This window comes from Hemicordylus capensis, chromosome 3, assembly GCF_027244095.1.
Source record: "Hemicordylus capensis ecotype Gifberg chromosome 3, rHemCap1.1.pri, whole genome shotgun sequence".
NCBI lineage: Eukaryota > Metazoa > Chordata > Lepidosauria > Squamata > Cordylidae > Hemicordylus > Hemicordylus capensis.
This window is the reverse complement of record NC_069659.1, coordinates 328,562,205-328,823,316: the sequence shown is the minus strand read 5'-3', so window position 1 is coordinate 328,823,316 and position 261,112 is coordinate 328,562,205. Positions and strand designations below refer to the sequence as shown.

Below are 261,112 nucleotides of genomic sequence, written 5' to 3'. Positions count from 1 at the left end.
TGAGTCAGCATCTGTGACTGAGGAAACGAGGAGAATAAAACTATGCAAAACATCGGCTAATTAATACTCGTTAATTTTAACAATCTGCCAAAACAAGAGGCTCCTGCTGCAACCTATAACTGACAAACTACAGGAAGAATTACTGCTTAGAAGGCCCCCTGCTTATAGCAGAGGACGCCATATGTAGTTTGGAACGGAGCAAGAAAAGGCACAACAAACCCCCTTAAGCTGCTGTAAGCGGACAATTATTCCTGACTGTTGTTTAATATTTGGCAAGAAAGTTGGGTATTAACAATGAGGAAGAAACAAACTAAAAACAAAAATAAACCGAATGGGAAAAAGGAACAGCAGAGTGTAAAACAAGCTGTTACCAGACCAACTACAAACTCTGTGCAAACCAAGTTAGAATCCTATCTCCCAACGCGGCCATCAATTAGCGAACCCACAGATGGAACCTTAGACCAAAATTACAATCTACAAACTCACAACTCACAAATAGAATTTAATCCTATTGAAAGAACCGATTTAGAAAGAAGTATTTTTGAGGAACTGTTAAACTCCCCACCTCCCAGGAACTTTGCTCCTCAATCTTCACTATCATCAGTGCTGTCAGAAGGCAATAGGAATGGAGCAACTCAGCCTGGCTACATGTCTGATAAATCTATAGTTGCTGACTTAGCTACAGATCCCACTCTAAAGACCTCTATTTTAATGGCTGAGACCCTAATTCACCTTTTTCAGAAGTTCTCAACAGTAATAGCTAAGTTAGACAAGATTAGCACACAGATAAGTCATGTGACTATGCCTGATTCTAAAAAGAAGCAATTTACTACCTCAGAAGCTTATACTCAAACAGTAGATGCTGATCTAGAGACTGACTATCAAATCTTGAACATGAGTGATTCCTACAATGAATCAGGGATTACTTTCCAGCCCTGCCAAAGTGAACTTACGATCATCCTGAACAATTACAATGATTATCATTGGGAAGACTCCTTTAGTATAAGGAGATCCCTGGCACAGCTATTAGGATTCTGCATGGAGTCTGTGGACTTAAAAATATATAAGAAACAGTCTACGCGAAACCCCGATGTCTTAAAGTTACTTCTAACCTTTGAGTCCAGTTTGATACCTGCTTCCTTAGTAAGGATGAAACAATTCCTGAACAAATGGAGAATTTTCCCAAACAGAGTATTTTCTACGAACTTGATGACATCTCCGGTGAATGAATATTTGACTCAAGCCAAAAAGCATATGAAACAACGGAGGGAGAAATTTGCTCCCAAATTCACAAACAAACTCAAGTTTACTCCCTTTTTAATAGGAAGATCTCTGAAACAGCAGATTTTGACCAGCATCTGGCAGACTTAGAAGACTCACATCTAGTTACGCTGTCCCAGATAGAGAGCTCTCTGGAGACCGTCGATTCTTTAGCTTCATCATTGTTGGATATGCATGATGCTTCAACCAAGATTAATAGCACAACTTCTAAAGAGAATCACGAGAAGGTGAAGGGTTCGGGAAAAAGTGTGCGATCTGCACACTGTTCTTCATCCCATGGCGCCAAACAATAACAGATATCTACAGGAATTGGGAATAACCAATCCGTTGAGACTGTCGAGATTTATAGTGGGAATTGCAACATGGCAACCGTTGCTACTAATTTTCCGAACTATAATAAATCTGTTCCAAGATTGCCGCTGACAGCTGACCCACATTTAGACGACTTCTTCTCAATATTGACACCTATTAACTTTAAACAAATAGAGACTTCCTATAGAGACGATGATGGTTCGGGTTTGCAGAATCAACATAATAACCGTGATATACTGAAGCTACCTCATAGACCTGTGGAGGATTGATATGTTGCCCCTGATCCGTATCAACAATCTGCTTCTATAATCTCCTGGAACATCCATGGCTGGGGTTCAAAGTTGCTGGACTGTGATTTCTTAAACTTCATTTTGTCATTTGATATTATAATCATGCAAGAGACTTGGTGGATGGGCGAGATAAGATTTCTGGATTACTCTCCCTTTACGGTGCCTGCCGTGGTGAGTCAGAAAGCTGGCAGACCACTTGGAGGTCTTACAATTCTTATAACTGCCGGATTGAAAGGGCAGGTTGTAATGCTATCCTACCCGGTAGATTGGGCATTGTCAGTGTTGGTCACTTCTCATAACAGTAAATTTCTCTGTGTTGGTCTATATATCCCCACCCAGAGCCACCATCTCCAAACAAAGGTATTATGGGAAGAGATTGAGTCGTACATCTCAAGGTTAATTGATGAATACCCCAATGTTCCGGCAATTATAGCCGGTGACTGTAACGCAAGATTGGGGTATGATGATGTTTCTCTCTATGGCAAATTTTCCCAGTAGCCCCCATTGAACGACACGGAGCTTAGTTCTACAAATTGTGTCTTTCTGGATACCACAAGCAATTTTGCAGGACTGTGTCTAGCCCGTATGGCTAATAACCTGGATCTATTCCTGCTAAATGGAGTTGCTCCTGGTGACTGCCCGGGTCAATACACTTTTCATCGAGGGGAAAGTTTATCTACAATTGACTATGTGCTTGTCACGAGAGACATATTTGATGCAATAGACAACTTTAAAATTAGTGCTAGACCCAAAAGTGACCATAATCCCTTAACTTTAACCTATATTTATGACGGACAACCTAAGATCTGTAGGAATGTAGGTTTAACTCAATCTAAGGAATTGCGGGGTGGCAGAGTTAGGTGGAATCACAAACTGGATCAACTTTTTTCTTTTTGGATCAACTCAGAGACTGGTGAAGTGGCTAGGAGGAATCTACTTGGTATTTTAATAGATCAGGATAGAGACCATTGTGTCATTGAGAACTATGAGATCTTCATTTGCTCAATTAAAGCTTTAATAACCAAATCGGATCACGCCAGTTCAGAACTAAAATCTTACCGCCCTAAAAAATGGTTCGATTATGAGTGTATTAGGGCTAAAAAACATCTCGTTACTCTTTCAAAGTACGCTAGTTCTAATCCCTCTGCAGACCTGGTTATAGAAATATCGGAAAAGAAAAAGGAATATAAAGCCCTTCTTAGATTAAAAAAAAAGGGCTGATACACAAAAGAAGTGGTCACTTCTAATAAGTGCAGTGAAGTACAACGATTCGTTGAGCTTTTGGAAACTAATTTCAATATCAAATAATAAGACACATTCTTTTCAGGTCTGCCCAATAACCCCAGAATTATGGGAAACTCATTTTCGGGCACTTTACAATGATATCTCTCCCCAAGGTGCCCTTCAAATAGGTTCATTACCACATTGGTCTCTGGTCTCCACATATGAGATAGAGCAGTTAATTATGCAATTGAAATGCGGGAAAGCACCTGGAAACGATCGTATCCTGCCGGAACTCCTGAAGCTCTACAAAGATTGGTGGGCTCCTGTGCTGGCTGCTCTCTTCACATATATTGATCAAACCGCACAATTCCCACAGGATTGGGGAACAGCGATCGTGGTCCCCATCCATAAGAAAGGCAGAAGGGATGATCCCTTTAATTATAGACCAATAAGCCTCTTAAACATTATAAGTAAACTTTATGCCAAGCACTTATGTATCAAACTATGTGCTTGGATGGAGCAGGAGTGCATTATTGAGGATGAGCAGGCAGGATTTAGAGCTAACAGATCTGGATTAGACCACTGTCTAATATTACAACATCTTGTGGACAAACAGGTCAAAAGGAATAAGCGACCGCTTTTATAGACCTTAAGATGGCTTTTGACACAGTTCCTAGAGGCCGTCTTTGGTCTAAATTGGCGGCTACTTCTATGGACTGAAGGCTTCTACTCTTGCTCATCAAAATGCATGAGAATTCTTTTTTAAGAGTGCGTTTGGACCATGCTGGTAATCTTACAAATCCAGTACCCATTAGGAAAGGGGTGCGACAAGGGTGTGTGTTGGCCCCTTACTTGTTCAATCTTTATATTAACGACTTGATAAAGTGTTTGCAGACATCTGACACTCATCCACCAAAACTAGCTAACAAGAAAGTCCCAATCCTGATGTATGCCGATGATGCGGTGATTCTATCTCAAACCAGGGTTGGGCTCAAAAGAGCGTTAGATGCCTTAGCACTTTACTGCAGAGACGAGCATCTACAGATTAATTATGATAAATCTAAAATTATGTGTTTCACCAACAAAGTAAAAAAATTTGTATGGATGCTAGATGGACACTGATTAGAACAGGTAAATCAAATAAAATATTTGGGGGTAATTTTTCAACATAATGCTGGGAAATCAGCACATATAAGCATGGTCACAGAATCGGCAAAACACAGCACAGCAGCAATTTTAAGATTTTTTTTAGAACTCAGGGTGCAGGCTTCATACCAGCTGCCTTAAAGCTCTTTACTGCAAAGGTCATTCCGCAATTATCGTATGGCATACAACTAGGTCCATACTCAAGGTCTGACACTTTGGAAAGAACCCAATCCGGGTTCTTGAGGAATTTTTTTGGCACGCCAAAATGTACAGCAAATGTGACTTTAAGGACAGAGGCTGGCTTTATAAAAATTGAATCTCGGGCCTGGCTTCTGATTATTTATTTCTGGTTGAAAATACATCTGTGACCAGTTGGTTTAATTCCTGAGTTTCTCTCAGTTAGCCCCCAGTCACTATGGTGTGTCACAGTAAGTACGAAACTCACCTCTCTAGGCTTAGACCCAAGTCGACTGCTGGAACTGGGTCTAGTGAATGCGAAAAGAGTGGTGAGACAATGCTTTGTTGATATTGAGATCCAAGAAAACTAGGCTGTGCTTCCAGAGTTTTATAAAACTATAAGAACTAATATGGATCTTTTTCCCGCAAGATATCTGTCGACAATTACTTTTTCTAAGTTTCGATGGATATTCATGAGAGTAAGGGTTAATTCCCTTCCATCTGCACTTCTAGCTGGGAGGTTTCAGGGTGTGCCTTTACAAGAACGACATTGCAGTTGTGGGTCAGGAGATGCAGAAACTGTCGTGCATATTCTTCTCCACTGTAATCTCCATTTATATCCCAGGGAACGCCTTATTACTCCTTTAATATGTAAACTGGCAGATCAATCCGATGCCAACCTTGTAAAACATCTGCTTTCAGATAAAGATGCTTTAGTTTCTATTTCTGTAGCTAAGTTTAGTTATATTGCTTTTAAAAGATATAATGGGATATCATCACAATTTTAAATTGTATATATGTATACACACACATTTTAATGCTTGCTGGTTTCCGTTTTCTGTTTGGTCAATGACTGTAAATAAATTATTACTATTACCCTCCTCGAAGGGTGTGCGAAGATGTGTTATGGTGGACCAAGGTAGAACATTTTGCTTTGGTGTGCCCTTCCGTCAACCCATTCCTGTAGTCATAATTACTACCGACGCGCCGGAGCTTGGTTGGGGACATGCACACATGGACCAATACTGTTTCAGTGGGCATTGGATTGCAGAAGAGGCCAGACACCATATCAATTTCCTGGAACTGTTGGCCGTCTTTCATGCCTTAAAGGGTTTTCTCCCTATGATCTGGGGGTGCCCAGTGATGGTCCAGACAGACAACACTACAGCCAAAGATTATATAAATTGGCAAGGAGGCATGGGCTCCAGAGCTCTCCTGTGCCCTTCGGTCAACCTGTGGCTTTGGAGCATCAGGCATGCAGTAACACCGCATGTAATCCACATTCAAGAAGAGAATCTGCAAGCAGATGGTTTAAGCCGAATGAGATCTCTCTCTCACTAATGGATGTTAGACCCAGATGTACTTCAAGGGATATTTACAGTGTGGGGCACTCAGACTCTGGATACCTTTGCGTCGGAGGACAAAGCTCAGTGTGCCCTCTACTGTTCCAGGGGTGGAAAGGGACTGGGTTCCCAAGGAGACGCATTTGCCCTTTCCCAGATACACACACCTATCTGTTTCCACCAGTTCCACTCAAACCAAGAGTGCTTCAGAAGTTGAGAGCAGAAAACGTGCGGGCCAAACTAACAGCACCGTGGTGGCTCAGGAGACCTTGATTTCTGGTGTTCATGTGCCTGGCGGAGGAACACATCCGGCTTCCTTATCAGCCTCATCTCCTGTCCCAGCAGGAGGGTTGGTTGTTGCACCCTGAAATTCAGTCCCTGCATCTCACTGCATGGAAGATTTTGCAGATTTCCCCGCAGAACTTATGGAGGTCTTGATTTCGGTTTGGAAACCTTTGACTAGGAAGTCATATGGTCATAAGTGGACTTGTTTTGTGACTTTGGCTACACGACAAAATTTGACTTGTCTAACTTGACTGTTCAAAATATTTGTATTTACCTGTTGCATTTAAAAGTGTCTGGCCTAAAACTGTCCTCCCTTTGGGTGCATCTAGCAGCCATTGTGGCGTTCTGCCCTGGTCTTGGGGGTTCTTGTTTTGAACATTCCTTGGTTAAACATTTTTTGAAGGGGTTGTCCCATTCTCTGCCAGATGATCCTGTTATGGCCCCTGCATGGGATTTGGCAGTGGTGTTGGCCGGCCTTTTGCGCCCACTCTTTGAACCTATGGCTTTAATCGAGCCTTGTCTGCTCACGTGGAAGGTGGCCATTACTTCGGCCAGAAGAGAGGGCGCTCAGGTCTGATCAGCCATATATTCAATTTTACCAGGATAAGGTAGTACTTGGGCCTGATGTTCAATTTCTCTCTAAGGTTGCCTCCACCTTTCATCGTTCCCAACCCATTAACTTGTCTGTATTCTTTAAGGATCTGTCCTCCCCAGCAGAACACATGTTGCATTGTTTAGATGGCTGGAGGGCTCTAGCTTTCTATGTTCAAAGGTCAGCACAGTGACAATAGGCCTCTTTCTCAATTTGTTCTATTTGTTTCTTATGAGGGCCCTCATAAAGGTCTGCAGGTGTCTTCACAGTCGTTATCCAGATGGATTGTTTCAGCTCTGGATCGTGATCCATTGCATTAATATAGAATGGGTTCTGCGGCTGCGCTGGGACCTCGCAGACCGATTGACTAGCTCCTCGTGCCGCCGCCAACTGCCCTGGACGTGATCATGCTTCCGTTAAACAAGGCGGTTGGGGCGTGTTTCCCTCTTTTTTTTTTTCATGTTTAAATTTTTATTGATTTTAACAATATCTTAACATTCACATCACATTAAACAAATATTGACTTCCCGCTCACACCTCGTGAATCACCAACTATAGAATTAACCCTTGCTATAATAGTAATTCAAAACATATCTTAAACCTTACAAACTCGATTTTGATCTACCCAACTTGCTATTATTACTAAATTTCAAACCCTGTTGTAAAATCAATGTTAGGGAAATAGTTCTTTAAGTATAATAAAAATGGTTTCTAATCTTCTTTAAAACATTCCAAATTTTGATCTCTTATCAGTGCTGTGAGTTTTGCCATCTCCACATATTCCAAATTTATCAGCCAATCTTCTTTTGAAGGCAGTTCATTACTCTTCCATTTCTGCGCATATATTATTCTGGCCGCTGTAGTAGCATACATAAAGAATGTTAAATTGGTTGCAGAAAACACTCCTTGCGTTATTCCCAGCAGGAAGGATTCTGGCTTCTTAGGAAATGTCATTTTAAAATTTTTATTTAACTCATTATATATCATGTCCCAAAAGGCCTTAGCCTTCCTACAAGACCACCACATATGAAAAAAGGTTCCTTCAGAGTGTCCACATTTCCAGCATTTGTTTGAAACATTTTTATACATTGATGCCAATTTTTTAGGCGTCAAATACCACCTATACATCATTTTATAATAATTTTCTTTTAAAACATAACATGCAGGGGGCATGTTTCCCTCAGTTTCTTTTAGACAGCCATTGCGTCTAGACCTCGGATCAGTTTGCTTCTCGAACTATAATACTTAATTTAACTCCACGGTAAAGACTTGAAACACATTAGGAACACAAACTGGTTTAACGACTTTGGACTGTATTAAAGGACACGTTTTTGGATATTCCCTAAAAAATAGCCTTCGGGCTAATCGGGCTATGATGTCAAAGCCAGCAACAAAGACAACATTTAAAAGATGTACTAACTGCCGGGCTAAATTACCATCTACTGATACACACAAGGCCTGTTTGCTTTGCCTGGGAGAACAGCACAACCCAGCCAATTGCAAAATCAGCTGCTCTTTCTCTAAGCAGACTTTGAAGAATCGTGTGCGGAGATTGTGGGCAGTGCTTTATGAGGACGACCCCCGACACCGAGACCTTCGACATTGAGGTCGGTGTCGAGTGAGACAGTCTCTTCTGGAGCGGTACCTCAGTTGGCGGACTCTGCAAGTACGCAGTCGAAAGCCACTAAAGAACAGGAGTTCAAGCAGCCAGAGGCTGTCAAGAAGAAACGGCATAAGCACAAGAAGGATTATTACTCCTCCACGGATGAGGAGGGCGGTTCCTCACCACCTAGAAAAAAGACCAAAAAGACTTGAATTCATAGTAGAACTCCTTCACCTACTGATTTGCAAGCAGAGGATTGGGATACTACCTTGAAAATGACCCCGTCGCCTTGGGTGCTTCAGAGTTCACCGTCATTGGATGGTTTGCCCTCGGTGTCAAGGTCAGCGTCGACATCAAAAGCAGCACCGAGATTGGCCTCGACAGAGGCACAGAGACGTTGGCCTCGACAGACGTTGGCACCGATATCGACATCTACAGATGCACCAGTATCGATCACGCCACCAGAACTGGGTTCAGCTTCGATATCATGTTCAACTTTGAAGGCACCATATGTGTCGATATTGGCGGCTGCTACATTGAAAGGAGTGCAACCCTTGGTGCTGCATTGAGCAGCAATAGACTTGACTCCAGCACGGACCCCCATTTGGTCTCCAGCAGCAACACCTCTGAATGCCTATTGCCCAGAGGAGTTTATGGACTTTGGAGAGGGGCCGTTGGAACAGGAGGTGGCGTTACCAAAGGCCAGAACTTCACTAATGGCACTGCTAGAGTCTAGTGAGGGCACACCATCGGGATCAATCTTCCAAGGCTTCACTGGTCTTGAGATGGTGGAACAGTTGGCCGCTACTGGAGTTCCAAAAACTCCTCCTCTGTTGCCGGTGAGGGCACAGGCGCGGGTGCGGGAATCAAATCGCTTTGTGTCTGCTTCAACGAGCCCAATTAGGCTCCTGATGGCCCCGACGGCTGAATGACAGTCTCACAAGGCCAGTGCCTATCTTCATGTGCCCTAGTGTGGGCTGCCCAACTTATGCTGCCAAAACTGCTTCCATGGACGGTTATCACACCACATATACTTGTGGGTTTTGACATAGCTCTGAAATAGTTTATCCACCGGACTACGCGGAATTTAAAATTTGGAAAACGCAGCAAGAACTTCGGTGTCACCAACCAGCTCAGCCATTGCAGCAGCCATCCTAACAAGTCAGCCGAGAACTGTTTCACAAGCCAAGCCAAAAGCATTGTCAATGGTTCCAAGTAACCTAACCCCTAGGAGCACGGTTGCCCCTAGGAGTACTGTTTCCACTCAAGATACCTTGCCAGAGGGCAGTGACACAGATACCTCTTATCCATCTGACACTGAGGGGGACAGTGTGCCTGAACCTAGGGAACCTGACCCCCGCCCTGCAGAAGTAGCATCGAAAACTTCCATTCTCCCACAGAGGAGTTAAAAGTGTATCACACTCAGATACGGGAAATAGTAGAGGCCTTGGGCCTCGAAATTAAGCTACCTGAATTAGATCTTAAAGATCCTGTTTATGTCTCCTCCACAACCACTGATAGCCCGGGTGCTGTCGCAAATGCTCAGGGATGGAACGAGAGGGATCCTGCTGACACCATGGTGGCCCAGGCAACCATGGTTTGCTCTCTTACTAAAGCTGTCCCACGGGCAATACCACCGGTTTCCAAATTACCCAGACTTGTTAAGCCAAGCACAGGGAATGATACTGCACCCGCAGCTAGACACGCTGAAATTGACAGCTTGGCGGATAGATTACTGAACAAAATACTACTTAATAATAGAAAACTTTCGACCAGACGTAATTATACAGGTAAGTGGCAAAGGTACAAGATCTATGCAAGACAACGGGGGTTCTTCCCTAGAAGGGCTTCGGTCAAACAAGTCCTACTCTATATGACTACATTAAAAATGTCTCATCTTGTGAACGCCTCTCTCCAAGTGCACTTAGCAGCGATATCATCTGAGCATAAAGGTTGGGATGAGATGACAGTTTTTTCGCATCCCAAGTGTAAAAAGATCGACTCTCAGGGGATTGAATCCCCAAGTTCTATCAGAGCCCATTCCGTAAGGGCATACGCGGCCACGGCTGCGAATCTGGCTGGAGTGTCGATGCCAGATATCTGTAAGACGGCTTCTTGGACCACATGTCATCCATTTGTGAAGCACTATGCACTGGGCATTCGGCAAATGAAAGATGCAGAGTTTGGCCGGAGTGTTCTTAAGAGAGTCCTGCCTTGATGACCCGCCGCCAAAGGGGGAAGCTGACTAGTCACCCATTCTTTATGAATGCAATGGATCACGATCCAGATAAACAGATTGCTCACCTATAACAGATGATCTGGAGGTGAGCCGATGTATTCATAATACCTGCCCAGCCTCCCCGCTGAATCAAGGCCAGAGTACGTAAGAATATGGAAGAGATTGTCAGAGAGAAAACTATCACTGGCAGTCTGCAGAAACTGAGGGAAACACGCCCCAACTGCCTTGTTTAATGGAAGCATGATCACATGCAGGACGGTTGGAGACGGCACAAGGAGCTAGTCAATTGGTCCGCGAGGTCCCTGCACAGGCGCAGAACCCATTCTTTATTAATACAACGGATCATCTCCAGATCATCTGTTACAGGTGAGCAACCTGTTTTTATTGAACTTTGTTATAAATTGGCAAAAAAGCAATTACTGAGGGTAATCAAAACTCACTCAAAGTCTGTGGTGGCTTCAGTTGCCTTTGACTGTACAATTCCGTTAGACTGTGTCAGGCTGCTACATGGGCTTTACCCCATTCCATTATGCAGCACTGTGCTATTGATGCCAGATCTCATAATGATGTTAAATAGGGCAGAGCTGTACTGCAGTCTATCTTCTCTTAACTACTCTAATTGTTTGAATAAAAGAGCCTTGTTCACTTCTACCTGTATCCATGGTCGTGCCTATCAACTTCTTCCCTTCTCCTTGGGTGCTAGCTTATTATGTGTCCATCAGTGTAAAAGAGACTATGTCGAAGAACTACAGGGTGCTTACCTCTAACTTTGGTTCTCACAGTGGTTATTTGTCCTTTTACACGCCCTCCCATCTTCCCTGCTGGGGTTTACTGAAGGCGGACTGCGTGACAGAGGGGATGAGGAGAGGCGCAGCCGCATATAGTGGCTGGGGGCAGGGTTCCCACCAAAAAGTAGGAGATAGAGCTTGCAGCAAGGAAACCAGAAAAATGTCTAGAATTGTGATGCAGGTTTGTAGGCCACCTATTTTGTTCAATGTAGAAAATCAAGCTAGAGTGCATTCTTCTTTGTGGTCTCTGTGCACCACACACGGGATTTGTGCCCATACAGAGACCAGTCGAGTTTTAAATTTATTTAATTTAAAAGAATTTAAAAATCTGTTCTAGAGTTTAAAAAATAGATCTATTTTGGCAATAGCTCCGTGCCCTTTGTAGCAACTCTGTGGCTGTCCCACTCTGCTCTTTCAGTTTGTCGCCTACAGCTGCCGACTTCAGACCTTCCAAGAGCCTTTGTAGAGAAAGAGAAGCAGTTCGCTGGGGAGAGTACTCTCTCAATTGTATTTCTTTATTCTGCCTTTCTTACCTCTCTCTCCCTTTTTGCTTTGTATTTTGATTTTCTCCCTGCTGCCCCCCCTCCCCACCAGCAGTTCCCTTTCCACCCATGCTTGGAGCTACAAATGGCCCTTTCAAGAACTGCTCCACCTGCAACTCTAAAGTCTCTGTTGCCAATGGACATTCAGTGTGCTTGGCATGCTTAGGAGAGGGGCACAAGGTAGAAGTCGGTGCAATCTGCAGTGTGCCATAATCATGCCACGAGGGTTCACTCCCTACTCTGGGAGCGAGTGCTGCATGCCCATCTGACTGCACTATAGAGGATTGCCTTTACCACTCCCCTCCTATCTATGGGGCTAGCCCTTACAGCTTACCTCGCTATGGCATCTGACTCAGCAGCCTGCCTAGCAACAACCTCAGTTTCTGCGGAGATGATTTACAAGTCTCCCAGAGGGGCATCTGCCCCCTCAACTACAGGAACAACTTACACCCCCACCTCCATTGCCCTCTATAAGCGCTAAACCAGCCCACCAAAACCAAGTTCAAGTTGAAAATGTCTAAAAAGAAACAGCTGGTTCTGGCCCCTCTGAGCCTCTGAAAAAAGCACATTGCTCTCACGCTTGCACATAAGCTCAGAGTTGCTCCTAACGTGATTCCTATTTCAGCTCTGCCCACCACCGTTCCAAGGCTGCAGGGCGAGCAATTGTGCTCTAACTCTGAGGCACAAGCCTCTGACCTGCATGTAGACTTGCCAGGGCTTGAAGAGGTGCTCAAGCCTGATGTGCAGCACTAATCTGAGGAGGAGTATGAGATGGAGCTATCCTTCTCACCCATCCCCAGGGACTCTATCCATAAAGACTTTGACAGGGAGCCATGGCAGGAGAATAGAGGTAGAGAGGGGCCAAGGTTATAGAGACTATGTGCCTAAAATATGCTGACTACCAGCATCCCACAAACCCATGTAGATATCAGTGCTGCCATAGGGAATGCTATTCTCAGTCCCATCAGAGATACTATGACATAGGCTATGGCAGGCGTGAGGAGTCCCTGGATAGGGACTGTGACCATTATCACAGTGCCAGTGCAAAACCTTTATAGACCCAGGTCATGCAACAAGTCACCTTATGCTCTTCATAGGAGCTGTAGCCTACATCACACTACCCCCCAAAAGCAGCTAAAAACAGCGCTACCTCCCAAGCCACAGGCTCCTGCACATACTGAGGCACAAGCACTCGTTGAGTCTCTTGAGCACGCTACTCCACAGGATGCATGGCATGAACCTTTTGACCCAATGGATTCTGTTGCTCCATTAGACTCAGCCCCAGACAATGCTGCCTCTGCTTCCAAATATGAGTCTGATACAGATACACAGTTCACACCTTCAGAGGTCACACTTAACACCCCTTTACAACCAGATTCCAAATCTGACTCATCTACTGAGGAATTGTGCATTTATTCAGAACAGATAGAATGCCTGGCAAAGGCTCTGGGGGTGGAGATTCATTAGAACTCCGCTGCTGCTCCTAATTCAATCTTTAATAGCAGCCAATATGAAAACCTCGCTCTCTCTTCTGCTGATCCCCACCATTCTGAAAGTAGTAAAGCGGGCCTGGGACAAGCTGGCTACATGAGCTCCCACAGCGAGATGCCTAGACAGCATGTATTGTACCCAACCATCTGACTGTTCGTTCTTGTTTAAGCATCCTGTTCCCAACTCTGTAGTTGTGGAAATGTCTCAAACCAGATCCCAAAAAAATTCTCTATCTATTCCCATGGACAGGGATGGTAGTAAACTGGACATTGTGAAAAGAAACTACTCCACAGACATTATTGGGAAAAGAAACTACTCCACAATGGCCTTACAACTTTGCATTGTCAACTACCAGGCGTATATGGCACGATACACTCACATGTTATTTGAAAAACCTTTGCCATTTTTAGAGCAATTATCCCAACCTGAGCTAAAGGATGTGGCCTCTAACATCCTCATTGAGGGCCATAAGATTATGAAACAGCTGCTTCATCCTGCATGGCACACTCCTGACTGTGCCTCACGTATGATTGCTACCTCTAGATTTGCGCAGACATGCCTGGCTCAAGTCAACCTTCCTGAATCCTGAGGCAAAGTCAAGAATAAAAGATCTACCCTTTGATGGTGAACACCTATTTGGAGAGAGAACTGATGACAGACACCCTGGAGCGAGTTCAGAAGTTGAAGTCTACCGCCAGGTCCTTGACCACCTCCACATCTTACCAGTTGTGATTAAGTGCTGTTAAGTCAGTGTTGACTCTTAACAACCACATAAACGGATTCTCTCCAAACTATGGAACAGGCCTGCCATACTTACCAGACCTTATACACCACACTCAGATGTGTACAGGAGGAACAAATATGGCTCCTTTTGTAAGCCAACTTTACAGTCTTCAGGAAGACGGTCTGCTACTTCCAAGGCATGTCAACCCGCCTACAAGAAAATTTGACTACAGCACAAGGCTAACCCCTTACCTGCATCAGTGGCAGCAAATAACAACTGACAACTGGATTCTGTCAGTTATCCGACATGGCTATTTCATAGAGTTAACTCAAACACCTCCGAACTCAGGTCCTCATCCGACACCACAGACTCCCACACTTCAGGAGGAAGTTCAGAATCTGTTATGAAAGTGAGATGTACAGGGTCATACATTGCCCTCTCTCAGGTTTCCACTCCAGGTACTTCACTGTACCCAAGAGAGGGAGTGGGCTAAGACCAATCGTGGATCTCGGAGCACTCAACCACTTCATACAGTATCATCACTTTTGCATGGTTACCATTCAAAGGATCCTGTCCCTCTTTCCAAGGGGTGTGTGGTTTGCATTCCTCCGACCTCCAGGATGCCTACTTCCACATCTCCATCCCGTTGCACCAGAGATACCTGAAGTTCCAGATTGCAGATGAGGTCTATCAGTACACCATGCTCCCCTTCAGTCAGGTGTCTGCACTGCACATCTTCACCAAGACCATAGTTGCAGCCTTTCTGCGCCCAAGGTGGGTTCAACTTTTCCCATACATCAAGTGGTTTTTAGTAGCATCATCAGAAACTTTTTTCCGAAGTCACATTCAGACCATGCTAGGCCTGGTCCAAGCTCTGGGGCTCCAGGTCAATTGCAAAAAGTCACATCTTTTCTCAGCAAAGTGCATAGTGTTCATAGGTGTCCTCCTCAATGCCTGCCTTCCAGCGGCTTTTCTTCTTCAACCATGCATGACCAACATCATTGCAACTGCAAATTATCTCGCCTCCACTCGCCAAACCACTGTCTTCAGGGCACAACATGCACTCGGGCTCATGGCATCTATGACACCATTCTGTCTCATGTGTGGCTGCACATGAGAATAATCCAAGCTTGGCTCCTAGACAGCTCCCCCCCACCCACGGAAAGCCAGACAAAAAAGATCAAAGTTCTGGCTGCTGTGGCTCGGGCTGCCAAGTGGTGGACATACAAAACCAATCTTATGGAGGGGCGCCCCTTCGTTGCACCGATAACAGATGTCACTATAACCATGGATGCCTCACGCATCCCTCACGGATGGGGCACTCACATAACTTTTGGCATGCGGACACCAACCAATATATGCCATCACATCAACTATGCATACTAATAGCACCCAGGTGGTTTCACCACAGGTTCGCCAATCTCATGTGCTTGGCTGTGTGCAACTTCTGGAGGCTCCCTTATCATCCAGACCTCCTCCTTTCAGCAACTACCATGGACCCACATCCAAGCCTCAGAACTCTGGCTCTGACAGCCTGGTACCCAGACCTGTGTTGACAGTTGATAGTGTGCTATACAATGTATTTGAAACTCTCGATGCACCGCTCCTATGATGCAAAATGGAAATGATTTCCTATGCTGACCAACTACATCTAAGCCCTCTGTGTTCCACCGTGGATGATCTCCTCACATAACTGCTACAGTTGAAGGAATAGGGGCTATTGATCCCCTCTCTTAAAGTTCAATTTGCGGCCATTTCATTGCACCATGTTGATGGTTCCTTTTTCAAATTTCCTGTTAATCCCCCCCCCCCGGGGGGGTTAGTGTGATTGTTCCCTCCAAAACCCCATCTTGCACTTACCTGGGACTTACCTTTAGTTTTGAACATGTTGACCGGGAAACCCTTTGAACCCATGTCCACTACTAACCTCCGCCTCTTTACCTTGAAAACAGCCTTCCTAGTGGCAGTTGCCTCAGCTGAAATGTGTGCAAGCTCAGAGCACTGTGGGCTGATCCTCCATTACTTTCCATAAGGATAAGGTTTCTTTAACTCCTGATATCACCTTCCTCCCAAAGGTGGTTTCTCCATTCCATCTATCTCAGGAGATCATCCTCCCAGTATTTTTTCAACCCCAAACTGCTGAGGAGTGTAAATGGCATTCTTTGGATGCCTGTAGGGCATTGGCATTCTACATCTAGAACATGAAGCCCTTTCGAAAAGCTGCTGTCTGTCTGCTACTCGGGACCCAACGTGGGTCTGCAAACATCCACCCAATGCCTCTCCACTTGGATCTGCTCTACTGTGAAGCCCTGTTACAAACTGGCCAAGAAACCCTTGCCTGCTGTTCCATGCACTCATTCTACGCACTCCGTTGCAACTTCAGCAGCTTTCCTCTCTGGGATTCCACTGGATACCATCTGCATGGCAACCACTTGGTGCCAGACTTCAACATTCATCCAGCATTATGCCCTGGACCTGAGAGACAGATGGGATGCTTCCTTTGGCTATAATGCTGATGCTGCCCCTCCACCGATTTTCAGGTAAGAGTCGTGCTAGCTCCCGTGTGTGATGCACAGAGACCACGAAGGAGGACAAATTGTTTACCTATAACTGTGTTTCTATGAGTGGACCTCTGTACATTCACACAATCTACTCTCCTGCCTCACTGCAACCTACTTCTCTCTCTCTAGTAGTCACAGCGGTGGCCCTAGCTGAAAGAGCAGAGCAGGACAGCCGCAGAGAAGCTACAAAGGGGGCAGGGCTACCACCAAAAAATATCTATTTTTAATACTCTGGACTGGTCTCTGTGCAGGTGCAAATCCCATGTGTGTAAATGCACAGAAGACCACTCGAAGAAACACCATTACAGGTAAGCAATCTGTCCTTTCCAATTGATAGCTCTCCAATCTCTGCCTGAAGACTTCCAAGGGAGAGCCTACCACCACCTGTAGTTAAATTGTCAAACTATTCTTACTAGTACATTTCTTCCTGTGTTCAGCTGAATCCAGCCATAACTTAATCCCCTTTTATCAGCCCTCTGGGGCAGCATAAGAGTCTCTGCCCTCTATGTGACAGTCCTTTTGAGCGGTTGAAGGGTGCTATTATCTTCTGCAGGCTGAACGTTTTCAGTTCTTTCAATCTTTCCTCATATGGCTCATTTTCCAGACCCCTGACCATCTTCAGTGCTTTCCTCTGAACCCATTCTAATTTTACACCCTTAATATGCAGTGTCTAAAAGGGACACAGTACTCCAGATATGATCAAACTAGATTGTGGTCTAAAGTAGAACTAGTCTCATAGATTCTCTGAGCCATTTTTGGAAGGGCAGCATATAAATCAAATAAATATAGGAGCAGCAGCTAGGAATCAAAGTTTAGAAAAAGCATGCATGCTACTTCTAATGTATATAACTGCCACTGGCAGCCTTGCCCATCTTGGTTGGAGCTGGGTCAAGACATGCCTGGAAGGGAGTTCAGGCCTCCTTATTTGAGATGGAAGAGAGTACCTATCTTTATGAAATCAGATCAGGAAATGTCTTTTTGCATATGACAATTCCTACAGACCATGCATTATGAAACCATTTTAGATTAAACATCCCTGGGACATTTCAAGAGTAAAATGGTCATTCCTGTGACAATGTTCATAGGTTAGAGCCTACTTTACCAGAGATATTTTAGAACCATACAACTACAGTGCTCCAAGCTCCCCAGCAAGGGAGTGGCATCTTTAATTTAGATTCTAAATGGTTAAGCAAGGTTGACCAAGATGACATCATACATGTGGCAAGTATAGCCACCTGCATGCTTTTCTCCCCATTTACCAGGACAGATGCCTGTCTTCTGTACAATTCAAAAACAAGGGATAGGAGCCTGAGTGCTTTATGATCCTCTCCGCAAGATGCTGTTGCTAGGCTGCAGTCTGGACAATACTCAAGATACCTTTAAATTCCTCTGTGTAGGAGAAAAGAATGCTACAATTTCACCCATTTATTCTTTCCCCTGGCTGCTCTAGCAAAAGTCTACTGGACTGGTGGCTTTGAAAGAATACAAGCATTTTTGAAGTGACAATCTTGCCATTGCTAGGAAGTTACAGTTTACTCTGCATAGTGAGTTTATGTGAACAGTTCTGTCATCTATAGTTTTTGTGCATTACACTACAGACTTCTGTGCTGAAACGTACTACTCTACAGTATAATTATTTGAAAGAAAACACGCACCAGCTATTTAGGAGTTTACTTTAATACAAAACAAAACAATATAAAATGTGTTTAAAAATCCCCTACTACCCCTAGCCTCAAAAGAAACTGAACTTAAGAATCACAGAACTATTTATATCCAACTACATTTTAAACGGTAATTCAGAGGTGAAAGGTTTTCATATCTGTACAGAATAACCCCTCTTCAATAAGATGTTACATTAAAAAGACATTTTTAATAAACTACTGAAAGTTGCATCATGGGATATCTTCATTAGAAAAACCAGCTTGTTAAAATAGATGCAGTTTCCACATTCAGGAGCAGCCTAGAGAACCGAGTTCAGCAAGTCCTTTTGATGCAATCACTTTCGGATTTGTTGCAACACTTTTTGTTGTATTATAAGTCTTGTAAATGCCAATTAGTCTATCTGCAATTTCAAACATGTTGTTTCGCAGAGAGATTATGATGAACTGTGCGTTTTTTGTTTGTTCCTGGAATTAAAGTATTTTTGAATTAGTATTTATGATATTACATTTGATAGAATGGTGACTTGTAAATACCCAGTACAAGGATTTTCAACAGGTTTCCTGTTCTACCTTTCAATAAAAAGCCTTATCTGTGCATCTCATCCTTTCTCCAGTCCACCTTACAACACTGAACTCAGCAGTGAGACTAGGACCTCTCTTCAAGAAGGGCAGAGCTAAGACTCAGCCCCCCCGCCCCACCCATACTGCAGGGAGTGGGGAAATCTGTCCTTTGTCTAGCAAGTTGGAAGCTCCTCATGCCTGCACATAAAGGCAAAATAGGGCCTGGGAACTTTATATTTGGGGCACAGACTGCCCTCTTTTAAACAGGTTGCTTACCTGTAACTGATGATCTAGAAGAGATCTGTCGACATCCATAAGTATGGGTTCTGCGCCTGCACAGAGACCATGCGGTAGCCATGCCTCAGCTTGTCGAGGCGTCCAAGCCCCTGCCCCCACATTGGCTCCGTGCTATTTAAGGGTGGGCTGGGCACCATATTCCTCAGTTCTTTGGACAACTGCCGCGAAGGACGACCAACCAGGTATGAAGGTGAGTTCATGAATAATCCTAAGACAGGAAACAGCCTATACACCAATACGCACATAGAGTAGCCCTACTGCAGAGAAGTGGTTCGGGAGGGTCTTATGGATGTCAACGGATCTCTTCTAGATCATCAGTTACAGGTAAGCAACCTGTTTATCTGGATCGAGATCCATCGAGATCCATAAGTATGGGTGTCTAGCCAGCTCCTTTGAAGGAGGAGGGAGCAGTAGCAGCTACTGTAACACCCGTTTAAGGACACTTCTCCCGGAAATTAGCCTCTGCATCAGAGTGCACATCCAGCGCGTAGTGTTTGACAAAGGGTATCTCCGTGGACCACGTAGCTGCTTTGCAGATGTCCTTGAAAGATATTCCTGAGAGGTGTGCGGCCGAGGAAGCATAGGCACGGGTTGAATGGGCCTTGATAGCTTCTGGGGGAGTTTTGCCCTGCAACTTGTAGGTAAACTTGACAAGTTCAACAGGCCAGGAGGATAACCGCTGTCTGGAGATGTTTTCACCTTTCTTGGAGCCCTTGTAAGCCACGAAAAGGCGTGTCGACTTCCGAAAGTCTTTAGTTTGTGCAAGGTAGAACAGCAAGGCCCTGCGAACGTCTAGGGAGTGCATAGATTGCTCCAATGCGGACGAGGGATTCCTGAAGAACATGGGGAGGACTATATTCTGGTTCAGATGGAAGTCTGAAAGGACTTTTGGTAGGAAATTATGATCTAGATGCATCAGGACCTTCTCTGGAAAAAACCTAGTAAAGGGTGGAGCCATCCTCAGTGCTGTTAGTTCACTCACTCGCCACGCTGTCGTTATAGCAACCAAGAATGCAGTTTTCAAGGAGACTAGCTTCAGGGGTGCAGAGGCCATGGACTCGAAAGAAGCCTGAGTTAGTGACGAGAGAACCTGGGAAATGCTCCAAGGTTGGACTGGAGCCCGAATGGGTGGATACACATTGGACAGACCTCTCAAAAAGGCCTTACTTTGTGGATGCGAGAACATGGTCTTTCCTACCCAGCCAGGATGTTTTGACAAAAGTGCTGCTAGGTGGACTTTCAAGACGTTCGCTAGGTCTTGAGACTTTAAGGTGGTCAGATAAAGAAGAACGTCCTGTATTGAAGCACGCATGGGGAGGAAACCATGCATCCTCGCATAGGCCTTGAACCTGCACCATTTGCTGAAGTAGTTGCGTCTGGTGGAAAGTTTGCACCGATTGAGCAGAATACGGTCTAAGATCTGATTAGCTAGGCAGTGAGCCAGAGAGTCTGGACATCTGAGTGTAAGACTACTCTGTCATCCTGAGATAGGCGGTCCGGTACTTGAGGGAGAGGAAAGAAGTGACCCCGTGACAGTTTGAGTACTTGAGGAAACCATGGTTGGCGGGGCCACCAGGGTGTTATCAGAATCCCCCAAGTGGGTGAGGCTAACAGTTTGGCCACCAACTGTATGATTATTGGTTGAGGTGGAAACATATAAGGCACTTCCCGGGACCAATCCAGCTGGAAGGCATCCCCCAGGGACAGAGGGCTGTATCCCGCCCTTGAGCAGTAGCATAAGCATTTCAGGTTCAAAGCAGTTGCGAAAAGGTCTATGGTCGGCTGGATCCACCGCCTGAAGAGGGGTGCTATGCAGTCCATCCTGAGAGATCATTTGTGATGCCATTCCTACAGAAACACGTGACTGAGATCGTCCGCCAGGACATTGTCGAGGCCCTTGATATGTATCACCATTGGAGCAACTTGATGTCGGATACACCAATGCCACAGTTGAACACCTAGGGCACACAAGCTTCGAGATACAGTCCCCCCTTGGTGAATGAGATACGCCAGGGCTGTGGTATTGTCTAGTTGTACTTGCACAACTTGGTTCTGGACGAGAGGAAGAAAAGCCTGCAGTGCTTGGAAGTTGATATGAAGCTGGGACTGTGTCTGAGACCACTTCCCTTTAGTCCGGTGACCGTTGCAGTGAGCCGCCCAAGCCAAGGAAGGATGCGTCGGTCGTCAGCCATACCACAGGAGAAGCAGCCTTGAAGGGGACTCCACACAGAAGGTTTTTTGGAGTCGACCACCAGGTAAGCGACCTCAGGATTTGCGGAGGTAGTTCCAAGCGCTTCCCTTGGCTGTTCCTGTTGGGATGGAAGACGGACAGAAACCACAGCTGAAGTTTCCACATCTTCAGCCGAGTGTAAGGAACCACCGCTGTGCATGATGCCATCAGACCGAGAAGACGTTGTATGAGACATGCCGGTTGTCTGGAATGTCATTGGAAGAGATGGATATACAGTTGTACCTGTTCTCTGGTAAGTATGCTCTTTGTGTTAACTGCACCTATGTAGGTGGTCCTTTGAAGTGGTTCCAGTCGTGACTTTTTCCAATTCACTTGGATCCCGAGATCTTGGAGAAGTGATAAAACACACTGAACTTGCGAAAGCAACCCTTCTTTGCTTCTTGATGTCAGAAGCCAGTCGTCTAAATAAGAGTAGATAATAACACCCTGGGTCCTAAGATGAGTGATCACCGCCGCCATACATTTGATAAAGACCCGGAGGGTGGTGCATAGTCCAAACGGCAATACCGTGTACTGGTATACTAGATCTCCAGCACTGAAACGGAGATATTTTCTGTGGTGTTCCCTGATGCTGATATGAAAGTAGATGTCTTTCAGATCCAGAGTTGCAAGCCATTGTTTGCCCTGGAGCAGCGGAAGTATCTCTTGCAACACCATCATTCAAAATTTCTTCACTTTGATCAGCTTGTTTAAATGACGTTGATCCATGATGGGACGGATCCCTCCATCCTTCTTCGGAATTTGAAAATAGCGGAAGTAGAACCTTTCCCACCTGCGTGCCCACGGAACCCAAGTGATTGCACCCTTCAACAATTCCCTCACCACTTCCTGTAAGGTTTGAGGGTGAAGTGATCCTCATCCCCGAATAATGTGGAGCAGTCCTGAACCCTATAGCGTAAACCGACGATATTATTTTCAGGACCCACTGGTCTGATGTTATATGGTGCCACTTGCCAGGCTGATGTTGTTGCTTGGCATTGGTGGTAAGGCCCCTGCTGGCGGGGATGGGTAGTGGAGTGGAGAACGTGGGCGGTCCTGAATCTCAAAGGCGCTTCTGAGATTCAGGTTGCTTCGAATGTTGAAATTGAGAAGACTTGTTGTTGCCCTGATAGGGTCGTTTATTGTATGTCGGGTATTGTTTTCTGAAGTCTCGATGATCTTGCTGACAGAAGACCGTTGTCTCCCTGAATACGCGCAATACTTTGGGGTATAGGCCGAAGTGGAAGCCTGAGCCGTAAATGTTTTAGCTGTGAATTTTGACTTTTTGAGCTGCTCCATAGTGGAGTCTCTGGATTCACTGAAGAGCCCGGTACCATCAAATGCCAGGCCCTCGACTGTTTCTTTCATGTCCGTTTGTAGGCTGGTAGAACGCAGCCAAGCATGTCTACGGAGCGTGACTGCCGCGGTCAAGGAGCGTGACTCCGACTCCATGAGGTGTTTAGCAATGACCAGTTGTTGTCGCATCAGGTCTGCTGATCTCTCAAGAGGCTACTGGTATCTCTTCTTGAAATCCTCTGGGGATAAAGAGTCAAACTCATCCTGCAGGGTTTCCCAAATGCTTTGAGAATATTTGGCTGTACAGGGGGCATAATTCACCACCTTAATGGACAGACATGAAGTGGAATAAGTCTTCCTGCCCAGCAAATCCAGTTTACGGCCTTCCTTCTCAGGAGCTGTCGAATAGTGTTTTCCCGTTTTTAAGGAGGCCGCACAGTCCACTACAAGGGAATTAGGTGCAGGATGCTTTAACAAATAAGTGTTATCCTTTTCTTGTATACGGTACATGTTCTACAACCTCTTACTTGTCGGTGTCGAGGTGTGGAGTACGTCCCGTGCACATTTGGCTGCCCTAGTAATCACTGGAAGCATGTGTAAGGCTGCTAGTTGGGTAGCCTGCGTCTGCAACATAAAGTTATAGACTGGATCATCAATTGTAGCCAATTGTGACTGAATGTCCAGGCCAAGTGCTTCTGCCATGGCACGTATGGGTTTGTGATATGATTTCATCTCCTCATTAGGAGACACGTATGTTGTAGGTGGCACATCCACGGGTGGGTGGGTGTGTCCACAGAGGAATCTCCATCCTCTGGATTGGATTCAAAGTCAGAGGACCCATAATGTTCAGATTCCAATGCCACTGGTGAAGAGGGCACAACTGTTTGTGTTTCCGCGGTGACATTGCATGTTGAAGGTGGAGGACACATTTGTGTGCCTATGGACCATAGTTGTGGCAGGATAGTTTGAGTACATTGTCGATCCGTTTGTACCCGTGAGGTCTGAGATGCCCTTGTGACATAAGTCGGAACCCTCAAAGGACGTTGAGGTAGTGTTGAGACTGCTAACGTAGAGGTTAGAGGAGTATATGGCCTCCATGCCCTTGCTGGATCATCCGAATATGGGGCACCAGGAGAACAGGTCCCCATTCCGCTGGTTTCAGGTGCCGTGGTTGGTGTCTGATTTATGAAGCCACAAGTGTGTCAAATAGAGTCATGCATGTGGATAGCCAACAAGGTGTTGTCCAATGGGACAATCATAGCATTCGGCTCAACATTTGATGGAGAAAATCCTTTAAAGGTTGATGTTGAAGGTGTGCTCGATGTTGAATCCAGCATCGAAAGAAGGGTCTGTGCAGTCGTGGGATCTACAGCAGCCGTGGCGTTCGTTTGTGTTTCCTTGTCGTCGACATCAAAGGTCGGTAATGGGGTCTGCAACTGGGTGACACCCTCCTCGACATCGAAACCATGGGGGTATTGAGAGTTGATGTTGGTGGTACAGCACTTCGGATCCCTGGTTATGGTGGAGCTGAAGAGGCAATCAGTGTCCTGGCAGGAGACAGGGATCGTGCCCTTGATATCGAGGTGGACAGCACCGGAGGTGGATGTTCAATGTCAGCCGGCATCGAAGCGACCGGCGCCGTCTCCGATGTCGGGGAGCGGTGTGGAGCCAAGGGCGAATGTGGAGCCGACAGTGGAGACAGGGTGCGTGTCAGATCGATTGTCCTCTGGTGTTTCGATGGTGGTGAAGACGCAGGAGAGGAGGTCTCGACGTAGAGACAATATTTTTGTTTGTTGGCGTCGAGCGTGTGAGCTTCGTGGAAACAGAAGCGGATCTCGAAGCTGAAGACGGTGTCGTATATAAATGGCGGGTTGTCGATGTTGAAGCAGAGGGGTGCAGTGCCGGGCAGGCCGGCGTCGACACCAAGGTCGACTTAGTTGACTTCGAGTGATGGGGTGTCGATAACAAGGGAGGAGCCGATGCTGATTTTGCAGGCGATTTCGACCCCGAAGTCAGCAGACGAGGCTTGCCTGGTGTCGAGGGGCTCAAGACCTTGTCATAAATTGTGGCCCTCAAATGAAGCGCTCTGTTCTTGCGCATTTGTTTCCAAAATGATAAATATTCTGCAGGTTGAGATGTTGTGCTCCTCTCCCAAACATAGTAAGCACAAGTCATGCAGATCCTTCGAGGGAAGCTTGGCTTTACAGCCGTAGCACCATTTGAAGGTCTTTTTCTCCTCAGCCACAATGGGGCGTGCAAGCAAATAGTCAGGGCTGTTCTGGGTCAGAAAAAAACCAGTCAAGTTCGTCAGCCAAAATAGGGTCAATTTACCAAACACAGATCATCAGGCAGTCCAAGGTCATACACAGAAGTACTTAAAGTCCGTGTTTTTTTTAAAGAAATACAGACGAACTCACGGAGGAACTTTACCGACAGGAGGCAACAGACCGAAGTCTAAACACTATGGCGGTTGGAAAAGAACTGAGGAATATGGCGCCCAGCCCACCCTTAAATAGCACACAGCCAGTGTGCGGGCGGGGCTTGGACGCCTTGACAAGCTGAGGCATGGCTACCACGTGGTCTCTGCACAGGGGCAGAACCCATACTTATGGATCTCGATCCAGATCAGCCAGTTCCCCGCTATGAAGCTGCCAATTCAAAGTTCACAGGAGTTCTAGGTATTAAACATTTGGGGAACACTAAAGCACTGCCCAGACTTTTGATGAACCACCTTTACTTTTTTTCAGTTACTAAAATAGTAATATTTTTAATATTGAAATGTAATATTTGTATTGTTTTATTTAACATATTTGTATTGTTTTAAATATACAGGAAAACCTTGGTATTCATGGGGGTTCCGTTCCTGGCTAGTGCTGCGGATACCAAAACCGCAAATACTGAGTAAATAGGGCAATGGAATCGTTGGGGTCAGGTTCCCAAGTCTGAGGGGGAAACGGCTGATAAAAGCCAAAAATTGTGTTCCCATGTCTAAAAAAAGAAACTGGCCAAAAAACGCCCCCCAAATACAAAAGAAAGCACTGCAAAGTACCCTAACATGCTCCATGGGTCTCCAGTAGTCCCCAGTGCCCCCCAAGGGCTGAAAGTGGCAGATTCTTTTCTCAGTTTTTAAAAGAAATTGTCTGAAAAATGGGCCCCAAACAAAAGGCACAGCAAAGTTCTCTACTGTGCTCCATGGTTCCCCAGCAGTCCTTCAGTGGCCCCCACCACCTAAGGGCTGAAAATTGCATTTCCCCCCCTTTTTCAAAAACAGCCATAAAATGGCTTCCAAAACCAAATAGGCGAACAGAAAGGACCTTTGAGGTCCTTTCCGGCCCCCATCGACCGGCAGATATGCAGGTTTAACCCTGCCCCCTGCATATACTGAGGTCAGGTGTCAATTACCCAACCGCCAATATGCGAAACCGTGGGTACAGAACCTGCGATTAACAAGATTCTCCTGTACTGTAAACTGCCTTGGGATTATTTTAATGGAAGTTGGTATTTAAATCTGCCAACTAACAAATAAATAAAGCTGTAAGTTTTCTACAATGTTAGATTGTTTATTGAACGGGCGAACATGTCCTGAAATGTTTTTCAGAACTTCCACATTCAATCACTACACTAATTTTACATTTAATATTATTATTAAATGAGGACTAGGATTCTGATAATCATGTTTATGGTAAGTTGTATTTATTTCAATGGAACTTACAAGTGTATTTAGGACTGTAACATATTTCCCCTCCTCAGTCAAGCCCTCCTCCACAGCCATTGTCATCAGGCTGCAGCAGAGGTTGAGGCAAAGCAGCAAGACCCTGCCATCATTCTGAGGAAAACCAACCGCCCTCCGGACACCCATCCCCCCCAAAAATATTGTAAGTTTTTTGCAAGTCCCCTCAGGGCAAGTTTAATTTTAAACATGCTGTACACTACTCTGAGCCTATTAAAAAGAGCAGGATATAATATCAAACACACATTCAAAACAAGAATAAGTTTAAAAATCCAAAATTACCAAGAACTATACACAGTACAGTTTAAGTTTAGATAGAAGGACCTAATATGACACAACAACATATGCCTTAATATATATGTGCTAGGTTATAAGTGCAGATATGCCTGTACTTGAAGGACTGGCTAGAAGTAAAACCCTGCTGCACACAAGGATGGGACTACCACATGCTTTGGACTTCGATTGTGGCACATTGACCCAAAAGATTGGCTATGACTGTCCTAGCATTTTAAAAGCTGCACATCAAGAATCCTTCCATATGTGTTGAATGCTTTTCAAAATACTACTATTCATGGATGCGAGATGTAGATATGCTTAAAGATCTGTTCCAATTGTTTTATGCAAAGTGAGAACTAGTTTTAAGACTAATAAAATGATGTTTGGTTAACAGAAACTTCTGCAGTACTTACATATATGTAAAATGCTACGATGGATACATTTTTAAAATCAAGGGCTGCATCAATTTCATCCATGAAGTACAGGGGCGTTGGCTTATAATGATGAAGGGCAAAAACTAAAGCCAGTGAGCTAAGTGTCTTCTCCCCACCAGACAAATTAAATATCTTCTTCCAGCTTTTCTTTGGTGGTCGAACACTAAAAGGAGGAAAGAAGAATATATTCAAGTACTTATTTGTTTTTGGTTTCACTTTATCAGTATCACTAAGCTTCTGTGTTGTGCTTAGCATGTTATACATATTCTTGCAGTAATCTGTACAACAGTGTCATGTGATGGGACAGAATTCCTGCCCCCCCAGTGCAAATTGGGACTGAGGCTTAGAAATGTATGCCCATGAGCAAAATTTCAAAAGTCTGGGGTCAACGTTTACAGTGTCAGAAGTAAAATTGTGAGCCCAGGACCTCTTGCTTCATACTCCTAGCCACTAACCCTACATACAATTGAATGTCATGCCTTATGTGAGCCTGACCATTGGTCCATTCAAGCATATGACAATCAAGTCCACCTGGCAGCAGGTTTCAGACAAAGGGCCTCCCCAGCCATCCTACCTGAGATTCTTTTAAGTGGAAATATTGGGAATTTAACCTGTATGCAGGTTTAACATGTTCTAGGTCACCAAAAGATAGGCGTTGATGGTGTAAGAATACAAAAATCAACTTATCCCAAGTTTTAAGTATTTAACATCTCACTTCAGAAGAGTCTACTGTAAAATATTTCAAAGAAGCACCTACACTTACTCAATTCAATGAACCAGAGCATTTGCTATTAACATTTTATAACAAGATAGGAACCAAAAGGAAGATTTAGTGGAAGACGCCCAGAATGCCACTGTAGCAATATTAGTACAAACTATTCTGAACACTGTCAGCCAAGCATTCCCACCGAGTGAAGTGTCATTCCTAAACATCTATTTCAACACACTAGAGCATCTCTCTCTTTGATCTTCTGCCACAAATAGTAACAGACAGTATGGCTAATTCTGCTGTAAATATTTAATAAGCACAAGTATGCACACGTTCAAGTCGTAAAAGCAGCATCATGTTTTTAAAATGGCTTCATTTAACTCAAGGTATAAGTAATACCAACCTGAACATGATTCCTTCAGAGAAAGGATCCAGACTGTCTACAAGCTCTAGCTCTGCATCACCTCCTAATGTAAGCATTTGATAGTTTTCCTTTAGTTTGTTTGTTATTACATTAAATCCTCCCATAAATTCATTAAGCCTTTGTTTTCTAAGATCTTCATAAGCTTGCCTAAAGTTATCCCTCTCATTGGTAATTTCATCCAGCTCTGCAACACGTTTCAAGTACAGTTCTTCCTAGAAAGAAAATAAATCAATGCAGTGAAACTAAATATTTATTAAATTCACTTACTGGAGGATTAATTATTTGTTCTTTCCAGCAGCTATCATTATCAATTTCTTTAAACACATGTGCAGTTTGTTGGCCAACAGTTGCATACCCACTGACTGACATCCAGACTAAATTACTCATGAGTAGTTCTACTGAAATTAATATAAGTTAGTCATGATGGGACTTTCAGTGCACCATATGTTGTGAAAGAGTGAAGCAACCATCACCTTCTTGGAAACACTGCAAATGTGAATTTAGATGTGTAAGGCTCCTAAATGTATTACTGTATTTGTGCGCTCACACACACACACAATTAATAGGGCTGAGCAAAGCTTTAGGGGCCTATTTGGCTTTGGCCTGAAGCATCATCTGGTTGGGGCCAAAGCAAAACAAACCAGACTAAACTACTCAGCCTCTCCCACCCCCATCCCTGAAGGATACTTATAGGAGCAGGCAGGAGATAGGCCACTTTCCTGTATCATTGCTCCCAAAACAAACCAGACTAAACTACTCAGCCTCTCCCACCCCCATCTCTGAAGGATACTTATAGGAGCAGGCAGGAGATAGGCCACTTTCCTGTATCATTGCTCCCAGTGATGAGGGAGTAGGCAGCATCTCCCACAGCTTATCTTTTATTTACATTCTTCTCGAATCCTGGGAATGGTGTGGGTGCTCCCGGGAATTTTAGTCTTTCTGAGGCTGCAGGCCTGTCTCCTGCCTGGTCCTGTAACTACTTTTAAGAATAAAGATTGCGGAAACTTCAGTAGGTCAGACTGTTCGGCGTGAAGCAAAGCAGGACCCCTGCCCTCAACCCCACCATGACACTGAACTGGATCAGAGACTCCTCTGAAGCAGAACAGTCCCTGAATATAATATGATGCACTTTTTACAGACCACCCATCTCTCTTTGCCTTCCCTAACTCTATTAGTTCTGGGCAATCTTCACTTAGCACACCCTTAGAAGACTAGGAGGCACTATTACCAATACTACAGACAAAGGTAAAGAGAGATGAAAATGTTCAGATTTCCACTGGAATGGCATCTTTCTTTCTGCAGGAGTAATTTGATGAACAGCACCTGACACCACCAAGGATAGCTTTATCTTTTAGCTTCAGTTTCCGTGGATCACCATCACAGGGCTAGGACAAACTTTAAGACTCCTACACGAGTTAAACACAATTCTTTGTGATACTCCACCAAGAAGCCATTAGTATACAACTCACTTGATGGCTCGTGTGGAGATGCATTATATCAGAGAATCTTATACTCTGTGTGCGTGGACCACATGAGAATTGCTTGGGGTTTCAGTGGACCATTCATAAACTGCTTTTATTCTAAACATCAAAGTATATTACTCATATCAAGACTTGCATTTTGGGCAGTATACAAATGTGTTAAATATATCAAGTTAAAAAATTGAGTGCCAGGTGAATTACAGATATTCTCTACTGTTCTGCAAACCACCTAGATGGAGCTCACAGACCACAATTTGAGAACTAATGCTTTACATGATTTATCCAGTTGTTTATAATATGAGTTCCATAGGGACTGCTGCCACAGAACAGCTGCGTCTCTGAGGGGGTGTTTCCCAATGACAAACAAAATTCAGAAGTTATGGGAACAGATGCACAGTATTCTCAGACCAATCTCATCTATAGTTGGTTGCCAGTGTGCTATGACAACAGTGGTAAATAATTTAACACTTACCTTTTTATTATATTCAGCAATGGCGCCCAAGTTTGGCTTCATTTCATGACACTGAGTTTCTAAAAGAGCGATTTGTTTGGCTATGCCTGGCTCATTAATCGCCTCAAGTTCTTCCTGACTGAGCACTGGAAGCTCTTCTGCCTGTTTTTCTTCTATTGAATGCAGAGATATTTTTGAAATCTAAAAATAATTTGTAAGCAGTTCAGGATCAAGTTATGTTCACATAGCTATAATTTTGCAGACCTCATGGGCATCCAAGTAAAAAGTTCTATCTAAAGGCTGAAAACTGAGAATACATTATAATATGGAATTTGATTATTCTGAGTGAGCACTGTAATAATGCAAGATAGGAGACCCCAAAATGAAGGATAAACAAACCTAAGGAGAATGTGACATTTCCTTTCCCCAATTCTTTTTTGTTCTTTAGAATGTTTTGCCAATTCAGTTCTGCCAAGGCTAGGGTGTGCATGCTTCTAGGAAATCAGCTAAAGCTGCTGCTGTTTTGTTGTTGTTGTTTTAAATAACATCAAACATTTTAGAGATTCAAACACTATTTGACAAAGCAGCTCAGTGGAGGGAAAGTGTTTTGCTTATGCCATTATGTTTCAATGTAAGTAAAATACCTTGGACTGTAGAATGGCGAGATGAGAATTATCTATGTAGAGTATAAATAAATAAGGTTGCTGCTCAGTAATGTCAAACTTTTGATTACCAGAATGTAATTCGAGCAGCTTGTGGAGTTCAGAGCTGGAGCTATCGAAAGAGGTACCACACCATCACTTCCTTCTATGCTTATTTCCCCCTTCTGCCGCAGCAGTCTTGATTTGACCAAAGGGGACGAAGGGTTAATCAAATGACTAGCGTTCTTCAGTGTAAGATCTGGGGGCCAATGACAGCCTCCATCAACCCCAAGAGCAGCTTCCTGACTAATTTTTTATTGGGCCTGTGTGAAGCTTTGGCCTAAGATGAATACTCTGCATAGTTCCCCTGGCATCTCGCAGAGATGATCATTCCCATCATGGAGTGCTGTGTCCAGCAACTGTGGGGCTCCGTGAAGGGCAATGGAGCCCTCTTGGGCCTCTACTCGCTCTTGGAAGGCATGCAGAGTAATGGGAATTATATCTCTTCCCAGTGATTTCCCCACATAGCTCTTAAGAGAGTCTCTCTTAAAGGGCTCTCCTAGCACTGAGGAAAGCACAGTTCTGTGCATGTACACCTCATATGTACATCTCTAGGCGCTGTACAAAATTTAAAATATTTAAAAGATACAAATTAAAATACATGACAATAAAAGTAAAATAAAATAGATATTAAAACAAGTTTTTAAAATTATTAAATTTAATTCTAATTAAAAGCCTGCAAAAACAGGAGAGTCTTGAGGTTCTTTCTGAAAACAAACAGAGAAGGAGATGCTCTTATTTCAGTAGAGAGCATATCCGAAAGCCAGCCATGGGTCACCACCAAACGAGCTGTTGGCAACTGTAACTGGACCTCTCCAGAAGATTGTAACAGGCGGCAGGGTTTACGACAAAGAAGGCGCTATCTTAAATAGCCTAGACCCAAGTCGTTAAGGGTTTTATAGATAAGAACCAGAACTTTGTATTTCACCTGGAAACATATTGACACCCAGTGCAGTTCTTCTGCCGCACTCTTTACCAAATATAGTTTCCAGACTACGCATAAAAGGCAGCCCCACGTAGAGCTCATTACAGTAGTTAAGCCTGGAGATTACCAGCATATGTACCACTGTTTTCAGGTCATTTGCCTCTAGAAATGGACGTAGCTGACATATCAGCCGAAACTGATAAAAAGCATTCCTGGCCACTGCCTCAACCTAAGAAACCAGAGAGAGTTTTGCGTCCATGAGCACTCCCAAGTTACGTACCTGATCTTTCAGGGGGAATGTAACTCCATCCAGAAGAAACAGATCTAAACCATCTGTCAGGTCCTGTCCCCCCACAGTCAGTACCTCTGTCTTATTTGGATTCAACTTCAGTTTGTTATCCCTTATCCAGCCCATTACTGCCTGCAGGCAGGCATTTAAGGAAGTTTTGCCATTTCCTGATGAGGGTGGCATAGAGAAGTAGATCTGGGTGTCATCAGCATATTGATAACACCCAGCACCAAACCACCTGATGATCTCTCCCAGCAGTTTCATGTAGATGTTAAAGAGCATTGGAGACAGTATGAAGCCATGTGGAACTCCAGTTCTTGCTTAGCGGAACAACAGTCTACAAGCAACACCATCTGGAATCTGCCAGATAGGTAGGAGCAGAACCACTGTAAAACAGTGCCACCCAATCCCACCTCCCTCAGGTGGTCCAAAAGGATACCATGGTCAATGGTATCGAAAGCCGCAGAGAGAACCAAAAGGATCAGCAGAGTCACACTCCCTCTGTCGATAGCCAGTTGGAGATCATCCATCAGGCTGACCAAGGTAGTCTCAACCCCACAGCCAGTTTGAAATGGGTCTAAATCTGCATCATCCAAAACTGCCTGGAGCTGAGAGGCCACCACCCGTTCAATCACCTTGCCCAACCATGGAAGATTAGAAACAGGTCTGTAATTAGCTGAGGGATCCAATGTAGCTTTCTTCAAAAGTGGTGTAATAATAGCCTCCTTAAGACAGGGAGACGTCCTGCCCTCCCTCAGAAAAGCATTTATAACATTTACTAGACCCTCCCTAATAATGTGATTTTCAGATGAGATAAGCCAAGTTGGGCAAGGGTCAAGAGAAAAGGTTGTGGGATGTACAGTCCAAGGCATTTTGTCCACTTCCTCAGGATGCGATAGCAGTCATGTTGTCCAGTAGGACTTGGACCATTTTGCCACTCAGAATTGGTAGGAAGAACTTGAGAGCCAAGTGTTATAGGAGTTTATATGGAGGAGCGAGTGTTTGCAGTTCCAGAGGTCCTGCGCATGAAGCCCTGCACAATGTGTACCCCCACCCCTTTAGGGAGGCATCTGTGGTCACAGTCATTGTGGGGAAAGGAGGTTGAAATGGTATACCTGTTCTTAGATTCCCTGGATGAGTCCACTAGAATAGGGAGTCCCAAATAGTTTGTGGTAACAGAAGTTGCAGCTGCTGACTTTCTGCATTCGGCTTGAATTTTGAAACAAACCACAACTGACAGCATCACACATATGTAGCCTAGTGTAACAAACAGTAGAGTACAAGACACCATCAAGCCCAAGGAACAGATGGATTGTGCCTCCTGGGTGGGACTGGACCTCAAGGATTGGATCATACATACAATGGAGAGCCGTCTCTCCTCTGGGAGAAAGGCTCGCTTTGCATTTGTGTCCAAGATGGCACCCATGTAAGGGGAGGAGGAAGGATTTTTTTTTCAATTTACGTGCACCCCCAGATCCTCTAGAACAGTGACCTTGGATGTGATTGATGAACAGTGCTTCGTCTGGAGAGGTGATCAGTCAGTTGTCCAGAAATGCAAAGATCGTGATGTTTTCTGTCCTGTGGTGGGCAATAATGGCATTCAGGCATTTTGTGCAGATGTTTGGGGCTGTGGAGAGTAGGAATGGGAGGACCATATACTGGTAAACATGGTCCCCTATGGTGAACCACAGATTTGTGTTTCAGCCAAATCCCTACGTGAAAGTAGGCATCTTTTAAATCAAGAGTGACAAGCCACTCTTCCTCTGCTAGGAGAGGGAGGAGCTGTTGCAGAGTGAGCGTCTGAAATCTTTTTGTGAGAATGAAATTGTTGAGAAATCAAGATCAAGTATAGGTAGGAGACCCCTGTCTCTTTTTGGTACTTTGAAGTAATTGGAATAGAACCCTGCCAATTGATTTTCCTTCAAAACTGGTTCTATTGCCCCTTTGGAAAACAGTTATTGGACTTCTGTAAATAGTGTAGGAGTGGGGGGGGGGGGCGTGTTTTATGCCAAGGAAAAGTGTGTGTATGTGAAATTCTACAGCATAGCCAGTGGAAATAATATCTAACACCTAGGCATTAGAAGTAATAAAATGTCAGGTGGTGAGGAAAGGGATGAGATTGATGGAACTAGTTGTTCCATTAGGCAAGGAGACTGGGGAGCCAAAGACTCTGCTTGGTTTGATCCTTGGTTGAGGATGTTGCCTTTGCGGGAAGGAATGCCTTTGGGTGCTCTGGGAAGATTTCCTGAAGTCTCTGCAGTCAGTACGGCCATATTGTTATTGTAGTTTGCCGAACCTCCTAAACTTCTGAGGCTGGTATTGCTGAGTGGAAGAGGTGGTGAAAGTTTTAGCAGTAACTGATTTTTTCATTTACTCCATAGTCTCTTCCATTTGAGAACTAAAACAGTCAGTCTCCATCCAAGAGAAGGTCTTCAATTTTGTCTCTCATGTGCTATTACAAGGAGGAAGAGTGGAGACATGCATATTGCCTTAAGGATATGGCACTAGCCAATGTGCAAGACTCCTTTTCCATAAGATGTATTTCAGTGGTAAAGTTCTGGTGTGTAATGTTTGCAGACGTAGCTACCGTATCTTTGAACTTGTTTTCGATAGAGTCAGGGGTGTCTTTGAGGTAATCGATGAACATCCCACCCACCCATGGAATAGTGGAATTTGGCCATACGGGTCATATAATTGACTAACTTCATAGCCAGAGCTGAGGAAGAACAGACTTTTCAGCTGACAGAGTTCAACTTTCTGTCCTCTTTGTCGACTGGAGTAGAATGTTTCAAGCCTGATTTACTGCTCATCGCACAGTCTATAACTAGGGAGTTTGGTGGAGAATGCTTAAAGAGAAATTTGTAGTCATCTTTCTGGATATAATTCTCTATAGACACCTGGGAAGTAGACGAGGAGGAAGATGGAGCTCATGTTGTGAAGGATACCGGATCACCATTAAGATCATACTGTATGAAGTTTACAGCAATCAATTCAATTTATTGCGGCCGTAGGCCATACAGAAAACATACAAAATAAGAAAGATTAAAAACAAAATATACCAACAATAGTATGGTACATAATAATAAACAGTAGCTCCTAAAATTTGGATCTTAAGCAGGATCTTAATCTAATAGCAACATAGAAGAATTTTGCCACCACCTTAGTAATCTTGTTATCTCGATCCTCAAGACAGAAATTCAAATAAAAGGGGTCAGCTCTTCCTGGGAGATGCTCTAATAGGGGGAATATGAGCTCTTTCCTGGTATCAGAGTACAGGGAACAGTGAAGCAGCACATGCAAAACTGTTTCAGGGAGGCCTGCACCACAGGGGCATAGGCCATAATCTGACGATCCCTTCTTAAATCTTTTTTCCAGAAGGGCTGAAGGCAACACATTCATGTGAGCCCTAGTAAAAGCTATCCTAAACTTTGGAAAGTGTAGGAAAGCTAAATATTTAGCACCGCTATTCCCCAAGGGGGGCATGATACCAAAAAACAGGGGGGAACAGATCCTATTTCCCCTAGAAACTAGATTCTGGCGCTCAATGTCATGAAGGCGTTGTATGAGTGTAACCTTCGCCTTCTCATTTCCCATGAGTAGGATTTCAGAGGGAGATAGACCCATTTGCATTATTTTGTTGTTAACACATGACAGCCGAAAACTGGGAAAGGAGTCTCTCCATAGAAACAGAAAATCGGAGGGCTCCTGAATATCCAAGCAAAGTTTGATCCATCTGGTAAAAGTAAGTTCCCATGCTTTGGAGAGAATAGTAAAAAGTCCAGATTCCAAACACAATGCAGAGTAGGAAACACACCTGGGTACCCCAAAGATAGCCCTAAGAAATAGTGACTGAACCGTTTCCATCTCTGGTGTTACTCCCTGGATCCAAAGTGGGACACCATAGAGTAATTGGGCTACAATCTTTGCTCGAAAAACTTGGAGGGCCATAGGCATATACTGGCCTCCTTTAGAATAGTAAAATCGCAAAAAAGCGTTAAGGGTTTTACGGGCAATAGAGATAGAACACAATCTTTGGGATTTCCAGTTAAGATTATGTTGGAAATGTATACCAAGATATTTAAATTTGTAAACCTGCTCGATATTTTCCTTATTTATCGCCCACTTGTAAAGTTTCCTAGCTTTAGTAAAAACCAGGACCTTAGATTTCTCATAGTTAATAGATAAATTGTTGTCACTGCAGTATTGGGCAAAGGCTGTCAGCAATCTAAGAAGACCGAGTCGAGTCTGGGACAATAGCACCGCATCATTCACGTACAGCAACACTGGCACACGAATGTCAGCCAATTTTGGGGCGTATGAATCCATCTTTTCTAAGCACTGCGCTAAATCATTGATAAAAAGATTAAACAAGGTAGGGGCCAGAACACAACCCTGCCTGACCCCGCGAGTGACAGGAATTGGATCAGTTAATGCCCCATTAGAAGCATATCTGACTCGGATAGAGGAATCGACATGGAGCTGCATAATCAAAAACAACAGTCTTTTGTCCATCGAGGACTTCCCAAGCTTAGACCATAATAATTCCCTAGAAATAAGGTCAAAAGCAGCTTTTAAATCCATGAAAGCTGCAAAAAGTCTACCCTTGGGAGCACTAGAATATTTGCATGCAAGATGGTTCAAAATCATGTAGTGGTCAAGTGTAGAACGACCAGCTCTGAAGCCTGCCTGTTCGATCCCTAGGATCTGCTGGTGAGAAATCCATGTTTCAAATTTGGATAACAGGTAGAGGGCATATACTGTACTTTGCCCACTACCGAAAGCAGGCTAATGGGTCTGTAGTTAAACGGGTCAAGATGAGAACCCCATTTAAAAATCGGAACCACTATTGCTATTCTCCACTTAGCAGGGAAGATACCAGTACTGCTTATTGAAGTAAACAGATTAGCTAAGACGGGGGCCCACCATTCCACATTGGCTAGCAAAACCTCAGGAAGAACAGCGTTAGGACCTGGAGCTTTACCAGTTTTGAGACGGCTAAGCAAATCAACTATTTCATCTGACCCAACCGGGGGCCATAAGGGTAACACCTCAAATGAAGGTGACGCAGAAAGCTGCGTGGGTTGAGCATCATTATAAAGAGCATAAAAACGGGATTCCCATGTTTTAGCTGGAATCCTACACAACATATTAGAATGGTTTGTCACCGAAACAATTTTCCAAAAAGCACGACTGTCTTCTTGGTTTGTAGCCAATATTAACTTACCCCAGGTATTTTTTAATGCCTGAGTCTTGGCAGATCTAAGTCTCCTTTTGTAGGCCTTCTTTATCAAAAAATATGTAGGTGGAAGATTGTGATCTGAACCCAATCTATAATCTCTATATATGCCTTTCAACTGATCACGCAGCCTCCTGCAATGCGGGTCCTACCAGTTATTAGGTTGTTTCCCATTATGCACACAAGAAGGGGGTGGGTAGCTAGAGGGCGAAATCTTTTGAATCAACATACCTTCTAGGTCCTCATATGCAATAATTGCTTGTGGACCCGATTGATCTAGCACAATTAAGTTATACAAATTACTTCCCTCAGGGGAATAATATAAGGTATTCAACTCATTTTCAACTTTCTTTGACCACTTGATTTTACAGCCCAGCTTAGCTGATCTTCTGACAGTGTTCCAACTTCCGAAATTGTTGTAAAAAATAGATCTTTGTGTTCAACAGAAGGCTGGGGAATCGGGCTAGATGAAACATGGCCATCCGAAATGGGGTCTCCAGACCAAAGGTCCTGAGGAGGATTCTGCGCCACAGAAGAGGGGTGTCTCCCTTGAACTCCCTTCTGGGGATTCTCTTTCCGCGTATGAATCCGCTCTGGCAAACTAGGGTTCACAGCCTTGTTAGGAGAATTCATCCGGTTCACATCCATGTCCACAACCTCCTCAAAGACCCTCGTTGGAAAAATTTCCCACACAGCCAAACAATTCCTCATTCTTATCAGAGATTGCGGGATCAAGGCATGATCAAATGTAAGCAAAAGTTTAAGCGTATGCGCTTTAGAAGGTCTGAGTTCTGAAAACGACGTCAAATCAATGGCTTGTACAGGGAAGGCCAAAATTTGAGAAAGAGACCTACAAATCAGGGTTTTTGAATACCACCTCTGGCGATTGGTTGAATTCAAACAAATATCCAGAATGAGTTGTTTGGGTTGGTATATTAGCCAAGATATTCTCCCATTCTCTCCATAATTATGATATCCAGAATGAACCGATGAGGAGACCCCTCCACGAATACTGGAGCCAGCATACGGTGGTATTTGGTTTGTGAGTGGAGGCTGAAATTCTGTCTGCACACTAGCATCAACAGGCTGGTGGTTCTCCTTCAAACTTGTTGCTATAGGGGCCCTGCATTTATCATTTAAAACAAACTTAGATAGTTTCTTCAATTCCAAAGCCAGCTGATCCATTTGTTCTGAAACTCTAGAAAGGTGTTGGAAAAGATATTTCAAAGATTCCAGCACTAATAAAGCCAAATTAGAAGAAAAATCCTCACTAGGATCGGGTAAGGACGCTATCCTGGGAGTAGAGGGAGATAAATCAGCTGAGTCATTCAAGAGTATCAAAGAAGGCTCATCCACTTCACCTACATTACTAACCGAAATGGAAGATTTGTAGCCTTCACACTTTGATTCTGAACAACTCCCCACCGTGCTGCTTCTCATTCCAGCACCTAATCTATCAAAAGCATGAGTATCCTCGAAAATATCTTCAGTACCTCTGCAATTCAGCTTAATTTCATTCTGGGGTTGCTGCAGGTGTCCTGGTTGCTCACAAAGTATATCCTTCTCCACTTGGAATGTTTGGTTTGCTTGAGATGTAAAAACCTCTTCTCCCAGGGATACCCGAACTGAAGGTCTCTCTTCTAATTGCTTATTCAACTTTGTTGTTCGTTTGTTTTGCTTTCTTCTCATGTTTCAATTAAGGTTTCAACCACCTTATCAGCTACAATGCTGACAATAAATAAAAACAAACTAAAACAAATAATGATTAAGATAAGAAGCGGAGCAGAGAGAATCAGCGTCCCTCCCTCAGCGTCGTTAGCCGGAAGTCGAAGTTTACAGCAAAACCACTTAACTGAAAAGCCAGTTTTAGCACACAATAGGAAGTAAGATATAGCAAAAAATGTGTCTTTGGAACTATCAGCTGGTTTCTTCTGGCCTGACAGCAAAGTGGCTATAGATAATAGGGAATTGCCAGTGGGGGATGGGTGTGGGTGGGTGGGTATGTCAACTATGTGTTCTCTAATGAGGCCTTTCTGAAAAAGACATAAGACTCTGAAATGCCTTCCCCCCGCCCAAGGCCTTGGTAGTGAGCTTACATGAGCATCCTGGCACCTGCTATAGGACAGGAATTGGAGAACAGTAATCTAAACAAGATTTCCAAAGCATATCCTAATCTTTCTTAAAATATTATTAGAAAATAAAACATTACCAGAAAATAAAATGTTACCTCTTTTTGCCAATGCTTAATCTTTGATTGATACTCAGCAACATGACTATCTAGCTGTTCAACTTTAAGCCTAATACTAAGAGCTTCTTTTTGAAGTAAATGCTCTTCTTCTTGGATAGCTTTAATCTTTTGCTGCACAGAGCGATGTTCCTCTTGAATCTCTGGGAAGGACTCCTAAACAAAGATTAAGGGTGAAAGTCTTTAGTATTAGGAGACAAGAAAGGGCTTGCATTCCAAGGGTTCTAATTCAACATGTATTTTAGTGTACATAAGAACAACCCTGCTGAATCAGGCCCAAGGCCCATCTAGTCCAGTATCCTCTTTCACACAGTGGCCCATCAGATGCCACTGGAAGCCTACAGGCAGGAGTTGCGGGCATGTCCTCTTTCCTGCTGTTACTCTCTTGCAACTGGTACTCAGGGGAATCCTGCCTTTGAGGCTGGAGGTGGCTTATAGCCCTCACACTAGTAGCCGACGACAAACCTCTCCTCTGTGAAGTTATCCAAACCCCTCTTAAAGCCATCCAGGTTGTTAGCTGTCACCACATCTCATGGCAGAGAATTCCACAAGTTTGATTATGCATTGTGTGAAAAATTACTTCCGTTTGTTGGCCCTAAATTTCCTGGCAACCAAGTTCATGGGATGGCCCCTGGTTCTAGTGTTAAGTGAGAGGGAGAAGAATTTCTCTCCATCCACTTTTTCCATACCATACATGATTTTATAGACCTCTACCATGTCTCCCCACAGTCGTCTTTTTTTCTAAACTAAAAAGCCCCAGGTCTTGTAGCCTTGCTGCATAAGGAAGGTGCTCTAGGCTGATCATCTTGGTTGTCCTCTTCTGCACCTTTTCCAGTTCTACAATGCACTTCTTTAGATGTGGTGACCAGAATTGTACACAGTACTCCAGGTGTGGCCGCACCATCGTTTTGTATAAGGGTATTATAATATTAGCCATTTTATTTTCAATCCCCTTCCTAATGATCCCTAGCATGGAATTGGCCTTTTTCACAGTTGCCACACACTGAGTCAACACTTTCAACGATCTGTCCACCATGACCCCCAGATCCCTCTCCTGGTCAATGACTGATAGCTGAGATCCCATCAGCGTATATGTGAAATTGGGGTTTTTCATGCCAATGTGCATCACTTTACACTTGCTAACATTGAACTGCATTTGCCATTTTGTCACCCACTCAGCCAGTTTGGAGGGATCCTTTTGGAGCTCCTCACAATCTCTTTTGGATTTCACTACCCTCAATAGTTTGGTGTCATCTGCAAATGTGGCCACCTCACTGCTTACCCCTACTTCTAGATCATTTATGAATAAATTAAAAAGCACCAGTCCAAGTACAGATCCCTGGGATCTGTAGATGTAAATTAATGTAATTACAATTGTTATCCAACACTACATACACACACACACACACACACCCTCACGAAAGACCTTTTCACATGTCACTGATAAGTGTTAACAGACAACAAATCAGGAAGATAATTTTAAAACAAATTTATGTTGTAGTTAATTTGGCTTTTACACTTCCTTCACCTAAATTAAATGAAAAGTCTAGGTTGAGTGTCATATGTGAAAGTATCCAAAGATTTGGTGGTGGTGGTAGTAGTAGTTTGGCTGCCTGATCTTTGTTCTTCCTCATGTTTGCAGTTGGTGCTCAATATAAGTAACTAGAATTATTATATCTTGCCACCAGATGGCTCACTTCTCTGAGGAAAGTGACTGTAGAACTAAGATAAGAGCATCATTTTTACCCGTTGGGTAGACATGATCAAATAAAAAAGCTACTTTGTTTTGAAAGCCCTGCTAACTACATTATTTCTCCCCAGTCTCATAAAGCGTGAGAAGGCAGACAGAACTTTTCCACAGAAGTTATCTATTTTGCATACATCAGATTGCTGTGTTTGAGAAATTTACCAAACAAGAATTTGGCCTAAATCAAGGACATCAATCAGGTCTTATCTGGATGCACTGCTATCACTAATGTGTTTTGGTATTTATCTTTCCAAAGCAGCCAACAAATCAATTCATCTCATCCCTCAAATATATACATTTGGCCAACATGCTTGCTATGCCCTCACAATTCAAATACTTGCTAGAGGAAAACAAGTACAGGAGAATGTGAATGCGATCCTGTTTTTCTGTGAGTGCAGTGAAATGCTCCTGTAGTGGTGGCAGTGGTGGGTGCCGCTAATACCAGAATCTGAGCCAGGTAACACAGTTCAGCTTTACAAGCATAAGCAACTGTTGGTACACTCCACCACCCGCTTGCTCTTTTTCCCTCCACTATGACAGAGGAGAGCTGGTCTTGTGGTAGCAAGCATGACTTGTCCCCGTAGCTAAGCAGGGTCTGCCCTGGTTGCATATGAATGGGAGACTTGATGTATGAGCACTGGATGATCTTCCCCTCAGGGGATGAAGCCGCTCTGGGAAGAGCAGAAGGTTTCAAGTTCCCTCCCTGGCTTCTCCAAGATAGGGCTGAGAGAGACTCCTGCCTGTAACCTTGGAGGAGCTGTTGCCAGTCTGTGAAGACAATACTGAGCTGGATAGACAAGTGGTCTGACTCAGTGTATGGAAGTTTCCTATGTGTGTAAATGGCTTGTCAGCAGTCTGGCTTGTACTTTTCAGCAGGAAGAGAAAATCCAAGCCCCATATACATTCTTGCACTGCCTTCTGTTAAGCAGTACTGAACCAAGAGCATACAGGGCTTGGGGTATCCCCCTCTCCCCTGGCTACAAAGGAGTGGCAGTCCACTAAACCTTGGAGAATGAGGCAGAAGCCAACATTTGTCTCAATGCTGGTATATGTTGCACAGTGCTGAGATATATGCAGCATTTTCCCTCCAGAAAACTACCTGTGCTCTTCATGTTCTTGGGTGCTTACTCAGGAACAAATGCTAAGGAATTCAAATGAAGCAGGCAGTTTTATATACCTGGGATACCTGGCAAAGGTGAGTGGGAGTAGAGATCGAGAGCAGGACTAGCAAATCCACTGGGATTCCACCATCATCAGCACCTTTATTATTATTTTTATTATTATTTTACATTTTATATCCCGCTCTTCCTCCAAGGAGCCCAGAGCGGTGTACTACATACTTAAGTTTCTCCTCACAACAACCCTGTGAAGTAGGTTAGGCTGAGAAAGAAGTGACTGGCCCAGTCACCCAGCCAGTATCATGGCTGAATGCGGATTTGAACTCTGGTCTCCCTGGTCCTAGTCCAGAACTCTAACCACTACACTATAACAATGCATTCAGCATGTTTATAACCTGTGACAGGGAAAGTACTGTTCTATAGGTTTTTAAATTAGAGGCCATTGTGAAATAAAGGCTTGGTTTTATCATAAAGTTTTTTTTTAAAAAACCCACACATTTCATATCCCACTCTTCCTCCAAGGAGCCCAGAGCGGTGTACTACATACTTACGTTTCTCCTCACAACAACCCTGTGAAGTAGGTTAGGCTGAGAGAGAAATGACTGGCCCAGAGACACCCAGCAAGTATTATGGCTGAATGCATGTATGAATACAAGTATGAATACAGCTTTAACAGAATATAGCCTAAGTCTAGTGTATTGTACCCAACATATTTTTCATATACATAATTTTTACTGAAGGTTTTTCCTTGCAGAAAAACACTAGTCACTCTGTATATCACAGGCACTTTCGTATATACCACCCTGATTTTTAAAGCCATATTCCATTGAAAGAATATAAGCCAGTATCATACATACTTCAGCTTTTTTAATGTCATTCATAACTTCAGCAGCTCTTTCATCCAAGGTACTCAGTTGCTCTGTTAAGTCTTGTATGTTCTTTTTAGTCTCTTCAGTTTCCTTCTCAGTGCGAAGCACAGCATCCTCTGATTTTTTCAGGTTTCTATACAAAATGAATGTAATAAAGTAGATAAGAACCTCTTCCTCTAGAGACATTAATCTATGAAGTCCCCATAGTTTGAAGACATTAAACTATGTCTTCAAGTTTATGTCCTCATAATGTCCTCATAATGAAGACATTAAACTATGAAGTCCCAGCAGAAACAACTGAAAGTACAGATGAAACTCGAAAAATTAGAATATCGTGCAAAAGTTCATTAATTTCAGTAATGCAAATTAAAAGGTGAAACTGATATATGAGATAGACACATTACATGCAAAGCGAGATAAGTCAAGCCTTAATTTGTTATAATTGTGATGATCATGGCATACAGCTCATGAGAACCCCAAATCCACAATCCCAGAAAATTAGAATATTGTGAAAAGGTTCAACAGTCTAGGCTCCAGGTGTCCCACTCCAATCAGCTAATCAATCCATAACACCTGCAAAGGGTTCCTGAGCTTTTAAATGGTCTCTCAGTCTGGTTCATTAGGAATCACAATCATGGGAAAGACTGCTGACTTGACAGTTGTGCAGAAAACCATCATTGACACCCTCCATAAGGAGGGGAAGCCTCAAAAGGTAATTGCAAAAGAAGTTGGATGTTCCCAAAGTGCTGTATCAGAGCACATTAATAGAAAGTTATGTGGAAGGGAAAAGTGTGGAAGAAAAAGGTGCACAAGCAGCAGGGATGACCGCAGCCTGGAGAGGATTGTCAGGAAAAGGCCATTCAAAAGTGTTGGGGACTTTCACAAAGAGTGGCCTGAGGCTGGAGTTAGTGCATCAAGAGCCACCACACACAGACGGATCCTGGACATGGGCTTCAAATGTCGTATTCCTCTTGTCAAGTCGCTCCTGAACAACAAACAACATCAGAAGCGTCTTACCTGGGCTCAAGAAAAAAAGAACTGGTCTGTTGCTCAGTGGTCCAAAGTCCTCTTTTCTGATGAGAGCAACTTTTGCATCTCATTTGGAAACCAAGGACCCAGAGTCTGGAGGAAGAATGGAGAGGCACACAATGCAAGATGCTTGAAGTCCAGTGTGAAGTTTCCACAGTCTGTGTTGATTTGGGGAGCCATGTCATCTGCTGGTGTTGGTCCACTGTGCTTCATTAAGTCCAGGGTCAACACAGCTGTCTATCAGGAGATTTTGGAGCACTTCATGCTTCCTTCCGCAGACAAGCTGTATGGGGATGCTGACTTCATTTTCCAGCAGGACTTGGCACCTGCCCACACTGCCAAAAGTACCAAAACCTGGTTCAATGACCATGGGATTACTGTGCTTGATTGGCCAGCAAACTCGCCTGACCTGAACCCCATAGAGAATCTATGGTGCATTGCCAAGAGAAGGATGAGAGACATGAGACCAAACAATGCAGAAGAGCTGAAGGCCGCTATTGAAGCATCCTGGTCTTCCATAACACCTCAGCAGTGCCACAGGCTGATAGCATCCATGCAACGCCACATTGAGGCAGTAATTGCTGCAAAAGGGGCCCAAACCAAGTACTGAATACATATGCATGCTTATACTTTTCAGAGGTCCGATATTGTTCTATTTACAATCCTTGTTTTATTGGTTTCATGTAATATTCTAATTTTCTGGGATTGTGGATTTGGGGTTTTCATGAGCTGTACGCCATGATCATCACAATTATAACAAATTAAGGCTTGACTTATCTCGCTTTGCATGTAATGCGTCTGTCTCATATATCAGTTTCACCTTTTAATTTGCATTACTGAAATTAATGGACTTTTGCACAATATTCTAATTTTTCGAGTTTCACCTGTATGTGCCAAAAACACTGGTTCTTGGTCATACTGCTTGGTGGTTGGAATTTTTGCCATCAGCCATCCAGAGTCCATCTGCAGCTCCTTCTGTCTCCAGCCTCTTGAGGAAAGAGCCTGGAACCTGGACTATATCACCAACTGACAGGGAACAGAAGAAAACTGTCCTCACCCATTATATCTCTAGTCGTATTTTTAATGTGCTGTTTAGCTAGTTACGTTGCACTTATTTTGCTATTTTTTTTTTACTCTACACCATTTTAGATAATTTTTAAAAACAGAAAAACAGTCTAAACACATCTTTTGCAAATATATTGCACTTTAACATAGATTTTAATTGTTTTTGAAGGCAATTTTGACTAAAAGGTAGAACATACATATTTTTAAAAAAACCCACAAACACTCATATTTCATGTGTCTGAATTGTCACTATAGTATGTTTCACAGGCTTTGGCACCTGGAAAAAACCAGATTGCTTACCTGTAACTGATGATCTGGAAGTGATTCATTGTCGTTGATGAGTAATGGGTACTGCGCCTACATAGAAGCCCTGCAGATAGATTTACTAGCTCCTTGCAGCACCCCCTCTGCCACGCACATGCTCAGCGTATTCATTACTTTTGGCAGCCAGGGCACTGTTTTGATCAGTTCCTGGACGACCACCAGCCTTGATGATCATACATTGAACAAAGTCAGAAGTAAGTTTATTCCTTTCCCTCACCTTCTTATATGCAGAGACTACTGCAGTGGGGAGGCATGGAAGGGTCTCATGAATGATAATAGATCACTTCCAGATCATCAGTTGTAGGTAAGCAACCTGTTTATCTGGATCGTGATACATTGGCATTCATGAGTAATGGGTGATTAGCGAGGTGTCCTCATGGAGGCAGGTGCAGTAGCTAGGAAAGTATCACTGTAGCACACTTTTCAAAACACTCTTCCCCAAACTCATGCAGTTCTATGGAATAATGCTTAATGAAGGGCAGTTGAGAATACCATATAGCAGCAGTGCAAATGTTCTGTAGTTTAATACCAGACAGGTGTGCAGCCGATGAAGCATAAGCCCTAGTTGTGTGAACCTTTATGTTCGTGGAGGTTGCAAGTAAATTGTAAGTCAAGAATATTAACTCAACCAACAAGAGAGTCTCTGGCGGGTTATTTTACAGACTTTGGTCCTTTCTTTAAAAGAAACAAAATGCCTATTTGTTTTACAAACTCTTTATTCTTTGCACATATTACAAGAGGCATCTGCGCACATCTAAAGAGTGGAGTGACTTCTCTAACCTGGTCGTTGGATTTTGGAAAAAAATGGTGGGTAATATTATATCTTGATTCAAATGAAAATCAGATACAATTCTAGGCCAAAGGTCTGGGTAGATATGCATGATAACCCTTTTGGGGGGAAATTGCATATACAGGATATCAATACGGAGGGCCATTAGTTCACTGACTCTGCACGCCGTGGTGATTACCATCAAAAATGCAGTTTTCAAAGACAGCAGCTTCAAAATAGCTGATTCTAACAGCTCAAAAGGAGCCTCTGTTAAAGTTGATAGTACCAGCAAAAGACTCGTTCAATAGGCTTGTGAACAGGAGGAAACAGATTATTCAGTCCCCTTAAATACTTCATGCAGTCAAGGGGGAAAAGGAAAAAACCCTATTTTGTTTGTCAGATAAATCAATACCTGGCTTACAGACACTCTGCACAATTTGATGGAATGCAATGCAGCATATGTGCAGAAGGATCACCATTTGCAGTAGTTCCTTTTAGTACAAGATTTAAGGTTGTTCAGTAAATATCTTATTTAGTAACCTATTCTCCATGCTGTTAAATGAAAAGTTCTTAAGTTCAGATGCAGAACCTTTCCTACATCCCTTGTCAGAAGATCTGGATGTTGTGGCAGGTGATAAAATGTCTGTTTGGACAGTCTGAGTAGAGATGCAAACCATGGTTGGCAGGGCTAGTACGGAGTTACCAGTATGTTATCTTGTGTTGCCTCGAATCAACCTTGCCACCACCCTGTTGAGAAGTGGCAGGGGTGGAAACATATACATCAGATCCTGTTTCCAATGGCGTTGAAATGCATCTCCCATGGAACCTGGTCCATGGCCTGCTCTGGAACAGTAGTTTGTTGCTTTATTTCCAAATTTAGAGTCTCTGTAGTTTTAGTAGGTTGTAAGCTCTCAGCTCCTTGTTTGGGGATGTTGAGGGTTTGGTGAGGAGACACATCTGAAGGATGCTCATTAATTACAGAATCCTCTTCAGAATCTGATGTGGCATCTGATTCACACTCAGAGCCCTCTGGGGAAAAATCGCATCGTGGGCTAGTACTCATGATCACAGGAGGATTAGTAGGAACCAATGGCCGTGTTAGTTGAGCAGGCTTAGAAGCTCTGTTATGCTGTACAGTTCTGGATATATAAAGGCTGTAAAGGCTGCTTTGGACATGTCACTTCCCTTGCTGGTATTGGTGGTGGCTGTGCAATCACTGCAGAACTCTGCAATAGTGGATGTTAGTGGAAGTAACATGTTGAGGTTGTAGAAGTAGATTACATTGGATAGGTGTACCCTGACAGGCTTGCCCAGGCACATCGCTACAGAGATTGAAGGACATGGCCGAAATGCATGTTGTACTTTCCACAATTGATATTCTGCAGTCATATGGCATGGTAGGAGAGAATAGATGACAAAATCTACATCCATGAACCAACTCCCTTGGGGGTAGCAAACTGAGTTGCAGCATAATCTACAGGTGTCTTCCAAACAGTCTGTGACAGATAGGTAGTAAGATTTCCAGTTGTAGCTGCTGCAGACACACTCATTGGAATTAGATTAGAAGCAAAAGCCTTCTCAGCAGTAAAGCATATAGGAGACATAGACAGGGACTTTGGGACTGACAGAAGCACCTTCTCAATGTCGGGGTCAGCATCAGGCCTTGGCTAAGGAACCCCCGGAATGTCGAACCCAATGGAGTACTGTTTATAAAATCCAGGATCAAAAGTTAAGTCCTGGCAGTGTTTGGATCTAATGCAGCACTCACTTGCTCTTCCTCCAGCTCAAATGCGATGGCAGAATCAGCTGTTGTAATTAGCAGAGCTTCTTTATTCAGAATTTGATCTCTCAGGGTTGAGGGAGATTGGACCCGAGTTGGTGCCGGGGACAGAGTATGGCTTCGATGCAAAGTTGGGGAAACTGTGGTTAATGGAGGACATTCTCAATGAACTGTCGATGTCAACACAATCTTCAATGTTGAGTGTGTCAATGCCAAATGAGTAATCAATGGTGAATTGAAGTGGGTTTGGATGTATAACGGAGAAGGTGTTCCTGATGTCGATGCTCTCTCTATGGTTGATCTCAAGGATGTTTTTGAGAATTTACCCTTGTTTCGTAGCAGGGAGAGGGGAGTCCTCTTCAGAAGATCTCCTCTCGCTTTTCTGCTTTCAGTGATGCACCACTAAGGACTCCTTAGAAAGTTGCTTCAGGTGCTTGAAGACCACCTCCAATTTTGTAGCCGAAGTAGAGGGGGGCAAGGTTTTAGACTGCATGTGCACAGATCCCATCCCAGGAGGCAACATCAAGCTCAACCCCAAAGTCGAAATCGATCTTGGTCTTGGTGGGTGCATAGCATTATCATAAAGTGCTGCATGCAGACAGAGAGCACAATTTTTCAGAGCTTGACTAGAGAATGCTGTGCAGATCCTACATGCAGCTGGGTTATGTTGTTCCCCCAAGCATAACAGATAGGAGTCTTGACCATCAGTAGATGGTAACGATAGGTTGCTTACCTGTAACTTTGGTTCTTCTAGTGGTCTTCTGTGCTCTTACATGATTGGGCTTTGTGCCTGTGCATAGACCTCTGAGTCTTTACAAGCTGAAATTCTTCTCTCTAAAATGGGCAGTAGGCCTGCCCCCTCTGGTGTAGTATGCATGTGTCTCGGCAGTCCTCCTCAGTCAGTGAGCCCGGTGACAAAAAAAAACTAAGGGGGAGGATGGGTGGGTGTGTAAGAGCACAGATGACCACTAGAAAAACCAAAGTTACAGGTAAGCACCATTCTTTGATGTGGTCTCTGTGCTCAACATGATTGGGCACATAGCAAGCTGCACCCTGTGCAAATCTTACCTGGAGGTGGAATGTCATCCAAAGAATGGTTGTAAGACTGCACATCCTGACGGGAATGCATGTCCAAGGAGTAATGCTGCATGAAGGAGTGCGGTGACACCCATGTAGCAACTTGGCAGATGACATCCAGGGGGATGGCTCTATCTAGCGCAGCAGAGGCCACCATGGCTCTGGTGGAGTGAGCCTTTAGAGGCAAAGGTAGTTGTTTCTTAGTGAGTTGATAGCACAACATGATAGTACGGGTAACCTAATGAGAGGTAGCATGTGCGGAGGCTTGATAGCCACAGTTCAAGCCAGAGTGTGAGAGGAAAAACGCTGGAGAGGAATTCCAGTCTGTTGTCCGATGTATGTAGTATGCCAGAGCCCTTCGAACATCAAGAGTATGTAGCTAGCACTGAGCATCGTCCAATGGATTTGGAAAGAATATAAGTGGAGTAAGAGGCTGTGAGCAGTGAAAGGAGAAAATCTTGGGTAGAAAGGAGACATCCGTATGGAGGACTACCTTGTCCTTGTGGAAGATCAGGTAAGGCAAATCTACATGGAGGACTCTGAGCTTGCTGACTCTGCGAGCAGAATGGCCACCAAAAAAGCTACCTTGCAAGAAAGGAGGTAGTTGGAAGAGGAAGCCATGGGCTCAAACGGGGGGCCCATCAAGCAAGTAAGTATGAGGGAGAGATCCCAGGAGGGGGCCATGAATGGGGCATCTGGGTATAGGTGGGAGAAGCCCTTCAAGAAGCATTGAATGGTAGATTAATGGTAGAATCTCAAAACCAAGATGCAGAGATAGGAGGGGAGTAGGCAATGATAGCAGCCAGATGGACTTTGAGGGATGAAATCTTCACGCCTGACTTCTTCAGAGAGGAAGTAGGCACAGGTGTTGAGCAGAGTAAGTAACTGTGGAGGACCCTTTAGGTGGTCATGAACTGCAGAAAACATGTCCACTTATGCTTATAGGACTTTATCGTTGCAGGTTTGCGTGAAGCTGCGAGGACAAGCTGGAAATTCTGTGGAAAGGCAGCTTGATCCACCATGCTGTGAGGTGGAGGACATCGGGATGTAGCAGCTGGCTAGACTGCTGAGACAGAAGGTGAGGGAGTGGGGGAAGGTGGAAGTATCTGTAGGACGAGAGCCTGATGAGGCAAGGGGACCACGGCTTCCTGGGTCACCACAGGGTGATGAAAATTCACTCTGGCTGGTCTTATAGAATCTTCAGTAGGATCCTGGGAATCAAAGGAATGGTGGCGGGGGGCGGGGTGGGGAGTGGTATGCTGAGAGTCCTGTCCATGATATAGCAAAGGCATCCCCTGGGGACTGATGCCTGAGGCCCACTCTGGAGCAGTAAAGGTAGCACTGGAAGCGAAGAGGTCTACCTTTGGGCAGAACCAGCAGTGAAAGAGAGCTTCTACAGACTGGCAATGTAGTTGCCATTTGTGGGAAGTGACTCCTGCTCTGCTGGGGATGTCTGCTTTAATGTTTGCGATGCCACAAATATGAATCACCCTGAGTGTGACTGAGGGCTGGATGCACCAATGCCAGAGATCCATAGTCAGGTGAAGAAGAGAAGCTGAGGTCATACCACCTTGCCTGTTGAGGCAGGACTTCATGGTAGTATTGTCCGTTTGAATGGTGATGGCAGAAGCAGGAGGTGACTGTGGAGGGCCTTGAAGATTGCCACGTTCCAAGTAATTGATGTGGTGAGTGGCCTCTGACAGTGTTCAGAGGCCCTGTAAGTGGAGGCCCTCCATGTGTGCTCCCCAGGCCGTCTTTGATGCACCTGTAGTCGGAACAAAACAAGGAGATGGAATATGAAATGGGGTTTCAAAGTGTAGGTTGTGATGATCCTGCCACCAGTGAAGAGACCTGTGTTTAGATAATACCACCAAATTGGGTGTTGGATGACGGAGAAGAAAGGCTCGTGTTTGTTCCTCTTCTGTATGGACTCGATGGAAGCTCTTAAGGTGCTTAGTGGTCTGAGGTAGGGAAGATGGCTTTAGCCAACAGGCTTCGTGATGTCTAGCAGGCCTGAATTTAAAAGGAGTGAAAGTGGAGTATGGGTATCTGCTTCAATGAGACCGAATAAAGGATCTGGGTCTGCTTTACTTTTTTGAGAAAGCTGGACTCCCAAAGATGAGGCCATGCATGAGATCTAGTCTGTATACTGCCTCTAGCCTTCTGAAGGGGGACCTGGTTTCTAGTTGGAAAGGAGGTCTGGAGGAATAGAACCCAGGGATGCCAGGTCGGAAGTAGGAGTGGGCATTGGAGTCCTTGTACTACATCTCAGGGTCAGAGGATTCTGACCCATTGGTTGGGTCTTGGATGAAGTTTTAAGTAGCAATAGCAATAGCAATAGCACTTACATTTATATACCGCTCTATAGCTGGAAGCTCTCTAAGCGGTTTACAATGATTTAGCATATTGCCCCCCAACATTCTGGGTACTCATTTTACCGACCTCGGAAGGATGGAAGGCTGAGTCAACCTTGAGCCCCTGGTCAGGATCGAACTTGTAACCTTCTGGTTACAGGGCGGCAGTTTTTTTTACCACTGCGCCACCAGGGGCTAGTATGTTCAATTAACTGTAGAGGCGAAGGCTGTTTCAGCAGAGCCAGGGAGACTGTTCTTGGTGGTGGCAAAGGGCCTCAGGTTGTTGTCTGATAGTAGACTGTTTGGTAGAAGAAAGCAGCAGTCTGCCCCTGTCAGGGAGCCTTGGCAGATGACCGAGAAGAGCGAGAGCGGTCCCTATGGGCAGCTACATAGTCGCACTGGTCCAGCTGAGACTGGCGTTGGGGGCAGCACCTAGGGAGAGGTTACCAGTTAGTGTCATAGAGATCCCAATGTCTCTGACAGTATGAGGGTTCTGGTTGGTAAGAGCGACAGGCAGGCCTCTTGTCCCAATTAGAATAGTATTGTTCAATGTTAAGAAGGTTGTCTGTGGTTGGTTGAATAGAAGGTAGAGGGACTCATTAGGGTCAGAGCCTTGTTGGATCGTGGGTAGAGGTTCTTGAATTCATAACGGTGTTGCTCTTGGTCATCTTCGATGTTCAATGCGGCCTCAGGATCATAGGAGACATCTATCTCAGAGAGAACATAATGAGGATCTTCAGTTTTAATGTCCTCGGTATCGAGGTTTTCCTCGCCATCAAAGCCCTCATCGGTATTGAGGCAATCTCTGGCCTCTTCGGGTTCAAGGTCCTGTTCAGGATCGAGAGTTGGATTCGATTGCATCGATATCAGTTTCGACTGAAAAGCAACCTTCTGTTTAGGCTTGAGTGAAAGCTCCTGGACGGGAAGCCGTTATTTGAGGGGTTGAAGTTCCTGTGCGGGCTGCCAAGGTTTCTTCTTTTTCTTTAATAAGGAAGAGGAGCTGGTTGAGCCCGAGGGATCAGGAGCTAACGTAGCAGATGCGTCACAGGAGTAGAGGGCATAGGGATTGAAGCAGCCATTTTAGGAGCCATTGGTTCTGAGATTTGCTGGGGAGCGGGCACATCCCCAATGGAGGTGGCAGAGGAGGGTGGCTATAAGCCCGAGTCTGGCAGGGGAGAATTCGCCGTCATCTGCATCCCCGAGATATCAGAAGGGGTTGCTGCTGCATGAGGACTTGAGAGCTTGTTCCCAAAGCCAAGACCACAGGCAGGAGGAGCGAGTCTTGGTTTGTTTGGTAAATTCAGCACACTGGGAACAAATGTCGATTTTGTGGGTCTCACCAAGGCAAAACAAGCAGCGGCTGTGTCCATCTGTGAAGTGGAATTTAGCCCTGCACCAGACACAAAACTTAAAGGTGACCTTACTGGCCATAAGAAAGCCAAAATGCCAAGAGTTGGTACCCTAAGGGGTGGGGAAACGTGAAGGAGGAACGAAAAATGCAACAGTAAAGGCATATAAAACTGAACAAAAGTAAAAGAGAGAAGTAAAACCACAAAGGGAAATAGGAAGGGTTTATTTTAGCTCCACCCCCCACCTCGGAGAAGCTTACAGAGGTGTCGATCTGCTGGTGGATGAAGAAAGATCGAGGACTGCTGGAACGCATGTATACTACACAAGAGGGGGCAGGGCTACCGCCCACTTCAGAGAGAAGAATTTCAGCTTGGAAAGACTGTGATGAGGTCTCTGTGAAGGCACAAAGCCCAATCGTGTTGAGCACACAGGGAGCACGAAGAACTTTGCACTACACTCCTTACATCTTTTAAGAGTCATTTTCCCCCCAGCACGGTTTGAGGCAACCACAAAGCAGCAAACAAACCCGTTGTACAAATACTCGAAGAATAGTCTTTGCCATTCCGAAGTCTCCCAATCAATTTTAATGTCCGCAATTCAAACAAGTAATTTAAAAGCAGTCCAAGTTTGAAACCAAGTAAAACTATTATGGAAACTTTTATTTCCTTTCAGGTCCGAGGACAGCAGACTATGAAGTGTCGACGCTATGGCGGTCAGAAAGGAATTGATCAAAATGGCATCCTGCCAAAAATAACAGACACTCTGAGCACATGCATGGCAGAGGTGGGTGCCGCGAGGAGCTAGTAAATCTATCTTCAAGTTCCCTGCACAGTACCCATTACTCATGATCAAGATCCGTATCTTTAATTTCACTTTAGGGAGAAAAACTAACAAAAAATTTCTAATATTCTATTTTCAGAGAAAAAGGAATACAGACACTTTCTGGAAAAGGCTCAAACCAGACATCTAGTTTCTCTCATATTTAGCATTATTCCTTAAGCCTCTCTCTATCCCTCTTCTACAGCTTTTATTCCTTTGCTCGCTTTATTCTACCCTGTTCATGCTTCTCTCTGGTTTTCCTGTCATCAGGGCTGCGTGCATGAAAATGCAACCAGAATTGCACCACACAAGCACATAATCTATTAAGTACAAAATTCTGCATCTTGAGAACGGAAGCCTTCATTAAAGGGAGAAAGATGGTTAAAATCAATAATCAGGTTGCAGACCCATAGCCAAACTGTTTTGTTAATCATTTCATTTAACACTATGGTGAAGTGAAGTGTCATGTTTATGCTATGAAGTTGCTGGCATATAAAGAACAAAATATTTATTGTACCTGTCTGCTGTCTTTATGGCCACCTGAGCTTTAGTAATAGCAGAAGCACACTGATCTATTTCCTTGTTTATTTTATCAAGGTTGTCTTGCTGAGCTTTAAGTTTATTATTATTGATTTCAATTATGAGATTGTGCAGTCTCTTAACTTCCATTTCCAATTTGCTGGCTTTTGCAGCAACTTTATCATACTCTGTCAAAAACAGAAACACAGTAAAATGGTGAATACTTCTAGAATTAGACAGACAAGATGCTTACATTATTTTCTTAAGCATAGTTTGAATGCAAAATCTTTAATTTTTTACAGAATTTACTGCCATGTAACATTCTGAACACCAATGGTTGACTTAGAAGCCCTTCTTCATAAAATTCTACACCTAAAACCACAACTTTTTTTCTGCCAAAGCTTTCAAGCCTGCTAACATTAAAATTTCTTGCAATTATGACCTATTTCAAATATGCAACCCTCCTGATATTATAAGGTAATAAGCCAGTACTACTAGCTTATAAACATAAATTATGAATTCACCCCAGTTGTATTTCACTGGAACAGCTGACCTACCTTCTTTGAAATTGTTACATTTTTTCTCCATTTCTTTTTGCTTGATTTTATCTGGAGCAGCAGCAATTACATTTGCTTCAAGTTCTTTAACTTGGACTTTTAAGTGAACTTCTTGCTCTGATAAACTCTAAAGAATACAAACAGGCTTGTTAGTTGCCTACACAGAATATCAGAAGGGTTTAGACCAACTACTGTTATTATTTAACAGTATAAACAGGTTGCTTACCTGTAACTTATGATCTGGAAGAGATCTGTCGGCCTGGGCCACCATGGCGTCACCAGCACCTGAAGGAATTGCTACCGTGTGGTTCCTGCGCGTGTGCAGAATCCCATACTTATGGATATGGGATTCTGCACATGTGCAGGAACCACACGGTAGCAATGCTGCAGCTTGTTGAGGCATCCAAGCCCCGCCCCCACACCTACAGCGTGCTACTATAAGGTGGGCGGGGCACCATGTCCCTCAGTTCTTGGACAACCGCCGTGAAGGACAATCATCCAGATAGTGACTGTTCACAATCAACAATTACCTCCAGTGACTGTTGCTGGTGTCTATCTTATGTTTCTTTTTAGATTGTGAGCCCTTTGGGGACACGGATCCATCTTATTTATTTGTTATTTCTCTATGTTATCCGCCCTGAGCCATTTTTGGAAGGGCAGTATAAATAATAAATAAATAAATAAGCAAGCAAGCAGGTGAGTTCATCAGTATCAATGGGCATGCACACAAGTATGCACATAGAGCACTACCACAGAGGGGGTGGTCTGGAAGGATCTTACGGATGTCGACGGATCTCTTCCAGATTATAAATTACAGGTGAGCAACCTGTTTATCTGGATCAAAATCCATCAAGATCCATAAGTATGGGTGTTTAGCAAGCTGTCCCTGGAGGAGGGTGCAGTAGTGATTATTGCAACACCCGTTTCAGAACACTTCTCCCAAAGCTCGCCTCAGCAGCAGAGCGCACATCTATGGTGTAATGCTTTATAAAGGGCAACTCCGGGAAAACAACCCCTGAAAGGTGTGCAGCCGATGAAGTGTAGGCCCAAGTTGCATGGGCCTTGATTGCCTCTGGTGGATTCTTGTTTTGTAACCTGTAGGTGAGTAAGATGAGCTTGACCAGCCAGTTTGATAGTCTTTGCATGAATATGCAGGAGCCGCTGGCAAAGCTGTTGTAGACTACGAACAAATGATTAGAATATCTGAAGTCCTTTGTTTGAGCTAGGTAGAATAGCAGCACTCTATGTACATCCAGAGAGTGCATAGTGTGTTCTAGAGGGGTGGAGGAATCCCTGAAGAATGTTGGAAGCACAATGTCTTGATTCAGGTGGAAAGTGGACACTATCTTTGGCAGAACGTCGGGGTCCAAACTCAACAGTACCTTGTCCGGATAAATTCTTGTGTAGGGAGAGAATCTATCCATAAGGTCATTAGCTCACATACACGCCTCCGGGAGGTAGTGACGAGTAAGAAGGCTCCAGGGTTCTACTGGGGCCCAAATAGGAGGGTACGCGTTTGTCCCTTTAGGAAGACTTAACTTTTCGGGTGAGAGAAGAGAGTCTTGCCATCACACCCAGGATGCTTTGATGAGAGAGAGGCCAAGTGGACTTTCAGGGACACATTAGTCAAACCTCACATCTTTAATGTGGTTAAATAGGAGAACTTCTCTGACAGTTACATGTTTTGGTCGAAGTCTCTGTGCCTTGGTGTAAGTCTTGAATTTGAGCCATTTCCCTATGTAATTACACCTAGTAGAGGCCTTCCTCTGGTTAAACAGATATGCTTCAGAACCCGATTCGCCATGCGGTCAGACAGAATGTCAACACGTCCGGGTGGAGGACGTGCCCGTCGTCCTGGGACAGAAGATCCTTCACCTGAGGCAGACAATGAAAATGATTCTCCGACAGTCTGAGTAGCTGCGGAACCATGGTTGCCTGGGCCACCATAGGGTCACCAGGATGCAAGACGTTGGAGTGGCCAGGAGACGAGCCACCACTCAACTTATTAGTGGTCATGAGGGAAACATGTAAGGTGTTTCTTGAGACCAATCCAGCTGGAAAGCGACCCTAGTGACTGCTGGTTGTGTCCCAACCAGCAGTTGTGTTGTGTCCCAATCAGCAGGTTGTGTTCCGCTTGAGCAGAAAAGGGCACACTTCATGTTTATTGAAGTCACAAATAGGTCTGTGGTTGAAGAGGGGAACAATGTATTCTGTCTTGAGCTCCCATTCGTGGTGTTTATGTTGCACACATACACGGCTGAGATTGTCCGCTAGGACATTCTCCAGGCCCTTGATATGGATGGCCATTGGGAACACCCAATATCAGATACACCAGAGCCGTAGTTGTACACTAAAGGCACACAAGGTTCAAGATACGGTCCTCCCTTGACAACTGATGTATGCTTGGGCCATAGTATTGTCCAACAGTACTTGCACAACTTTGCCTTGAATCAGTGGCAAGAAGGCCTATATTGCCTGGAAAACAGTTAGTAACTCCAGGCAGTTGATATGCAATTGGGCTTGGTGTGGAGTCCACTTGCCTTTGATGGTTCTCGCAATGGGCGCCCCACCTTAGCAGTGATGCATCCGTCGCCATCCAGATTGCCGGAGACGCTGTCTGGAAGGGAACCCCCTCTAGGAGATTCCAGCTGTCTGACCACTATGATAGTGATTGTAGAATTGGCGGTGGTAGCTCCAGATGTTTCTGTTGATTGTCTCTGTTGGGATGGAAAACTGACAAAACACAGCTGTAGCTTTTGCATTTTCAGCCATGTGAAATGTATCACTGTATTGCAGGATGCCATAAGGATGAGCAGTCGCTGTATCAGCTGGGCTGGTTGTGTAGGATGCTGTTGGAACACTTGCATCAGATCCCTGATGCAGTTGTACCTTTCTTCTGGTAAGTATGTTCTTCAGGTTATTATTATTATTAATTCAATTTCTATACCGCCCTTCCAAAAATGGCTCAGGGTGGTTTACACAGAGAAATAATAAATAAATACGATGGATCCCTGTCCCCAAAGGGCTCACATTCTTAAAAAACACAAGATAGACACCAGCAACAATCACTGGAGGTACTGTGCTGGGGGTGGATAGGGCCAGTTACTCTCTCCCTGCTAAATAAAGAGAATCATGACGGTAAAAGGTGCCTCTTTGCCCAGTTAGCAGGGGATGTGTTCAACACTGCTCCTATATAGTTGATCACATGCACTGGCTCCAGGTGGGACTTTTTCCAATTGATTTTGATATCCAAGTCTTGGAGGAGAGTCAGAACATACTGATCTGAGAAAGTAACTCTTCTCAGTCCCTGGACGTCAAGAGACAGTCATCCAAGAATGGGTAAATTGCAACACCTCTTTTCCTTAGATGTGAAATCATTGCTGCCATATATTTGGTAAATACCCTTGGGGCAGTGGAAAGTCCAAAGTGTAAGACATTGTATTGGTATACCTGGTGGCCTACAGTGAAATGTAGATACTTCTTGTGTTGCTCCCTTATGTTGATATGAAAGTAGGCATCCTTTATATCCAGTATTGCAAGCCACTTTTCTTGGTGAAATGGTAAGATCTCCTGCAACGCCATCATACGAAATTTCCTGACATGGATCAGCTTGTTTAAGGGGCGCAGGTCCATGATGGGGCGGATGCCCCTGGCCCACTTCAGGATCTGAAAGTAACGGGAGTAAAATCCCTCCAACCTGTGTGTCCACGGCACCGGGGTGACTGCACCCTTCTCCAACAGCTCCTTCACCTCTTCCTGTAAGGACAGGGAAGGCGGAGTGAACTTCATTCCCATAAAGTGAGGGATCATTTTGAATTCTATGGCATATACTGAGGATATGATCTTCAGGACCCAGCAGTCTAATGTTATGTGATGCCAAGCAGGGGCATTGTGTGCCAACTTGATGGAACGGTGTGGAAGCGCTGGGATTGATAGATTGCTGGTGGAATTCTCTTGCCAGGATGTTAAAGCCCCTGCAGACGGGATTGGGGAGAAGTCCAGTGTCGGTGGCAATCCCGAACCACAAAGACGCTTTTGCAATTCTGGTTGCTTGTTACATTGGGACTGAGTGGTTTTGGCCTTACCTTGTTAAGGGAATTTGTGGTAAGGACTGTATTGCTTTTTGTAATCTCTGCAATCTTGCCTAAAAGGAGGCCTCTGTTTGCCATAATAGGAAAGGTATCTAGGATGTATGTTGACGTAGATGGAGCAGAGGTAAATGCTTTCGCTGTAAACTCTGATTTTTAAGTTGTTCCATGGTGGCATCAGTTGTCTCACTAAAAAGTCCGTTTCCATCAAAGGCCAAACCTTCAATCTTCTCTTTCATGTCGCTGTGAAGGTTTGTAGACCTTAGCCACGCGTGTCTTCAAAAAGCAACAGCAGCGACCAGAGAATGAGACTCTGACTCCGCAAGATGTTTTGCGATACTTAACTGCTGTCTGGTTAAGTCAGACGATTTCTCTAGGGTTCACTGGAACTTCTATTTAAAATCTTCAGGGGACAAGGTGTCCAAGTCGCCCTGTAGGGATTCTCACAGGCCATGGTTGTACTTGGCTGTGCATGCCGAGTAATTAATCACTTTAATCGATAGGCGTGAGGTGGAGTAAACTTTTCTTCTTAATAAGTCCAATTATCTCCCCTCTTTGTCAGATGGTGTGGTGTGTCACCTCCCCGCTTTAGAAGAGGTCGCACAATCGATCACAAGGGAGTTAGGAGCCAGGTGTTTCAAAAAAGGTAAGTGTTGTCCTCCTCTTGTATATGATATAGGCTTTCCAGAATTTTAGACGTAGGTATAGATGTATGGAGGCACATTTTGCCACTCTGGTGATCACAGGAAGAACGAGCAAGGCCACAGGTTGAGTGGCTTGAGATCTGACCATGAAATTATACACTGGGTTGTCTACAGTTGACAATTCTGATTGCAAATCCAAACCCAGTCCTTCTGCCATGGCTCGTACATGCTTATGATAGGCCTTCATTTCCTCATTTGGAGAGACATAGGTGGATGGTGGCACATCTGTAGGAGGATCCACTAAGCTGTCTGCATCCTCTGGATCAGACTAAAATCAGAGGATCCACGGTGTTCTGAAGTAGATCCAGTTGGAGAAGATGGAACACACATTTGGGTCTCTACAGTAGTGTTTTGTGGGGAAGGCAGAGCACCTGTTTGGGTACCTATTGTCCTGAAGAGTGGTGATGAGGTCTGTGTGGCCTGTGGTATCGTAGGCGGAGGTGAGGTTTGCAACGACTTGGAAGCATACATAATAGCCTCACTCTGGGAGGTAGTGTTAGTCAAGGTGGTCACAGCTACAGAAGAAGTAATTGGAGTATATGTTCTTGGAGCAAAAGGCTTCCAGGACTTTCCGATCTGGTAATTATACAGTGCCCCAGGGGAACAGGTACCCATGGCAGTCGCCGAGAGGGCAATAGTTGAAACAGGAGTATGCAAAAAGCCACAAGCATGCCAGGTAGGACTTTGTAAGTGCTCCGCAGACAAGGTAGTTGCCTGGGCTGGTGGTGCTGTGCCCAACTGACCTTCAGTACCTAAAGGAAGAAATCTCTTGAAGGTTGACGTGGAAGTACTCGAAGAGCAATCCAATATCAAAAGGAGCGTGTGTACAGTGATTGGGTCCAAGCAGGTATTGCCATCCGCATTCTCTCCCTCCTCATCGACACTGAACATCGGCATCAGTAGCTAGCATCATGGCAAGACTTGTTTCGATGCCAATAATACCAGAGTGTGCAGGGTTGATGTTGAAGGAGCATCTTGCCGAACCTTCAGAGCTGAAGAAGAAATCAGTGTCGGAGATAGGGAACGTGCCCTCGATGTCGATTGCATCGGCAGTCAGTAGGCGTTGAGTGGATCCTTCGGTATCGGTGCCAAAGGTATGATATTGAGAGAAGTCTTCCATCTCGAAGCCAGTGTTGACAGAAAATGCTGTAGTGCTGTTGGCGACTGAGTGCGGCCCCATGTCACCAATTGTCTTCTTGTTTGGGGTTGTTGTGGAAGTCTCAGAAGTCTGGTGTTTTGCTGACAACTTCGAGGCCCCGAGCGTCAAGTCAGATCCCCCTCCATGTGGGTATTGGCTTCAAACTGTCAATGATGTAGGCTTAGGTGTTTTTGACACTGAAGGAGATGCTCGACATACTAGATTTCTGCTGACTTGGTAATGTAGTTGACGTTCTTGGTTTCTGTTGACTCGACGCCAAAGGAGATGTCGACATCCTAGGTTTCTGTTGACTCGGCATTGATGTGGATGTTGATGCTGTCTTTGGTAGTGTCCTTGATGCCAAGGAAGATGGGCGTGGTTCTCCTGGCATTGAAGGGCTCAGAACTTCATCATAAATGGCGGCATGGTGAGGCGCCCGATTCTTGTGAGGCTATTTAGAAAAAGACAGACAGATCTTGCAAGTGGACATGTTGTGCTCCTCACCCAAACAAATGAGGCACAAATCGTGAAGGTCTTTAGAGGGGAGTTTGGCTTTACAGCCCTCACACCTCTGAAAGGATTTTTTCTCCTAAGCCATTTCACAAATCAAAAAACGTAAGTCAGGTCCGTTCCGGGGACAAGCGCCAGTTGTAATACATCAGCCAAAGCCAGTCCAATTTATCACCAAACATAGACCGCCTGCCAGAAAGAGGTAAAAAAAACCTTAATATCCGTCCTTTAAAAAAATAAAAAATAAATAGATGAACTCTATTTCTAGATGAAATAGAAAACTCTGAACTATTCTGACGAAAAGTGGAAGACCAAGGTCCAAAGGCGACGCAGAGGGGAAAAACTGGGGAACATGGCGTCCAGCCCACCTTTAAGTAGCACACTGTAAGTGTGGGGGCAGGGCTTGGACTCCTTGACAAGCTGCGGCATTGTTACTGCGTGGTTCCTGCCCAGGTGCAGAATCCCATACTTATGGATCTCGATCCAAATCCTTTAAATAATCCCACCTAAAGTTTCTTTTTAACTTTAGGTGAGATTATTTAAAGGATACTGTTTGGAATAAGATATGGTTGGAGTTGCTGCAGCTGAGAATAATACAGTATGTTATCCACAGCCATTACAAGATTACCTGAATACTTGCACTGTATTTTTCTAATGTGTTTCTCATTTCTCTGACACTTTGGTGTAATTTTGCTACTGTTTCCTCAAGTTGGACTTTCTGTTCCTGATATTGTATTGCTTTAAGAGAATTCTTTTGCAGCTGAGATTCCATTTTGTTGACCTACAAAAGCAAAGTTGCAAAATGCAAAAGTGAAAGCAGTGTAAATAACATGCACATAAATGTGTTTCAACACTTACATTTTCAAATGAAAAACTTCTTAATGAAATGGAGATCTAAAATGACAGAAGATTAAAAAGATATACAGAGCCCTGAGGAGGAAAAAAAATGTTTAGGCTCAGAAGAAAGTAGGAAAGGCTTGCTATTAGAGAGTATTATTCAACTGAAGAAGAGAGAACATCTTGGGCAGAGCATTGATTGTGCTTTTTGCCTCTGCCCCACCTTCTCCAGGTGTGTACCATCTATGGGGCTGCTTCTGCTGCTTCAAAACTCAGGCTGAGCCAGGGCGCGAGCTGAAGGGCTCTTGTCCTTGTGGCAAGCTGCCTGGGGTTCGAAGATCTTCCTGACATCTCTTCTATCAGGAAGTCAGCATAAGTGGTTTGAGTCCTGGATTTGGTTTTGTTAAGTTGTGGAGCTGTGGTTGGTTGGACTGAGGAATGTGCCTGGGAGAGCAGGAAAGTGGGGTTGGTGTGGGGGCAGCAATACCACTGGTAACGGGCAGAGGGAGATATGGTGGTGTGAGTTGGGCTGGCCGTTACAGGGGGAAATGGTCCAGGCAACTGAGGCCTGTTCCTTTTTCCAGCTTTTCTCCCAACCCTGAGACCCCTGGGAGCTCTGAGAGGATTAGGGTGCTGCTGCTGAATGCCAGGTCGGTTAATGCTAAAACATCTCTCATCCATGATCTGATTGTGGATGAGCATGCTGACCTGGTGTGTATGACGGAGATCTGGTTGGATGAGCTGGGTGGGGTTGGTCTCTCTCAGTTCTGTCCTCCAGGTTTCCTGAGCGTGCAGCAGCCCCGCCTGGAGGGCCAGGGAGGGGGGGTTGCAGTCATCTATCGAGATACCCTCCCCATTTCCAGGTGCCCAGTGAGGCAATCTCAGAATTTTGAGTGTTTGTGCTTGAGGGTGGGCCTTCGAGAAAGGCTGGGGATTCTGCTGGTGTACTGACCACCCCGCTGCACTTCAGTCTCCCTACCTGAGCTGTCTCGGTAGTGTCGGAGGTGGCCTTTGGTTCCCCCAAACTTATTGTTCTGCGGGATTTCAATGTCCACGCTGAGGCCCCCCTAGTGGGTGCGGCTCAGGATTTCATGGCCTCCATGGCAACCATGGGCCTGTCTCAGCTGGTATCAAGCCCTACCTACATGGCAGGATATACTCTGGACCTGGAGACACGACCCAGGCTGTTGACACGGTTGCTCCTAAACACCCTCTCCAGCTTGGTGGAGCCCGTTCATCTCCTTGGTTTTCCTCAGATCTTAGGGCGATGAAACAACTTGGACGGCTGGAACGATGCTGGAGAAAGAGTCGTGCCAAATCCGACCGAACACGGGCTAGAGCCCATTTTAAGGACTACTCCGTGGCAGTGGGGGTGGTGAAGAAATGTTTTTTCTCCGCTTCCATTGCATCTGCTCAGTGCAGACAAACAGAGCTGTTTCGTGTGGCAAAAACATTGCTCCACACATCCCCCCCCCCGATAATGGGGGAAGAATAATCTACAGTCCATTGTGATCAGTTTGCTTGCCACTTTGCAGATAAAGTCGCTCGCATCTATGCTGACCTGGACTCCAGAGTTTTGGCAGTTTATTTATTTGTTATTTATTTCACATATTTTTATACCACCCCAAACTTATGTCTCTGGGCAGTGTACAAGATTTTAAAAAAACATTAAAACATTAGTTAAACACAAAAACAAGAAATTTAAAACATAACAATTAAATTTTTTTAAAATATTCTAAAACAACATTAAAAACAATCAAAACAGTATCAGTTAAAAGCCTGGGTGAACAGATGCGACTTTAAAGACTTTTAAAAAATTGTCAGAGATGGGGAGGCAAAGCCTCGGGGCAGCAATGGAGAAGGCCCGTCCCTGAGTAGCCACCAGATGAGCCGGTGGCAAATACAGATGGACCTCTCCTGATTATCTCAATGGGCAGTGGGGTTCATAACAAAGAAGACGTTCTCTTAAATACCCAGGGCTCAAGCTGTTTAGTTCCAGAAAATGTGCCTCTGGTACCATCTGGTCCTGTTGTGTTGGATTTTTTTCAGTTGGTGCAGCCTGAGGATGTGGACAAGATCCTGTGCAGTGTGCAAGCGACATCATGCGCTCTTGACACTTGCCCTGCATGGCTAATAAAAGCTGCCAGGGAGGGTACAGGCAGATGGTTGGAGGTGATCATTAATGCTTCATTAAGGGAGAGCAGGATGCCATCGTGCCTCAAGGAGGCGGTGGAAAGACCATTATTAAAAAAGCCCTCCCTTGATCCTTCCAACCTGGACAACTATAGACCTGTATCTAACCTTCCCTTTATGGGCAAAGTGATAGATCATGTGTTGGCATCCCAGCTGCAGAGGGTCTTGGATGATACAGATTATCTGGACCCTTTTCAATCTGGCTTCAGCCCCGAATATGGGACTGAAACTGCCTTGGTCGCTCTAGTGGATGATCTACACCGGGAGCTAGACAGGGGGAGTGCGTCCCTGTTGGTTCTGCTGGACCTCTCAGCGGCGTTAAATACAATCGACCATGGCATCCTTTTGGACCGCCTCTTGAGTATGGGAATTGGAGGTACTGTGTTGGAGTGGCTCCATTCTTTTCTTGAAGGGAGGGTACAGAAGGTGGTGCTGGGGGATTACTGCTTGGCCCTGTGGCCACTGGCCTGTGGGGTCCCGCAGGGTTCGATTTTGTCCCCCATGCTGTTTAACATCTACATGAAGCCGCTGGGAGACGTTATCCGGAGACTTGGACTGAGTCGTCAGCAATATGCAGATGACACTCATCTCTATCTCTCCTTGTCACCTGATCCTAGGGAGGCGGTGGATGTCCTGAATCGGGGATTGGAGGCCGTGATGGGTTGAATGTGGGCTAATAGACTGAGACTGAATCTGGACAAGACGGAGGTAATGTTGGTCAGTAGGGGAGCCAATCAGGATGAGGAGATTTTACCAGTTCTGGATGGGGTTGCACTCCCCTTGAAGGAGCAAGTACGCAGCTTGGGGGTACTTCTGGACCCGGCTCTGCTTTTGGAAGCTCAGGTGGAGGCGGTGGCCAGGGGTGCCTTTGCACGGCTTTGGCTAGTGCACCAGCTGCGTCCCTTTCTCGAGAAGACAGATCTGGCCACAGTTACCCATGCCTTAGTCACGTCAAGGCTGGATTACTGTAATGCGCTCTACGTGGGGCTGCCCTTGAAGAATATCCAGAAACTGCAGTTTGTACGAAATGCAGCAGCTAGGGTTCTATCTGGAGCTGCTTGGTGTGATCACATCACACCTATTTTAAAAGAGCTGCACTGGTTACCAGTGTGTTTCCGGGTCCAATTCAAGGTGCTGGTTTTGACCTTTAAAGTCCTTAACGGTTTGGCCCGGGATACCTGAGGGAGCGCCTGTTCCCAAGGGTTGCTGCCTGCTTGACGAGATCATCTGAGGGGGCTCTGCTCTGGGTGCCGACAATGAGGGAGGCTCGGTTGTCATGCACGCAGGACATGGCCTTCTTTGTTGCTGCCCCCAGACTTTGGACTGCTCTCCCAGTGGCCATTCGCTCCTCACTCCATCACAGTTTTTAGAAAGCTGGTTAAATCTTGGCTTTTTATGCAGGCCTTTACATGATTGTTTTATTGCTGCTTCTGTGTTTTTACCCATGTATAGTTTTTGTGTTTGTATATTATATATTTTAAATCAGATTTGTTTTCATATTTTTAGCTTAATACTTTTAACTGTTATTTTTATTATATGTGTTTTAACTTTTGTAAACCCCCTTGGGATTGCTTTAATGAAAGGTGGTATATAATTCTTTTTTTAAAAGTATAAGTTTCAGGAAAGATGACCTCCTTGAAGCAAAACATCAATAGTAACAGTAGCCCAAATGAGCCACTGTTTTGGGCTAACTTACATAAGAGCAGCACTGCTGGATCAGGTCCAAAGCCTATCTAGTCCAGCATCCTGTTTCACACAGTGACCTACTAGATGCCTCTGGGAAGCCCACAGGTATGCCCTCTCTCATGCTGTTGTTCCCCTGCAACTGGTATTTAGAGGTGTCTTAGTTCTTAGGCTGGAGGTGGCCTACAGATTAGTAGTCATTGATAGATTTGCCCTCCATGAATTTATCCAAGCCTGTCTTAAAGCCATCCAGGTGAGTAACTGCCACATCTTGTGGCAGAGTACTCCACAAATGGAGTATTGATTATGTGTTTTGTTAGAAAAGTACTTCCTTTTGTCAGACCTAAATTTCCTGGCCTTCAGTTTCATGGACGACCCTTGGTTCTAGTGTTATGAGAGAGGGAGAAAATTTTTTCTCTATCTACACCATGCATAATGTTATAGACCTTTATCATATGACCCCTCAGACATATTTTCTCTAAACTAGAAAAGCTACAAGTGTCATAGCCTTACCTCGTAAGGCAGGTGGTCTGGGTCCCTGATCATTTAGGTTGCCCTCTTCTGCACCTTCTCCAGATCTAACACATCTGTTTTGATGTATGGTGACCAGAACTGTACACAGTATTCCAAATGTGGCCACACCATAGATTTGTATAAAGGCATTATGATATTAGCTGTTTTACTTTCAACCTCCTTCCTAATGATTGCAAACATGGAATTGGCCTTTTTCACAGCTACCGCTTTTTCACATTGTGTTGACACTTTCAAAAAGCTGTCTACCATGACCCCAAAGACCTCTCTCCTGGTCAGTCACCAACAGCTCAGACACCATCCGAGTATATGTGAGGTTGGGGTGTTTTGCCACAATATGCATCGTTTTACACTTGCTAACACTGAACCACATCTCCATTTTGTTGCCCACTCCCCCAATTTGGAGAGATCCTTTTGAAGCTCCTTGCAATATGTTTCGGATTTCACTATCCTAAATAGTTTGATGTCATCTGCAAATTTGGCCACCTTGCTGCTTACCCCAACATCTAGATCACATTTATGAATAAGTTAAAGAGCACTGGTCCCAGTACAGATCCCTGGGGGATCCCACTTCTTACTTCCCTCCATTGTGAATACTGTCCATTTATTCCTATTATTATTTACACACTTCCCCTACACTGAAATAGTACTGAAGGAAAACACAAGTATTTCAGCATTTGCACAAGGGTGCAGGAGTTTATTTTACACACTTACTTGCATTAGGAAGCATAGAAGGCATATGGTCATGAATAGTTCATAGATAATTGCTATTATCCCCTGATAACTTGGCAAAGAGGCACCTTTTAATGTGGTGATTCTCTTTATTTAGCAGGGGGAGAGTAACTGGCCCTATCCACCCCCAGCACATTACCTCCAGTGACTGTTGCTGGTGTCTATCTTGTTTTTCTTTTTAGATTGTGAGCCCTTTGGGGACAGGGATCCATCTTATTTATTTGTTATTTCTCTGTGTAAACCGCCCTGAGCCATTTTTGGAAGGGCGGTATAGAAATCAAATCAAATCAATAGAGAGAGCAAGCGAAACAGAACACTGGAAATGCAGTCCTCCGCAGTGCTCTGTGCACACCTTCCAAGATGGCAGTAGGGCTCAACAGGGCGATGTTTCCCTTAAAAGAGTCTCACTGACCCTGGACAAGGTGCAACACTGCACAGTGGGAACGGTAGCCTTGTACAGTTCCAGAGAGTCTGTGGAGAGTATTCAAGCTTCACACAGTCCTAACAAACAATTAGGGAGGGAGCTACACTCAAGGGTGATGGACCTACCAGCGGCTCATGGCCTTGCAAGGAACAACATGAAGTAGTATGCATGCTTAGGATTGAAACCTGAAATATCATTATTAATTACACAATCCTTGTAAAGCAATCTTTTTCTGTAAAATACTTTAAAACCAGGAAAAGATAGCATAGTAACACAGCACACATCAAAAGCCATTTTGTTCATGCAAAGGGGGAGGGGTGATTTTTGCCAGAACCCTCCTCCTTCTGTTCCCCTCTGAAAATGTGTCCAAGGACAGGGGGACAATATTTGGCTCTCCCCCTTGCATGTGCAAAACATTCTTCTCTGCACACAACACTAATCATGATGTGAGCTGTTGGGACAGCATCTAGGCAAGTTAGTCATGACTAACATACATCTTATTAACGTTAATGGGACTTAGTTATGCTCAACTTAATCTGGATGCCGTGTAGAATTCTAGCCATGTACTTATTTTAAGAGTTTATGACTCATTTTTCTATGAAGTCTCCAGTGCGTACTAACCTCATCTTCTGATATTTCAACTACAACAGAGGATCCCATTCTACCCTTCATCACTTTTCCTCCACCACCAGTCATTGTTCCTATGACAGAACCAAGAACGAGTTAGAATGGCTAATATCACATTGAAGTTCAGTCAAGTTTTTGTGTTATTTTTTCATTTCTTAAATACCTGATTGTTCTATTATTTGTCCTTGCAAAGTTACAACTCTCCATCTCTTGTCTTTCTGGAATGCAACTCTGGTGGCCTGATCCAAGTCATTGGCTACCAGGGTATTCCGTAATGCAAAATAAAAGGCTTGGCGAACTTTCTCATCTTTAACTTTTACCATATCAAACAGACGAGGAGTATTTTCAGGAGTCTGAATTTTACTCATACTTTTCTCCCATACTGCCATCTGGACAAGAAAGACGGCAACAAAAGAAGAGGTATCAAAAACATTTACCCAGCCACTTGCGTGCTAGTTTTTCAATAAACTAGAGTGCTGCCATAAATAGGAGGGAACAAATTACTGCCTGTGCATGGCCTTGAACTAGACAAGCCTTGAAGAATATTCTAACCCGCCGCTCATGACATGGGGTAGGTTTAACTAGTAATGTCTGTGATATGCAGTGGGTAGTGCAGAAAATTCTAGAATATCCAAAGCAAAAGTAAACATTGAGAATAGGATTAGTTCTATGAAGGCAGATTTCACATCTCAAAGAAAAAAATATACATGCTGAACTGAGAACAAACAATATAAATAACAGGGTGTCTGAGATGTAGAGTTATAACTTTTTAAGCAATATTTCATATAATCTGAAGTTTCTTAATCTGAAACTTCACTTTCTGCATCAAGAACCTAGACACAATTTTTGAAAGATCCTGCTGCCCTTAAAGGTCTGTTAACTATGATTTTAATATTAATTATGCTATGTTAGAACTAACTACTAATGTTAAGTCTGACATAGCATATTGTTCAATATGGCTTTCTATTCAGGATTGAATAGAAATGGCTCTCACAAGTAACTGACAAAATATTTCGTATTAGCTACAACAAATACATTCACTACAATATACAGGAGAACCCTGTTATTCACGGGGGTCCCATTCTGTCGCGGGCGGGGGGGGGGGGGGGTTAGTGAATCTGCAGATAATGGAGCATTAGAGCTATAGGAATTGGGGTTAGGTTCCCGGACTGCCTAAAATCACCCCACAAGCCAGTAGATGGGCCAAATAAAGTGCCATAGCTAGCTCCAGGGTCACCCACAAGCAACAATAGCACAAAAAAAGCACACCTCCCTTTAAAGTAAGTGAGCCATAAAATGGCTCCTGAACATCAAATAGAGGCCAGAAATTTCCTCCAAGGTCATTTCTTCATTTCTGCCCCCACCCTAACCCATGGATTTAACCACCCCATTCCCCCCACCCACATATACGAAGGTTGGGTATCCATTACCCAACCGCGGATACATGAAGCCGTGGGTGCTGGACCTGCGATTAATGAGGTTCTCCTGTAATAAATAAAATCCTAAACCGAGACCACCATTTACATGACTTGAAATGCTTAAATCGAAAAAGAAAATCAATAATCCTTAGTCTTCTAGAACTAATATGACAAACCTTGTCCAGCCCTATAAAGGTTGCAACTCCAATGTTTTGTTTCTTCAAGAAATTGACACATTCTTGAGCTGTATCAATGGTATCAACAACAATGTGATCTAATGCTCCACAAGATGATGAAATAGCAACATCATATTTTTCATCTATAGCTCCCAAGTCACCCTGTTGCAAAAAGAGGATATGTGGCATTTATTTGTTAACAGTAGCATCCATCAACTTTTCTAATACTTCAGAAGTTATTGGCATCCTTATCCTAAGTATACTTACTTACACAGAAGTCTGATTTGTCATAATGGAACTTGCTAGAACTCACTTTCCAGCAAACATTCTTAGGGGAAACTATCCCTGAAACGAGACTCTTTGTATGGTTCTAAAGTTCATCATTTAAGATGCTTGTGCATACTGGGAAGTGTGGAGATTCTAGTCTAGTAGTCCGGAATCCTATCTAGTCCAGGACAGAGTTCAGCAGACAAACCCATTGATTCAAGAAGCATAAGAACTGTTAACTCCATTGTGGGTATGAAAAAAGTCATACTCCTAAATCTGAGATGGCCATTTGATATACCATTTCAGTGTCCTTTCCACCTCAATGTATTGCCACCCTGCCCCTCCCCAGGAGAGACTGATTTAGGACAGAATGAAGGCACTGAGAAGTTCCAAAGGCTCCACCAGAAGCCTAACGCTGCAACGGTTGATTAACTGTGGACATAAACTAGTGGGACATGGGGTCTGTGTGCTTGTGTTTCTGCCAAACATTGTATGAAGACTAACTACAACAAGTTGCACAACTTTGGTCCTACTGCAGATGTGGGACTACAACTCCCATCATACCCAAGTATTGGTCACTGTGGCTGGGGATGATGGGAATTGTAGTTCAAAACCAGCTGGAGGGCCAGAATTATGCAGCCTTGCTCTAGAAGATTCCAAGTGAAGTTTCCTGCATGTGGCACAAGTCCATCAGTGTGAATTACAGAGGATCACAAAGAACAATTGGTACAAAGGACCATATGAAATGGAGCGGGGGTGAGGGTGGGGTTAGAAAACAGGGCCCCAGATTCCCTGACTCTTCTGGCTGATACACCTGTTTCCAGTACAATAGTCTTGCAGGTTACTTCAGTAAGACTGTTCACAGCCACATTCAGGTTCTGTTGCGGCAGGAAGAGAAAGAGGAACCACCCATGGGTGCAATGATTACAGGGGGGTGGAATCACACATGTGGGTGGATTCAGTTGGAGGAAACATGATTGCAGTGCTTTGGCCAACTGTTTTACCATATTTGTTCTAAGGCTCAAGGAGAGATGCCATCGCAACCACAGTAGCTAGTTTGCAACCTGAGTTTCACATGGAATTCAATGACTGGAAGAACATCAATCAGAATTACCTCCAGGTGAGAGAAGACAGACCATTTGCTGACTCTTAAGAAACATTAAATCAAGGCCTCAGAGTGCTGAATGCTGGATAACTAAAGTCCTCTGCCCTTCCCACACAAGTTGCTATGCATAGTGAAACTACAGTTGGCTGCAGGACCAAAATCCTAACATCTAGGGTCCCAAATAAAGGTAAAGTGTGCCTTCAGGTCAATGTTGACTCCTGGCAAACACAGAGGCACGTGGTTTTTCTTTGTTAGGATACAGGAGGAGTTTACCATTATCATCTCCCGTGCAGTATGTGATTATGCTTTTCAGCATCTTTCCATATCACTCCCAATATAGGTTTCCCATAGTCTGGGAAACATACCAGTGGAGATTCGAACCGGCAACCTCTGGCTTGCTATTCAAGTCAAACCCACCTCTTAATCCACCAAGAGCTCATATTGCTCTGAAGCAAATAAATAATAAGTTCCTTCTTAAAAAAACCCCTCATTTTATGGAAACATGAACAGAACCTTTACACTTCTGCACCCTCTGTTCAAAGGAAACTGGAGGAGGAAGGAGGAGCACAAGACAGAGGTTGGTATCTACTCATTGTTTGGCATTACATATAAATCCAAGCCACTGTCTATTTCAACTCTACAACCTATTGGTTAAGGCTACCCATAGAGGACAAAGAGGGAAGGAATTCTATATCACCTCTTTCAAATGTACAGTCTAAAACATACAAAGCCATGAAAGTAAAGAGTATTAAGGTTTGTTAGAGCGTACAAATATGAAAATCCAAATCCTTGAACCTACTAATCTTCCATATATTCCAGGAATTTTCCCAGATTTTTTCTGCTGAATTAAAGCTTCAAGAACTTTCCCTCGGCTTTTATTTATTGCTAGAGAGCTTCTTGCTTCTTCCACCTTCTGACGTAGGTCTCGAACACAGTTTTTGATGTCTGTTTCTTCTTTTACAACTTTATCAAGTTCATTCTCTTTCTTAAAGGAAAAAAAAAATTATACTGTTTGAATTTAATAAGCATACACTTTAGACTTGCTTACATTATGTCAGTTGCAAAACTGCTTTTGCTTATGTGAAATCTAAAATTTTTCTACCATTCATCTTTCGATAGATAAGAATCAGTTTATACTGTTTGTCATCTGCAGTGATTGTTTTCCTGAAATTTCGAATCAGAAAATGTTCCAGTACCCTAAAAGTTTAAGTTATATGTACTTTGGGTTTTAACTACCCATAAACAGATTGTGTACACGTCTCTATGTATGAATGTGAGTTATTTAAAAATTACATACAGAATTTTTATCTATTTATAATTTTTTGACATATGTATTTTACTAACATCTTTCCCGATCTGCCGCCACTCCCCACCCCTGAGCCCGACCTTTCCTCCCCAAGCCAGCCTTTGTGTGCTGCGCTGGTTGCAGGGAGATGAGGAAAGAAAGGAGAGATAGGGAGAAAGAGGGAGAAGAAGAGAGAAGAACAGCAGAAGGGGGAAGGGGAATTTAAGGGTTAGTAGGGATCTTGGAGGTCTTCTAGTCCAACCTGCTGCTCAGACATTTATTCCTAGGCATTGCTTAAGTTAATAGTAGACTTGAGAAATTTTCTTTCAATTCAGGCAATAGACACTTGACAAAATTATTGGGCTTAGTGATGGAGATTGTGCAGGGGAAAAGTAATGGCCCCCCAAGTTCCCTTTATAGCAAGTGCGTCTGCATGTGCACACAAGTTGTTTGATGTTCACTCAGTTAATGTTAGATCCTGCTCAGAATGAATGAGGAAGATCTCACACTGAATACAAGTGCATGCACACTGCCTGGATACTGCCACCCCAAACAAAACCATTTCACACATAGATGAAAAAAAATTGAGGGATCTCTGATGGCCTCCTCTTTATATCCTTTACAAGTAACCTATTTAGATCAGAAACATGGCTTCCTGGGGCAAATCATGATTTTAATAACTATTTCTGAATATCCTGGTTTAGGTGTCAGTTAAATTTCTAGGCACTATGGTTTCCCGGTGTCTGGAATTAGTCACATCCTGAGTTGTTAAACTGTTAAAATAGCCAAATCAGGCTGGTATTTTATCTATTCATTATGTTTTTAATAAAAGTTAATTAGTAACAAATTATTAATTTTATATAACGATGTCTTTTTAAAGAAATTGAAAGTTTTCTGTCCCATATCACTGATCAACTGGAGTTGGGAGAGAAGGAAATTACAGGTTGCTCACATGTATGATGATCTGGCAGTGATCAGCTGACATTCATAAGCCTGGGTTCTGCACCTGCACAGGACCTTGTGGGTGGATTCTACGAGCTCCTTGAGGTGTCTTTGCTCCACCTCTTGCACTCAGCATGGCCATTTGTTTTGGAAGGTTGGGCACCATTCCCTCAGTTCTTGGATGACTGCCATGTGAGTTGATCATTTCAGAGGTTCATATCATAGCTAAGTGCATTCTTTGGCTTTTTAGTTTTAAATAATCATTTGCTGAATGCTGTGGGGGGATGGGAACGTCTTATGAATGTCAACAGATCATTACTGGGTGATTAGCTTGTTTATCTGGATTGTGATCCATTGTCGTTCATAAGCTTGGGTGTTTAGCAAGCTTTCGCAAGCAGAGGGAACAGGAAGTCATTGTAATACTCTTTAAGACACTCCTCCAAAAAATTGCCTCTCCAGCAGAGCAAAGATCACTGGCATAATGTTTCACAAACGGCTGTTCAGATGACCGTGGCCCCTTTACCAATGTCCTCTGCCTGTATTCCTGATAAATGTGCTGCAGAAGTGGCATATGCCCAATGGGCTCTGATAGTCCTCAGAAGTTCTACCTTATGTATCTTATATGCTAATGAAAACAACTCCACTAGCCAGTGGGACAAACGCTGACGAGAGACAGACTGGCCTTTATAGGCTACAAAGGGCAGTTTGCATTTACAGAGATGCTTAGTTCTTTCTAAATAAAATAGGAGTGATTTCCTTACCTCCAGTGCATGCAGTGTTCTTTCAAGAAGTGTAGATGGATTTCTGAAGTAGGCAGGCACAATTCAGGCAAAAGTCAGAAACGACTTTTGGATGGCATGAAGGGTCTAGTCTCATTAGCACCTTGTCAGGAAAAAGTCTAGTATAAAGTTTGCCCATCTTTAATGCCTTTTTCGTTGTGGTTATGGCTACAATAAAAATAGTTTTCAAAATAACTAGTTCCAAAGTGGAAGTTGCCATAGGTTCAAAAGGATTCTCCGTTAGAGTTGATAATACCCACTGTTCTATGGGTTGTCTGGCAGGAGGTTAAAGATTATTCATTCCCCCAAGAAACTTCTTGCAATCAGGATGGGAGAAAACAGTTCTACCAACCCAGCCAAAATGTTTAGAAGAAATTGCAACCAAATGAACATTCACTACACCATTAGCTAAATCTGTGTTTTTCACACTCATCAGGTACAGTAACACCTGGCTCATAGTCCCCTCCTCTGGTCTGAAGCCTTGTGGTTTAGCATAGGATTTGAAATGACACTTATAAGAATCTCTAGGTTGGGATGCAATGTATTTCCCTGGACCTGGGACAGAAGATCTGGACAGTGTGGCAGGCACCAGAACACATGGTTCAATTGACTGGGGTGGCCACCAGGGGCTGAGAAGAATACATGTGGCATTCTCCCTTAGAATCTTGGCTACCACCCTGCCCAAAATAGAGTACAGTGGAAACATGTACAGGAGACTGTTCTCCCAACACAGCTGGAAAGCATACCCCATAGAGCAGGCTTCCTGCCCCGCTCTGGAACAGTACTTGAGGCACTTCTTGTTTTCCAATGTTGCAAACATGTTGATTGAAGGAGTCCCCCACGAATCGAAGATCTTGGACAAATATTTTGGATTGACTTCCCACTCATGCTATAGTGAACCCACTATTGATCTGCTCAAATTGTTCACTAGTGCATTCTCCGTTTTAACCTGGTAACCTTTGGATGTGATTCGTGCTCTGTGTTGATTTTGTCAATAGTCAAAAGTGGTGTCAATGTCTACTTCGACACTGACAACTGTACAATAGTGAGAGATGGAGTGCTGATAGCAGATCTCAACATCAACAACTGTACAGCAGCCGACAACTGGGCAGTCAATTCTTCCTGTCAGTGTTGACTTCGCTGCCAATGACTGTATGGCAGTCGAGGATGGTGTGCCGACTGTCAACCTCAAGGTTGAGGTAGTGCCTTTCTCCTTGTGTTTCTTCACCAACAGAGAAAAAGGTTGGTCTTCATCCAATGCCTTGCATTTATTCTTGTGCTTCCTGTGATTGAGAGTAGAGGAAGAGCTCTTTGATGTGCCCATCAGGCACTTAAAAACAGTTTTCGAAGCCTCACCTGATGTTGAGGGTTTAGATTATGCAGCTACAGTCCCGACATCGATCCTGATGTCAACAGAGACATCGATGGAGATGGAGGCATCAGCTGTCAAAGCAGTTGCTCATATGACGCCCAAATACACAGGGCTCTATTATTCATAGTCTGGCAAGATAACGATGTACAGATTTTGCCCAATTGTAGCAGTCTGTGGATGGTAACTTGCCACCATGATCAACACATATTAAAAAAAGATTTCTTAGCATCCATTCGGATAGCCAAGTGCAAAAATAAGCCAAAAACAGAAGCTGACATCCAATAAGTAAAAGTAGTAGCAATAAAAGAGTCGGAAGTCACAAAGCCAGAAAACAACCCAATCTCTTTACCCACATAACCTAAACAAAAAACTGAGGAGCAGCAACTGAATGAGGTTAAAGTTAAGGAAGTTGGAAAGGAAATAAGAGAATGGCACCCAAACTGCCAAAATAAACAGCCACGCTGAGCGCGAGAGGCAAAACACAAGCGCTACGAGGAGCTAGTAGAATCCACCTGTAAGGTCCTGTGCAGGCACAGAACCCAGGCTTATGAATGGCAATGGATCAAGATCCAGATCTTCTGAGTACAATGAACAGCTGCAATCGTCCCTACTTTCCTGTGTCTCAGCAGACAAATCATATAGATTTATTATTTATTTCTTAGGAAAAAGTACAGGAGAATCTTGTTATACGTTGATTCTATATCAGCAGTTTCATGTATTCAGTGTCTAATTGACACCCAGTTTCGTTATTCACAGATATGAAAGCATTAAAACCCATGTACCCACGATTCCCAGAGGGCCAGAAGTGGCCACAGAGATAATTTCTGGCCACCATTTTGTCTGTGGGAGTTATTTGGTAGTTCAGTTCAGTGGGGAGGGGAGTCTGCTTTTTTGGGGACCATGGGGGGTGGGCGGTGAGTCCAGGAGACCCATGGAGCATGGTAGGGCACTTTGTTTGGCCCATTTTTATGGGTGGCTTGGGGTGATATTTTTAAAGTCTGGGAACATAACCTTCGCATTTCCGTAGATAAAGTGTCTCGTTATTCGTTGTTTCATTATCCACAGTAATATACGGGAATGGAACCCCCATGGATAATGAAGTTCACCTGTATCAAAACCAGGTATTCATAGGTGACAAGCTGGATACATTTTTAATTGATCCTAATAGACCAGGCCACAACTGAATCCACAACAAAACTTTTAAATCACCGTTCAGGTTCTAGCAAAGAGAAAATGGTCGACAACACATAAAACGTGAAGGTTTCGTGCCAGAAGCCCTTAAAGAGGCGATAGTTCGCCCTCACTTGAAGAAACCCTCCCTGGACCCTGAAGTCCTTGACAACTATAGACCGATCTCCAACCTCCCTTTTTTAGCGAAGGTGTTAGAGAGGGTTGTATGTGCACAGCTCGAGAGGGTCTTGGAAGAAACTAGCTACCTTAATTCTTTTCAGTCGGGCTTCAGGCCTCGGCACAGCACAGAGACAGCACTGGTCGCTCTGGTAGATGACCATCTTCGGGACCTTGACAAGGGTAGTGTCCCTCTCTTGGTCCTTTTAGATCTCTCAGTGGCTTTTGACACTATTGATCATGCTATCTTTCTCAACCGCCTGTGTGGGCTGGGTATCGGGGGCATTGTCTTTCAGTGGTTCTGTTCTTACCTTAGTGGGCATGTCCAGTCGGTATGCATTGAGGACAGGTGCTCTGACCCATGGCCACTCCTTTATGGAGTTCCCCAGGGTTCAGTTCTTGCCCATGTCCTACTTAACATCTAAATGAAGTCGCTGGGTCAGGTAATTTCCCAGTTTGGAGTGAGATTTCATCAATACGCTGATGATACTCAGCTGTATATTGCCATCCCAGACCATTCTGGGGATGCTGTTTCTGTGCTTACTCGATGCTTGGAAGCTGTTAAGGTCTGGATGACTCAAAACAAGCTCAGACTGAATCCTACTAAGACTGAACTACTTTTATTCAGCCCTTGTACCAGCCAACAGTGGGATGTGAACCTTTTTTTTGATGGGGTGCAGCTGCCCCCAAAGGAGCTTGTTCGTGATTTGGGGGTCCTTTTGGACTCGCGCCTCCTGCTTGAACAGCAGGTGGAGGCTGCAGCCAGAAGTGCTTTTGCCCAGCTTCTTTTGATTCACCAATTATGCCCTTACCTTGATCAGCAGGCATTAATGACAGTGACCCATGCCCTTGTTATCTCCCGCTTAGATTATTGTAGCTCTCTATCTACCTTTGAAGATGATCGGAAAGCTGCGGGTCCAGAATGCAGCAGCTCGCCTACTCATGGGTACCAGAAAAATATGACAGGGTAACACTTCTTCTGCAGTTGCTGCACTGGTTGCCCATTAGTTTCTGAGTTCAATTTAAGGTCCTGGTTCTGACCTTCAAAGCCTTGCGGGGCTTGGTACCTGTCTACCTACAGACCCACCTCTCCCATCCAGTTACATCCCGTCTGGTTAGATAATCTCAGATGGCCCTTTTGACGGTCCCTGATTTCCGAGAGGTTCAAGGCTCTAGAACCCACGAAAGGGCCTTCTCGGTTGCTGCCCCACTTCTTTGGCGGATCTCTTCCCCTTCAGATTCATCTAGCCCCTTCTCCTTAATGATCTTCAAATCTCTATTGAAGACTTTTCTTTTTCGCCAGGCTTTTGCCCTGTAGTTTACTTCATTTGTTTTTTGTTAGTTACTTTAGTTTTTAATTTAGAATGTAATTTTTAACGTTGCCTTGTTTGCATGTTTTTGTGCACCGGAGTCTTTGGAGTGGGCAGTATATTAAATGTTTCTAATAAACAAATAAACAAAATCACTGAGTAGCATTTGGAATGGTGCTCATGAAAAAGCACAAATCATTTCCCTTTCTCCTCCACCTCTCCACTGCAGCACTGAATCCCCTGAAGAGCTGTTATTGATGGACCTTTGGCAATGGTATGGGGTGCAGTACATGTGGCTGCAAAGGGAGAGAGAATCCCCACAAACCGAACAAAGGCACCTTCATGGGAAACCATTCTGAATGCTACCCCCAGGAAATGAATAAATTATCAATTTCCACACACAATTCAAATTTCTTAAATAAGTTATCTCAGCCCATTCCAACCATATTTTTCTGCAAAAATGTGCCTAATCTTTTGCGTGACAAGTGAATTAATTGCAAGTCTATATGAAATACATTCATCTGTAATTACTAAAAGATAATATGTTTTTCAAAGTTACTCCAGGGTACAATTCTAGTGAGGATATCTGAAAAATCATTTAATATAGTCACATAGAGGGCAAAACAGCATATAATGAAGTTTTCTGGGGGCTCTCTGTCACACAGGCAGCATTATTCACTGGCACTTTAGCACACCTCACTTCCTGATAAACTGAAGGCAAAAGTTTGAAAGCAAAGGCCTTTGCTGCCATATCCCAAGGGAGCAGAATGTCAAGACTTACAGATAAGATCATTGGGGAGGATTCAGTTTTTCAAAATCAGTATCACTATGAAAACTTCAACTTGCACCTTTCAAATGGTCAACCTCTATCATTTTGCTTTTAATTTGTTTCTTGGGTATAAAAGAGCCATGACATTCAATTCATCAGATACTATTTTATAAAAACATTTGTTTGGTATACTTGCCATATCCATCTGTTGTAATTTCAGAAAATATGACATCAAAGCCCAAAAGATAAAATAATTCAGTGGTGGGAGTCCACAACATGTGCTAAGAAGTACTTACATCTGCACAGGTTTCCCTTGGATAATCTAAACTGTCAATAGTACTAAGTCGCTCCCAACTCCTAGTCCAGCATTCAGGGCCCATTTGTCCATTGCCCATTGGCAATGCAGTCTATTCCAGCATGTGACCAAGGTAAACAAGTGCTTCTGCCTTTAGCCTTATTACTGGTTAGCTAAAAAAGAGCATTGTTTACTTACCGTGAAAGCTTCTTCTTGCTGCTGGATTTAAGGACCTTTCATGTGAGTTATCCTTCCCACGTGCTCCAGAGGCAGGACTATGTAAATTAGGTCATAAGATTTAAGAGCCTGGGAAGAATGATCCCATCCATTCTGAATATCCAAGTCTAAGCAAAAAGAGATAGAAGTAACAACTATATACACCAACTAGAACATGAAAGTAGAGCAGAAGTAGCAAAAAAAGAGGCCATTCCCCCCAAGTAGATCCAGCCACCAAATCAAATGGGTGGGCTAAGATGTCCTCAAATCCAGCAGCAAGAAGACGCCTTCATGGTAAGTAACCAATGCTTCTTTCTCTGCTACTTGATGAGGACATCTCATGTGGGACATCACAGCCCAAAAAGACGGGAGGGAGTGTCTGTGCCTACTTTGGGGGAAGAAATTTCTGTAATACCCTCCTGCCAGAAGTTGCTTGGACAGAAGTGTAGGAGTCAATTTTATAATGCCTAGTAAATGTGGATGGAGATTTCCACATAGCAGCGCTGCAGATTTCCTCCAAGGAGCCCAGAGCGGTGTACTACATACTTGAGTTTCTTTTTCACAACAACCCTGTGAAGTAGGTTAGGCTGAGAGAGAAGTGACTGGCCCAGAGTCACCCAGCTAGTTTTATGGCTGAATGGGGATTTGAACTCGGGTCTCCCTGGTCCTAGTCCAGCACTCTAACCACTACACCACGCTGGCTCTCCCCAATTATTATTATCATCATCATCATCATCATCATCATTAATTCAATTTCTATACCGCCCTTCCAAAATGGCTCAGGGTGGTTTACACAGAGAAATAACAAACAAATAAGATGGAATCCTGTCCCCAAAGGGCTCACACTCTAAAAAGAAACACGATAGACACTAGCAACAGTCACTGGAAGTACTGTGCTGGGGGTGGATAGGGCCAGTTATTCTCCCTCTGCTAAATAAAGAGAATCATCATGGTAAAAGGTGCCTCTTTGCCCAGTTAGCAGGGTTGCGAATTTCCATGATGGGCAGGAGGTCTCAATCCCATTTGGGCACCTAGAAATACCTCAAAAAGATGCCTGTCTTTTTGGAACAGACTCTATCACGCCTTTCTCCAGTAGGAAAAGCATCTCTTCCACTAAGGAAGGAATTGAGTTGATGTATTTTATTCGCACAAATATGGGGCAAATTTGAATTCGATTGCATAGCCTAATGATATTATGGACAACACCCAGGCATTTGATGTTATATGACGCCTTGCTTCTGAGAAAGAGGGGAGACTAATGGAAGGATACTGAGAAGATATTTCTAGTCCCAGCACACCAGAGTGTTTGGACTAGTCCTGAGGTCTTGTTGATGGTTGCGCAGATTGTACTGGATTCTTGTACTTAAAAGACTTCTTTGAATCTCTATGCTCTGACTGCTTATATTGAAACTTTAGTCCCCCAACAGAATGGTAAGGTTGGGAGGAGGACGAAGGTTGACAGGTGATGGTGAAAGTTCACGAAGGGTATCGAGACTTTTTCGGTTTCTCCATCATGTCATGGGCTTGCGAACTGAAAAGGCCATCACCTTCGAAAGACAAGTTCTCTATTTTTGTCTTTCATATTGCCATGTAGGGATGTGGACTACAACCAGGTGTAGCAGTGCAAAGTAATAGCAACAGCTAGAGAACGTGTCTCCATTTCAGCAAGATGCTTAGCGGTGCTAAGATGCTGCTGGGTGATATCCGCCGACTTGTTCAGGGCATGAAACCTGTCATGGAACTCAGCAGGGGCATCCTTTAAATCAGGGGTGGGGAACCTTGGCCCTCCAGCTGTTTTTGAACTACAACTCCCACCAACCCCAACCACAATAATTGTGGCTGCGGGTGATGGGAGTTGTAGTTCAACAACAGCTGCAGGGCAAAGGTTCCCCACCCCTGCTTTAAAAAGTCTTTGAGATAATCCCAAACTGAGAAATGAAACTTGGCCATAAAAGCCAGGTACTTAAGAGATCTTCAAGGGCAAACATGATGAGGAACAGAAACGTCTCCCCATCACATCCAACCTTCGGCCCTCCTTATCAACTGGCGCAGACTGAGTTTTGCCCAACTTAACACTAAGAGCACAGCCCACCGAGTGACGAGAGGGGTGTTTAAGAAGGAAGGTACAAGAGTCTTCCTGGATACGATAAATAGATACTACTTCTATTTATCTGTGATAGATAGAGACTACTTCTCAAGTCTCTCTGAAGTAGATATAGACACAGCAGGTGCATCCTAGCAGATGTTTGCCGAATTAGATATGACAGGCTACATTGGCAAGGCAGCAGGCTGCGCAGCTGAAATGGACGCAATGAAATCATAAACCGGGTCCTTGACTTCCAGTGTTGGTCTTTTTAACGGCAGTCCCAAAGCCTGTGTCATTTCGGCAACTTGGACACGGTAGGAACAAGTCTCCTCCATTGGAGAAGGGGGGTTGGCTACAGCCCCATCAGGGGATGGGTCGGAAAGGTTCTCGGTATAGACCGAATCTCCTTCAGAGGAAGCACTTGAAGTGTACTCTCCTTCTGAAAGGTCATCATGCTCAGGGGAGTTAGCAGTAGCTAAGGTGCTCCTGCAGTAGGTGGGTCAACAACTTCCACATCAGGATCCGAAACATGAGCTGGAGAAGGGGAAGCAAGGTTACTGGCACCCATAGGCACAGTTGGCATCCTAGGGTGCTTATGGAGTGAAGTATGAGCCAAGGAAACAAGAATCTTAGTCCTTGGCTGGAGATGACTGAAGAGTAACTTCATGGTTTTAACTTCATGGTTTTCCAGAGTCTTTCCTCTGGTTTTACCCTACAACTTCCAGGAGCAGACATATAATAGGGATCTCATTACCTATGAAAGCCACAAACTAACCCAGGGTCCAAACTCACAGGAAAACTCCAAAAATCAAGCCAAAAATAACTAGAGGAACAAGCCAAAGGGGTTAGCAGATGAACAATGGTAGAAACAGTCCAAAGTCAAGCAAAACAAAAGAGAAAAATCAGAACAAAAAGCTGAAGAAAAAAGGAGAACAGAGCGAATCCTTCCCAATGCGAGCAGTGCGGTGGTCAAGAAGGAACTGAGGAGAATGGCATTCTCCCGCATGTGTGTGATTCAGCAAAGCCCAAGAGAGCCTCAAAGAGTTTAGAATTCTTCTGCAGTGGGCTACTGTGCAGGCGCAGAGCCCAGGTTGTGAGGAAACATGTATCACCTCAAAGATCCGTGCATGTTTAACAGGTTCCACTTAAGTCTCCAGGTGGCAAGCCGCAACCAAGCCGTATCTGGGTGGTAAACTGGAACTTGCTGGAGTAGGTCTGGTGTAACAGGAAGAAACCAAGGGTTTGAGATTGGCAGGTTGAAAATTTCCAAAAACTAGTCTCCCCAGCCAAAATGAGGCTACATGGATCACTTTTGCCTGGAATAGACGTCTCTTGCATAGTATGTGACTGAGAAGAGGCACCGGAGGGAACATGTTGAGAAGACCTGGGTGCCAGGGTGTCGACAGGGTATCCACTGCTTCTGCGCCCTCACAGGGAAATCATGTGAAGAATCTGGGTAGTTTGTTGTTGGGAGCCACAAAGAGACCCAAGTTCATCCCAGGTGAAGAGTAAGAGGATTGAATGACCTTGGTTTTAGGCTCCATTCTCTTGGATGCATCTCTTTGCGACTTAGCCAGTCGGCCGTGGAGTTGAGTACCCCTTGGACATGATGGGCCATAATGGAAGATAAGTGCTGTTCCAGTCACTGCATTAGAAGAGCAGACTCCAGGTGAAGTGACTTTGATCTGGTGCCACCCTGGTGGTTGATGTGGGCTTTTACTGAACTGTTTTACTGGACATGAACTGTCTTCTGAATCTTCCAAGAGATGCCCTGTTGATATGGAAGGAGGAACCACTGAAGAAGACATAGGTGTAACATAGGAACATGACATATCCTGAGTCAGATCATAGGTCCATCTAGCTCAGTATTGTCTACCCAGACTGGCAGCAGCTTCTCCAAGATTGCAGACAGGAATCTCTCTCAGCCCTATCTTGGAGATGCCAGGGAGGAAACTTGGAACCTTTTGCTCTTCCCAGAGCGACTCCATCCCCTAAGGGGAATATCTTACAGTGCTCACACATCAAGTCTCCCATTCATATGCAACCAGGGTGAACCCTGCTTAGCTAAGGGAACACATCATGCTCGCTACTACAATAGCAACTCTCCTCTCTGGAATCTGGCCCAGGGTACTGATTCTAGTGATGCCACCATTAGACCCAGATGGCACGCTAGTCAGGAGAGGAGCCTTGCCCTGTGATTGGATGGAAAGCACTGCCTCCCATTACCTATGAAGACCACGAACTAACCCAGGGTCCAAACCTGCAGGAGAACTCCAAAAATCAAGGTGGTCAAGAATGCGGTTCAGAAGTAGAAACAGATGGTCCGAAACAGTGTCTGTGGCTCTCAGAAGATGGATTTGATGGGAGGGGCAGAGGTTTGGCTCTGTTGAGTAGAAACCCATCATCTCTTAAGGCCTGAAGAGTATTCTTCAAGTCTTTGTGAGCTTGCTGAACAGTCGGAGATTTTCTTAGAAGGTTGTCCAAAAAAGTGAAGGCCCTGAAGTCATAGGTGGGCCACTAGTTGGGGTAGGATTTTTGTGAAAATTCTTGGGGCTGAGGACAGGCCGAAGGGTAGCACCTTGTATTGGTAGTGTTTTCTGGCATATTTGAAAACACAGAAGATGTCATCCATCTGGGTGTATGAGGATGTGTAGATACACTTTGATCAGGTCTATGGAGACCATGAAGTCTAGAAGATGCAGGGAGTCCACTATGGACTGAAGAGTTTCCATCCAGAAATATGTGTGTTTTATATGCAAGGTGTTGTAAGGAACTGATGGGGGTGGGGGTGGGATGAGTACCCAGTTCTATCTTGTAATCATCCCCAAGAGTTTGGAACCATTATATGATATTGCAGTTAGGTGAGGAACATATCGAAAGGCATGATGCTACATGGGCCCTCCTGAAAGCCACTTCAATCCATTTGTCATTAGGATCATTAGGACAGCCATTAGATAGGAGGGCAAGCATGGGAGAATTGGTGGAAAAAACCTTGAAAAGATCAAAATTTTCTTTTTGCAAATTATAGAATTTACCTGCTACAGATATGGATTTTCTATTATTAGCAGGAAGTTGCCATTCCTGTTTTACAGAATCTACAAAACATTCAGGAAAGTGAAGAACATCCTTAACTTTAGGCTTTGGGAAGACTAGGGTGTCTTTGGGGGTAGCAGGGAACTTCTCGGGTGTCACTGGCAGCAACTCCAGAGTGGAGATAGCTTTGCTAATGAGGAGTGAAAAATCCTCTGCAATGAACAAGTGCTGCAAAGTAGAGAAGGAATCAGTAGTGTTGTCATCAGACCATTTTCCATCCTCTTTAGAAACCTTGGTCGTGGTCAGGATCTTATGGGGGATCATTCCCTGGAGAGTGATCCATACCAGTGTCTGCTGGTGAGATGTCAATGGCATGGATGGATGGGTCACCATCCGGTCCTTTTGAATTGAGGATGTTTGGGTGAGGATCAGGAGGATAATAGTCTGAATTCTCAGAAGAATGGAGTTAATCGCCCTGTAGAGTAATGCCAGTAATATTCGGAAGGAGGAAAGGCGTGGGTCAGGGAGATTGAAAGATCTATGGAGTGATCAGGGGGACAGAGAGGAGCAGATCTCATCTGCTCTGTAGTGGATGTAGTGGTTGATGTAGCCATGGTGGAGGCAGAAGCCCTTAGAGCCAGTCGGGGTTCCCTTTGCTCCTGCCTGCAGTCCCCAGTGGTGCTCACAGCATCCACTTCCTGTCTGTGGTTGATCTATGGCGCTTTTTGTAGCATTCTTGAGAAGGGCCAGATAGTCCCTTCAAGGAGAGGAGAACAGGTCTTGTCGTAGCAAGCATGACCTGTCCCCTTAGCTAAGCAGGGCCCACCCTGATTGCATATAAATTGGAGCTAGAAGTGTGAGTGCTGTAAGATATTCCCCTCAGGAGATGGAGCCGCTCTGGGAAGAGCAGAAGGTTTCAAGTTCCCTCCCTGGCATCTCCAAGATAGGGCTGAGAGAGATTCCTGCCTGCAACCTTGGAGAAGCTGCTGCCAGTCTGTGAAGACAATATTGAGCTAGATAGACCAATGGTCTGACTCAGTATATAGCAGCTTCCTATGTCCCGCATCCTGGATGCTGACTGAAGAGCAGGTGGAGACTCAAGGTTGGTGTTGTTGAGGAAGCCAAGGACACAGAGGCTTGAGCCATGCCACAGTGGGGCTAACTGGGTGGCAGCAGGGCAGGTGGAGGTACGAGCACCGTGTCTTCCAAATCTGGAACAGTGGGTTCACGCTATGTGGTCTCACAGCCCAAGAGTGGGAGACTGGATGGACCTTATCATGGTTGGGCGACGAGGACCTAAAGGTGCTCATCAGACTCTGTGCTGCTTTGGATTGGCTATGTGCCGCTGAACCAGGAGGGAAGTCAGACAATGAACTCTTTCTCTTTGGGACCAGGATATGTTGAAGCCTGGTCAATTGCTCCATGGTGGAGAAGGGAGGGGGGATAGAATAAAAGGGGGAAACAGAAGGGATTTTTTTCCAAGGGGATAAGCTTGGAAGAGTATCAGAGGAAAGGTAGAACCAAGTCAGCAAAGAGGTGGCCTCAGATGAAATGTAGAGGAGCTGTCTCTAGAGCTGGACACAGGACTGAAAGAACTGGGTGGGGTCATCTTTTCCAGGCTCTTAAAGCTTCTGACCTAATTTACATAGTCCTGCCTCTGGAGCACATGGGCAGGATAACTCACACAAGATGTTCTTATCCAGCAGGAGAGAAGAGCACCCCATCATCCCATAGTGTCAATGGTTTTATCAAAGGGGACAAGCCATATCTCAGTAGCGCACATGCTTTGTAAAAAGGTCAAGTTTCAATCCTCAGCATCTCCGGGTAAATCAACCAGTAACAGTCAATGAGGAAGACCTCTGCCAGAGAACCTGGAGAGCTGCTGTTAAGAGTACAAGATATTGGGTAGACTGACCAATGGTCTGACTCAGAATAAGGCAGCTTCATATATGTTTATAACAAGCAAACACTAAAACATTTGTAACTAAACTGATATGAAACTATTTTAAAAGCAAAGCTACATATCAAGTTATATATTCCAAGAACACAAGCAATCTTAAATAGAGAAGTCCAACCTTCTTTAGGTCATCTTCAGCTTGAGGTAATTTAGACTCCAGCTCTTTGATGGCAGATAACCTCTCCTTAAGTGTTTGTGAAGCAGTCTGGATAGTTTCTTTTGCTGTATTTAACTGAAATACAGCATTATTGTGACGACTAAGGTAGAGATCAAGTTCTGACTGGGCTACATCCAAATTTGAACGTGCTTCATTAACAGTTTTGCTGAATTCCATAAGAGCTTTTTCTTTTTCCTATAAAAGTGACAAAAATGAGACGGCTTAAACACTGTATAAAAATGAAAGATTTTGATCACAATGAAAGTCAAATGACAATGGTTTCCAACTTCTGACAGACTTTGGTCTGTAGATCTGCAGCAAGGGAGCTTACTCAGGCCAAAGGGTTATTGCAGTTTCATCTAGGTTGAAAAATAAATGGTCAAGCACCTCTGCTTCAATCACCCAGATGCAAGTTTGTCCTATTGTTCCCTCTCCACCCTCTCTTGCTAGAGAATAGCACTTTGGCCTAACACCAGGAAAGGTGTGTGGTGGGGGGAAATCCCAAATGTATATGGACACAGCATAGTTATGGAGAAGGCACAATGCCTCATGGATTCTGCCACAATGCTGCTACTATATTCCCTTAATGAGAAAAGCCAGTACACTATGACAGTTTCACTAATGGCCCTATCACAAGCACAGCTACCATAGTCCTGTAATGAGTGTCCAGGAAATGTCAATGGCAGTAATTTACCAGGCCACTCCTTGCTGGAGGAAAAACTACCGCCACTAGGCAAGTCAGCAAAACAGCAGGTTTAACCCTTCATTTCTACTCTGTTCTTACAGGAAGACAGACCCTTCTCTATTGCATGGTTAATGAATTCAATTAGTTTCTAGGCTTCATATTTTCTATGAAGTACCACAATGTCATTACAAACCTCTTTCTCATTCTGTAACCCCTGTGTTTCTTGCTTCAGACCATCCATAACTTCTCTTAGTTTTTCTTCTGCTCTTTCCTTTTCTTTTTCTAGAACTTCTCTTTTAGCTGTTGCTTCAGTGATAATAGACTCACTATTGGCAGGAACATTTCTCAAGTCTTCAACCTATGAAAAAGCTAGGGTTAGCTGTAAAACTAAGTGAAACAAAGATGAACAATTTCCCCTATAAAGGAGAAGGAGCATTGGTTCACTTACTATGAAGGCTTCTTCTTGCTGCTGGAGCAGAGAACATCTCTGAGTGAGTTATCCTTCCCACATGCTCCCAGGCAGAGCTAATTGAAAATGTTGCAAAGCCTTAAGAGCCCGGGCAGGATAACACTGCCCAGTTCATTCAGGCCAAACATGAGACTTGCACTGATCGTGCATAACACCTTCCATAAGATAAAACATGAAAAACAGGAGAATAAGATAAACATCAACCAACTAACAGCAACATGGTGCAAGGCTATGTGAATCCCCGTATGCTTAGCATTCCGAACGCTACCTGGGAGGGCAGAGATGTCCTCAGCTCCTGCAGCAAGAAGAATCCTTTATGGTAAGTGACCCAATGCTCCTTTCCCTGCTGCCTGGAGCCGAGGCTATCTCTGAGCAGGACATAGCACAGCTCTGGCCATAACATTCTGTGGGAGGAAGCATCCTTGCCTACTCTGGGGGAAAAACCTGTTGCAACATTCTGTGACCAAATGCTGCTTGAGCAGAAGCATATGTGTCAATTTTATAATGCCTTTTGAAGGTTGAGAGCACCTTCCATGTAGAAGTTCTACAGATCTCCTGTACAGGAGCATTTGTGTAAAAAGCAGCAGCAGCTGCCCTCATGGAATGTGCCAGTATGTGCTCAGGAGCACAGATGTAGAGATTCATACACTAATGAGATAGACATGTATCCATTTTACAATGGTTGATACTGAAACTTGGTTTCCCACACGTGCCGGTAGAAAACTGACCAATAGAGCCTCGGTACGCCTAAACCCCATCTGTGCATTTTAAATACATTTTAAAGCATCTTTGAATGTCCAACTTGTGCCATGCCCTTTCTCTTTCGTGCACTGGATTAGGGCAAAATGATGGTAAGATTGTGAATGGTGAAAAGAGGATGACACCTTGAGCCTGAGAAGGGGGTCTGGTATCAGCTGTATAGAGTCAGCTGAGAATATGCAATGATTCCTGTGAGCGGACAAGGCATGCAGCTCTGAGATACTACACACAGAAGTCACTGCTAATAGAAAAGCCGTTTTGAATGAGAGAACTCTCAGAGGAATGGAACGTATGGGCTTGAACAGAGAGGCTTGCAGTGCCCTAAGAACTGTAAGCAATTCCCATGATGGGAACCTATGTACTGCCACGGGAGATAAAAGCATTGCTCCCCTCAGGAACCTTTTAAGGTGAGGATGGTTGCGTACTTTCTCCTTAGTGCTTCCTGAAATTAAGCCTACTGGGGATGTCACCTGGCGTTTCAACGTGTTAGCCTTGAGTCCTTTGTCTAAGCCCTCCTGGAGGAAAGCCAGAAGGTGTTTAATGTCCATTGCGCCACAAGAAATCAAGTATGGCCAACCAACGAAGGAAGGCTCTCCATGTGCACTGGTAAATGTGTTTAGTGGCGTCTTGTAGAAGCGATCATGGTAAAGCTCTTATATGTATATCCATGCTGTCTCAACATCCCCCACTCAGTCTCCAGGTGACTAGCTGCAACCACCCTGTATTGTGATGCGCTACTGGTTTCCAGTGTAAGAGGTCTGCAGACAATGGTAAAAATCACAGTTCTTCTGTGGCCATGTGAAACGGTTCTGCAAACCACGGTCTCCTGGGCCAGTATGGAGCCACCAGGACTACCTGGGGCTTGAGCATGAGAACCGTGCAGAGGAAACATGTGAGAAGTGGGTTCAGAGGAAATGCATACAGAGGGCCCAATGACCAGCCTGTCTGGCAGTGTCAGACACCCAATGGCAGTGTCCACTGCCTCCGCCTGGGAACAGAGTGAAAAACCTGGGGAGTTGAGTATTAAGATATGATGCAAACAGGTTGATCTGAGGCTTCCCAAAGAGTTCCATTACCCTCCAGAATACTCTGGGATTGAGCACCCACTTCCCTGGTAATAACTGTTCCTGGCTTAGCCAGTCTGTAATTGAATTGAGGTTTCCCTGGACATGGTAAGCCATGATTGAAGCCAGGTTTGTTTTCTACCCAGTGCATGATCAATGCCACCTCTATCTGTAGCGATCACACCTTGCCTGTTTATGTGGACTTTCGTGGTCATGTTGTCAGTCCTGATTAACACATGCTTGTGGCATATTAAGTCCCGGAATGACAACAATGCCAAATGAATTGCCCTCCGTTCTAACCAGTTAATGCTGTGTAGGTATGTCATATTGGACTACTGTCCCTGTGTTGACCTGCATTGGCAATGTGCCTCCCACCCCATCTTGCTGGCATCTGTTGTTAAGACCCGAGGTTATTTCCTCCTCTGCAGATGGTAATCTATTATATACCACTGTAGTGACTGTAAAATATGTGGGGCTACATATACTATAATGCTGACCCTTCATGCAATAGGTCCCTGGAACAGGAGCAGGAACCATTGAAGGTCCCTCAGGTGGTATCTGGCCCATGGTACAGAATCCAGAGATGCCACCATTAGTCCCAGAAGTCAGGCTAAGTCTAATAGCTTGGCCTACCTGGTCAACATGACTGCTGCTACCACCTGCTGTAGGGTCTGCAGCTGCTCCCTTAGAAGGAATAACCTGTGTTTCTGAGTATCTATTTGAATGCCCGCTGGCTACTTGAAAAGGGGGATTAGCCACTCAAGAAGCACTGCATGCTTGGTTGCCCCTATTAGCAGTAACAGGGACTGGTACGCTAGGAGTAGTGTTGAGGGAAATCTCCTCCAGAGTCCTCAGATGAATGAACCCCCTTCCCATTGTTGCCAGGTTCCCTGTGAGTAGGGGACCTGTGCAGTCTGTACCCCTTAGTGTGCTTTCTCTTTGCCTTTCTAGGAGAATGGGCCCCTGAATAAGTAGATGAAGAAGCAAAAGATGCTTCTCTGCCCCATTTTTCCCCCTTCTGGACTTCTGCATAAACCCCTTCAGAGACACAGCCAGAGTCTCCCTTATCCAAGACTGCTACGCTGGTGGCATCTCCTGAGGGAAATCAGTTCATAGGGCTGATGAGGGACCCGTGGAGATGGCACCCTAACTAGCTGTGCCCAGGAGAGATCTCACCGAAGTCGCTGTTGCATCCCTCTCCCCAGAAAACAAAGTGGTCCTCTGAGATCTGCTTCCAGTTCCTCGGCGGTCTGTGGTCAGGAGCAGCTCTGTCTGGTGGCGGCTCCCGATCTTCCCGCCAAAATTCCAGGGCTGTTGGCATTTGGAGCGGAATGGGTGCACGACTGCCCAGAAGTGCTCAGCAGTGGTGGGAGCGAGGCTGCAGCCTGGCCCACGCCGTCCGGTTTGTTCTCCCTCCATGCTCTGGCTGAACTCCTAGTTTCTCTAGTTGCCTGAATGGAGCCCTGAGTAGCATACTCCATTTCCTCCCAAGCGCATGGCAGTTACTGGCAGTATGGCATGGGGAAGAGAGCCCAGCGCTCAAGTTGTGAACAGGAAATCCGTTCTATTCTTTCCCCATGGAAGTAAGACATGCCTAATAGCCTGCTGTCACTCCATAGGAACACTAAAAATCAAGGGGAGTTAAGAAGATGGGGGAAAAGGTTTCCTTTTTCTTTTCTAAAAACGGATTAAAAGCAGGGGAAAGCAAGAGATGGACAAGAATAAAGGTTGAAAAAGTAATGGATATAGATATTGCAAGAGAGCTTGATATAGACATCTGCCTACGAGTGCAGCAGGACTAAAAGAACTGGGCGGGGTTATCCTGCCTGGGCTCTTAAGGGCTCTGCAACATTTTCAATTAGTCCTGCCTGGGAGCACGTGGGAAGGATGTCCCTGGCTCCAGGTAGCACTCACTCAGAGATGTCCCTGGCTCCAGGTAGCAAAAAACGAAGAGTTTCATAACTGAGAGGTTCCTGCGCAGGCATGGAACCCATTTTTCTAATGATCCAACAGATCATGATCCAGATCATAGCATTCTTACCAGAACAAGCTATTAGTCCTGTATCTGATTGACTGTAAAGGTATTTTATTTATTAATTTGATTGATTGATTTTTATACAGCCCTTCCAAAATGGCTCAGGGTGGTTTACAATTAAAAACAGAAACCGTTAAAACCAATAACAATTAAAACAGAGATATAAATATTAACACCAATTTTAAAAAAATCTTAAAAAACAATTAAACTATCGTAACAATTAAAACCCTGAAAACCAGGTTAGCATTAAAACTAATTAAAAACCCTGAAAGGCCAGGCCAAACAGATGGGTTTTTAGGGTCCTCTTGAAGGTCAGCAAGGAATTAAGATTACGAATTTCTGCTGGGAGTGCATTCCACAACCTGGGAGCAGCCATAGAGAAGGCCGGCCTCTGAGTCGCCACCAAACGAACCGGTGGTAACTGGAGACAGACCTCCTCAGATGAACTTACGTGTTGTGGATTATATCTTAAAAGTCATAAAAATTTTAATTAATGGGATCCAGTGCCTTATAGCCTGCAAATGTAAATTCCTCATTATTAAACATATAATATTTATTATAAATTTAGTATCAAATATTATATCAATTCAAGTTTATACCAAATCCCTAAGACAGAATACGGATATAACTTTACTCCTAGCTGTAAAATAAAGTGTGCCATCAAGTCGATTTCGACTCCTGGTGGCCAGAGCCCTGTGGTTTTATTTGGTAAAATACAGGAAGGATTTACCATTGCTTCCTCCCATGCAGCATGAGATGATGCCTTTCAGCATCTTCCTATATCGTTGCTGCCCGATACAGATGTTTCACATAGTCTGGTAATCCATGATTATTCCCGATATCAGAGCAAACTTGCTACACTTTTATAAATAGCTTTTTCTATGTTGCTTATCTTATCTGGATAAAATCCAAAAACTGAATCAGGTCAATTTAGCAGCTTGATAATATAATTCAACAGTGGGAATGCTCATTTCTTCTTGTTTTACATTTTAACTAGCTGACCCGAGTGCGGCGGCCGCCGCCAGCTACCGCCTCGCCTCCGCGGCCCGGCCCGCCGCCTCGCCTCCGCAGCCCTCAAGCTTCTTAATAAAGTCATTTGGGTCTATAGTAGATCTCTGATCGTTTAAGTGTTCCCAAAGGGAGTGTGTATATCTAGCCTGGTACACAATGTAATTAACTATTTTTATGGATAGGCAGGCTGTAGAATAGGTGCGGCGGCCTAGGATATCCAATTTCCTCCCCTCCTTACCCGCTGGAGTGGTGTGTTGACGTCCACCCTTTGCTGTAGATGCACAATCAACTACTAAAGAATTAGGCGAAGGGTGGTGCACAAGGTACTCATTCTGGTCTTCCTGTACACGGTATAGAGACTCCAAACGCTTAGAGGTAGGAGTCGAAGTCTGGAGTACTTCTCATTCTGATTTTGCTGCCCTAGAAATGTGTGGCAACATGGGGATGTAGACCGGGTATATCCCAGTAGCAGATTTCATCATATTATAGACTGGATTGTTGAGCTCAGTGGACTTCTGCTGTAGTAGCAAACCCAGGACCTACGCCATATCAACAACTTGCTCATAGTAACCCTTCATTTCCTCGTTGGGCGACATCGAAGAAATAGCCGCCACGTTGGAGCCCGGATCAGGTAGGATGGGTTCTTCGTGGTCCCTTGGCTCAGGCAATGTTGAATCCGACACGTAACTGTCTTCATCCCCGTTGTCGTCCTCAGAAGTGGCAACAGACAAATGCCTTGCCACAGAAGAGATCTTCATGGCCACGGTATGCTGTACGGGCGCATGAGCACTAGATGTCTGAGTGGCCGCTTGGCATAACGATCGTGCTGGTAAGGGAGGAAAGCTTACTCGAAGTGACACAGAACACTGGCGAGGTATGTACGGTGTTTGGACAGCAGCTTCAAACCGCTTCACGGGAATGACATCTGTCTGCACCGCTGCATCCACCGTGTGACGGATAGGTTGTTGCTGGCTCCGCTCCTTCAGCCACTGTTGAAAAAGAGAATACTCCCCTTGGGTTAGAGATTATTCCCCTTGGGTGATTGTACACGTGTCTCCCCAACCTCCATACAGCAAGAGACCAGTGACTGGAATCTTCCTCACAGAGATAGAAGGGGTCTTTGGTACCCCAACTTGGGTATCCGCGTCATGAAAGCCTGTGAAAGTACCTGTCGAGGGTGTACTCTCCTCAGACTCCAGTAAACATGCCAGCCAATCCTGCATCCCAATTGGGGTTACAGGATCCCGTATCCCAACTGGGGTCATTGGAAGTTCTTCCATCTCTTCCGCAATGTCTGCCGAGCCAACGCCAATGCCAGGTTCGACCTCAATATCAGCGTCGAACACGGTATCCACAATAATAGCCACTGTCTGGCTTCCCGAAGTATCCACCCGTGGTTGGGTCGTTGTCGAGGCCACCTTCGGAGCCTTCCATGTCGGCTCCGATGGCGACCAGACATTCTACAACACCAACCTTGATGTCGACACCTTGTCCTTCTGTTGGGTTCTCGACGCTGAGACGGAGTGCAACAGCGAAGGCGACTGACACGGAGTCGACGTCGGGGAAAGTGAAGCCACCCGATGTCGAGGTGTCTCAAATATCTGCCAACCCGAAGGGGAGGGTGTATGCCCAGGATTATTGTTGTGATGTTCCTTCCTCTTGCATTTTTTTCGGTGGCCACCGGAGCCTTAGCCTCCCTCTTTGAGCCCGACTGGTGGCCCAAAGGTTTTTTAAATGCCTGTGTGCCACTCGATGGCGAAATTGTCAGCTTCGCGGCTGTCAATGTCGAAGGCGCTCGGGGCGGCACTGGGACTTTAGCTTGTGTTTGTACAGCAGGTCCCAGACGTATTGATGCCGAGGAGGCTTTCTTGGGCAGCAGAGCTTCCTCCATCAAAAAAACTTTGTGTCGAGCTTGTCGGTTTTTCAGCATTTGTTTGCTGAAAGTAACAGACAGAGCAATTCACGGTATCATACCCCTCCCCTAAACAAAACAAACAGAGGCTGTGACCATCTGTTGAGGGAAGTTTACCACAGCAGTTGAAGCACCACTTAAACGTGGTCTTCTCCCTGCCCAATTCCTTCGCCGCGCACATTTGTTGTTTTCCAAAACAAATCAAAGGAGACAGCAGAAAGTGTAAAATGCTGATCAAGAAGCAGTTCGAAGGGGGGAGTCCAAGAGTGCGTCAAGTCAAAAGGCGAAATCCAGAAGAGCAGAGATTGCCATTCTAGAAGTCATTTGAAGGCGGAAGTCCGAGAGCGCGTCAAGTCAGAAGGAAAATCCGAAATAGAAGAGATTGCCGTTCCAAATATTCGTTCCGAGTACAGAACAAGTTTTCAATGAGCTACTGTTTCTAAGAACTGATCCGAAAGGTGGTCAGAAAGAAACTGACTGAAAAGACATCCAACTGTCACAAGAGGGTGCTGCAGTCACGTGCAGAAGGCGGTTGCCGGTGTCGCAAGGAGCTAGCGAATTCTAACCGAAGCTGATCTGTGCAGGCGCAGAACCCAGTATTATGGATGTCTAGAACCACTAACCAGATCAATGGATTAGGCGACAACTTTGATAACTACAACTCTACTTGACCAATATGCCAATAGTGTACACCAGTAACTCAATCCTATTCGAGCTCTTGCTACAGTTGTTTGCAAATCTTTTGCACCGTATTACCTAGTTCTGAGTTAGTCCTAGATTTAGGAGTCAACATATTTTAGAAAAGCTATAATTTTCTTAGTTTATAAACTTTGATTCTGTCAGTACAATCAAGATGAAACTGCCACTCTGTATTATCATCTTGCAGGTTGACTTACAAGCCTGGTTACAGGCACTGGTGGTGGGGAGGAGCGGCAGCCTGATCCCAGGCCACCATTGAACTCCTTACACCCTTTGGGGCAGAGCATGGTTAAATGGTGGTCAGTACTGGCTTTCTTTCAGCTGAGAAAGAGTGCAAGTGCACGTAAGACTGGGCAAGCATGGATCTATAACAGAACTATAGTGCATTGTGCTACAGGGCAAACCATACTGGATTATACTCAAAGCTGCCTTGCGCAAGTACCACTTATGCAAGACCTCACCTATTTTATTTATTGATTGCACTTTTATACCGCATTTCTGCCTTGACCAGGCACCCAAAGTGGTTTACAATATTAAGAACAAATAACCTAAGATTTATAAAATATTGTTGTATGTGGTCATTGACAGTCTTTTCAAGAGTGGAGGACAAGAGCTCCCTAGCCAGGGTGCCTCTTTTCTTGCCTTCCTCTCAGGCCACACAGGTCTTTCAGTACTTCTGGGAAGGTGGGGGATGGGCTGCACCAACTATCTTCACAGGCCAGTGCTGGTCTTTATGGGAACCGATGTTATGCTCTCCCCTGGTCTGGGCACCTCATTTCTTGCCTTCCTCTCAGTTTTAGTTTATTGATTCCTACCTTCCATTGCATCCCATACTAGTTTGGAGGTACCCCCCATCCCAACTCGCAAAAACAGATTTTTCTGAGACACAGGGGGCTACAGTGACAAGGGGGCAAGAAAACCTTGTTGCACAATCAGAACTGCACTCATGCTACTTTGTACCCAACCCATTATGGCAGTTGTACTTGCAGCTTAAGATCTGTATAAAAGTCATCTGATCTGTGTTACTGAGTAGATATAACATGCGTTTACCTTACCTATACTGTTTAATTGATCCGGTGAAAATTGGTAATTTTCTAAGTGTATATCACTTAGAATGGATGCAATCCTGTGCATACTTATTCAGGAGTAAGAAACCTTGATCAGCACAACTTAGTGATGAATAAATTCATATAGGCTTAGGTTGCAGGCATAAGCATACCTAGGTTTATGGGTGCCTGAAATCATTCCATGTTAAGAGTTTAGGATCCCCCCATTTTTAGTAACTACTAACTTGATAGTAGGTATATACCTGTACACGGAACTGGTTCCATACAGTCCCAGGAGGATGGGGTTGTTTAAAGGGTAGGGGTGGTGCTGCCTACCTGCCAGCCCATCTTGCTGCATTCTGCCCACCAGTGCTCTTGCAAAAAGTGAGTATGCAGGGCTGCAGCGTGCCTCTCTGCAGCCCTGGTCAGTGTTGTGATGCAAATGGCCGACATGCATGCACACAGCATGCATGTGCTTCGGCCATTTGCATCGCAACACTGACGGAGGCTGCAGGGAGGCATGCTACAGCCCAGTGCACCCACTTTTTGCAAGAGTGCCAGTGGGGAGAAAGAGGTGAGGCAGTAGGCAGCGTCATCCTTGCCCTTTCAAGCCCTAGTCAGTGTTGTGATGCAAATGGCCGACATGCATGCACCCCTGCCCTACGAACTGGCTCGAACACCAGTTGATGGAATTGGTTTGGTGCTCCTAGAATGGAGTGGCGAACGGTTCCATGCACATCTCTACTTGTTATTGTTGTATTATTAATTCCCAATCCTCTGTTAATGATATAGTGATACATAAAAGCACAGTCAGGGAGTCTATGGGCAAGCAATATTCAGTCATTTCTTGAATCCAACATGGTTCTATTCTTGGAAATGTCCAAAACATATGTATCAAATTAGCTCCTATACTCCCACATCTTGTACATTGATCTTGTCAGGCTAAATATATGTGGCTGAGCCTTCAAGGGGTCAAGTACTATCACTTCACGATCTTATAAAAGCTTTCTTTCAAATTAATATTTAATGTAAATGTAGGGATCTTCCAAATTCAACCCCAAGTTTCATCTGACGTGAATGTATTTAAATTCGCTCCCCATTTAATTCTTAATTTGTAATAGCACCCCACATTAAAAACTTTTCAGATACTTATTATGTAGAGTTTCTATTACTCATCTGAATAGATCCACCCGCCCCCGCAACCATTTTGAATGACTGAAATGTACAGGTGTTACACCTGAGGTCTACCTTTTCTTTATCCTTTAGAAGCTGCTTCTCTAGTTTTTTCAACTTGCTTTTTGCATGCTTTAGTTTCTCCCTTACTTGAACATCCTCCAAATCCAGCTGTGTAAATTTATTTTTATTTTCTTCTATAAATGCATTGATTTTATTGAGTTTTCTAAAAAGAAACAAAGAAACATGCCAATTAACTTTGCAATCCATTAAAATAGCATGATAAACTTAAGCTATTTTTCATCATTTTTACAAAAAAATGAAAACATAATACTCATTACAGAAAAGAAATTGATGCTCTAAAAGAAAAAAGGACTGCATATAGTACTCTTTCAAGTCTAACACCTGGAAGATAATACAATTATGAAATATTTACTTTTCCATTTCTTTTAGAGCCTTAACCCGATGTTTCATTTCGTCAGCTAGGGTAGTGCTTTTTTCATTAACTTCTTGGGTGTCTTTGTGTATTTTTTCCTTCTGTGTTTCCAGTTCAGTTATCCGTTTCTGCAAGTCATAACTAGATTTTAAGATAAAATAAAATGACTTTAAAAATTACATTCCTATTTTAAATATACTGAAATAATCACTAATAATATTATTTGTGAAAAATAAGATAGATTGATATATATAGCACATAAAGCTTGTCAAGATGAATTTGTCATCACTAATTTAATTGATTCAGAATATTTTGCATTGCTAACAGTCCAGTATGCAGCTCTCACTGGAACTGGAAGAAAGCCCCTGTTTGGTGCTGAAGTGTTATACAATGCAACACTTTTAGGCTGAGAGGATGGGGCTTGGAATAAAGTCTGGATGATCACTGGTACAGGATCCTAAGAGCCTTGTCTTGTGTGATGTCACATTTTCCTCTAATGCTGACCAAAAAGGTATACCAAACTGGTGGGAATGGAAATCTCAGATGAAAATATACTAGAGAATTCTACCCCAGCTGTTTGCATGATGCCATTGTAGATACTCTGGCACAAGCAGCACCACAACACCTCAAGTCCTACATACGTTCTCAGTGCTCAGCATAGGAAAAATACCCTCAAAGATGCTCTCTAATTAAGCAATATGAATAACCCAGTGCAATTTTCCAAAGTGGTTTTCCACTGGTCTTTTAAAAATTAATTTACTGGTGAAGAGGCCTGGCAACATACCTTCTGGATCTTTCAAATGGCATGTTGTAACTAGCTCCTCTCAATTTAATCAAGGGGAGGAACATCAGAATGCTAAATGAATCCTTCAGTGAATTTCCCCCATGCTAAATGAATTCCAATGGAATGCCAAGGCCATACTACTCATGCTGCTTTAATCCAAATGCAATTTGTTGCATTCTGATGCAACAAATAATCCAACAATAATCCAAAACATTGCTGTATTTTTAAATGATGTACACCACCTAGAGATACATATATCAGGTGGTTTATGAATATGAAATGAATAAACTCACTATAATGAGAAAGACAGATACCATGGTGAACTCTTCCTGCAGAATCAGATCTTCAAGAAGAGATCACTGGTGGAAAGACACATCACTACTCATAAGCACACTTCATCAATTCTAGAATGCTCCCCATATGTTATTACTTACATGTAGTATTGATTTATCTTATTCTTTTCCTTGAACATTTTGTTTTCCAAAGAAAGAAAATCAAGGGCTTTGTTTCGTTCTCCTTCTAAGGCATCTTTTTCTTTTTCAACCATTTTAACTCTGTTCAGCTAGACAGAATAAATACCTAGGATTTAGAGACTTTTTAATTCTAGGATAGCCTTAATTAGATACACATTAATAGCAATTTATGGAAAGTAGGGAGATAAGAGCACAATGGCAGCAGATACATACCAAGTGCTATTCATACTAAGAGTGGGTATACTTATACAGCAGTTGTCCAGGAATAACACTTAGTTCTCCTCCCAGAAAACATGCAAAATATAATCCAGAATTATTCAAAAGATGTACCAGAAAGACACTGGCTGACATCCAGACTAACAAAGTACTGGTACTACCAGAGAAGCACTGGTGCTTTTGAAGAACTAACTCAGCTCCACTGCTCAGGCAGCAGGGTGGGGGCTAGGGGGGATTTCAATGACTCCCCTTCCCCTGAAAGAAGAAAGGGGCGTTGTTGCACAGTCCTCAGGGACATATTTTTAGTGGCAGAGTGCTTCCAGAGGAAGGGGAAGACTGTCAGAATCCTCACACACATCTCTGCACAAGCACTAATATAGCATTAGTCTGGAACTCTTCAGAAGCACAGGTGCTTCTACTGTAGCGACAGTGCTTCATTAGTCTGGATGTCAGGCACTATTAGTCTGGATGTCAGGCACACTAAAATTTTATATTACATGTACACTTAGAAATTCAGTAATGAGTATTCTAAATTCTTACCTTCTCACCCCTCTGTTCATTTAATATTTCAACTCTTCGACATAATACCTGAATGGGCTCTTTTAATCGTCCCGATCCTATAATGTCTTCTAAATATTCAAGCATACCTTCATCATGCTCATTCTGCCCTTTTGGTTTCATCATTGCTATTTGTTCAACTTCACCCTAAAAAATGATTTGATAAAAATTCTGCAAGTCTTGCACAAATATAATTGCTCTGCTACAGGTGCAACTACATGAGAGAATGTTTAAGATTAACATGTTGAATCGTTATAGATCTTAACAACGGCAAATTCATGTAATCCTGGGCTCATGCCAACATTTTCAATGAATCATCATGTGATGCCTTTCTGCAGATCTAGTTCACAACTGATTTTTTCATTTTCATCCCATGGGCAGCCGAGGGAGTGGACAACCTTTGAGCAGGCAGTATATGCCCACATTAAAAGACCAATGCAAAGCCACAATAAGATGCAAGCATGCCTTTAGGGTATAGGATGCAACAAAGATCACCACAACACTATTTCATGGTGCACATATCCAAGTATGCAAATAGGCCAACTCAGGAGTCATTGTAAGTTTTAAAACTATTTTAACAAAGCATCTATCAAAGGGGGGGGTCTTAGTTCAGGGGGTCACAGGGGCAGTTTTCTTATGAACTCGTAACTAAGACACTGGAAACAGAACTTGGGAAATACACATTGTGAAAAATAAATTTTCAAAATGGAAGGCTACTACTACAAAGCAATATATCCCTAGAAGAAACAAAGGAAATAAGATTGTTATGGACTACCACATTACAGAATAAGAGTTAACAACTAGACATAAGGTTGTTCTACCTTAACTATGCAGCAATACTCCATATAGATCTTCCTAATTGTGTGGATAATTTCCATGCCAGCAACAAATCTATTTGATTGGAAAATGTACAAGGCAAGCCAAAGCATATGTTACACCCAGGAAAATTGTTTCCCAAAAGAGCATGTAATGTTAGGTCCTGTTTACACATCTCCTAGAGGTAAGATCGAGGCAAAGTACAGTTTGCTTTGTCACAAACAGAAATAAAAATCAAGTACTCTGGTGAACAACATTGCTCGTAATTTTCTTGGAAACTGGAGAACTGAGATATGGCTGAAGCCTATTCATGAAAGAAGTGCTAGAAATCCTAGCCTGCATAAAAGGAAAATTGTGTGCTTTGATGCAGATATCTCACTACACTTTTGATACCATGAACTCCCAATTACCATGTAGGAAATGCTGAACACAGCTTTAAAAAAGTACGTACAACATATAGATTATGAGCGTAACATTGAAGAAAATTTTATTCTCAAGTACATTTAACTTTAGCAAATAAGATTAACATGTATGCAATGGCTACAGAAGGACAAACTATATAGAACTGCATTTGGTCCATGGAAGGTAATACCAACAGTGGCCTTCATCCAAACTTATGATACGGTTGCAGAAGAACATTCTTCTCGCACAAAGGGGGAGGGGGCAATTTTTGACAATCCCCTTCCTTCTTCAGTCCCATCTTCTGAAAATATGTCCCTGAAAGACTCACAACCATCAGGGACATTGGGGGGGGGGAGAGGAGACTGGGGAATGCAGAGGGAGGAGGAATTACTGGCAATTGCCTCTTCTCCACTTGCGTGGGTAGGACCTACTTCCCAAGTACAGCATTAGTTTGGGTATCTGCCAGCATGTGCACTGCTTATTTAGAATAAACTGACCATCAAGGCTCAGATCAAACAATATTTTAATAAGAGAAAAGTAATCCACATTCCACAACATATATGATTTAAAATAACCCACCTCATGCCAAGCCTGAACTAGATATCTGGCTAACAAAAGATAAACTGGGCACTCTGTTCAGTGCCAAAAGCCACACAAAACCCTTATCAGGGATAGGTCAAGCAACAGATAACAGACACTTTTAACATGTCCATAACAGTTGCAAATAGATATTATTGTACTTTCAATCTAATGTAGGTCTAGAATTATTCACTATTCCACTGATTTGTTACAGGATTATTGGCTATGTAACTTGAGTTTTCAAGTTACATGTTCGGCATTGGACTCAGGATCAAAAAAGAGACACTGAAGTGCAAGCTGAACCAAGTTGCATATTTTAGTCTGTCCAAAGACTAGTAAAATTCCAGAAAAGGAGGTTCTGTTCTTTAACCTTTGAGTACTGCAAATCCGTCAACCCCATCTAGAGCTGTAGTTCAGAATCTTCAGATAGCAAACAGCAAAACTGCAGCAGTGAGCATTCTCCTGCTATCGAAGCTTGGAGAGTCCCGATTCAAATGCTAACTACAGATCAGGGTGGATAAAAAGCAATTTAAAAATATAAAATAAATGATGTATAATTTAATTCATCTTTTAAATTTCAGTTATAGTGAGATTCTCTTTTAAAATCAGCCTATGTTAAAATCACTGAACACATATGAAATTAAAACCTAGGCTTATATCTGAAAACTAATATATGACACAGTATCCAGACAGCGTCATATGTTTGCTTTCCTATATAAAATTGAACTGTGGATAAAATAACTGCTTAAATTAAGACCAAAAAAAGTATGGCACAATAATACACTATATTTATTATTATGGGCCTGATCCTAAGTGATTGACATGTTATTCCAGGGACTAGGCTACAGAAAATGTCATTCAATTTCATCGGCATCATCCACCAAGTCCATGTTTGGAACTGAGCTCTGTAATCTGCTAAATTATAAATATTTATTTATTACAATCTACAAAACAAGCTTACACTTCACTATTAGAACACACTGACCTATCTAGTAACCACCAGCCCTTGCTTCTAGAAAATTCTAGGTACTGCACCTACAAGTAGTGTTCAAAATAGGTTTAAAAATAAAATATCATTCGTGTTGTAAATATAACAAACTTCTAATTACTACCCTCATTCAGGTGGCCTCAATAAGCAAAGAGCAATGTATTTTCTAACAATAAGTATTGCCATAGGTACTACAATACAGCAATTTATATAATACATTTTTTATAACCCTCAATTTATATAAAACATTTTAAATGGTTGTGAAGCACTCAGTATACACATTTAAGAACATATCTAAAGGGTAAATGGGAAAACTTGATCTAAATCAGTCTCCTCCACCCCCACAGATAACTTAAATCAAAACACCTTGCTACAGATTCTCCATATTGGGCATTTTCATTTTCATCTCTGAATCATTTGTAGCATTTCATTAAGTGTGACATATCCTCTTTCACTATTCTTCTGACTGGTATGTGTAGATTTCAGCTGGCAAAGCTATCCACCTTTCTGCATTATGTACAAAGTAATGCATTTTTGTAACTATTATAATCTAGCAAAATATCAATAATTAGTAAGGCTTCAACTAATATGTTGAATTGCTATTTCCATTTTTAAAATATATATTATGGTTAGTTTATTTGGAAATACATATAGAATGAATATTAAGTTATGTTCACACTTTTTGTATGGATTATAACTTTTATATTTTGGCTTCATAAGAACCATAAAATATGCAAAATAAATTCTCCAGAATCACACTGGTTCACTTCCACTACTGTTTTTAAAAGAGAGAAAGAGAAAGGGCACACACACCAATACACTTGACACCACTCGAGTTCCACAGGAAAATATTTGTATGGATAACCAACACATCCCTACAAAACTCAGACTAAAATATTAATTAATGTAGTTTCATATGATTTTTGTGATTCAAGTTTTATGAAATGCAAATCAAACATATTATTTTTGGATTATATTACTGAATGAGGTAGGTATGCTGGACACCAATTTATCATAGGCCTTTAGTAATTTTGAGAAGGAAGCCATGAAAGCAACCAACATCCCACATAAACTATTGCCATATAAGTTATAGTAAGATGAGATAAGTTATACTGCTACACACTTTTCAGATTAAAAAAAGATTCTATGAGAATATTTTTTGTCAAGATTTTTTTTTAAATGAACACAAACTGCATACAAAATTTCACAGGATAAATTGCTGTTTATTTTGCAATCATTTAATGGTAGCACATTTTTACTTTACATTTTGTTTTATCTCAAATAAAGCAGAGGTGTATACACACACACACACACACACCCCACAATTAAAAAAAAATCCTTAATTTGCAGAGAAGATTAAAACCTCTCTGTTTTTAAAAATATACCACAAATATGCTATCATTCTTAATTTAAACTGATCAACACAGCCACATCCTAAAGTTAATCTTTTTACCAGTTTAAGACAGTCCATTCTGTTGTTAAAAACTACATTATGTTCAAAGTGAATTCTGCCTATCAGTCATGTAGTCAAATAATTCCTAAATTTAAAATGAGACTTAATATTAAGTTTTTAAAAACCTCTTCAAATAAGAATATAAACTGCTGGTGTAAGAAGTGTACATAAAGAGCTAAACTTAAAAATTATGTGGTGATATTTAGCAAATAACTTTGGCCAGGATCCAGTGAAAACTTCTGCATTTTTAGGTTCCATTGATTTCAAATGTGCTTACTTCTCCTAACTGGAAAAAACACTGAAGTATGAAATACCTAGTTTGGCCAGATCATGCAGTAACTTTCAGGAGTGATTAACATACACAGTTGAATTACAGACAAATTAACATATTGATTAAAGCTTTAAGGCCAAACAAATTTCGCCTTAATCTTAATTGTTCAGCAACCTCTTTTGCTGCTTTTAAGGCCCGTCTCAAGACATACCTGTTTCACCAGGTGTTTGCCCTTTAGTTTGGTTTTTTAAAAATTGTTATTGGTATTGCTGTTCACAGCTTAGAGTCTTTAGAGGAGGCGTATATAAGAATTTTTTAATAAATAAAATAACAGAAATATGTTAATGAAAATAAATGGATTTCAGATTAAAATATTCTGCTAAGCACATAAAAAATAAATTTAGCTTAATTGAACCATTATCTTAAAGTTTACCTAACCTGCTTTAAGTAAAAAAGGCAATTCAAGAAATCATACTTTTTAAAATCTCCATTACAGTAAGTTATTTTAAAAAATAAAATAAGGGGACTACAAAACAAGATTCAACACAATCACACAACAGCCTTCATTTGGAAAGGAAAATTGGCACCCCACACCCCCAGGTGGCTCCTCATCCCACACATATATAAGATTCTTTGACTCCTGAATCAAAATTTCAGCTTGATTTTTTGCAGCGGTGGGGGTGATTCTGGATTCTAACTATATGCATCCTGTTAAGGGCAGGTATTCAGAGTGCCTGGGCAAAGGAGATTTTCAGCTCCTCCTCCTTCTGTATTTTCCTACAAATACGACAAATATTTATATACCACTTTTCAATAAAAGTTCCCAAAGCGATTTTGTACGCTCTACATGAGACTGTCTCCCTCCCATCAAAATCAGGGATCCTTTAGTGCAGCATTTTATTAGGTGAGACTGCTGCTAACAGCAGATAACGTTAGCAATATACCACCATGCCTCCCAAAAGCATCAAAATAATACTCAGTAGGTGCAGACAGACCTCTTTCTATCTCTATCAAGTTCTGCAGTTCTCAAATGATTTGTCTCTCTAAGAAGCAACCAGATATGAACAGTAGTTTTTAATCTCAATGAAGCACACTGTTATGCTCACTAGTAACCTATACTTGAAGAAACTTTGGGTATTTACACTGCAATTAAATGGTCTTGCTCAGTTTCTTTATAAGTCAAAAAGATACAAGCATTGCAATAAAAATGCAATCATATATTTTGTGTGCAATTAGTTATCACACTAATTCAGCGTGGTACAAAATTAATAATATATCTAATAAGCAATGTGTCATGTACTATTTACTAAAAGAGTAAAAATATTGAATATTTAAGAAGTCATGAAGAGCACACTCTTGGCTAGTAAAAGCACTGACTGTAAATCAATGTGATGTAAAGTAGTTAGTATGCACATTTATTTAGAAAGTATCAGTAATAAACAGGAAACTTGATTTAAAATTGGTGTGGGGGTTTGGGGATGATTTAAATCAAGCCACCTGTCCTCAGAGTTCTAAGCAACATTGTACAGTAAGTGTAACAGAGAATCAATCTAGTTTAGTCTTCTATTTAGCTATGTCACATATTTAAATTTGAGGGCCTAAACTTGGCTATTTAAGAACACAGAATAGCTTAGGAAGTAAGGAATATAGCAGTGACATTATCTGAGTTACCAAATCAAATGTAAGTAGCATTTCAGTTAGCCATTTGTCCAGGGAAAACTCCTCTTTCCAGGGATTTAGCTTGCCAGGATCATCATGTTATACATTACGCAAGTATATACTTGATAGTGGGTAAAGCTTTTTATGGGCTGGTACAAGAGTCTATGTTCCAGCTTTGTACAAACTATTGCACTGTTCATAAAGCAGTGCTGCATAGTAGGGCAAATTATTTTGTAATTTAAAAAAAATCTTTCAGCGTGTAACAGTCATGAAAACTGATATTTATGTAATCATGTATAACAAAGTATGTTATGAAGTTATTCATTTTGCAAAAATCCATGTGGTGTTGCCACCTGTTCATTGTATCAAAGATTTTAAAGAGTCGGGAGCTTGTTATACTTTATTACTGAAGTTAGCTAATTAGTGAATTATTTTTTAAAGAAATCCTTGACAAAATCAGTTGTATGAATATTGTAGGGACATCCATGTACTACCCAGTGTTCCACAAGAAATTGTATTAGTTTATCCTTAACTATAAACCACTGTGATTTACAGAAACTTGATGAAGTTAAAGAAATCTGATCCCTTGCTTGCATTGATGAAGAAAATAAGCATCACTAATGATAGAAAGCCTAGCTGTATCTACAAGTCCATCCCTTTTAAGTACAGAGCCTACATCAAAGTATTTTCAGGCCACAGCTATAGGCCATCATTCAAAAGCACCTTAAGCCTGCACAAGTGTTACTGTACAAAAAGGAAGGCTTTTTGCCCAGGTTCTGCAGCTCCTTTAGGAAGGGCATTCCTATTTCTGAGTTTCAGAAGCAACTTGTCAAGTTATAAGAGGGGCTGAGTATGTAGCACCCACCACACAGCCCTTTGTATTGCAATCTTTGCCACTCCCTGAAGTGTCCTTATGACTTTATAAACTCCTAAATGAAATTCCAAGCTTAGTGTTAATATTACATAAGCAGTAACTCGATTTCATTTGTTTTAAAATTCTTTATGTATATCTCAGAAAAGTTACTTACCCTACCTCACAGCACCACTGAAGCCCATCAAATCCAACAGCATATACCCCTCAGTCAATGCTGGTATTTTTTCTGCCAATCATGGTTTAAGGCAAATACTATTTCAGAGTTTGTCAATATTTATACATTTAACTGAACATAAAAGCTCTCTAAGTTAGTTAATTATGAAAAGCTGAATTTCTCACACAATTGTTTCCCGGGTGATTAATGTGAGGATTCAGCCATTATCATGTAACTGAAAGTGGAAATTATTGAATATCAAGTTACATCACATGTTTCCAGGAAGAGGAGTTGTTTTTGCCACACGTTAAACTAAGTATTATGAATTATGCATACCTGTCTTTAAACACAGTCTTCTGAATGTATTTTAGACCTTAGCTTCTGCCATAGTGAAAACAAATTTAAACAATTCTAAAAATGTATACAATGAACTTGATGCTTTCATTGCGCATGTAATGGTCAGTGCTTCGGAAGCAAGGAAGGTATCAAAAGACTAAGACAATGTTTATTTCAATCATATAGTTAATGTTTATGAATTCAAATACAGAATCGACACCACAGGTAACAGAGGAATACGAAACAAAGTTGCGTAATTCCTGCTACGCTTAAGCAGCACAATAATATTGGGGTTAAGATTATCTTTACTACACCAATATTTACGTGCTGCTAGGGCGTAACAAGTATGACAACCGTTCTACTCACTTGCCTATCTACAACACAGCAACCAACATACCAGAAATTTCTCCAATTGATTCTCTTCCTTAAAATTCTGAAGCAGCATATAATGATTTGCATATTTACTATGACATACAAATCATGATGTGCTGCTAGGGTACCTTAAGGCTTCCAAATGCAAGTTCATCACAGCACCTAGACAAGCTTAATCAGAAGCATTATATTTAGTAACAAAACAACATTTAAATGATTACCTGTAAAATCAAGAACCGGTTATGGTCAAGGTCTATCCCATGACTTCGAAGCAGAATCCCAACATCTTTAAATGTTGTTTTCTTCCCACTGATATGGTATACTGAAGAATTATCTTTGCAGGCTGTTCTGGAAACACAGAAATTGCTGTTGGGAATGACTTCATAATCATCCCCTTCCTGTTTGGAAGGAAAACAAACCCAGAAAAACAATTGTTAATATAAAACCATAGGTCTATCCCAGATTTCAAATAAAGTAGTTTTGTTCTCACAAATCTGCTAGGCCATAGATCACAGCACCATTGAAGCCCATAACATATGCATCTTAGTCAATGTTAGTATTTTTGCTGTCAGCCTTTGTACTGGAAACATAGAACCTCACCAAGTGGTCTAAAATTAAAAGATTTTTCTGCTAACATCCTCATACACAGGCCAATCCTATACATATTTCTCAGGAGCAAGCCCATTGAGTTCTCTGGGACTTTTCCCCAAGTGTGCACAGGATTGTAGAATTAGTCTTTGCCTAACAGCACCTTGTATAACAGATGCCTGTTTCCTGTCTCCTTCCAGTCAACTTACAAAGTAGAATCTCCTGTCAGTCCAGAGGTTTAGTCCTGGTTTCTAGCACAAAAAGCTCTTAAATTACTTGAATAATATGTTTTATAATTTGGAGAGGGCTGAAAAAATTGGGGTGTTGTATTTTAACTTCCAAAACTACACAAAATTATTAACTAAGCCTGGGCAACTTTATGACAAGCTACACATAATTTTTTACCTCCCCAAAATTTAAAAAATTTCCCCATGAGGTTTCCACACACACAAAAATTTAAAAACTGGTTTGTCCTCCTGGTCTAATCCTTTATAACTTAATTCGTTCTATTAATTTAAAAATTAGAAAAATAACTTTTAAAAAATTATTAGAAAGGGTTGAAATGTATTAGATGTCAGTAGACTTGCGGAGTTTGTTTCAGTTCTAGATTTATATTCATTTATGAGCATAGTATTTCAACATTTTAAAAAACTGTGATAATGTAGCTCAAAAAAGTACACATTGTGGCAATTAAAAATTAAAAAAAAATACACACTGCTCCCACCACACTACTGTCTCTTCCATTGTGTACAAAGAAATCGCTACCATCGAAACACACCAAGCTCTATTTGATCTGTTAATCCAATAATAATTTTCATAATATTGAAATAAGTTTTAGCATGCCACAAGTTTTGGGTTGGGCTTTTTTCCTCCCCTATGCTAACATTTTACCAGTGTACAACACTTGAAAGTGTGGGCAAAGATTTCGAATTCAACTTAAACACTGACCTTTGTAAAAGTAGGGCTAATGTAAAGGCTTGCATATAATAATAATTATTTATTATTATTACATTTTATATAATGTCAATTTTAAAATATTATATAGTTTACAGTTTTGTAATTTATAATTAACCATACCAGAACTATTTAAAAACACACTCACACACGTAAGCCAATTGAATTTTGAGATGATGATTTCTTTAAGAGGTCTTCTACAGCACATTTATAGTTTACACACACACCCATCTAACTAGCCTAAAACACATCAAACCTCATAATTTCTCTAGCAGTCCTTACAATGTGCATAACTCGCTCAAGTACATTTTGACTGAAACTAAGATATATTAGAGAGTTGCAAATCACATTACCAAAAATAGACAACACGGTTCAGATTAAAACATAAAGCAGAAAATGAGCACTCTGCATAACCAATTACTTTCCATTTTCTACATTTTTAAATAAAGTACAAGAATGCTCAATATTTTCCCCATAATGTAATAGTTCTACCTGAAGATAATCAATAAAATGATTTAAAAAATATAGGGCACTAAGTGATGAAGTTTCTCCAACTTTAACAAAACGAGAGAGAAAAACATACCTTGTCAATGATCTTTTGAAAATGAACTTCTACAGTGCAACTCTGAATATCTTTATGTTCATCAGAATTATGAATCAGTACTGAAAGCTTTTTAGATCTTATTTTTTGTGCCCGATAACCAAACACAAATAACATGGAATCAATCACATTAGACTTTCCACTGCCATTTGGTCCAATAATGCATGAAAAACGCTGCATAATAGAAAAAGAAATCACTCAAGTTTAATAGCTACAAGCAATTACACTTCATTGCTTTGTAGACAGTTTAAAATACTGTTACACCTAGTGCAGGAAATTGTGAACTACTGGAAAGCTTAGTTTTTACAGCCAAAGGTAAAAAGTATAACCTATTCAAAGACACTACCAGTTAGCTCATATTTCTAAAGTTTATCCTGTGGACTCTACAAAATGAACAGTATCCAGTCAGTAGAATGTTACAAAGAAACATGTTCGTAATTAGCATAAAGAGCATCAAAATGTTTATATTATACACACTTCTTATATACACATTTCTTATATAGAGTAATTGAATCACTGATCATTATTCAAAGAATCAAATAAAGAACAGAACAAGGATTTTGTCCACTTTTAACAGCATGAACTCCAAAGAAAGTACAGACAATAGTAATTCTGACTCCTTCATTTAACTCTCCCCCACCCACCCCACCCCCATATTAGCTGGCAATATAAAGTTTCCACTTCACTGTAAGAAGCAGCATCAGAAAACAAAAGTCTTACCTCGGCTTAAAAATCACTTAAAATAGACAGATACCTTATGAAACGGTCCTAGAATTTGCTCCCCAGCATAAGATTTGAAGTTCTGGTTTACAATGTGAGTTATCATGAGACGAGGAGCTCCAGCTTCATTGGTCATTGCTGGAGGTGGGGGAGGAGAGATGCTACTCAAAATCTCTGCTAAACTTCGATTGTCAACTACTCCGTCCGAGACTGCTAGAGATATCCAAACACAAACAGAAAGACACAAACTCACTTAATGACTACACCTCTAAAACTTCTGATCTACAGAGCAACAAAACAAAACAAAACAGAAGCTAAGCATTCTCTTTTCCTGTACCACCACTACTATAAAGAAAAACACATTTCTATCCATAGACTGAATAACTAAGAAAGATCTAAAATGTGCCTCTTCCATTTACTGGAGGATATATTCTATCATTACCGAGTTGCATTCTAAAACCAGACCAACAGTTTTCAAAGTAATAGGCTGCTAAAACAGATACTACCACATTTCATCCATAGAAATACAAGAAAACAGGCTAATCTTCCTACACTTTTGCCTTCTCAGGCATGCTCAGAGCTTACGTACACTGTTAAGGAGGTGGTCTAGTGATCGCTGCACAATGCCCCCGCAAGCTGTAGTGACAGCAGCACTATTCCTCAAAGACAGGAAGTTTGTCACACACACAAGAAGCTGACCACTTAGATTTCACCAAGACGTAGAATTTTTTTTAAAAAATGTTTTTTTAACTCCTCCAGGCAACATTTTCGTTCAATAACTGTCAGGTGTCATTTTTCAGACATTAACCTACTTGTCAATACAAGACTAAAATTCTTGATGACAAATGTATTAAACTGCTGTTGCTTCCTTTTATGCAAGCATTTTGTACTGCAGACAGTACAACATGAACAGCTCAAACATACTTAAAGCAGTAATTGCCTAAATACACACAAACCACAACCAGCTATTTTTCACACCACTTCAACATTATCCATTTAGATAACTGATTGCTATTTTGGCATAATGTAAAGAGTACAGACTAAATAACAGGAAAATTAATGGCTTGGTCTCAAAGACAGACTCTGCTTTTAACATTTTACCTGAAACATTTAAAAACAACATGAAAACCATCACAATAAGTAAAACTGGACTTGCTTTAACTTTTAATAGGGTACCTCCATGGCCAGATTTTTAAACAAAATATATCAGGATGATAAGAGACTGACCTTGCTGAAGTACTTCAGTGGCTTGCGTACTTGCTTCTTTTGCAGCTTCCCCATCTTTGGAGGACTCCTCCAAGGACTCATTGCCTTTGTGATGAGCTGCTGTAGATATTTTAGTTCTTTTGCTTGGCATGATTTCTGTTGGCTGCTCCAATTCCAAAAAACCAAACTACAGAATGACTGTATCTTCTTTGATAACATGAAGAAGAGAAACCCAGTGACCTATATGTTGGACATACTATCCCTTACAAATTATAACATTATGTGCCCAATACCCAGTACTAATCAAGATCTGAATGCATTTTTAAATTTACTCCAAGATCTGTATGCAAGCCATTTATGATGACAGGAATGCACTGTCTTCTCCTCCACACATAAATATCCACCATATTGGGACAGGTATGTCAATGTATAGATAGGCAATACATGACATGGTATACATGTCAATCTATACATAGATTTGTATAGAAACGGTATTTGTTTCTATGTATTTTTAAAAAAACCTAAGCTGGTTAAAAAAAGAACCACTTCCCTGATTAGGCACAATTGTCAGGTTCAGTAAGCATTTTGTAACGTAGAAATTCAATCTTGAGCCTTTTTTTTTAATTCTCAGAAATGATTCTACTTATGTTCAATATCCTAAATCAGTCCAATGGTCCTCAAATTCTTGCCATGAACACTCATTTTTTTCAATAAAATTAAAAATCTAAAGGACCTTTTAAATAATTAATGCCTGGCCACAAAATCAATATGAAACTCCACAAGTGGGTATATAAAGAATTATTGAGAAAGGAGTGGGATTTGAAAGCAAAGAAAACATGGTTAATTTACTTAATAAATCTTACTGTTAGAAAGATTTCTTCAAATGAATGACACCAAATAAAAGATATCTGACCCTACATCAAGTATGAAGAATGTTTTGTAGCAGCACCTCCCACATTTTGGAGTAGAGGAAACTTATTAATAGCACTTTCTTTAAGCCAATGGTACACTTACAAAATAAACGGGAATAGTTCTGTTTCATTGACATTTACAGCCTCTTAGAGTCTAAAGGAATCAGCCTGAGAGAACCAAAGTTTGCTTTTAAATGTTAAAGACAGATATGTTTTTCAAAACGACTGCTTTATGTTTATTCACATTATCTTACAACTATTGTGGAAAATTAAGAGTCCTCATAAACGAAACAGGCTTTCACTATAGACCCTTCATAAATCCATCACCTCCTCCCCTCCCCACATAGCTTGCCTCCAATCAAGGGGGCCAAATTAGCGATGTTTTCCTAAAAGTACTTACAGAGCCACTGCCAAATATCACTCATCAGCTCAGGGCCGCCGCGAAATCAAAACTCTGCTGTGAGCCGAATGCAGAAGTTTTAAAAATAAATGGTTTGGCGTGTTCTTCAAGACTGTACTGGAATCAGCCACCCCCTTCCCTAACTTTGATGTGTGCGTGCCTTTTCATCATGTTCAGCTGCGAGCGAGAGCAGTTGAAGTGTGTGTTGTTTTTTAAACGAAAAAGAAAAAGCAGGATTTCACCGCTTAAACGGCTGAGAATAGAGAGGAGCAACCCCCTCCCCGCGCCAAAAAAGCCTCCCACAACTGACGAAAGCGTATGCTTATAAAAAAAAAGGGGGGGGTAACTATGACCCAGAATGATATTCTGACAGCCCACTCCAGATCAGTCTAGGAAAGTATTGTGCAAAGATCAAAAGTCAGGGAGTTGACATGGCTTTATCGATTGCAACGGAAATGCCAGAACACACCGTCTCTCCACCCCAAGCCCCCACCCCCACCCCCAAGTGGGGTGGGGAGCAGGCGAGAAGGAAAAGCGTCCGGCTAGAGAAGAAATTCAGGCTACCTCCTTTTTCCTCTCACAGGGTAAGGCGGGGGAAGGAAGCTTTCCCCCTTTTAAGCCAAATCCATTTCCCTCCCTCATCACGGACACGTAGCAAGCAAGTCCGTTCACCGTCCTGAGTCTCATCCTCCGGCTTAATCATAACGAGGGAAGTTTCCTAAACACCTCCTCAGGCAAAAGCAGGAGCGTTCTGGCCAAAGATCCGCTTACCAGGCAGCCACAGAGCACACCATTTCCTTCAACGAGTAGAGCTAGTACCTGGGAGCGCGGGGCCAGGCGAGTCTTCGAGCAGCAGCTAGAGGAGCTCCAGAAAGCTCCGTTTCCTGCCTGTAGCCTTGGCGGCTTCTACACTCGAAAATGGCGCCCAAACGGCAAACTCGAAACGAAATTCGTTAGAAACGCGCAAAGCATGCTGGGGAAAGAAAGGGGCAGGCTTCCCACAGGTTTGAAAGCAGAAGAAAAAAAAGTATTGAGGGGGGAAGCCTCCCTTGCCGCCATCTTGTTTTCCGTTAGTTAGCGGAAAGGTGGCTGAACATGTTTTCGCGTCATGTTTCTCTCCGCATTTTTTTTAAAAAAGAGGATAAATACGGGAAAAAAGGAAAACTGAGGGCGGACGTGAATGCTTGTGATTATTTAAGGGAATAAAATGAAAACGACCCCAAAGTAGCGCCGCGGGGTCGCGAGCGGGTGGGGGAGTCACTCAGCGGGCGGGCTGAGTGTCTCAGCAACAAAGTTAATAGAATAGCGGAGGACCCAAAGAACTTACTTTTTTAAAAAAAATCTATATTGAAATATTCATATACACAAATTTATATATGTCACGACAACAAATTTGACAGGCCGGGTCCCTGACGTCAGAGCCCGCGTCACGTGTACTGGGAGGGCCCGCAAGGTGGTGGAAAGAAAACCTCGCGGGCGGGGGAGAGAAGAAGGTTGCTTGGCGTTCGGGCTCGGAAATCTCGCGGGAAGTAGCTATAGAGACCGAACGGCTTCCCCTCGCAATTGATAACACACAGCGGAGGAGTCAAGCTTCGTTAGGGGTGGAGGCTCTTGGAATCTTTGACCTGCAGAATTTAAGATCCCTGTATCGAGGGACGCCTGCTTGCTCCTCATTGCCCCGAACTCCACAAGGTAAAAGGAGGTGGGCAAGTGGCTTGGCCGACTCGTCCGAGGGTAGAGAAACAGCAGTTATGGGAAGGGGGTGGTGAGGGAGGGAAGATGGATGATTGCTCCATTTCCACACCCCGGTGACTTGTTGCGTCTGCTCGTGGAATCCCTGAGGCTTCAGGCTGCGTTGGGAAGTCGTATAATAGAAGCATCGTAGACCTGCGTGTTCACATGGATTTCTTTTCTCCCGCTGTCGTCTCTGGTCAGAATCAGTTCACCAGAGGCGACAGGAGGGGAACTGGACCGCCATGGATAACGATGTCTCTCTCGCATCACCTTGGGAGGAGAGCTGGTCTTGTGGTAGCAAGCATGAACTGGAAGGCGACATGTGTGAGCACTGTAAGATATTCCCCTTGGGGATGGGGCTGCTCTGGGAAGAGCACCTGCAGGCTTGCCTGCAGAAGGCTCCAAGTTCCTTCTCTGTCGTCTCCAGATAAGGCTGGGAGAGACTCCTGCCTAGCTGCTGCCAGTCTGTGTAGACAATGATGATCTAGATGGACCAATGGTTTGACTCTGTACTACGGCAGCTTCCTATGTTCAACTTTTAATGCCCTGTGGCTGAAGTCTTTTACACATTTGCATGGCAGGCGAGCCTGGTCTTGCTTCTAAGGAAACATGTGAGGAGGCTATCGTGTTTCTAGTCTGAGATCCCCCCCTCTTTTTTAAAGAGCTGGCTTTGTTATATAAATATCTTTCTGAACCCTAAAAATAAAGGGTGGGTTATGTAGGGTTATAAAGCTGCACTGATGGATTGTGCTAGTTAAGAAGCATAAATAAAATTATAATTAATTCAATAATATATAAAAATTTATTACGAGGTATGTGGCAATAACTCCCCCCGCCCACTGCTGCACCCATACGCTGTTGCTTCCCATACAATGCTTTGGTTTGCAGAAATCACAACATGGCAAGTATTTCTGCCCATTTGTTTTCACAAGTCAGACATAGGTAAGTTGAGGATGTAAGCTGAAGAAGTTTGTGGATTTGAGGGTGTACATGTATCTGACTTGCCAGTAGACAGAGAGGTTACATGTTTTCATTCTGCTGTGAACAGAAGTCACTATTGGAGAAATGGTTGCTAGCTTCAGGAAAAAAATAGATTGTGTTGTAATTCATGCTAAAACATCGAATGCTTGAAGAGAAATACATTTATAATGAGGCTCTGAATCTCACATTTTGTATTGAATAATCACTAGGAAGCGCTTCAGACTCATACATTTTGATCATTTTTATCCCATGCAGATCATCCAGACATCTTTTGGACACAGAATAAGATATTTCATTTCAAAACACAGATCTAAGTGGAAATGTTTAACAAACAATTCAATACTATATTGCAAAATATGGAGTGCTGAGATTTATGCCAGGGCAGATTCAGCAGTCCATAATCATCCTGAAGGGCCAGGCCTGTAATCAAGAATGCCAGTGATGATCTAGTTAAACTTCATTATATACTAGCCATGTTTTTGTGATGACAGTAGCAGTAATTAGAACAGTGATAGGATGGACTTTTCCCACATTTTCATTTTCAGTAGGTGCTCTATGTGGAATGGAAATTCAAACTCACATGATTGCTTGTGATTCCAGAGGATAATAGTAATTATTGAAATTACAAGTGAGAGATGTATGTATGAGCATGTAGGCTGCCCAAACAAGTTGCTTTAGATGCAGGGATGGGCAGAAAGTAGACCATATTCCTCTGTGTGGACTGCTGACCATTTTTTGGTAGACCACCTAGTGCCTACTACTTGCTTGGATTCTTGCAAAGAATACTGCTACTACTATGAATATTTATATACCACTTTTCAATCAAAGTTCTCAAAGCAGTTTACACAGAAACACAGAATAAATCAGATGGGTCTCTGTCCCACAGGGCTCACAATCTAAAAATAAATATGACAAACATTAGCAACAGCCACTGGAGAGATGCTGTGCTGGAGTTGCATAGGGCCAGTTGCTCTCCCCTTGCTAAATATGAGAGAACACTACATAAAAGGCACCTCTTTGCTCAGTTAGCAGGCTCCTAGAATCTGTGGCCTTGCTTCTGGTCTAGTAAGGCACTTTTTTTTCTTGACCAAGTGTCCATACTCTAGAGATAATTCAATGCAGATCTGTTATACCTTTATCCATTAAGGGATCCTGATTATGCACTTGTGTGTTGTACATTTGAAACACTCAGAAGGATTCTATTTTTTAAAAAAGATTCGGCTGTGAAGGGAGCCCTCTCTTGTCCTCAAGTAGTATTGGAGCTATGAAATCATTGGCTGAATACTCAAGATCCCTTAATGGAATACCTACTCCTTAACATCTTTTAACCCCCACCTTTTGCACTCACTGTCAGAGTTCTTAAATAGTGATAACATTAAATGGCAGATTCTTCCCACCCAGCTGTTTCCATGTATACCTATGAAAGGAATGAAGGTAAAAATTAATTTGGGGTGTCTGTAGATCTGGAAGCATTTAAGAATCAGGGGTGAAACGCACACACTTTACTGGCAATTGTATGCAGGGCTGCTATTAGGGATGCGCACAAACCTGTTCAGAGGCCCTTTTATGGGCCTCTGAACAGGTTCGAAAAACCGACAGTTCGACTGGTTTGAAGGCGGGGGGGTGGGGTGGGATACCTTTCTGCCTCATTTCCCCTGCTGGTGCTGCAGTTTAAAACGGTTTGATGGGGCAGCAGTGTACCTCCATGCCGCCCCATTGCTTCCTTGGACTGGAAGTGACTGGAAGTACCCAGCATGCATGTGCACGTTGGGCTCACATGCCCAGCAAGCATGACGTGTGCGTGCGCTCTGACTACTTCCGATCTGAGGAGGCAGCAGGGAGGTACACTGCCACCCCGCCGGACCCTTTTAAACTTCAGCACTGGTGGGGGAAATACAGAGTGGGGGTAAGGGCACCCTCTCTGCCCTTAAAGGTATCCACCCTCAAGCCACACTCCACACACATCCCTAGCTGCTATCCCCTTCCCAGTGTGCTTTGCACATCAAACACCTATTTCCACTCCCCAGCTCATATAATTTATCTGGCCAACTGCTCACCATCCATCTCTTTCTTCCTGGTGGTGGCCTATCTTCACTGGAAATGTCCTCTTCCTCCTCTCCAGCCTCCCATTTTTCTTTTGAAAAGGAGCACTGGAATTCAGGCCAATAGAGTGCTGGTCTAAAGCTTCTCCTGAGACTTGTTCTAGGCCAGCACTGGTTTCAAGGATGTATATTGAGGGCAGAACTCTACTGGGTTCCTTGCAGCAGACACAGGAGGATGGATGGTGGTGTGGAGGCAGGTGTGGTGGCACCTCCCTGGTCTGGGAAGTTCTGTTCTCCCACAGAACATAACAATAGCCCTACTCCCGCCAATAGCCCTACTAAAAGTTATTTCTATATTTAAAATATCCTGGAAAATACATGATTTGCCTTTCTTTTTACACTTCCAAGGAAAAAAATTCCACATGCCCAAGTTTGAAGTACAGTACTGCAGTCTCAACACTGAATGAAGATATTTCAGTCAGTGTATTACAGAAAGAGGAATTTCTTCCTATTTCTTTGCTGCTCATAAGAGGATGAAAATAATAACCCTTTTAAGTATGTAGAAAGGTGGTTTGCCAAGAAAATGGAGCCTCTTTTTTAAATTAGCCTGCCCTTGAGCCTACCCCTGCTTCTCTTTTTTTATTAGAAGTTACTTGCATTGTGTTTTTTTCCTATCAGATTGTGTATTATTATTTAGAAATATTCTAGTACAAGCATTCTGTATAAGTTCAGTACAAAGCAGTGTTGCTTGGATTTAAATCAAATTGATTTAAATCGCTTCACAGAACGACTTGATTGTAATGATTTAAATCACAATTTAAATTAATAGTTAAGAAGATTATTTTTAAACATCATTTTCTATAAAAGTACATTCATTGTCTAATATAACCTTAATACATATTTAGAGATAGGTGTAGGTACACACTTCTCATAATGCTGTTACATTTGGGCAACCAGGCCTTGCATTTCATTGTTCCACTGTTTGCATTTTGCACACATGCCTTTCTTACCCACAGATACAGGAGCTTCATTAAAATATTCCCAAATGGGGTGTCTCTTATGGCCTGCTGCCATGATAGGTGTTTCCCTTCTACAATGGAGGATACACTTGGAAAACATTTCCTTAGGACTGCATGAATATGTTCTGTTCACGTTTGGTTTCACTTTCTATTCCCCCCAATCCTGTGCATTTATATCTAGACTCTTCTTGCTCAGATCTATTCCATCCCCCCAAATCCTCTATTCATTAATTGACCTTCTTTGTCTTTGCACTTTTGTGGTTGGGGTGGGTGGGGAAGCAAGGGCTTGATTGTGTGTGCTTGCTACATGTACACCACCTGCAGAATAGGACTGATCAGGTCTGTTATTGTCCCCATATACTGCTGTTAATATGTTCATAGAATATAATTAGAAGTTATAATTAATATTCATGATGATATCTTTGACCTAGGTTCTTTATGGATTGTGGTTTTTTAAGTCAATTTAAATCAAAATCCACTTAAAATTTTTAAAAATCAATTTTTTAAAATCATCTTTTAATCTACTCTGGCACAGAGTAAGGCTTTGTAGAACTTTAGAAGACACTCACGTTTACATTTAGTGGACAGAAAGTACCTAAATCCTCACAATAGTGCTAATGTGTTGGTTTTTTAAAGTTTACTTTGGGGTAGTTTAGAACTACTTTGAACAAATGGGAAATATATACTCTGTGGCACAACAAACTAGTGTGTGCAAAGGTTATATCTGTTTAAGGCCTTGGGTGAACCTCTGCATAGTAACACTGGTGGATTGGAGTATCTATGTGGCAGGAATCCCAAGAGGTTAGAGGGCATATGTTGTGAATAATGGTATATTCTCCCATGAATGAGCAAGTGTCCATTAATTAACATTAATGGGAGTTATGCCTATTGAAGGCGTTCTCTGAAGTCCATTGTTTGTGCAGAATCTTTTGTAAACATGTTTTCTTCCTGCAGATAATATATATCTTGTTGTTAGTTTGCATTTCGTAGCAAAGTATCTACATATAATGAGGTGTTAAAATGGATATTTCCTCATATACCTAAGGAACGTGTGTGTATTAATTTGGGCTGAAGAAGATATTGCTTAAAATGTACTTGTAGATACTATCCTCTTGCTTTTACTACAGGTTACTAATGATTATTTTAATATTTATAGGAGTCGGCACACAAGAAGACATCCTGTTTTTTATCCATGTTTCAGCAGCAGACAATCGAATCAAAATGAGATTAAAGACATCTCTCTTAAAGGAACCAAAACATATCCTTTGTCCCAGAAATGATATAAGCATATCTAACCATTTTCTGATGTTTTGCAATACTTGTACGTACATACATACATACAGAAGCCAAATGAAATAGGTTCTTGCATACCCATTCTTCTTTTGGAATAGTAAAGAAAGGTACAGGAAAATGTTCACAATAAATTGTGGTTGTGTCATTCTGGAAGCTACGATATTGGGCAGTAACATCAATCTGCTACTTGTTCAGAAATTTATATAGTTATTACTGTTCTAGGGCTCTTGTTATTATGTCTTGGGGCTATCATCAACCTAGTGCAGGAAGTAAGTGGGCCAGGTGTTGACCCTTTATATGACATACTAAGGGCCACTGGATCATTTCCTCTGTACAATAACACAAAACATAAAACTGCAGTTAGGGAATCTGAAAGTTCTTATTTGCAAGTGTGACATCCCCCTTGAGAGGCAAAAAATTATGTCCGTTTGGTCAAAATTATAGGCTGACAAGTAGAATCAGGGAAGTAATAAAAGGGAAGAAGACTTTCTTCAGAAAATGGAAGTCCTGACCAAATGAAAAAGAACATAAACTCTGGCAAAAGAAATGCAAGGAGACAATATGGGATGCAAAAAGAGTTTGAGGAGCATATAGCCAGAAGTGTCAAGGGGAATAACAAAAACTTCTTTAAATATATCAGAAGCAGAAAACCCGCCAGGGAGGCAGTTGGATCTTAGATCAGGGTTTCTTAACCTTGGGCCCCCAGATGTTGTTGGACTACAACTTTCAGAATCCCCAGACATGGCCTTTGTGGCTGGGGATTCTGGGAGTTGTAGTCCAACAACATCTGGGGGCCCAAGGTTAAGAAACCCTGCCTCAGATCATGAGGGCATGGAAGGGGTTATTAAGGACGATGAGATTGCAGAGAAGCTGAATGAGTTCTTTGCATCTGTTTTCACGGTACAGGATACTGAGTATATACCCATGCCTGAACTGAGTTTTTCAGGCTTAAAGAACAGCCATTTTGAAGTGACAAAAGATGATATTCTGTACTGTCCTGAAAAATTAAAAAATCACCAGGACCAGATGGTATCCACTCAAGAGTTCTTAAAGAACTAAAATGTGAAATTGCTTGTCCTTACAATCAGGCTCTGTACCAGCGGACAGGGAAGTAGCCATTGTAACTCTGATTTTTAAAATCAGATCAAGGGGGGATCTGTGAAAGTACAGGGCAGTTAATTTAATGTCTATGTTGGGTAAATTGATAGAAGGCATACTTAAGGTCAAAATTGTTAAACATATAGAAGAACAGGCCTTGCTGAAGGAGAACCAGCATGGCTTTTGCAAGGGCAAGTCTTATCTCACTAATATTTTGGAGTACTTTGAGAATGTCAACAGACATGGATAAAGGTGATCCGATTGACATAGTATACTTCCATAAAGCTTGTGACAGAGTTCCCCACAAAAGATTCTTGAGTATCTTTTGAGTAACATAGTAACATTTTGAGTAATATAGCAGTTGGGATAATAGAACAGGTTCAATTGTGGATTGGTAACTGGTTAAAGGACAGGAAACAGAGGGTAGGAATAAATGGACAGCTTTCACAATGGAGGGAAGCAAGTAGGGGGTTCCCCCAGGGAACTGTACCTGTGCTCTTTTACTTATTCATACAAAATCTAGAAGTTGGGGTAAGTAGCAAAGTGGCCAAATTTGCAGAAGACACTAAACTAGGGTAATGAAATCCAAAACAGATTGTAAGGAGTTCCAAAAAGATCTCTCCAAAGTGGAGAGTGGGTGACAAAATGGAAAATGTGATTTAATATAAGCAAGTGTAAAGTGATGGATATTGGGGCAAAAAAACCAATTTCACATATACACTGATAGAGTCTGAGCTGTCAGTGACTGATGAGGAGAGAGATCTTGGGGTTGTGGTGGACAGCTCATTGAAAGTCTCGACTCAGTGTGTGGCATCTGTGAAAAAGCCCAATTCTGTGCTAGGGATCATTAGGATTTAAAATAAAAATGCTAATATTATAATGCCCTTATACAAATCTATGGTGCAGCCACATTTGGAGTACTGTGTACAGTTCTAGTCACCGTATCGTAAGAAGGACATTGTAGAATTGGAAAAGGTGCAAAAGAGGACTTTTAGTTTGGATAAGAGGTGACTATGGGGGGACATGGTAGAGGTTTATACAATAATGCATGGAATAGAGAGCATAGCTTAGAGCTTAGAGTTTTGGACTAGGATGTGGAAGACCTGAGTTTGAATCCTCATTCAACCATGAAACGTACTGGGTGACTCTGGGCCAGTCATGTATCTCTCAGCCTAACCTACCTCACAGGGTTGCTGTGAGGATAAAAATAACCATGTACACCACTCTGAGCTCCTTGGAGGAAGAGTGGAATACAAGTGTAAAAATAAACACTAGAACCAGGGGACTTCCAATGAAAATGATGGCCAGGAAATTCAGGACCAACAAAAGGAAGTACTTTTTCACACAGTACATAATTAATTGATGGAGTTCTCTGCCACAGGATGTTTTGACCACCACCTGGAAGGCTTTAAGAAGGGCTTAGATAAATTCATGGAGGAGAAGTTTATCAATGGCTACTAGTCTGAAGGCTATAGCCACTTTCAGCCTAAGAGGCAAGATGCCTCTAAATACACCATTGCAAGGGAAGAGCAGCAGAGAGGGCATGCCCTCATCTCTTGCCTGTGGGCTTCCCAGAGGTATCTGGTGGACCACTGTGTGAAACAGGATGCTGGACTAGATCTGCCTTGGGCCTGATCCAGCAGAACTGTTTTTATTTTCTTACCTCTGAACTGAGATGAGCTTAATACTTTGGGAACTATTTTTGAGTTGACTTAGGAAAAGAGCTGGACATTATGAGTGCATTTGGAGATAGCACCCAGAACCAGCTTCAAATTTCTGGGGACCCTCAGCAAACTGTCCTCAATGCTAACTAGGCAAAGAGGCACCTTTTAAACATGGTGATTCTCTTTATTTAGCAGGGGGAGAGCAACTGCCCCTAACCACCTCTAGCACAGTACCCCTCCAGTGACTGTTGCTGGTGGTGTCTAGTCTATCTTATGTTTCTCTCTAGATTGTGAGCCATTTGGGGACAGGGATCCATCTTGTTTGTTTGTTGTTTCTCTATGTAAACTGCTTTAGACACTTTTGTTAAAAAGTAGTATGTAAGTATTTGATGATGATGATGATGATGGGCTCTTCCTCATGGGTGGACTCAGAAAGGAAGTTTGCCCCCATCACCTGAAGATTCTGGGCACATTAGTGGGCCCCTTGTATCTATTCACCTATGTGAACCCCTGATGCTAGGTGCTTCCCCAGTATTGCAAGTCAATATACTCTGGAGTAGCCTTGTTGATTTCTGAAAGTTTATTGTGTATTGAGTGAGGAATGTTGCATTATTTCTTTCACCATGAGGCAGAACTCTTTGAGGAGCCACGGTCTGTTGTAGGGGAAGGAATTTTTTTTTTGGCCAATTTACCTTATTAATCATACAGTATTCTTTACAAAAGCTCCTATCTTTTTCTGTCGGTCTGACTGAGCCACTCGTCTTTATTTTGTCATTGTTAAATGGAAGAGGCTGTTCATTTGCCTTGAGTTGGGAAGTGATTGCTATGCAGAGTTTGAGACCCTCTGCTGTGGTATAATAATGGGAAGAAAGGACTTAACTACATTTAATTTTCCTCTTAGATACACTTATGAAGTTAAAAGTTGATTCCATCATAGTCCTTTTCCCCAGCCAGGCTTCTTGTACTACATGCACTTTGTATGGTGCAGATATTGGGTAGCACGTATCTTGTTCTGCATAGATTCTGCAACTCATGGTTTAATAACAAAACATCAGTTATACAAACACTGTTGGATGGACTTATGCTAGTGTAAATATAGCTGTGCCTGAGAAACAAGCTTGGGATGATCTGGTGCAGTTACCCTGTTCAGAGCACAGATCTTGCTTGAAACTATCTTAAGATTGTTCTCTGGGCACGTCTAAATTTACACTAACATAGGTCTCTCCAACAATGTTTGTATAACTGACACTTGGCTATTAAGAATAAATGTAAAATAAACTATAGGTTATGGTTCAACAGCCATAAAACCTATGCTGAACTTTTAATTAAGTCTAAAGCCTTAAGCTTCTGCTACCATTTCAACATAGGTTGCACTGAATAAAGTGAGGTTTACTTCTGAGTAAATGTGCATGGAATTAGTCTGTAAGCATGGCTGAACTGACTTAATTTGATTTCTAGAGTGTTTGGTACTTATAGGGATTCTTTAATAAGGAAAACTTGGGGAAGAACATTGTGTATGTGTAGTGACCAGGCTCCCCTCCCTCTAAAGAGTTAACCAAAGTGAACCCCTGCCTTGACTGACAGGCTGGTGACCTACAGAGATTGCCCAATCAGTCCACTGGGGCGGGGGAACCTAGAGACCTGCTGCTGGGAATTCTGGAAAGAAGAAAGGAAGTTCTGTGCTGGGGAAGCAAGGGCACATGTGGCAATGGAGTTTGCTGCAACAGGCTGGCTGCAGCTCTTGGAAGATAGAACTGTAGGGGCTGGAGTCTCAACAGGAGTTTGGTGAGTTCAAGGAAAGGAAGCCTGGACTTTGGCTTCTGGAAGATTAATTTAGGGGGAAGTTTGTTTAGTCAAACTTTGTGTTAGAAACTCTGTGTGTGTGTGTGTGTGTGTGTGTGTGTGCGCGCGCGCTTTGTATATCCCTGATATAACAGCATCTCTGATACTGTTCTAGTATTATTTACCTGCAACATGATTAAAATAAGAAATACTAGCCTATGCCCAACCCACCGAGGGCATTGCAAAAGACTCGATAAACTTTTAAGCATGCCTAAGGCAAACTGTTTTTGTAACCTACTAGGTATTTTTGAGTGTATCTAAGAAAGCTATAAGCCTCAGATGGAAGCAGTTTGTAGTAATTGAATAAAACTGGTTTTTGTTCTTTTTTACAAACCGCTCAGAGTTGATTTTTAACTGGGGGGAGAAAGGGGGATTTATCTCGTGCAAAAGCATCCTCAAGCGCTCAGTAGCTGTCATTTTTTCTCATCCCGTGTAAGCTTACACGTGGAAGGTTTTTTTTTGTATTTGCCAAATTACAGAGGGACCTTGGATTACAGCACACAATCCACTGGTCCGGTTCTCTATAAGTTTTAGGGTGCTTGGTGGCAGCATTTTGGATCTACTGGTAATACAGAATAGTTTTATGAGAAGCCCATTTAGGCAGCTCAGCAGGTATGACTCAGCATTTTCTTTCCCTCATGTGAGCTAGCTCTGAGACAAAGGCTTTAATCCCTACAGTATGTACACATTCTTCAAGGCTTTGTGTAGCTGACGCATGATATCTAATTATTTTTCCCCTATGGCAATATGTGATTCCTTTTCCCCCCCATCTCTCTTCTGATAAATGAATACAGTGATCAAAAGATTTGTCACAACTGTAGAACTGTATAGTAAATGTCATTCATCCTTAGAAATGCTATATCACGGTGTTGGACAGACAATCATCCCTTGTTTTGATAATATATATATACTAGTGTTTTCAGGCCCGTTGCGATAACGGGCGCTAGTAGGGGAGAGTTTCCCCCCCGCCCTCCCAGCTGGCCGAGACTTCCTTACCCGAAGCAGCCCGCAACAGTCGGGCGATCTAAAATCCATTTTTTGCGAAGAAGAGAGGAGCTCCCGAACAGAGCTCCTCTCTGTGCTAAGCCAATGCCCAAACTGCTGCTATGGACGCAAAGGACGCCTATTGCGTCCTTTGCATCCATAGCAGCAGTTTGGGCATTGGCTTAGCACAGAGAGGAGCTCTGTTCGGGAGCTCCTCTCTTTTTCGCAAAAAATGGATTTTAGATCGCCCGACTGTCGCGGGCTGCTTCAGGTAAGGAAGTCTCGGCCAGCTGGGAGGGCGGATGGCGGCGGCCGCGGAGGCATTCTTCTGGGCCATTTTGGCCCTTAATCATTTGGTGGGGGGGAGTGGGGAAGGAGTATTTGGGCAGCTGGGAGGGCGGGAGAGTGGGCGGTGGCGGCGGCCGGGCGGACTCTGGGGGCGCCGCTGCCGGTCCGGTCCGCCCCCGCCTCACATTCCCGGCCGGTCTCGGGCCCCAAGGACTCGCAGCCGCCTGGCTGCGGCGGCGGCGCCAGGCCTCGGCGGCGGCTCCCCCGCCGCCTCCTCCCACCGCCCGGCTTCGGCGGCGCGGCTCCGCCACCGCCTTGGCCGCGCCTCGGCCAGTCTCCCCCTTCCCCGCATTCCTGGCTTCTTCGGGGCGGCCGCTTCTGGCCGCCCAAGATGGCCACCGGGTGCCGGACGTCGTGTCTCCCTTGCCCTGTTCTGCGCATGCACTCCGCGCATGTGCAGAACAGGCCAGGGAGGCACGGACACACGCTTGGTGTCCGTCCACGGACGGACACCAAGCGTTTTATTAGAGAGGATAATGCAATAAAAGAATACATTAGTAGGTTTGCTTAACCAAAGTATCTTTAAAAAATTGAAAAAAAAGATTGAACTCGCATTTGTATGTTAGTACCATTTTGGTGTCCTAACCAAATACATATCAAATATCTGACATTTATGAGGAGGTAAGGTAGAAAAGAGAAAGCACACACCTGTCATAGGGGAAAAGAAAATGTCATGCAAAAGTAAGTGTGTGTGTGTGTGTGTGTGTGTGTGTGTGTGTGTGCGCGCGCGCGCGCACCTGTGTATGCGCACCTGTGTATGAGGGAAAGGGTACACGCACATTACTGTTGTTCAGTACCTTTCTACTACAAGCACACTGTTTGCCCTATTTCAGTCAGGAACTACTCTGTCAGCTAACTTTGCCAGGCACACAGAGTAGCACATTAGAAAGTGGTTAATCAGTCTCCCTTGAAGTCACAGCTGCAATAAAACCCACAAAACCAAGTTCTGTATCTTAAAAAGGAAGGTATTTAGGAAAATGCATTTTATTCAGAAATGCATGCTAAGATCAAAAATCCTTTGGTTTAAGAGAAAGGGTGCTTGCAAATTCAGTTATGCACCGAAAAGCATGGAAATAGTAAGTTACGACACACAGCTTAACAGTGTGCTACATAAGCAGTAAACATTTTCTGTAGTCTTGCATATGGTGCTTGCTTACAACTTGGCCTCCTTTACTCTTTTCCTTTTTCAGTCCTTATCCTCTTACTGTACAGATTGGGGGCAATAGTGTTATGTGAGATGTTGAAAAGGTATATGCTTTTAAATAATAAACTGAACTCTGACAATCCGTCTCTTGCATAAGTTATCTTAAGCTGCTGATTGCAGTCCTGCATATGTTTAAGAACAACTTAGTCTACTGTGGTTGAAATTTCTAAACCTTGAATCCTGATAGCGAGCCTCTTGCAAAACATCTTAAACTGTAAAGTGTGATCTTGTGCACGTTATCCAAAAATAAGTTACTTTGTTGGTTTTATCAGAACAATAGACATGCTCTGCTCTGCTAAGACATTCTAAACCAGTGGTTCCCAACCTGGGTGCCTCCAGATGTTGCTGAGCTACAATTGATTGTGGCTGGGGATGATAGGAGTTATAGTTCAGCAACTTCTGGAGGACCCGGGCTGGGGATTACTAGTCTAAACTGCTAAAAGAATAATTTTAAGATATGTCTTAGAGCTAAAAAGTGGTAGCAAACAGTGTGAAGTGCCTCTTTATCTACTGTAACAGACATTCTTCATCAGAGAATTGTGCTTTCTCTTAATGAAAAGATAAAATATACATTGGGGCTATTCTCACGATCGAGAGAAATCGGGCTAGAAAAGCCTAACCCGGTTTTTCTCGATCACGGGAACCACCGGGCTCGGCTGCGAGCCCGGTGGTTCCTAGGCTGGTAATCCGCCTAAGTACCCCTGCCTTTAGCCCAGGTTTGCAGAGCGAACACTCAAAACTGGGTTCCTTGATCATGAGTAGACCCCCCAGAGGGGAGGCGAAAAGCCTTCCAGGGGCCGCGCAGCCCCCGAGCTCCCCAGCCTCCACCGGCTCCATCACAGAGCCAGCAATCATGTGGGCGGCCAGTCCAGCTGCCCAGGGTTACTACCCCAATCATCTGCAGGGAGAGCAGGCTTAGCCCGTTCTCTCCGCAGTTCTGGCAAAAGTGAGTCTCAGGATCGTGAGACCCACCTCATATTCTGCACTCTGTTGATGACAACAACACTTAAAGAGTTTATTAGACACTAGTATCTTTCAGCCCGTTAGATTAACGGGCACTAGTAGCCTTCTCTGCCCGAGTGGAGAGGGGAGCCCGAGTGGGGGGGACGTGGCAGGAAGCCCACCCGTCCACTTCTCACCCATCTGCTCCCGCAGCCCCTTCAGGTCCACGAAGCGGGGGCGTCAGCGGTGCTGCTGGGGTTGCTCCCCTCGGCCATCCCGCCTCGGCCGTCTTCTCCCGCCGCCGTCTTTTCCCTCCCCGCGGTTGGGCCGGTCCCGCCGCCTCTGGCTGTCCAGGCCCGGGACCCTAAAGGAACTCCCTCCTTTTTTGGCAGGCGGGCCAGACCCGCCGCCGCCTCTCCTCGCCCCGCGGCTGTTTCAGCGGCAGGGCCGGTCCTGCCTCTGCCCGGCTGGGCTGGTCCCACCGCCACCGCCTCTGGCTGTCCAGGCCCGGGACCCAAAAGGAACTCCCTCCTTTTTTGGCGGGCGGGCCAGACCCACCGCCGCCTCTCTTCTCCCCACGGCTGTTTCAGCGGCAGGGCTGGTCCTTCCGCTGCCGCCGCCGCCTCTGCCCTCCCCGGTCCCCACTTCCTGCTTTTTCTCCACCCGGATGGGAGCCAACATGGCATATCTTTCTCGGACGTTCTGGGCATGTGCTCTGCGCGTTCCCAGAACGGCTGAGAAAGACACGGGCGCACACCCAAGCCTTTTATTATAGAGGATATCTAACAATGGATAATTTAGTTTCTCTGTTCATTTGTCACACATTGTCATAAAGGGCCTATAAGCTTGTATTTGCAACTTTGTTTATGTTTAAAAGTGGTATTGCTACTAATATATTTTGGATACTTTGTTTAAAATGATATACAGGTGGACCTTGTTATCCATAGGGGTTCCATTCCATTCCCACCCATTTCCATGGATAATGAAACCGTGGATAACAAGACACAGAGTCAGTGGCAATTAGGGGTTTAGGTTCATGGAGGCAAAAAATGGTGGAAATAAGAGAAATAAAGTGCCATACGGTGCTCAGGTCTTTAGCTGTGCAGTAGGGGTGTGCACGGAACCGCGGAACTGCGGTCTGGCACTGGGGTGGGGGGTTGCTTTAAGAGCGGGGGGAGGGTTTACTTACCCCTCCCACCACTTTCCACCTCTGGTGCCCGTAGTTCTATTAATAACTGGGGCAGCAGGATACCTCCCTGCCGCCCCTTTCCCCGCTTGGCTGGCGCTGCGGCTGCGCTGTAAAAGGCTTCAATGTCGCGTGTGTGCTTCACGTCTCTAGGCAATTTACCTAGCTTAGGCAGTAGTAGTAAAAGATTTCTGGCCATTATTTACAAGAACATTCGTTAGTCCTCTATATGCATGTGTAAAAGGCTTCAATAAGCCTTTTGTGTGCGCGCACGTTGCATGCGCGCTTCACATCTCCTCCGAGAAGGAGGTCATCAGCAGACTCTGCAGGTGGGTTTTGTTTTATGTTGTAAACCGCCCACAGATGGCAGCTTGGGGCAGTCTACAAATGTGATAGATAAATAAATAGATCAAGGCTACAAAAATATTTTAAATCCTATGAGCTAGTATCAGGTTGTAAATCCAGTTTTGTATAGGGCTCCAAAAATGCTTCAGATTTCTTAGTGCTGAGACAACCAGGCTCATAAGATGTCTATAGTCCCATGTGATATTAATTCTATTAGTCTATAAAAGCTAATGTAGAGAGGATATATAGATATAATATATAAAAGAATTGAACTGTATTAACATTCTAGAGTTCCTTAATTCCATTAAAACATAAGGAATTGGTTAGTTGTGTAGGCTGGACAACAGCTGATGAGCTCTATTCATGCAGTGATGATCATCAGATTATGAAATGGAATTTATTAACTGGTGAGACAACCCAAGTAGTGAAGCTTCCTGATGATATCTACCCTATAGATCTTCACTGGTTTCCCAAAAGTGTAAGTGGAAAGAGGCAAATCCAAGCTGAAAGCTTTGTACTCACAAGTTCTGATGGTAAGTCACCTTGAAAATGTATGTTGCTAATTTTACTGTTCATACTTTCAACAGCATTTCATGTTGTAAATAAACATACAATCTATTTCTTTTATATCTTCTTCTATATTGTGCCACCCTTCATCAATCAGTAATTTTGTAGCTATTTTCTAATGCCACATTCTCTGTTCTTGATTTTTGTAAAAACTTGTGCTTTCTCTTTTGCTGAAACACTAGGTTCTAATTTTGTCAAGTAAATAAATTGGTCACTGTTAGGAATGCACAGGAGGTAGATATATACAATTTCCCCCCTTAGTGATAAAATCTTTGATAACAAGAAAGGGTGGCAGAAAATGCAAAACCATTGAGGTGCTACATTGAATATAATGAATATGCTCCAGCTTCATAATGGTGCTTGTTTTGACTCAATTTTTCTATGGCTACATTGTCTGTGTAGACATTACTGAGCTAGATGGACCAATGGACTGATTCAGTATATCACAGCTTCCTATGTTGTTCGATTGGAAGCCCCTTGCTACTTTAAGTGGCGTAGTGGGGAAATGCTTGACTAACAAGCAGAATCCCCGCTGGTACTATATCGGGCAGCAGCGATAGAGGAAGATACTGAAAGGCATCTCATACTGTGCGGGAGGAGGCAATGGTAAACTCCTCCTGCATTTTACCAAAGAAAACCACAGGGCTCTGTGGGCTCCAGGAGTGGAAATCAACTTGGCAGCACACTTTACCTTTACATTATTTTTAAGCACAAGGTCTTATTTGGCCAAACCCAGCAATTGTAAGTGCACCTTGGGCATAAATTCAGCAAAAGGGTGGATGTGAGGAAAAGGGTTAATTCTAGGATCTATTCTGTGTGCACGCACAGTGTTGCTAGGAAGTTGCAGATAAGCTGATGTGCAAAGGTAGGATGCACATCTTTTTCTTGTTCAATCTCTATTTACCCTGGTATAGTGTGAATGAAGATGTTCGTTCAACATGGATGAAAATTATACACTACCTTGGGCCACTGCATGCATCTCCCACTGCCCAGTATCCATAGTAATGCAAGATCTTATTGTCCACAACTGTCTCTGAATTTGAGATGTTGATGTCCGGATTACCAGAAAATAAATATTAAACATTTTTCTTCTTGGTCTAATTGTAAGTCAAGTATCTGGGATAAGAATACAGTTATTTTCAGGCCTCAGTTTGAGATGAATTCCTCCCACCATCACTCTGAATGTTGACAAAGTACAACAGTTTGACCCATCCCACAAATAAGAATCTTTAATTAAATTAGCAAATTATTTCTCTTACTTTGTTTCATAATTAGATGTTCTCAAACATTATTTAAGGACAATACATTCATACTAACTGCAAAAGGGTTAGGAAAATTGTAGATTTTACATGAAATAATTTGGCAAAACTGCAATCTGGAAAATAAGCAATACAAGTTATAATTGTATACTTTGGTGAAGTACACTACTGCAAACTTATTTTATGTGATGGTGACAATGGAAGGAAAGAGTGGTATAAGTCATAACCTTATTGTCAAGCTAGACACAATGGCAGCTGGCCTCCGCACTGCCACTGAAACCTTCTGTAGGCAAGCTTTCCCACTAAATCACTGTTTTGTAGCATTTTTTCTTCCTTGAGTGGTGGTGGTTCAAAGTAACATCCATGAGGAGAAAAACTGGTGTGTGTGTGTGTGTATAGATATATATATATATATCCCGCCACCCTGCCAGAAAAGCTGAAGGTTCTGTCCCCCTCTTTGACCCACTATATTTTTTAATTGCATCCCCCTCATAAGAAATCAGCGGGTGCTGGAATTGGGCCTTACTACCATTATATCTTGTTTGAACCCTCAGCTTGCAGTCTTAAGCATGCTTACTTCAAGTGCATCTCAATGAAATCAGTAGCTGACATCCAGTGTGAGGGAGAGCTTTTCTAGCTGTTCTGGGGCCACGCAGCAGGAGGGAATGAATTTTGATTATGTGCTTTGGCTCCAGGTTCACCATATGCTTCCCAAAAATGTATCTCCGGGCTGTGTGACCCTTGGGAGCACTTTTTTGGGTGATGCAGGGTGTTGCTGGAGCCAGAGCAAATAGTCAAAATTTGCTCCCTGCTGCTGTGCACTCAAGGCTATGCAACTCCATCACAGTTTAAAACGCTCTCCCTTTCACCAGTGCGTCTTGTCATGCTACTAGCTGCTGTGGATGTCAGCCAGTATATTTCCGGGGTGGGGGTTATATTGCAGAAAGCAAAACACAATGGAGGAACATAATCCCAAAGTGAAATAACAAAACAGATTGTATTTAAAGACAGTTATGACTAAGCTCCATTGAGCTCCAAGTTTCATTGTGACTGACGTATCATTGATTTCAGTGATGCTTAATCATGACTTCCTTTTTTTATACAACCTAATACTGTAATTAAGTCGTAATTGTTACTATAAAATTCCATAGTAAACCACAATTATAAAATTTAAAAGAGTGAAAACACAAATGAGTAGATATCAGTCATCTGTCAATCCAGATGGCTGCAAATAAAGACTCTTCTGTTGTATATTTGTACTGCCCTTCTATCACAGATGTGAATATAACGTGTTTTTGGATATTATCATGATGTCCTAGTTATTTTAAAAAAAAATACTTTAGAAATGTTATGTTGCAACATCATTACAGTGTAAATGAAAGATAATAACTGGTCTGGAATAAGTGAATTAATTATAAGATGCTCTTAAATGCCTGCCAGTTGTTCATAAATGCTATTCAGGATATTTCCTCATCGTGCACCTGTATGTAGACTATCAGCGTTGTCTTTAGTGCATGCTCCCACATCTGTTCTAGCCAGTTTCTGATAGATACTTTAGCTGGAGATCTCCAGTATTTAGTGCAGTGTAAAGAACTCTTGCTGCTGTGGCCATATATGCACCTAATTGAGTGTTATCTTGATGGTACCCATTGTATATATTAGTTAAAAGTGGAGAGGTGGTGGTGTTATAGTAGGATTGAGTAACCCAGCACTTGTTCTAATATTAAGTTAATCATCCTGAATTTCGTAGATATTGGGCACTTCCAACACATAGAAACCATTAGCTTATATGTCCCATAGTGTAATGCGTCTATACTGCTTTGTCAGTAGTTCCAGTTCTGCCTTCTTATGGATCACTGTCACCACGTGTGTTAGAACCCCACAGCATCGTGGGAGGTTGTGCAACACCCATGTTACATTGTGGGACATGTAAGCTAATATATGTACTCCCAAGTAAACATAGCATAGGGCTGCCTTGTCACTTATGGGAAATGAGTATAAATTTTTGCCAGACACAAACAGCTGTCCATACTTGAGTATTGCGTAAATGAAAACTGTTTGTTTAAATACCTGCTTGTGGTGATACTATCAGTCATAACATTTTAGACTTCAAAGAGACCTTGGAAGCCTTCTAGTCCTTCTCCACTGCCCTGCTCATTGTAGGAAACTGCTATAACATACCTGGCCAATCTCTGTTTGAAAAAAGGAGAGCTCATCTTTGTGTGAGGCATACTGTTGTTCCACTATCTAACAGTTTTTACAATTGGGCAGGGTGGATTTGATTTAAATCAAACTGATTTAATTTAATTCACGATTTAAATCATGATTCAAATCACTAGTCAGTAAGGCTTGATTTAAATCATAGTTTTCTACATAAAGACTAATTCTTGCTGGTATAACTTTAATATGCAAGTAGATGAAGATTTTTAGAATAACAACTTTTCATATTAGTTTTTTTTTTATCCCCAGTTTAATAGGATAATCATTCATATTTGGACAACTTTTCTGTTGTACTTAGGAAGGAGAAAAATAATCATTACCTTAATAATAACAACTTAAATAGATTTATTCAACTGAAACAATAACATTACAGCATATGTTATTTGCTTAAACAAACATCCATGTTTGTTAACTAATTTGGCTAAACAAAATATATATATTTTAAGAAACTTAGACTGTCAGCCCAGCCTACACATGAAAAACTTAAATACTGTCCTCTGTAGCTCACTCGTCATCGTCATCTTCTTCTTTGTTCATAATCCGGAAAAGAAAAACAAGCTTTCCTGCTTTATCGGGTCCCAAACGATTTCTCAATTTAGAATGAATGAGTCCAAAGGAAGAGAATATTCTTTCAACGCCTGCAGAAGAAGCTACTGCTGTTAAAAGTGAAATCATTATTTGAACAGTCTCTAAATCCAAGTGCTTAAGTGACTTCCACCAGTTCACTGGTGTGACTTTCTTTAAAATATCTTCAGCAAACATATATTTCTTGAATGGTTCCCCCTTAGCTTTGAAGTTTATTATAGTTGGCATTACAGATGGATGATTGCTGGATACCCATGTCATAGCTAACTCCTCTTCCTCAGCACTTAAGTTTTGACCCTGGTACTGGATATTGACAATATTTGCCAAAAAATGAGCTGGAGACAGTACTTGTCCCATTCGTTTTTTTAATGCTTGTAATTTAATTCTGTCCATGTGTAGTTCTGTTTTTAAGTGTTAACTCAGTTCCTTCCAAATTTCAACAGCATCAGCAATAAAAGAGCTATTTTTCTGTATTTTGTTTAAAGATTCAGAGATGGGTTTCAGGATGCTCAGCATATGTTCAACATTTCTCTTAAGCCCAATGTTGAGGATTTTGGCCGTGACAGTGCCATCTATTTTATCTTGATTTTGTTCACAAACTGTCATCAGAATAGGCCAGTTCTTGATATACTGCTCAAAACAGTCCACCACAGAGTTCCATCTAACATCTTGTGGGAGCGTTAGCTTGGTTCCACCCATCCTTTTCAGAGCTGCAGCAGCAAAGTGATTGTTACGGAAGTATTTAGCAATTTCAACAACATTAGTCTTTATTTCTGGAACAATTAAGTCTTTGGCTAAGAGGTGCAGCAAATGAGCACTGCAACCATATGTTATTAGCTTTGTATTCCCTTCCTGCTCTTCTAAATTTCTTCTCATCTTGGATACATTTGCAGCATTGTCTGTGACCAAACTGCATACTAGACATTTGAATTTTTATTCACATGTTATTATAGCTTTTACTGCCACTTCTTGTAAGTATTCTGCTGTGTGTGCATTTCGTGACGTATCAATTGTTTGTGCAAAGAAGACTCCCTTCTTCTGTTGTTATACAAGCACATACAATAGGATCATTGTGGACATTACTCCACCCATCAATACTTAAGTTAACAATTCTACCCTCCAGAGCTGTTGCACATTGCTCCATTTCTCTGTCATACACTTTATCCAGCAGTTTCCCTGCAACATCTGCTCTGCTGGGTAGACTGTATCCTGGTCTCAGTGACTGAACCATATTAATGAAATGTGGGTTCTCAGTCAGACGGAAAGAAGAGTTCGTTGCATAAACAAACTGGGCAATTTTTTTCATCAATTAACTCTTTTTCTAATCTGCTAGTTTTTATCACAAACTTATCTATGGTGGTTCCAGGAGGGAAGGATTTTTTCTTTCTTTTAGGTGATAGTGATATGTGGCTGTGGGTGTCTGATGATGATGCTAATGAAGCACTATCCTGGATGGATAACTCTGAAACTGTAGAACAGGAGGATGGTGATCTTGAAGGTGGATAGTTTCCAGAATCCATGAATTCCCCTAAACAAAAAAGTCAATGCTGTTATTTTATTGTTTATACAATTTCTGCTTATTGTACACAGCACTGCCCCAAAAGGAATATTTGCTTTTCTTCATAACTGTACCAAATGACAGTAACATGCAGTAATAATAAGAAATATAATTTTGCTCAAACATGACAGTTCAAGGCAGTCTTTAGAAATTTTATATGATTCAATAAAAATGTTTACCAACCTGAAGATCCTGCCTGTTCAAATGTGTTTCTTTGGTCATCTTCATCACAGCACTTCTCATGATGTTGCCTCATTCGGGCCACCAGGCCTTGCATTTCTTTGTTGCAGTGTTTGCATTTTGCACGCATGCCTGCCTTACCGATAGGTAAAGGAACTTCATTAAAATATTGCCAAACTGGGTCTCTTTTACGGCCTGCTGCCATTATAGGTTTTTTCCTCCAAGGAAAGAATGTGATAAACCTCAGGTCATGCACGCAAAAAGATCCAAAGACTTGTCTGTCTGTGGCTATGCAGTATTGTGCTCAGAAAGTTTCACTTTCATTTTGTACTGCTTGTCTGCTTGCCCCTCCCTCCTCACACTTAGTTTCACTTTCTTCTTGTGCAGATCTATTCCACTCCAAACAATCAGAAAAATATTGTTTCTATTCTATTTCACTGAACTTCTTGAAACTTAGCACTGAAGGGGTTGATTCTGTATTCATAGGTTTGTAGAACAATAGGATTAAGGTCTTTTTCTCAACTCTGTTCATGTCATAACATTTTTGCTGTGAAGAAGAGGCATGTGATCTCTGCTGAGTCAAACTCAGTTTTGAGAACTGCAAAAGTAAACCAAGCATCTGTGATAATATCTTGTAGGCAGAGAAACTGCCCAATAATCTTACAAAAACCTCTGGAAGAGCATGACATTGTGAATAGATTAATGGAATTTATTTACCCAAAAAATCAAACATATACAGCCTTATTCTACATAATTAAAAAACTAATCTTTATTTCATGATGGAATAACCTTTGGATGGTAATATATTTTCCTCAAAAAGCATTTTATTTTTAAAAAATCTGATTTAAATAAAAAAAATCTGATTTTTTAAATTTTTTTTTAAATCATTGATTTTTATCCACCCTGCAATTGGGACATTTTTCCTAATATCCAGCCTAAAGCTGCTTCCTCATAATTTCAGCCATTGTAGACAATTTCTAGTCTTGCCCTGTGAAGCCAGAGAGAAAAATTTGTCCTCTCACTTATGTGACAGCCTCTGATATTTGAAGGTGGCTATCATATCTCCCCTTAGTCTTCTCCAGGCTAACCATTCCCAACCCCTTCCAACTGTTCTTCATCTCAGTTGTCTAGCCTTCTGAACCTGTTCCAGTTTATCAATGTCCTCCTTAAAATACAGTATCCAGAACTGGACACAGTATTCTAAGGTGTGACCAGTACGGAATGGAGTAGACCTATTACTACTTGTGATCTGGATACTATGCCTGCTAGCCCATGTTCTAACTTCTGGTCTACTAATATATCTAGATCCTTTTCACATGTATTGCTGCCAAGACCAGGTTTCCTATACTTTGATTTTTCTTGTCCAAATGCATGGCATTACATTTGTCTCCCTTGAACTTTATCTTGTCAATTTTGGTCCAGCTTTCGAGCCTGTCCAGAAAGTTACGAACCAGTATTGTCCAGAATTGTGTGTATTGGTTTTTTATAAATACACATGTGCACACATACTTTTACAGCATAATTAACAAGCTTGATTATATACTGGGGGAGCAGGAAAAACTTGGAAACAAGTGCTCAGTTTAGAAAAATAAAGCAGTATGACTTTAAACCTATTAAGATTCGTTCAAAAGAACAGTCTACCAGTGTTCTCATCCCGAGCCTGTTGTTAAAGGTCCTGAACCTGACAGGGCTTGCGGGGGGGGGGTCCCCTTGTGGCTTCAACTTTAAGATTGATAAAGCTATATTTAAATACTTTATATCCACTGAAAAGAGAACAATGTAACTGTTCTGTACATACAGGCATTATATGACCCCTAATGTATTTCTCGCAGCACTACTATGTCATCAGTCAAAATTCTAGAAATTGGTTCTGTATGTGCATAATGAAGAGAATCCCTCTTACATGATAGTACACAAATTTTAGTCTTATTTGTGGCATTAATACTGCAACCAGAACTCCCCTGAGTTCACTGTATTTTATGAATGCATCTTATGGTGTGCATGTGTGTTAAAATAGTGTAAAAAAGCAGAGTGCCCTTAGAGACCTTGGCTTTACCACATATGTAATAGAGGGACCATTATGTCTTGATGTATATCTAACTAGACAGCCGTTGTAATTCATAGATTAACAGGAGTAACACATCTCCTGGAAAACAAAGCAGCAGTATAGAATTTTTGGATTTGCAGAGTTAATAATCTGTGATTGTCACATTTAAGACCAACCACACTGGTAGTCTAGATACAATATAGAATTTCATAGAAAGGCTTTTATGGTGTTTGGCACCATAATAGCTCAACATTTCATGTATTTGAACTAAATCATTCTTGGGGCAATGTTGCTACAAAATGGGGGAATATGATCTTTATTTATTGTTTAGATTTATTATCCCATCATATCTTAAGGATGAGGGTGGTAAAATAATAGAAGCACAGGAAAAAAAATCTAGCAGTACAAAACCAAATGAGACTCCTACCATATTGCCAGTACTCAGATTATATTTTTTAGTTTTTAAAAAGGTGTCCCTGACTCTCTTAAGGTTTACAATTTCATTTGGCATTTATAGGGGATATATTGTAAAGAATGTAAAGGAAATAGCCAAGGGTCCGTTTCCAAGCAATTTGTTTGTGGTGTTCTGATAGGACCAGGATGTTAACGTCACCTGCAGAGCATGTCTGTGTGCAAATGGCTTAGAACAATTTACTTAAATTGTTTTAGTTGGTGCTAAACTAATCAAAACTTGGTTCACTCTCAGAGGAGGTTTTGGTCACATGATAGAATCAGCAACATTTCATATTACACATTAGCCTTTCTTGTATATAGATCTAACCTCCCTATGTTAAATTAAAGGAACATGAGCAAACAGTGATACATCCATTATTTCATCCCTCACTTACTGATTCCAATCATTTGCACCATTGCATCTGTCTATGGCTACAATTCTGAGCACTCTTATTTGGAAGTAATCTATTTCATATCTTACAAAGATTCCCCAAGTTTCGGAAGAAGTCTTATTGTCCCTTGACAAAGCATTAGTGGTAACAAAAAAGAACAGGACTCAATCCATGCACAATGTGCAAGTCCTGACATTCAAGATTACTCTGAGGAAGGCCAAGAAAACAAACTCAACTTCATGGATTAAAAGAAAAGTTCCTTCCTCACCTGCCAACTGGCAACAAATCTCAGTCTGCAACATCCAAACTCTTAAATTAATATGTACATGTACATTGGCAAATCACTTATGCAACAGGAGGGTGTGTGAGAAAGCTGAGCTGTGATTCCCCTTGATGATTGTTCCTCCTTTTATAAACTTGTATGGTGCCCCAGAGCAGCACAGTTCCTACTCTGATCTGCCTCCAGTTCCTTTTCCAAGCCAATACTACTACTGATGTCCACCCAAGAGGTTGGGGTCGGGGCAGAGACATATACTTGAGAGGCTGGTAGCAAACAGCCTGTTGAGGTAGATCATCATGGGTAGGGGGCAGCCTGGCCCTTTATCTGTCCTCTCAATAAAGGCACACATTAAGGGTGAAAGCAGTAGCTTCCTGCAGTATGAAAAGTAGTGCAATGCCATATTTCTGATACAAAACTGATAACTTTTAGTATTTCCTAATCTTACCTCTCTTGTGCTATTTCAACATTCCATATCCTGCCTTATAAGCAGCAGGCATTCCTTGTCCTTTTTTGACAAAAGAGTCTCATACCACCCAATGAATTGGCACTCAGAATATGTTATTTAAAAGGCTTTGTGTACTTCCATAAATGATGGGGTTTAATTTCTGAAAGGAGGCTCATAGAACTTGGAATTCAGGTTCTGAAATGACAGAAGCATCACTGAGACATCAGAACAGCTTGGTCAATGGAAGCCAGAGGCATTAGGTAGCTAAAGGTAGTAGGTAGAGCAGTAGGTAGCCCTACTAATATAGATCCATTGTGACTTCAGAGTAATCTACTCTTTTTGTTGAAAAACGTGAATTTGAAAGACATTTTAAAATATTGTCTGAAAAACTTAGGTTATTGCTTTAATGATTCGATTTAGTACAGTGCAGTGGCTCTTTAAAAATTACATTTGTTCTTTTTCTACTAGTTTTTGTTATAGTGATGACTAATCATTAAAATCAGAACAGAATATTTAAGAGGCCGTTGGTAGTAAATGAATATAACAGACATGGTTCTGTACATGCTGTTCTTGAATAGGCTGCTAATCTCTTATTTGAATGCTTTCTAGAACTGCAAAACAGCTTTAACTTTTAGAACAGTTTATGGTTTCATTAAATAATAAAAACAGGAAGAAAGGAGCAGTATTTTATAAAACTGAGAATTAATGTAAGGCTGAAACTGAGACCCTTCACATTCTGTTCCAAACTATAATATGAAAAAAGCATATGGCAAAAAAACACACAAAACATTTCACTTTTCTAACTAGCCTGTAGAAGTAAAAAAATCTTGGTACTTCTATGTCAGCAGATACAAAATGAATTTTTGAACACCTACTAATTTAAAACAAATGGCTGACATTCCAACTAACTCAGTATGCACACTTCAAAGGATCGTAGGGGCATGATGGGTGCCCTTTAATTAATGCCCTTCTTCCATACCTGTCTCTCTCTCCCCAGTCCCCACCTCCACCCATGAAGCATGACAGTAGTAGAAGTAACACTGAAACTTGGTAACGGAAGATTATGGAACTAGATATAAGTTATGTGGATAATATAGGCTCTAGTCCAGCTCAAGCCTGCTGATTTCAATGGGACTTGTTAGTCATAACTTGCTCAGGAATATAGAAAGTCACATTATATTGTGTCAGACCATTGGTCCATCTAGCTCAGACTGGCAGCGGCTTCTCCAGAGTTTCAGGCAGGAGTCTTTTCCAACGCTACCTGGAGATGCTAGGGATTGAACCTGGGAATATCTGCATGCAAAGCAGATGCTTTACCACTGTAACTCCCAGAGGTGCAGCTAGATAATTTTGGCCCCTGGACCTAATGAGCCGATGCGGGCTCCCCTGCAAAATAAGCATCCTCTCCGTATATATACATTTCACCTCAAACCCATAGATCTGGACCAGAGTACATTTGTGGGGGTGGGACTGTACAACCCCCAAAGGATCCACACATCTTGATCATTTACCACAAACCCACAGAACTTGGCCAGAGTGCATTTGCTAAATAAATATTACACAATTCCCAATAAATTCACACGCCTTCTTGACCATTCACAAACTAACTGGGACAAAACACATGTCCCTATGCTCCACAGTTCAACCACAAACCCAACTTGGACATATAGTGCATTCGTTAACAGGGAGTGCGGGGCAGATTAAAACCATAACACCTCATGCAGAACTTTTGCCTCACAAACTAACTTGAGCATAGTTCATTTGTAATTTAAAAAAATAGTTGTTTATCCACTTTCATTAGGTGAGAAGTGCTTTATGGATAGAGATAACGCCTTCTGGCTTTACTGGTGAAAAGTACTTTATGGATAGAGATAACACCTTCTGGCTTTACTGCAGTAGAAGGTATCCTCTTATATCATACAAAAACATCCAGATATCTTTTATGGTTCTAGAAAACATTTTACATTTTGGAAGGATGTTCGTTCTCCCTCGAAGTAGGAGGTAACAGCTCACAAACTCAGAGAGAGTACCTTTATCTATTTTTCTTTTAATGATTGTCCTGTATCTGATAGATATTTCTTGTCATGTTAACATCTTGCTGCATTATTGTTTGTGAAACTGCTCCATTAGTGTTTTCTCCTCTTTTTAAAGATGTGTAAAACTGATTAATAAAAATTAAAAAGATGATTATGTTCTTGTACTTTAGTCATTACCTTAAATTTGTAAAGTAATAGCCTCCCTGTGTAAACACTTTTCTAATACAGAAATGTTAAACTTGTGTAGGAAAGTTCCATTTGATTTCCAAGACAGGAAGAGTGGAAAAAAGCGTAGAAGCCCACTGTGGAGCTGTACTAGCAGGAAGATGGAATTATGAAGGAACAGCACTTGTTACAGGTAAGAGCGTGGTGTTTTGTTGGTAAAAATCTAGAGGGAAAACCTGATAAGCAACATAAAGAATGTCTTCAAAATTAGAATGGCCTCATTTTTAAAGTATGACATTTGTAGCAAAGAATAGAAACAAATAACAATTAACGAATAATTAGCATGATTAAAAATAAGTAACATGCCGACTGAATTGTGGGAATCTGTATGGAGATGTCTGCCTTGCATAATAAGAGTTCAGCTGAGGAGTGTGTCCCTCCCCCCTTTATTGTTCAGCTAGAACCTTGAAGAATGTACTCCTATTTCTCTAGATCTAATTTCCTTCACTGTCACTCAGTTGTGTATCCAAGCAGTAGCTATGCTGATTTCCGCTTGTCATCATATATGTACTGTACTTTCATTTCCATTTTTGACTTGCATTACAGTCATTGCCTTTGGCCAGTGTTTTCCCACCACCTATGTTTGTTTCCCTGTTTCCTTCTCCTTTACTATTTAACATGTTGATTAACCATCATTCAGTATGACTCTTTGACTGCCCTTGAATAGCTGTTGAATTATCACTTTGAAATCCTTTGCATATAGGTACATATGCTTTGGTCATGCCCCATTTAGACTTTTGCATTGTACACTATTTGGGGCTACTCTTGAAAAGCATTTAGAAATGGTTCAGTGTGCTGCAGCCAAATTGTTTTCAGAGGCCTCTTGAGTGGATCATATCATCCCTGTGTGTTTGATGTTCACTGCTTCCTGTTTGATCCCTCGTAAAGTTCAAGGTGCTGGTTCTGACCTTTAGTAGCCCTCAGTAGCTTGGGCCCAAAATATTTTAAAGATCGTCTGCTTCCAAAAGATCTGGATCGCGATCCGTCAATGCCCATAAGAATGGGGTTCTGCGCCTGCACAGGAGCCACGCGGTAGCCATGCCTGAGCTTGTCGAAGTGCGTAGGCCACGCCCCCACACCTGGGCATGCTGTTTAAGGCAGGGCCATGGCGCGAAGTCCCTCAGTTCTTACTCACCTGTTAATATCTTCAGGGGGTGACCTGCACCATATGCTGCTGCTCATAGAAGCCCATTTGGCTGGCACCTGGGATTGGGCCTTCTTGGTGGTAGCACTCAGGCTTTGGAACTCTCTCCTTGAGAGGTTTGTACTGCCCCCTTCTGACCTTTAGTTATCTGCTAAACATGTCCCTGTTTGGTCAGGCTTTCGGAACTGCATACAGTTGAGTGGGCCAGTATTTTTGATGCAGTATAAGATTCTAGTTCTGCGATAGTTCTTCTTGGGCAGTGTCCAGACTAAGCACCTCTGAAATTAAGGAGACTTAAATGTATTATTATTGTTGTTTATTAATCTTATTGATTCCAGTGGTACTTAGTTACAATTACAATGGTGCTAGTTTGGATGTTTATCCATTTTTTAAGTGTATCTTATTGAGTTTTTATTTTGCTTTGTGTGTGTTTAAATTATTTTGTAAGGTGACTTGAAACTTCAGCAAGAAAATGGCATATAAATCAAATAAACACAGGACTGTCACAAGCAACTTTTATTTTGATAGAAATTATTTGATGCTTCAACTCTCATATGCATTATATTAATTTGAGCATCTTGTCACATCCTGTCTGTTTTGGCACAATATGCCGATGCTAAGAGAAAGAGAGAGACTAACTTCCTTTTTCTCCCACCCATGCTGATGTAGTACAACAGATGTAATGTTAGCAGATTTAGAAAACGTTTGAACTCACACCACCCCTGCCATTTAATCCCAGTGCCCTGAAGTAACCACCCTCTAGGGAAACATAGCTGTGTAAGGTGGAGAATGCATCCCCTCCCATCCTATACATTCCCCACTTCTTGGGAACAAATAGGGTCAAGCACATTCTGTCACCTCCCACATGAGAATCACTAGCAACTACATCACTTCTTCCAGTCCATTTAAGCCTCCTGACCCACCCCCAACCACCAACATACCATGCAAATGGGAGCATGATTTGTTGAAATTATTTTAGAGTGACATAGGAATTACAGATGAAAGATGTGTCATTTAAGTCCACAGACAATTTTGATATATAAACCCAACCTAAAATATACTGAGTGTTAAGTTTTTAATTCTGTTATTTGCAATGACTGCTAAATTATATTTTGTTGTAGTTGGTGAAGATGGACAAATAAAAATATGGTCTAAGAGTGGAATGCTGAGATCCACTTTAGCACAACAAGGTAAATTGTATTTTTTTATTAATAACTTTGATACACCTTTTGAAATCAATTCTAATATACTTCCAGAAATCTAGAAGCTAGAAGACTCTTTACCCAACTTCTTTCACACTCTTCTTTTCCAGCTTTGTGGGCACTCATACCAAAATATAACTCCTTATCTCAGGGTTTGCTCTCTCTCCATGTCTTTCCCCTTCTTCACCATCAGCCTCCTTCCTAAATATCTCCTGAAAGCTGGTACAGATCTTGTGAAGAGCTGAGTTCTTGTCTTTTGTGAACTCACCCTCTCACGAGACCAAATGGCAACAGGTGTCTGGGTTGACTTCCTCCCTCTCTTCTGTCTTGGGGCTACCTTGTGACTGCCATGTGGACCCAGTCTCTGCAACAATTGCTCCAGCTGACTTCTCCTTGGCCACACCTCCTTGGCTAAGTGGGTGAGGCTGTGCTTGACTGCCCATTAGCCACAGTGTGTGAGTTTCCCCACATAGCACATGAGCCAAGACCCGCAAATGCTTTTCCCTATTCCCAAAGGTATTTCATACATATGCTTTTTGAACAATAGCCCCCCACCCCAGTTCCATGGAAAATAACTTTGAAAATATTTGCAAAGGCAGTTCTCAGATTGCCATGGGGGTGTTTTTAACATAAACAAACAAATATTCTCACAAATCCCACTGGGCTGCTGCAAGAATCATCTAGATAGGGGCGTGCACGAGCTAAAAATAATGGTTTAGTACAAATTTGAATTGAATTCCAGCCAAACCACATGATGCCAAGCCAGTTTGGTTGAACCAGCCTGCCAGTCTGGACTGTGACTGAACGGATTCAGCGGGTAATACTTGTAAAGGGCAATCCAGTGAGGATTCCCCATTACAAGTACAGGGGTGAGGGACCTTAGCTCCTGTGAAGGGGGGGCGGGCAAGAGAAGTAATGAAAGGGTCTGCTTACTTGCCCAAGTGGGCTGCCCACACTGCCACTCGATCCCCCGGCATAGCCCATAGCTAAAGTGCATGCGCGCTCCTGCCTCTTTTACCAAGCTGCTCGCTCGGTGGCAGTTTAATTCTGGCCTTTGCAAATGACGAATGGCAAATGGCGTGGCCACGCAATTGACATCCGCTCATGTGTGGAGGCCAGAGCCTCTGAGCCACCACCAAGCAGGCGACTTGTTAAAGTAGGCAGGAACATGTGCAGTTTAGCTATGAGCTGTGCCAGGGGGGCACGCAATGGCACAGGCAGCACATTTGGGCGGATAAGCAGACCCTTTCACTGCCTTTCTTGCTGCCACCCCTGACGGCCTGTTCGGCACCAAACCAATCTGTCCAAACTGGGCTTGGTTCAGTTTGATCACAAACTGAACTGGCCCCGGTTTGCCTGTGATCGAACCTCAGAACCAGTTCGGCACCGAACTGTTCATGCACACCCCTACGTATTAAGTAGGTCTTTGGATCCCCCCATAAAGTAGGTCTTTGGATCCCTCAGTTAAGCAACTGCAGGCCTGTTTCCAACCTTCCGTGACTGGGCAAGGTGATTGAAAAGGTGGTGGCCTCCCAGCTCCAGGCAGTCTTGGAGGAAACTGATTATCTAGACCCATTTCAAACTGGATTTCGGGCAGAGGTTGTGGGGTGGAGACTGCCTTGGTTAGCCTGATGGATGATGTCCAGTTGGGAATTGACAGAGGGAGTTCAGCTCTGTTGGTCCTTTTGGATCTCTTGGCAGCTTTCGATACTATCGACCATACTATCCTTCCGGAACGTCTGAGGGGATTGCAGGGGGTTGTCTCGCTTTAAGGGCGGGGGTTTTTACTTACCCCTCCTGCCACTTTCCCCCATCCAGCGTTCCATTTTACAGAGAAATTTTCAGGGCGGCAGCGTTCCTCCCTGCTGCTCTTGCCCCCTTGTTGACCGGTAAAAGCGGAAGTAACTTCCGTGCATGTGCCCGCCACGCAGTGTACGCACGCAACGTGTGATGTGTGCGGTGGGTAAGTGCGCATCAGCGGCAGGCGCATGCACGGAAGTTACTTCCACTTTTACCAGTCAAGGGGGCAGGGGGGGCAGGGAGAAACGCTGCCGCCCCGAAAATTTCTCTGTAAAATGGAGCGCTGGAGGGGGGAAAGCAGCAGGAGGGGTAAGTACAACCTCCCCGCCCTTAAAGCGACCCCCCCCCCCCCGGCGGCAGACTGCCAGATCAGACAACTTGCGAACCGGTTCGCAGGCCTCTAACATGGCCTGCAGACTGGTTCGTGCACATCACTACTCAGGGGGGAAGTAACTTGCCTAGCAAGCAAGAGGTTGCTGGTTTGAATCCTTGCTGGTATGTTTCCCAGACTATGGGAAACACCTATTTGGGCGGCAGCGATATAGGAAGGTGCTGAAAGGCATCATATCATACAGTGCGGGAAATGGCAATGGTAAACTCCTCCTGTATTCTACCAAAGACAACCACAGGGCTCTGTGGTCGCCAGGAGTCGACACCGACTCAACGGCACAACTTTACTTTACTTTGCCTGCTTTTGAGTGTTCTCAGTCTGTCAGCTTTGTGATCACAAACATCTGCTTTTAAAAAGTATTTAAATGGCAGTTATTGGACTTGTCATTCTTGAAGCACTCTGAGCACATAGTAATTGTTCGGTAATAATACCATCACACAGTTCTGCTATGACGCTTGTGTAACAGAATTCAAAAAGCCTTCCACAGAGTTGTAACTAAGTGCAGTTGGCTGCAGCTTTAATGACACAGTGACCAGCACAATATTACACTGTGAGCCACCTATACTTCTTCTTTTTTTTTAATATACTTTTTGAGCCACCTATACTTCTGAGAATAAATCCAAAAAGATATGACTCTCCAGGCCACTGTTACAGTTATTAGGCCATTAGCCTAGTTCAAAGTCAAGCTGGAGTAGAGTAGTTTTTGTTCAGCAAATCTAGAGAGCGTTTGAAAGCTAAATGAATTCTATTGGAAAGAAGGTGATCAGTCTCAATACATGTGGTTTCAGCTGCTGTTGCACTCCCATTGATCATTGCATAATAATGAATTCATTTTTTGAATCAAACAATATTTTGTACGTTTTTTAAATCAAACAATTCATCTCTGTAATAAAGTCCAAATTCTGCCATGGTCACATGTAACTGAAAAGTGAACATCCATACTTGTAAACAATTCTGTTCTAGAACTGTAGAACAGAATTATGTTCTTGAGCTGTCAATTGCTTAAAAACATGAATTAATTTATTGCCACTTAAGTGATTGATTAGATTCCATGTGCTTGTCACTTGCTGGATTAAGAACCATGACCATACATCAGATGGGCATCCAAATGTGAATCTGAAAACTCATTTGAATAGGGATAGGAATATATCTACTTTGCTGTTCATTTCTTTCAGTGGCCACATTCTGGCACAGTTTGTCACATATAAATGCCTTTTTAAAAGCACAGTTAAAGGTAGATTGAGATTTAAGACAAAATTATGACCTACAGCTAATGTAATTTTAATTAAATGCATTTTGGCACAGTACTTCTATAGCTTTAAGGTTGTAGAATAAGTGTTTGAAATATTTTGTATTCATTTTCCATTTCCAATTCTGCTTTGTCTTTGTACATTGAGATCATGCATCCTTTTGACATTAAGAAGCCACATGCAGCTGGGTTGGGTGAAATGTCAGGGCTTTTATCTCTTTCCCTCTCAACGAAATTATATACCTTCTCTCAGCCTTTGGTCTTCATTTTCAACCACAGAAGTAAAAGATTTTTTTCTACCTCTTTTAAGGAAGTTCATATTTCAAATATGTTTTATGCATTTGCTCTGTAAAAAGCAATATAAGCTAACTAAATGTACCTGTTGACATTTAGTTTTATATAAAACTCTGTAAATACAAACATATTCTTGTCTTATTCTTTGCAAGATCTGACTTTTCACTGAAATTATACAGAAGTATAATGTGTTCACAGAATTTAGCAATACTGGATATGCGTGTTCTGATATTTTTAATCATTTAAAGCAGGGTTTCTTAACCTTAGGTCCCTAGATGTTGGACAACGACTCCCATCATCCCCAGCCACAAAGGCTATGGCTGGTGATGATGGTTGTAATCCAACATCTGAGGGACCCAAGGTTAAGAAATTATAATTTAATGTGTGTATGTTTTTGAAAATAACTAAAAATTATCCAGCGGAAGTTTGTGAATGTATTTTAAAGTATTTTAATTGAAATAGCTATCTATTATATTAATTCTCCTGGGTGTGCCTTGGAATGTGCGTCCCAGAGCCCAGCTGATTGGCTGGGCAGCGGATGCGCCTGATTGGCTGAGGCGCACCCAGGAGGATTGGTTGCCGCCGCCACGGCCTGACCATGGAGGCCAGAGGTGGCGGGCCTGGCCCAGCCACGGAGGCAAGGCCCAGGAGCGGGGAAAGAAAGAGGGGGCAGAAGTGGCAGTGGGGAAGAGAGGTGGCTGGGCCCAGAAGCAAAGACTGGGTCAGAAGGAGGAGGAGGTAACTGCTGGCCCCAAAGAGCGCACAGGTGCTCTGTGCAGGGTCAGCTAGTCTATATATAATCCTCTAAGACGTACCCATGGCTAATCCCGTGTGTGGTAGTTTTTACGAGAGTTCACAAGCAGAAGTACCTGATTGGGCAGTGAGGATTCCATATGCAGATAGGGAGGAGGAGTCTGACAGCAGAAGCACCATGGTGATTGGGCAGTGGGGATTCCATATGCAGATAGGGAGGAGGAGCCTGTGATGTTTAAGGTCAGTTGGAATGCAACTGTTACTGGTCGGAAGATGTTCTTGATTGTAGAGGAGAGGAATCTATCTATCTATAAAAGGATAGTGGGCAGGGGTCTGCGAAGGTGTCGTGAGGGAGGAAAGAGCCCCTTTAGGAGAAGGAGGCTGCCGTTGTGTGAATTACATGAGGAAACAAGATGAACAAGATTTGTTAACTCAGGGAGGGAGGGAGGGGGAGAGAGAGAGAGAGAGAAGAAGGGAGGGGAAGAAAGACAGGGGAAGAACAAGTGGAGGAGAGAGAGCGAGAGCGAAAAAGAAGGGAGGGGAAGAGAGAAAGAAGGGCGAGTGAGGGACAGGTCCAAGCTTGTCAGCGGCCTGAGGAGAATGACTGACTATGGTGGCAGCAAGGAAGGGCCCAGTCAACCACTGCTTCTGTTTGCGGCTACTGAGGCCATTGGCGCAGGCAGGCAGACAAGGGATGGGCCCAAGCCTGTCAGAAGCCTGAGGGAAACAAGCGGCCATGGTGGCAGCAGAAGCAGTGAAGAAGGGCCCGGTCAACCGCTGCTGCTCCTGTGGGGAAGAGTGGGGCTCGGGTGAGGGTGAGGAGGTCTCTGGGGATAGGGGGCTGCAGCTTGGCTAATAGGCGCCAGCAGCACTGCAGCCACTATCAAGTGGGGTGAGGGGGAGTAAAGGGATGGAGGAGTGACCTAGAGGGTGGTGGTGGAAGCAACGGGATGGAGGAGCAGGAGTGCGGTTCAGGTGAGGGTGGAGAGATCTTTGAGATGAGAGGGATTGTGGCAGAGGGTGAGTTAAGCTAGTTCTTATTTGTTTTTGCACGAAATTGCCTTATCACAGAATTTCTCTGTTATGAAGAATCGTCATGCATAATAGAATTATTGGTGGAATATTAAGATAATCTTTTATTATCTTAATAAAATGGCTTCAGTGCCAGTGCCGATGTTGAAAGATCCATCCTCAACATCGATAAGTGCTGTCCATGTCCATGCATCAACACAGAAGGAACTCGTGGTAGCAGCATCGACATCGAAAAAAGCTTTGTCTGCTGCATCACTCTCAGCATTGAGATCACTGACGCTGAAGCCTCTATCCTCACCAGCGTCTTAACTTGGCACCGATATCGAGAGCTGTTTCTTTGACCCTGGCAGCGACACCATTGAAGTCCCCATCAACTTCATGTTGATGCCAAAGGCAAAACAGGTTGACCTCAACATTCAACGCACCAGATACTGTAACATCTCCATGCCAAGTGCCAGTTGCTTTCGAGGTTGTAGTGGAGGACTTTCCTGGTGTTGAGAGTCCCAACATGGGACAGTCTCCTGATTATCCCAACATGGCACAATCCCTACTATCTCTGTTGGGCTCCAACACTACCACCCCCTTCAAATTTTAGGGGATTTCCACATTCCGAAGAGAGAGAGGCACGTTCTCTGCATCCAGATACTGCCTATTCAGCATTGGCTCATACAAATCAACAAGTGCCCTATGCATTAATGGCAGCACAATTGGCCACCTTCTCGTCTTGGCACGCATGTGGATTCTCTCATGGCATTTTACCTGCTGGGCAAGCAAGCGTCTTTGGCAATTATTCTCCAGGAGTGGCTCACAACTTATGCTGTAGATAGGTTGTAGAGATCTTCAGGGTTCAATAAAAACAATCCTCTGACCAGAGCTTATTCTCAGACTTCTCCAGTGTGCACACTGGCTGGGGGTGATGTTTAGTACCAAGCAAAGTCAGGATGACAGTAGCTGCAGCCACACAGACCCTAGCAGAATCTCCTCCACTGCCAACACCTGTACAGGTTGCAAAACAGACCCAAACCAAGGAGAAGCAAGTTTTATCTTCAGCTACAGGCAGAGCAATAAACAGGTGGAGGCCCAGAAGCAACGACTTTGAGATCAGCAACAGCCCATCATACCTTCTACCAACAATGGACGCATTGCTAACATCAGCCTTCCCCAACACCGCAATGCTGAGTACGACTGCCTGCAACATCTATCAGGTACAAACACCTTCAGCCATCCACGGGGGCGTATCTAGGTAAAATAGCGCCTAGGGCAACCACTGAAATTGCGCCCCTGTCCAAACAGGGATGATAGGACTTGTAGTCAACAATATGTGGAAATCCTTGTTAAAATGAACACTGTACCATCTAGACATGGTTTTTGATCAAAACCTGAAAACATGAGCCATCTCTGTTAACTCCTGACTGTTCTAAGTCTTTATGTGAGGATTCCCTATAGGAATCCGGGCTCCTATAGGAGACCAGTAAGTCCCACTGAAGCAAGGAAGATAGATGGGGAGAAATAGAGAAAAGATCAAGAATTAGCACTATTCCTCAGGAGAAAAAGAGGGTTGGGAGAGAGAATGAGAAATCTGCCTCTTGGTAAAATTTTAAGATAGATGAGACATGCAGGGGCTCAAGGAGCTCCTGAAGCTATGCCCTAGTCTGTCCTAAAAGTCATTCTCCCTGCTCCCCAATGTGGAAGTAGGGCTGGTTGTGGTCTCTCACTGTACTGAGATTAAAAAACACTCTCTGCAAGTGCTCAGAAGCAGGGTCATTCCTAGTGGGGTGTGGGGCTGGGGGACAAATCAGCATGTGCAGGGCCTCTTTAGCATTTCATATCATTACAGAATCATACTGATTGATGACATACAGTGTAAATAGTGTGAGTGAGGTTTTTGGACATGTCCAACCAGTTTGGAAATATAATGCATTTCTAAAGAAATAAAATTAAAACACACAACACATGCTTCAGACCTTCTGGGTTGCAGAACAACTTGAACACAAGTGCATTTATGAATGAATGAATATAATATTGTTTGATCCAGAAGTTTTTGTAATTTTCTGTCATGAAACAAGCCACTTATAGGGCTTCTTAGACAGTTTTTTTTTTTAAAGATCAAATTTTCCAATCTATTTCAAGTTAAATATTCAGACTTCTCAGTCTCCCCCGCCCAATCAAAACCCTATAGCAAGCAGATCCCTATATATTGGGGGGGGGGAGGTAACCACAAAAAGGAATTCACATCATACCTCCATTAAGCAGGCAAAGGCTGGTCTGTGCTGCTGGCCAGAGAGAACTGCGGTGGGTAAGAGCAGCTGGCACTCGAGCATGCTTCAGGGAGGCCTGCACGGAAGCCTCTCTGGAAGCCCTGCCCACCCGCCGATCAGCTGAGAGGCGGGGAGAGAAGGAGCTGCTTTGTTGCAGGCTGCTAGGCTGGAGGCAAGGCAAGCAGGAGAGAAGGTAAACAGGGCAGGTGGCTGAGGGGCCTTGGGGCTGGGCAGGCACTGGTGTGGTGCCCCCCCAGTGGCGCCTAGGGCACGTGCCCTGGGTGACAACCCCCCCCCCCCGCCCCATTACACCACTGGCTATCAACAACATCAGATTGGCAAGCCATGCCCAAGCGTAGCACCACATAATATTGGACCGATGGGTGTTGAAGATTGTCTCTTCACTATAGAGTTCAAGACATGATCAACTTTCAGAGGTCTATGTTTCACGAAAGCAACTCCTGCCCTACAGAAGGAGGTACAGGAGCTGTTGAGCAAAAGAGCGATTGTCCCGATACGATGGGCACAGAGGCGGGAAGGGTTCTACTCCTGCTACTTTCAAATCCCCAAAAGGAATGGTGGAATTCGGCTTATAATGGACCTGAGATATCTAAACAAGTTTGTCTATGTGAAGAAGTGGATGGTGATGTTGCAAGACATCCTGCCACTTCTAACTCAGGAGTGGTGGCTTACAATGTTAGACCTGTGGGATGCTTATTTTCACATAGGGATCAAGTCTTCATATCCAAAGTATCTAAGATTCACGGTGGGGACCTCGTTTTACCAATACCAGGTGCTGCCGTTTGGCCTCTGCACTGCCCTTTGTGTTTTTACAAAGTACAAGGCAGTGGTGGTGGCGCATCTCTGGACCAATGGGCTGGCAATTTACTCACATCCAGATGACTGGCTTCTGGTGTCAGAAGACAGAGAAGGATTACTTTCTCAGATACAGTACTTATTGCACCTTCTCCAGGACCTTGAGATAGAGGTCAACTAGAAGAAATCTCATCTAAAGCCTATGACATTGATCTCCTACATAGGGGCTGTTCTGGATACCCAGACAGGAAGAGCCTACTTACCACAAGAAAGATTCCAGGCCATAGCGGATCTTGTACATCAGTTCCAGTCTGATCCATGTGCAAGACAGATTCAACACAGGAACATAGGGAGCTACCATATAGTAAGTTAGACCATTGGTCTATCTAGTTCAGTATTGTCCACACAAACTAGTAACGGCTTCTCCAAGGTTTCAGTCAGGAATCTCTCTGTCCTATCTTGGAGATGCCAGGGAGGGAACTTGAAACTTTCAGCTCTTCCCAGAACGGCACCATCCCCTAAGGGGAATATTTTACAGTGCTCACACATAGTCTCCCATTCAAATGCAACCAGGGCAGACTCTGCTTAGCTAAGGAGACAAGTTATGCTTGCTACCGCAAGACCAGCTCTCCTCTCCTCCTAGGCCTTATGGCCTCCTGCAAGACGATGGTTCGGCATACATGCCTGAAAATGAGAAAATTGCAGCTATGGTTCATATCCACCTTTCATCTGAATGTAGACAACCCCCAGAAACTGTGGGTTATTCCACAGCAGATCCTCCAGTCATCGAGTTGGTGGACTCATGCAGAGAATCTACTGCAAGGAGCCACGTTTCAACTGCACTCTCCTTCTGTGTGGGTGACAACAGATGCCTCGCTGATGGGCGGGGGGCATTGCAATGGCAGCTTGGCCCAGGGACAGTAGAGTCCCTTGCAAAGACAATTCCACATAAATTTCCTGGAACTCTTGGCAGTTTTTCAGGCCATGAAGGCTTTTCTACCAATGCTCAGAGGGAGAACAGTGCAGTTACACTTGGACAACCCAACAGTGATTGTCTGCCTAAACAGACAAGGGAGGATGGTGTCCAGGTCTCTCTGCACTTTGAGCATACAAATTTGGCACTGGTGCATCAGGAACAGCATCACCCCTTTGGCCATTCACGTAAAGGGGGCGGAAAATGAGTTGCTCGTTCATCAGGGAAGAAAGGCACAAGCGGGACAAGTACTTGCTTCCGATATTCAGAGCTTGGAGGTTCCCCAAAACAGACTTGTTCGCGATAGCACTCAATGCCAAGTCCATAAGGTTCTGCTCAAGGGCAGGCCATGACCCACATTCATTAGGGGAAGTGTTCCTTATTGACTGGTCTCAACAACTATCATGTATCCTCCTCTACCTTTTGTAGGGAGAGCCGTGGCACATATTCTGACCTGCCGAGTCAAATGCATCCTGATCACTCCATGGTGGGCTCGACAACCATGCTTTCTGCATCTACTCACACTGTCAAGGCACACATACAGAAGGCTTCCTCAGTGCCAAGATCTTCTGTCGTGGGAAAACGGTCAGGTACTGCATGCAGAGGTGCCCACTTGACAGCTAACAGCTTGGAAGATAGGCTTCTAAATAAAATCATCTTACTTAACCAGAGGAAGCCTTCCACTAGGAGAAACTATGCTAGTAAATGGAAGAGGTTCACTTGCTATGCAGCCTCAAATGGCTTTCACCCTCTGAAAGCTACTGTCTGTCAGGTCCTGCTGTACCTAACCGCACTAAAGATCTCCCTCTTTCTAATGTCTCCATAAAGGTTCACTTAGCATCAATCGCAGTTGGCACCCGGGATGGGATGGAAAGACAGTGAGCGGGTCTCACGATCCGTGAGACCCGGTTTCAGTTGGTGAGCAGGAAGAGCGGGCTAAGCCCGCTTTCCCCGCTCACGAGCGGGGAGGGAGCCCTGGGCAGCTGGATCGGCCGCCCACACGATGGCTGGCTCTGAGACGGAGCCGGCGGGGGCTGGGGAGCTCAAGGGCCACGCGGCCCCCGGAAGACCCAGTATGCCCTGTGCGAGCGTGCAGGGCATACTGGGGAGACCCCCGAGCCGGGAAGCTGCTTTTAAGCCTCCCGGCCGGGGGTCTGCTCACAAGCAGTTAGCCTGGGTTTGCGGAGCACTTGCTCCACAAACCCGGGCTAAGAGGTGGGCTACAGGAGTGGGTTAGCCACTCCGGAACCACCGGGTTCAGCTACGAGCCCGGTGGTTCTAACGATCACAAAAACCGGGCTAGGATTTTCCTAGCCCGATTTTTGTGATCATAAGAATAGCCCCAGTATTTTCCCACCCCAGGTGCAAAAGCTTTCTGAAGGGTCTTGCCAATCTGTATTCTCCAATAAGACAGCCACTGGAACAGTGGAGTATATCCTTGGTACTTTTGGCTCTGACAGATAAGCCCTTTGGGCCCTGACTACAGCTAGCCTGAAGTTGGTTTCTCTGAAGACTGCCTTCTTGGTGGCAATTACAACTGCCCACAAGGTGAGTGAACTTAGAGCCCTGAGGATGGATGTACCTTGTGCATGTTTCTACCCAGATAAGGTGCTGCTACGTCCTGACATTACTTTCCTACCTGAGGTTGTGACAGACTTTCACATGAACCAAAACATTGTGCTTCCTACCTTATTCAGTTCTCCAAGCATGGCTCTTGAAAAGGCTCTGCATTCCCTAGATGTTCGAAGGGCTCTTCTGTTCTACCTATCAAGGACAAAGATGATCAGAAAGACGAAAAAGTTGTTCATATCCTACAAAGGATGGTCTATGTGTCAGGAGTTGTCAAGACAAAGGCTATTCCACTGGCTAATATTGCTAATCCTATTGATTTATAAGTTACAAAAAGTACAGCTGCCTAAGTCCATCAAGGCACATTCAACCAGAGTTTACAGTGACTCAGTGGCTCATTAATCTGGCATATCATTTTGGGACATTTTAGGGCTGCAACCTGGTCCTCAGAACAGCCCTTTGTAAAAGCACTATGCCATTGACTTGCGTTCTGCAACAGACACAAATTTTGGGAGAGGTGTTCTCAAAAGGGTTTACAGTGACACTACTGCTCCCTCCTCCTTTAGGAGCTAACTAAACACCCATTCTAATGAATTCAATGGATCACGCCCCAGATAAACAGGTTGCTCACCTGTAACTGATGATCTGGTAGTGATCTGTTGACATCCGTTAGACCCTCCCAAACCTTTCCTCTGCAATAGTGCTCAAATCTTCTTCGTAGAACTTACCTATTGCTCCAAAGATCTTCGACTGCTTTGGCGATCTCCAAGGAACTGAAGTGCTGGCGCTTCCTCCCGCCTTAAATAGCTATGTGGTCATGTGGGGAGGGGCACAAGCGCCAAGAGGAGCTGTGGTACTCCACACCGACAGGCTTGAGTGCAGGCGCAGAACCCATTCTAATGGATGTCAACAGATCACTACCAGATCATCACTTATATGCGAGCAAACTGTTTTTCATCTCAATATTTTTAGCAATATGCTTCTCAAATTATTTCATTGCCTTATTGTTTGCTTTACATTTTGTGGTGCCATTCCCTCACAAATGGTATGCTCTCTTCATTATTTTTATTTTTATTTAACAGGGAACAATGGGTAACTCAAAACTCCCCATTGTTCCCCATGGGTAGTTCCTAGGGACACAAATGTGCATTCGGTGGTAGGGCACAATGGGTGTTACCTACCACCCAACCCACAAAGAAATGGGCAAGCCACAAAGAAATAGGCAACCCACAAAGAAATGGGCCCTATCCACCCCCAGCACAGTACCTCCAGTGACTGTTGCTGGTGTCTATCTTACGTTTCTTTTTAGATTGTGAGCCCTTTGGGGACAGGATTCCATCTTATTTGTTTGTTGTTTCTCTTTGGCCCTGAGCCATTTTTGGAAGGGCGGTATAGACATGAAAAAGAATGTTGTTCAATTTTAAATGTAGTATTAAAAAATAAAATGTTTTATCTAAAGATTCAGAAAATGCTCAATTTTAGTAAAAGTACTTAATAGTTTTGAACAGTTCTCTTAAAATCAATTGGAAAATTCTATAGTTGTACATCACAACATTTTAATATTTATTGGACTAGCATCTTATTTTACTGATGGGGTAGTTTTGATATCTGCAACCAGCCCTTTAGTTCTATATTTTTCTTCAAGGATGCATGCAGAGTTCCAGCAACACAGATGACACTGTTGGAACAAAGATAGGTCACATGTGGCATCTTTCATTTTTGATAAGCAAAATCTTGCTATTGAAAATGTAGTCTGAGATTTTTCCTCTGGTTTTAGTGCATATGAAAGGAAGCAAAGTTTCATAGGTAACCTCTTTAACCAAACCCCATTTCATTTTTTTAAAAAAGCCCTGTTTAAGTTGATATATATTTAATGAAGTATTAGGACTTAAGGTGTATTTGTTCTTTTTTGTTTTCTGTTGAGGTATTTATGATGGATATTGGTATTGATGTTTGTGGATTTTTAATATTGTAGTTATAGGTAAAATGTATTTCTAATATATATTTAATGTGGTAATGTAATTAATTCAATCAAGCCTGGGCAAAGTAACAGTCCTTTTAGTCCAAACCTAAAGCAATAACTAATATATGTCAAAAATAGCACTTTCAAGCATGAGGAATGCTGCTTTGTTAACTAGCAAGAGACTCTTGTAATTAACATCTATTCCTTAACTTTTCCTGTCTCTCTTAGCAGAAATCTTTATCAAGTCTTCCTACTTGCCACCCCAGGCTGCTGTTAAATAATAGTTTTTATAAGAGTCCCCCACCACTGCTCTTCCATGTTATAGCTTCACTATTGTTGTAGCAATGAGAAATTATCAGAAAATGGTACTGTAGAAACAGTGTCATTCTGTTGCATGAAATGCAGCTGGGTTACACACCCCAAACTAGAGAGAGATGGGTTCATAATGGCCTTGGGATGAGGGTATTGGTTCTGTATGAGAGAGGGCTCATACCTGGTCCTGAACAAGGGACCTTTGGGGTGTCAGGCAGAGATTGAACTTAATACACTACCACCAAGCTCTGCCCAGCACTGAGTTTGGTTAGCCTTCAAGCAGGCTATGTAATAATCCTTCTCATCTGTAAGAACTTTCAGGTTTGATCTGGTTCTTTCAGTTGAACAGCTAAGGATTGGCTTATTGCTGTTGGGGATGTGCACTCTCCCACAACTGTTCCATAAGGGAGGCACTGACATTACAGGTGCCCTGACACTGAGACTTTCCAGACTTTCCCCAACACCATGCTGACAGCGCAAATCACACCCACACATGTGCAGATGCCATGTGTGTGCTAGCGCCATATGGGGGTACTTGAGCCAAGCACCGCCCCAGCAGGAAGCTGCATGGGACAGCGGAAAGCAGGTAACGACCTTTCTTAAAGCTCCCGGCTCCCCTCCCTGCAGCACTGAACTGGTTTGGTGCCAAAACGGTGCTCGAACTTCGGTTTGTGCACACCCCAATTGCTGTTTCCTGCCATTGTTGTGCCCCACCTCTGATTGCCCTTCCTGCCCTGCTTGGATGCATCTATATAGTTCTAAGCCCCTGACTCACAATAACATTGAGTTTGATGATCCCCCTGACCCTCAATTGACCATTCCATATATTCTTATTTGTATGGTAGAAATTTAGTCTGATATTCTGCCTTATGACAGGGACTGATGTTGTTGATGAGAGTTTAGATGATAGTTCAGCAGGCTCTATAGTTGGACGTGTGGCTCATACCTGTTGGTGCCCAGGGATAAAATATGCCCAGATCAACATTATGCTAAATAAAACATACGCTAAAATATCATATTCAAGTAAAGGCTTAACGGTACACGAAAAGCCAATCTAGATAGAAGGTGCTGCATTGCCTTCAAAAGTGGCTCCGGCTTTGTAGAGTCTCCAGGGGAAGGGAATTATGTTATTACAGGGCAGCCTCCAAGAATGTTTCCCTATGTGTCCTTGCCTTCTGAACTTGCTGTAGAAAATAATCAAGAGATTTTTCATGATCAAAGATGCCGCACCCAGACTTAGGGTAGGAAGCAGTCAGTCATGTATGAAACTATGTCATTTTCCAGCCCTTTCCCTCTCACTGTCACCAATTTCCTTTCATTTATTGCAGTGTCCTTTCACTCACTGCCATCTCTCTCTCTCTCTCTCAATCTCTCCAGCAAATACTTATTTAAATTTGTCTTTTGACCCCTGCACATTATACTTACTACTGGCTGTCCTCCAGGAGTCTGTTCCTTTCACACAATATATTCTGATTTCTTCCTGCTTGCCTTTGTCCTTGTCCTGGCTATCTTTCTGGACTAAGTTGCTTCACCATGCTATGACACACTAGGATATACGTCTTCTGGCAGCCCTTCAAGACCAAGTTTCTACTTAGCAGGGAGTTAACTCCTGCTGTTTAAACCTGGAAACTGCAGCTATGTGCCAGACATGACACAAAGATTAAGCATTTGTTTTAAATCTAAAACCCTGTGATTATTAAAGCAGCATACAAATTATGTCTTTAAATTCACACATTGGTGTCTTGACTACTGATGTAATCTTCAATGTTGCTGTTGACAGGATGAAGGGGAAAGCAGAGTTTACCTGAAGTGTGTAGCTTGGCAGTCTGACAAATCTTAATTTGTGTATCCTGTGCCACACCTTTTAGAGTAAGATGGGAAAAGTAAAAGACAAATTATTGGAGTCTGCTAAGCAGATTGGAATTAGAAGATTCTAAAGAGAGGAAACAACAACAGATTACAAGTGTTTGCAACTTATAGATGGAGCCTTAGAAGTTGCTTTAGCTAGAGCTGCGTGCAATTGATGACTTGCACTGGCTTAGCTAAATCAGCATCTAAACCTGTTTGCCTTTTGGCCAGTAGGAGTGTGTCTAACTGGCACCCATGGATCTGTCCTGCCATGTAACTTTTGAGAAAGTTTTTTTTAGGAGTCTGTGTGCAAACACAGTTCATCTTATTTACTGCTACTGCCATCCGTTTTACCAAAATGTATAGATTTGCCTTTTTAAAACCTAGAGCACTGTTAGTCGATATCTCTACATATTAATATTGTATCCGACTAATATATCCCAGCTTCTTTGTTTTGTCTGCCCCTTTCTCTTGGTTTTCTACAGGAATGCCAATTTATTCAGTAGCATGGGGCCCAGATTCAGAAAAGATTCTTTACACATCAGGAAAGCAGCTGATTATCAAACCTCTTCAGCCAAATGCTAAAATTCTGCAGGTATTAATGTGAAACTGCATGCATTATTTTATTATGTTGCTGATTATTTATACAGTAATCAGTTCTGAATGCATTGGATCTGATTCACTCTGATTCACAATCTGAATCTTCTGCTGGGAAGCTCCATGTTTGCAGGAGTGCTTGTAGGACTTTTGAAAATAACTTTTCACAGTAATAGTGGTAGTAGTGTTACCATTCACATCAGAGAATTCTATAGAGAATAACTTTGTAATGTGGCATTCCTTGTGTGAATCAGAGTGGAGTTCTGTGGTGTGAATGTGCTCCAAAGTAGCTGCATCACAGCAATTATGTCCCAGTGAAACCAGTGGGTAGATTGTTCACGCAGTGCTATGATCCTAATTGTACTTCTTTAGAAGGTAATGGAGTTAAAATTCTGTCATAGGTTTAGTGCTTATATAAGGCTCTCACAGTGCAATGCTGAACACATAAATACTATTGAATTTATTGGAGCTTTCTCCCTAGTAAGTGTGATTGAATGGATATAAGGTTCGTGCATTCATCCTCTTTACCACAGTTACGTTTGATGTTAACAGTAGTTAAGATTAACAGAATTAGTCAGATTATGAAAACAAAACCAGCATGAAACGGCAATGCCAGTGTAACTATTAAGAATGCCAGGGGAAGTGGGAATTTGTACTCCAGTGGGAAAGATCTCTGGGAAGATAAGATCCCACCTTGCAGCTCACTCCTGATTGCTTAATCATAGTTAAGTAGTCTGGAGTGTTTCATGTGCATTAGTCCAGCATCTTAGCAGAACTGGCTAAGACTTGCAGATATGCTGAAAAATGGAAAGTGAGCTGATAAAGCTATGTTAAATAACCATTAATCCTGCACGGCAGAATGGAGTACATTTTGTATGTACTCAGAATTTACAGAAGTATACTTTGTTTTGTTCGTAGCTTAATGTTTATATTTAGTGAAATATTTATTTATATATTTATATACCACTCTTTGTCCTAAGACCTCAGGGCGGTTAACAACAAGATGAAACAATATAATTAAATAAAGCAAACATAAAAACCAGATAAAACAATAGAACTTGATAAAAAACATAAAAACAGAACAAAATGCAGTTAAAAATTTAAAAATAACAGGGATTTATATATACCGTATATTACATTAGCCAAATCTTTACAGTATATAGGAAAATTGTGGCATGTATATAAAGTTTATTGATTTAACTCTATCTGCACTCACATTACATTGTTTATTTGTTTATTTGTTGTTTTTTTAAGAGGATCTCCATTGTCAAATCAAATTGTCATTTTTTCAAAATGGTGGAATTAGCTTGCCAAGCTAAAACTACACCCAGCTGATATTTAAGGTTGTTGGACAAGTGTTATGTACATGGTATAATATCTTGCAATTGAAGCTCCTCCTAACATGGAAATAATTTTTCTGTATTGTTGTGTTACCTTTAAATTTATTTTATTTTTTTCTTTCTCCAGTGGAAAGCACATGATGGAATTATACTAAAAGTTGATTGGAATTCTGTCAATGATCTTATCCTATCAGCTGGTGAAGACTGTAAATATAAGGTGTGTATTTTTAATTAACATCAAAACATGAAATTATTTCAGTAGACTCTGTTAGACAGTGAGGTCCACCAAAATCGGGCTAGGGGAGCTTAGCTCAATTTCGGTGGACTGTGAGAACCACCGGGCTCGCAGGCGAGCCCGGTGTCCTCCAGGCGGCTAACCCACTCCAAACCTGGGTAATTTTTTATCGTGAGTTGCCGTGGCGCGTGGCTGCTGTGGCCACCTAGAGCAGACTGACTGCTCGTCTGTGGGGAGAGTGGGCTTAGCCCGCTCTCCTTGCAAACCCCCTCATGGCTCTTCTCACCGATCGTGAGAAGAACCTCCCTATGCTACCCACCAGCACTGAAGCATTCAAGTAAATAATGGAAGTAAATTATATAGTGCATATTTTGAAATTGCTTTTGTTTCATGGTATGACAGCAAGCCTTATTTATGGCTAAATACAGTGGTTGGTATTCTGCACAATGCAATATGGGCAGTCTGAACTACCCACCCTGGTGTGGGTTTCTAAAGTGATGATACTTCAATTGGAAATAATGGAAGTATTGCCACACAAGTGTGATTGTGCCATTTTCAGTATTAGCACAAGAGCGCTCTTGTGTGTCTCTGTGGACATTGCTTTAGATGCCTGAAGCAACCTGGGCAGTTCAGAACTGGAATTTCTGAACAACCAAAATAAGAGTACTTGCATCAGAAAAGTATCTAAATACATCGGACATAGAATTTTGGATGAAATGTCTGTGGGTGACATCCAGACCTTTGGTGCAGTGGTGCACCATGGGCAGACGTTTCTTTCATGAATGGAAGGAGAGGCTGTCTTGCAAAAAAATCCCAGTATGTGGGTGAACTGAATCTCAGAATCCTCAACAATGCACAGCAGAAATCTAGAAATCTCCCTGTGTATCAGGGGACTCAGGAGGGAAGGTTTTAAGTTCACAAAATGCATCTGCTTGATCCTAATCCATACCTTCAGGATCTTATCAGCTATAAGGAAGTCAAGCAAGCCCTCTTCCCCTCTCCAATTTCCTCCTTTTGATTCCCTCCCCCCCCCCTCAGCTGACACCCCAACATCCCACAGGTCCTGGAAACACTGAGCACAAGACCTTGTCAGGCCCATGGTTTTTAAAAATAACTTATTTTTCTTTAATTTACAAACCAATATACTTCTGAAAATCCAGGAATTCCCCAAATATACAGAAACCACTAGCTTATTTTAAGGAGGCCTCATTTTGCTTCCAAGCGGATAGGTAATGTGACCACTCAGATTGGGTATGCTTTTTGTCTGTCATCATCACTTTCTTCATTCTCCTGTGTAAGTTAATTACTGTCTTTCACTCCTACAGGGAAGTAAAGTTCCTCATGGGTGGCAGGGGGCTCATTGGGGTGGGAACAGAATTTGCCCACCATCTCCACCACTGATTGTCAACCAGAATTACCACAGTGGGGAGATATCCTCTCTTCCTCTGTCTTCTGAAGGCAGTTCACTTGGTGTTGAGAAGGGTGAAATGTGTTTCTGAAGCTTTCTTTCTCCAATCCAAAAAGACCCTTGGAACCAGCTTCAGGAACATTGCCTCTTCCCCATTCCATACTGAGTGCAGTTTCTGGTTTAGGGGCGGGGGGAAGGTATTGCTTACTTCTTTCTCTGGAGCTAGATGATGTTGTTTTTTTGGGGAAGGAGGGCAGGGTGTAGTTTAGAAGAAAAGACCTGGCCCCATCCCTTGCTCTCCCCGGCAATGACATTAAATTTTGGATGAGGGGTGAATGGAGAAAGAATGTTCCACCTCTGCCTCCTTGCTATTCCATCAGTAATTGAGGCTTTTGTCATTGAAATTGATATAACAAGGGCCAGGATCAGGCCAGCTTGTCCATTTGGAAATGGGTGTAGTAAGTTACAGTGGAGAAAGTAGTAGAAGTTGCTATCACTTTCCCTTTAGATGAAATACAATATACTTTTTATGGTTTTGACACATGATTCATATTCAAAGTAGTTATATGCCTTTGAAATAATAGAGGTTATTTATAACTATCCATCCATCCATAGAGATTATTTGGCTTTTTTTTTTTTAGGTATGGGATAGTTATGGTCGTCTGTTGTATAGCTCACAATCACATGAATACCCTATCACTTCTGTCGCTTGGGCTCTAGACGGGGAGTTATTTGCTGTAGGATCTTTTCATACCTTACGACTTTGTGATAAAACAGGGGTAAGTAACAACTTTGTTTCAAAAGTAAAGTTTTCTAACAACAAACTAAACTCTTCAGAAAATACAGGTAGCTTTTGATATTCGCAGGGGATCTGTTCTTGCTTATAGGCAGGGATTTGGAAAGCGTGAATAATGAAACCTTTAGTCAATGGGAATTGGGGGGTTAGGTTCCTAGAGTGAATAGGAAATGGGGTGGGGGTTTAGGTTCCTAATAAAAAAGCGGAGGCGGGGAAGTAAATGGGCAGAAATAAGAGAAGACAAGGACAGTACAGGAGGGTCTTGATAACCATGGATTTGGTATTTGCAGATTCGAATATCTGTGGTCGGGTAAAAGACACCCAACCTCAGCATACATGGGGTGGGGTGGTGGTGGGAACCATGCCGACCTTGCATATCCTCAGGTCAGGGGTGACCAGAATGGCCACAAAGGTCATTTCTGGCCGCCATTTTGTGTTTTGGAGCCACAAAATGGCTCTGTGTGTGTGTGTGTGTGTGTGTGTGTGTAACTGTGTGTGGTTTTCAGGCAATTTGGGGGCATTCTGGGGCACAGCATGACAAATGGGGAACAGCAAAGCATGGTAAGGAGCTTTCCTCCACATTTTCCCCCAAATTTGGCTGATTTTCAGCAATTTTTGACAATTTTGCCAACGACCAGAAACGTAACCCCCGCAATCTCATAGTCCCTAATGCTCCTGTACCTTATGCTCCAGCTATACCCCCACAACCCCCCAAATGGTTGAATATTTACCTTTAAAAAAAGAGAGAGAGACAGCCACAAAATGGCTCTCTGCTGGAAAATGGCAACCAGAAATGACATCAGAAGTCATTTCGGGTTCATTTCCATCCACTCAAAACCACAGATAGGCACGTTTCGCATTTCGCCTCTTTTTCTAGGCAAATGAAACTGGGTCTCTAAGACCCAAGATACGCAAAACCATGGATACGGAGTCTGCAGATAATGAGGTCTACCTGTATACATGACTTGAAAAAGAACAATTCTGACTTTTTAGATGTCCGTCCATCAAACAATATATGTTTTTCTCTTCTTCAGTGGCAAAGCAGAATAGTAAACATTTGCACATGTTTCTTATATTTCCACTCTGAAACTGGATATAAATTACTGAATTCAACGGCTGTTTCAGTTTCTCATTCTCTTATATCATGATGTGATTATTTAAATTGCTTTGAATCTGCTAAAATATACAGCATTTACAAACTACTGCTTCCATTATATGTGTCAGATCTTTATGTTAGCCAGGTTTTTGCTGATGTCTGCATATTGGTCATTGTTTGCATTGTCTTGAGTAGTTTTGAGAAAAGCTGGTGGTTGTTGTGAAAGAAAGAGAGGTAACAAGCTTATAAAATTCCCCTCCTCCGAACTGTTTCTTAAGAAGTGTATTTGCTGCTGTATTTTAGTGTGGTATATTAAAGCTGGTGGCTCATTCCAGTAGTAGTTTTGAATGTGTTCTTTCATAAGGGAGGACATCTCTTTTCAAGCAACTATGAGACTGATCAAAAGAACCTGTAAGTTGAAGTAGTTGACAGAGTTGATTAAATGTCCATGAATCAAATGAAGGTCTACAAATCAAATATGTCCAGGATTACAGTTGTTCCAAGGAACATAAGAACAGCCCTGCTGGATCAGGCCCAAGGCTTATCTAGTCCAGCATCCTATTTCACACTGTGGCCCAGCAGATGCCTCTGGGGAGCCCACAGGCAAAAGGTGAGGGCATGTCCTCTCTCCTGCTGTTTCTCCCTTGCAAAAGGTATTTAGAGGCATCTTGCCTCTGAGGCTGGAGGTGGCTATAACCACTAGACGAGTAGCCATTGATAGACCTGTCCTCCGTTAATTTGCCTAAGACCCTTTTAAAGCCATTCAAGCTAGTGGCCGTTACCACATCCTGTAGCAGAGAATTCTATAGATTAATTATGCACTGTGAGAAAAAGTGCTTCCTTTTGTTGGTCCTAAATTTCCCAGCCTTTAGTTGTGCTGAGGACAAGGAGGTGTGTTAATGGGGACAGCCCCCATGCTGGGTGGGGGTGAGGCAGGTGGCAGTACTTTAGGGGTGTGTATCTCATCAGCTGGACACATCTTAGAAGTCAATAGGAATATGTGTTGCTGGATGCAGGGGACCACTGCACAATAGGGATGTGAATGAAGTGTGATTCACAGCATATCCCCAGCATCTTTGAAACAGAGGAGAGCAGCTATACCTGCTCCCCCGCCACTCACCACCACTTCCTGTATCAGCGGCACTCCTCCCAGATATGTTTGTGTACCAGCAACGCTCTCCCCCAGCTGCCCTTGCGCAATGCCGGCACACACACATGGCCTCTGTGCATGCATGGCGTCATGGTATGGTTGCTTTGTATACAGCTCTATGTGTTTTTGTACGTATTGTTATTCTCCCTCCTCTTGCTATCCCTGCCCCCAAGAACACAAGTTGCTGCAAAGTCAAAATTCAAGTAAAAAATTAACTCAAATTTTATTCATAAACTAGCTGGGCCAGGTACAGAGCTTCTGCACCTCTAGCTGCTTGCCCTGCCACTGCCTGCCCACCACAACCTGCTCACTGCCATTTTCCCCATCGCCGTTGTTTTCTCTCCCACCCACCCTGCCTGCCCGGCTTCTTCCTTCCCCTGCCTGCTGGCCCACCCACCGGCCAGCTGCCATTGCCACCTTCTTCCCTGCCCATCGTCACTGCTGTTTGGTCTGCCCGTCCACCACTGTTTTGTCCTCCCTCTCGTCCTGCCACCGGCTGGCTGCCCACCTGCTGCCGTTTTCTTTGGCTGCCGCCACCATTTTCCCCTCTCCCACCTGTCCTGTATCTGGCAGCTCTCCAAACTCTCACAAGAGCTGCCATGCATGGGATTAACCATGGATACGCCTAGAGAATTAAATATATAGAACATAGATTAGGTCTTGCATGTAAAGCAGCGTAGAGCTCTGAATCTGACAAATTTCTCAGTCATAACTTCAAGATTTTTTTTTAACTTAAAATGATTTTAAATATTCTAGCTTTTCAATTAAGAGGTTGAGATATTTAGTGTTATTTTTTTAAACTTTTAACGTGTTTAATACTAATCTTTTTGTTTTATCTTTGACTGGGCAAAAGATAAATGGTTATTTCTATTTTGAATTGACTGGGAGTCTCTGGCAAAATCATTTAGTTTTAGAGCTCTTAAATCATAATCTTTTCAGACAAGAAAGTGTACTTTTCAGAAAATAAATCACACTTTTGTGCCAGAATAATTGATTTTCCAAAGACAGTGTTTGCAGCTGAAGCATTAAAGTAGATGTGAAAAGTCAATACATCACTAATCAATCACTGGGGCTAGTCTTTGTTACACTGTTTCACATCTGCCGTTGTATATTCTACTTGATCATAGTTTAGTATACTTTCCTAATAAAGAGAGAAACAGAGTGTTCCTATGGGTAACGGCATGAGAAGCTGCAGAGTACTAACTGTATAACAATGTGGCTATCATCTTTTTCTACCACTATACCACTGCGTGAAAGGATTTGATGCTAGAGTAACTTCACTACATGATATTCTAGTTTGGTATTAAAGTGCATAATACTCAAACTGTAAAGAACCGCACACATTTCCATACTGGCTTTCTAAAATAACCTTTTAAAACAGATAAAACAGATAATAAAAATAAATAAATTGCCCCCAGAGCATAGCCAGGATCAGTGGGTGAGCCTGGCAGAAAATTGCTTTTGCTGCTGGGTTGCCGTAATGTATTTATTTATTGGTTGGTTGGTTGGTTGGTTGATTTGTCAAATTTGTACACCACCTCAAACTTTCATCTCTGGGCGGTTAACAACAACATAAAACAAGTTAAAATGCACACAAAAATCTTAAAACAATTTAGGCAATCTAAAAGTTAAAAATAGATAAAAATTTTAAAAGCCTGGCCGAAGAGGTGAGTTTTCAAGTGCTTTTTAAAAATTGTCAGAGATGGGGAGGATCGTATTTCAGTGCCCAATCTCGGTGGCACTGCAGCGGCAAACCCACTTGTGGAGCCTCCCTCCAAAACAAGGATAGGAGAACGAGCACTCTGCTAACCTCGTTTTTGCAATCATCTGTCAGCCGAGGCTGCAAGCACCCATGGCTTGCAGACTTGGGGAGGGGGGATCCCCAGGGAGGGGGGTGACACATCCCAACACCCTGACCCTTGGAGCAACCAGCAGCATCTGGTGATCATCTGGGCGGACGATCCACCCAGGGGCAAGGACCTGCTTGTCTGTGGGGAGGTAAGCTTTTTGAGGTTTCTTCTCCTTGCCTCATTGACATCTTTTCTCTGCTCTTGAGAAAGGGCTCACTGTCATCACACAAGCTGTCCAAGGTCAAATAATACTATGTACAAATACAATATTTATTCTCATGAGCAGCCCATCTCAGTACTTTCCTACGACCCATTGTCACTTCAACTACTATTTTTTTCCCCTCACCACCTTGAGGGGGCGCCACTTCTTTGTACTGAGCTTGCCCAAAAGCATTATTTTTCTTCCCCCGTCAAAGCCCCATCAGGTAACCACCAGATGTCACCCACAACACAACCAGAGCAAACTGTCATGGTTGCATCTACGCAGCCTGCAGGTGATGTGCCACAAAATGATTGGTCCGAGTGAACACTTGGGAACATTACACTCCAACCACTCAAGAAAATCCTGTTGAATCTATTGGATTCCAGCGAAAGTACTCCTTCTAGTGCCACCTGCTATGGATTCTTGGGCCATGGGCTCAATACCGAAGATGATGGCATGTCTCTGTCAATGCTGAAAACTCTCGGTGCATCGATGTTGTCAGCCTTTCAAACTTTTCAGCCGACCACAAGTTGACTCTTGACACCACAGCCAGCCAGCCCACATATCTGGAAGGCAGCCAAAGATTACGTGACCTCACAAGGGTTTCTCTCTGATGCAGCAGCAGGAGATGCTACTTGCTTTCGTTCCCCTGGTCTTCCTTCCAATTACCAGGATCCCAAACTTTGGAAGGCTTGACATCAACATCGATGGTTCCTACGGCTACACAAGTCACTCCTCTGCCGGAGTTGCCGATCCCGATTACATCACTACTCTCGACATTGACACAAGTCACCCCAGTACCTACTCTGGTTATGACTTCAATGTCGATGCAAATTACCTCTCCTATTCAAAAGATGGACACGATACCGAAGTGTCAGGTCATGCTATCCTGTATCTCCACGCAAACTGTGGAGGTACTTCAACCTCGACCTCACAAGAGTCAGCTGACGCAGACTACTCTTCTTACCACTTCCTCCAACACTCAGACCATGCCGGAAAAGAGGGCTTCTGCCTCTACTACACCTCACACCGTAGTGTGCTATGATTCCAATTCTTCGACTATGACCTCGTCTGATCATCCTGAGGATCCACCTCTCACAGTGGTGCCTTCCAATAAGTTTTCGTCTAATGAAGAAATGCACTCATACCATTGCCAAATTTCCAAAATGGCATCAGCTCTGGGATTGGAACTGAAGAAACAAGACCTTGATGTGGAGGACCCGGTTTATAAATTCCTCAACTCTACTGCCATGACCCAACCATTACACCTTCCCCTGTTTGTTTGTTTGTTTAATTAACATATTTGTATACTGCCCCAAACCAAGGTCTCAGGGCGGTTCACAACAAAACAAAAACAAAAATGTTGCTGGTTATTTCTACAGCTGCCAAGTCCGCTTGGCAGACTTTGCAAATTTCAGCTCCAACTTCGAAACACCTAGAAAATCTGTACAGAATCCAGGAGGATGAGAATGATTTCCTCCTAAAACATCCTTCCCCTAACTCGATCAAGATAGATTGTGCTTCTTCTTCTAAATCTGACAGATGGCACACTACTCCATGAGATAAAGAGGGGCGCAAGTTGGACATCTTATGTCATAAAATCTATTCAACATCTAGTCTAGCAGTGAAAATCGCCAATTATACTGCTTGCTTTGCAAAATACACGCACTCCCTTTGGGATGATCTTCTGGACTAACAGGCTGACCTTTCGCCTGAAGGTTCCTAGCTAAATTCAATGATGTACATGCTAAGGACACACTTCTCACACATCAGTAGTTGGCCAATGCTAAGCACTTAGCAGAAATAGAATCCCAAACTCTGGCTGGAGCTATAACACTGAGAAGACATGCCTGGCTGAGGTCAACTGCACTACAACCTGACATAAGAGAGGAAGTTGAAAACCTGCACTTCATTGAGACGGGCCTATTTTGTGAGACTACGGATGCCACCATGGAATCCATTAAAAAATCAAAGTCAACTGCGAAAACATTTTCTACTTAGACTCAATCCTTTACGTCAAAGTATCACCAATATAATCGACGGCAATATTCAGGCTACAAATAAACTGACAGATGGGACATCCATTAGACTTATCAGTGTTTTGGGAGAAAACCTTTTAACCAAAAACCTAGGGCTTCTAAAGCTCAACACACCAAATCTGCTGACTCCAACAAGCAGCACTCTTGATCTAGTGGCCAGTCCACTGATTCACTTTGCTCAAGAGCTTCTACTGTCGTACTTAGTCTCAAATTCCATCCTAGCCGCCTCCAACATCAGGCTGGCAAGTCATGCCTTTGCATGGCGCAACATAACATCAGACTGGTGGGTCCTTCACATAGTCCAGACAGGCTACACCACTGAGTGTGAGACCCTACCGGCGTTCAACTGGATCAAGTACACACCTGCATCTCCATTATTGATGGATATTCAGACTCTCTTGAGCAAGGGGATGATATTGCCTGTTCAATGGACAGATTAGAGGCAGGGGTTTTACTCCAGCTATTTCCAGGTTCACAAGCAGGATAGGGGACTGAGACCAGTAATGGACTTGGCCATGGTTGAACTGTCATGTGGACATGTGCAGGTTTTGCATGGTGATGCTTCAGAGCATCCTTCCTCTTTTCCACGGGAAGGAATGATTTGCGATGTTGGATCTCTGGGACGCATACTTCCACACTGAGATACAATCCAACCACAGACAATACCTGTGGTTCACAGTGGGTCATAACGTCTTTCAATACAATGTCCTAACCTTCAGGTTGGCGATGGCACCCCGTGACTTTATGAAGTGCATGGCTGTCATCGTCACTCACCTTTGGGCACAAGGCATAACCATCTTTCCCTAACTGGACAACTGGCTCTTGGCAAGCAGACGAAGAAGCACGTTAGCTTCGCAGGTCTCAGTAGTCCTGAATCTTCTTGAAGAACTGGGCATTCAGGTCAACTGGTCAAAGTCCAGGTTGGAGCCAACCACACAGATAGATTACATCAGGGTGGTCCTCGAGGCACACCTGCAAAAGGCATTTCTTCCCAAGGAGTGCTTCCTCCACATCAAAGCACCAATAGTGACATTCATGGACCAACCCAAACAGAGAGCCCACACAGTTCAAAAGCTGCTGGGACTCATGGCTTCATGCAACTCCACTGTGCACTTCACCAAGCTATGTCTTTGACGCCTCCAGCTTTGGTTTCTCTCCACGTTTCATCCAAATGTGGACAGTGCACAGATGTTGCTGACAATTCCACCCATGGTCCTTGTGTCCCTGCAATGGTGGATAAAGCCAATCAACCTGCTTTTGAAGATCCCCTTCCAGGTACCCCAGCCAGCAGCGTAGATGATGACGGACATGTCCTTACAGGGCTGGGGAGCCCATTGCAGGGCCCTGCAAGCTCAGGACCTATGGTCTCCAAACCAGTGCCAGATGCACATCAACTTTTTGGAACTCCTGGCAGTGTTTCAGGCCCTCAAATCCTTTCAGCCATCCCTGATGGGGAAACACGTCCAAATCAGTCTAGACAACGCTACAGCCATTTCCTTCTTGAATGGCAAGGGAGGAGCAGTCTCCCACTCCCTCTGCATGCTCAGCCTCCAGATCTGGAACTGAGCCATACTGAGACAGATAGGCCTAGTCACAATGTACATCATAGGAGCAGACAACATCTTGGCGGACCATCTCAGCAGGTCCTCCCTCTATCTGTACCAGCATGAATGGGAGGTCAACCTTCAGTACCTCCATCCGTTGTTTCGAGCCTGGGGCACGCCGGAAATCGATCTATTCACTACACTCACGAACAAGAAGTGTCCCCAGTACATCTCGAGGGCAGGCATTGGCCATTATTTTATTATTTTTATTCATTCATTCATTCGATTTCTATACCGCTCTTCCAAAAATGGCTCAGGGCGGTTCCAAGCATGGCACCAAAGGAGATGCTTTCCAGTTTAATTGGGCTCAAAAATTTCTAAACATTTTTCTACCTTACCAATTGCTGAACAGGGTACTTGCAGAAATCCTTCATGAATCTGCAGACTGCATCTTGATTGCCCCATAGTGGCCCCGGCAGCCATGGTTTCAACAGGCACTCAGACTGTCAAGGGGTCACCACAGCCGTCTGCCCCAACACAAAGACGTTCTCCTGCAATAAAACAAAAGGCTATCCCATCCCGACCTAAAGACCCTGAAATTGACCACATGGAGAATAGGCTCTTGACACACATTCTCCTAAACAACCAGAAAAAATCCACTCGAGTGAACTATAACAGCAAGTGCAAATGGTTCAGACTCGATGCCCAGGAATGCGAGTTCCTACCTCATGCAGCCACTTTCTGGGAAGTCTTGCTTTACCTTAATATATTTGAAGCAAAGTAACCTGGCCAGTGTTTCCATCAAGGTTCATTTGGCTGTCACCATCCTGGATGGGATGGGAAAACTGTCTTCTCTTACCCAGACTAAAAAAAATTCCTCAAGGGGTTAAACAACCTTTACCCACCAGTCCGGCGGTCCATTGATCAATGGAGTCTCTCTCTCGTTCTCTTGGCCCTGACAGAGTCTCCGTTTGAACCCTTGGCTACAGCACCTCCTAAGTTGGTGACACTGAAAACAGCCTTTTTGTTAGCCATAATGTCGGCTCATCGTGTCAGTGAATTGTCCTACGCATAGACTAAGTTTCATGAGGTAAAAGTAATGCTACGCATGGACCCTGAATTCAAACCTAAAATATAGTAACTTACTTCCATATTAATAGTGACATCATCCTACCTACCTTTTTCTGGAATCCCACGACACCCCTGGAGCGCTCATTGCATTCCCTGGATGTTTGATGGGCTCGCCTTTTCTATTTGAAATTGCCGAAACCCTATAGAAAAACAAAGCGGCTCTTTGTGAGTTACAAGGGTAACGTGAAAGGTTACCAAATCTCAAGACAGTGATTCTCCCTCCCACTGGATTGTGGAGTTGATCTTCCTGGCTTACAAACATCAAAAAGTGGATCCTCCCCAGACCATACGAGCCCACTCTACTAGAGCATATGCTACTTCTGCTGCCCATATGGCAGGGATCAGGCTCAGAGACATCTGCACTGCAGCCACCTGGTTCTCTGAGCATACTTTTGTCAAGCATTATGCTTTGGACCTTCGCTCTGTAGCTCAGGCCAACTTTGGGAGGGGTGATTTGACTCCTGTCAGTCATAGACTGTTAAAAATGTTCGAATGTGTTAAGCATGAAAAATGCTTGCTTACATGGTGGTCCACAAATGCTTTTTATGATGATGTAGTGGTCCACATAAAGGAAAAGGTTGGGAACCACTGGTCTACAATATCATACAAATAGTTCTGCGTGTTCAATAGGGCTTGGGCTTCTCTCTCTCAAAAATATCTCTGTGCCACATAGCAATCCATTTTTTAACCACTGAGATGAATTTCAAAAGCAGCTTGTGATATAACATCGAAACTCTCTCTTCAAAGGGAAAAAAGTTTAAAAGAAAAAAAGAAAGAGCCACTGTGCACAGGGCATGCTCTTGGGCTTGTCTAAAGTAATTTTTTGGATCTCAGCTTTTGCTTCTCCTCAACTATGTATAGTACAGACCCCAAAATAGAACATTTTGTGACTTCTGAATTGCAACTCCTCCCAGTATTATTCTCAAAGACTCTTCAGCTACCATGTTATACTCACAACCAGAGTGTTAAAAGCTGGATTTTTCCCTTCCACCCTTTCATTTATTAAGGACAAAGTGAAGATTCTCAGCATTTGTGAGCCTGGTGTCTGTATGAGTTGTTTTAAGATTAATTAACATAGAATACAAGGATGAGATATTTTGTATGTATTGTAAGAATAGTGTGGGGGGGGGGGGGACCAAAACTTAACTCCATTATTTAACCGCAAATTGTGACTTTTTAAAACTAGTCACTTGTTACAAATTGACAAACTGTAATTTTGTTTGTTAGAAATTGACAATATTGCTAACTGAGCATGCAGCATAATATCATGTAGTTATGTCTACTTACAGAAGAAGAAATTTAACTGGGGCTTCCTACAATGGAATCTTTTTTTGGGGGGGGGGGACGTTAACAGTAGCTAAAGCCAGATACTATCTTTTCCTTTGCTGCCGGCAGGAATAATTTATGAGGCTTGCCTCCATACGTTTTTTGCTGCTCCATGCAGGTTTTTGCCTTGACTTAAATATAAATAGCTGCTAAAGAATTAGCTATGCTAGTGCTGAGAGAGAAGAGAGAATGAGTCACATAACCAGTGTGATAGTGTTTGAAGAGAACCAGACCTGGCTTTCTGGTCAACACAGACATTTTTATTGTGTCTGATGTAATGGAGCTGAATCAGCGAATTGCTCCCTTGAGAGCCATCAGGAGATATACATATCATTAACCCTTCTACAGCATATGCAACTAGTTACAAAGCATAATTTAATTAAATACGCTAACATGTACTCTTTTGCTTCCATCTCTTTTCTGCTCCTTGTCCGTTTCTTTGTTCTAATATTGTATATACATAATCATTTTAAAAAATGTAATGTTTGGGGGGGGCCACCCTCTCAGATTAGAATTTGCTTTGGTAGTTGCTCTTTACGTTTGTACCAGGCATAAATAATAGTCAAAGACAAACACACTTTAAAAGCCACTGTATAAAAATTCTCTTTCTTTTCCCCTGGTTTTTAAGATTTTACACTTAAAAAAAAAAAAAAAAAAGACCAGGGCTTGAACGTTGTGACTATTCGTACATACCTTGTGGGTGACTTCCTGTGGGTTTGCATGCCTGCTTTGACATTGTTGGTCATGTTGCAATACTCTTACACAGAAATAGAAATCAGGAAGGACTGAGGCCTTCTAATATTCCCCCACCCCCGCAGTCATAGAAAACGAATCATAAGAGAGGACCCCTTTCTCAGTGCCCCATAGAATGAAAGAAGCTTTTATATAAAGCATTAAAATGTAACATTATAAACCACATAGTCAGTTTACTTATATTATTAATGTCAGCTAATATATATGGCAGACATGAATTTTTTGTTGTAATTATTTAGTCAAACATGTCTTTTGTATAAATAATGCCTTGGCCGTTCGCTTATTTCTCCAGAGGTTAACTGAGCCTCATTAGAGAATTGTTTGTGATGTTTTTATTATAGTATTATGATTTTTTTTTGCAGGCTTTAAGACATTCTTTTTACCTGCATACTATTGCAAAGAAATCTAATGTAATAGTTTAGTCTAAGTATTGATACATTATCTCTGTATTATTGTAACTTGTGGTAATGCATGGTTTCAGAAAGAGCTCTAGCAGGAAAATCTGAGATTCTACTATGCATTAACTTGTAATTATGTCCTGGATCTCATTATTCTATGTAGTAAGACACTCCCATATGTTTCAGTAAACCAGTTTATAAGTGAATCTTTTTAATAGCTTTGCCCTTCACTGGAGAAGCAGTTGAATACATTTTTAGTTGGTAGTATTGTTAATGCTGCCCTTCAAGGGTAACACACAGGGAGGGGGATGTGAATGTGATTTTCACTTCTTTTTTGCAGCCCAAAGGCACATATTTCTACAAGTGAATAAGACTTTTGTGGTGAGGGGAGGGGAGCAAAAATCACACTTGCATCTCCCTCCCTGCATGCTGCCCTGTGAGACAAGGTAAGCTTGCAGGGCAGCTAGTTCCTTTGCTCCTTGTGAGGGCAGAGCAAGTAAAGGCTGCACAACATACTACTAATTGGGTGGTATTGCATAGTGGCAAGTTTTAAGAAGTTTTGTGGAAGAGACAAAAGTCATTTTCTCGGTTGTCCCAATTGGTTGTTTATCACTTCTTTCATCATAATGAAGCAGTGGCTAAGGGCCCCTTTTTATGAAACATATTGTGCTCTACATTATAGTATAAAATACAAGTGTATGATCAGAAATGAAGGGTGTAGGGATGTATACATTATGATTATAAAACTATTCCTTTTCTTTTGCCACTCTGTGTTTTGAGGGGTAGAGCTTGGATTTATTCATGTTTCCCCTTGACTGACTTGATATACATTCACTTTTTGCTTAGTTAAGGACACCTATGTAAGATTGCTTAATAATATATATCCTTCAGCACACACTTTTACGAAGCGTTGAAAGATATATCTGTTGTGATTTAGCTTTGTGATTAATATAACTGAAAAACACCAGTGAACTAACTAACTAGAGTTATTCTGAACCCGGATTAAAATTAGTGCCTCTTATTCTCTCAAAAAATGTTGTGTAAGCTTTTTTTAAAAAAATTGCCACCGTACATGAATACATGTAATTTCCTAGTGTATTTTACTACATTAAATATTAACTTTTCATTCAGTAAATGTAATATTCAGTTTTTTTCTTTAATGCTGTTCTGGATTTTGATCCCAATTTCTGCTAGTATGTGCAGTATTGTGGGAAGGGGGTGTTCCCAGATCTCTTTGTTATACCAAAGTTATCAAAAATATCAAAGTTTTCTGTTTGGTCTCCCAGTTATTTCCTCTGCATATGCTGGCAGTGATAGGATAGAATTCTACTGTAAGAAAGTACAACCAAAATTCCAGTGGAAATTTTCTGGAATTTTCTCTTCCAAGCCAACAACACATTATAACAAAGTTGACTAGATGAGATTCTGATACAAATATCTGAAGGAAGATAAAGGATTATCTGTTAATAATCTGTTGGAATGGTACTCACATAACAAGCCAAATCACTGAATCATATTCCAAGATTAAGAATTATGTGAGGAAGTTATTTTGGAATGGGACTACCATGCCACAAAAAATATTATTCATTCTTGATCAAAGAACTAAAAGCGGTAGCAGTTTCAATATTTAATCACCTTTGTAGTCCATTAGTTCACTATTTGCTTGGTTGCAAATGGTTGTAAACTATGGCTTCATAAGTAAAGTGAAACTTTTTTGTATGACAGCTGTTTCTGCCCAGAAGCAAAGTCAGAGGATTGACTTTGTGCTTATGCACACTCAAGTCATGTATGTATTGTGTAGCCAATTGGTTACACATTTGCTTCATACACATGCACAAGCAAGCCAAGGATATTTGTAGAACAAGTAAGCAGGGTTGACGCAATCAGAGGAAAGTTAGGCAATGACTTGGAGTGCCAAGGTTTTGGGGCACTGACTAAAGGTATTAAGATGTCTTGGAGGGGGGCACACATAGGCAGCTTAGCAGCTTGTTGGCACTGTATCTCATTTTGAAGTATTTCTGAACCTTTTCCAATCCCTACCTATTTAATCAAAGGGTCAAACTATTCATTTTTACTGTTGGTGTACAACAGTAGAGATGTGCAAATTGATTCGGATACAAATTGATTTGTACCCAAATCTATTTGATTCGGATGATTTGGAGACAAAACAAATCACCCCTGTGGTCCATTGGCTAGATTCAGGTACAAATCGAATCACGCCTGATTCGATTCAAATATATTCGAAATTCGGATCCCTCCTATTAATTTCCCCAGATTCTCAGCTTTCATTTTTTAAAAAGCTAAGCTCTAGCCCTTGTAGAAGTGGAGTTATGGAGCAAAATGTGTGGTCACTATTTTTCAAGTGTTTGGATTCTTTGGTGTATAATAACTTTCCCTCCATGAATCCCTATGAGGATTCATTACACACCTTCATTTCTTCTGTTCATTTTGATTGTCTTATTGACAGTGCCAACTGTCAACTGCCATGTGCCAGTTACACCTCACTCCCACCTGTCAGACAGTGGGGTACTACTCAGTTTATGTTCTAGGATTCTTTTCAAGTGTTTAGGCTCTTTGGTGTCTAATAACCTTTCCTTATAATGAATCCCTATGAGGATTCATTACACACCAGAGTCTAAACACCTCAAAATTCCTAAAATATAAACTGAGTACCCAGTGGCTTGTGGCTTGTGGGGTAATTGGAACATGGGATGCCACTAATTCCCCACTCCCAACTGCAAAGCAGTGCAGTCAAAATGAACAGAAGAAATGGTGTGTAATGAAGACACCAAAGAATCTAAACACTTCAAAAATACCTAAAAAACAAACTGAGTACCCCAGTGTGTGGGGGGGGGGCGCACAAGGGGGTAGTTGACACATGGCAGTTGACAGTTGGCACTGTCCAATGATAGTCAAAGTGAACAGAAGAAACAAAGGCATATAATGAATCCTCATAGGGATTTATTATGAGGGAAAGTTTTTAGACACCAAAGAATCTAAACATTTTAATATTCCTAAAAATTAAAATGAGTACCCCACTTCCTTGCAGGTGGGGTGTGTGTGTGTGTGTGTGTGTGTGTGTGTGTGTGTGTGTGTAGTTGGCACATGGCAGTTGACAGTTGGCACTGTCCAGTGACAGTCAAAATGAACAGAAGAAATGAAGGTGTGCAATGAATCCTCATAAGGATTCATTATGAGGAAAAGTTATTAGACACCAAAGAATCCAAACACTTGAAAAATAATGACTGCACATTTTGCTTTATAACTCCACTTCTACAAGGGCTAGAGCTTAGCCTTTTTTTAAAAAAAATGAAAGCTGGGGATCTATTTTAAGGTTAGGATAGGGTGACCTCAAATCCTCATTGTTTCCTATGCTGGAAATGTTCGAAATCAGTAAAAACTAAATAAAATTCATTAAAAATCAACCAAGTGTCCCACTGTCTTGAAATTTGGGTAGTAGGTGGCACCCTTGGGGACTACTCACCATCCAGTTATGGTGCCCCTAGGACCTTGTTAAGTGGTCCGAATCCAAAGCAAAGCAAATACAAATCAAATCTGGGGTGATTTGAAGGGGGTAGATTTGGATACAAAACAAATCAGGGGTGATTTGTTTTGGGCACAAATTAAATTTTAAAAATCAATTTGTGCACATCCCTATTCAGCAGAACTTTGTGGGCTAAATTGTACTCACAATCAGGATGGCAAAACGTTTATTTTATTTATTTCTAACGTTTGATGTTCTGCTGACTAATTTGATAAGATTTTGCAGTGACTTCCAAAATACAATAAAATAAATTTCATATTAAACAATGGACAAAAAAAATCATAAATCCATATACAGATCAATCAACAATTAAAAAGTTGAGCTCAAACTCAGCTGCTGAAAGCTTTCCTAAGTGAGAAGGATTTTACATATTTTTTAAAGGACAGGAGGAGTTGACCAGATGGATTTCCCTGTAGGAGTACCATGACTAGGGCAACACTAATGAAAAGGCGCTCCTCTGACTACTCTTTTGTCATTTAATGAGGACCTTCTGAGCAGCGTCTCCCAGATAACATTATCTGTCACAGCAGGGAAGCGAGAACATATAGGAAAGGCAATCCTTCGAACACTCTGGACTCAGACCACCAAAACTTGACTGGAAAAATGTGATAGGTTTTTCTAGAACCAAAAATTAGCATTAGAAAATGGTATTTTTAATGCAATTTTTGGCATTGGTATTGATAGTTTAACAAACATGTCATTAGAGCCGGGGGTCTGAGAAAGTAGATAGAATTTTAATTGGCCTAGCAAAAGACAATGGCTAACATCCTAACTAAATTTACTTGAAAAAGTCCCATTGAAATTAAAAGGACAAGTTAGGCATGCCTGTGGGACTTCTTCAAATAAATTTAGCCAGGATATCAGCCACTTTGCTTGCTCTCAAAACAGGCATGGGTATTGGTGCACTAATTGTTCCAAAATAATGCATCGCTTTGGGAACAGTGCTGCTTCCAAATATCTAGGGAGAAATCATATTTCTCATTATTGTACATGTTGAAGTAGAAGCCCATTATTATTCCCCAAAAGTGCACAGACAAATCAGGCAATCTAGGAAAAGAAGAATGGGCAAACAAAAGCCAGACAAACCAGAAAGGAACTGGGGCAAAAGAAAGAGATGTGAAGGAGAAAGCTGCAGAAGCAGACAGTGGGCAAGATCCAGACTTAGTGAGTCATGACTAAGCACCATTGAAATAAATAAGATATGCCTAACTTAATGGTTGTGACTGGATCCCTCCAAAGAGACAGCAGTAGATAGAGGAAAGAGCCACGTGAAGAAAATTTGGAGGAAGTGAGGAGCCTAAGAAGAGCACTGGAGATAGAAAAACAAGACAGTGCACAGTCAGCAGCAAACAGAGGAAAGATGCTGGCCCTTGCACCTGCTGGTCAGTTCAGCTAAAACTCATATTTTTGTACACATTTCCATGATTTAGTGGACATTTCACTTGTGATTTAATGTGTATGATATACATCTGGGAGAATGAAAAATATTTTTACATGCTTATGAACGCCAACGGATCATTTAAGCAACCACAAGGTTCAGTACAAAGAACTATACAATTCTGATCAAATGTCACTAAAGCCTGGCTGTAATATAGTATTTACCAACTCACCCATTTTAAGGAGTGTTTAGCTCTATTCCTTCAAAAGAACCTGTGTCAAAGAACTTTGTTTCCTGACAGTTACAGAAGTGCTGACAGCATCTTCTAATTGCAAGAAATATGCAGGTTGCTGCTTTTGGTTCTCACAAAACGTTTAGTCTCTAGGGAGAAACCAAAAGACCCAAACATAAATTTCTGTAGAAGTGTATTTAAACTTAACTTTAACACAGCTGTAATTTTACCGTTGGTGTTTTTAATATGCTCCTGAGAATCAAGTGTACACTTTAATGTTTTGTACACATCCGAAAAACCAAGCTTAGGTTGGTTAATTCATGTGTGCTGATTTACAGAGCTTGTAACAATTTTTGATTTTTGGTTTCCTTTCCCTTGGAATTGAAGTGGGTCATTTTAAACCTTTTGGACTGAAACGATTGCACTTCAAGAGAGGTAGAAGTAATCTTATTCCCATCCTAATGCCATGTTAAAAGTTTTCCATTTGATGCATGTATCCAGATCTCCTAGTCAGGCTTTAAGACTCAGAGAGGCCCAGGGGCAGAATGTTTATTTGAGACCCTGCTTCCTTTTCACTGAACCCTGTGTCAATGTCATTCCCTGCCGCCGCCCGCCCCCCCGTCCTTAGTTTGAAAAACAACTTAGATATGCATATAATGTTTTAAACTCATATTGACATCAGAATTAATACAGCAATGCTAAAGTATTATATCTCAGAACTGAAAGACCAACACAGACAGTTGGCTTTACCTGCAAAGTACAGAACTGCATATGGGATTCTTTTTTTCTTGTTTGTTCAGCTAATATAAACATAACGTACAAAGTTTACATATGACAAACTATATTGAGGTTATTGTAAAGGTTATATCTTCTTTCCCCTAGTTTTCTTAGCAGCAAATTCAGATATGAGTTCATCAAAAGACATTTATCTCAGAAGATTCTATTCTATAGAAATAATAGATAATGATGACAATTTTGACTGCCGCACTATTTTTAATGAAGGGTAGTTTGGAAAAAGCTTTGTCTCCTTCATTATTTGAAATGGGCAGTCAGGTAAAGGTGGAAAGCTATAGTAATGTTTGGAAAAACCTTCAACCAGTTCCTCGTGGTAAATTGTGTTTGACATATTACAAGCAGTCTTTGATCCATCACATCCATCTGTATAATCTAGGAAGTGAATGAAATGTCTGAATTCAGAAAGAGAAAATTGAAGATCTTTTGGGTAATCTCTCACTAAAAGCTTCTGCATCCCCTTCCCAATGTACCTTGACTTTGGGAAGCCTGTTCTAGTCTTTCAAGGAAACCAAATAAATTCATAGTTGTTTGTTTTGTAAGCACAAGAGTGTTTCTGCAGCTACATTCTAAGATAAGGTTGTATGTTTTCTGCCTGAACTTATCTCTTCCAGTTAACTTGCATTCACTTTTTTCATCAGGGAAATTTGTGATTCTGTGCTGTTGATTTTTCATCCAAATATGTGGTTTCTACTTGAAGACTCATTTTTGTTGCCTCTTCTTTATTTGTTTCAAAGTTGTTACACATGTCATGAACAAAGGCCATGATGGAAGAAAATAATGGAGCTCTTCTCACGATCACTGAGAGGAGAGAAGGTTACACTTATCCTCCCCTCAGAATATTGTCCATGTTTCCCTGAGCGGGCGAATCGCCCACCCAGATGACTGGTGGCTGCTCCCTGCAGCTCCGGGGCTCAGAGTGCAGGGAAGCACTGTTGCACATCACCCAGCCCCCTGGAGATCAAATAATGCACCACACGAGTGCGCAGTGCATTACTGGGATCCCCCCTCCCCCTCAAGTGTGCCAGCCATGGCTGCAAGCAGCTGCGGCTGACACACAATCAAATAAACGAGGTGAAGGGAGCGCTTGCTACCTCGACGGGTTTGCCACCATATAGCCACCAGGATCGGGCCTGATCCCGGTGGTTCACGTGCGCATGCAGAACCAGTCTGGGCTCCCTTAGCCCAGTTTTGCCTGTGCATGTGAATAGCCTAAATGTATTTCCTGACACAGCATCAAGGCCTAGTTTTTTAAGTATTATGTTGACACAGTCAAATCTGTTAAGGCTTTTATGCAAGAACTAGTAATTTTAAGCCCGTTAAAATGACGGGCGCTAGTAGGATTGTGTAGAAATGTTTGTCTGATTTGTATCTCCTCCATAGCAAGGGTCGTGGTTTCTTCTTCTTCTTGTTTTTGTGTATTTATTATGTTTTTAGAAACACTGTTAACTGGTCCCCATTTTTGTGTTCTTGGTGACCTGTTTAAAGTGTGTAAGAGTAAAATTTTCAATTTGGAAACATATATTTAGTCATTACTTTTCCTTAATTGACGAATCCGTTGAAAACACTGAAAGTCCAGCACAGGAAAAGATGATAAGCAAAAATGCCTCAACAGAGCAAACACTATGTGGTTTACCCTCTGGGCTCCTCGCAGCTGGGATGGGCTCGCCGAGGCCACCTCTGCCGGACCCGTTGCCGCCGTTTTTCTCCTCCTGGTGGTCGGGCCGAATCTACTGTCCGCCTCCGCGCCGCCAGGCCTCGGCCGCGGCTTCGCCGCCGCCTCTTCCCCCCGCCCGGCTTCGGCGGTGCCACCAGGCCTCGGCCGCGGCTCCGCCGCCACCTCGGCCGGTTTCCCCCGCCGCCTCTTCCCCCCACCCAGCTTTGGCGGTTCCGCTGCCGCCTCGGCCAGCTTTCCCCGCCGCCTCTTCCCCCCGCCCGGCTTTGGCGGTTCCGCTGCCGCCTCGGCCGGCTTCCCCCACCGCCTCTTCCCCCCGCCCGGCTTCGGCGGCGCAGCCAGGCCTCGGCCACGGCTCTGCCGCCGCCTCGGCCGCGCCTCGGCCAGCTTTATCCACCGCCTCTTCCCCCCGCCCGGCTTCGGTGGTGCGGCCAGGCCTCAGCCACAGCTCCGCCTCCACCTCGGCCAGCTTCCCCCGCCGCCTCTTCCCCCCGCCCGACTTCACGGCGGCCGCTTCTCCTCAGCAGCCGCTTCTTGTCCTCCCGCCCATCATGGCCGCCTGGTCCCGGCAGTCGTGTCTCCCTCGCCGTGTTCTGGGCATGCGCTCCGCGCATGCCCAGAACAGCCGAGGGAGACACAGACGCACGCCAGGCATTTTATTATATAGGAAACTGCCATAAAAACAATTTCAAATATTTTCAGCTTTAATCAAAGATTTTGCTTCTTATTTAACGGCCACCTTAATTTCTCTTGGGAATTATTTACAAACTTGATCAATCATAATAGAAGACAAGATTTTATGTAAAATCTTCTTTGCAGGACCATCTTATGGCAGGGTGATATTTGGTTTATTCTTTTTCTTGAAGTGCTTTTTATCTGTGAGTAGATGCTGAACATAAAGTATATAAAGCTTCAAGCAACTGGGTCATCGCATAAAGGCTATAATTCATACTGTTTTCCTTGATCAGATTCAAGGAATGCCCAGCACAAGGCACAAGTATAGCTTGGTTCTTCATGCTTTTTATACAAGTTTTGTAGTCCTTGATTTTGACCAATAATTTCCCCGCATTATCATATAACTATTCTACAACTCTTGAAGTCAGTGTCATAGTTATGAAGAATGCTGATAGCAGTTTCACATATGTTTTCCCCAGTGTGGCTGTCAAATAGCTAGCACAAAACATAAAAATGGCTCCTGCAGGCGATACAAAAAAATAATCTAAAAGTGATCTGTATGAGGAAAAATTGCTCCTTGCAGGTGATACCAAAAAATAATCTAAAAGTGATCTGTATGAGAAATGACGCTCCTTCCTCCACCACCCATCGTGATCTCAGGAGGTGTGTGGAGTTGCATCCTGCCTCAGTAGAGGTGGGATACATCCTCTGTATCATCACAGAGATCACCAGACCTTGCATGCCTAGTCAGCAGGAACTGAGGCAGCTGTTTCTTAAGCCAGCTATGCTTGGGACTCTGACAGCTTACTCAGCACCCTAGATTGACCTTCTAGATTGATTTTACTAGATTGACCTTCTAGTATGGGATATTTATTTATTTATTCATTTAGGCAGGCCTACATCACACTGTTTTTCCTTTCTGGCAATTTTTTAATCTTTATTGGTGGCTGCCTTTAATTATGCAAACACACCAAGAAGTAAGTGCAGATATGAAGCAGGGGGAGTTCTAAGTACTTCAGACACTATTATGAGGACCAGCTGCCCAGATTAGCCATCTTTCTGGGCTTATAAAAGGGCTGCTGCCCTTTGGTGGTGGGCCCACCACCAAAGGGGGTTGCCCCTTTGGGGGAAGCCACTTCGGGGGGCTTCCCGAAGGCGAGGGCCAGGTGGTATTTTTTGGCTTCTGTTGATTTCTAGGTCCCAGGTGTTTCAGATGTGTCTTGGTTTGTCTGGGGATGGGGAGATGGGGTGTGTCCACTGACTGTGGTGTGGCTATTCTGGTGGTGGTGAGGAACAGAAGAAGTAAAGTTGGCAGGTCAGCGAGTTGTTACAGGGGAAGGGAAGTCAGAAATCTATTAGCTGGTTCCCTTTCCAGCAGTCCTGCCAGCTCTTTGACCTTGGGGAGCAGTGCCAACCTCCCACAGACCCTCAACTTGCTCCTCTGTAATGTCAGGTCTGTCCAGAATAAGTTGGAAACCATTCATGATTTGATTCTGGATGAAGGGGCAGACCTGGTATGTATTACAGAGACTTGGTTGTGGGAGGCTGGTGGCCCAGTCTGGTCTCAGCTTCTCCCTCCAGGGTACTGTGTTGAGCAGGTGCAGGAACATGGGCAGGGAAGTAGAGGGGCTGTGGTCTATAAGAATAACCTCTCCCTGCCCAGGATCCCTATAAAGTGTCTGACCATATTGAATGTGTGTATCTAAGTTTGGGGACCAAGGATAGACTGGGGGTTCTTTTGGTGTACCGATCGCCCCGCTGCCCAATAGAGTCTCTAACTGAACGGATGGACTTGGTTTTGGGTTTGATGTTGGAGTCCCCCAGGCTTGTGGTGCTGGGCGACTTTAATGTCCACTTTGGGACCAATTTGTCCAGGGAAGCTCAGGAGTTCATAGCGGCCATGACAACTGTGGGCCTATACCAAAGGGTCTCGAGACCAAAGCACATTGCAGGTCACAAGCTTGATCTGGTCTTTCACTCTGATCAGGGTGGTGTTCCATGGGTGGGGACTCCTGTGATTTCCCCATTGTTATGGACGGACCACCATCTGCTTGAGATTGGACTCACAGTCACACTTCCCCTTCTCAGGAGTGAGGGGCCCATTAGAATGATCGGCCTAAGAAGGTTATTGGATCCATATTAGGACCCGTTCTAAGAAGCCTTGGACGGATTTAGTGTTCTCTCTGCCAGCGATCCAGTTAATGCCCAGGTGGAGAACCGGAACAGCAAACTCACCAGGGCAGTAGACATGATCGCTCCTAAGCATCCTCTCTGACCCGCTTCAAAACTGGTCCCATGGTACACAAAAGAACTATGGGGGCTGAAGTGGCAAGGTAGACGACTCAAACGCAAGTGGAGAAATACTCGACTTGAATCCGACAGATTGCAACATGGAGCACATTTGAAGATCTATGCTCTGACAATACAAGCAAAGAAGCAACTTGGATTTAGACCCCACAATTACTGCAGTGTCTGAATCGGAGGTGTCCAATGACTCCTCTTATGTGGTCAGGCTGGATCAGTTCCAGTTTGTGACTCGTGAGGATGTGGACAAGCTGCTTGGAGCGATGCGGCCAGTCCCCTTTTTTCTTGACCCTTGCCCGACATGGCTAATACTATCTGGCAGGGACACTGTTGTAGAAGGCCTAGTAGAGATCATAAATGCTTCTCGGAAGGAAGGAAGGCTGCCTCCTTGCCTTAAGGAGGCAATTATTAGACCACTTCTGAAGAGGCCTGTCTTGGATTCCTCAGAGTTGAGCAACTATAGACCTGTCTCAAACCTTCCGTGGTTGGGCAAGGTAATTGAGTGGGCGGTGGCCTCCCAACTCCAGGCAGTCTTGGATGAAACTGATTATCTAGACCTGTTTCAGAGCGGCCTTCGGGTGGGCAATGGGGGTGGAGACAGGCTTCAGTCTGATGGATGATCTCCAATTGTGAAATGAGAGAGGATGTGTGACTCTGCTTTGCAGTGGTTCCACTCTTACCTCTCAGGCAGATTCCAGATGGTGTCTCTCGGGGACTGTTGTTCTTCAAAAACTGAACTTTCATATGGTGTCCTTCAGGGCTCTATATTGTCTCTGACGTTATTTAATATCTACATGAAACCGATGGGAGAGATCATCAGGAGATTGGGTGCAGGGTGTTATTAGTATGCTGATGACACCCAAATCTTTTTCTCCATGTCACCATCTTCAGGAGAAGGCATAATTTCCCTGAATGCCTGCCTGCAGGCAGTGATGGGCTGGATGAGAGGTAACAAGCTGAGGCTGAATCCAGATAAAACGGAGGTACTTATTGTGCAGGGTCAGAACTCGGGAGTTGATTTTGATCTGCCTGTTCTGGATGGGGTCACACTTCCCCAGAAGGGGATGCAGTCTGGGGGTGCTTCTGGACACAAACCTCTCCCTGGTGTCCCAGGTCGAGGCAGTAGCCAGAGGTGCCTTTTATCAGATTTGGCTGATACGCCAGCTGCATCAGTTTCTTGAGATAAATGATCTCAGAACAGTAGCAGCAGCAGCAACAACATCAGTAGTAGTAGTAGTGACATCTGCTGGTCACCTCCAGACTTGATTACTGCAATGCTTTTTATGTGGGGCTGCCTTTGTACATAGAACAGAAACTGCAGTTCGTCCAGAATGCGGCAGCCAGGTTGGTCTCTGCCTCATCTCGGAGAGACCATATCACTCCTGTCTTATCAGCAACCAGTATAGATCTTTTAAGTTTCCAGGCAAAATACAAGGTTTTGGTTATAACCTATAAAGCCCTAAACAGCTTGGGCCCTGGGTATTTAAGAGTCTTCACTATAAACCACACCACCCATTGAGATCATCTGGAAAGGTTTGTCTGCAGTTGCCACTGGCTTGACTGGTGGCTACACAGGGACGGGCCTTCTCCATTGCTGCCCCGAGGCTTTGGAACACGCTTCCTGCTTCAATAACATGCTTCCTGCTTTCCTCCAGGCAGTCAAAACGCATTTGTTCACCCAGGCTTTTAATTAGATTTTGTTTTAATTGTGGTTTTCATAGTTTTAATGTTTTAAATTTTAATTGTTGTAATGTTTTTTAATCTTTTAATCTGTTTTTGTTGTAAACTGCCCAAAGACTTGCATTTTGGGTGGTGTACAAATGTGTTAGTTAATTTTTTATTTATTTATTTGTTTGTTTGTTTGTTTGTTTATAGTGAAGGGGAATTTCTGTGGAACAGGGCCTCGGGGCCAGGAGTGTCTGGGAATAAAACCTCTTTGCAGAATTGCTTGCCTCATCCACTCAGAACTTTAGGAGATTGGGCAATGCCTCCCTCTACTCAGTAAACTGTGTGGCCTTGAAGAGGTGTGAACATTCACAACTGCTACCCATCTTGGAACCCAGTTGGCTCTCCTAATACTGAGGGAAGCAGTAATAACGTCTTCAAACTGTCTCTGTCCAAAGTTTCCTAACCGTGCTTTAGTGTATTCATATGTAACAGATCCTTATTTTTAATTAACTGTTGCCCAAATTTTAAACCCATCTCACATGTCTCTTATTTGGGGACTGGGCACTATCTCTGATGTAGAGACAACTATAAGAGAAAAGTAATTTGCCTCTTATCTCCTGAATTAATTTCTTATAAACATAATTCACTAGTTCACTCAGTTCATAGATCTGTGAGGAAATGTATGAAATATGGCCCTTTCTGTTTCTACTCTTTCTTGGGTTCTGTTCAAGAAAAAAATCAAACTGGGCAATATGGTCCAGTGATATAAGGTCATTTTCATCTTGAAGTATCCTGAACTCTGATAGTCACCACAGAATAGAAGTATTATTTCTATGTGAATCTTAATAATATAAACAATGTGCTTTACTTTGTCCTTCCTGTATCCAATTTCTTTCACAGATCTGGGTGTTTAAAAGTTGATTTATTGTACTTGCTTTATTTTTTTCTAAAAGCCAAGTCATAATGCACTTTGGTGTGGAATCCTGTTTTCTTGCTTCTTGATTTTTTCTTTAGACGCCTTCCGGTTTAAGAAATCTCCTTTGACAGAAAATGTTGATTACTGTAGATGAGTGAAAGTGTTTGCAGGCAAATTAAAAAACATTTCCTGTTGATGGAGATGACAAAGCACATTGACTTTGGATATACTTGTACTGAAGCTTGAGACTTTGTCATTGTTCTGAAAATATTCAGTTGCATTTCTGAAGCTGAACTTTTAAAATCCTTCAGTAATTTCTGAAGGCCATTTAGCAGGATCTCTGTCCACATAAGAGAGGATGACAAGGATGAGATATTCTGTTGTACTAGTCTATTTGAGAAGCTTGTTTGATCCTTTCCTGTTTTTCGGCTTCACTCAAAACACAACATGAAGACACTTTACAACCTACCAACATGATGAACGGCAGTGTCCACAAAATAGAGCACTCTGATGGTCTAACTCTGCCACATTATCAGGGCTCTTCAGAAAAATAAACCCTGTCACAAATTCCACCTCACTTACTGCTTGTGTCTCAGATCATGCTGGCTGTATTCAGACTGATGAGTAGGCTTCAGTTGCTTGCCTTTAGGCATTCTGGCTTGTGCAGTTTGCCAGCTTCGTGGTTTTCTAACTATATTTAGTAGTTCTTAACATACTTGCCAGCATGTCCCTATTTTCCTATTTAGGTGAATGAGAAAATAGGGACATGTTGGCAGGTATGTTTTTAAGTGTGTTTTTCAGACTGCAATCCTATACACACTTCCCTGGGAATAAGCCCTATCAAACACGGTGATATTTACTTCTGAGTAAACGTGTAGGGTTCCACTGTCAGTGGGATAAATTCCTGTCTAGTGGTTAGCCAGAAATGCAGTGGTTTTTCTGAATGTAGTTTTCAGGGGGCTTGTTTATTTTGAGTGGGATTTCTGAATTGGGTTGAAAGGTGGGGAAACCATGTTTATTCAGAGGCTAAACCCATGGGTAGAGACAGCCAATAAGAACTCAAGCAGGATCTTCCAGAGGTATAGCTTTGTTGCAGTGAAGACAGCAAAGAGTCTTGTGGCTCTGTAACAACTATCAGATCTATTGAGGCAGAAGATTTCATGGACTATCAGTCAGAAGCAATTGGAGTTAAGTTGATTGTGGAATTATAATCTCTTAGACTCTCTGGCCTTTACTCCTTGCAGCAAAGGTGGCTTCAAAAAAGAGAGAGGACCAATTAGTGGCTGACAGCTGTTCTAAATTACTCATGAATAGTCCCACTGAAATTAATGAGATATGATAGTCATAACTAACTTGTATTTTTAAATTTATATTCTACTCTTCCTTTGAGGAGCCCTGAGTGATATACCTAGTGGTATACCTAGTTATCCTCACAACAACCCTGTGAGGTAGGTTAGGCTGAGAGATAAGCAACTAACCCAGAGTTACCTACTGATGCTGCTGTATGTGGATTTGAACTCGGGTCTTCCCAACACTCTAATCACTACATCATACTGTTTCTCTGAACATCAGCAACTGGTTTTTTTTCCCCTTAAGGAGTAGCTGATTCCACTTCCAAAATATGAAATGTAATTGGTTCTGCAACAGCCACTAACCACAATGTGTGTTTCTAAGATGTATTTACATTAGTTAATTTATGGCATAAGGACATTACCACTCATGTAGCAGAATTTCTTTGATGATTTTCCCATTATTTAATGGATTTTGAACATCAAGTTAGTGGAATCTTAAAGGGGAAAAGTTGGCTATTCTGCCTGTCAGGAACTTAACCTGAGATCATAAGTATTCTTTGCTGCTATCAGCGATGGTGATGGTTCCATCTACACTCTACCGAAGCTATCAGCCAACCTGGTGGTTCGGCTCCTGATCCAAAACATTGTTTATCTCAAAATTGTTTATGGGGCCTGTGCAAAATTTTGGCTGAGGCTGAATATTCTGCACAGTCCCCCTGGCACCATGTGGAGGTGATCATTCCCACCATGCAATACTACACTTTGCCCAGCTCCAATGGGCTCATTCAAGGGCCCTCTTGAGCCCCTGCACCATCTTGGAAGGTGTGCACGGAGTGCTAGGAAGTATAGTTCTTCCCAGCAGCTGCTTTTCCCACAGAGCTCTTAGGAGAAGGTTCTATCTCTCTTCCCAGCACTGAGAAAGGAGCAGTACTGTACAGAAGTCAACACAATGGGAAATGACTCTCACATTGAAGGTGTTTTGCCAAAGTGGTCTTCAGTTCAAAAATAGTGCAGATCACTGCTATAAGGGATATATCACGTTGAATTTATAGAGGCATTTGCATTTCTGCTTCTAGTGAAGTAGATTTTGTGAAGGTATAACATGCCAAAGAATGACTTTGTCGTATGGCCTGGAAGCACATCTGCTTAGTATTTACATCAAATTATTGGGCAGTACAGTTTAATGAGTATTTGGTCCCTAATATTATGTTCATGCATTATATTGCAAATCTCAGATCACTTTCATTAGAAAGGAATGTTAAGAGCTTCCTGCTTTTCCTGATTGTTGGCGTCTGTATTACAAAAAGTGATTATTAAGCCCTAAATAAACAGACACAAAGCAGAACAATGGGATGCAAAAATTATGCCAACATCACAATATCCTTCCATCATTTAACATAAAAATATGCTGCTCCGGAAAACACCAATTCAGGCATTCCCATCTGACGAAATCACTATGAGGAAACATACTTTTGAAAATGGCATTTTGCTGTTTGAATCTCTACTGCATAATCCATTAGTTCTATATTTTTGGTATATGTGTTTTTTGATAAGCCAATGCCTGTTTAAATACTCTGCGTTGTGTCAAATTTTACATAACTGTTGCTAGAAGAACTAGTTGTAATGGTCCATGGATAGCATAGTAAAAATAGTAATACTACTACAATTATATTAGAACAGGGATGCACAACTCGAATGTCCTGGTGGGCCAAAATCAACCACCAGTTGGTGTGTGGGGGCTGAGTTCAGTTTTTAGGCCCCAAATTTAGGGCATTGATCATTAAATTAATATTTAATTAATAAGAAAGAAGACAGTATAACGATCATGAAATGCGAATTTCCACAATGCACCACCTTTTTTCAAGACCTCTTTAATATGCAAATATAATAAAAATATAATTATAATTATATATATAAATTTCACATGCTAGCAAATTAATGCTCAGGATCATCCAGCGCAGATTAGAGCCCTACATGGAAAGAGAAATGCTGGTGGTTCAAGCTGGTTTCAGAAAAGGCCGAGGAAGAAGAGACATCATTGCTGATGCATGCTGGATAATTGAGAAAGCCAAAGAATACCAAAAAGAAATCAATTTGTGCTTTATTGACTACAGAAAAGCCTTTGATTGTGTCGACCATGTCAAGTTGTGGAATATCCTTAGGAAAATGGGCATCCCAGAACATTTCATTGTTCTCATGAGAAACCTATTCACAGGACAGGAAGCCACAGTCCAGACAGAACATGGTGAAACAGACTGGTTCCAGATCAGCAAAGGAGTAAGACAAGGCTGTCTACTTTCTGTTTATTTATTCTGAAACATATACTGAGAGAATCTGGATTGGAAGAAGATGAGTGTGGTTTTAAAGTTGGAGGAAGAAACATCTATAACCTGCGCTATGCTGATGACACCACTGATAGCTGAGAATGTGGATGATCTGTAAGCTCTAGAAATGAAAGTCAAGGAGCACAGTGGAAAAATGGGACTACGACTAAATGTAAAGAAGACTAAACTAATGACAATGGGCACAGCAGTTAGCCTCAGAATTGATAATGAAGACATTATCAGTTTGTTCAAAATGCGGCAGCCAGATCGGTCTCTGGGGTAACCCAGAGAGACCATAATATGCCTGTCTTAAAACAGCTGCACTGGCTGCCGATATGTTTCCGGGTGAAATACAAAGTGCTGGTTATTACTTTTAAAGCTCTGAATGGCTTGGGTCCGGGTTACCTTAGAGAGTGCCTTCGATGTGATCCCCATCGCTCGTTGAGGTCATCTGGAGGGGTCCATTTCCAGTTACCACCGGTACGTCTGGCGGCGACTTGGAACTGGGCCTTTTCTGTAGCTGCTCCTGGTCTATGGAATGCACTCCTGGCAGATATCCACAGTTTAGGCTTGCTGTCAGCCTTTAAGAGAGCCCTAAAAACTTATTTGTTTGGCCTGGCCTTCCAAGGCTTGTAAAGTGTTGTTGTTTTTTAAAAGTGTTTTAAATGGTTTTAATTGTTTTTGAATTGTTTTTATATTGTTTTTAGCATTATGTTTTCAATTGTGTTTTTATATCTTTTTAAAGCTGTTGTACACTGCCCAGAACCCCTGGATGGGGCGGTTTTAATAATAATAATAATAATAATAATAATAATAATAATAATAATGGCTTTTGGCTTAAACACCTAACAAGCCTTCATAAACAAATATCAAAACAGTTCAATCACATTTTGCAAGGCGGTGAAATTGAAGAATGGCTAACAACTGGGAAAACTCATCTCATAATGAAAGACCTAGCAAAAGGTGCACTTCCAAGTAATTATAGACCGATAACCGGCCTGCCAACCATGTTCAAATTATTAACTGGAATAATAGCAGATGAAGTGATGCAACACTTATTAACTAACAAACGACTTCCAGTTGAACAGAAAGGAAATTGCCCGAACATCAGAGGCACAAAAGACCAGCTGCTGATTGACAAAATGGTTTTAGAAAATTGCAAGAGAAGAAAAACAAATCTGTGTTGCATGGATTGACTACAAGAAAGCCTTCAATTCCTTGCCTCACACATGGATACTAAAATGTTTAGAAATAACTGGTGTCAGCAAAAACATTCAGATATTTATTTAAAAAAAGCAATGAGCATGTGGAGTACACAGTTAACAATCAATGGCGAGACACTTGGACAGGTTAGCAATAGCAATAGCACTTACATTTATATACCGCTTTATAGCCGGAGCGCTCTAAGCGGTTGACAATGATTTAGCATATTGCCCCCAACATTCTGGGTACTCAGGTTAGCATTAGAAGAGGCATTTTCCAAGGGGACTCACTATCCCCTCTGTTGTTTGTAATCGCCATGACCCCACTTTCACAAATACTAAACAAAACAGGCCTTGGATACCAAACATCTAAAACATCAAGTAAAATAAACCACCTGCTGTACATGGACGATCTGAAGTTGTATGGAAAGTCCCAGTCAGAAATCAAATTACTGCTAAACACTGTCCATATATTCAGTAGCGGTATAGTAATGGAGTTTGGTCTAGACAAGTGTGTTGCATTAATAATGAACAGAGGAAAAATAAGAAAAACAGAAGGAATAGAACTGCCCAATGGGAGCAAGATCAAGAACCTGGAAGAGAAAGAACATTACAAATACTTGGGCATTCTCCAGGCTGATAACATTGCACACGCTGAAGTTAAAAGAAAAATTGGAAGTGAATACATCAGGAGAGTTAGAAAAATCCTCAAGTCCAAACTCAATGGCAGGAACACCATACAAGCCATAAACACCTGGGCTATACCTGTTATCAGATACACTGCAGGAATAATAGACTGGACCCAGGCAGAGTTAGAGATGCTAGATCGTAAGACCAGGAAAATCATGACCATCAATCATGCTCTGCACCCCCGCAGTGATGTAGATAGGCTATACCTCCCTTGCGGCTCAGGTGGAAGAGGAATGCTACAAGTCCATCAAACAGTAGAGGAGGAGAAAAGAGGCCTTGAAGAATATATCAAGGACAGTGAAGAAGATGCACTTCAAATGGTCAATAACGAGAAACTATTCAACACCAATGAAAGAAGGCAGGCCTACAAGAAACAACAAGTCAAGAACCGAGCCAAAAAATGGAAAAATAAACCCCTGCATGGTCAATATTTGCACAATATAAGTGGAAAATCAGACATCACCAAGACCTGGCAATGGCTTAAGAATGGCAACTTGAAGAAAAAAACAGAGGGTTTAATACTGGCTGCGCAAGAACAGGCACTAAGAACAAATGCAATAAGAGCAAAAGTAGAAAAATCCACAACAAACAGCAAGTGCCGCCTTTGTAAAGAAGCAGATGAAACAGTGGACCACCTAATCAGCTGTTGTAAAAAGATCGCACAGACTGATTACAAACAAAGGCACGGCAAGGTAGCAGGGATGATACACTGGAACATCTGCAAAAAATACAAGCTACCTGTAGCCAAAAATTGGTGGGACCATAAAAAGTGGTATAAAATGAAGATGCAAAAATATGATGGGACTTCCGACTACAAACAGACAAACATCTGCCACACAATACACCAGATTTAACTGTAGTCGAGAAGAAAGAAAAACAAGTTAAAATAATCGACATAGCAATACCAGGGGATAGCAGAATAGAAGAAAATAACAAAATACAAAGATCTACAAATTGAACTTGAAAGGCTGTGGCAGAAGAAGACCAAAATAATCCCAGTAGTAATTTGCGCCCTAGGTGCAATTCCAAAAGATCTTGAAGAGCACCTCAACACCATAAGGGCCACAGAAATCACCATCAGCCAATTACAAAATGCAGCTTTACTGGGAACAGCCTATATTCTGCGACAATATCTATAACAACAACAAGAACAATATTGATAACAAAATTCTGACATCCCAGGTCCTTGGGAAGGACTCGATGTCTGGATAAAACAAACCAGTCAATAACACTTGCCTGACTGTGTAAACAAGACATAATAATTGAAGACATTGACGCTTCTGCCTTTTAGGATCGACCATCAACAGTAAAGGATCCAGCAGTCAAGAAATATGCAGCAGACTAGCACTAGGTAGGGTTGCAGTGAAGACCTTGGAAAGGATATTTAGATGTCATGATGTGTCTACACCTACAAAGTTTCGAATGGTTCGGACAATGGTTTTTCCCGTGACACTCTATGAATGCAAAAGCTGGACTTTGAAGAAGCAAGACAGAAAAAGTATTGACACTTTTGAACTTTGGTGCTGGAGAAGACTTTTGAGGATACCATGGACAGCCAGAAAAACAAACCAATGGATCATAGAACAAATCAATCTAGAATTTTCACTCGAGGCACAAATGACCAGGCTCAAACTATCATACTTTGTACACATTATGCGAAAACCCAGCTTCCTTGAGAAGTCCATAATACTAGGGAAAGTTGAAAGAGAAGAGGACAACCAGCAGCAAGGTGGATGGACTCGATTACGACAGCAATTAATGCACCACTGAGAGACCTTAAAGGCCAAGTTGAAGACAGATCATCTTGGAGAGAATCTATCTATGTGGTCGCTAAGGGTCAACACCGACTTTACGGCACTTAATCAATCAAAATAATAAATCAATAAGAAACCCATTAAAATGCATTTAATTAAAATTAAGTTAACTGTTAAAGCTCTGGCAGGCCAAGATTAATTAAAGTGGTTTTTCAGGTTGAGGCAGTGGCCAGGAGTGCTTTTTATCTGCTTCGGCTGATATGTCAGCGATGTCCATTTTAAAACAATGGTGCATATGATGGTAACCTCTAGTTTTGACTACTTTAATGCACTCTACATGGGGTTGCCTTTGTACATAGTCTGGAAACTACCATTGGTACAAAATGTGACAGCCAGACTAGTACCTGGAACAAGCCAAAGGGACCATATAACACCAGTTTTGAAAGAAATGAACTGACTGCAGATATGTTTCTGAGCAAAATACAAAGCGCTGGTTATTACGTATAAAGCCCTTAGCAGCTTGGGTACAGGATACTTAAGAGAGCACCTTCTTTGTTGTGAACCCTGTCACCTATTAAAATCATCTGGAGAGGTCTAGTTATGGTTGCCACCAGCTCGTTTGGTAGCAACTCAGGACTGGGCCTTCTCTGTGGCTAACCTAGGGTTTTAGAATATGCTCCCTGTTAAATAAAAGCATTTCCTCTGTTTGCTTTTAGGGAGACCCTCAAGACGAACCATGTTTCACAAGAATATATAGGTGAAGCTGCTTCTTGAAGCAAAGGTTTATACAAAAACACATTTTTGTCCTAGATAAGACCAATAACAATTCCTGTAATAATGGTAGCTACAAAAGACCCTGTTGGGAATCTGATCATATCCATGATTACTCATTTCATACATTACATTTGTGTTTGGTTTTTTTTTTTAACTTAAAATTGTTTTTTAAGCATTTTAATTGGTTTTAAATTGTGATTAAAATTGTTTTTATATTGTTTTAAGTAGTGTGTTTTAAATGTTTGTTTTTATGTTTTTTAAACTAGTTGTACATCGCCCAGAGCCTCTGGATGGGACGTTTTATAAATGAACTAGATAGATAGATAGATAGATAGATAGATAGATAGATAGATAGATAGATAGATAGATAGATAGGCATATACATGGAGACAGTTGGGATGCTGCCCTTAGATATATACTGCTTAGTTGCATACATTGACTATTAATTCTTTCAAGTGTTTCAGGATGTTTCTGCAGTAGTACCCTCCTTTAGTGTATCGTCCTGGAAAGCAACTCCTTCTCACACCTCACAAAAGTTTTGCTAAATTGTGCTCGTGCATAAAGCAGATAGCAATTTGTTGCGTTTTGAATTTTCAGCAGGAAATTAACACATGCATTCATCTGTGTCACTTGCAGGAGACACAGTGGGCCAGTTCAGACGCAACACAGAAGTTCAGTTATACTTCAGCATTCCTGGCTTGTTTTTTTGTCTGAACACACCTCTGAAATTCAACTGAGGTTCAATTTGGTCCAACAAAATTTGTAGCTGGTTTGTTGGTTATAACCACGCTTTAGTTCGGGGTTGCTTCTGAACCGATCCTGGTGGTTTATTCTCAGCTTGTTGCAAGAGCTCAGGCTCTGACCACAGAGATGCTGGCACAGAGCAACCAAGAAGCAACCTTTCTGTGGTTTTTCTTCTGCATACACTTGGGTGAAATCTGCCTAGGAGTTAGGCAGACAAAAAGCAAAAAACAGAGGCGCCAGGGCCCTGGAAATTACTGTGCAGAGCCCGCAGTGGGGGGAAGTGGCAACTTGACCCGCCATCTACTAGTGGCCTGCTAGTTGCTGCTTTTACAAACAAGAGGTGTGGAGGCACCTTTGAGCCACTCCTGGGAGAAGTAACTGCAGAGTTGGCAGTGGCAGGGAGGTGGCAACCCGACCCTCCATCCCTCCTGTGGCCCTCTTCAAAGTGGTGTGTTGTATTCACACACAACATGTGGTTTCGTTGTGTCACACATGTGGCTTCCACAACAAGGTGTGGCTTCAAAGGTGTATGAATACAACTTAAACAGGTTTTAAACATTTGTTGAAATATCTTACAGGCAATTAATTTGTACTGGCTGTGTGTGTGTAGGAGATTAACTATTTTCCTCCTGTGAAATGGCTCTGATCCAAATACCCTTCTCCCAGCTGTTTGGGGTGGGGGTGGATTCAAGACATGCATTTATATATTTCTGACAATATGTTTAGTTTAGCCATGTATGTCTCTCAATTCCAACTGCTCTTTGGTGTCTCTCTACCCACATTCCTCAGACAGAGTGGTATCACCTTCTCTGTGTTCTGATCGAGCTTCCAAAATTCCAAAAATCTGAGAGAAATGACCAGTTGAAATGAGGAAGCCATCTCAAGTCTTTAGCTCCCATTGATGATACATCAAAAGATTATTCTTGGCAATTAGTCAGCAGTTGTCTTAATGAAGGAGTACTCATCCAGCTGCTGTAACACCATTAGTACATTGTTATTACTTAATACTTCCAGTTAGGGATGTGCACAAACCAGTTCGGAGGCCCTGTTATGGACCTCCAAACTGGTTCAAAGGAATGGCAGTTTTGCTGGTTCAACAGCAGGGAGTTACCTTAAGGAGCAGGGAGGGTGCTTCCCCCCGCCCCTGGACCATGTTTTCCCTGCCCGCACTGTGTTCACAAATGGTCCTTCAGGGCAGCAGCGTACCTCCTTGCCACCCTGGTGCATGTCGGACCGGAAGTGCCCAGTGCGTGTGCACATGTCCCATACACACATCGCATGCATGCACACTGGGCACTTCTGGTCCAATGTGCACCAGGGCAGCAAAGAGGTACGCTTCCACCCCTTGGGACCGCTTTTGAATACAGCATTGGCGGGGGAAACGTGTGTGTGTGTGTGTGTGTGTGTGTGTGTGTGTGTGTGTGTGAGTGAGAAAATCACCCTCCCTGCTTCTTAAAGGTACCCCACCCACCCCCGTCGAACTGGCCACTGCCAGTTCCATGCACATCCCTACAGGAGCTTAGGTTGGCATTTATGTAGGATGGGATGCGACAAGTTGCATAACTACGGTATCACAGTTGGTGAGGTAGTCCTTGCAGATGTTGTACTAGCCATTGAGGATGTTGTGCTAGAGTGGGCTGGCCCTGTTTTGCCAACAGCAGCCATCACTGATTAGTGCAACCTACCACATCATGTAGAACTGTGCAGCATCAATCAAAATGGGCAAAAATAGGTAGTGAATGTACCAATGAAAAGCATATCACTTTCTTCCTCTTCACAAATACCCCATGAGATAATATTGGGTGTGGCACTCCCACCACCATCCCTTTGGGCCTCAGATGTGTGTGAGAGCTAGGTTGGAGGATTACATCACCCCCCTGAGTCTTGAGCCTACTGGAGTTCAGCCTCTAACTGTTAGTCCTCAAACCTGGGGAAGTGGATGCCTGGCCATCTGTCTGTCTTCCTTCTCTTCTTTATCAGCTGTGTAGCTGTGACCGTATATAAGGCCTCACAAGCACACTGGGATCTTCTTCTACTGAGAAGAGGGACTTCCTCTTTTCTGCTCCCCTGGTTGTTGGCCATACTCTCCCTCTTGTTGCCCAGTAATGGGGCAAATATTGGCCCAACCAGTCTCTATAATCCCTTAGACATTGTACCTGCTATGCAGAGCTTTGTGTTCTGTTGCTCTGCTGGCCCTTCCTGGGGATTTTCAGTAACAATGTCAGCTCGGTGATTGGAGTAGCCATCCAATAAGCTCGAGTTAGGTGAGTCCCAAGTGACAGATTAAGTGAACATACTTCTATTTTATTTTATTTATTATATAATTTATTACCCCTCTATTCAATCAAATATGATTCCCTGAGTAGCTTGCAGTATTACTTTCAAATCATTTTTTTTGTATTAAAAAATGAATCCTGACTAATCCATTGAAATCAACAGAACTTAAGTTAGTCACAACAAACTTGTCTCTAGTTATTTCAGTGGTGACTGATGAGGATTCACTTTCTTTCGATACAACCCATTCACAATAAACTCTCCCCTTCAGAAATTAGACTCCGGGCACAATACATTGCAGCACATCATACAAAAGTCAGCTTTAAACAGAAACAGAAACAAAAACTAAAAGGCCTGAGAAAATCACTTGGTGCTGAAAAGATATCAAGCATGGTGTCAGGCAAACTTCCTTGAAGAGTAAATTCCAGAGCCAAAGTGCCACCACTAGAAGGCCACCCCACTCTAGTCATCACCCACCTCATTGCTGATGATGGTGGGACCCAGAGTAGAACCTCTGAGAACAATCTTAACACATGGGCAGGCTTGTGTAGGAGAAAGTAGCCCTTAAGACAATGCACTCAAGGCTTTAAGGATTAATGTTAGCACTTAGAATTGTGCTTGTAAAGGGACCAGGACCAAGTGGAGTTATATGGGGACTACTGAGATATGTCCCCTATGCCATGACTGCCAAGAGGAGAGGAAAAGAAAGCCCTTTGTCCGGGACCCGAAGGTAGCAGGCAGTGGAGCCATTCCCTGGCTCCAATGCCAGAGTTCTTCCTGACCACAGACAGAGAAAAGAAAACTGAGCAAAGGATGGGTTGCATCTGAACTGTGCTTGCTGACAGGATGTGACCTGTCTTCCGCTCTGCTTTCATTTCTCTGCCTGTGGTAGGGATTCTGGTGCTGCAGCCAGAGGGCAGGGTCATGCTCCTCTCCCTGACCACAGCTACTCAGCCTGAGCCATCCTGCTGTGCAGGCAAAAAAGAAAACTAGACACATCACATCTGGAGCGTGTTTGCTGCTCCTCTCCCCATTGCGACATTCACTAAGTTGCTGAGTGAGAGTGTTTGCTTGTCACCTGACCCCAACCCCAGCCTCATGATCACTTAGCTCTTGCGGGGCAGGAGGAGGGCCCCAAGGCTATGTTTGGTCACAGGCCCCAGCTACCTCTCTACAGCCCTGCCCTATATCTATTCCTGGTCAAAAATCTAGCCACTGTACTTTGTACAAACTTAAGTTTTTGAACAGTCCTCAAAAGCAGCTTCACACACAGCACACTGTAATAGTCCAAACAGGATATTACCAGACTATGGGTGGGGTCCAGACTTCCTCTGTCCAGGAAGCAAAGCAGCAGGTGTGCGAGCTGAAGCTGGTGAAAGATGCTTTGTGCCACAGAAGCCATCAGACTTGGGCATCCAGATACTGTATATCTGATTCTTTGGGGAGTGCAATCCCATCTAGAATTAGTTGAATAGCATATCCCAAAGCAGATGAACCACCCACCAGCACAAATGGCAACTGGCCCAAGCTCACCTGGTAATGTTAAAGCCTAGGCAAGGGTTTGATCTTGGCCTTTTGTTATTGCTGTAATGTTGCTTTGGGAGTATTATGCAAAATCTCTAAATCTAAAACAGAGGAAAGCCATGTGAAATCTTATGCCACAATAAATCTGCAAATCTCTAAAATGTCTCAACATGTTATCTTCTTTGCTGCCAGACTAACATGCTTGCACTTCTGAGGGGCTCTGAGCAAAAATTCACAGCCAAATGTGAAAAATCCCCTTTCCCTGCACACTGTTCAATTCCGTTTCATAAAGGATGCCATCCTCTGCTCCCACTGTGTGTATGTGTGCTGGTATGACCTCTCAGTTGTTTGGCAGCATTCTCTTAGAAGGAGACACCTGCAGGGGAACCACAAAGAGTACTACTCTTCCCCTTCTCCGCACTTCCCCACCCTAACATAAAAAGAGTCCTCTCCTCAACCTAACAAGTGTTCACTGTTGTTTAGAAATGTAAACTTTTGTGGTGACAAACTCATTCCTTAAAAGCCTTTATCTGATTACAAATACATTTTGGCTGCCTAACGTTCGGTTACCTACAAAAGTGTGTAAAAGCTCCCCCCCCCACACACACACATTTTCTTAATTTGCTCTTCCTCATGTTAGAGCTTCAAAAAACTATTTACAATTTACTAACTCTATCCTTAATGTTCTAGAGGTCAAACAATGCAGAACTGATATTATCCTTGCCTAGAGGGCTGATAAGTTGAAAGAGACAGATAGAACAAAAGTGTGTATAAACATTTAACAAAAACAAAGTATTAATTCATTTTTTGTTTTTTGAATATTTTTGCAGTGGTCCTATGCTTTAGAGAAACCAAACACTGGCAGTATATTTAATATTGCTTGGTCTATTGATGGCACACAAATAGCTGGGGCTTGTGGAAATGGACATGTGATTTTTGCCCATGTTGTGGAACAGCGCTGGGTGTGGAAAAACTTTGGAATAACGTTAACTAAAAGAAGAACCATGGAGGTATGTGTTGGATGTTTCAGGTTTTCTGATTGGCAGAATATTTCTTAAATACATGGCTCACCACAGTGGTGAACGCAAAATTAACTGGTTGGTTTGAATGCCTTTTTCTGTTATAAATGAACTGAGCAAATGAGTGACATCAGTGTCTTGGGCCTTAAATATTCCCAAGGAGATCTCTTCAACTATCAGCTAGGTTTAGTAGCTTTCAGTATGTTCCCAGGGAAATAAGCTTGTTGACTAATATGCTTATGAACTAAGGCCAGTGTTCACAAGCTACTGTCATCTTGTTGATATTAAAAAGACTACTCTGGAGTAAATGAGCTGTGGCTTGAACCCTAAATTGCTGCAGTGACCGGAAATTCAGAATCAAAGCCATGTTTATGCTAGAAATTTATTTTATAGCAGCTGGCAACAAAGGTACAGCTGCAGAAGCAATTGCATAATATCCAAGCATAGATAGCTTGGGTTTTTTGGCTTAAAAAAAACACACACACACACACAACCAAAACGCAAACAAAAAAGCCTCCCTTTATATACGGCTGTGGTTTACCATTATAGCAGCTGCAGCATTCTTGGTTGTTAAAATAGTGCACGGTTTTCTTCCAAGAGCAGGGATAACAAATGTGTCTGTTTTCTTTGATCTCAAAATAGGTAAATTAGTTGAGTGCTACCCAAAAAAGTGTAGTAGTGCTTTTTGATTCATCTTAACCCACAATATTTCAAATTGTTTCCAGCTAGGTAAGCTATCTATTATGAGGTATTCTTTACTGTTAGATGGGTGGTTTTATTGGTAGACCTGATTTAGTCATCTTGATTAGGGAATTGTTTTTAAAAGCAGGCGTTAATGTGCTTAAGATCAGATTGCTGACAACAGTTTTTTAAAAGTCCCTATATTAGTTCCAAGTTCAAGTGGCAGATTTGCTTCCTTTAAAGTTCTCATTACTGTAAATGAAATGACCCTGAATATGAAGTAGAATTCTAAATGTAATTTCTTTTAAAATATCTTGGCCTGAATTAAAAAATGAGCCTGAATATTTGAAAGCAAATGCATAAATAGATATTTTTACCTGCTAAATGTTCTATCTTCATTGACCATACACAGACTCATAATATCCCACCCAGAGGACAAGAGGATAAGATACAATTTTTGTTGTTACAAGTTTTCCCAATTACACATTTAGTGTTAGAGTTCAGGCCAAGCTTTTCAGTCCTGGGTGCCCAACATTAGGCTCCCAAATCTATAATTAGGCACCTAAATATCTTTTGGCCTGAAGTGAAGTCGTCTTTGATGCTGAATATATAATTGGGAAAACTTGCAACAACAGAAATTCTATATTGCCCATCTGTCCACTGGGTGGGATGTTATGAGTCAGTGTCTGGGAATACAGAAGACAAATTGGCAGGTAAAAATCATATTTTTGCCTTCATTCCCAGACATCGAATCGTAATGGATGACTCTGTCTAGTAATCCCTGAAGCTTTAGTTATATTTAGCTTGTACAGCTTTGTAGGAAAGGTATACAATAGAGTTTTCACTAGTACTGCATATGAATGACCTGTGGAAATAATAGAAAGTATATTTAAGTTACTGTATTGAGATTGTCTGAAAAGAGGAAAAGGCCCCAGCCCGGCTTTCACCTTTCGTTCGTAAATACGAATAAAGGCATAGTTATCATGACATTTCCTCCCTACCACCAGCACTCTGTATAATTGCTCTGGTTAATTTCCTTTATATGGTTTTGTAAGTAGAATACCAGAGCTGACTAGACCCCTAGTGGCCTGGCCCTGGTTTACTGCTTATAAATTGTTTAGCAAAGTCCCACCCTTGAATTGTGAATTCTCACTTGCATTGCCTTGTTCAGAAAAGTGCGGGAAAGGATTTTTCTCTTTTTATAAGATGATATAATGGTGACAATATACACATACTCCCATACTCTAGAAGAAACTTTTAGACCTCTTAATGTGTAAATAAAACAAATAAAATATCTTCCATTTTTATTTGTTTTCTGTACGCATTAAAAAGGTCTAAACCTTTCATCTTTTCTCTTTTGACAATGTTCACTTTCCAGATGTCCATTTCCCAAGAAGATTTCCCACAAGCCACCATGAATTTAGTATACTTAATGAGGTTCCAGTTGGCACTCCGGGCTGATGGTAACCATTATATAAAATTATTAATCTGGAGCCTGGAAAATTCTCCTGCAAGGATAGAAGAGTCTCCATGGGTTTCCCAGAAGCTGTACCTTTCTGAATGAATTTGCATGATGTCAGGCAGTCATGCAAATTCTCATCATTCTCAGGTCCAAACTTAACAAGTCCCTTTAAATACATACAACAGAATGGGCATCTACTCATATACTCATACTAGACCCATTTCAAACTGGCTTTCGAGCAGACTATGAGGTTGAGACTGCCTTGGTTGGCCTGACAGATGATCTCCGTTTAGATTTTGATGGAGGGAATGTGACTCTGAAGGTCAACTTGGATCTCTCAGTGGCTTTTGATACCATTGACCATGGTATCCTGTATGGTCACCTGAGGGAGCTGGGACTAGGTGGCACTATTTTACTGTGGTTCCACTCCTACCTCTCAAGCAGATTGATGGTGTCTCTAGATGGTGTCTCTTGGAGACTGTTGCTTTTCAAACTGAGAGCTACTATATAGAGTTCAACAAGATTCCATACTGTCTCCAGTGCTTTTTAATATCTACATGAAACCACTGGGAGATATCATCAGGGGATTTGGTGCAGGATGTTACTAATATGCTGATGACACCCAAATCTATTTCTCTAGATCAACCTCATAAGGAAATGGCATAACTTCCCTAAATGCCTGCCTGAAGGCGGCAGTGGGCTGGATGAGGGATAAGAACTTGAGGTTGAATCCAGATAAGACATAGGTACAGGAGAACCTCGATATTCATGGGGGTTTTGTACCAGGCTGCAGCCGCAGATATGAGAAACATGAATATTGAGTCATTGGGGGCTATGGGATCATGAGGGTTAGGTTCCTGGTTGGCCGATTTTTGCTGGGGCGGGGGAGCTTCTTACCATGCTTTGCTGCTCCCCCGAGTCATGCTGTGTCCCCAAATCGGCCAAAAATCAGTGGCAGGGTTTCTTGTTCTTCTTTTTTAAAAAAAAACAAAGATGAGAGTCACTTTGTGGCTCCGTTAAAAGAAAATGGCAGCCAGAAATAATCTCCACAGTCATTTCTGGCCACTTCCGACCTGTGGATACATGAGGTCATCATGTTTATCCCCCTACCCCACATATGCCGAGGTCTTTTCCCCGACCACAGATATGAGAATCCGCTGATAACAAGGTCCATCTGTATTGTTTTGGGGGGGGGCGTGTTGCCTGTTCTGGATGGTGTAACCCTGGACCCAAAGCTCTCTCTGGTTTCCCAGACTGCGGCAGTGGCTAGGAGTGCTTTTTATCAGCTTTGACTGATACGTCCACTGCAGCCATTTCTGGTGGTATATGGCCTCAAAACAGTGGTACATATGCTGGTAACCTACAGGCTAGATTTCTGTAATGTGCTTTATGTGTGGCTGCCTTTGTATGTAGTCCAGAAACTGCAATTAGCATAGAATGCAGTAGCCATATTGATTTCTGGAGTGACCTGAAGAATAAAACCGATTTCAAAAGAGCTTCACTGGCTACCGATATTTTTCCAATCAAAATACAAAGTGCTGGTTATTGCCTATAAAGCCCTTAATAGCATGGGTCCAGGGCACTCAAGAGAGTACCTTCTCTGTTACGAACCCCACTGCTTACTGAGATCATGTGGGGAGGTTTGGTTACAGCTACCAGTGGCATGTTTGGTGGTGAAGCAGGACTGGACCTTCTCTGTGACTGCCCCAGCTTTAGAATGCACTGCCTATCAATATGAGAGAGTCCCTGTCTCTGGCTGTCTTCAAAAAATTTCTCAAGACACAACTGTTTTCTCATCTTCTATTAAATCTGTTTTAAAATATTTGGTTTATTGTTTTAAATTGCTGTACACCGCCTTGGGATGTATGGGTTAGGCAGTTTATAAATGTGATGAATAAATAAATATGGTGAATTTCTTTCTAACATTGGCACAATCCATGTCCTAACAAATGTTTATGGAGAGACATGGTGCACAGGTTTCATGCATGCCCATGCATGGGCTGAGACAGCTGTGCATGTGTGCCTGGATCCAGCTGTAAGACGAAGTGCAAGGCAAAGATCCTCTGCTCTCAGGCATTTAGTCCAGCCCCATGCACACAAGCTGATCCTATTTGAGTTTGGCGACACACAGCAACAAGGCATTTAACTAGTTCTGTACGCTTTCATGGATGAAATACTTTTCTTGTTCCATTTTAATCATTGAAACATATGATTTTACTGTTCAGTTTTACTGTTCAGTCCTCCTGGCAGCGACTCGGGATTGGGCCTTCTCCCTTCTCTGTAGCAGCTCCTGGGCTCTGGAATGTGCTCGCTATGGATTTTAGAGGCTTTAGAGTTTTAACAGCCTTTAGAAGAGCCCTTAAAATATCTTTTTAGGCTGGCCTTTAGTGATTACTGAAATGATTTTAACTGGTTTTAATTTTGTTTTAATGAACTATTTGTTTTTTATCTGTTTTTCTATTTTTTTTCAACTGCCTGGAGCCATCTGGGTGAGGCAGTATAGAAGTCGAATAAATAAATAAAGTCCAAGTTTCATATTGTTGTTGTTAAAGCTAAATACAGTGGCTGACATCCATAGCAGCCTTTTGGTAGTGTGAAAGGAAGATGTACCGATGTAAGGGAGAGCTGCCTTAGCTCTACTGGGACCATGTTACCTCTGGTACACAGTAGGGGAGAATTCTGATTATTTCTTCTGGTTCCAGGAGTGCTCTATGTCACTTAAAAATGTGTCCCTAAGGATTGCACAGCCCTCAAGGACACATTTTCAGGTGACACAGGTCACTCGCAGAGCAAATAGTAAAAAATTCACTCCCCACTTCTTGTGTGCCCATAGCTGGAGCGGTAGTGAGAAAGCTCTCTGGATATCAGCCACTACTTTTAGTTCTACTATATAAAAATGAATGAGCCCTAGGGTTTTTATTCTGTCAATTAAGAAGGAATTATAACAAAAAATAGGAAGTAGTGCTGTGGATTTGATGAGTTTAAATATTGAGTTGTAGGCAGAGTTGTAGAAATGTCATTCCGCTCATGCAGCAAGGCTTTCCTGCCCCCTGCTCTGCATAGCAGGCCCTTGCACTCAATCCACTCTTCACAGAAGGTGTCTGCACCCAGTTTTCTACAATCCTCCCTACCATGCAATCTCCCCCACACCCCATCCCACCCCCTTCCAGAGTGTCCCATGAGCTTCCGGGAAAGTTTTCCAGAGAGGTGCAAGGGGCTGTTGTGGAGAGCAGGGTGTGAACAAGCTCCATTGTATGAGCAGGCTTATACAGCTCTGGATTCAACCCATTAGAATGTTCATTATTATTATTTTTAAATAACTGACTTCATTCTGTGCAATGCTATTGGAGCTAAGAATGAGCCCAATATACTCTGGTTTGGGTTTTTTAATTATTTAAATTTTATTTAACCATATGCTTTTGTTTCCATTAGGTTCGTAATGTACTTAATGATGCAGTGGATTTACTGGAATTCCGTGACAGAGTCATTAAGGCCTCTTTGAACTATGGGCATTTAGTAGTTTCAACATCTCTTCAGTGTTATATATTCTCGTAAGCAGTTTGAATTAATGAGACACAGTAATATGATAAATTGCAAAAATGTTAGTTTCATACATAAGAGCTTCTACATGATTTGATTTGGGAAGCATCCATTCTTAAATGGATATATCCCATAAACCTAAAGTAAATGTCATAAACTTTTCATAATTGCACATGGAATTGGCTGGCTACATTTGTTTTTAGCATGAGTGAGACTTTCACAGTGAAACCATATGTTATTGCTTAACAGGATCCTTTCTCCTAGTGCAACTGTGCACTAATTCGTCTGTGTTTTTAAGCATCACTTATGCCAAATACTTGAACTACTTTTTTCAACTTGGAGTAAGTTCAGGGGTACAGTTGACGAAGTTGCTTGAAGAGAAATCTTACCAGATCTCTGGTGGCAGGTAGCGTGCAGGGTGAACTGTGTTCTTGTCTCTGGATCATTCATTTGTAACTAACTTTTATAGGAATATTGGAAAAATTTGTGTTAGCTATTGGATAATTAGATTCTTTTATGATAAACTGAAAAGTAATTTTCTGTCTTCTATGTTATTTGAAATCGAATTGTTTCAAAGATGACTAGCTGAGAAAATCTAACTACATTGTGTCTTTGAAATGTCTCTTGTATTAACAGTATTCTAATCTGTTGCCCTCCCCTTCCTTTTTAGAATTAAAAACTGGAATACACCATTGATTTTTGACCTCAAAGAAGGAACTGCTAGTTTAATTTTACAAGCAGAAAGGTAACTTGCTTATGACAGTACTTCTAACAATTTCCTCTTATTAATAAAATATTTACTTAAGCTGTGTAGGAGAGTAGGATCGTATTTTGAAGAAATATGCTGTCAACTGTTGATTTCAGTGATACTGATTGGAAAGCAACTTCCCAATTAGGCCTGACCTGACTTATGGGGCTATTAAGTCACTGAACTATTTGTTCTGCTTGTGCTGTTATGTGGTACGCCTACCTATGAATTTGGCATCAGGCAGTCTCGATTATAATCTGTGTAGTTGGCCATGCCCCACAACAGGAGACTGGACACGATAGCCATTTGCAGCCCAATCTCCTTGAAAGTAAGTTAATTTACTTGGAAGTAAGTCCACTAGGTCTGACAGGATTTATTCCCAGCTCAGTCTGCATAGGATCTTGCACATTTATTTTCATAGTGTGCTGCTGCAGACAAAATGTTTCTGATTATTTAAATATGTTAATGCAATAAGAGACAGGGTGCAGAATTTCATCTCCTTCCCTCAACACTCCCATCCGGATGTAAATTCCTGTGGTTAATTATTGGCTGGGTTCAGACGTACAAGATAACCACAGTTATAGCTGGCCGAGGTTGTAACTGCAGTACATCTGAATGTGCAAAACTGCAGTTATGGGCCAAAAGCTAACTTGATGTTGCCTCGCAAAACTGCATTTAGAACCTTCTGTTTTCTCTAAGCTTTGCTGACAACTGAGGGTCTCCGTAGAGATCCACGGTCCCTCACAGCTGGGTCTTCTGCACCTGCAAAGGATGCCCTCAGAAGACTCCATAGCTCCATTTAGGCGCTCACTGGCCCTTTAAGGCGTAGTGATATTGGAGCCTACAAAGCTGGCTGCAGAGCGCCTCCCTCTTGAGTTACTTTTTGTCCACTGCTAGTGTTGCCTCGGGAAGGATCTGTTCCTGTTTTCCCTTGTTCCTGTAAGATATTGTAGTTTTATTTATATCTTACTGTCTTTCTGGCTTATGGACTGTTACTTGACTATACTCTTTGTGTTTCGGACTGGTTTTTACTCGACTTTCTAACCTCCAACTCTTTCTGGACTTTGCTTAGTTTTCTACTTCAGCTTAGGCATTTCCTTCTGAATTTTTGGCTGACTCTGGATTGTTTTGGGGACTTAGCTCTGTCTACTCCTAAGAGTTTTAAGTGCTGCATTACTTGTGGGGGCACAATGCCCTCTTCCAACGGGCATTCTGATTGCCTCATCTGCTTGGGTGACTCATATACTACCAGTGCTTCTAAAGTGTGCCTATCTCTTAAAAAGAAAACCCGCCTAAGTCGGGAATTTTTCCTCAAGGCATCTTTGTATGAAAATATTCTCCACCTGGGAATGCCAACACTGAGTCCCCCATCCTCGCCAAAAACAGCGTCGTCTGGTCCATCAGCGATGTCGGCCTTGACTTCGGCATCGTCAACTGCCAAACTCAACTTTGGACTCAACTGCCTTTAAGAAACCTCAGGAAAGAGGGCGGGAACAATTGCATAAACATGATCACCATCGCTCCATGTCAGGAGGGTCCCACAAGAAAAAGGTGAGACACACTTCTACGACCTTGACTGCAATAGCATCGGTGCCGGCTAGGTTGCATATGACGCCGGGCTCGTTGCCGAGGGTCTCGACTCCATCAGCAAAGACGCCGTTGCCTTCATCAGCTCAGCCTGGGACTTCTTACTCACCTCATCCCTCGTCTTCGAAGACTACTGCTCTGATGTCATCCGTGCCAGGACTCTCGTCTATGTTTGGACCTTCAGACCCATCAACATAGATCGGTGCTGGCTCCATCAGCTTTGATTCTACATTCGGCACCGAGGCATTTGTCAACTTTGAGAGTTCCAGCCTCGACGCCGTTGACACCTACAACTTCGGCACTATCGGCTCCGATTGCCACTACGTCTGCCCTTAGAATTTCACCTGTTTGTTCGGTGCCGCCATCACCCAGCATTATCTCTCAAAATTGGACTCCTGCACATTCACCTACCCATTGTTCTCCAGTCCTTCCAGTGATGCCTTCTTTAGATTCTCCTGTGTTGCAAGCACTACGTCAAGAGCTGGAGCACCTTCTGGGATCCACAAACTCTACTCCATCAGACACTACTTTTAAGGGCTTCGTATTATCTCAAGGGCTTGATGAGGATGAGCTGTGGTTGCCTGTACAAATTCCTGTATAATTCACCTGTCTTGCCTTATGATTTTCACAAATACAGACTCTGGAAAACCATGCATCTCCGGAGGGATATACCAGACTCTTTGGATGTGCAACCTGCTGACCCTTTCAAAAAGCCGGCTGTACCACCTGCACCTGAACGGTCTGCCACAACACTGCCTAGAGTGCTGCAGCCCACACCAGTGCTGTTGGTGTCACCTGCTCCTGAGCATCCTCAGCTGCCTACGCTTCTGGTGGCCCTTGATCCTGTGCACTCTGCACCCTCATCTATGCCTGCATCACCTGCTCCTCCTTCACAGCTGATACCAAGGGACTCTGTTCAGGAGGACCCTGATTCCTATGGGGAGTCCTCGTACCCCTTTGATCCGGACTCTGACTCTATTGATATGCTGCTGAACACTTCTCCCAATGATTCTGTAGGGATTCAACCATCAAACTCCCCTTCTGAAGAAACTAAATCTTATCGAGTACAAATCCAAGAAATTGTGAAGGCTTTGGGCCTGAAGGTTCCTCCTCCAGAAGATACTGTTACAGACCCTGTATATAGTTACCTGGCTACCACATCTGTAGCACATCCCACCATGCTACTAATGCTCCCGTCCCTGGTGGCTGCTTCTAAGGCAGCTTGGTCGACCCCAATGACTTCTGCTCTTCCTTGTATAAAGATGGAGAACGTTATTGAGTCCAAGAGGCCTCCTGCCCTTTTCTGTCCAAACATCCAGTGCCAAATTCTCTAGTAGTGGACTGTGCACTGCAAGCCAAGTCTGCTAGTAAACATTCGGTCTCTGTAGATAAGGAAGGTCATAAACTGGACACCCGTGGTGCAGACATTTTACTCTTCCACATATCTCCCTCTCAAGGTGGCTAACTATTTGGCCTGCATGGCCAAATACCATTTATCTATTTAGTTATTTAAAATATTTCTATACCGCCCAAAACATGCATCTCTGGGTGGTTTACAATTAAAATCATGTAAAACATTAAATCAATTAACAAAATCATTAAAAAAAACTTTTAAAACCCAGTATTAAAATTATTTTAAAATATAAATCTAATTAAAAGTCTGGGTGATGGAAGTGCATTCCCAAGTCCAGGTGCTGCAATGGAGAAGGCCCATTCCCGAATAGCCGCCAGATGAGTTGGTGGCAGCTGCAGGCAAACTTCTCCAGATGATCTTAACAGGCAGTGGGGCTCATGGCGAAGAAGACATTCTCTTAAATACCCAGGGCCTAAGCTGTTTATGGCTTTATAGGTAATGACCAGCACCTTGTATTTTGCCCAGAAACGTATCGGTAGCTAGTGCAATTCCTTCAACACTGGAGTAATATGGTCTCTCCTAGATGACCCAGAGACCAACCTGGCTGCCGCATCCTGAACCAACTGCAGTTTCTGGACTACGTACAAAGGCAGCTCCACATAGAGCGCAAGCCCCAGCCTAGAGGTTACCAGCAGATGTACCACTGTTTTGAAGCTGTTCGTAACAAGAAACGGAAGTAAGCTGGCATATCAGCCGGAGCTGATAAAAAGCACCTCTGGCCACTGCCTTATGGGACAACTAGAAAAATGAAGCTGCTGCCCTGCCTGAGCCTTTTAAGAGCAGGTTCCTATCTACTCTTAAGTCAGCAGACCTTACTAGGCAACAGTTGAGCACAGCTAAACAGCTGACCGAGACAGAATTGGAGGTGTTAGCCGGATCCATTGTACTTCGTCACCACGCCTGGTCCACTCTACACCTCTGGAACTGGGTATGAAAGAAAAGATTGAGAATCTCCCATTCGATGGTGAGGGATTGTTTTCAAAAGACACTGACAAAACGATTGAGAAACTTAAGAAGTTGCACCATACCACTAAGAGCTTCACACAGTCCCAGCCATCTTCTTATCATCAGAGATATTGTCCTGCTTTCGAACAGAGGTACCAACCCCATCCTTCTCAAGATAGAGGAGGTTACCGTTGAGGATCCAGGCCATATAACAGGTGCCCTTCCATCAGCGACAAAAGGGCCAGCAAACAAAGCCCAAGTCTCAATAATAACCTTAAACAGTCATTTTAATGTTTCAGACCCAGAAGTATATCTCCCTGTTCCTCCAACTGGCCCTGCCTCACCCCCTTCCTCCCTTCATGGCCTCAAGTGACATCAGACGCCTAGGTGTTGTGCATAGTGGCCAGAGGCTATGCTTTTGAATCTGACTCTCTACCTGCCCATGCGGGCATAAAATACGCTCACCCAATTTCCCTCTTGAAGAAGAGGTTTCTTCGCTGTTTCAAAAGGATGCCATAGAACCAGTTCCACCTTGCTCGATGCACACTCTGTTCTACTCCGGGTACTTATGATGGGTTCTGCCCTATATTGGACTTGGAAGAACTGAACAAGTTTGTCTGAACGTCCAAGTTTCACATGATTTCTTTACAGTCGATTTTACCACTACTGTGGAAGGAGGAGTGGTTTGTGTTCTTAGACCTGAAGGATGCTTATTTTCCACATCTCCATAAGGCCTCGATATCACCAATTCTTGTGTTTCTGACTGGGCATTAAGGCCTACTAATACAAAGTGCTCCCATTCGGCCTCTGTACTGCTCCTAGAGTTTTCACTAAGCGGCTGTCATTGCCACCTGGTCTTCATCCCTGCCCTTTGCCCGTCATTATGCTGTGGACTTGTGCTTTGCTTTAGTGGCAATTTTGGTTGGGTGGTCTTAAAGAAAGTATTGTAACCGCTAGTACCTATCTCCTTTTTACAGGAGCTAGTCACTCACCCAGTTATGAGGGACCATGGATCCCTACAAAGATAAAACAGGTTGTTTAGCTGTAACTTATGATCTCTGTGGAGATCCATGGTCACTCACAACACCCGCCCGGCCATCCCCTCTGCTAGAAACCTAAGTATGTAGTACACCGCTCTGGGCTCCTTGGCGGAAGAGCGGAATATAAAATGTAAAAAAAATAATAATAATAATAATAAACATGATTTGTTTACTTATCTGTGCTGCTGTAGATTGTCTGTTGTCTTCTCTATCTCTCAATGCCATCAGTCACTTTGTAGTATCCAATTCAGGAACCGAAGAGGGAGGCGCTCTACAGCTGGCTTTGTAGGCTCTGATATCACTATGCCTTAAAGGGCCAGTGAGCTCCTAAATAGAACTATAGATTCTTCCGAGGGCCTCCTGAGCAGGTGCAGAGGACCCAGTTGTAAATGACCATGGATCCCCACAGAGATCATAAGTTACAGGTGAGCAACCTGGTTCTTTGCCGCTGAAGTGTTATGCCCGACTGCTGATTCAGCTATAACCATGGTTTTGCACCCATTTCCAGACTGCAATCATAGAGCTGGCGGCACAGACCCACCCAAGGACATGGCTGCTCCATGCTTTCAGCACTTCTTGCTGGCAGCCTCTCAAAAAACCAGCCATACCCCTGTCAGCCGTGCAGCTGTGGAGTTGCCAGGCTACAGGGATGCTACCTTGCCCCATCCTGAACTGCCCAGCCTATGAAGCTGCACAGCTGCGCAGGGGCACCCCCGATTCCCACTCTGTCCCTTGCTCCCCACACCTGGTAAGTGATAGGGCGAGGGCACGGGATGACAGGAAGGGAACTCAGTGCTTTGCTTCCCGAAAAGGGAGCAACAGTTATGTATGTTCATGAGCACAAACACTCCAAGTGGAAGCACAAGCGGGGCACCCCCAGCATGACCCTGGGAGGGAGCAAATGGCTGCAGGGAGGGGGGAGTATAAAAGGCAGACCCAAGCAGGAAAGCTGGAGCAGCCAAGTTATATTTTTTACACAGAAAGAGTGGGTAAGGGGGCTTCAGTCTCCTTCCCTGTGTGGGGATGTTTGCCCCCTAAGTCTTGCTCCTGAGAAGAATCATCTGTGGGCACGAATACAAAACTTACCAGATAGTACTCTAGCTGCAGGAGGTAATACTCTCGATGTATGCTGCACAGTGCTCCATTATCCCACAGACTGCTCTCTCATGAGAGTGGCAAACTAAGGGGAGCAAGGGAGGATGCTCCATGCAGGAAAGCTGCATGGACAGGCACTTGGACAAGCGTTGTCCTGGTCTCAGCGACTGCCTTCAAGCCACAGTCAAACCATGGACCCTGCCAGTCTGCACGTCCATGTGTGGGTGTGCGCCACTGCCCGCAGCCCTGAAGGGCATGCCCATTGTCCCAGGGCAGCTGGAAACTAGGGCTCTCCTCTTCCAGGAATCCCTGCGCCAGGAGATCTGCATATGGCGCAATGCTGGGCCAGACTTGGGAATTTTGAATGGATGTAAGGGTCTGTGCTGCAACCCCCTGTCTGCACCATCCATGCACATGTTTTGAGTGCGGGGTGCTATTCGTAGGCTTTGAAAGCTAGCCTCCCAGCAGCGATTCCAGAGCAGCCTAGCTCTATCCAGCACCTTCCCCTTTGTGGCATTCATCCCCCCCACCCGGCTTACTCATGATCAAGGCTGGTCACCAGGGTCAGTCTTGGGTCAGCTGAGATCCTTCTTCAAGGATACAGCCACCTCACCTGGACTCACTGGCCAGGCATGTGAGTGAAAGTCCATGGGGCACCCCCAGAAAATTCATGGTGGTGGTGGGAGAAATGCCTGGACAAAGCATCACTGATTCAAGAGGGCAATACATCCCATCTTCCCAACAACACCTCCCTCATGAGAGTGTCAGCCATGGGGGCTCTGAATAGAGCCAGTTTGCTGTGTGCAAGCAAGCCATGGGGAGAGCTGCCTCCTCATGTTCTCCTCATCTTGGGGACTGTTCTCCTCATCTTGGGGACCGCAGAGAAGCTCATGTGAAACCATCCTACTGCCAGCATGCCCACCCATGTGTACATGTATACCCTTGCCAGTGCCCTGGAAGGGCTGACCCACTGTCTCAGGTGGCCGGTGGGCACATACAAATCTGCATATGGCGCACCAACAGAGCAGGACCCAGGATCATGATTGGGTTTAAAGGTCCATCACAGTGCCTCCCCATCTCCACCATCCGGGCAATGACACATGGAGCAATACTTGCTCTGCGATGAGGATGGCTACCAAAACCCATGCGGACTACACCCACTCACGTGAGTGTCAGGCCATGAGTGCTCTAAGTGGAGCAGTATTGATGTGTATGAGGAAGCAGTGGGCAGGGGTATTCCAGAGACTGCTTTCCTGATCCTGGGGACAAAGGCTAAGGTGCCTTGCAAACAAGCCCCTTTGCCTGGCTGTCTGCATCTGTGCACAGGTGCACTCTTGCCTGCAGTCCCTGCATTCAACCCTGCTACCCTGGAGCTGGGGGAGAAGAGGAAAGTGCCCTAACAGGTGCACAGTCAGAGCAGACCCAGGATTTAAAAATTTGTGTAAATGTGCAGTCCTGTTGGCCCACTCTGTGGTCGTGCACATGGCCAGGCTATGGCACATGGGGAGTGAGGATGTCCTCTGGGGTGCATGCAAGGCTTCAGAGCGATTTGGGCAGAGGGAGGTAGTGCAGATCTTTTTCTCTTTTTTAACAGAAAAAGTTGGGGTTATATTGGTGCCCCCTTGGGTTCATTGGTGGTTAAGTGGGTGGCTCAACTTGTGATCTCGCAGTCTGTGGGTGGAGATAGTGCCTTGGCGGGCACAACATATCCCCAGTAGACTGGCCCTCTCATGAGGGTGATGGCCCACTGAGCAGCAAGCTGCTTGCAGCGGGTTTGTGATGGGTCTGACTGGATTGCTCTGCCAGGGTCTCCCCTTACAAAATCTTCTCCGGTCATGGTGGGACAGACCTCTCAACATCCTTTACCTAATTAGAGTTTAATTAGGGTTTCAGTTTAGCTCAATTTTAGGTTAAATAGGAAATTCTGTGAGTTCTAAGTGGTTAATGGCAGTGCCAACACAATAGTTAGAGAGGTTGGTGAAGTTCACCAGGCTCAGGTTTAGAAATGAGCTTCTGGGGCTTGTAATGCTAGCTTTAAAGAGTTCCCAAATTCTTCCTCAGCTTGGATTAAAAGCAAATGTAGCTCTATGCAAATATCACCATGTATCCATGCAAAGTCATTTGGATACATGAAACAGCAGCTGATCAATATAATATCATATGTCTTATACAAAGATAAATTTGATAGATTTGAAAACTATAGTGTCAGTGTATTAACACAGGTTTTTATATGACTCTAAGAAATACACTTTTAAATAGTGCAAGTAGAAGAAATACACTTTTAAATAGTGCAAGTAGTTTATATAGAAATGATGGATTAATGTTGACAGTTATGTTAATGCGATTACTTTCAAGTTGTTAAGTTGTTAACCAAAGGTTGGGTTATTTTGTTCTTTTTGTTTTTTGCTTTTGCTTATTTGTAGGCATTTTCTTCTTGTAGACGGTGGTGGAATCTATTTATATTCTTATGAAGGACGTTTAATATCCTCTCCAAAATTTCCGGGAATGAGAACAGATACACTAAATGCTCAGACCGTATCTTTGAGTAATGATACTGTAGCTATAAGAGACAAATCTGATGAAAAAGGTACTTTGTAAATGCATTAAAATTGGTAGTTATTTTTGCATATTATGTATTTTTCCCCGAGTAAATACATGTTGAAAATAATATGAAGCAATAAGTTTTCTCTGTAAAGCTAGACAGAGGCTTTAAAAACAAAATCTTTGCACAATAGCAATATGTTGGGGGGAAATAGCTCATCCCCCCCATATGAACATACGAAGTTGCCCTATACAGAGTCAGACCATTGATCCATCTAGATCAGTACTGCCTACTCTTGACTGGCAGTGGCTCTCCAAGGTCTCAAGCAAGGTCTTTCCCAGCCCCGCTACCAAAGATCCTTTAATTGAAAATGCTAGAGAGTGTACTTGAGGCCTGAATGCAAAACACGTTTTTTACCAGTGAGCTATCGTCACTCCTCTGAAAATGTATTTGAATGCTTTGCAGTGCAAATCCAATTTCAGGGGTGGGGGGGAGCTTAGCCATTGTTAGTGTCCAGTGAAATTATAAGTAGTTTTTTTCAGTTCGTATGGCGAGGGAATTTCCTGCCACAGAACATAAGTGATAGTGGCAAACATCCAGAGAAGCACATAGAAGATCCATTTCTTTGCGGAATAAAAAGATCTGAATCAAGATCCATAAGAATTGGTACTGTGACTGCTCAGGACCCTCTAGGTAGAATGCCACAGCTTGTCAAGGCAACCGAGCCCCGCCCACACACCTTCAGTGTGCTGTTTAAAGGCGGGCCGAGTGCCTGTTCTTCAGTTCTTTTCCGACCGCCATTGCGTTTAGTCCTCTGGTTGCCGCTCTTTGTCGGTTGAGTTCTTCTTTCTGAGTTTATCTGTAAGATTAAAAATATCGGACTGAATTTATTGGTTTTGACTTAGAATGGCTTCTGTACTCCACTGGTAATTTTTTTTCAAATTTGGAATGGGTTTTGACTATGAATTGCATTATCCTTAAAGTGGCTGAGGAAAAACGGACCTTTGAGAAGTGCACTGGCTATAATGCCACGCATCCCTCAAAAGATCTCCATGACTTTTGCTTAATTTGCCTGGGAGAAGAGCACAAAGTCCCTTCCTGCAAAATATGCCTATCTTTCTCAAAGCAGATGAGAAAAAATCAGGCCTTGTGACTTTGTGCTGCCATTTATGATGAAGTGATAAGCCCTTCAACATTGGGAGAACCCCACCTTACGACCTCATTGTTGACTTCAATGTCAATGCCAAACTTCGATGTCAATTGACAACTTCGATGTCAATGCCAAAGCATCCTTCTACGAGACCACAGCCATCTACATTGAGCTCAACATTGACATAATATTGAATCCTGAAAATCTCTTCAAGGCCCACTCCCCTTGCAACTCTGGATTGTTCCCCAAGACTAAAGAAATCCAAAACAGTAGATTTAACAAAGGAAAGGACACCGTCTCCTTCAGGTCTTCAGAACCTGCCCTCAAAATCCTCAACCTCTGATGTCAGGATCGGCAAGCATTGCTCAATATCAAGAATTTTGAATTCAAAGGAAAAGGAGCAACCAACAGCAGAAACATTGAGAGCTGTCGACGTCAACCATGCTTTGACACCGAGATTGTCGACATCGAGAGCTCGCTCTCTGTCTCCAGCTCAACCCTTCACCACCATCGACACCTGCAGATCGATGTCGAGAGACCCCTTTGGTATCGACCCAGGTTCTTATGACTCCAGAAGACTTCCTTTTTCAACTTTAAACACACCAATTCTATCAGCATCGAGATTGGTGACTCCTCGATGTCAAACTGAAATACCAACTTTTGATGTCGAGGAGGACAGGGAATTGGTATTGGACTCTACTACTGCCCATACCTTACTTTTGATACTCTATTCCAGTTCCAGCACTCCCTCAGCATCAACATTCAAAAGTTTCCCACAATAATCGAAAACAGGAACTCCTAGGGAATCCATTACAATGCAGTCCTTGGTCCACAAAACACCAGGTATACTAACTGCTGCCCATCTGACAGACCCCTTGACATGGCATACGTGTGGCTTCACACATTCATCAGCTGCAGGGGCAACATTGGCATCGACATCTATGGGGACTAGATCTCCCAGTTTCTCCTACGATTTTCAAGATCAACCCTGGAAGTCTTCACAGACAAGACCATATCCACTGCTAGCTACAGTAGCAGCTCCAATTCATACTGTACACACCCTGGCTGGAGGTGATAATTTAACTCACCTACTGTTGAGACTGTTTCGATGGCCACACAAATGGCTTCCTGCCCCCCTGTCAGTGTTTTAAAAGATACAGTTACACAGACTATTTACAAAAGCCTGGAGATTGCGACACAAACACAGAGTAGTCCAACTCCACGAAAAACTACTATTGAACCACAAACATACATACCTCCTTCTCCATCTCATTCACCTTCTGATCACCATGATTCTTTGGACTTCAAGTCTGATCCAGATGACCCAGGCAACAGAGTTGATCCTCCAGTTGACGTGGCTCCAACCACTCTCATCTCCCCTAATGAAGAAATGAAAGTGTATCACCATCATGTTAGAGAGATAACTAAAGTACTAGGTCCCGACCTGAAACCTGAACTAGCCACTATTGATGACCCAATCTGTAATTTTATGACTAGGTCTGAATCAACTCAGGCTGTGTTCTGTTCTCCCAGTCATTTCATGAGCTGCACAATGTGCATGGGAAGTAATACACACCTCAACCCCCACATCTAAGCGGTTAGAGAGTTTCTATCGGGTACAAGTGGAAGACAATATCTTTTAAAGCACCCTGCACCTAACTCCCTAGTCATCGACTGCGCTATATTATCATCTTGTAAGTCTGGTCACAGACATACTACTCCTGCAGATAAAGAGGGGGGGAAATGGATTTTTGGGGGGAGAAATATTTATTCCACCTCCTGCCTATCGGTTAAAATAGCAAACTCTTCAGCATGCACAACAAAATATACTCATGGCTTATGGAAGGATTTACAGAATGCTATGGAGGTCCTCTCTCCAGAAGAATTTAAAAAGCAATTTCAAGACACGGATAAATCGGCAGCATTTACCCACCAACAATTAAGCACTGCCAAACACCTGGCCGAGTCTGAATCACACTATTTGGCAGCTGCAATCTCCCTTCCTTTGGCAGCTGCAGTCTCCCTCAGAGAATGTCCAGATGGGTAGTTGAGTTCATCCTGCTGGCATACAAGACACAGAATGGTCCACCACCTGAAGCAATCAAGGCCCACTCTACCCATGCCTGTGCTTCTTCAGCTGCACACCTATCGGGGATAACCTTCATGGACATCTGTAAAGCAGCAGCTTGGTCCACTGAGTTACCTTTCATCAAGCATTATGCCATAGATGTGTGCTCTGCTGCCAAGGTGAGCTTCGGGAGAAGCATTTTGAAGCGGGTGTTACTATAGCCACTACTGCATCCTCCTCCTTGGAGAGCTAGCTATACACCCATTCTTATGGATTTCGATCTTGATAAACAGGCTGCTCACCTGTAACTTTTGATCGGGTAGAGATCTGTCAGTATGCAGAATTGTCAATGCAAACCGCCCAGAGACGAAAGTTTGGGGTGTGTGTGTACAAATGTGATAGATAAATAAATAAAATCCATAAGACCCTTCTGCAGTGCTATGCTATGTGTGTATTGAATGTGCAAGCTATTCTTCTTCCATGATAAACTCACCTGATTCCAGATGGTCGTCCAAGAACTGAAGAACAGGTGCCCGGCCCACCTTTAAATAGCACGCTGAAGGCGTGTGGCTGAGGCTTGGTCACCTTGACTTGCTGCAGCATTCTACCAAGAAGTCCTGGATAGTTGCAGTACCCATTCTTATGAATATCGATGGATCTCTATCAGATCAATAGTTACAGGTGAGCAACCTGTTTTTCAGCACTTTCTGTGCCATACTACAACCTGCCTTTTAACATCCCCATGTGAAAAAGCTGCTTCAAATCCTAGTCAAAGAAGATGCTGTTTAGAAAAGCTGGTTGGTGCCTCTATAAGCCTAAAGTGCCCTGTGTAGGGATATGCCTGAAAGGCAGGGCTCAGGCAGGGCGGGGAACAGTTCCTTTAAAAAGCAGGTAAGCAGGTCCTTACCTGCTCTGCTGCTGCCCCACTGCTTTTCCGGACATGGTGCTCACTCTGTCAAAGGCTGTGTATGGCTGTGGCACTGTTCCCTTCAGCCTGTGCATTGTATTAGCACACACATGGCTACCGCACATGTGAGGCAGCCATGTGTGTGATGACTCCATGCGCAGGCTGCATGGAACAGCGCCACAGCTGTGCGTGGTCTTTAGTAGAGTGAGCGCTGCACGATGGGGAAGCAACAGAGCAGGTAAAGACCTGTTTCTTAAGGGAACCGCCCCCGCCCCATTGAACTGGTTTGGCTGCAGATGCCTGAGCCAGTTCAGTGCTTCCTTAAGGAGGAACCTGTTTGTTCACATCCCTAGTCCTGTGTGCTCATAGTTCTCTAGTCATGAGCACAAAGTCATGTATACCCATCTTGCATATCTTGTTATATGAAATCTGTTTCCATTGTTGGTTTATATACTCCTGATTCTGTGTTGTGATTAGCTACAGAATTAGGGCTAAATTTGATTTCATGGCAGCAACCATATTTGCTTATTCACATTTGTTCTGTTCATATATGAAGCAATTGCAGGGTCTAACTTTTACATCAAAGGGGACATGTGGATTATGCAAACAGAACCTTCTCCCTCCACTGCCTTGCCTCCACATGGTTCATTGCTACAGGCACTTTTGTCCCAGTTCAGCTCATTTCTGATACTGGAGGTGGGCTAGGGTAGAAATGCCTGGGGCAACAGAGTGCAGGGAGACAAGGCAGATGAGGGTTCAGCTTTCTTCACCTGTGTGGCCCCCTTCATGCCACAGTTAATCAAAAGTTAGACCTTGCTCTATATTTTATGTGAATGGGACAGACAGATGAACAGTTAATGTGACTACTTTCATCACAACCTCCCCATCAGGATCAAAATGTGTGGTAAAATGGTTGGGCATCCATTGTCTACCTTGTATTAAAGTAAATATATTTGCTTCCATTATAAATGGAAGCCACTTTTCTGTGGCCCCAAGATGCAGAATTCCAGAGTTTAATTTTGCACAAGATTGCCTATTTTCGGGACCAATCTGTTCGGGGTGGCTCAGGAGCTCATAGTGGCCATGACAACTATGAGCCTATGGTCTTCGAGACCTACACACATTGCTGGCCACACTCTGATCAGAATGGTGTTCTGTGGGTGGGGGACTCCTGTGATTTCCCCATTGTCATGGACGGACCACAATCTGGTTAAGGTTGTACTCACAATCACTTCTCACCTTTTGCAGGGGTGAGAGGCCTATTAGGATGGTCTGCCCGAGAAGGTTATTGCATCCAATAGGACTCCAAGAAGCCTTGGACAGATTTAGTGTTGGCTCTGCCGGCAATCCAGTTAGTGCCCTGGTGGAGAACTGGAACAGCAAACTCACCAGGGTATTAGACAGGATTGCTCCTAGGCATCCTCTCCAAACCGCTTCAAAACTGGTCCCTTGGTACACAAAAGAACTATGTGGGCTAAAGAAGCTAGGTAGATGACTCAAACGCAAGTGCAGAAATACTCGACTCGAATCCGACAGATTGCAGCATGGAGCACATTTGAAGATCTGGCAATACGAACGCCAAAGAAGCAATTCTCTTCAGTATTCCATTCGCAAGTCCACATCCGGCGGAGTTGTTCAGGGTTGAGAGGGCTAGTATGTGCCCCTCCTCCCTTGAATCAGAATCAGGAACCATAAATTACCCATTGTGACGTGTTTAATGAATTTTTTGTGGAAAAAATCTTTTGTATTCAGGCTGACTTAGACTCCGTCTCCACAATTACTTTAGTGTCTGATGTGGAGAAGTCCAGCAACTCCCCTTGTGTGGTTAGGTTGGATCAGTTCCAGTTTGTGACTCCTGAGGATATGGACAAGCTGATTGGAATGGTGCGGCCTACCACCTGTTCTCTTGACCCTTGCCCAACATTGCTAATACTATCTGGCAGGGTAGTTATTGTAGAAGGTCTGGTAGAGAATATAACTGCTTCTCTGAGGGAGGGCAGGCTGCCTCCTTGTCTTAAGGAGACAATTATTAGACCACTTCTGAAGAAGCCTACCTTGGATCCCTCAGAGTTGAGCAACTGCAGGCCTGTCTCCAACCTTCTGTGGCTGGGCAAGGTAATTGAGAAGTTGGTGGCCTCCCGGCTCCAAATAGTCTTGGATGAAACTGATTATCTAGACCCATTTCAGTCTGGCTTTTGGGTGGGCTATGGGGTGGAGACAGCCTTGGTTGGCCTGGTGAATGCTTTCCAATTGGGAATTGACAAAGGAAGTTTGACTCTGTTTTGGACCTCTTGGCAGCTTTCGATACTATCGACCATAGTATCCTTCTGGAGCATCTGAGGGGTTTGGGAGTGGGAGGAACTGCTTTGCAGTGGTTCTGCTTCTGCCTCTAGGACAGGTTCCAGATGGTGTCTGTTGGAGACTGTTGTTCTTCAAAATCTGAACTTTCTTATGGTGTCCCTCAGGGTTCCATATTGTCTCCAATGTTGTTTAACATCTACATGGAACTGCTGGGAGAGATCATTAGGAAATGTTATACAGGGTGTTATCAGTATGCTGATGACACCCAAATCTATTTCTCCATGTCAACATCATCAGGAGAGGGCATAACTTCCCTAAATGCCTGCCTGGAGGCGGTGATGGGCTGGATGAGGTATAACAAACTGAGATAGAATTCAGATAAGATGGAGGTACTCATTGTGTGGGGTTGAAACTAGGGAGATGAGTTTGATCTGCCTGTTCTGGATGGGTCATACTTCCTCGGAAGGAACAGGTACGCAGTCTGGGGCTGCTTGCTTTCTTGTTTGTTTATTTATTTATTTACATTTATATCCCGTTCCTCTTCCAAGGAGCCCATAGCAGTGTACATGGTTATGTTTATCCTTACAACAACCCTGTGAGGTAGGTTAGATTGAGAGATAAGTGGCTAGTACAGAGTCACCTAGTGAGCTTCATGGCTGAATGGGAATTTGAACTCGAGTTTTCCCGGTCCTAGTCCACCACTCTAACCACTATGCCATACTGGCTCTTCATTGTCGTCTTCTTCGCCATCATCTTCTTCTTCTTTGGGATCCAAACCTCTTCCTGATGTCCCAAGTTGAGGCAGTGGCCAGAAGTACCTTCTAGCAGCTTCAGCTGATACAGCAGCTAGAACATATGAAGAGCCCTGCTGGATCAGGCCCAAGGCCCATCTAGTCCAGCACCCTGTTTTGCATGATGGCCCACCAGATACTGCTGGAAGCCACAGTCGGAATTGACGGAATGCCCTCTCTCCTGCTGTTACTCTCCTGCATCCGCTTCTTGAGATAAACGACCTCAGAACAGTGGTACATAAGCTGGTAACCTCCAGACTGGATTACTGCAATGTGCTCTATGTGGGGCTGCCTTTGTATGTAGTCCAGAAACTACAGTTGGTCCAGAATGTGGCAACCAGGTTGTTCTCTGGAACATCTCGGAGAGATCATATTACTCCTGTGTTGAAAGAGCTACACTGGTTGCCGATAAATTTCTGGACAAACTACAAGGTGCTGGTTATAACCTATAAAGCCCTAAACAGCTTGGGTCCTGGGTATTTAAGAGAACGTCTTCTTCATCATGAACCCTCCGCCCATTGAGATAATCAGGAGAGGTCTGTCTGCAGTTGCCACCGGCTCGTCTGGTGACTACTCGGGGACAGGCCTTCTCTGCTGCTGCCCTAAAGTTTTGGAATGCACTCCCTGGTGAAATAAGAGCCTCCCCATCTCTGACAACTTTTTAAAAATCTTTAAAGATGCATCTGTTCACTCAGGCTTCTAATTAAAGACTGTTTTAATAGTTTTAACATTGTTTAAAAATTTTAAATTGTTGTAATGTTTTAACTTTTCTGTTGTCAATTATTTTGTTTTAACTTATATTTCAACCTGTTCTGAGCCATTTTGGAAGGGTGGTATAGAAATTGAATGAATGAATGAATGAATGAAAAAATAAATAATTTATTTTGTTTTGTTGTAAACTGCCCAGAAACGTAAGTTTTGGACTGTATGAAAATATTTTAAATAAATAAATAAAATAAAATATAATAATACATTTCAAGCTATGTTGGACTAACATGATTAATAGAGCCAGGGATCAATATTCCTTATGTTAATAGCTGCTGACATCCAGAGTAATGTTGTGCATCCTGAAAAATGTCTCACAAGTGCAACAAGGGTAGAGCAGTTTTCACCAGTCTCCCCTTCCCACTTCTATGTTTTCCCTTCTAAAAATATGTCTCTGAGGCTCGCAGAACCAGTAGGGATATATTTTTGGGAGGTACAGTGTGTTGCAGATAGAATCTGAGATTGACAACAATTGCCCCTCACTCTTTGTATGGAACATAGGAAGCTGCCATATACTGAGTCAGACCGTTTGGTCTATCCAGCTCAGTATTGTCTTCACAGACTGGCAGCAGCTTCTCCAAGGTTGCAGGCAGGAATCTCTCTCAGCCCTATCTTGGAGAAGCCAGGGAGGGAACTTGGAACCTTCTTCTCTTCCCAGAGCGGCTCCATCCCCTGAGGGCAATATCTTCCAGTGCTCATACTTCTAGTCTCCCTTTCATATGCAAACAGGGCAGACCCTGCTTAGCTAAAGGAACAAGTCATGCTTGCTACCACAAGACCAGCTCTCCTGTCCACACAATGCCCACAATATTTTTTGTAAGTGTAATGTTACTCTGGATCTCAGCCATTATAGTTGGCTGTACATTTTAAAGGGCATTGATCTATTATTTTCTGCAACAATAATTGTTTTATTTTGTTCATCTTTCTGTACAATCAACTAAAAACAACATAATAGGGATGTGTGTGTGTGTGTGTGTGTGTGTGTGTGTGTGTGTGTGTAACATGCATATATACATATGTGCATGTGTATGTATGTATAAATAATATTGTCAATGGCCATATCCCTCTAAAGAACAGTTTAGGAGCCCTAGGCTGTAGACTGTGAACCAGCTTGGATTTATGTTTGTCATTTGCTTGGAGTGGTTGATGAGGTAAATGGTCAAATATCTGTCTTGCAGAAGGTTGTCAGATAGCTTTCTATTTGACCCATTGCATGCTGAGGTCATCTGGAGAGGTCCAGTTACCACCAGTTCATCTGGTGGCGACTTGGAACCAGGCCTTCTCTGTAGCTGCTCCTGGCCTGTGGAATGCACTCCTGGGAAATATCCATAGTTTGGGCTCGTCGTTGGCCTTCAAGAGAGCCCTAAAGATTTACTTGTTTGACCTGGCCTTCCAAGGTTTTTAAATTGTTCTTAAGCATTTTTAACTGGTTTTAGATGGCTCAGAACTGTGTTAAATTTGTCTTCACATTGTTTTAAGCAGTTTGTTTTAAATGGTGTTTGTTTTTGTTTTTACTTGCTGTGCACCACCCAGACCCTTTAGATGGGGCGGTATTTTAAATAAATAAATAAATAAATAAATGGGAAAACATGCAGTTACAGCCTCAATAATCACAATGGAGAATTAGTGGGAAATAATTTTGCTCTTTGCTAACACATCCAAATCTCAAAGTTAATCAGGAAACCTGACTTTCCCCTTTTCTTTTCTAGAAAGAAGCTCTTTCCCTTCCATAATTGAAAACAAAATACATAATGTCCCATGCAAGATTATTCTTTGTTTCAACTGTTAGCTAAATATTAGGAATGGTAACAATCCTAGATCATTGACTTGTAGCCCTCCTTCCTAACCAGTCACACACAAATGTTAAAGGTTATGAGCTTTTTCTTGGAATAACAGGCATTCTCTACCACTACTTCCAAATATTGTTTCCCAGGAAAACTGAAAGTCTTAGGGCTTGTTGTCTCCACTGGTCCCTCCTATGCACATTTATGTGTATTTTTACCTGCAGTTTCTGTACAATGAACAGCCAAAAATTAACATAGGCAATTTCTAAAAATTGGCTTGAATTGAAGAAAGGTTCAGTTCTATTATTAAAATAAAACAAATTGTTTATAAAATATTTGTAGAACAACATTTGCATAATCTGCTGTGAGTCTGCTGTCTTGATTGTCACATAGGGTAGAGCAGGTCATTCCTTGGCTTTCCTAGCTATCCCTTCATTGCCTTTGTTCCCTCCAGTCATTACTGAATACAAACAGTTACAAGATGAGCCTCCTTCCCATCTAGCTTCTAGTCTTATTTTCTCTCCTTTTGAGAAATTGGGTAGGGGGATTGTATGAATTCCATATCTATATCTATATATCCTGTTGTGATAGTAAGTAGAAATTTTGGTTTTTATAAAAACAAGCAACAGCTATGACAAGGGAAACCTTACATCAAAAAGAGAGCCCAGCGCTGTCTCAAGTCACAAGTTATTTTCCTGTGTTTACACAGCTGGCTCAAACTAGCACTGGATGTAACCCTTCTTTTTCCTTTTCATATGCAACCAACAACATCAGAACAGCACCTGTTCTCATAACATCGTTTTCCCTGCCAATATAACCAGTGACCGCAAACCAATACTGTATCCTGTATCCTTCTAAAAGAAACTCATGAACTATACTGAAATGCAAATGAAGGAGTCTTTCAAATTTAAATGTGTGTGCCACATGGAATATAGATGACATAGTATCGGCTGGATTTGGCATGTGATGCCAAACTGTTCACAATGTATTTGAAACTATTAAGTCTTCTATATTCCTATGTGTATTTCCTGGATTATGTAGCATGTATTGGTTTATATGTTGTTAGTATTTCTATCCTGCCCCTCCCCACTATACAACTTGAAGCCCTGGGACAGTTAACAATGGATGAAAACATATATACAATAGAACCTTGAATAAAATGAATAAAAGCAAGCATGTTAATACTCCCAGGGTGATCATTGGCATTGACTAAAATCAAGAGAGCTGTTCAACTAGCTGTATGTTGTCAAGTGACAATTTAGTGCTTCTTGAACAAGTGTCCTCCACCAACAGCAAACTGCTTTTGCAACATGGAAGATTGTCAAAAGCAGCTTGTGATGGGGCTCTGTCATTCCCAGAAAAAGAGTGAAAAATCCCATGGGGGTTAACAAAATGATGATACTGTTGTTATTTTTTTAATTTGGAGAGACAAGACCTGTTAATAGGAACAATGCACTGTAAATAATTGTTCCAATTTTCAGTAGCTGTTAATGTAATTTAAACATTTAACAGGTTTTTTTTAGTTGTTTGACTAAGGAAAATATAGTGAGCAAAAGAAAAAATACTGCACTTCAGTTTTTCCTCTGAACCAATTATTGGTTCATTGTTTTTATTGAATTCAAGACATTTTGCCATAGTAGTCAACAATTTGGAAGAAGAATTTGGAAGAAGAAGTAACTTTGGGGAGCTCTTTTTCCAGTGGTTAAACCAGTTTAAAATTTTCTTCTTTAACATTTAACAACACAACATTTTTCTTGTAATCAAATGGCAAAGTTTTTAATTCTAGATTTTAATTACAATTAGCAACCAACTGTTCTGTGCTGAACATTGTGTAATGATAGTGCAGTTAAAATGTTTGAAAATCATTAGAACTGGGATTCAATATGGTGCAGTTGACCAAGTCTTAGGTTTGAATATGAGACTTTGGTTCAGATCCCAGCTCAACCATGAAGCTTTTTCAGAATTACCTGTTTCTCAGGGGTGTGGAGATTGTAAATATGCTGAAAAATGAAAAGAAATGGTAAGAAATTATCTCTCAAAAGCATTAACTATGATATATGACATACACAAAATCTGAACTATTGCAGAGAGTGAAATCCAATGTTCCCATGTGACCTTCTGGCCATATTCAGTATAGTAAGACTTTTGTGGAAGCAGTGTTTGAATACTCACACATTTATCACTAATCCATTCTCTCGTTCTCTCTCTCTCTCTCATATAAAGTTATTTACTTGTTTGAACCTTTATCTGGCAAGCCACTGGGAGATGGAAAGCCTCTTAGTCATAAGGTAATGTGCATGATATACTTTTAATCTTTCTGTAATTTAGCTTGGAAGAATAGGTGAAAAATCTATCTATCTATCTATATATATTTCTCCTGGGTGTGCCAGGGAAAATGCGTCCCGGCAGCCCAGCTGATTGGCTGGGCTGCGGAGGCGCCTGATTGGCTGGCACACCCAGGAGAAAGGACAATTGGCCGGCAGTGCAAGCCAGGGCCGCCAGCAGGCCCAGCCTGGCAGCGACAGGTGATGTGAAGGGCAAGGAGGCAAAGCAGAGGACCGGCCGATGGTCGGCCGGCTGCAAAGACTGGCACTCGGCCCACTGGCTGCAGCGGCGGCACTCGGCCCGCTGATGGCGGAGGCTGCAGCAGCGGCACTCAGCCCGCTGGCCGCTGCAGCAGCGGCACTCGGCCCGCTGGCGGCGGAGGCTGCAGCAGCTCCACTCGGCCCGCTGGCCACTGCAGCGGCGGCACTCGGCCCGCTGGCGGCCGCTGCAGCGGCGGCACTTGGCGCTCAGCACTCGGCCCCGCTGGAGACTGGGCGGGCGGGGGAGAGAGGTAGCCGGCCCCAAAGAGTGCACAGATGCTCTGTGCGGGGTCGGCTTGTATTTGTTAAAAGCTTGGAGAGCAAAGATGGGCGAGAGCCTTGGTCCTCTACTCAATTCCTGCTTTATAGGTTGAATATGTTCCTAGTTTCCAGTCTCAAGTATGTCAGCATATTATCAGTCAGAAATTAGACTAATCAGATTAATGTAGAGCATAATATGTTTACCAAAATCCAAGCATCAACAACATAAGAATGAAGCATAGAATTCTCTTTTTGAACAGAAGGTTACAAATTGCAGCCTCTTTGTATTTTAGTCTCTGGTTCTCTGGTTGTTCTTATTGGCCAGCATCCAAGTCACATTGAAAATAATTGGACTTAGTCATGATTAACTTCTCATTGGTTTCAATGGTGCTTAATCATGACTAATTAGTCTGGATGCTTCCCATGATGTTTTCATGTCTCTGACTCAGTGTGAAACCCCGCATTATGAGACAAATAAATGCTTTGTAACAGGGCTGTGAAATATCGGATCCAGAATTCTGGAAATGGCCCCAAATGGGCCATTCCAGAGGATATTATTATTTCTCGTTTGCACAGTCAAACAGGTGTTATTGACTGGTTTGTTTTATCCAGACATCGAGTCCTTCCCAAGGACCTGGGATGCCAGAATTTTTTTATTAATATTGTTGTTATAGGTATCGCCGCAAAATGTGGGCTGTTCCCAGTAAAGTTGTTTTTTGTAGTTGGCTGATGGTGATTTTTGTGGCCCCTATGGTGCTGAGGTGCTCTTCAAGATGTTTTGGAATTACACCTAGGGCGTCAATAACTACTGGGGTTATATTGGTCTTCTTTTACCACAGCCTTTCAACTTTGATTTGTAGAACTTTGTCTTTTGTTATTTTTTTCTGTTACTTTTTCTTCTATTCTGCGGTCACCTGGTATTGCTATAGTTATTATTTTGACTTGTTTTTCTTTCTTCCTGACTACAGTTATATCTGGTGTATAGTATGGCAGATGTTTGTTTGTAGTTGAAAGTCCCATAATATTTTTACATCTTCATTTTCTACAACTTTTTCAATTTTGTAGTCCCACCAATTTTTGACTGCAGGTAGCTTGTATTTTTTGCAGATGTTCCAGTGTATCATTGCTGCTACCTTGTCATTCCTTTGTTTGTAGTCAGTCTGTGTGATCTTTTTACAATAGCTGATTAGGTAGTCCACTGTTTCATCTGCTTCTTCACAGAGGAGGCACTTGCTGTTTGTTGTTGACTTTTCTACTTTTGCTCTTATTGCATTTGTTCTTAGTGCCTGCAGTTGCCTGTCTTGTGCCTCTGCCCAATTTTATTCATTCATTCATTCATTCAATTTCTATACCGCCCTTCCAAAAATGGCTCAGGGTAGTTTATAAAAAATAAGATGGATCCCTGTCCCCAAAGGGCTCACAACCTAAAAAGAAACATAAAATAGACACCAGCAACAGTCACTGGAGGTCCTGTGCTGGGGGTGGATTGGGCCAGTTACCCTCCCCCTGCTAAATAAAGAGTCACCACATTAAAAGGTGCCTCTTTGCCAAGTTAGCAGGGATCATCCATCCTATTTTGGTCTGGAATTATCCAATACAGTTTAGGGATTTCTGAAGCATTTCTGGGAAATTATCAGGATTCTGGTGCTCCAAATGGCAGCAGAGATACAAATCATGGCTGATTTGGGAGATCCCCCCAAAGATTGGGGGAACCATCTTCTGCCATTTATCTGCCCACCTGCCTGCCCATGCATTTACTTCTTTATTTAGCAGATTAATTTACTTACAAATTAAGAGATACAAGTGGTAGATTTGGGGGTGTTACCTCACTTTCCCTGAGATTTTGGTTATTACCATTACTTTTCTTCCACGATTGAGAACCTCACTTTTCTTCCACGATTGAGGTTCTTGGGTGTTAACATCATTTTTCTTTCGCAATTCTCAAATGTTTTATGAGTACAATTTCTGGATTACTTGAAAAAAATCATTTAAAAACAATGGATGGTTGGATTCTCTTGTAATTAAATACATCCGGCCATCGTCACCTACTTGTGGGGCAACTTTCAGAGCTCCCTATTTAGCCACTTTTTGTGTGTGACATTAAAAATCATTCCCCATAAACTTATATGGGGCTTTTTGCCAAGGGTAAATTTCGGTCTTGGATTTGGTATTGGATTTCATTCCAGAAATCTGATACTGAATATGAGACTGAAATTCTGAAGGGTCCAAAGCACCTGAAATCAATACCTATGGTTTGGGATCAGATTTGGTCTGGATCCAATCAGGAATTTGAATTTGTGTAAGCATTGGTAATGCTTTGGGGAGAATTTGTGGGCAAGCACGGGTGGAGGGATACTTTACTCTTCTAGCCTGCTGATTCTCCCCTACAGATGCTACCCTGTTGATTTGTAACTACTCCCCCCACAGATCCCAAACTATTTAAGGTTTTAAAGGTTAAAACCAGCACCTTGAATTGGGGCTGGAAACAAACATGTAATCAATACAGATCCCATAGTGTTGAGGTGATGAATTCTCAGTGCACTGTCCTGTTTAATAGCCAGGTTGCAGCATTTTGTACCAATTGTTTGTCGCATTTATATACTGCCTGATATGTGTATCCATAGGCGGTGTATATAATTTAAAATACAAGTATAAAACAAAACAATTTTACAAAATAAAACAAGCAGTTTAAAATTAACTAAAAGCCTGAGAAGACAAGTTTGTTTCCAGATACTCTTCAAGAGCATCCCCATGTAGAAGACTTAATTGCACTGGATAGCCCCAAACATTTTCCTGTAGATTTTTAAGGTCTCTTTTTTAGCTCCTCATCAGAGGATGGTAAGTTTGACTAAGCATAGTGTGCAAATTAGCTTTGGGGATTGTGTGATACAGTAGATAAGATGGCTGGATATGTAACTGGAACAGTCAGATTCAAGTCTCTAACATCTTATCTCTTCAACACAATTAAATTTTACTTATTATATTGTAGACAGAAATCCTGGAAATTGCCTTAGATCAGAAGGGACTAACAAATGAACGAAAAATTGCTTTTATTGACAAAAACAGAGACCTTTATATTACTTCAGTGAAGAGATTTGGTAAAGAACAGAAAGTCATCAAAATAGGTAAGAATACATTTGCTGTAACAGGTGTTTGTTATCACACACCCACACCCCCCACAAATCTGGCAAAAAAGAAGATGGTATAATTTAATTTGTTTGATTTACAGTACCTATTATTGATGCTGCATTTTAAAAAAATTGTGTTGCACTTGTGAGCGAAGCCTGCCAAGAGAGGATGTTAGGGACAGTGCAGCACAAAATACTAAAGGCTGCTTCATTTCCTAAATTAGGGCTGATTCCATCATTATCTCAGCATCATGATTCCTTCTCAGGCCACTCTAGGAACACCAATGGAACATGGTGACAGGATATGACAAAGTGGCTGCTTGCCATTTAATTGTTACCCAACTGTCATGTAAAAAGATTTCTATTTAGATAAGATGTATACCAAATTCAGCATCTAGCCATGGCTAGCCAGGTGCTTCTAGGAAACCCACAAGCAGGGCATCTTTGCCCTTCAGCAATTCAGTGGCATACTGCTTCTGAAAATGGAGGTTCCATTTAGCCATCATGAATAATAGCCATTGCAAGACCTATCCTCCATGAATTTGTTGGTTCTCTTCTAAAGTCATCACCACATCTTGTGGCCATCAAGAAGCAACCTTTCTGTAGTAATAAGTCATGTTGGCAGCCCTTCCCACATGATCTCATTCCTGTATTAAGGAAGTTAGGAAAAGACATGCTGAAGTAGTTCTTGCATGCTAAAGTTACAATAGAACCAGGCCTTCATGACTGGAACTGGCAGACTGGCACTGTGCAGAGACCTGATTGATTGATTGATTGCATTCCAATATTTAAATTCCACATTCCACTAGTTATTCCAAAGTCCAATACTTGGCAAATGTTTCTGTGAGCATGTTATTTATTTATATATTTATTTATTATTTATCTATCAAATTTGTACACTGCCTCAAACTTTTGTCTCTGGGCAGTTAACAAAGGCAATTATTATTATAAAATTATTATAATTTTTTAATAAATTATTATAAAAAAAATATTTCCCTCAGGACCTTAGCAAGAGCAATATCATGTGAAAGTGCCAAAATGGAGGGTTTTTTAGCCTACGTTCCAGTAGGCTTATGAGATCACCCGGCATTCTGTGTGTGTGTCCATCCGCGTGTTCCCCCCCCCCATCACCTTCACAATGCCTAGACCAATATGAACCAAATTGGCTACAGTTGTAGGGACACCTCAATGGCGTAGTTTGTGATTATGTCATCGACCCCAATCCAAGATGGCAGATGCGTGAACGTTTGAGGAGCAAGTGGTCTAACTTGTGAACCGCCTAACCGATTTGAACCAAATTTGCTACAGCTGTACGGATACATAGGGATACCCTAATGGTGTAGTGTGTGATGATATCATCTAATCCAGTTCAGGATGGCTGGTGTGTGCACCTCAGATGGCATCTGAGGTGCAAGTGGGCTAATTTGTGGACTGTCTAACCAATTTTAAACCAAATTAGGTACAGTTGCAGTGAGTGACACACAGGGACACCGCAACGGCATAGTTTCTAATGATGTCATCCACACCATGTTGAGGCACAACTGGGCTAACTTGTGAAGCGCTTAGCCGATTTCAACCAAATTTGCTACAGCTGTAGGGACACATAGGAATGCCCAAATGGCGTGGTATGTGATGATGTCATCCACTTCAATTCAAAATGGTGGCCGTGTGAACATCTGAGGTGCAAGTGGGCTCACTTGTGAACTGCTTAACCAAAATTTTGAACCAAATTTGCTGTAGCACATAGGGACACCTCAATGGCATAGATTGTGATGATGTCATTCAATGTAATTCAGGATGGCAGGCAAGTACACTTTTGAGGTGCAAGTGCACTAACTTGTGGACAATCTAACCAATTTGAACCAAATTTTCTACAGTTGTATCGACACATAGGGATGCCCCAATAGTGTAGTTTGTGATGATGTCATCCACCCTGATCCAAGATGGAGGATGTGTGAACTTTTGAGGTGCAAATGCACTAACTTGAGGACTGCCCAACCGATTTGAACCAAATTTGGTACAGTTGTAGTGAGTGTCCACCACAGGGACACCTCAGTGGTGTAGTTTGTAATGATGTCATCCACTCTGATCCACGATGGCGGATGCATGGACATTTGAAGTGCAGGAGATCTAATTTGTGGACCTTGGTTTGTACCAAATTTAGTCCAGTTGTGGAGACAGTGAAAGAAAAGTAGGCTGATTAGTTCTTAGTAGAACAACTTGTTAAGATTACAGTTCACAAATGTGTAACTTGATTATCTCTGTGGGGATCCATGGTCATTCACAACTGGGCCTTCTGTGCTTGCGCAGGAGTCCCACTGGAGGAATCTATAGCTCCGATTAGGCGTTCTCTTTCCCTATTACAGGTAAGCAACTTGTTTTTCTTCTGAGTGGTCTCTGTCCATCATACATATGGGCTTTGTGCTTTTGTATAGGCTTCGCTTTCCCCAAAATGTATCCCAGTGCCTAACGAATCTAAACCCTTCCTCCCGGCACCACCGTCTCATCCACGCATTGAAACCCCTCAGCTCTGTCTATCTTGCTGTCCCTGCACGTGGAACAGGTAGCACTTCAGAAAACGCTACCCTGGGGGTCCAGTATGCTACCTAGCAGCCTAAATTTGGCTTCCAGGATCTCCTGACTGCATTTCCCAACATCGTTGGTAACAACGTGCACCATGACAGCTGACTCCTCCCCAGCACTGCCAATGCCCAATGGCCTACCTAGACGCAACATGATGTCCGCAACATTCACACCAGGCAGGCAAGTAACTGTGCAGTCTACACGTGGGTCACAGACCCATCTCTTTATGCCCCTAATGATCGAATCACCCACTGCTAAGTGGTCCCCACCCCCTGGAGGAGTATCCTGTGTGTGAGAGGATATAGGCACATCACCCAAGGAAGGGGTCCCTGCTAAGTGAGTGTTTCCGTATTCCTCAGACTGATGTCCTCCTTCCCTGAGACCCTCATTCTCCATGACAGCAGAAGCGCCATCAGCATGGGAGTGGGATGCCTGAGGGTCTCATCTACACACCCCTCTGCCTCCCTGAGCTTCTCCAGGTCAGCCACCTTGGCTTCAAGGGAACGAACCCATTCCCTGAGAGCCAAGAGCTCTTTGCACTGTGCGCACACACACAGCTTCTGCCCCTCAGGCAGATAGTCATACATGCAACATTCTGTGCATATACACTGGGAAGCAGCCCCTCCCCTGCTGGCATTCTATCTTCATAACTAGTTTTATTGGCTATTTAGAGTATATGGGGTTTGAAGCTAGGTACTGGGTACAGCTGTCAGCTAATTAATGGTTTTTAGTTTTGTCCTCCCAAGAAAATTACAAAGGTTGGGTAGTACGCACCTTATTCTTGCATTGTGTGCCTCCCCACAGCTTATCCTGACAATCTCCCCCTAAACTCCTGCTAAACTCCTTTGTTATCTATTTGCATACTCCTGTTAGGAAAGCTCCTCTGGTCCGAGCCTTGTATTCAACACCAGCAGTCCAACTGACTCAGCTCAGAAATGTGGGGCCTCTCACAAGCTGGGGCCCTCACCTGGAATGAGTGAAACCCCTACTCAGGCTTCTCCTCTGGCAGAGACACAAACACTGACAGCCAGCCAGAAATCTAACCCTAGGAGATTTCCAGCACTAGCAGACCTAGTTTCTCCTTCCCCTCTTGTTTTCTTGGTGATTGATTTTTGATTTGATTTGATTTGATTTCTGTACCGCCCTTCCAAAAATGGCTCGGGGCGGTTTACACAGAGAAAAAATAAATAAATAAGAAAGAAAGAAAGAAAGAAAGATGGATGCCTGTCCCCAAAGGGCTCACAATCTAAAAATAAACATAAGATAGACACCAGCTACAGTCACTGGAAGTACTGTGCTGGGGGTGGGTAGGGCCAGCTACTCTCCCCCTGCTAAATAAAGATAATCACCACATTAAAAAGTGCCTCTTTGCCAAGTTAGCAGGGGTTAACCTTGCTGTGGAAATGTTGCTACAAGCGTGTTGCTTCCTTTAGCCTCATCAGCTAACCACCAGATGCCACTCGCAACACAACCAGAGCAAACCATCATTGTTGCATCTACTCAGCCTGCATGTGATGTGCCACAAAATTATCAGTCCGGGTGAACTCTTGGGAACATTGCACTCCAACCACCCAATAAAATCCTGGAATCTTTTGCCTCAGAGTGGAGCTCAGAGGAAGATTTTGACAACTCATCCTCATCTGATCAGGCCACGGGCTCTACACCTCCCGGTTGGGTGGAAAATCCAAAACCACCATCACCCTTGGAGGACCTTCAGTTGTTCTCTGCTCAGGTGGCCAAAATGGCATCTTCATTAGGCCTGCAGCTGAATGAAACAGAGACAACTACCGATCCTATCTTCAACCTGATCGGAGACTCACAACAAATGGTGGCCTTACCAATGAACCAAGCACTCCTGGATGTCACATGCAGTTGTTGAGAGAAGCCCTCCTATGTTACACCTACATCCAGAGAAGTGGGAAAATTTTACAGAGTGCAAACAGAAGATTGCCCATTCTTACAAAAACATCAGTTTTCCAATTCCAACATGGTAGAGGCAACCCAACTGAAGTCAAGAAACAAAATGTTATCTACACCAATTGACAGAGAGGATTGCAAGCTAGATACGGTAGGCAGATGCCAGTACACTACATCAACACTTCAAATAAAGATCACAAATTACCAGGCGTGCATGTCCAGGTACAATCACCTGCTGTGGGAGAGAGTAGCACAACATTTGAAAACATTGTCCCCAGAAGACAAGGATGCTGTGTTGTCCTTGCAATGAGAGGCCTTCAAGTTGAGCAAGCAACTCTTGCACACATCCAGACATTCCACAGACTGTTTGGCAGGAGCCCTGGCCAGTTCCATAACTTTAAGATGGCATGCGTGGCTACACTTTTCTGACCTAACCCCAGAGGCCAAGATGCAAATAGAGGACCTACCCTTTGGTGACTTAGCCCTCTTTGGCACTCAGACAGACAAAACAATGGAATGAGTCCAAAAACTGTGAAACACAGCAGAATCAATGAGCCCATCCTCTTCCACTAGCTTGAAGTTCAACAGGCCCTTTCAAGCCCAAAGGATCTCTTTATCAAGATCCTCCGCCCCATCAAATTATGACCAATCATTTTGTCAAAATCGATACTCTCAATACAAGAGAAAGCCTTTCCCTGTGATCAAGGCACCCCAATCAAATTCTAAATCTTCCACCACAACAGACATGACTGCCCTTTTATTGGAATGCATTTGAAACCTTATCTGAAAGTGTGGAAGAACATCACCTCAAATAACTGGGTACTCACAATCATACGTTTACGATGTACCATAGAGTTCAGGGATCGTCCTCCAAACTCTGGAAGAAGAATCACACATCCAGATGCTATGTTACAAAGGGAAATAGAATCCATGCTTGAGAAGGGGTCCATAGAACCTTTTCCTCTCCATCGAATGGATGCCTCCCCCCCACACACATACACTTTATGATCCCCAAGAGAGATGGGGGGCTGCACCCAATCCTAGATCTCAGAAACCTAAATCCTTTCATCATCTACAAATGCTTCCAGATGCTAACAGTATCAGAAATTCTGTCCCTACCCTTGAAGGGGATGTGGTTCGCTTTCATAGATTTAGGAGATGCCTATTAACATATACCGTGTTTTCTGGTAGAAATGCTGCAGCGCATACATTTTTAAAAGTTATTTTAAGGCGCCTGCAGCCTTTACGCTGATGCGGCCTTTATGAGGGAAGGAGGTGCAGTGGAAGCTCAGCAGGACCCTCCAACCAACAATAGGCTCCACGTGGTCGAGAGGGCCTGTAAGGAACAGAGGCAGCAGAAGAGGAGCGGGTGACAGCACAGTTGGGCCTTCCTGGCCCTGGGTTTGCATGCTCCCCTGCTTTCCATTTCCCATGAAACACTGTTTGTGCTCTCCATGGGGCATTTTGGCTCCTTGCTCTCTCCCCCTTGAAGGTGCTTTAGCTGCGGCCTTTATGCCGATGCAGCGTTTCTGATTTGATTTTTAAATTTTTCAGCCATTTTTCAGTGGTGCAGCTTTTACGCCAATCCTTCCTTTCTACCAGAAAATATGGTAACAATTCAGCACTAACACAGAAAATTTTTATGTTTTCAGATAGGACTCACACGAACCAGTTCAAGGCAATGTCTTTTGGCCTCTCTTTTGCCCTGAGAGTATACACAAAATGCATGGCAGTTTTGGTAGGTCACTTAAAGGAAAGAGGGGTACCAATCTTTCCTTACTTGATGACTGGCTCCTACCAGCCTCATATCCAGCAACTCTTCAAAGGGATCTTCAAGAAATCTCCAATTAGGCCTGAACATAAATTACAATAAATCTCAGCTAGCACCTACACTCAAAATAAAGTTTTTAGGCATTGTGTTCTACAGTATTCTGATGAGATGGCAGTGACCTTACCAGATGAATGTACAGACCACATCAAGAACCTTGCCTCCACTCTTTGAGAGTCATTGTACCACACTGCAAGAAGCATACAACATGTTATGTCTGATGGCTTCTACAACAGCAGTCTTACCTTACAGCCCGCTTGCATATGCAACCACTTCAAAGGTGGTTCCTTAACATTTCCAAACCTATAAGGGATCCTCAAGCAAAGGTTCTAGAGCTACGTACTCTGTTCAGACCACTCTTGCCTGGTAGACTATCAGGTCAAACCTCCAGCAGTCCACACCTTTCAGCAGATCAGGTCCACAAGCTTACATCACCACAGATTTGTAGGAAGAAGGGTGGGGTTCCTATTTTTGAGAACTTCGTTTAAGTGGACACTGGTCCAGGGAAGAGGCGAGGCATCATATAAACTACTTGGAGCAGTTAGCAATATTCAAAGCTGTCGGGGGATTTTACCTGGACCTTGTAGGCTGCCACATGCAAATCATGACAGACAACACTACGGCAGAGGCTTATGCGAACTGGCAGGATAAAACAGGGTCATGCTCCGTGGCTTTTGATCGGGGATTGCCGCTGGAGTCAATCTGCCAAGCTGTAATATGGGCTACACTGATGTCTTTCATAAGACACTACACTCTAGATATCAGGGCATGGAAAGACTCAGCCTTCGGAAGGTCTGACTTGCAGTCTTTGTTCCATTGATGGACTGTGACTGTTCACCTACCTCTCTGAGTTTCCAGGTTCTGCTTCCCTCCTCCAATGATGACAAGAGCTTGTGATATGCCCATCTGTGTGATGGACAGACACCATTAAGAACGTCAGGTTGCTTACCTGTAACAGGTTCTTCTGGTGGTCACCTGTCCATGCACACACCCGTCCATCCTTCCCCACTGCAGAGCCATGTAGCAGTGGACTCCAGAACTGAGGAGGAGGGTGCAGAGCACTTGACCTAGGGATATAAGGGGAGGAGCCACTGCATCGATGTGGACAGAAAAGCTTGGAAGTTTCCTCAACAGTACTTCACGCAAGCATGAAGCCCATCTATTCAGTTCAGTTCAGTTTATTGCGATCTTTGATCAAATACGAATCCCCTCTGTGCAAATAGACAGATGACCACCAGAAGAACCCCAGTTACAGATAAGCAACCTGATCTTCTAGTTTACACAGCATATGTAAAGAGTACATTTCTAACAGCTGTGTACATCTCTTATAATTAGAAGTTGGCAGTTGATAAAATAAACTACAGTTATTTAATGTGTAAAGTAATAAGGAACATTTTCGTGCTGTGAAGATGCAGTGTTAGTAGGACTCTCTCTCTCTCTCGTCTCTTTATAATGTACAACTTATACAGATTTGTTTAAATATTGTATTTTGCTAAAATTTGTATAGTAGCTCTAAAAAAAGCTAATGGAAAGAAGTAAACAGAACTGCAGTCAAGGTACTAGTGAAAGGACAAGGCAATTGTATATATAACCAAAGGAAAAAGTTAGTCTTTCCAGCATTGAAGCCGCTCTGAATTCATGTAGGGAGCACTAGGAGGAGTGTGTTTTCATCATCTAGTGGCTGGAAGAGTCAGGTCAAGGAGACCCTGTGGTTTTATATTGGCCAAGGCATACTACAAACACTAACATAAAATGCCAGTAGAAAGACTGAGCCATAGCTCTAGATAGCCCAAAGGCATAGCACTTGGAGAGCCACTTATGAATGGCACTCTCAGTAAGAGGAGACTTCAGAGCAACACAAAGGACACTATTAAAACTACGTTAAAAATGTGAATTCCACAAATTCTTAAAGGCTTGTACTTGTTTGTTCTATTTTAATCTTTTAGGACACAAATTAATTTATGGGAAGTGAAACAAGCATTATTTACATAGGATAAACAACTGTGTTACTTAGAATTCTATTTACTGGCAGAAAAGAGTTGATGCTGGTGTTTATATTGTAGCACAATGTGCTTGAACAGATATTTTATTCTGTTTGCTTTCTGTTAAGGAACAATGGTGCATACTTTGGCATGGAATGACACATGCAACATACTTTGTGGACTTCAAGATACTCGTTTTACAGTTTGGTACTACCCCAATGCAGTATATGTAGACAAAGATCTCTTACCAAAAACCCTGTATGAAAAAGATGCAAGGTATGATATGTTTTTTCACCTGTTGTTCAGTTAAAAGCTGCCTTATACCACCAAAGCATTTTCCAGTCCAGGCACTGAGAGAGAGATTCCACAATATCACACAATTGAAGGAGATAATAATGGGGGATAGCCTTTCCTTTATTTGAAGTAGGAGCTTAGTTTGGGATATTCTATGTGCAGTCTCAAGTTATCGCTCTCCAGCTCATCTCCACCTGAAGTTTCAGATCTGATGAACTTCTATCTGCCTTTGTGTTTTTCTAGTTATTTAATTTGTTTAAGGCAGTAATACAAGTGGAGGGGTCATCTAGCTCAATATCGTCTACACTGAGCAGCTCTATAGGCTTTCAGAGTGTTTTCTAGTTCCACATAGAGTTGCCCGAGATTGAATCTGGGACTTTGTCCCAAGACCCCAAGGAGACGCGGAGACATGTGATGGTGAAACAGTCAATATTTATTTTGATTTGATTACAACCATACGGGCTGGGATTGGCTAGGCCCCCCCCCCCAATGCAGTGTGGTGGCTAACGGTCCGGCCACGCTGTGGCCGCCAGCTCCTAAAAACCGTGGCGATAGCACCCTGGCTCCAGGCGAGTCCTCCGCCAATAGCGGAGGTTCCCTTCTTAGCCGACCTAAAGTGAGGCATTTAACTAACAGCACGTCATCCCCCCGACGCTGCACAGCCATACGGTGAGGATGTCACCTGTAGCGAGGCATGGACCACATCCCTGATCTGTCAAGCCTCAAGGGATTGGCCCGCCCTCATAGATTTACGTTACCTCAGGTGCCACACCCATTTAGTTAGCATTTTTACCGCACTGTACCTGCCCGCCCCATGGAGACGACCCATCAACCAGCTAACTAGCTACTAATTAAAAACCCTTGATATAGCCTGAGGCAGGCGAAAAAAGGAACGCACCAATAGCCAATCAGGTGCGTGCCCAAAAAATTCCTGCCCGGCCCCAAATGGCGACCAGCGAGAGCCCAGGCTATATGTGAGGGATGGGAGAGTGGGTCTGCTTGCTCGAGGAGGACTGAGCTGGCGCAGGCGCGCTGGCAGCCACCTGCCTTCCGGCTCCGCCCCCCGGAGGTGAACGGGGCCAATCAGGGCCAGCTCCCAGCCCCGCGTGCTCCTTGCAGAGGGGGCTGGGACAAGCCAGCCACGCTGCTGGATGGCGGCAAGCGGCTCAATTCTGCATACAAAGTGGATGCTTTTCCTCTGAGCTACAGCCATGCCCCTGCTACCTGATAGGATGGCTGTAATCTATTATTTTATTTTTTAAAAAACCATTAATCTGCAAACTTCCCAATAGCAATTGGCTGAATTGCTATGACGTCACAGAAGTCCAGAGGAGTGTAATGAATATAACAGAGGAATGTGGCTCAGTTATGAAGAATGCACTTAATGCTTTGGAAAACAGACCTTTTAGATGAAGATATCTGATCTAATTTTTATTTCAGCACAATTCTATTTAGGCTATATGAATTCTAAAAATAATTTTCTAATTTATGTTTTTTCCTTTAAATAGTGAATTCAGTAAAAACCCTCAAATTTTGAGTTTTGTTGGATGTCAAGTAACTATCAGGAGAGCTGATGGCTCACTTATTCATGTCAGTGTTTCACCTTATCCTGCCATACTTCATGAATATGTGAGCAGTTCAAAGTGGGAAGATGCCATCAGACTGTGTCGCTTTGTTAAGGTACGTACAAATTCTGCAACATAGGAAGTGTGTGATTTTTATATACACAGTAGCTACAACCCAGTAATTTCTTCAATTTTGAAGCAAGAACTTGTTCACATTTTGCCTGGCTTTTGTGTAACTCCTCCACTCCCTCTTGTGTAACAGTAGCCCCCTCCATATTTCATTACAAAATGCTTTTGAAACTCTCCCTAGCATGGAAAAACTGGCTCATGATGTGCTAAAAGGGGGATATGGTTTAGAAAAACAACATGAGAGTTCTGCAGTTTTCTCTGCTTCAGGTCCATTGATAGTACTCCTATATATATATTTGATTTTTGCAAATTTGCCATGCCCCCCCCGTGTGTGTGTGTGTATGTGTGAGAAAATTGCCACTAAGCTAATGTGTGTGTGTGTGTGTGTGTGTGTGTGTGTGTATATATATATATATATATATATATATTATTTTTTTTTTCAAATCAGCACAGTGGCAATCTTCACACCATTGGCAAAGAATGCATATGTTTAGAGGACTGGATTTCCTCAGAAAACATCCTTTCTTAAAATGTACTTTGCCACCAATTATATTAATCCCATTAATGCAGGGTGCTGTTTACCTGAGCTGAGTAGCAAACTGACCCTCCTTCCATCTGACTGTCTGTCTGCCCTCCTGCTTACACCTGCCAATAAAGCAATATCTTAGATGCCCATCCTGGCCTAAATGGAGGTTTGGCAGTCATCATAGCACTGTGCATATTGTTTACATTTAGTTTTCAACCCTTAAGGGCTAAGGATAGAAGAGAAGAAGGGACACACAACACCATGTTGGCTGCTTGTCCCAACTCCTTTCTGTCTTCTGACATAGTACACTGCTGTGCTCATGGTGGCTATTCTTTAGCAACAGGTAGCCTTACAGCAAGTGGGAAAGGGGGAAAGAGCAGTCAGAGCAGTGAGCTGGTGACTGCCCTCTGACAATTTATTTACAAGGCAGTTATCCAGCGGTTGTTTAAATATCTTCCCTTTCATTTCTTTTTCCTCACTTTTTTTCTGATAATGTAGGCAACCACAACAGATGAGGTGAGTCTGGTAATCTATTTAAAAACATTCTTCTCCTTAACATATTTTGAAGGATTCTTATATTATTATTATTCTTTTCAGATGATTACCATGATTCATAAGTAAAGCTTATATCATTTCAGTGTTTCCCCTATTTTCTGCAAACATATAAAGATAATAGTTCACAAATTGTGGCTGATTTATGGCTTTTTACTAACCAATAATTATTTTCTAGTAGCCAGCTGTGATTCAGTCCTATCACGATTTCAGTGGACCTTATTTCTAAATAAGGGTGCTTAGCATAATAACCTGAAGCGGATTGCTAGTTGTACTGTATTTAGGCACATAATAAATTAATATTGTTCCTCCCCCCCCCCAAGTGGCTGAATAGATAACTTACCCTTCAATTTTGGGTGCAGAATAAGCCAGTCATAGTTTTTCAAACACATTTCAAATATACATTTTATTTATGTTTGCTCCATATAAAGCACATGGTTTCTTAGTTACATTCTGTAACTGCGTACAATTCTGGTCACAACATCTAAAAAGGGACATTGTAGAACTGGAAAAGGTGCAGAAGAGAGCGACCAAGATGATCAGGGGCCTAGAGCACCTTCCTTATTAGGCAAGGCTACGACATCTGGGGCTATTTAGTTTAGAAAAAAAGACGACTGATAGAGTTCTATAAAATCATGCATGGTGTGGATAAAGTGGATAGAGATAAATTCTTTTCCCTCTCACATAACACTAGAACCAGGGGTCATCCCATGAAATTGATTGCCAGGAAATCTAAGACCAGCAAACAGAAGTACTTTTTCACACAACGCATAATCCACTTGTGGAATTCTCTGCCACAAGATGTTGTGACAGCCAACAACCTGGATGGCTTTAAGAGGGGTTTGTATAACTTCATGGAGGAGAGGTCTATCAATGGCTACTAGTCGGAGGGCTATAGGCCACCTCCAGCTTCCAAGGCAGGATGCCTCTGAGTACCAGTTGCAGGGGAGTGACAGCAGGAGAGAGGGCATGCCCTCAACTCCTGCCTGTGGCTTCCAGCGGCATCTGGTGGGGCCACTGTGCGAAACAGGATGCTGGACTAGATGGGCCTTGGGCCTGATCCATCAGGGCTGTTCTTAGGTTCCTATGTTCTTATTCTTAGAAACTGTAATCCTAAACACACTAGGGTATAAGCTTTATTGAACACATTGACTCTAACTTCTACGTAAGGATGCCTAGGAAGCCACTGTAAGAGTTCAGCAAAGCAGCCATGGTTAAATTACTGGTGTCTGTACCTCTTCCCATCTTCTCCAAGCCTCTGGTCTAAGTGACTTTTAAAAGAAAAAAAAATTTTAAATGGTGGGCCAGAGACAGAAAGAAACAAAGAAAGAAATGCCCCTGCGACTTTTTCTCTTCCCATTTGTGCTGGCTTCACAGCTAAATAGTCCTTGTAAATATTTAAGCACTTTACAAGGTCACTATTTTTCAAGTAGTTGCTAAACTCATTTTGGGAAGATTTTGCAGAATATGGTTTGGAAAAGTATTGATCACACAACTCATTCTCAACTACCAAGTTAGCCAAAATAACTGCAAATACTGGAAAAATATATAATAATAGCACTCTGTAAAAAGTATAATATAAATATTCCGGCAGTATTTTTTGTGTTGAAGTTTCAAATAAATGTAAATAAAATGTTAAATTAGAAAGTGACCAATTATAAAAAAGGTATTATAGTGCTATTAGTTGATATAATATTTTTTAACAATATATTTACAACTGCCTAATAAGACAATGATTTAAAGTAAATTAACAATGTTTATATTTGTAGTGTAGGAACAACAACAAAAAATAGTGGCCAGTATCACAGAACACTGTGCAATAGCACAACTTATATTTTGCAAGAAACCTTTGCGCAAGAGCATAATTCCAAAAATCCTTATTATTTTGCACAGCTTCACAATCTTCTTGTATTAGTACAACTTTGTTAATTGTGCAAGTGCAGAATTAGGGCATCAGCCAGTATGTCAATCAAGTTAACTAAGGTATTCTATAGAGTAGTTCTATTAACTTCAATAGCACAACTCCAGATTAAGAGTTTGGGGATTGTGGCTCATATATAATAATCTTTATACAAGATTCCATAATTTCCCTTAATTATACAACATTCCATTATTGCAGCATGCCTTTACCACAGCAAAACTGAGCTGCAAATTCAGGCAATAAGCAAATGAGGATTTGGGAGGGAAATTGTTTGTAGTTAAGATTCTTTGAGTGCTTGTTGAATTACTGGCCTTGAATTATGATGTCGAGCAAGTCTATGCAACATAAGGCTTGCAGTAGGAGCCATGAAGAACTCTTGTCTTGTCCCACTTTTGAGCAGCAAAGGCTCGATGCAGTTGGATGTTTGAAACCAGATGTTGGCAGTGATGGACCAACAAGCAAGTGGATGGAATGAGGCTGGCATGCATTCCCAGTGCCTCACTGATTGAACAGGAAGAGGCCCTATTTTCTGGCCACTATGGTTAAAATTGTGGGTCCCTTGATGTGGGTGGGGGAAGATCCACAAGTAGCTAATAATTGCGTACATTAATATGGTTAATTAATTTTAATGTAACAATGCACTGAAAATTGACCTTGGCCTCTGCACACCAAGTCATGGTTGATTCTGGCCCACCAGGGCATTTGAGTAGTGCATCCCTGATATAGAGGTATCTTGTGACTGCAGAGTGCGGTAGAGAGGTCACGAGAAACCAGATGGAGAGGAAAGGCAGGGTAATTCTTTGAAAATCACATCAATTTCCAAGCATTATTTAAAATTCCATTTCATGTTAAGACAAAAGGAAATGAAGGTAGATACAGGCCTGGTTCAGCTGCACTGCTGAACCATGGTTTAATGCTACACGAGCAAGCCTAAGGGAACCATGTGCCCTCCACCTCATCTGAATAAGGTTACAAAGAAGCCCTGTTGGAAACAATCATGCTACAAGAACGAAGCTCAGGCAGTGTTGACTTTATCTTGTGATTTTATTTATTGTATTTTTAAAATGTACTGTAAAGCATAAAACCCAATTTGGCAAACATTTACTAAATTTTTAATTCTGCTTTGTACTCGGAACTGTAGCTCTGACCTGGCACAGTACACAAATGCATGCTTAAGACTAAATAGTGACCGTTTGTGCTATTGTGACACGTGTTTAAAGTTTTGTCTTTAGGATAGCCCCTTTAAAACAAACTGGAGGAAAGCGGAGGGAAAGGTGGTGCATTTTAGTCAGCTAGTTTTGGTTACTGTGGGCAGCTTCAGTTCTTGTGTAAACCTTTTGTTAACTCTGGGCTCCACCCAATCTCCCTCAGCCTTGGTAACGCATGCACGCTTCCCCTCCCATCCCTATGTGAGCCTCTACTTCCTTTCTAGATTAGGAAAGCCAAGATTGGTCATGATGTCCAAATCCAATACTACTGCTACTACTACTAGTAGTAGTAGTAGTAGTAGTACTAGTACTACGTCTGTCTATCTATCCATCTATCATATTTTTATACCGCCTGATATGTAAATCTCTAGGCGATGCACAAATCCCAACATTAAAATCACAGGTTAAAATACATAAAACACGATAAAAACAATATAAAGCAAATTATTAAAATTCTAACTAAAAGCTTGCAAGAACAGGAAAGTCTTGAGTGTCTTCCTGAAAACAAACAGAGAAGGAGATGCTCTTATTTCAGCAAGGAGCATATTCCAAAGCCCTGGGGCAGCTGCAGAGAAAGCTCAGTCCCAAGTCACCACCACTAATCATGGTTTCTTCTAACCTACTAGCTTCGGAAAACCTGAGATCTAAACCCAGTGGTTGAAGTGAACTCCAGATCTTGAGTTTTCTGAAGCCCATAGGTTAGAAGAAGCCAAGATCAGTGGGTTCGGATATTGCAACCAGTCTTGGGTTTTCCTAACCTAGAAAGGAAGTAGATGTTCACATGGGGAAGGGAGCGGAGAGTATGGGAAACTGGGGCTGAGGGACATTGTGCAGAGCCTGGCATTATCAGAGGTTCTGTACAACATCTGAACTCACCCTGAGTTGGATACCTATATAGGCCTTTGCACAGTTGTTTAGAGTGTTTTTGACCAATATATGTTTGCTTTTGCTTAATCACCCATGTCTAGAGCAAAATATTTTCTTATCCATTATAGTTAAAATCTAAAAATCTCAAACTTAAGCCCTTTTGTCCTGATCATTACAAAGGGATTGTTGAAGCAAAAGCTTGTGCAAGATGTCAGTAATGAGTTGCATCACTGAGTATTTAACATTATATAATATGATGTAAATGATGTTCTCTTCTGAGCCCACAAACCTCGCTTTCCTGACTCGCAAACTCTTCAGTTTAGATCTTCAGCACTGGTCTCACGCTTTTACTTATCCTTAACCATTCCACTGCTGAGCTGTTTGGGCTGGATTGTCTCATACCTGTAACATGGGAGCAAATTGTCACTTGGCATAAATCTTTTGAAATGAACTTTCAGAACAGATTTTGATATGACTTGGAGCTGAGGTGAATGTCTGCTGCTCAGACAAAAGAAGGAAGAGGAAAGAAAAGACCACTGGCCACAATTTAGACCTTGGACATAAGTAGAGCAAGTTCTTGGTATCCCAGCTCATGCATCAGAGTAGAATTAATAATTTTAGGGATGAAGGGACAGTAGCACTTCAGCAGCTTGAGATGGGTTTTGACTTCTTTAATAGCAGTGGAGCTCTACTCTTAATTTGGCTGAAAACAAATTTTTATATATGTAAGAAGCAAAGCTGTCTTACGTTTAATATTTCTATTATATTTTAAGGACGAAACACTGTGGGCATGTTTAGCGGTTATGGCAGTTGCCAGTAAGGATATGAACACAGCAGAAATAGCCTATGCATCAATTGGTGAAGTAAGTAGATTGGTCTTAATTTTTTTAAAGCTTCTTACAAAGTAGATTTAAAACTTTAAACATGCTAATACTATTACAACTATTGTTTGGGGTTTTTTTGTTGTTTTTTGGACAAAACAGATCGACAAAGTTCAGTATATCAGCTCCATCAAAGATCTTCCATCAAAAGAGTCAAGACTGGCTCATATCCTGCTTTTCAGTGGAAATGTACAGGATGCTGAAACACTGCTTCTTCAAGCTGGTCTTATTTACCAAGCTATTCAAGTCAATATTAACCTTTACAATTGGGAAAGGTAATATGTTTCTTATAGATGTGAGAAGTTTATAATAATAACTGTTTTCCATTATTTTCAAGTCAAGAATTGAGTCATCAGTATGAAACTTGCTCCAGTTACACTCATCCCACTTTTTTTAAAGGGTCAAAGTGGGTTTCTTTAATGCGAGTGTTATTTAGAACATAGGAGCATAGGCAGCTGCCATATACCGAATCAGACCATTGGTCCATCTCACTCAGTATTGTCTACCCAGACTGGCAGCAGCTTCTCCAAGATTGCAGGCAGGAGTCTCTCTCAGCCCTATCTTGGCGATGCCAGGAAGGGGACTTAGGACGTGCTCTTCCCAGAGCAGCCCCATCCCTTAAGGGGAATATCTTCCAGAGTTTACATGTAGTCTCCCATTCAAATGCAACCAGGGTGGACCCTGCTTAGCAAAGGGGACAATTCATGCTTGCTACCACAAGACCAGCTCTCCTGGTCTTATGTATAATAGCCGAGATCCCAAAAAGCTACTTTAGGTGAGCCCAGGGGTTTCTTGTCATTGGGATTGTTGATCCTGCCCTTTGATCAACACATCCTTATGTCATGTGAAAAACTGCTCTTGCAGCTCTCTTCAATTTAAAATATGGTTGCCTCATGGCATGGGGGACTGTTGTTTGAGAAACAGACTGTTGTTTGGGCACATGGAACAAATTGCACGGTTTCTTTGGATCTTGGCCATTATATTTATATGTGGAAATAAGGACTATCAGCACCTCTTTAGATCAGTGTACATTTCTGTCCCAGTTCTCATATTCTCAGAAGGAGTGTATTTAATGATATATATTTCTAAAGACCCATTAGTCCCCTACTGTGCTATAATAGAATTTCAGTTGTCCAGATGCAAATATTTTTCTATAATCCCAGCTAGGGGAGAAACAGCTGGTGGTGAGAGAGTTGCAGGAAGAAAGGGTTGAAAGAGACCTGTTGCACATACAGAGTCTTCCTGGACACTGAAGTGAAAGCTGGGCCTATGAAAGGAGGATGGTGATGTTCGCTCAGTGGTAGAGCATCTGCTTTGCATGCAGAAGGGTCCCAGCAGGTTCAATCTCTTGCATCTCCAGGCAGGGCTGGGAAGGACTCTAACCTGGAGCCTTGGAGAACCGCTACCAGTCAGTGTAGACAATACTGAACCAGATGGAGCAATTGTCTGTCTCCAATAAGGCAGATTCCTGTCTTCATAGCAAGTTCCTTACACACAGTGGAGCCATTGAATTGATGTCCATTATTGAGATTAGATTTAATTCTAAGTGTCACAAATTTAAATCCAGGGATACTGGCACAGCTCAAAACTAACACTGCGGTGTGACTTAGTGCTGCATGGTTGAACTTTAGAGAGCCTTTAACATGCCCTCCCCTCTCGCATGTAAGAAGTGGAGAATAAACAAACTGTAATTCCATATTACATAAACACTTGAAGAACTGTTTCTTTCTAACTCTAATTAATTAAAACAAACCAGGACATCAAATAATGGTTTGCTGTGCAGATGCATCCATGTGCAATACAAATCTGTTCTAAAGTGAAAGCAAAACCTTTCACTCTCCTCCTCCTCACATGCCACCAAGGAGAAGGGAGGGTGGAGTGTGCAAACCCAAGGCTCCCTGAGGCTCGTGTGTGTAGCACTAAATCAAGGTTTAGTGTTACATCTTAACCAGGCCAGTCTCTCCCTGGGATCATAGTAATATATAACATGTGCTTAGACTCCCTCAAATAGATATAAGAAGCACTCTATGTTGGCGATTAATAATGTTGCTTAAAAATCTTATCTTTCTGAGTATATTAGAATCTATGGGAAAATACATCTCCATATTTTTCATAGCACTGTAAGAACAATAGAAATATAACTGCTTCTCATAACATACTTCATAAAATGTGTTTGGCCATCAGCTTTGCCAGCACTAATGCTAGGTTTCTTGTTGCTTTATGTCAGGAAAACTTTCCACCAGTGCAGTCACTGTACAGCATGTATTTTTATAAAACCAAAGCATTTGTAATTAGGCCAGTTTCTGAGTTCAGCCTGATGAGCTCATTATTGTTTTCTTCTAGGGCACTAGAACTTGCTGTGAAACACAAGACACACGTTGACACGGTTCTGGCTTACCGACAAAAGTTCTTGGATGACTTCGGTAAAAAAGAAACGAATCAGCGATTTTTGCAGTATGCAGAAGGGGCAAGTATTCTGTGGACGCCAAGTTGCACATTTTCAGAAATTCAGCTTTATTGTTGTGAAACAATTTGAGCCTACAGCCTGCGTGTGATTAGTAGCACTTTGTTCATATGAACTTTATTTCAGGCTATGAAATACTTTCACAATTTATTAACTTTATTTTTCAGAGCTATCATCTGGAGGCAGAAGTGTTAATGTATAGAGAGCTGGGCCCAAGTGTGTCAGTGTATGTCCCCTGACAGCTCTGACAACCATACTGTATAAACATTATACAGCTGAGTAAGGCCAAAGTAGAATTGTTATCAAGTGGGAAGACAGTCAAGCTAAAGTGATGTTCTGTTCTTGCTGAAGCATTCAGGTTTGCAGTCTCACCAGTGCAAAATGGTCCAGTAAAAGATGCTGTCAAACCTGTCCTAGTGCTGGCATTCTGTGGGACTAATTCATCCACAGTATCAATGCTGTTTAGCTAAGCACAGACTTTGGTAAGGTATACTGAATATTATCTGAAAATCATATGCAGCTTTTGGCAATCTGCATTATAACCTTCAAACTCCCCCTGAATAAAGGAGAGATGGAGACTTAGAAAAGCAGCATGTGGGACTTAACTTGGCCAGCAATATCTGGCAAGTTTTGATCATACTATAACAGATCTCAGTAGCAGCTCTCTAAAACAGCATAAAATAGTTGAGGTAGAGGGAGGCCTCAATTGGCTCTAATGTCACAGCTGTTATTTGTGCCATCTTTGGTGGAAGTGGAGACATAATATGCAGAGAAAATATAGGCCAAGGTCCAAAAAGCTACTCATATGAGGGGCCACTTACATTGTTTACTCCTCCTCCCCGTTTTAATACCTGATCCTCATAACATATCATCAGTTGTTTTTAAAATCATTTTTCATTTCAAAAGCAGTTTCCTGTGGTGGCACAGGGGGCTGCTGTCAGAGAAGAACAAGCATAAACACCCCTTGGGTTCACAGAACAAGTTTCATGGTTGTTTGCATCCTGGCCATTTCTTAATTTTAACAAATGAAACCTGTATTTTGTCAGTGAAGTTACACCACAGGTTGCAGTGAGACTGGAAGAGGTGGGCTGTTCATAACATGTATGTGTAATGTTTGATAATCTGGAACTGAATATGGAGGTTAGTTTATGCCATGTGAGCTACTATTTTACTGCCTTCACTTAGTGAGTCTTTTGTCTCATAAGGTTTCAAAAACTGATTGACCTACTGCACAGGAATAGGTCAGCCCTGTAACATTGACCTGCGCAGGAGTAGGTCAGCCTAGTAACATTGCATAAATAAATGAACAAATAAATCTGTGCAATCTGTGCAAATTGCATTACACAAGAGTCAGCCAACTATCTTAAATGGGCTTACTCTTGAGTAACACAATTTGTACACTTTTCCATTTGCACAAATGCAACATTACTAAGCTGACATACTCTTGTGCATTATGTGAGCCACTGATGCAAACATTAAAAAATGAGGGCAGTCAGAATTTGTTGAGCAGCATTATAGTCAGTATTGAAGACACATTTAATTGGGGATGAGAAATGACATATTAATTTGAGAAGGCTCTTGACAGCACTCACTTTATCTTGGGCTTTTTGTTTTGTTTTGTTTTTTGGTGGGTTTGTGTGTGTGTGTTTTGTGTGTGTGTGTGTGTGTGTGTGTGTGTTTTTGCATTCCTGAAAGAGGACACTAGCTGACATTCTGACTAATGAAGCACCAGCACACTTTATGAAGTGCTGGCACTTTTGCACTGCAGACTAGCAGCGCTCTGCTGGTGGTGTGGGTACAGGGTGATTTTCACCAATCTCCCCTGCTCCCAGAAGCACTTCCTGTGACTCATTAGTGGGTACCTGAAGGTGCATGACCCTCAGAGACCCCCTTTCCAGGAGCATGGCAGATTGGTGAAAATTGCTCCCCTCCTGTAAAACCCTGCTGCCTTAGTCTGGTAGGAAACTGCTTTGTACCAAGTCAGACCATTGGTCCATCTAGCTAGTATTGTCTACACAGACTGGCAGTGGCTTCTCCAAGGTTGCAGGCAGGAGTCTCTCTCAGTCCTATCTTGGAGATGCCAGGGAGGGAACTTGGAACCTTCTGCATGCAAGCATGCAGCTACTCTTCCCAGAGTGGCCCCATCCTAAGGGGAATATCTTACATATGTAGTGTCCCATGCAAATACAAACCAGGGCAGACCCTGCTTAGCAATGGGGACAATTCATGCTTGCTACCACAAGACCAGCATGTTGAAAGCTCTTAGTTAGGATTTCAGCCAAAAGCCAGGACAAAACAGAAATGTTAATTGTAAAATAAGACAAATTTCAAATGGCAATTGTATTTTACTGATTTGAAATGACTACTGTTGGTGTTTCCAAGAAGCCTAATGTTCCACTGAATAGTAGAAAAACGATGCTCAAAGTATCCTTCATAAGTAGCTGTGTTCTGGCTAATATGACAAATTTATTTCACTCAAATGCTTGCTGGAAGAAGGCCAGAGGTTTATCTATGTTTGTATGCCTCTTCAAATATTTTATCTCCAACGCATGCTTGAGTCAGATATGACTGTATCTTTTATAGGTCCAACTTGTTTAAAATATTGCAGACTGCCGAGCTTGCACATATTTCTTAAGGAAAAATAGATCTAGTTTTGTGTTTTAAGATTATGTCTGCCAGGTCTAATCTACGATTCTTAGAAAATGGGGGTGGAAACAGGCTCTGTTAATTAGATTACAGATAATTAAGTATTGCCCAGAGAGGTGGCTGGAAGCTCAGATTTCTTTAAGCCTTTCAGAAACTATGTAACAAGTGAAAAATGTGCAGCAAAGTAAAATATATAGGAGGGACACTCACTTGTACATTATGCATATCAGTGAAAGATTAGTAGTACTTAACTTTTTAAAAATTTCAGTGGGTTTAATTTAGCCAGTTTGTAATAAATAGCGTTCAGTGGAGCCTTTACTTGAAAGATCTATTTAACATTCATAAACATTAGAGGTAGTATATCACATACGTAATGTACTTGGCCTAGGACAATCTGCACTGCAGTTGTAGCATAAAATCTGGCTTTACAATGGTATCTGCTAGAGTTATTAAAATGCTTTAAGGTGCAAATTCATAGCTCCCATGTTTGAAAATTATTTGGCAGTAAATGTCTTCTGAAATACACACAATTTTCTGCTCTGTATAACTTTCTGCTAATTCACCCATGCATGTTCTTCACTTGATGGAACATTAAGTGATGTCTTCCATGCATGGATCGGCCATCACAGATGTAACACTACAGAGTGTTCATATCTCCTCACATCACCTCAAACACTATCTTTTTCAAGGGTATCCATTCAAACGTTAAGTTGCCAATCATCAGCTGCAGAAAAATTAAGTTATGTATATGCATGTGTGAACTAAGCTGAGTCCATTTTATGTTACTGACCATATGCTTTAGATATTTCATCATTCCCTACCTTTAAAATCATAGCCTCTTGAAGACCTCAAAAACATCCAAAGGTTAAACAGTCATAGTTACAATGCATTATGTAATTCAAGACCCATGTATGTTTGACTGATACATTATTCAGTTTCAGAATTTTATATCTTTTGGGCTGGGATCCATAATGCCAGACACAGCATTCTGCACACATATGGGGCTTTTCAACATATATCCCTTCTGGCAGCATCTCCCTAAAAAGTGCCCCCAATATCCAGGGTTGATCCAGTGGCACCCCATGAGGTACAAAGTGGTGATACTGAAGGAAAAATCAGCAATCTCTTACATGCATGCAGAGGCATTTTGCACACATGCATGGACTTCTCTGGCTTCCTGCCGAAGCACCAAGATTTAGTTTTTTAACCTCACTGGCACATCACAGAAAGCTTTCTCAGCCATGAAAGACCAAAAACTAGAACATTGTGCAGAAATTTGTAGCAGATGTAACTGCAAATGTACTTGCCAGGTTATTTATATGCATCAGCTACAATTATGATTAATGGCTACTTACTTTCTTCTTCTTTTTTGGTTCTGCAGCTTGAAGTTAACTGGGATAAAATCAAAGCCAAAATAGAATTAGAAATCGCGAAAGAGAAAGAACGAGCTGCAGCTACTCCAGCAGTCAGGGCAAGTGTAACCATACAGCGCTGATTATATTAGGTAGTGGTTTTATCACTCTTTCTTCCTTCAGCATATCGGTAAGCTTTAGTATGAGTGTCTGTGTATTGTGAGGGAGAAGAGCAATGTCTGACTCCAAATGCAGAACCTCCAGGTGCTGAATATAGTTCTTGTTTGTGGTTGACAGAAATGAATTAATATGTAATGTTATTATTAACTGAAAACCTGTTCTTATCACAGTGTTAATATAAGACATTTGAGGAACATGAGTGTAGCCGATAATACAGAATCCACTTCTCTGTTACCTTAGGACTTTGACTTTTGGTTTCCCAAGGGAAAATTGTCTATGAGGTGCATGAAATCTGTCACATAAGTAAATGATCAGCTGTACAGATTGTCAACAGTAAAAAATGCCATTACTTTTCCACGCAAATAACTAATTACCTTAAAACACATATAACCAAAATAAAGAAAACTTTTTTACTATATGGGCCTGAAGCGTAATCACAGGCTCAGAACTGAGGAAGAATTATACCATAAGTACAGACTGTAGTCCTGGAACTGCTAGCTCATGAATATTGTTAGGGAATTCAATAGGACATTATTTCTTGTGTAAGTGATTTTCATATCACAGCATCAGTTTTAGCATAGGAAATCTAATGAACTCTTCCTGTTTTTCATCTGGTATGACACAAAAGTTGTATAAACAGACCAAAAAATACAAAATAGGTGAGGTAATTAATTATCCTAGATTAGACTAACTTCTCTTGACACAGAAGTATGCAAGCTTAAAATCTGTACCTCATACATTTACATACTCATACACTAACAGAAGCTGATTGAATCAGAGATACTGATTTTTTCAACCTACTTTTCTCCAAGTTTAGCATAGCAGTGAAATCCATCCAACACTCAGAATCTGTTGTGTAGTATGTAGTTTTAAATAACAGTTGGATTTCTTGAAAATATTTATGTATTCCAGCTACTCAAAAGAATTATGTGATTGCAGGTGGTCCCATTTACGTTGAACATGTGTTGTTTCACCAATGTGCCATAGCTTTAGAATGACCCTCAAGCCACTTTCTATGGGGAAAATTATTACTTGACCAAAGTTACCTCCATTGTAAAAGATATCAGGAATACAGCATTAATATCCTGTTTGTTCAGTAGTAATATAAATGTTTTATGCTGTAGGAGAATAGTAGTAATAAAAAAATCTATAATCTGTATATTTTAATATAAATTATTATTTTGTATCAAATGATTTTGTGAGTGGTATAATGTAAATATTATGCCTTTGTTAATAAATATTTCAAACACTGTATTTCTAGTTTTTAACCAAGTTACTAAATAAAACAATACTTTTAAAGCATTTAAAATACCTTTGTTCCTTCTTCCAATAAAGTATCCTCACTTGTGTGACTGGGATCAAATGTGCATATCAAGTAGGGAAAGCAGAAATGCAAGAGATAGACTTTTGCCCAAGGTAGAATTTGTGGAGCTTCCATGAACCGTAATTGGATATCACAGCAGAAGTAAAGAATGCAGAAAGGCAAGTCCCTCATTGCTATAACTGTTTTCCTTCTTGTTTGTTTTTAGACTGTATGTTCTAATCTGTCCCTGAATTAAATATTAATATATTGTATTACAAAAAAGCCATTGTCACCCACTGAAAACAGTATCATAAATAAAATAGTATAAACATAAAACAAATACAGGCAAACCTCGCTATCTGGATAGTGATCTGTTGAATTCATAAGGTATTGGGTTCTGCGCCTGCGCAGGAACCTCACGGACCGACTTAGTAGCTCCTCGCGGCGCCCTAACCGCCAGCTCGTGCTGTTCTTTCCCCTATATATGGCGGTTAGGGTACTCTCTTGTCAGTTTCTGTTTGACCGCCACAGCATTCAGACCTCGGGCTGAGCTCCTCGGATCAACAGATACTTTGTTGCTTTCGCTAGAGACTTTGCTTCATAAATGTGCTTTTGACTTTGGACTGTCTTACTGGACTTGACTCTGATACTCTGATTATTGGACTGGCTTTGTTACATGGAATTGGACTGAATTACCAGTTTTTGACTCTGAATCCCTGACAACGCTTTATCTTTGAATCTAACACGGGGCGCTGCAGATCAGGGCAGCACTGTATGATGAGACTCTACATCCTCCTACCCCATGCCCGAATTTGCTGTCGACATCGACAAACGCTACAATGTCTACCTCGGGAAAAACCGACCACGGATCTGCTGAAAAAAGGCAGTCTAAAACCGGGTCACCTGAGGTGCAGTTTAAGAAACCTAATGAGTCTGCCAAGGCTCATAAGCATAGAGATAGTAAACATAAACAGGAGGGACAATCCCCCAAGGAGAGTGAGGCTTCGACATCAAAGAAGCTTAAAACACCATCCTCAACATCGGCGCCTCTCCCAGTGGAAGTCTGAGGGCTCCTTGTTGGTGTGGAGCCGCTCCCTAACATCGCCAGTGGTTGCGCCAGTGTTTTCGACCCCCGTAGAACGACCAAAGGCAGGGAAGGATACCGAGTCAGTATGGCTAGGAAAACCGCTTGACTGAAAGGTGCGCTCATCATTGTCCTCGGCACCGGGCTTGGTACCAAGGCTGTCTACTGCATCGCAGAGCACAATACCCAAGCCGACAGCAACATCCATGGTGCGGAGGCACCTGCTTCTGTCCCCGGCTCACACCCTGGCGCAGTCACCTTCTACTCCACCTATTAGAGATGTGGAGAGCTATCAGGGGGACAAGGACAATGGAGAAAATGTTGCCCTAGATCTTGAGGGAGTGACCCTATTTGACCTGCTAAACTCAACAACTAGTGCCCCATCTGGCTCAACGTTCCAGGGCTTCCTCAACACTGGCTTCAATGTGGAGTAAGACAATGATGTGGTGATGCCGCTGCCAAAGACCCCATCTATTTTGCCCATGAAGAACACACAGTTGTCGGGCCACTCTCTGCCCCAGGTCCCAGCTGCGAACCTGCAGCCTATAGCAGCGACCTTATAGCCTGTAGTGGCGACCCTGCAGCCTATAGCAGCTGCAAGTCCTAGGGGTGTGCCTACCATGGTTGTGGAAACTCTGACCTCAATTTGGAAGGCACCCAAACAATACACACCTACATAAGGGCGCATCTTGCCATCGCCGCAGCCAACACATTCTTGTGGCTTCTGTCCCACCCTGCCAGATGACTATGCTGAATACCTTCGATGGAAGGTTCAGCAATTAACAGACATGCAAACAGAGAGGGTCCAGGGGGAGTTTGCCCACCCCTCTGAATTAACACTGCCATTGCAAAGCGGACGAACTGGCTTAGTGGCATCTAGGTCATCACAAAACCGTCCATGTGTGGCAGCCTCAGTGTCTTCGAATCCTCAGGGAACAGTAAGTCCTTCTCAGGCACCAGAATCTCCTTCGTTGACAGAGCTCAGGGAATGCTCTACAGAGTCTGAGAACTTGGACGAGGCTAGCCATCACTCAGACCCACCGTCAGGTGTGCCGCTAAGGCTCTCTACTTCGCCCACAGAGGAACTGAAAGCATATCATGACCTCATTAAAGAAATGGCTGAAGCACTTGGAATGGATTTAAAGATCCCGGAAACAGAGCTAGCTGATCCAGCATGATGTCAGCAGCAAAATCGTCTCATCCTGCTGCACTTCCTACGATACCTGTAATCACAAAGGCTGCCAAGGCTGCCTGGGACGTTTTCTCCTCGTCTGCACCAACATCTAAGATACTTGAGAATCTGTACAGAGTGCAGGAAACAGATAATACATACCTTCTGCAGCATCCTGTGCCAAATTCGTTGGTGGTGGACTGCGCCACCACTGCAAGGGGGATCGCCATTGCACCATGTCTAAAGACAAGGAGGGCAGGAAGACTGATGTACTAAGACGTAAGATTTACACCATATCCAGTTTGGCCATTCAGATTGCAAATTATGCGGCCTGCATGGCCCGTTACAACCATTTGTTATGGGACATCCTATTCCAGGACCCGTCCACCATGTCTCCTCAGGAATTTCCGGCTAGATTTATGGAGGTTTACAAGAGGACAACCTCCATTATAAGACAACAATTTAGTGCATTTAAGCACCTGGCTGAAACAGAGTCGAGGTCAGTGGTAACCGCTGTAGCAATGAGGAGATATACCTGGCTAAGGCCCACAACATTACAGCAAGATATGCGCGACAGGGTTGAAACCCTGCCTTTTGATGGGAAAGGCCTGTTTCATGATACCACCGACTCCACAATGCAGTCTTTTAAAAAATCAAAGTATATGGCAAAAACCTTCATGGCTATGTCATCATCATACTCTGGGAATTCAAGGGGCCACATGTATGGTCATCAGCGGACCTATAGATACCAGGACAGAAAGGAATACAAACACCCTTACAGACTGTTCCAGAGATTGAAGGGATATAACCAGAAGAATAAATCTCAGAATACCCGACCAAACAAGGACTCTGCCAAGCAGAGTTTTTGATTGCTCAGTACGACCCCTGCACATAAATACAATTTCCAAGACCTCAAACATTGGTCTTGTAGTTGCCAGACATTCCATCAAACTGGAAAGCCATGCTCAAGCAAGGCACAGCATAACATCAGATCGCTGGGTGCTCAGGGTCATGGAGACGGAGTATGCGATAGAGTTCAAAACAAAAAACCCATTCTCAGGCCTGAGGTACACACCCAGGCGACACCTGTGCTCCTAGAAGAGGTACATGTGTTACTGGAGAAACAAGCAATTATACTAGTGCAGTGGACAAGAAGGTTGTCCAGATTCTATTCCTGATA

The 261,112-nt window shown here is 42.8% G+C and overlaps 2 protein-coding genes across 9 annotated transcripts; one reads left to right on the top strand and one right to left on the bottom strand.

Annotated features, from left to right (window-relative positions):
- Positions 1–18,257: 18,257 nt before the first annotated feature.
- SMC4 (structural maintenance of chromosomes 4) lies at positions 18,258–114,964 on the bottom strand. 7 transcript variants are annotated; one of them, XM_053313023.1, is made up of 24 exons: positions 114,326–114,964; positions 112,217–112,402; positions 111,024–111,202; positions 110,252–110,443; positions 108,348–108,524; positions 100,205–100,369; positions 99,410–99,537; positions 98,192–98,332; positions 97,831–97,981; positions 87,781–87,945; positions 86,864–87,097; positions 72,124–72,339; positions 69,983–70,144; positions 68,552–68,777; positions 68,383–68,462; positions 61,990–62,142; positions 54,922–55,048; positions 54,363–54,552; positions 43,267–43,411; positions 39,527–39,700; positions 30,170–30,349; positions 28,196–28,428; positions 27,063–27,246; positions 18,258–18,724 (listed from the first exon to the last, which is right to left on the bottom strand). In XM_053313023.1, exons 2-24 carry the CDS (start codon positions 112,344–112,346, stop codon positions 18,548–18,550), a joined length of 3,909 nt encoding a protein of 1,302 aa, XP_053168998.1. In that variant the 5' UTR covers positions 112,347–112,402; positions 114,326–114,964; the 3' UTR covers positions 18,258–18,547. The 7 variants fall into 7 exon arrangements, with proteins under 7 accessions (XP_053168998.1, XP_053169001.1, XP_053168997.1 ...); XM_053313026.1 differs by having other exon boundaries at positions 114,834–114,851; XM_053313022.1 differs by having other exon boundaries at positions 114,278–114,416.
- On the top strand, positions 114,374–257,628 carry IFT80 (intraflagellar transport 80). Of its 2 annotated transcripts, XM_053313031.1 has the most exons (21): positions 114,528–115,198; positions 120,439–120,543; positions 130,503–130,721; positions 142,458–142,568; positions 144,701–144,769; positions 160,525–160,634; positions 162,104–162,193; positions 164,261–164,398; positions 202,497–202,676; positions 208,261–208,379; positions 209,039–209,113; positions 217,621–217,784; positions 229,729–229,793; positions 233,341–233,476; positions 241,918–242,065; positions 243,592–243,763; positions 244,802–244,819; positions 249,625–249,714; positions 249,835–250,007; positions 252,076–252,199; positions 256,224–257,628. In XM_053313031.1, the coding sequence occupies exons 2-21, from the start codon at positions 120,504–120,506 to the stop codon at positions 256,335–256,337; spliced, it is 2,355 nt and encodes a 784-aa protein (XP_053169006.1). In that variant the 5' UTR covers positions 114,528–115,198; positions 120,439–120,503; the 3' UTR covers positions 256,338–257,628. The 2 variants fall into 2 exon arrangements, with proteins under 2 accessions (XP_053169005.1, XP_053169006.1); XM_053313030.1 differs by lacking the exons at positions 114,528–115,198; positions 244,802–244,819 and adding an exon at positions 114,374–114,510.
- The last annotated feature ends 3,484 nt before the right edge of the window (positions 257,629–261,112 follow it).

What these genes read in the sequence shown, in the direction of transcription:
- SMC4 (XM_053313023.1), bottom strand. Translation starts at nt 112,346, where the DNA reads ATGCCAAGCAAAAGAACTAAAATATCTACAGCAGCTCATCACAAAGGC. An exon ending in GGATTTGGATTTTCATATTT is followed by an intron (nt 70,145 to 72,123) that starts GTACGCTCTAAC and finishes TTTTTGCAACAG; the next exon opens with GGTGACTTGGGAGCTATAGA. An exon ending in ATGACATTAAAAAAGCTGAA is followed by an intron (nt 39,701 to 43,266) that starts GTATGTATGATA and finishes ATCTTTGTTTAG; the next exon opens with GAGTCCTTCCCAGAGATTCA.
- IFT80 (XM_053313030.1), top strand. Translation starts at nt 114,477, where the DNA reads ATGCTGGGGAAAGAAAGGGGCAGGCTTCCCACAG. An exon ending in CTTAAAGGAACCAAAACATA is followed by an intron (nt 120,544 to 130,502) that starts TCCTTTGTCCCA and finishes CATTAAAACATA; the next exon opens with AGGAATTGGTTAGTTGTGTA. An exon ending in CTAAAAGAAGAACCATGGAG is followed by an intron (nt 202,677 to 208,260) that starts GTATGTGTTGGA and finishes TGTTTCCATTAG; the next exon opens with GTTCGTAATGTACTTAATGA.